The sequence below is a fragment of the Manis javanica genome, chromosome 11 (assembly GCF_040802235.1).
Source record: "Manis javanica isolate MJ-LG chromosome 11, MJ_LKY, whole genome shotgun sequence".
Taxonomy (NCBI): Eukaryota; Metazoa; Chordata; class Mammalia; order Pholidota; family Manidae; genus Manis; species Manis javanica.
Window position 1 is genome coordinate 34,878,917 of NC_133166.1, and position 205,518 is coordinate 35,084,434.

Sequence of the window (205,518 nt, forward strand, 5' to 3'; positions counted from 1 at the left end):
AGATACCTAAGCCAGTGGTGGGGCACCTAGAAATCAAATTGCCCTGTGTTGCCACCATCATAGTTAACATATGTAATTCAATTTGATGAACGAGGAACAATTCACTAGCAGAAAATATATGTATGAAAGATAAAACCACCAGGAGTACACATGGCCACAAAGACAAGGTATTAGACCAAGAACATCCAGCTGGCCCTGATGCAAGTATTCCTATAATGCATCTTTATTACTTTTTAAATTTGGTAGTGGGTATTGACATGTTAAGAACATATATAGAGAAGAAACATGAAACTGACAAAATCCTTTTTATCAACTTTTCTTGCATCTGGGAAAAAGACCACCATTATATGATTTTATCTAGCTTGTAGACACATTGGTCTAGCTTGTAGATTCTGGTGTGCTAACAGAGACAGTTTGAAAACCACACTCTTTACAGTCATACCTTTACTCATAGTACAGTCATTAAAATAAAATTGTCACCTTAACTTCATAGAAAGAAAATATTTTGATTATGATTAATTAAATTCACTTTCAATGTTGTTGGGCTTTAAGAAATGGTTTGCATGGCTTAGTAGAGTTCAGTTAATTTTCCCAGACTCCTTGAACCAGATGGGCGTTTTCCCTGTTCTGGCTGGTGAAGTTTTGTGTGGTTAAGATTCAGTCCCCACCCTCTTATAATAGAATAAAGTATTGACTTACAAGGAGATGCCAGCTCTCTGGGTGGGCCAAGAAGCTGAGATTTAAGCCACTTAAAAGTCCAAGAGACCAAGATCACAGATTTAAAAATCACAAGAGCTGGAATCAGGGACTCTGGCCAATGAAATATCCCAGCCACACCCAGTGACCTGAGGAGTAGACAACATTTATTTTCAAGATGTACTAGTGATATGACTGATGTGATATTCTGATTTTCTATTTACTTAGAAAGACAGGCAGTATATCTATAACATCCTGATTCACCTTAATGTTAGAGACATTCTTACAGAGTGGTGTCTTTTTCCCCTCCTAACATTATTTCATTTGCACATGTCCAGTGTAATTTAATACACACCCTGTTATCTTTATAACTACATGCTTTATTCATTTAGTCACTCAATAAGTATATATTAAACATCTACTACCCACTGGGCACTCTGGTACACACTATATATAGCTAACACCATTTGCTTATGAATACTTATTTTGGGGTGTCTTGATGATTTTCATTATTTAAAGTATTACTTAAAATTTCTAAACTTAGTTTTTTCTTTTTTAGGTAAGTCTCAAAATGGTACTATCAGGGAAGAGTCTGAGCAGGTCAAGAAATTGCATAATTACTGTGGTCAAGATTAGAGCACAGGCTTTAATATTAGAATTATATGTAAAATTTATGGTTAAGCCACTGCAGTAGACCAGGCTAAGGATGACAAAAGTCTAAGCAGGGCAACGGTGGTATGAGTGCGAAAAATAGTTTAGAAAATAGGAAGGGAGAACATGGGACTTGGTTTCTGATGAGGTGTAGGGCAAGTTAAGGGTGACTGGTGGGTTTCTAGCATAAGTAACCAGACAGAGAACATGCAGATGAAAAAGTTCAAGGGGCATGATAAATTCAATTCACAATGTTAATTTTGAGCTGCCTATGGGTAATAACGAGGTAGAGACATTCCAATGAATTATAAGGTTTGTTGAAAGGTAGCTATAAAAACAAAAGGCTTTTTATTTTTCAGTATGAATTTTAGAACCAGAAACCCTGGAGTTCAGCTGACTGAATTACACCATTTTACAGACAAGGAAATAGGCTCAGACCGATACATTATTTTCATAAAACTACTCAGAGAATTGAGATTAGATTTAGGAAGACTCAGGGCTGTTTGAGCCCACCATGCCACATTCCAATTGATGTATCCTGTTGCTTTTACAATTATTTAAAAAATACAAACTGTAGCTTTCTCAGAATCCTATAATTACAATCAGAATCCCAGATAAAAAGAAACAAATCCCACCTGTATTCTTTAGTCACCGCATAACTGACTTCTTAATCAGAAATCCTGCTACCTCTAGATAGGCAAAATAAAGAGAAAGTGGTCATATTACTAGCAGTGACTTTTGTTCAGAGTGAACAACCCTAAATGTTATGTTGTTACTGTAACCTAGCTGCACATATGTTTTTGCTCAGTTTTTAAAGAACCTGTAATTTGACTGTCATTCTAAAAGCAGACAAAATCACTATGTTCAGCAGTTTGTCACCTGAGGTATATGCGCTATGAGAGTCAATTTAGCTGTGGTAACAAGTTAATAAGCACAAGTTCCAAGAGCTAATTAAAAAACTGACACACAAATACTGTTACAAGCCAAGAGTCAATGACACCTCAATTAAAGAATTCTTGAGAAATGAAGATTCTTTTTAAGTTACTGATTTTAAAAAACAAAAAACAAAAGCATCCAGGTAGAGTATAAAATTATACCTCAATTGGAGCTTCCGGCATCAGCACTCTCTGGAGGACTCGTGCCGTGCCGGGGGATGATCATCAAAAAGCCTCCACAGGGATCCGGGCGATGCTGCGGTCGTGGCTGCGTCCACCCCACCGTTTCCTGGACTTGCCATTGGAATGAGGAGGGAGATGTCTAGGCTGGCATGTGCATACAGTGAGACAACGAATTTGACCGGATCTGTACTGTTGGAACTCAACCAGGAGCTGGGAGGGGTGCAAGGTGTAGCACTACAAAATCTTATGACTATAGACTATCTACGGTTAAAAGAACATATGGGATGTGAACAGATCCCAGAAATGGGCTGCTTTAATTTGTCTGATCTTTCTCAGACTGTTCAAGTACAGTTGGACAATATCCATCATATCATAGACAAATTTTCACAAATGCCTAGGGTGCCTAAATGGTTTTCTTGGCTTCACTGGAGATGGATGGTAATTATAGATTTGCTTTGTTTATGTCACCGTATTCCTATTATGTTAATATGTGAGTGCAAATTAGTTAGTAGTTTAAAACCTATACATACTTAAGGTACTCTACAAGAAGATATGTCAAAGAAATAATCAATCCTCCCGTGTTTTCTTCCATATGCTACCTCTATAGCTTTTCTTTTTCCTTCCTAATTACAACCCTTAAATAGAATTCGTGCCTCATATCGAAGTTACCGAGTATCATAATTCCTCCAGGTGGTAAAGATACCTCGAGACAAGTGCTGGGCATAGAAGCCACAGGGCATAAATCTGCAAAGAAGTAAGAAGCTAACTTTTTCAAACAATATGGCTTGTCTCTCACTTACCAACTTTACATTTCCCTGTATGGCCCTGGAAGATGACTGGTTAGCCAGAGACGGGTAAGATTCCTCAAGGGAGGAACAACCTAAGACAGGCACAGTCGCAGGGGGGCCATCAGGTGAGAAATTGGGGATCAACAGAGGTGAGGCTCAGAACCTCATCCCCCCTGCTTTGAGAGAAATCTTCTGCATCTGTGGATGTTTTATTGCCCTTGTCTAGCTCGGAATAGCACATAGTCTACAGGCATACACCTGATCATCTACAATTGCTCTCTTACAACACTAAACTATGTTTTCTACCTTTATCTTACATCTACCTACCACTTCAGCATTTTATTAAAAATAAAAATAATAATAATAATAAAGGGAGAAATGTGGGATCAACATATAAATCAAGTATAAAAATCAAACGAATATTCATATTTGACCTGAGTGTTTATAGTTCATAATGCGTGATCAAAACCGAAAGTTTCTGTGATGAATGCCCTTGTACTGTTCACCATGTAAGAATTTATTCACTATGTAAGAATTCGTTCACCATGTAAGAACTTGTTCGTTATGCTTCAGAAGATTGGAGACTGACGAGAGTTAGGCTTGAGATGGATTAATGATTGTACATTGAGCATTGACCTCCCTATACTGAATTTTATTGTTGTTAACAACCATTTGATCAATAAATATGAGAGATGCCCTCTCAAAAAAAAAAATTATACCTCAATTAAGAGGGAGGTATGAAGACAGTAAGAACAGGTTTCTGTCTTCTCTGCAGTGTAAGGAAAAGTGAATGGGGGAGTGAATGGAATGAACATTTACTGATGAGCACTATGTGCCAAATTATTCATAATAAATACATAGTTTCATTCTCACATCAACTCTGTGAAGTAGACATTATAAGCACCTTACAAATGAGGAAACAGTCATAAAAGAGATGAGGCAGTGATAGCAATGTGTGACTAGTTGCAAGGACTTAATGTCAGGTACTTTGGCTTCATATCTGTGTTCAGCTCTTACTATTAAGCCTTAATTAATAATAAAATAACTCACTCTCTCCTAAGACTGTAATCATCATCTGTAAGTGATAATATTAATAGTAGTTGCCTCATAGAGTTATTGGGAGGATTATTTATGTCACGGAAAAAGCACTCAGTATTTATGCTTAGCACATGTAGGCACTCAATAAATCAGCTATTTACCATTGTTTAAGACCACACAGCAAGCAACTGGCAGATAGGATTCAGCACTTTTCTGATTCTAAACTGAACTTCTGCACTATACCTGGTTACATCTTCAGGCTTCTGAGATCCTGGGAGGAGAGTGTGGACCTCAGGGAGGAAGAGAGGTTAACAGTTCTGGTGTACTGAGAATCTGGGAGAGGGCAGCAAGGCAGGGAGCTGATATGCCAGGCCCTACTTTGAGGACAAAACTCAGAAATGTTAAGGCAAAAAACAAACTATACTTTTAAAATGAGTCTTGACTTAAGAGAAAGGCTATAAATTACTAGCTAAGAACATTTACCAATGTAGAAGGAAAAATTCAACAGTTAAACTTACTTTACCCAATATATGCACAGATATTTCACATCTGATACTATTTGAATTTCTAAAAACATTTTGGTGTTCTTGCCTTTTTTAGATCTCCCAAAACGAGTTCTTTTGTTTCCTCTATTATTTATAAATCATGTAGAAGTTGTCACAGCTAGCAAAATATCACTAATATCACTTTCCTTACTAACAGAAAAACTACGTTTTTTTCTTCTTAGAAAAACAATTAAAAGAAAAACAACTTTAAACCCTAATCACTTCTAATCCCAAATGAAAGTAACTGCATAGAGCTCCCTCTAGTGTTATGACAGTAAAATATTGAGCCATTTAATTCTCTGGTAAGATTTACAGGTTTATTCATTCAATACATTTACACATTAAGTTCTCACTTGGTGTCAGATACTGTGTTTATTCTCTTACCAGACATCATGGTCTTAATTATATGGTATTTTTAATATGAGCAGCCACAACCTTTCAATGTATATTACATCTTAAGATGGCACAGTATAAACAGCTTCTTTAAAACAGTGCTGCTATCCAATTCAGTTTACATTTATTAACACATAAAGCTAATAAAATGCTAATGAAGTAAATAACTTAATGTAGATAGATATCTGATAACTGTGTTATAACTTCTCTTTGTTCTCCTATTTATGAATTCAAGAAAATGGCAACATGCCAATCTAACCCCAACAAAAATGGCCTGAATATGTTAGGCAGGCAATTTCCTGAGAATATCAACAGAGATACATTCTAGGACCTGAGAATATCAACAGAGATATATTCTAGGACATACAGAGACATACTTCCTTGATAATTTAAATGCAGTATTTGTTGACTGTGAATACAAAACCAAAATCTTTATCCTACTAAATAACGTTTCATATATACTGTCAATATGTATTCTTTGAAAAAAGGGTTCCCTGGTCAAGTAAGATTAGGATATTCTTTGTTAAATCAATTTGCTTTCTTTACTGAGTGATCTCTCAGAATTTTTAGTATGTTAATATGCCCAGTGAATTACCAGTATAAAACAGTATGAAGCTTTTCCCAAACTTACCTGACTATGGAATCCTTTTCCTTCCAGAGTATCTAATGACATCAAGGAAGCTAATGTGTAATGGAACAGAGTTTGGGAAGTGGTCTATCCAATGAAGTTTCATCAGTTCCTTTGTTCTCATCACACATCTCCAGCCCCTGACTCAAGGCATCAAACTGACCCCTTTCCTGCATTGCTAGTATCTTTCCCATTTGGTAGCCACTGACTCAGCTTCAAGATCACAGTGTTCTGGAATCTCAAATGCCCTGTAATCCTCTGCTTCTTTCTGATGAAAAAAGTAAATAGCTTCAAAGTTTATGACATCACATAAGGTATCAATCTGCTTTATACTCCAAACAAATCATTCTATTTTCACTCAACTGCTGAAACAGGAGATGCTGTTTTTCACTCTTTTACAGACCTTATCTATGGGCTCATCATCCTGATTGTAGCCTGAAACCTACCTGGAAGACAAAGTACAATAGTTCAACGTTCAGACTTGGCTAAAAGATCAGACTGCCTTTATCATCTCCAAGGAAGGCAAGGGCCAAAAGGGTAGCATAATCACTCTTGGGTACTCAGCTCAGAAAGGCATTTGGAATTACAGTGGGAGGTGATGGTGCCTGGCCATAGTATAAAGTAAGGAGAAAGGGAGGCATGGGTAAGGCACAGAGGCAACATGCAAACAGGACAGCCTGCTGACTCTTCCAGTGCAGCTTCAGTAATTGGCTGGAACCTATTTAATTCTAAACATAAAAGAATACTGAGCTAAAATGTGAATGATTACAAAACCTATTTTGGATCATTACTTTGCATAATGATTCAGGACAATTTTCAGTCAGGGTCCATAATACTTTTTTAAACCAAAGGTGGATCTGTTCTCTCAAGTTATTTGACATTTTCTTCCTGAAGTTACATTTCAGAGAAAAGCCCTTAGAACACAATAGGGCTTTTTTTTTTGAGATACTGATGTCAGAATAATATATAAGTAAGCACCAATCAAGTAAACAAAGGCCTTTCTCATTTCATATTACTGAATTTGTATATTCTCTTAATAATTTCATATATTCACAACCCAAAGATAAATTTATAATAGTTTAAAAGAAATTCATTGCTACATAACTAAAATTATATAATTATACATTTATTTATAAAATAACAAAAGATTTAAGAATAAATCTTTATTGTACTGTGAAAATGGTCTGGGTACATGTGAGAAACATTATATGCTGAGGACAGTATTCAGAACTGTTAAGACAAAAGACAAACTATAATTTTAAACTCAATCTTGATTTAAGGAAAAGGCTATAAATTATTGGCTGGAATGCATTTAGCAGGAATTCAGATTCTATATAACATAAAGCATGAAAGAATACAAAAGGTGTTGAAGTCCAATAAGCCCATAACTAAATTTTAACTGTAAAGCTGCAAGGACCTTTTGTTTATTCTTATATACTACTTTTCTTCTGAGACAAGTTGATTTTATCTCCAAGACTTAAGGCCATTCCCTGTAAAAAATGAAGATGTTTGTAATTATTAACACTATATAAAACCAGCAGCTTATTCTACCTTAACCAAGCACCCACTCAATGACACCACATCAACAACAAAACCAGGGATATATAAAACTTCACTTCATTAAGTACTTTTAGTGGTGGATTTACAAATAGTTACTAGATTTGTAGCCTGGATTTCAAAAACCTCTAGAGAACCCATTTCATAAACACTCCATGGAAATCAATCTTGTTTTAAACAAATAGTCTAGATAAATAGGCCTAAACAGTGGACCACTTTGATGAAACAAGAGTTATATTTCTATTCAAAGAATACTGTTATTATGTATATGTACTAATGCACAAAACACTAGCATGACAGAGGATACCACACATGGAAATAAGACATAAATTCTTCCTCTTTTTGTTTAGTTCAGAGATGATCTCCAAAAAAGCAATTGTTACCTGACTCTTTGCTCGAATTCTTATATGGCCAGTAACAGGGGCTTCTGGTCCCTGTTGAATTGGCTTCTCAATGCTGACATTTGCAAGTGCGTCTTCTCCAAATATAGAACGAGCATAGAGGTTGGCTGCCATAAAGCCACAGTAACCAGAAAGTGCCTGGAAGAAATTCAATACTTATACTAGAGAATTATACATAAGCAAGATTAAAGAGAACTTAACACAGAACTTTTCATGTGGTGGTGGTTACATGACTGTATGAATTTATCAAAACTCATACAACTATAGATGTAAAAAGTATAAATTCTACCTCATAAATAAACCTGCTTTAAAGAAAAAGCACTCATCCCAATTTGTATATATACATTCTCTGTATACTTACCAAGCTGTTTGTGCTCCACACCAGACCTTAAGCTCCATGAAGGAAGAGACGATTTTAATTTTGTTCATTACTATATATCCAGCGGCTCACAGAGTACTTACTGGGCACAGTATTTTTTAAACATTTGTTGGACTCAGTATTTGTTGAATAAACTAATATATGAATTAAGACCTACTAGGCTGACAGCAGACATCTGTTTACTGATTACATTATTATTATAACATCCTCAGTTTCACTGTTTTGTCTTTCTGGTCTTTTTTCAGACATACTCAAACATACCAGACAATCATAGAGTGTATCAACAATTCTGTATTTGAGCAGATATATTCTGACCGACAATCAGAAAAGGTCACAGACATTTGCTAATCCAGTATTACAAACTATTCTGGAATAAGCCTTCACGTGAAATGCAGAGGACTGAAAAGAAAAGCTAATTTGGCCGTTCAGTTGCGTCACTGCTCTAGGAACAAACAAGCAGGTGGTATATCCCAATAGACAGACATAAGCAGAGTCACACAGTCCATGGGTAACTTCTTTTAGCTACTCCAGAATGACACTGCTTTTCTCATGCTGAATAATAAAAGAAAATACTAAAGGAAATACAAGAAAGTCAGGAATCTACCATACTACCGTCAGATTTAAGAAATTATCAGTCAAGTCTTACCTTCTCTGGAGTGAGGCATTTCATGTTGGTTGACTTTAATATGTGCTGTAAATAGTCATTCAAATCAATTATATTTGTGTTAACCGTTACCTGTACAGAGGAAGAAAAAAGTCAAAGAGATATAATCTGCACAATGAGAAAATTGTGAATTTCTTATTTTAGGGTTGAAAAATCAGATTTGTATGTCATATTACAACCTCCTTCCAGGTATTTAGATGGGCAGATGGTCAACAAAAAAGTAAATGACATCTACAAAATCCGACAAACTGCAGGTTGGTATCAGAACTTTCATATATAGATAACTTCACAGAAGATCAACATGCTCCATATAAAATACTTCAAATAAAAATCAAGGCTCAAAGAAACAAAGTTCCTCAGTGGGCTACTGACTTTGCAAAGCCTCTTTTGGATACTGGATTCAATGGGAAATTATTATTCATACACAGAAGGGATGGAAAATTGTCTATAATGTCTTGATCAATCAGATTAATTACAGAACTGCTACTCTCACCAATTTATAACAGCAATTTAGCAATCCACTTGCATGACTGCCAGTTAAGACTAACTTGTAAGAATAGATATTGAAAGACTTTGCTTTTCACATCTGTTTTAGTGGGATTAATTTTATTACAGACTCCCTCAACATTAGCCAAACAAATAGATAGGTTAGGACTTCAAGGAGATCTCCCAGGGACTAACTTTATTTTCCCATTCAAATTCGGCCCACATCTGACGGAATTCAGCATCAGTGCAGGTTGCAGGCTGGATATAGTCCATGATGTCAATGTGAATATCACTGAGGACCACACAATTTCTGTCACTTGCTGCTCCAGAGACATCATAAACTGCAATATACATACATAAAAAGATTCCCAATCACCAGAGGCAAACTTCAATTTAAAAAGTTTTATTATTTCCCTAAAATAAATATGATATTGGCAAATATTTATGTAATGCTTATTATACACTGAACTCTAATTGCTTTACAAATATTACCTGTTTGACACTCCCATCAATCCTATGTTACACTATTATTATTCTCTTTAAGTTGCTCAAGGTCACAGAACTGGTAAGTGGTGGGAGCCAGGATGCACACTCAGTAAGTACTTATACAGCAGTTGCAGCATGTTTGGTACTCCGGGGGTATACACAGGTAGTGTTCCCACAGTAAATGCCTAACTAATACTTTTGAATTAATATTGCTGAACCGTAGTAATTAATGACAAGAGATTATTTGCTTCTATGGCTCTCTCTTCCACAGTAGAAAGTCATAATCTGATTCTAGCCTCTTGACATTCCCTAACTCTACCTAATTTCAGAGAAAACTGAGGTTACCAAGAATAAGTTGCTTTAATTTTCAGCCCCACATCTAAAAATAAATGTATCTTTCTCTGAACCCACTCTCTCCTTCTTACCTTTCATATCAACAAAGTACTGCCTCTTGTCTTCACAGTTAATGCTTCCTGCCATCTGTGATCCTGGTTTTGGTTCAGACCTCACTCCATCAGTCATTACCTTTTACTCCTATGTCTTTACCTTTATATTCTCCAGGGACTTTCTTCCCTTATAGTCTATAAACACACTCAAGGCTTCTTCACCTTAAAAAAAGAAATCCTCCCTCATCCTTAACTTCTGTTCTGGCTACTGCCTTCTCTCACTCTTATCAAAACCAAGGTTCCACACTTGGCATACTCTACATTCACTATCTTTATTTCTCCATTTCCTATTTAGTCTTCAACCTACCTCCACTGCCCAAGATACGCCACAGCTAAGTTTTAGTATCATTGATTGCCAAATTCAAAGGACCCTTCCTATTCCTTTGTGGGCTTCACCTCCTCTGACCAAGCTTTTTTAATATGGAATATTTCACCAATTCATGTGTCACCCTTGTGCAGGGGCCAGAGCAAGCACTGACTAAACTCTTAATTTTGCTGTTCTCTTAGACTGTTTTCAAATCACCCCTCTTCTCATTCTTTATGCCCTCTATGGGTGATTTCTTCTACTTCAGTGGCTTTTAAACAAATATTTATCTCTAGACCTCCTGCTCAAGTTCCAGACTCATATCAAAATGCCCTTGGATATCTCCAGATATTTTATTACTCAGCCTGCTCAAGATTTATTATGTCTCAAATTTTTTTTGCTCTTCTATATTCCCTGTTTTAGTGACTGACATAAACATCAATCCAATGAACTCCATCAAGAAATCTGAAGCATACTCTAAAGAAGCCATTTCTTCTTTAATCAGTAATCATGTCCAGGGAATTCTATTTCCTTAATGTCTATTATATTCAGGCCTTCTATGTATCCCAACAATTACTGTGTTGGTTCAAGCTCTCTGTCATCTCTCACCTGTGCTACTGCAATAGTCTAAAATATAGTTAATCTTCCTGCCTCTTTTAATTAGTCTTTTACAGTGCTGTCACAGAAATATTTCATCAGGTAACTCACTCATAATTCTCACTGGCTCCCCTTTACATTCATGCTAAAATCTGAAATCCTTAGCATGACAAGTAAAATACAGTTCCTGCTAACCTTCCTAACCTCATTTTTTTCTACCACCACCCTGTAGCCCTCTCTAAACTCCAGGTATATCGAACTATGTGCATTTGTTCCAACCGAATCCCTGTCTATCCACAGAACATTTACTGACCTTTCAAAACCTCACTTGAGCATGAGCTTCTCCACAATACCTTTCCTACCCTTTCCCCACAAAACCCCTGCCACTTTGGAAGAACTGACCACATCTCTTCAGACTCCCACTTTACCTACCTAGCACAGGTTTCTTTCACAGCACTTACCATTATAAATCATACACATCTATTCTATATATCTGTTCTCCCTTACTCAACTATAAGCTATCTGAGGACAGAGATCTTTTATTCCTCACCATGGTAGCCCATCCCTACCACAGGAATTGCTTTAAAAAATGCTTATTGACTGAATGCCTCTTTATAAGCTAGGTCCTAGGTGGCCTGGCACCAGATGCCTATACAAAGTTTTAGACTCAGTTTAAATGTTATCCTTTGATAACTTACCCTCCCCTCCTTAGGAAAGTCTTCTGTACCGTTATTAGCATTTTTTCCCCATGATCCCAAAGCACATTCTATATAAACTCAGTCTTACCACATTGTACTAAAATTATGAATTTACTCACCTAGCTCCTACTTTTGCTTGACAGTTTCTTGAGGACAGTGACTCTATATGGTTCATTTCCATACATACAATGCTTAGTACCATACCAAGTGCCCCCATAAGTGACGAAAGAATTAATGAATGGATTCAAATGCTATCCTCCAGAAATGTCACATAGCTACTTATCATGGAAATTCATTAATAAAAATATTCAAACAACACATGCTATGAAACAATTCCTTACCTATATTACCAAAAATTATCCCATTTTCTGTTGATGCTACTTTGACATTAGCTTTAATATTTGCAAAATCATGAGGTGCAAGAGTCAAAGGAGATGGCTTTTCCACAAGTTTCAGATCTCCTGGAAAAAAATTTAGATATGGTTAAAAATAAAACCTTAAAATGTATGCAGCTTAATAGTTTTTAGTACAACAAGGAAGAGAAGGGTTATGATTCAAATATGAGGACAAAATAAAGAAATCACTTAACATCTTAAAGTTAACAGGATTCTCAGACCAATTCTGTATTTAACTCATATATGTGTGTTTGTTGGTGGGAGAGATACCATTCCATTTCAATGAATGAATAAAACTCAAAATCTAAGTCTTGCACTATATACTCCATTACAAAGAAAGATAAAACAGTCCACAGAAAGACTTGTGAATTCTTTGAAACGTAATTTATTATATAAGCATTATGCTATGCTGAGGAAGATAAGGCAGAAGTATGTTTTCCCTTGACATCTTCAAGTCCTTGAACTCTAGCTTAAGCCATATGGAATTTCGTAGGGGTACTGCACTGTTCCTGTATATAATTTATATTTTCCAACTTCAAAGCCAGATGTAAAAGTGGTCAGATAGTCTGATTCATGTGTTTATCAAGAAGAAAAAAGACATCACATGTTACTAACTCATCACATGTGATAATGATATATTACTTCATCCACACATGGTATGTATCAGTTACGGACTTAGAAAATACCCAGTTCTGTATTAAGGCTATTAAAAACTAAGTGAGCTACTTGGTAAATTTGTAACTTAAACGGCTTGTTTTTATTTAGGAACACTGACATTTTCTAGAAGAGCTCACTGAAAAACCCCTTTGGAATGTACCAAGAGCATAAGCATAATAAAGCAAGTATCATGAAGGTCCAGGAAATTAGAGTTGAAGGAGACTAAATATTAAATGTAAAACCAGGCCTTGACTCAAAATGTCACAAAGGGCTCAAAGGAATTCTTATACTAAAACTTGTACACTCCCTTAATAATCTGTCATAAAGCTTTACTATGGTAGCAATATCTTTCCTTTAAAGTAAATTGCCTCACCCAGAGTAGCTAACTCCAATGTGCAGTTCTGCAAAGTATCACTGGTTTGGTTCACAACAAGTACATCCAGGACAATATCATACTGGTTGACATGAACGTAAGCTTCTGAATACACAGGATCTGAGAAACCTGTCAACTGGGTGACCTGTCAAACAAAAATAGATAAATTAAAGATGAGACAATTTAACCAAACATATCCTAGCCAAATGAATAGGTCTGTCAGATAATTAACAGATATGCTTGAGCAGACATTTTGAAAGGTTTAATAAAATTTTTTTGTAATGCAGACATGGTAATTGAAATTGGGACAGTAGAAATAACAGGTCCTAGAGTTTCTGTAGCTCAGTATGTTTATTAGCAAATACATTAAATATTTTTATTTACATCTGGATACATCTGGATACATTTTTAGTTAAATCCCTCGGCATTAAACTCATTAGCTGTTTTCCAAAACACAGTAATCAATAAAATTCAGATCATGAGATAGTCCTCTGCTACCCAAGCTCAGATACTAAACAGATTATATAGCAAGAAATGCTTGTAATTATACAAAGATAAAATTTTTAATGTTCCCCTTCAAATTTAAAAAAAACACCTAAAGTATAGCACTTTTAAGATGTAATATGGCCACCAAAACACATGCAACAAAAGGAAAAAACCAGACAAATTGGACTACGTCACAATGAAAAACTTTGGTGCACCAAAGGACACTTAATAGAGTGAAGAGGCAACCCACAGAATGGGAGAAAATATTTGCACATCATACATCTGATAAGGGGCTTGTATCTGGAATATACATAGAACCCCTACAACTAAACACACACAAAAACAACCATATTAAAAGATGAGAAAGGACTTACACAGTTCCTCAAAGATGATATACAAATGACCAATAAGCACACCAAAAGATACCCAACATAACTAATCATCAGGGAAATGTAAATCAAAACCACAAAAAATAAGGCAGTACTTCACACCCAATAGAAGGGCTACTATAAAACAAAGCAATAAGTGTTGGCAAGGATGTGGAGAAATCAGAACCCTTATGCTTTGAAGGCTGTAATGTAAATAGTATAGTTGCTGTGTAAAATAGTATGGCAGGTCCTCAAAAAACTAAAGCAGAATTACTCTATATTCCAGCTTCTGGGAATAACCCAAAAGAAATGAAAGCAAAGCCTCAAAGAGATATTTGTATACCCATGTTCATACAGTATACACAATAGTCAAAAGGTGGAAGCAACCCAGCGTCCATCAACAAAGGAATGGATAAACAACATGTGGTATATATTCACAGTGAAATATTAGCCTTAAAATGGAAGGAAATTCTGACACATGCTACAACATGGATGAACCTTAAAGACATTAGGCTAGGTGAAGTAAGCTAGTAACAAAAGGACAAATACTAAATATGCTACTAATATGAGGTACCTGGAGCTGTCAGATTCATAGAGATAGAAAGAATGGTGGTTGCTGGGGCTGAGGGGAGAAGGGAATGGGGAATTACTGTTTAATGGGTGTTGAGTTTCAGCTTTGCAAATGAGAAAGTTCAAGGGATGGATAGTGGTGATCATTCCACAATAATGTGAATGTACTTAGTCCTACTAAACTGTACATTTAAAAATAGTTAAGAGGACAAATTTGATGCTATGTAAATTTTACCATAATTTAAAAAAATAAACTAAAAAAATTTGTGACTATTATATTGTTGATATCAATTCCCAGTTTTAGGGGAGACAGCATTTTCATAGCACCAATTCTGCTACTAACCTTATCTGGGACACAACAAAATCAATTTGTGACTGTTACTCATCTAACAGATGAAGGGATTAATTAAACTAGATCACTAACTGGTAAATTCATATATTTTAAGAGAATAGTTTTCCTAATAAAATCTTACATGCAATGATACTTCAGTTATAAAAAAAAATCCTATATGAATTCAACATATTAAGAATACTCAAGTGGAGTCACCCAGTTTCAAGTAGCAGGGGACAGGAGAAACTGAGGGCAGGGGTGTTGGCAGGCCAGAGTCCTTCCCTTTAAAAACTTTAGTTAACTCCCCCGCCCCAGCTTTCTGTATTAGTCTATGATTCCACACACAACTGGAATGAGTTACAAAATCATCTACTGCACTCAAAGTACTATCATATAGAACTTTATTAGCTTCTGATTTTAATTCTCTTTTATCAATCACAGTGACTTGAGAAAAACTGATTTTGTGTAACTACTTATTTTTCTTTAAAAAAAAAGCAGGACCAGTAATTTACTACATTTGACCCTTGAACAACACAAGTTTGAACTGTGTGGGTCCACTTACGCATGGGTTCACTTATATGTGGATTATTTTCAATAAATATACTGGAAAAATTTTTGGAGATTTGTGACAATTTGAAAAAATTCATGGATGAACTGCCTGGCCTAGAAATACAAAAAAAGTAGATACATCACAAATGTGTAAAATATATGTAGATACTCATCTATTTTATCATTTACTACCATAAAATCAACAGCAGGCTAATAGTTGTTAAGTTTGGAGGAAGTCAAAAGTAATACTGATTTTCAACTGTGTGGGGTCAGTACCTTAACCCCCATGCTGTACAAGGGTCCACTGTACTGTCTTAAACAGTCAATTTAAATAACTTACCAGTGTATCAGACATTTTGTTACCTTGTTAAGTTTAGATGCCAGGGGATCTGCTGCCTCTTTCCTCTGTGTGTTACCCATGGCTGCCAGCAAACTCAGCTGAAACTGATCTTCCTTACAGTTCATTTCATTCTTGGCGGTTAGTTGCATGAAGGAAATGGGGTCATCAGGCTGTACTGTCACATTCCTCTTTTCAGATTCTTTCTGTATTGAAAAAATAGAAGATGTCTCTTTAATATGGAAAGAGCTTTTTATAGGCCTCTAACACGGACAGCCCATACACAGAAGGACTGAAAAATCAACAGCAGAATACCCCCACAAAGCACTTTTATGGCTTTATCATATCATATATAGCTTACCTTTTGGGATAATTTCTCTTCTTCAAGTTTAGCAGATAACATGTGAGAAAGGGACAGTCTGCATTCCTTATTGAATATATCATTCATTAAAGGTGAACATTCAGACAAGACCTTGAGGCACAGGGAAATTCGATCAACATCATCATCTGTAATTGGCTTCTTAGGAAGTGAGGATTTTCCCAAATGGAGGATAGTGGCCATAACCAACATAGCCTCAGCGACAAAAGACTGGAAAAGTAAAGAAATGGGTTAATTATTGTCATGATTTTCTAATCGCAATAATGTCACTTTACTGTAACTCACAATCCAAGAAATAAACCTTATTTTCACTTAACCTGAGTAAGACTTTATGCCCCTTTTTTTTTTGCACTCTCTTTCCTTTTTATTCTGTCACCCTCTGAAACCTTCATTGGGCATCAACTGAAAGACAGCAATGGTTTTTTAATTGTTTTCCCTTACTCTATTCCCCTCACTGTCAATGCTTTTTAAAAATTCCAACCTAAAGAGAAGTTAAGAAAATGATACATTTCACCAATTGTTAATATTTTGCTTTATTTGCTTTCTTATTTTACCTATCTATGTGCACTTATTTTTTCTGGCTAAGCATATGAAAGTAGGATTCTTTATTCCATTAAATATTTCACATACATCTTTTAAGAATCAGAACAGTTTCCTGTATAACCATGATATCATTATCTCACCCAAGAAATAAAATAATCCCCAAATGTATCTACAGTACACTCTAAATTCACATAAATTTTCCTAATTGTGACAGAATGCTTTTGTTTTTAATCCAGGGTCAGCTTCACGCATTTCATTTGGCTGTTATTCTCTTGAGTCTCTTTTAATCTAGACCAGTACCCCCGCTAGCCTTTTTACTGTTACCAACACAATGACTTTTAAAATGAGCCCAGACCACTTGTTTTATAGACTGTCCCTGCTTTTGATTAGAATATCAGGTGATGCTTTATATTTCTCATTATATTGCATGTACAAGGTACAGGTTGCCCCATTATTGGTGATGCTAAGTATGATCATTTGCTGCTGTTATCTTGCTCCTGCTGTTATCTTGCTCCTTGTTGTGTACCAATCATTTCATTCTATGCATAGTTTCAATAGTTTTTTACAGCTTTCATATTGAAGTCCTTATTGCTTAGCTTGCTGTTCCAGGTCTTCTACAAGTGAATTCAACTTACTTTTCTAGTCTCATGTAGCATACCTGACACATGCTCTATACTATTGCTGAGCTGTCTTTGGCTGAGTACTGATCTGAACACATGCATGAAGAAACTTCCATGGGCCAGGCAAAGAACTAGCCAAAGAATAAATGTAATAATCCTTTGAGCCTGGATACGGTCTCCAGAAGGAGAGGAAAAAGGAGACTGAAACAAATCGCTGAAGAAGTAACACCCCGAAATTTCTCATATTTGACAAAGACTACAAACTCACATGTCCAACAAGTTCAATGAACCACAAGCAAAGGAAACATGAATAAAACCATACTAAGGCTTATCCTAATCAAATTACTGAAACCCAGTGATAAGGAGAAAAATCTAAAACCAGCCAATAAAAACAGGATACATTCTACATAGAGGCACAAGAATGACTGTAGGCTTCTCATCAGAAAGCCTGAAGATAATGGATAGAGCTTAGTATTTATAGTACTGTGAGCCAGAAGACAATAAGGGCAACATGCAAGCCAGAGACAGAGAAGCAACATTTTTATAACACTAAAAGAAAACTGTCAGCCTAGAATTCTATATCCACAAAACTATATTTAAAAATGAAGGAAGTATACTTTTCAGACAGACAAAAACTAAGAAAATTTGCTCCCAACAGACCTCCACCACCAGAAAAGTTAAAGCCAATTCTTTAGGCAAAAGGGTATATGACACTGGAAAGAAACTCAGATCTACACAAAGAAATTAAGTGTGCTAGAAAAGGCATAAAGAGAGCCAATAAAGAGATAAAACAACCAAACTTACTACTGACTGATACCAAATGTGGTAAAGTTCATGAACCAGATGTTACCAGAAAGCTGGCTCCCTTAAACAGGTATCAGCACACTTAAAAATAATCCTCCCACCAAAGCGGGCATTCCATGAGATGAAATCAAACTGGATTCAGAGACACAAAATTCTAAAGACTTCTAAAAGGCATAATTTAAAGAACAGACAATTATACTGTGACAAGACCTAAGTAAATAAATAATGGACCACAGAATTATCCAGTCTATTGTTGCCCATAAATCAAACTCAATTGATACAAAGTAAAATAATACAACTTGTAATTTACCTAGCCCTTTAAATTTCTTTGGTTTTTAAAATTTTTTATTAAGGTATGATCAATACACACTCTTATGAAGGTTTCACATGGAAAAACAATGTGATTACTACATTTACCCACATTATCAGGTTTCCATCCATACCCCAATGCAGTCACTTGTCCATCAGTGCAGCAAGTTGCCACAGATCCACTAGGTGCCTTCTCTGTGCTACACTGCTCTCCCTGTGATCCCCCACACCATGTGTACTAAACATAATACCCCTCAATCCCCTTCTCCCTCCCTCCCCACCCACCCTCCCACACACCTCCCCTTCGGTAACCACTAGTTCTAGTTCATTCTTGGAGTCTCTGAGGCTGCTGCCATTTTGTTCCTTCAGTTTTGCTTCATTGTTATACTCCACAAATGAGGGAAATCATTTGGCATTTGTTTTTCTCCGCCTGGCTTATTTCACTGAACATGTCCCCCAGCTCCATTCATGCTGTTGTAAATTGTAGGATGTGTTTCTTTCTTATGGCTGAATAGTATTCCATTGTATATATGTACCACCTCTTCTTTATCCATTCATCTACAGATGGACATTTAGGTTGCTTCCATATCCTGGCTATGGTAAAAAGTGCTGCGATAAACATAGGGGTGCATATGTCTTTTTCAAACAGGGCTGCTGCATTCTTAGGGTAAATTCCTAGGAGTGGAATTCCTGGGTCAAACAGTACTTCTATTTTTAGTTTTTTGAGGAACCTCCATGTTGCTTTCCACAATGGTTGAACTAGCTTACATTCCCAGCAGGAGTGTAGGAGGGTTCCCCTTTCTCCACATCCTCACCAGCATTTGTTGTTCTTAGTCTTTTTGATGCTTGCCATCCTTACCCTTACTGGTGTGAGGTGATATCTCATTGTGATTTTAATTTGCATTTCCATGATGATTAGTGATGTGGAGCATCTTTACATGTATTTGTTGGCCATCTGAATTTCTTCTTTGGAGAATGGTCTCTTCATATCCTCTGCCCATTTGTTAATTGGGTTATTTGCTTTTTGGGTGTTGAGGCATGTGAGTTCGTTATATATTTTGGATGTTAATCCCTTGTGGGATATGTCATTTACAAATATATTCTCCCATACCCCTTTTTGTTCTGTTGATGGTGTCCTTTGCCGTACAGAAATTTTTTAGTTTGATGTAGTCCCATGAGTTCATTTTTGCTTTTATTTCCCTTGCTCAAGGAGATGCATTCACGAAGAAGTTGCTCATACTTATATGCAGGAGATGTTTGCCTATGCTGTATTCTAAGAGTTTTATGGTTTCATGACTTACATTCAGGTCTTTAATCCAATTCGAGTTTACTTTTGTGTATGGGGTTAAACAATAATCCAGTTTCATTCTCTTGCGTGTAGTTGTCCAGTTTTGCCAACACCAGCTGTTGAAGAGGCTGTCATTTCCCCCACTGTATGTCCATGGCTCCTTTATCATATATTAATTGACCATATATGGTTGGGTTTATATCAGGGCTCTCTAGTCTGTTCCATTGGTCTATTGGTCTTTTCTTGTGCCAGTACCAAATTGTCATGATTACTGTGGCTTTGTAGTAGAGCTTGAAGTTGGGGAGCATTATTCCCCCTGCTTTATTCTTCCTTCTCAGGATTGCTTTGGCTATTCAAGGTCTTTTGTGGTTCCATATGAATTTTAGGATGATTTTCTCTAGTTCGTTGAATGCTACTGGTATTTTGATAGGTATTGCATTGAATCTATAGATTGCTTTAGGCAGGATGGCCATTTTGACAATATTAATTCTTCCTATCCATGAGCACGGGATGTGTTTCTATTTATTGGTATCTTCTTTAATTTCTCTTAAGAGTGTCTTGTAGTTTTCAGGGTATAGGTCTTTCACTTCCTTGGTTAGGTTTATTCCTAGGTATTTTATTCTTTTTGATGCAACTGTCAATGGAATTGTTTTCCAGATTTCTCTCTCTGCTAGTTCATTGTTAGTGTATAGGAATGCAACAGATTTCTGTGTATTAATTTTGTATCCTGCAACTTTGCTGAATTCAGATATTAGATCTAGTAGTTTTGGAATGGATTCTTTAAGGTTTTTTATGTACAATATCATGCCATCTGCAAACAGGAACAGTTTAACTTCTACCTTGCCAATCTGGATGCCTTTTGTTTCTTTGTGTTTTCTGAGCCCTTTAAATTTCATTTATTGCTCTTTTTATGATGGAAGTAAATAAATAAAAAATTCCTTTGAAAACCCAAAATCTAAAATGAAAACTTTTATTATATGGAGGCTTAAGTAATTGATGGAATCTAATGGACTATAATGCAGCTATTAAGTGTTATGATTAGGAATGGTTTAGAGTAACATGGGGAAAGATGGCAGCGTGAGAGGTGAGATAGAGGATTCCTCCTAAAATTACATAATACAAAAATATCATTAATACAACTAATCATCACAGAGCAACAGGAAAGAGGACTGCGCCAAACTGCATACACCTGGAGAAAAGAATAAACTTCATGGAACAGGGTAATGTACCAAAGCCTGGACCCAGCAGGGCCCCAGCCCTTCCCCCACCCCAGCTCACCAGCGGGAGGAAGAGAAATGGAGCTGGTAGGGAGTGGAGGTCTGGGACTGCTGAATACCTAACTCCGGAGATCTGCTCTGGGGGCACAAACCTACATGTCATGGTGCTTGCACATTACTCTCGTTATTAGGGGGTTGGAAAGCTAAGACAGGTAGAATTCCTGGAGAGACTGAGATTCCAGCCGTTTGTGGAAAGCAAGGATCCATATCCAGCTGCTCTGAGACAAAAGAAAGGCAGGCAGTCTGAGAGACTTCCTAACAGCTAGAGGGCTGCTAAAGGGGCAAGGATTGCACAGAGCTTCCTGCTCAGAAGAAAGGACAGGTACACAAAAATGTCCAGGTGCACTCTGCCCAGCAGTTTGGGAGTTTTCATGATCTTCAGGCGCTGCAGCTCTCTGGCTGGCTACACAGCTCCAAGGACCCCTTCCATGATGCGCAGCCTACTGCACCTTTCTCCTGGCCAGTCCCACCTAGCTCGCAAATTGGCAAACTCTACCCTGGCTTTAGGCCAGCCAGAGGGAAGCCCTGTCTACAGCAACTACAAACGCAAAGCATAGAGGCTTATACCTGTGTGCTCGGCCCACTGGTTCAGGCAATGGAGACAGGTATAGTGGCTGGGAAGGAGGAAACAGCTCCCCCCGCCCACCAGGCACCAATACCAATCTCGGGCAACCGCCAACACTGCTTCAGGGCTGAACAGCTCCAGAGAGTAGAACTTCTGGACACTAGAGGGCGCCATATACAAAAATGAAACGCCAAAGGAACCTGGTTCAAAGTAAAATTATTAATACAACTCTCGAGAAAGATTTAAATGACATCGACCTCATGAATTTTCCTGAAAGGGATTTCAAAATTAAAATTATTAACATGATTCAATTTATACATGGAGGTACAGAAAGATACTCAAGAACTCAGGAATGAATTCCGGTCAGAGATCCAATCACTGAAGAGGACAAAGGAGGGTATAAAAAGCAGATTAGATATGGTGGAGGAGATGATAAATGAAATAGAAACTAGAGAAGAGGAATACAAAGAAGCTGAGGCACAGACAGAAAAAAGGATCTCTTAAGAAGTAAAGAATATTGAGAAAACTGTGTGACCAATCCAAACAGAATAATACTCACATTATAGGGGTACCAGAAGGAGAGAGAAAAAAGGGATAGAACGTGTCTTTGAGGAGGCAATTGCTGAAAACTCCCCCAATCTGGGGAGGGAGACAGTCTCTCAGGCCATGGAGAATCAGAGATCTCCCAACATAAGGGACCCAAAGAAGAAAACACCAAGACATATAGTAATTAAAATGGCAAAGATCAAGCATAAGGACAGACTATTAAAAGCAGCCAGAGAGAGAAATAAGATCACATACAAAGGGAAGCCCATCAGGCTATCATCAGACTTCTCAGCAGAAACATTACAGGCCAGAAGGGAGTGGCATGATGTATTTAATGCAATGAAGCAGATGGGCCTTGAACCAAGATTACCTTATCCTGCAAGATTATCATTTAAATTTGGAGGGATTAAACAATTTCCTGATAAGCAAAAGCTGAGAGAATTTACCTCCCACAAACCATCTCTACAGTCTATTTTGGAGGGACTGCTATATAAATGGAAGCATTCCTAAGGTTGAATAGCTGTCACCAGAGGTAATAAAACCACAGTAAAGAAAGTAGAACAGCTTATTACTAAGCAAATGCAAATTAAATTAACTATCCCCAAAGTCAATCAAGGGATAGACAAAGAGTACAGAATATGATACCTAATATATAAAGAATGGAGGAGGAAGAAAAAAGAAGAGAAAAAAGAAAAGAACCTTTAGATTGTGTTTGTAACAGCATATTAAGTGAGTTAGCATATTAAGTAAGTCAGACTCTTAAACAGTAAGGAAATTAACCTTGAACCTTTAGTAAGCATGAATCTAAAGCCTGCAATGGCAATAATTACATACCTATTGATAATCACGTTAAATGTAAATGAACTGAATGCACCAATCAAAAGACAGAGAGTCACTGAATGGATAAAAAAACAAGACCATCTATATGCTGCCTAAAGAGATTCACTTTAAACCCAAAGACATACACAGACTAAAAGTACAGGGATGGAAAAAGATATTTCATGCAACTAATAGGGAGAGAAAAAAACAGGAGTTGCAGTACTTCTTTCAGACTAAATAGACTTGGAAATAAAGAAAGTCACAAGAGACAAAGAAGGACATTACATAATGAAAAAAGGGTCAATCCAATAAGAAAATACAACCATTATAAATTTCTATGTTCCCAACACAGGAGCACCTACATATGTGAAACAAATACTAACCGAATTAAAAGGGGAAACAGAATGCAATGCGTTCTAGGAGACTTCAACACTCCACTCACTCTGAAAGACAGATCAACCAGACAGAAACTAAGTAAGGAGACAGAGGCAGTGAACAACACATTAGAGCAGATGGACCTAACAGACATCTACAGAACTCTACACCCAGAAGCAGCACAATACACATTATTCTCAAGTACACACGAAACATTTTCAAGAATAGATCATATAGTAGGCCTCAGTAATTTTGCCAGATTGGCAAAAAGAGCCTCAGTAAATTCAAAAAGATTGAAATTGTACCAGCCAGTTTCTCAGATCACAAATGTATGAAATGAGAAATAAATTATTCAAAGACAATGAAAAATCCCACAAACACATGGAGGCTTCACAACATGCTCCTAAATAACCAATGGATCAATGACTAAATAAAAACAGAGATCAAGCAATATATGGAGACAAATGACAACAGTAATTCAACACTGCAAAATCTTTGGTATGCAGCGAAGGCCATGCTAAGAGGAAAGTATATTGCAATACAGGCCTACCTCAGGAAAGAAGAACTATCCCAAATGAACAGTCTAAACTCACAATTAACAAAACTAGAAAAAGGATACATGAGGTCCAAAGTCAATAGACGGAGGGACATAATAAAGATTAGAGCATAAATAAATAAAATTAAGAAGAACATTAGAATCAATGAAAGCAAGAGCTGGATCTTCTGGAAAATAAACAAAATAGATAAACCCCTAGTCAGACTTATCAAGAAAAAAAGTCTACACACATAAACAGAATAAGAAATAAGAAAGGAAAAATCACTACAGATATCACAGAAATGCAAAGAATTATTAGAGAATACTATGAAAAATTATATGGTAACAAACTGAATAACCTAGAAGAAAAGGACAACTTTCTAGAGAAATACAACCTTCCAAGGCTGACCAAAGAAGAAACAGAAAAACTGAACAGACCAATTACCAGCAACGAAATTGAACTGGTAATCAAAACACTACCTAAGAACAAAACCCATGTACCAGATGGCTTCACCGCTGAATTTTATCAAACGTTTAGTGAAGACCTAATACCCATCCTCCTTAAAGTTTTCCAAAGAGTAGAAGATGAGGGAGTATTTCCAAACTCAATCTATGAGGCCAGCATCACTCTAATATCAAAACCAGGCAAAGACATCACAAAAAAAGAAAATTACAGACCAATATCCCTAATGAACATAGATGCAAAATTACTCAACAAAATATATTAGTGAACCGAATTCAAAAATAGATCAAAAAGATCATCCATCATGATCAAGTAGGATTTATTCCACGGATGCAAGGATGGTACAACATTTGGAAATCCATCAACATCATCCACCACATCAATAAAAAGAATGACAAAAACCACATGATCATATCAATAGATGCTGAAAAAGCATTTGACAAAATTCAACATCCATTCATGATAAAAAATCTCAATAAAATGGGTATAGAGGGCAAGTACCGCAACATAAAGGCCATATATGACAAACCCACAGCCAACATTATACTTAACAGCAGGAAGCAGAAAGCCTTTTCTTTAAGATTGGGAACAAGACAAGGCTGCCCACTCTCCCCACTTTTATTCAACATAGTACTGGAGGTCCTAGCCATAGCAATCAGACAACGCAAAGAAATAAAAGGCATCCAGATTGGCAAGGAAGAAGTTAAACTGTCCCTGTTTACAGATGATATGTTATTGCACATAAAAAACCCTAAAGAATCCACTCCAAAACTACTACATGTAATATCTGAGTTCGGCAAAGTTGCAGGATACAAAATTAATACACAGAAATCTGTTGCATTCTTATACACTAACAATGAACTAGCAGAGAGAGATCTCTGGAAATCAATTCCATTGACAGTTGCATCAAAAGGAATAAAATACCTAGGAATAAACCTAACCAAGGAAGTAAAAGACCTATACCCTGAAAACTACAAGACACTCTTAAGAGAAATTAAAGAAGATACCAATAAATAGAAACACATCCCGTACTCATGGATAGGAAGAATTAATATTGTCAAAATGGCCATCCTGCCTAAAGCAATCTATAGATTCAATGCAATTCATATCAAAATACCAATAGCATTCTTCAACGAACTAGAGAAAATCATCCTAAAATTCATATGGAACCACAAAAGACCTTGAATAGCCAAAGCAATCCTGAGAAGGAAGAATAAAGCAGGGGGAATAATGCTCCCCAACTTCAAGCTCTACTACAAAGCCACAGTAATCATGACAATTTGGTACTGGCACAAGAAAAGACCAATAGACCAATGGAACAGACTAGAGAGCCCTGATATAAACCCAACCATATATGGTCAATTAATATATGATAAAGGAGCCATGGACATACAGTGGGGGAAATGACAGCCTCTTCAACAGCTGGTGTTGGCAAAACTGGACAACTACACGCAAGAGAATGAAACTGGATTATTGTTTAACCCCATACACAAAAGTAAACTCGAATTGGATTAAAGACCTGAATGTAAGTCATGAAACCATAAAACTCTTAGAATACAGCATAGGCAAACATCTCCTGCGTATAAGTATGAGCAACTTCTTCGTGAATGCATCTCCTTGAGCAAGGGAAATAAAAGCAAAAATGAACTCATGGGACTACATCAAACTAAAAAATTTCTGTACGGCAAAGGACACCATCAACAGAACAAAAAGGGGTATGGGAGAATATATTTGTAAATGACATATCCCACAAGGGATTAACATCCAAAATATATAACGAACTCACATGCCTCAACACCCAAAAAGCAAATAACCCGATTAACAAATGGGCAGAGGATATGAAGAGACCATTCTCCAAAGAAGAAATTCAGATGGCCAACAAATACATGTAAAGATGCTCCACATCACTAATCATCATGGAAATGCAAATTAAAATCACAATGAGATATCACCTCACACCAGTAAGGGTAAGGATGGCAAGCATCAAAAAGACTAAGAACAACAAATGCTGGTGAGGATGTGGAGAAAGGGGAACCCTCCTACACTCCTGCTGGGAATGTAAGCTAGTTCAACCATTGTGGAAAGCAATATGGAGGTTCCTCAAAAAACTAAAAATAGAAGTACTGTTTGACCCAGGAATTCCACTCCTAGGAATTTACCCTAAGAATGCAGCAGCCCTGTTTGAAAAAGACATATGCACCCCTATGTTTATCGCAGCACTTTTTACCATAGCCAGGATATGGAAGCAACCTAAATGTCCATCTGTAGATGAATGGATAAAGAAGAAGTGGTACATATATATACACAATGGAATACTACTCAGCCATAAGAAGAGGAAAAATCCTACCATTTGTAGCAACATGGATGGAGCTGGAGAGTATTATGCTCAGTGAAATAAGCCAAGCAGAGAAAGAGAAATACCAAATGATTTCACTCATCTGAGGAGTATAAGAACAAAGGTAAAACTGAAGGAACAAAACAGCAGCGGAATTACAGAACCCAAAAATGGACTAACAGGTACCAAAGGGAAAGGAACTGGGGAGGATGGGTGGTCGGGGGGGATAAGGGCAGGGGAAGAAGAAGGTGGGTATTAAGATTAGCATGCATAGGGGGGGAGGGAGAAAGGGGAGGGAGGGCTCTACAACACAGAGAGGACAAGTAGTGATTCTATGTTTTGCTATGCTGATGGACAGTGACCGTAAGGTGGTTTTTAGGGGGCACCTGATATAGGGGAGAGCATAATAAACATAGTATTCTTCATGTAAGTGTAGATTAAAGATTAAAAAAAAAAAAAAAAGAAAGAAAGAAAAGGGGGATTACTCCTTGATAGGATAAAACAATTGGTAAATCAAAGATTAATGCATGCTTTAAATATCCTTAATGTTGATCACTTAAAGGGTGTCAGATGATCAGCTATGGAGGTACTCTTTTCTGATAATATTCCTTTCTTTTAATAAAAAAAAAGCAGTTCCTGTGTGCTGACCTCCAATGAGTTCTACACAGTGGTATAGAGGGCATGTCAAAGTGTGGGCAAAGGGTCTGTTTGTTTCTATGCAGATCAAGGCCTAGCTTGGCTACCCAGAAAATGAACTAAGATACGATATGAGGAGGAGCTTCCGGCATCAGCACTCTCTGGAGGACTCGTGCAGGGGGATGATCATCAAAAAGCCTCCACAGGGATCTGGGCGATGCTGCAGTTGTGGCTGCGTCCACCCCACCGTTTCCTGGACTTGCCATTGGAATGAGGAGGGAGATGTCTAGGCTGGCATGTGCATACAGTGAGACAACGAATTTGACCGGATCTGTACTGTTGGAACTCAACCAGGAGTTGGGAGGGGTTCAAGTTGTAGTGCTCCAAAATGTTACGACTATAGACTATCTACGGTTAAAAGAACATATGGGATGTGAACAGATCCCAGAAATGGGTTGCTTTAATTTGTCTGATTTCTCTCAGACTGTTCAAGTACAGTTGGACAATATCCATCATATCATAGACTAATTTTCACAAATGCCTAGGGTGCCTAAATGGTTTTCTTGGCTTCACTGGAGATGGCTGGTAATTATAGATTTGCTTTGTTTATGTCACCGTATTCCTATTATGTTAATGTGTGCACGTAATTTAATTAGTTGTTTAAAACCTATACATACTTAAGGTACTCTACAAGAAGATACGTCAAAGAAATAATCAATCCTCCCATGTTTTCTTCCATATGCTACCTCTATAGCTTTTCTTCTTCCTTCCTAAGTACAACCCTTAAATAGAATTCGTGCCTCATATCGAATTTACCAAGTATCATAATTCCTCCAGGTGGTAAAGATACCTCAAGACAAGTGCTGGGCATAGAAGCCACAGGGCATAAATCTGCAAAGAAGTAAAAAGCTAACCTTTTCAAACAATATGGCTTCTCTCTCACTTACCAACTTTACATTTCCCTGTATGGCCCCGGAAGATGACTGGTTAGCCAGAGATGGGTAATATTCCTCAAGGGAGGAACAACCTAAGACAGGCACAGTCGCAGGGGGGCCATCAGGTGAGAAATTGGGGAACAACAGTGGTGAAGCTTAGAACCTCACCACTCCCTGTGTTGAGTGAAAGCTTCTGCATCCATGGATGTTTTATTGCCCTTGTCTAGCTCGGATTAGCACATAGTCTACAGGCACACACATGATCATCTACAATTGCTCTCTTACAACACTAAACTATGTTTTCTACCTTTATCTTGCATCTACCTACCACTTCAGCCATTTATTAAAAATAAAAATAATAATAATAATAAAGGGAGAAATGTGGGATCCACATATAAATCAAGTATAAAAATCAAACGAATATTCATATTTGACCTTATTGTTTATAGTTCATAATGCGTAATCAGAACCGAAAGTTTCTGTGATGAATGCCCTTGTACTGTTCACCATGTAAGAACTTATTCACTATGTAAGAATTCGTTCACTATGTCAGAACTTGTTCGTTATGCTTCAGAAGATTGGAGACTGACGAGAACTAGGCTTGAGATGGATTAATGATTGTGCATTGAGCATTGACCTCCTATACAGAATTTTATTGTTGTTAACAACCATTTGATCAATAAATATGAGAAATGCCCTCTTAAAAAAAAAATCCTTAAAAGAAAACTCTTTACAACAGATGAACAGATGAACAAAAGCAGAAAATTTCTCAGCCTTAAAAAAGAAGGAAATTCTGATACATACTACCATATGGATGAATCTTAAAGATATGCTAGCGAAAAAAGTCAGTCACAGAAGAGAAATATTATAGATTCCACTCATATTAGGTATGTAGAATAGGCAAATTGACAGAGGCCAAAAGTACAATAGTGGCTGCTGGGGACTGGGGGAAGAGGCCTGGGGAGTTACTGTTTACTGGTAACCTTTTTAGTTTGGGATGATAAAAAGTTCTGAAGATGGATGGTGGTAATGGCTGCACAACAATGTGAACGTACTTAATGCCACTGAACTGTACACTTAAAATGGTTACATTTTATGTTATGTATATTTTACCATGAAGAAAAGAATGCAAAGAAAGAAGAACAGGCTCTATCCCCAAGTCCTGACTTCTTACAATTGGCTAAGTTTGCCCCTTCTGTCCTTGAGTCCAGACACTAGGTAAATAACAGAAGGGGGAAAAAAAATGACGTATATTTAAAAAGGTAATTAACTCTTTAAAGCAAAAATAATAACTGCACCATAGGGTGATAACATGACAGGTAAAAATAAAATGTAGAACAATAGCACCAAGGATGGTAGAAGGTACTGGGGGGAATGGTATATTATTGTAAATGAGTGTACAATGAGAATGGTCAGAAGCTATGGGGACAGTATGAACTGGGGAAATGAGACTACATTTAAGAGATATTTCTGGGATAAAACAGGCAATAACTGGTGAAGATGCTGGAGAGACAGGCATTCCCTTCACTGGGCCCTGACTAATCCCAACAAATTGAAATGACTTGATAAACCCTTATATCTCATCCACTGGACTAATCACAAGGTATTATTATTGTATTACTTTGTCTCTATCTTACATTATATTACTGTGTCCATTTCCCCAATTAAACCATAAGCTCTTTCATGACAGGAACCTTATTATCACTTTTGGGTGCCTCATTGTTCAATGCATATACCAGACACTCAATACTCATTTGCTGGGTAAATGCAGAATAAATAAACTTACGTTTTGCTTTTTCTTCTCCTGAACCAAAGCTACATAGCGCAAGGCAATCTTGGTCAGAGTTGTGGCAAGGGAGGCAGCAACAAAGAAATCTCCATCCAGAAGGAATCCTCTCAGGGGGGGTCTGCAAGGCAATCATGGGAAATCAAATCCATCCACTTTTTAAGCACCTTGCAGCTTTTGCATAAATAACTCAAAGAAATCTATTTAACACTCTTATTGCCACCCTTCAGTGGAAGGATCTCAATTAGCTCCCTCTGTAGTGCTCATAAGGTAAAAGGAAAAAGAAAAAATAAGTATCTGGTCTTCAAATGGTTAAAGGGTATATGTACATTGTGCTACACTGAAATCCCAGCTTATCTCTTTATTGTATCTCTGGGTAAGTCACAAACCTCTCTAGGCCTCAAACTCCTCTTCTGTAAAATGGGAATAACAATATACTTCGACAGGTTGTTGCCAAGACTATATGAGACAAATACTTATTAGCACAATCCCTGACAAATAGTAAGCAATCATGAAAATTTTTGGCATTATTTTAATCATCTTCAGTACAAAATTGGAGAGCAAAGTAAGGCAGAATACATCAAAATTTTATTTGATCAATTGGAAGTGGAAAAACTTCTGAATGTTATTTCCCAAATGCTAATAGGCAACAAAACTCAGATATCATCAAAGTTGCTTCCACTTAGCATTTTCTATGTGAGTAAAATAATTTTTTTTAAAGAGAACATGGTTACTTTGATGAAAACAGTTATAAGAAGCAGATGGTTAAAACCATCAACATACTTCCTGGGAGAAGGAACTTAAACATCCTTCTCCTTTCAAGTATTTTAAATGGCAATTATTGCCATTGTGGTCAAAAAGCAAACTAATAAAGAGAATTATTTGACTGTTTTATATACAGGATTAGTAAGAAAAAGTGGCTTGCAGGGCACTAGTGCTGCAAATTACCTCTCTTCCTCTTTCTTGGTGGGTCTAGAACTGCTAAGGGCACTCTGAGTTGCATAGGTGCCCATCTCAGTTACCAATTTCTGAACTGGCCCCACAGGTATTTCTTCTTCAGGCTTTAATTCACCAGCTTCTTTCTTTATTTCTGACTCTACAATTGGAATCTAGAAATCAATTGGTAATATCAATTCAGTAAAAATATCAGTATCAAACATAAACCTATTTCAATATTCAGTCACTTCTAATGAGAAGCCATTTATTTTCCCAAGCAGGAGTTTTGGAACCTGGAACCCTGCTCTTGATATTCTTTCCTTCCCTGGACAGCACAGTGTGAACAGGGGCTTTGGAGTTGGATGCCACTCACTAGTGGTGTGGTTCTGGACAAGTAATTAAAACTACTTTGAGCTTCGGTTTCTTAATCGGTTAAATGGAAATCTTGATTCTTTCCACACAAATTACTTAATAAGAAAATGCTTAGGACAGGAGATAATAAGCCTTATTACTCTTCTCCATCCCTTTCCTTGAAATACTAACCAAAATCAGCACCCACGCTTTAAAAATGAAATAAACCTGACTTATTTATAACATAATCATTTCATCAACTATCTTTAAAAAAACCAAATGGTTACTCTGTATTTATTTCTCGATACCAGTCTATCATGTGAGTTAAGATCTCTGAGAGTCTTTAAATCATTATCTATCAATTTCTTTACTTTATAGATGAAAATCCTGATGTCCAGTCAGTTTAAGGAACTTTTATCCAAGGTCCCAGAGCTAACTTTTGGTAGAAGCAAGACTAGAACACAGGTATCTTGACAAGCACTGGTCCTTCTATTCTACCATAAGGTCATTTGGATGAGGAAATAGCTTTAGTACATAAATATTCTAATGTCAGCCCCCTTCTTATAATATTTGCATTTGGAACACAAGGCTAAAGAAGAGTTTTAGAAGTCTTTTTCTTTTTTTTAAACAGAATGTTTTGTTCAAGTAAAATCTTACCCAGAAGGGTAAAATAATACAGGTAGAATAAACAGTGTTGTGGCTAATGGAGGGGAGGGAGACTTCCCTAATTTCCCATAGCCTCCAAGGCTTAATCATCTGGGTAATTAAAGTATATTTTTCACTGTTTTTTAGTCCAGATACTACTAAATAAAAACATGGAGGCAAATAACCACATAAAAGTCAAATTTACTCCAGTAAAAATCAACATGTAAAATATAAAGTAGCATTTACTAAAGTAAAATGTACCTCGCCAAGGGACCTGCGGACCTCAGTCATCACACTCTGAATGTCTTCCTTGGTACTACAGTATTCTCCCAGGATCCACAATGCTCCTCGGTAAATCCTAAGGCAAGAATACAAGTTATGAAACACTGACTTAGCTAACATATCCTGAAACAGAAATCTTTCTCTGTGAATTTAAGCTCAGGCAAGAAAACAAGATTCTGCAGTTCTAAGAAACTATGGAAGAAATGCTAAGAAAGATACAACAAGACACTAAGTTTCTTTGATTCTCTCTAGAAATTACAAGGATTAAAAGGAAAGTAAGTGTTCTCATCCACCATTATTAAAAACATTCTGAAACTGGTAAACCTAGTTGTAACCAGAAAGGGTTATCTTCCATACAGCTAAGGTAAATTTGATTTTACCACTTACTACTAAAAACAATTTATTATTTTAATGTAAAAAGTAATTCATTTTCTATTTGTAGTCACTGAAAAAGGAGACAAAATGTTGCACAGAACAATGGGCAAGGAAGGAATGCAAAGGTCAGTAACAAAAAAACAAAATCATGAAGTATATAAAGCAACAATCCTCTTGTTAAAAATGCTAAACTGTATGTTTAGTCATTTTTTCCCTGAGACTTTCATTAAATTCATTGAGAAAAAATTCTAGAAACTGAAATGCTAAGATATTATGGTTGTCAAAAGCAAAACTTTAGTATGTCTTTTCTCACAAAGGAAGCAAACCTTTTTCACTTCCATAAATATCAATACACTTTCATATAAAAATCATTTTGTAGTGGTCCTTTCTCTTCTATCTAGGCAGATATGGTCTATCCATCAGATGCTTAAATGAAGCAAAATTTCGATGTAACAGTTCTTTCTCATTAGCAAAGGAAATGTTAAGGGTAATATTTCATATTTACTTTGCATTCTGAATCTTTCATTTCACTAAATGCTAAAAAGGGGATATGAACAACAATGCTATCCAAAAAGTGGTAGTTTTCAAAAACATCTTCCTTAGTCACTTTAGTATACACAATACTCTGGAGGAAATAAGGATAGAGACACTTCACTAAAGAACTCCCACAAAAATTTTTTTTTGCCAAACCAGGAGTGAGGATGAGGTGATGTTTATTGTCACACTTATTTTGTCTTAAGTCATCTCCCCTCCCTTTTATTTTCTACCAACAGACCCTTTAAAGAAAAACTGGTAAAATATTTACTTGACTATTCATTTAAACAGATTTTAAACCTACTTGACAGATTTAATAGCATGAAAGACTTCAAGCATCTTCTCAACAATAAGCATTCTCAGGTTATCAAAGCGCTGAATGGCTTCACGAACAAATTCTAAGACATCAGCAGCTGCTGCTTCATTATTGTCACTGAGAAATTCCATCAACTAAAAGAAAAAGAAAGGAAAAGAGTTTATTACATAATTCTCAGAAAAAAAATTATATAAGATATAGGGAGTAAACAAATTTACAAAGGATATAAATAATTCTTAAGTATATAACTATGTAAGTTGAGAGATAAATATCTTAATGCAAACAAAGTCACAATGTCTTTTCTGTTTTATGTGCAACAAAGTTTATTACAAAACTCATTGTAAAACAGAAGCTAGAGATCCATAACTCAAAAAATAAATTAACTGGATAGTTCTAGCTAAAGCAAAATCATTTTAAAGAAAATTCAGGGTTCAAAGGCAAATTTTCTAATTACAATAATTATAATAACATACTTCATCTACCTGGCAGTGACAGAAAGCAAAATATTCAAGGTGTATGAATTTTTCCTATTACCTGAATCATTCAACTTAAGAGAGAAAATGATTTGAAACAAATACTTGCCTTACAGAATGATACATATACACATTTTACTTAAATTGTAACAAACATACATTATCAAAATATGTGGAGGTATTTTTATCAGTGTATTTTTGTTTTTTATGAAGGTATAAGAAAAAGAAGTCAGAGTCTATATCTTTCTGAGTTTAAAGATGGACTTAAAAGATCCCTTCTGAAGATAAGATTTAATTATTCCAGATAGCTGAGATTTCTGGAGCTTAGCTGCTAAATAACTAGGCATTATTTTTTTATATTTTTAAGAAATTTCAAAATGAAGGTAATCAGAACTACATACCACAGGAATAACATTTGCAGCCATATCTGGAAATCGGACAGAACAGGAATGCAATGTTCGCACAAGAAGTTGTCTGTATTTGTCAGTATCTTCATGCTCTGACACATTATTTGTTTTAATCACTTCCTTCTTCAGGACAATAACCAACTATAGAACACAGCAAAAAAACGTTAAGAACTACACCGTGTTTGTTTGGCCTGACAGCTTACAAAGTGCTATCAGAGTTTTGGTTTACCTCTTCAACGTTCCTGGAAGAGACAAGATCCAGTGCTAACTGCAGAGTCTTCTTGCGTACTTCTAAGTCTGGTGTGCTCAATACTCTTAAGATGTCCATAACAAGATCCTGAAAAAGAACAAAAAATGCAGTTAACACCCGTATTTCCGGTCACAAGAAAAAAAGCTTAAGCAGAATGTAGCATTCTGTCCATTGTCACCTTAATTCTTTTATCAGTAATAAAATCACTAGCAGTAGAAGAACCAGATATTTTGGGTGTCCTTATGTAATAATGCAATATGCAGTATATATGGGCATATCTCAGAGAGATACTGCAGGTTCAGTTACACATCACCACAATAAAGTAAATATTGTAGTAAAGTGAGTCAAATGAATTTCTGGTTTCCCAGTGTGTATAGTTTTTATTTGTACTACACTGAAGTCAATAGTGTGCAACAGCATTATGTCTAAAAAAAAACAAGGTGAATACCTTAATTAAAAATACTTCATTGATAAAAAATGCTATTAAAAAAAAATGCTATCATCTGAGATTTAAATGAGTTATAGTCACAGATCACAATAACATAATGAAAAGCTTGCAATTTTTTAAAATTAATTACTTTACATTAAGGTATCATTGATAAACAATCTTACGAAGGTTTCACATGAGCAACACTGTGCTTACAACAATCCCATATTATCAAGTCCCCCACATACCCCCACTGCAGTCACTGTACATCAGTATAGTAAGATGCTATAGAGTCATTATTTGTCTTCTCTGTGCTATACTGCCTTCCCCACGACCTACCTATATTATCTGTGCTAATTATAATGCCCCTTAATCCCCTTCTCCCTCCCTCCCCACCCTCCCCAACCTTTTCTCTTTGGTAACTGCTAGTCCCTTCAATTGCTTTGTTGGTATACTCCACAAATGAGTAAATCATTTGGTACTTGTCTTTCACCGCCTGGCTTATTTCACTAAGCATAATACTCTCTATCTCCATCTATGTTATTGCAAATGGTAGGATTTGTTTTCTTCTTATGGCTGAATAATATTCCATTGTGTATATGTACTACCTCTTTATCCACTCATCTACTGATGGACACTTAGGTTGCTTCCCTATCTTGGCTACTATAAATAGTGCAACAATAAACATGGAGGTGCATATGTCTTTTTGAATCTGGGATCTTGTTTTCTTCCAGTAGTGGAATTCCTGGGTCAAATGGTATTTCTATTTTGAGTTTTTTGAGGAACCTCCACATTGCTTTCCACAATGGTTGAACTAATTTACATTGCCAACAACAGTGTAGGAGGGTCCCCTTTTCTCCGCATCCTCACCAGCATTTGTTGTTCCTTGTCTTTTTGATGTTGGCCATCCTAGCTGGTATGAGGTGATATCTCATTGTGGTTTTAATTTGCATTTCCCTGATAATTAGCGATGTGAAGCATCTTTTCATGTGTCTGTTGGCCACCTGAATTTCCTTGGAGCAGTGTCTGTTCAGATCCTCTGCCCATTTGTTAATCGGGTTACTTGCTTTTTGGTTGTTGAGGCACATGAGCTCTTTAAATATTTTGGATGTTAACCCCTTATCGGATATGTCATTTATGAATATATTCTCCCATACTGTAGGATGCCTTTTTATTCTGCTGATGGTATCCTTTGCTGTATAGAAGCTTTTTAGTTTGATGTAGTCCCATTTGTTCATTTTTGCTTTTGTTTCCCTTGCCTGAGGAGATATGTTCAGGAAAAAGTTGCTCATGTTTATATTCAAGAGATTTTTGCCTGTTTTCTTCTAAGAGTTTTATGGTTTCATGACTTACATTCAGGTCTTTGATCCATTCTGAGTTTGCTTTTGTGTATGCAGTTAGACAATAATCCAGTTTCATTCTCTTACATGTAGCAGTCCAGTTTTGCCAACAATAGTTGTTGAAGAGGCTGTCATTTCCCGATTGTATATCCGTGGCTCCTTTATTGTATATTAATTGGCCATATATGGGTAGGTTTATATCTGGGCTCTCTATTCTGTTCCATTGGTCTATGGGTCTGTTCTTGTGCCAGTACCAAATTGTCATGATTACTGTGGCTTTGTAGTAGAGCTTGAAGTTGGGGAGCATAATCCTGCCTGCTTTATTCTTCCTTCTCAGGACTGCTTCAGCTATTTGGGGTCTTTTGTGGTTCCATATGAATTTTAAAACTATTTGTGCTAGTTCTTTGAAGAATGCTGTTGGTATTTTGATAGGGATTGCATTGAATCTGTAGATTGCTTTAGGCAGAACAGCGATTTTGACAGTACTAATTCTTCCTATCCATGAGCACGGGATGTATTTCCATTTATTAGTGTCTTCTTTAATTTCTCTCATGAGTATCTTGTAGTTTTCAGGGTATAGGTCCTTACCTCCTTGGTTAGATTTATTCCTAGGTATTTTATTGAAAAGTTTTCAATGTTTTAAGAATTATCAAAATGTGACACAGAAATTAAGTGAGCAAAATGCTGTTGGAAAAATGGTGCTGAGAGACTTGCTTAATGCAGGGTTGCTACAAACCTTCAATTTGTAAAAAATACAGTTTCTGCAATATGCAATAAAATGGAGTATGCCTGTAATATCACATACGATGCATTCAAGCTGAAAATGTTTACTGTGATTCTATCAAGCTTTAGATCAAACTTACAGTTTATAGAAAATATGGAAGTCAGAGGAACAAACTAAATGACACCACAAAAAATAAGCAGAAACCTCCAGGAGGGGCATCTTAAAGGACAATTGGTTTGGCCTTTTTGATAAGTCAGTGTCATGAAAAAAGATATTGTTCAAATAAAGAGACAAAAAAGACACAACCAGACATTATATACGGTCATGAACTGACCAAGCCAAAAGAAAAGAGCATTTTGGGGGATATCTGGGAATATCTGAGTTTGGAGTTGGTATTAGGTGATATAAAGAAATCAACAATTTTGTGAAGTTGTAATAGTTATTTTAGCTCTGCAGGAAAATGTAATATTCTAAAGATGCTTACTTAAAAACTATGGCAGATAATATTTTAAAACATAAGAAAACTAATTTGATTTTACTTCTTTAAAACCTTATTTAAAAAAAATTTCACTTATAAAAAAGTTCTATGATCAAAACCAAAAGTTTCTGTGATGACTGCCCTTGTACTATTCACCATGTAAGAACTTATTCATTATGTAAGAATTTGTTCACCATGTAAGAACTTGTTCGTTATGCTTCAGAATATTGGAGACTGACGAGAATTAGACTTGGGGTGGATTAATGATTGTGCATTGAGCACTGAGTCCCCTATACAGAATTTTATTGTTGTTAACAACCATTTCATCAATAAATATGAGAAATACCCTCTCAAAAAAAAAAAAGTTCTAAAAATTCTAAGAATGAGACAAGTAGTGATTCTATAGCATCTTACTACACTGATGGACAGTGACTGTAATGGGGTATATGGGGGGGACTTGGTGATGGGGGGAGTCTAGTAAACATAATGTTCCTCATGTAATTGTAGATTAATGATACCAAAAGTAAAAAAAAAAATTCTAAGAATGAACTCCTGTACAACCATTTACATTCAACAGTTGTTAATATTTTGCCACATGTGCTTCATCATATTCTCTACTCCTAAACATTTTAGTGTATACCTCTCAAGAATAAGAATTTCTTATATAAGCACAATACAATTATAAATACAGAGAACTTGACATTGATAACAACACTATTAAATAATATATATATAGTCTCTAATTCATATTTCTCCAATTGTCCCAATAATGATCTTTATAGCAAATTTTGTGTTGTTCTGATCAACGATCATCATTGAATTTAGCTGTAATGGGGCTTTGTTTTTATGACCATCATTATTGTCATGGATTAAATAGATATGCTGGCAATAATTCACAATCACAATATAGGCTGGTCATGGGGATGGTAGTACAGCATAGAGAATACAGTTAATGATTCTGTAACATCTTACTACGTTGATGGACAGTGACCACAGTGGAGGGGGTAAGGACTTGCTAACATGGGTAAATTCTGAACCACTGTGCTGTGTATTTTAAACCATCATAAGATTGTGTATCAATGATATCTCAATAGGAAAAAAATAGATAAGCTAATTTTTTCTAGAATCTAATCATCTTTTATTCTCAATCAGTTGGTATAATTATTTCCCAAGAAATAGCAATTATATTCAAATTAAAAGGAACATCTTTATTGCAAAGAATACGAAGTACAGTACTAATAGAAAACATAGAAGATAACACATCAATTCATGTCAGAAATTTTTTTTATAGCAAATACCCCCAAAAGCTACGGTGACTTAAAGAGTTATACCTTAGTGGACCAAAATTTAAACAGCTCAGTCTCCAAGCATTCAAATGAATCAAGATGGCAAAGCTTGGGAATTATCTCAATTTGAAAAAGATTTTATTTACGATTTCTCTCTTTCAGACAACACTTACCTGTAGTACTCGTTCATGTGCAGGATGCTCTTTTAATTCTACCAATCGATCCAGAACTATGAGCTTTACATTGTTGTCACTCTCTTTAATAATTAAATCAATGTAACACTGAGCAGCAGCCTATATTAAAAAATCAGTACATTGTAAGAACACATTCATCTATCTTAAACAAAGAATCTGAAAAAAAAAAAAAAACTCAAAAAACACCCCCAAGAAGTCAAAATACATTCACTACTGCTGCACTAAAAAGTTTATGTATTTTTCTCTGAAGAGTATGTCCCCCTGCTCCCTAGAATCCAACAAGCCTCATTATTTCTCAAGTTTACAAAAGATCAAAAGTATCACAAATTAAAAGGAAGAACAGGCACTGTTACAGGCAGAAATACTTATTAATAGCCAAAAATTAAGGATTAGAACTAAGGAACAAGGTAGAAAAAAGTAAATAGAGAATTAAAAAATGTATAGCTGTTGAGCATCTTTTAGTTTAGGTGCAAAGTCTAATGCCTGTATCACAGGACAGAAAGATGAAGAATACAGAGATAACCCTGACTGGGTAAGCACAGGACAAAGGAGTAAACCTGAGAGAGCTCCCAACGACCAAGCTGGAACAATCTGATCAACGAAATAAATGACAGTACATTGGATTATAATCTATGGAATAAAATATCACACTGATACAAAAAAAGAATGAAAGGAAAGGAGGGAGGGAGGAAGGAGAGACAGCTTCCTTGCTGAAGAACTCCAATTAATAAATGTAGAATGAGGGAAACAGCATTTCTAACATCATTAGAATACCACAGTAATAACTGTTGTAAGGAAGATTCACTGATGGATGCTAAAGTTAGTAAGTTTGAGGAGAAATGCGATATATGGTAGAAATGGGATAATTGCAAGTTAAGGAAAAAATCTTAACATGACAGTGGAGAAATCTAGCAGGCACCACCTTAACTGAATCATCTAAGTTAACATTACCAGGAATAAGATGTAACAACATCAGGTACTCCTTGATATGATACACTGAGAAGGGTGCATCATTTCTGGTATTCTTCCCCAAAATGCATAACCTCAGCGTAATTAGGAGAAAATATCAGACAAACCAAAATGGAGGGATATTTTACAAACTGACTCAGTACTCTTCAAAAGTCATGGTCATGAAAAACAAGGGACAGGTTGAGGAATTGTCACAGATTAGCATCAGACAACTAAAAAAAATGTGGGCTCTTGGATTGGATCTTGGAATAGAAAAGATTTTAGTGGGGAAACTGGTAAAATTTGAAAAGTCTATAGTTTAGTTGACAATAGTGTTCCAATGGTAATTTCTTAGTTTTGACAATTATTCGAATTATGCAAGGCATGAACATTCTGGGAAGCTAAGTGAAGGGTAATGGGAACTTTGTTCTATTTTTGCAACTTTTCTATAAGTCTAACATTATTTCAAAATAAGAAGTTTAAAATATTTTTTAAAAGTATTGCTGGGTAAAGGAGTAAATTCTTTTACTTATACAGTCCAGCTTTCTAGAACAGCTTATTCTCTGAATATATGGGGGGTTCCTCAGGTAGTCTTAATATAGTAAATTAAAGAAGAGTAAGCTAATAATGGAATCATTATTGAACATACTCACTGTAACATTTTTAGGATCCATCATATAGGATCCAGAATTCATTTTCCCACATCTTTTTTTTAATATAATAAAAGTATGGAGAGAGATCTTACAACACCAGTAACATTTTCCAGAACTGGAAATACTGGTATTCTGTCTCAGTCTCTTTATCTCTATATATGTATGAAAGCAGGAAAGAAATAAAAAAGGAAGGTCATATGTAAGGAATTGAATAATTTCATAAAATTTGTAAGGTGTTACTTCTATGCCATGTAATGCCATGTAACCACACAGTAAATTGCAATGTCACTAAATCATAAGTGATAAGACAGCTTATTATTATCCAACTGGCACCAAAAGAAATAAGCAGTACCTTGATTGCAGTGGGTGCACTAGAGAGCGTCACTAATGTTCCGGCGGCTTCGTATTTTACAGCAGGGCTGGATGACTGTAGTAAGTTATAGATGCAGCGAATGAAACGAGCCCTTTCTGATGGGTTAGCATGACAAACCTAAACAAGAGAACATTTATTTAGAGTTCAACTGACTTCAGCGATACTTGGTTTCAAATAGATTTCTATTTAACAGCTGTTGGAATGCTAGTTTTCTTAATTTGAAAGCTAAGAATAGTCTTATGAAGACATCTGAAGATGTTGGCTGACATAGGATGACACATTGTGGCACAAGACTGGTTAACTTCAGAAAGAAATAGATTTTACTTCAAATAATTGCTACAGCTACTCATTCATTAGTTCAATCATAATTTATATTTTCTTTCTTTCACAAAAGGTGTTTAGATGGCTCAGAATAACAGATATGCATACTGTACACGAATGAAATAGGACAAGAAAATGTGAAATAACAAAAGCAAGGATAACAACACATTAACCAAGTACAACAACATGGGTAGTTTTATAGGATACTAAGTTTCTAAATTTTTATTCTGGTGTCATGTCAAAAAGGGAAACAGGATGGATTACATTACTCTCAACAGCTGATAAAAGGAAAACACCAGTTCTTAAAGCAAGGAAGAAAACCTCTTTTTCAAAAGCTACTTATTATCTGGGAGCATATTCCATATTGGGGACACAAATTAATTTTATATTCTGTTCTAAATGCATCTTAATACCTTTACTTATAAAGCAAGTATTCCTTATTTTTTCTCTTTTGAAGTTAGCATTTATGTAAGATTTTCCCAAAATGCATACAGTCAAATCTCTATTACTCAGGCATGACTCAAAAGCTATTCCCACTTACTATAATCTGGACCCTGCTAGACAAAGTCACTAGATAGCAGAGAACCTCTATCCTTGAGAACCTCAATGGCATCCCTAAACCATACACATGAATTAAAAGGAGCTATATATTTACAGTCCTGATTTCATTTTAAATGCCAATTCCAAATGACTGGTACATTGTGTTGAAAGGGGCCTCTCTCCTGAAGAAACAAAGACAGCTATAATTATTTAGCAGTTCTGCTATGGGTATTTTGTTCACACCCTTCTATTTAATAAAGTCATTCCTGGTTTATTTTTTTGGCCTCCAATGGTATCAATAGTAAAGTTGGATATTACTGCATCTTTATTTATTTTTTTCCCACTTTACCAAATACTCAGCATTATCACTTTTAACATTTGCTGTATTTACTTCCCATTCATGTTTTTATACTTTTCCAAAAAATTTATGATATAACCATAACCATAAACATACAGAATTGTTTTTCATATTTTGAACATTTTTGTGAACATTATCAGATATCAGGCATCCACCTGCAACTCACTTGATTTAGACACTGTTTTAGAAGCAGCCACACTGATATATGTAGCTGTTGTTCATTTACTCTAACTGCTGATCTGTATTCTGTTACGTGGACTTCTCCTGTGATTCCAGTTTTTCATTATCACACACTGTGCTGGGGTGAGCATTCCTGTTTACAGTCTCCTTATGCATACGGAAAATAATTTCCCTAGGAAATACTGTATCTTTTATTTGATCAGAACATTAAGATGCAATCTATTCTTTCAAAGGATATTATCAAACTAAACACCAATAAAGCACTTAATTTTAAAACGCAAATCTCTTATCTAGTTTTAGACTGCCTATTGGTCAGTAGCTTATAAAATCTATTCTCTTTTACAATCAGGGAACATAAAAAATACTTGAGGCTTTTCTGTTTATTTTTAGATTTCCAAAGTAGTCTGGTGTATACTAAAGAAAAGGTACTGAACTTTATTCCAAAGCCTAATTCATAATCTCTTCAGTAACTGAGCAGTACACAATGATTTCTTTGCAGCTATACTTAGTCAAGCCATGAATTCTTATAGAATTTTTTATGGAGGCTTAGAAAGAATGAAAGTATTTAGAAAGCAAAACAAATGAAGGGAAAAAGAAATAAAAGATTTTCAGAGGCCATACTATATAATATTTCTAATATTACCCTAGCAATTAAGCAGCATCCAGAAAGAAACTAATTAACTTTGTCTTAAATTCTTAAGAGTTTACTTTACCCATCATAGATTAGTCTTACCTTATAAATCAGTTCAACAATAACCAATTGAAGAATGTCTCCAAATGTCTGAACCTGATCAATACAAGTACTTAGGTAATCCAAAGCTCGATCCTTAAAAAATAAATATATATTTATCAAACTCCACCTCATTCAATAAAAGGACTGAATGCAACTTTAAAAAATATGCACAACTAAATAAAAAACAAATGGGGAAGTGAGGCCAAAGAAAAACTAACTGAAGGAAAAAATGAAGATTAACACATAAACATAAGATAAAAAGTCAAATACATCTTCTAGAAATGGGCCACACACCTGGGGTCTGAAATTTCTAGCAGTTAAACCAAGGAGAAAAACACTGTTACATGATTAAGAGAATCCATAGAATCAAAACAAACCAGCTGCTTAGGAGTATAGTTATTCCTATTGCTGAGACCTAAAAGAAAAAGCCCATTGACTCTCATATACTTAACACTGTGATATGGAAAACTATGACCTCAACAAATCTCTACCAACACATTTTACTGAACTATTTCTGATTATGTCCCTTCATAAATGTAAACAGCATAATACCAAAAACACATATCAATAAAACCAACTCTATAAGCAGGATAAAACACTGTGGCCCAAATGAGCAGCTTTTTTATTACCTAGTTTATAAAGATAAAATATCAGCACCTAGATTTCAGAAGAATGGAAAAGACTCCATATTTTTCCATCTTTATGCATATTATTTCCCACATTTTGATAATAAGTACCTGATAGCAAAAATTCCAAGATTAGATGCCACCAAGGTGTGCAGAGTCACTGACCACCAGCAGACACATATACTTTAATCACCAGCACAGCTGGATGCAAAGTGACATCAACTAATGAAATCTGAAGAGCCCACTAAGGACATACATCTACATAGAAGGCCACCCTTTTCTCAGAGACTTGGCTGAGGGTGGGCTCTATAAAGCTACTATTTTTCTTTATTAAACAATTTTATATCTATACAAACAGAAGGAAAAACAAGCAAAGTCCCAGAGTACAGTGCCACAGAATATGGCCATAATTTCAATGTGGAAAAGCTGCAAAGTAGCTATTATTAAAGGGTTCTCCAATGTTTACTTAAAAAAAAAAAAGACTATATACATAAACAATACTCCAAAGGGTTAAGGAAAAAACTTTTTTTTTTTACAAATTAACTTAAAAAACCTAGAAAAATCAAAATATGCAAATCATATGTACCATAAACAAAATTACAGACTAAAATTTCATTAGGCTGTTGTAACAGCTTCAATTCTCATTTAAATGCAGTTATAAAATTATTTTTAGAAAAGTACTTCACCTGATCTGCATGAATCAGCATCATAAATGCATTCCTTTTGCAACTTGCATCCTTCTCATTCACCAGAAAATCATGTATCAGCTCAGGAGCATCAGGTATGAGATGTTCAAAATTTCTTGAAATAAAACAGGTAATACCATATTCAATGAACACCTACTTTGTTATTTTAGTAATTCCAAGGAGGACACTGTCAAAACTAGCCTTTGTCAAACTTTATAGCGCTATCAATTGTTTTGCCTTTTGAAACTAATCAATTAGAATTGTGGGTAGGACTCATAAGCTTACATCTTCATCTATTAAGTTACCAAATTATGTTTTCCAGTTTAATAAAAAGCTGACTTATTCAACATGCTTTCTATTAGTTGAGTATCTCCAATAATTGTCTTTCATATACTTCAGGAATATAATACCAATGTTAATAATGACAACCAATGTCAAGGTCCTGAAAGATCCTTTATTAAACATTATCAGAGAACAAAAATCCTTCATTTGTATTAGCTATGCACTGTATTTACTTAGTACCTTACTTCTTATTTTGGAAATTGTTAATTATATGTAGTATACAGAAAATACCAGCTTAATAAAAAAGAGCACCTAGCTTCAACAATTACTAATTCATGACTACTTTCATTTCATCTATATCCCCACCCAATTCTCTCATATTACTTTGAAGCAAATACCAATTTATCATTTCTTCTGTTACTATATCAGTATGTTTCTCTAAAATTAAGGACTCTTTTTTAAAATGAATCATAATGCCATCATCATACCTTAAAAATTTTAACAATTCCTTAATATCTCATATTCAGTGGTCAAATTTACAATAATCTAATTAACATAGTTTTTGTGTGTGCACTGTAGTTTAAATTCTGAAATTTCCGTAATCTGTATGGTAACTTTCAAAGAACTCCACATTATTGAACAGAATACCACTTTTCCTAACAGATACAAAATCTAATGTAACAGCAAAAGAACTATGAAATTATGTAACAATCAACTATTAAAAAACAAGTGTTTATAAAAATTACATCTTACTTCTAAATGGATTGAAATCAGTTACTGTAAAAACTAAGCTCTCTAGACTCATCTAACTGGTTCTCTGAATTGTTTTTAAAGTTGAAAATCTTCAGCTTTCTAAGAACAGGACAGTTAAGAACTGCAACTCTTCCTATTTAAAAAAGTTCCCTCCTTAAGGCCTCTAAGGGTAAAAAGACAAGACCCATAATCCACAAAAAGAGAATTCTAACACTGGTCAAAAACTCAAAAGCCTAGAAGTGGCTAAGCAAATTAATAAATTAATTAAGTGGGGGCTGGGAGTTGAAGCAATACAATTGAGAATAGTAAGTATTGTCATAAACTGAAAGTGTACAGCCCATGTAAAGGAGGTACTGTCATTCAATTTCAGCAGATCATTATCATGTAGAAACTAGGACCCAGTGTTGCCAGATCTTTTGACTTTTAAATGCTGACAACATAATAATAATAATAAAGAAAAAATATTGTTCAGGCCAAACAAAACATATCTGCAAGCTACATGCAATCTGCAAGAAACCATTTTGGAGTCACCAGTCTCAAAGACTAAATAGTCCTCAGAGAACTAAGCCAAAGGAGTATCTTTATTTACCTATAGATAGTATAGATGGCCAAAACAGCATTTCTTCTAACATAACTGTGCCGATGCTCCAAACAAGCCCGAATAGCTGGCATTAAAGGTTCCAGCAATTCTGCTTCTTTCAATTTGCAAAGAAAACGAAGGGTAGATCCTCGAATAAATTCATTAGGATGCTGAAGATCCTGATATAAAAATTTAAACATGAAATATTAAGTTCTAGCATTAAAAAAAATTTTTTTTAATGTGGAATTTTACAAGGAAAAAAAATTAGAAAGTAGGTTTGAGGAAAAAGGCCTAGATTATCAATTTCCAGCAGATTCCTGTTGATTAAAACAACTTTTACATATCCCATCAATGTCTTATATACTATGTGTCATTGTTTTTTAGAAATAACACATAAAAAAGCATGGAAAATGTCTAAAAAAAAAGCAGCAATAAAACTTTTTACAATAATTCTTTACAACTTCAGTTCCAAATATCTACAAGTTATATCTTACCCAAGATCTAATTTTAAAAATTAAAACAAAGAGCATTCCACTGATTTTACAATTATTTAAAAATCAAAGCAATATTCAGAAATAATCATGGTTTACCTTTCTATATGCATCACATACAAGGATCATTTCATGTAAAAGTCTCCCATCTGGAGTTGTTTTAGGAACAATTTCCCAAAATACCAGAAGTAGTTTTTTGATGGTGTGGTCCTGAAGAGGTAGCACAAAACGAATGATGGTCATCAAAAGTCCAGGGAGCTTTTCACCATTCAGAATCATAATGATCACTTTCTTCAAAGCTTCAGTCTTTGACTTTACATCTCCTTTTTCTGAGTCAAAATTAAAAAAAAAAAAAAAAAAGCACAATTATTTCAAGTGAAAATCCCTCAGATTATTTTAAAAGTAACTAGTAAAATAAAATACTTTCTTACTTTATCAGCAGCAATAGTAATAAACATATTAACCCAAGGGATAAGGCTTCTTCACCTGGCTCTGAGGAGAACAAGCTGTATGATTTATACAAGTCACTTATCTCTGAACCTCATGATTCCTTATATACAATACGGAGGTTCTGTTCCCTACCCAACAGAGTTAATGCAGAGGCCATGAATCTATAGGTATACCAAATAATGCATGCCTCAAACATACACGTGCTACTTTTCAAAATGTAAAAAAGATGTTAAGTGCTTCTGAATTCAAAACAGCTTTTAGTAAGTGTATTTTCTCAACTGAAGTTACAACAGCTATTATGGGGGTTGGAGAAGAGGGGAGATTCAGTGACATTTTTTTCAACAGTAGAAAGTTCCTCAAACTCAGAAAGACTGGGAACTAATAGACTAACTAGATTAATTCCAAATTCCATATTTCTACAAGCTATAAAACTTCAGAATCTTCTTTCTTAAGAAATTACTTTAGAAAAAAGAATCAAGATGGCAGCATGAGACGTGAGATGGAGAATTCCTCCCAAAACCACAAATAGTATGAAAATATAATTAATTGCTACAACTAACCCTAAAACATCAACAAGAAAAAAGGGTGAACCAGACTGCATGCAGACCTCATGAAGAGAGCAGACCTCATGAACACAGGGTAATGTACCAAAGCCTTTGTCGGGACCCAAGCCCTTCCCCCATCCCAGCTCACCTGAGGGAGGAAAAGAAACACAGGGAGTGGGGGTAGAGGCGGGTGTGTGTGTGTGTGTGTGAAGCCTAGAACTGCTGAACACCAAGCCCTGGAGGTCTGCTTTCGGAGCAGAAACCTACACTGTGGTGCTCTGGACATTGGGGAGCTCTGACAGGTGGAGTGCTTGAGAGACAGATTGCAGCTATTTGTGGGGGAGGGGATCCACACCAGGCTGCTCTGTGACAGAGGAAAGGTAGGCAGTCTGAGAAGCTTCCTAGCAGGGAAAGGGCTGCTGAAGGAGCAGAGTTTGCACAGCCCTTGCTGCTCGGGGGAGGGGAGAGCTGGACAAGGTTGTCTGGGCACACTCTGCCCAGCTGGTTGGAAACTTTGAGGAGCTTCAGGTGCCCCATCCCCCTGGCTGCCTACTCAGCTCCGAGGCTCCCCACTGTGACACGCATCCAGCTGCGCCTTCCTCCTGGCCTCCTGGCCTGTCGGCACCAGCTGACAAACTGGCAATCACTGCGTTGGCGTCAGGCCAGCCAGAAGGAGGCTCAGCCTACAACAGCTACAGACACAAAGCACAGAGGCTTACACCTGTGTGCTTGGCCCACTGGCTCTGACACTTGAGACAGGCACTGCAGATGGGAATCAAGAAACAGATCTTTCCTGCCCCCAGGCACAGCTCCACTCCACTCCACACACCAGCCTCACTCTAGGGGCCGAGCAGCTGCAGAGACTGGAGCTTCTGGGCACTAGTGGGCACCACACAGAATTATGAAACATCAAAACACATGGTTCAGACCAAAATCTCACAAACCCAAGAGAAAGGGCCTAATGAAACTGAACTCACCAATCTGCCTGAAAGAGTTCAAAATAAAAATTATAAACATGCTTATGGAGGTACAGAAAAATGTTCAAGAACTCAAGGATGAATTTAAGTTGGAGATTCAATCATTAAGAAATTCCATATCTGAAATGAAACATAAAATGGGGAGATTTAAAAGCAGATTAGATGTAGTAGAAGAGATGGTAAATGGAATAGAAATTAGAGAAGAGAAATACAAAGAAGCTGAGGCACAAAGAGAAAAAAGAATCTCTAAGAACGAAAGAATATTGAGAGAACTGTGTGACCAATCCAAACAGAACAATAATTGTATTATAGGGGTACCAGAAAAAGAGAGAGAAAAGGGATAAAAAGTGTCATTGAGGAGGTAATTACTGAAAACTTCCCCAATCTAGAGAAGGAGATAGTCTCTCAGGCCATGGAGGTACACAGATCTCCCAACATAAGGGACCCAAGGAAGATAACATCAAGACATATAATATTTAAAATGGCAAAGATCAAGGATACAGACAGACTTTTAAAAGCAGCTAGAGAGAGAAAAAAAGATCACATACAAAAGAAAACCCATCAGGCTATCATCAGACTTCTCAACAGAAACCTTACAGGCCAGAAGGGAGTGGCATGATATATTTAATGCAATGAAGCAGAAGGGCCTTGAACCAAGAATACTCTACCCGGCAAAGTTATCATTCAAATTTGAAGGAGGGATTAAACAATTTTCAGATAAGCAAAAGCTGAGAGAATTTATCTCTCACAAACCACCTCTACAGTGCATTTTGGAGGGACTCCTATAGATGGAAGTACTCCTAAAGCTAAATAGATGCCACCCAAGGGATAGACAAAGAGCACAGAATATGATTCATAACATACAAAGAATGGAGGAGGAAGAAAAGGAAGGAAAAAAAAAAGAAGAAGAACCTTTAGGTTGTGTTTGTGATAGCACACAAAGGGAGTTAAATTAGACTGTCAGATAGTAAGGGAATAACCCTTGAACCTTTGGTAACCACGAATCTAAAGCCTGCAATGGCATTAAGTACATGCCTATCGATAATCACCCTAAATGTAAATGGTCTGAATGCACCAATCAAAAGACACAGAGTCACTGAATGGATTAAAAAACAAGACTCGTCTATATGCTTCCTACAAGAGACTCACTTCAAACCCAAAGACATACACAGACTGAAATTAAAGGGATGGAAAAAGATATTTCATGCAACTAACAGGGAGAAAAAAGCAGTAGTTGCAGTACTTGAATCAGACAAAATAAACTTGAAAATAAAGAAAGTCACAAGAGACAAAGAAGGGCATTACATAATGATAAAGGGGTCAGTCCAACAAGAGCATATAACTATTATAGATATCTACACACCCAACACAGGATCACCTACACACGTGAAACAAATACTAACAGAATTAAAGGGGGAAATACAATGCAATGCATTCATTTTAGGAGACTTCAACACACCACTAACTCCAAACGACAGATCATCCAGACAGAAAGTAAGTAAAGAGACAGAGGCACTGAACAACACATTAGAACAGATGGACCTAACAGACATCTACAGAACACTTCATCCAAAAGCAACAGGTACACATTCTTCTCAAGTGCACATGGAACATTTTAAAGAGCAGATCATATACTAGGCCACAAAAAGAGCCTCAGTAAATTCAAAAAGATTGAAATTGTACCAACCAGCTTCTCAGATCACAAAGGTATGAAACTAGAAATAAATTACACAAAGAAAACAAAAAACCCACAAACTCATGGAGGCTTAATAATATGCCCCTAAATAATCAATGGATCAATGACCAAATAAAAACAGAGATCAAGAAATATATGAAGACAAATGACAATCATTCAACAACACAAAATCTATGGGACGCAGTGTAGGCCGTGCTAAGAGGAAAGTATATTGCAATACAGGAATACCTCAGGAAAGAAGAACAATCCCAAATGAACAGTCTAAACTCACAATTAATGAAACTAGAAAAGGAAGAACAAATGAGGCCCAAAGCCAGTAGAAGGAGGGATATAATAAAGATTAAAGTAGAAATAAATTAAATTGAGAAAAATAAAACAATAGAAAAATCAATGAAAGCAGGAGCTGGTTCTTTGAGAAAATAAACAAAATAGATAAACCCCTAGCCAGACTAATCAAGAAAAAAAGAGAGTCTACACACATAAACAGAATCAGAAATGAGAAAGGAAAAATCACCATGGTTACCACAGAAGTACAAAGAATTATGAGAGAATATTACAAAAAATTATATGCTAACAAACTGGATAACCTAGAAGAAATGGATAACTTCCTGGAAAAATACAACCTTCCAAAGCTGACCCAGGAAGAAACAAAAATCTGAATAGACCAATTACCAGCAAAGAAATTGAATTGGTAATCAACAAACTACCAAAGAACAAAACCCCTGGATCAGATGGTTTCACTGCTGAATTTTACCAAACATTTAGTGAAGACCTAGTACCCATCCTCCTTAAAGATTTCTGAAAAGTAGAAGAGGAGGGAATACTCCCAAACTCATTCTACGAGGCCAAAATCGCTCTACTACCAAAACCAGGCAAAGAGACCATAAAAAAAGAAAATTACAGACCAATATCCCTGATGAACATAGATGCAAAAATACTCAACAAAATACTAGCAAACCGAATTCAAAAATACATCAAAAAGATTATCTATCATGATCAAGTGGGATTCATGCCAGGGATGCAAGGATGGTACAACATTTGAAAATTCATCAACATCATCCACTACATCAACTAAAAGGAGGACAAAAACCACATGATCATCTCCACAGAAGCTGAAAAAGCATTTGACAAAATTCAACATCCATTCATGATAAAAACTCTTAACAAAATGGGTATAAAGGGCAAGTACCTCAACATAATAAAGGCCATATATGACAAACACACAGCCAACATTATACTTAACAGTGAGAAGCTGAAAGCTTTTCCTGTAAGATCAAGAACAAGGCAAGGATGCCCACTCCCCCCACTTTTATTCAACATATTTCTGGATGCCCTAGCCACGGAAATCAGACAAAAAGAAATAAAAGGCATCCAGATTGGCAAGGAAGAAGTCAAACTGTCCCTGTTTGCAGATGACATGATACTGTATGTAAAAAACCCTAAAGAATCCACTCCAAAACTACTAGATCTAATATCCGAATTCAGCAAAGTTGCATGATACAAAATACACAGAAATCTGTTGCCTTCCTATACACTAACAATTAACTAGCAGAAAGAGAAACCAGGAAAACAGTTCCATTCACAATTGCATCAAAAAGAAGAACAAAATATCTAGGAATAAACCTAACCAAGCAAGAGAAAGACCTATACCCTGAAAACTAAAGGACACTCTTAAAATAAATTAAAGAGGACACCAACAAATGGAAATTCATCCCATGCTCTTGGCTAGGAAGAATATTGTCAAAATGGCCATCCTGCCTAAAGCAATCTACAGATTCAATGCAATTCCTATCAAAATACCAACAGCACTCTTCAATGAACTAGAAAAAAATACTTCTAAAATTCATATGGAACCATAAAAGACCCTGAATAGCCAAAGCAATCCTGAGAAGGAAGAATAAAACGGAGAATTATGCTTCCTGACTTGAAGCTCTACTACAAAGCCACAGTAATCAAGACAATTTGGTATTAGCACAAGAACAGAGCCACAGACTAGTGGAACAGAATATGGACTCTAAACATTAACCCAAACATATATGGTCAATTAATATATGATAAAGGAGCCATGGACATACAATGGGGAAATGACAGTCTCTTCAAAAGATGGTGCTGGCAAAACTGGACAGCTACATGTAAGAGAATGAAACTGGATCACTGTCTAACCCCATACACAAAAGAAAATTCAAAATGGATCAAAGACCTGAATGTAAGTCATGAAACCATAAAACTCTTAGAAAAATACATAGGCAAAAATCTCTTGGACATAAACATGAGCGACTTCTTCATGAACATATCTTCCTGGGCAAGGGAAAGAAAAGCGAAAATGAACAAGTGGGACTATATCAAGCTGAAAAGCTTCTGTACAGCAAAGGATACCATCAGTATAACAAAAAGACATCCTACAGTATGGGAGAATATATTCATAAATGACAGATTTGATAAAGGGTTGATATCCAAAATATATAAAGAGCTCACGTACCTCAACAAACAAAAAACAAATAATCCAATAAGAAAATGGGCACAGGATCTGAACAGACACTTCTCCAAAGAAGAAATTCAGATGGCCAACAGACCAATGAAAAGATGCTCCACATCATTAATCACCAGGGAAATGCAAATTAAACCACAATGAGATATCACCTCACGGCAGTTAGGATGGTAAACATCCAAAAGACAAACAACAACAAATGTTGGTGAGGATATGGAGAAAGGGTAACCCTCTTATACTGTTGGTGGGAATGTAAACTAGTTCAACCATTGTGGAAAGCAGTATGGAGGTTCCTCAAAAAACTCAAAATAGAAATACCATTTGACCCAGGAATTCCACTTCTAGGAATTTACCTTAAGAATGCAGCAGCCCAGTTTGAAAAAGACATATACACCCCTATGTTTATCACAGCACTATTTACAATAGCCAAGAAATAGAAGCAACCTAAGAGCCCATCAGTAGATGAATGGAAAAAGAAGATGTGGTACATATACACAATGGAATATTATTCAGCCACAAGAAGAAAACAAATCCTACCATTTGCAACAAAATGGATGGTGCTAGAGGATATTAAGCTCTGTGAAACAAGCGGCGGAGAAAGGCAAATTATCAAATGATTTCACTTATCTGTGGAGTATAAGAACAAAGAAAAAACTGAAGGAACAAAACAGCAGCAGACGCACAGAACCCAAGAATGGACTAACAGTTACCAAAGGGGAAGGGACTGTTGAGGATGGGTGGGAAGGGAGGGATAAGGGGGAAAATGGGACATTACAATTAGCACACATAATGTAGGGGGGTGGGGTCATGGGGAAGGCAGTATGTAGAGAAGACAAGTAATGATTCTATAGCATCTTACTACGCTGATGGACAGTGACTGTAATGGGGTATGTTGGGGGGACTTGATAAAAGGGGGAGTCTAGTAACGATAATGTTGTTCAAGTAATTGTACATTAACAATATTAAAAAAATTACTTTAATAATTAGAAGAAAATTACAATGTACTACATTATTTAAAGATGGCACATTTAAGATGGTAGTTTACTATTACTTAGCATAAAAATACAATGTACTTTATTTCACACAATACATAACTTCATATCATTATCATTGCATACTGAAGAAATTTACAGTAAAAATATTTTGGATCCAAAACTGAAAGGCAGAAATCTAAGAGACGTGCACACTGTTCCAGTAATTGTTTAGATCTTAAAAAAGAAAAAAAATCTATAAGAGAGAAAAAGAGGTATGACAAGTCTTTAATAACTTTAAGAGTTAGCATCAGGAAAAGAATAGAACTAGAAATGAATTTCCAACAATTAGAGCTAAGTGACTATTAAATAGTAAGTTCCTTGTTGTTGCTAAAGAGACAGAGACTGTGAATGATCAGTTAGTCGAGTTACGGGAAGGCTTTAAGCATCTGAAGAACTGTACTAGGTAAATGCAAAGTTCTTTCTAGCCCCCAAAACCTATTACTAGCTTAGTATGTTTTCACCTGTTGCAGAACAGAGAATTTCCTCAGGAATCTGGATTGAGAACACCATGAGGGTTGAGAACACCATGAGGGTTATTGCCAAATTTATCCTGCAAGGGTCAGTATTTTTGTTTAAAACAGCCTAACTTCTCATGCATCTCTCCCTACTTATTATTTATCTCCTGCCACATGTGAAAAAACAACTGGTGTGTGCCATATCAAATCAGGAAATAAACAATTATAAAAGGATGAAATGAATATCAATTTGGGCAAGACTTCAGTTCCAAGCCTGGGGGGATCACAAAAACAAAGCATCAAGAGTGATGACACTAACAGTAAATACGAAAATAAGGCAAATTAGGCAAAGTTCAAAGTGGCTTAAGTATTCACTGAGCCTAAACCGGTTTTCCTCTCTTTGTCCTGAAGCTTCCTTTCTGAATTAAAAAAAAAATTTTTGTTTTTTCTTCCCTAATCTGATAGTATATAGGACACAAAGTCCAAAAGGCATAAAATTGTATCACTATAAAGCTGATGGCTTCTTTTGTTCCAGTTTTTGACTAATTTAGCAGGATAAAACTCCACTTGTAGCTAAATGTTAAAAAGTTTTTAAATTCAATAGCAAACTTGTAAAAATCCTACACCATTTATATTTCAAGCCTCCTCAACCTCAATTTTCATTTATTCCAACAATTCAAACTGAGGTGAAGGATGCTTGTTTCTACACATATAGGGACTTCTTTTCCTCAATGAGCAAAAGCAAAAATGGTGAAAATTTCAAAATCACTTCAATTCACCAAAATATAATAAGTATTTCCTAGTCCAGGGAATGTATGATCATAAGAGCTCATATTCATTGATTGAAGATAAAGTACAGGTAAAGCAACTCAGTATTTCACCAAATGAAAAAAATATTTGTTACTCAAATTGCAAACTACTTCTAAATTGTGTCTCATCTCAACTCTTTTGAGATAAAGTAAAAATTACACATGAAATTTGAGACCACTTATTTACTACTAGGGGAAGGGCAGTCAAAGTAGTTGCAATTAAGAAATGGGTATTGTTATATTTAAGGATAGGTTTTGTTCTTTATTCTCCCAGTTGTAGTCTTAAGTATTGTGGGATCTAAAATGAAAACCCTTAAATTATAAGAAAAAAAAATGGTAGTGAAAGTTTATTCATTAATTTGCATTCCACTCTGCCATCTTACAAAAATATGAAAAAACTATATGTGGCTTTTGTACATAAGGTTATCAGTTTAAATGCCATAAAACAGGGTTTTTGTCCTCTAAAAACAGAGCTTTAAAGAAACCTATTATTAAGTAACCAAAAATCAGGAGGTATTCCTTTACTGCTGATTAAGAGGTGGGAATAGGCAAGTGAAATATTGTCTCCACTGCTAACTATCTTCTAAAGTTCAGATACTTTCAAGATCTGAAGCATAATTTTCACTCTAGTTTAAACAGTAGTCATTAGTTTCACTTAAACTTATCTTTAGTAGTTCAATTAAGCAAGAATCATTATTTTGTAATGTGCATTACTTTCAAAACCTTTTTAGAAAACCATTCAAAAAAGGAGACCTAGTATACACTTTTAAAATTCAGAAATATACTTATTTTCTTCCTGGCATAAATGCTTTAAAAACGAAAAACTTGACCTTTATGTAACATTCATGAGTATTCCAGTGTTAACTTCATTTGTTCAACAGGTGGCAAACCCAAAGAACAAAATTCTTTTGGTTTAGCAAGATAAGTAGTATGAAGTTAAGTGCACAAGAAACCTAAGACATTCAAATACACATTCTCACTCTGTTACCTATAGAGAATTGTCAGCTACATTTAAGCATAATATATTAAGCTACATACACTGTTATTCTGACAAATATCTAACTAAATTATTATACTTCTTTAGCTTTACTAAGCTAAACTGAGATGTTGTTCTATATCCAAACAAAACAATATTGCATGTCTAATGGTAACAAGACTTTTAATAGGCTGTAATAGGCCTTTAATAAGATCAAAGGACTATTGAAAAGATCCTACTTTAAACAAAAACTAAGCATTTCTACTTACAAGGGACTTGAAATGCAAATGAGCTTTTTATTTTAATTTTTTTCTATTTCATATTCAAAGTATTGACAAAGTTTACCTAGATCATTTTTTAAGCTAATTTCGGATGGTGGTTCTGAATCCATTGGCACGTTAATTAACGTATAGCAAACGTTCTCAGCAGCCGTCATGGTTTCCGGTTATAATCAACCCTTGATACAAAATTTAAGGATAACAGATGCCAGAAAATCTAGAAAAGTAAATACAAGGTTATCATTACAAGTAAAAAAAAATAAGTAAAAACAATACCAGTAACCATAGTGATCTTAACTGCCTAAAGCTCATCTTGTTTGGCTTATGATATTAAAGTATTAGGAGAGGAGGGTCAATCTATATTGTGTCCCATCAAAATAAAGCCTAATACAATAAAAAATTACACATCTATCAGTCTCGGCCTAAGGAATATATCTCCCACCCCACTACCCCGCCCAGGGTTTAAGAATGCTGTACTGCAGAATTAAGACCCACAATAAGGAGACAGTCCTCCAGCCCCACTATGTTATAGAACCGTGATTTTTTTTTAACAACACACAATCTGGACTATTCAAGTTAAGAGATCCTGTGCACGAACACTGCTAAAATCTTAACGCTCTTTATCGAGACCATGGGTGGGACCCGACTGTGTCAGTGGGTCCCTCTATGGTGTGCTGTTCTCCCGTCCCCTCTCCCTTTCTCCTGCAAAGCAGGCCCCGGCCTGGAATGGCGAGCCCGGGTGTCCTGGGAGGGAGAAGAGCTCTGGGCTGTACGCACACGCCGGCATGGGCAGTCCGGCCCGGAGTTTCCCAGCCCACCCGTTCCGCTTCGCAAGGCCCGGACGGGAGCGGCCTAGTCGCTCCCCCTCCTCATCTTCTCGCTAGAGAGCCAGTTCCTCCGACTCTGCCCGACCCAGCAGGCCTCGGGGTTTGGGGGCTTACTGCCTGCTTCCTGGCTCCGACGGGCAGCAGCTAGGACCACCGCGGGTCCGTCTGCTTGGGCTCCGACCCGCAGCTGCAGCCGCGGTTCCAGAGTCCTTGGCTGACGTGGAAGTGGGTAGGGAGACTACCAAGACCAGAGCCACCTAGCACCTACGGCAACGCAGAAAGGACATGCCTTCTCCGTCTTACGGTTGCGCGCTGCAATAACGTCCTATAAATTTCTGCCTCTTCTCAAGTTCCCATGTGATTAGCTGTAGGCAGCAGAGAGGATTGGAAACGTATTTAGTACGTTTTCCCTGCAGGCCAGGTGCTGAATTAAGCTCTGTGATCATTAAACGCTACTTGGAAATTGTTTCTTCTTCCAGGAACTAAAATAGCTAAGGGGAGGAAGGGCTTGCCGAGAAGAGAAACACATACTAGGGCTGTGTGGAAAAGAGCCCTAGGTTGGGAGTTGGAAGGCCTTTTCTAGCTCACGCGCTAATAAACTGGGAAAGTAACTTCAGTCCTTATAATAAGGGACTGAGGGTCCATTTCAGATCATAACATCTGCAGTAGTCCAAACCTTTGTCTCTGCAGTTAGGCTGCGGTAGTTAGAACATCAAGGTCGCACTGGTGTAATTTCTGGTTTTTATTTACTGATAGTCCCTTTCATGATCCTTTCTGAGCACTGATTAAATTTTATGCATAAAGGGAGACTGACAGTCACTGCTTTAAAGGATTTTTACCTATCTCCAAAGGCCTAAGTTATAGCTACACTCAGCCACAGCACCTTCTGTTTTGCCTATTTGAGACTCCACATCCCCACACTGCACCCCCCCACCCAAAAATGTTTTCTAGCCAGTGGTTAATTTTTTTCAATGATTAATTTATAAAAAGTTTTTGTAGCCTTAGGGAAAATATGAACACAAAGAGGTCTGACAGAACCTGTCCTTATTAACAGATTTACTTTACAGAGACAGAACACAAACTGTGCCTCATCTATCTTGAATCCACTGTTTTGAGATTTCTTCTTTTTGGAACAATCAAGCAAAACATGAAAAAATTCTCTAAGCACCCAAAATACACTACAAAGACCATTTATGTGTTTATATCACTTCCTAAGAGTGCTCCTCAAATCCTGTGCACTTTATAAAAACTTTTCGTCTTGAAATAATTATAGTGTTAGAAACCCCATATAATTTCACTAGTTTCTTCCATTTGTATTACTTGCATAATTACATTGAAATTCAACATTATATTCAGTATTATCAAATTCAGGAAATTGACATTGATAAAATTTATGCATCCCCAGGTTTTGCTGGTTTTACATGTACTGAGTTGTATATTTAGTTCCAGGCAACTTTAACATGTTTAGATTCATGTGATTACCAGCAGTCAAGATATAAGGATCCCTCCTGCTATCATTTTAGTCATAGCCACTTCCCTCCTTAACTCCTAGCAACTGGTGACCGTGTGTCTACCTGTACAATTTTGTGATATCAGGAAGATGTAGTATAAATTATACAATGTTCTTTTGAAATTGGTTTTTTACTAGGTATAATGATTCCCCCAAGATCAACCCAAGATTGTGTACAGAATAAGGCTTATCATGACTGAGTCATTAAGGAAACCTATTAAATATGTAAAGGCGGCAAGAAAATGCAATGTTTAACAAAACCTCATTTTAGGCCTGCACTTAAATTTGTCATTGGCAGTGTTACATTATTGCATATTCTTAAATACAGAGCTTGTTGAACAGTTATCAGGACCTTATATAGCCTAATTCTTCCCAACTTGTTATAACATGCACTTTGTTTGGGGGCTTATTTTTACATTAGCATGTAATTATATCATTTTGAATGCTTTTCAACTTGTAATTGAGAGCAAGGACCTTGTCATAAACCAAAAATCATAAAAATTTAGATGTCTAATAAATAAAGGCCTGGAGAAAAAGGGTCTTAAACCCAAATCATCAAATGGGCAAACACTAAAAAAGCTGGGACTAGAATTTGAATCCTGTCACCAACTTTACTGCTTATTTTTAACCATATCAGGTCTTCAAAGCTGCTCACATAGATGCTTAATAGATTTCAGGTGAATTGAGTATTATTTTTTATGCCAAAGTGATAGGTTTTATGAAAGGACATTATTAGGAATTTTGTTTTTAATTATTTAACACAGACTATGTGGAATGACTGAGACCAAGCAACATGAAAAGGCATCACAATGAACTTGTACAGGCAGCAGGAATGAATTTTATTGGGATGAGGATTTTTAGTTCTAAAGTCAGTGTGTAAAGCTAAAACCACATATTAAAAAACTACTCAAATTGCCTCCAAAGTACAATACAGATCACTAATATTTTTTCAGCTGAGCACCAGACAATTGGTTTACATTAAGGGAATAGGTACAAAATACACACACACACACTCTTTAAACAATGGAATCACTCAACAAAGAGGCTCACACAAAGGGGAGAGACCTGGGGCAAGAGCAGATTATGTAGTTTCCTGCTTCTGCTTTCTTCCTCAGACTATACATCCATTGAGTTTGGTGGCAGGTGGGAGGACTCCCTCTCATTCACTTATTTTGTGTAAGTTACATGCTCTTGATGCAACTCCACACGTATATCAAATGGCCATATGGTACTTGTGGCCTCATCCCGAGCTCAAATGGCAGCACTCTTGAGGTTACTTCCAGAGTAGAGACTGTCATCTCACACATTTCTGTATTTTGTCAGAAGTCTTTCAACAAGATTGCCAGTCTCTTACCATCTGCCCTTCAAGAAGTCACAAATTTTAAAGTTTAGAGCAGCCTGGAAAAAAAAAATTAAACTAACATTTTATGAATTTTAGAGTGTATAAGGTGTTTTCACATAAATTCTCCCATTTAACCTTCACAAAAATTCTCCAGATTTCCTTAAAATAGGGCTAAGGAACTTGCTTGAAACCAACAGCAGCTAATTAGAATTAGATATTAGATATAAAACCCAGGTTCCCCTTCTATAAATGGACTGCTCCTCTATAGAAAGATATGAATCCCAGAAAATAACTCCTCTAGGTTTCTCAGCAGCAAAAATTTGGATTGTTTTGTTCTTTCAACCTGACTTCCTCTAATAAGTCATGAGGATGAAAGTACAGCATAGGAAATATAGTCAATAATGTAGAATCTTTGTATGTTGACAGATGGCAACTACACTTACTGTGAACATTTAGTAATGTATATATAATTATTGAATCACTATGCTACATATCTGAAACCAACGTAATATTGTGTATCAATTATATTTCAATAAAAAAGAGAACTATAACTTCACAACCCACAGATGGTTATTCTCAAAAAAATGGAAAACGTGTTTGCAAGGTCGTAGAGAAATTGGAACTCTGGTGCATTGCTGGTAGACAGGTAAAATGGTGCGGCTGCTGTGGAAAATGTTTTGTGGTTCCTCAAGAAGTTATAAAGAATTTCCATATGACCTAGAGATACTACGATGAGGTATATATTCAAAAAAAATGTGGTATGATATGACATGGAAACTGGCTAAATTAAAAAATTTTAGTAGCACTCTGCTGTGGTGAGAAGTTGCTCATATCTGTTATATTGGTTACCTATCATCATCCCTACTAAACCTCCTCACCCTTTAGGATTCACCTCTGAGGAAGCATAGTGGATATGAGCTCATGATTACAGTTTCTAGAAACAAATTCTTAAGAGTTGGTCTTCTCAGCCCGCTCTGGACCACTTTGAACTAGAGAGGGTACTGACACTATGATCCCGAATTAATGCTTTATTTTCCCCAATCAAAAATAAAATAATCAGATTTTTCTCCAATTTCATTTTGCATGGTCTAAGATAATTGTTCTTCAATATCTGTGTAAACAGCTCATAGGAATAATGGAAGGCAGCTTAAAGATTAAGGTGGAGTAGCGCTAGACAAGATCAAAGGAAACGATGGTTTGAAATTAAAATTTCCCTTGTTTTTGCAAAAAGTTCCCTGCCCTGAGACCAGAGCTATCACTACTGCCACCTGCTGGTTGGAAAGAAAAACCTTTCATATGTTAATAATTATCTTGCTAGTACTGTTGGGAAGTAGTGGTTTCTACTTGTATTTTTACCTGAAATTTGTATTCTGAACCAAACCTCCACTGATTCTCATGCAGCCAGGCCACACACTGGAGAATTAGTGTAAAGTTGTGATGGATAAGAGGTATTATTTTTCCCCATCACTAAAAATAAGGCAGTTTAATTTGGCAAACATGGCAGATGACCAGTTGTAATGTCAAACTACTATTTACAGTTGAAGCTACTTAAAAAACAAAACCCAATACACTAGCAGGTGAAACAATTTTATTTCACAGTTTTCTTTAAAACCACAAAGACACTATGTTCTTCATATAAAAACATTAGTACAGATAACTGTTCTTTCTAGAAAATAATTATATAGACCCGCTGAAAGAAAAATGCACACCATTATACAGTTTCAGTGAAGTTGCTTGGAAAAAAACTCACATCTGGACTGATTCCTAAAACATACCATTCCACCAATCTTCATCTTTTGGTTGTGAAAGTACAGATTATTATCATCAGTATGTGTTCCTGCATTCTTACATACTTGACAATATACATACACACTGGTTTATCACTTAATGTTCCATTGGCTCATCAGCCTTTTCTGCAGGTTCATCAGCAGGTTGAGCAGGCTGAAGAGCGGAAGAAAAAAGAAAAGAACAGTGAATAACTGATATGTATACTCTAATCACAAATATTACATGATAAAAAATCATGAGAAAAATGGATTAGGAGATATTGTGGATACTCATATTTAGTTCACTGTCTTGTTGAAATTTCTGAACAAAGGGCTTTTTCTTAAAATAGACATAATTTTACAGTTCTGAAAACCTAAGCATCACCGAACTAATTCAGCATTTTATGATCTTCGTCTTGTTCAAGAAAAAAGGCCTTACTTTTAGTCACTACTAAGCCTTAAAATACATCCAGCACATTTTAGATTCTTTTCCTCTTTGGCACTAATAAGCACAGCAAAAATATGACTTAAAAACCAGCTCTGTGGCATTTGACTGCATTTTTCTCAACAGTGCTGCATTCTTACCAACAGCAGTTTAAATAATGTAAATCTTCCTCCTCCAAACAGTACCAATAATATCCTTTTCAAGACATATACACCCCTATGTTTATCACTGCACTCTTTGCAATAGCCAAGATATGGAAGCAACCTAAGTGTCCATCAATAGATGAACGGATAAAGAAGATGTGATACATATACAGAATGGAATATTATTCAGCCATAAAAAGAAAAATCCTCCCATTTGCAATATGGATGGATATCTAGAGGTTATTATGCTCAGTGAAATAAGCCAGGTGGAGAAAGACAAATATTGTATAATTTCACTCATTTGTGGAGTATAAAAACAAAGCAAAACAGAAGGAACAAAATAGCAGTAGATTCAGACACCAAGAAGGGGTTAGTGGTCACCAAAGGGGAAGGGCTGGGGAGGGAGGGAGAAGGGAATGAAGGGGCACTGTAATTTACAATCACAATATAATAGGTTTGTCAGGGGATGGCAGTACAGCATGGAGAATAGTTAATGACTCTGTAACATATTACTAAGTTGATGAAAGTGACCACACTGGAGGGGATGAGGACTTGATAATATGGGTAAATGTTCAACTACTGTGTTGTGTATCTGAAACCAACATAAGATTGCAGACTTTAATAAAAAAATATACATCCTTTTCAAATTGAAAAAATTTCCATACAGGACACTTTCTTTTTATTACATAACTATCAAGTAAGCATCAATAAATGGCAAATTTATATTCTAAACATCCAACAAAAAAGATCAGTATTTAACCTGATATTTAGCAACACTATTTGATCCTTTTCTCAGTATCTGTGAAGAGCCAACTTAGTTTCCAAAGCTGGACCAGAAGAAACTTCTCAGTCCCCACTCCTATACAATCTTGGATGGCTCTATGACTTGATTTAACCAACAAAATGTGCAGAAATGATGCTGTGCCAGTCGTAGGCCTCAGACTTAAGAATGGCTCTGAGCTTTCACTTTTGGATTTTTTCAAAAGATAATCTCTGATCTGCTACCTCGCCAGAGAGACCCTGGTGAAGGAGACGCCCCGAGATTACACGGACACAGGCCTAGGCAGCCTAACAGAGGTCCTAGCCTTCTAGCTGTTCCTCTGAGGTGCCTAGAAAATGAGCAAAGAAGGCATGTGAGTATAGCCATCTTGGATGTTCTAGACCCATACCCTCAACTGAATGCAGTGTTTCAAAGACCCCAAATGAGACCAGCAAGGAACTATTTAGCTAAGTCAGTCAACCCACTAATTTGTGAGAAAGTGCAATTGTGAGAATAACGACATCAACAGCCCTTTTTGTGTTTATAGGGATCACTGACCCCTCAGTATTTCATGTTACTCAATTCTTAGTTTTCTTACTGCTATTTAAATGAGCCTAACTCAATAATTAATGATGACAGATTTACAGAGTTATAGTAGAAGTGCAGTTTAGCACTGGTCTTGAGTGTTTATCAGTCACTGACCTGTGTCTTTCTCTGAGGTCTTTCTTCGAGACCTTCCAGGAATGGAGACACACCATCATCATCATAAATCGTAAACTCCAAGTCTTTGCCGACAATTCCAATGGAAACATTCTGAGGGAAAAGGCAAAAACTAAAACTCAAAATAATTTAGGTTGTTAAAATGCTTATGATAAATGTTGAGAAAAGTGGGAAAAAAATTTATATAGCACTTGAATAAGACTTAAAAAATGCCTAAGTGGAGGGAAAAAAGGAAGGAAACAAGTAGACCCTTGTGATTTGCAGATCTAATATCTACTTTTGACAGTTGTAAGAAACCCCAAAGGTCTATGTCACCTAGAAATTTGGAACTTGGCTCAAAATGGGAACATGTTGCAGACCAGCGTGAGCAGGCAAGCCTAACTCCTAAGAATTAATCAAATTTCTTTCATGTGTAAATTAAGACATGGTTCCTAACAAGGAAATAGAATTAAGTTTTGGGTTCTAAAGTGCTGAATTTGGTGGGGGCTTGGAACTATGTTCTACGTGGAAAAATTAAAGAGCAATTGTTAAAATGTTCAGTAAGTGCTAACAGTGCAAAAGAAACTCCTGTAACATTAAAATTTTTGTGAAAACTTGACCTATAGGGAGATACATGCCATTTTCTGTAATGCAGTAAAAATTAGACATCAAGAGGTGAGATACCTGAGCAAACTTTTCCAAATCGTAAATGTCAACAGTCAACTGCATATCCAAATTTTAAAAGATAGTCATCTTGGAGTAATGGCATTATAGGTACTTTAAAAGGGTAAGAACAATTTAGTATATTTTCCTAGTTTTTTCGAAAGAATATTTATTATTTTTATAATAAAAAATGTTCAAAAAGAATAGAAATAAAATCTTTTATTTTTAATAAAATCTTCACATACATAATAATAATTATCCAATCACTATAACAAAATGGATTTATAAAATGGTGACTGATGCATTTTAATTAATGATCATTAACCTCAAGTAGGTCCTTAACAGCTCCTGCATTTCACTATATGGGTCCCTAGATCATTCAATCGCCCCTTCTCCTGGACGACTTCTAACAGGTTCCATTCTCCTTGCTCCTATTTCACTGAGAACACTGAACCAGTCAGAAGACATTCACAAGAGCCCAGTATCCATTCTTCCATGCATCTACATCCCTAGATTCTCTTCCTTCCTGTCACTATAAATGGACAGTACAATTTCCTCTTTATGGTCTACCTTTCCACCTGTGCACTGTTCAAGGACATTGGTCCAGCAGTTTTTTTCATATTTCTTTTATATAAATGTATCCCTTTACACTGGATTGTCCATATAACTATGCAGCAAACATGCTGTAATTTCTCCCATTTTAGGAAATCAACAAAAAACCCTCCCTACATTGTTTTCTTGCCACCACCCCATTTTTTGCACCTGAAACAGAAAATCTCCTCTAAAGAGCTGTCTCTAATTTCTCTTCTCCCATTTTCTCTTGATTGAATTCCAATCAGGCTTTTGCCCGAATGTTCCATTAATTTAAACTACTCAAGTTCCCACTGACATCATTGCTGATCTAATCGTTACTTCTCAACATAGATCTTCTTCAATCTACAGCAATTTTTCATTCCCTCCTTGAAATAGTTCATTTGTTTTCAAGGATGACTCATTTTCCAAGTTTCCTTTCTACCTCCTTAGCCATCTTTCTCATCTCCTAAAGGTTGGAGTGCCCATGGACTACTCCTCCAATCTCTCGTTGAACTATTCAATTCCTTTTAGCAATCTCATAGTCCAGTCTCTAAATGCCATTTCTACATAAAGACTCTAAAATCTGTAACTCTAGGCAGGATCATTCTCCACCAAACTCCAGGGGGTGGACATCTGATAACTGCTTGCTCTCTCTCACCAATGGACAAACAACAGGCATTTCAGATTTTATATGTCCTAACTACCTACCTGATCTTCCTCATAACCTCTACCACAAGACCTGTTCTTCCACAGTCTTACCCATCTCAGTAAATTATAAATTTCTCCTTCCTTTTAAATAAGGCAAAAACCTTGAAGACATCCTTTTTTTCTTTCTCATACTTCATAACCAATTTGTTAACAAATTTTTTGGCTCTAATTTCAAAACATACTCAAAACTGAACAATTTATCATCTCCAACTCTGACTCTTCTCTAATCCAGCACAATCTCTCACCTGCATTACTGTAACAGCCTTAAAACTATTTCCACCCATAACAACCTGTTCTCATAACAGCAACCGGAGTGACTCTTTGAAAACCTCATCAAATCATGGTATTCCTCTGATCAAAATCTAACATCCCACTCAGAATAAAATCCAAAGTACGTACTGTGGCTCATAGGACATACACAATCTGGCCTTCATTACCTCTCTGACTCCATTCTTTCTTCTCCTCTTGATCACTGGCTCCAACGTTACTCACATCCTTGCCTCAAAAGTAGGAACACTCTGCACTGAATTCCCTGGAATACTTACACTGCATTCCCTGGAATTATCTTGCTCTAGACATCTGCATGGCTCACTCACTCACCTCCTTTAGGTCTTTTCCTCAAATTTCACTTTCTCAGTGAGACTATCCTTGACCACTCTATTTTAAATTACACCTGCCACACCTCTTTCCAGAACCAACTGGTCACTTTCTCCTTTTAACCTGTTTTATTTTTTCTGTAGCATTTATTATCTTCTAAAATGCTATATAATTTACTCAAGGGAATATTGTCTACCTCTCCCCAGTTTGGATGTATGTTCCATGAAGGCTAAGATCTTTGTTGTATTTACTGTATTCTCAATGCTTAGTGCCTGCAAATGTTAAGTGCTCAATACCTATATTTATTAACTGAATTAATAATAGGAACATATTCCTATGTGCTAAAGACATGAAGGACATTCTACATCAGACTTACTAGTTTAATTGCTTTATACAAGAAAGAAATGTTTAAAAGTTGTCTCAAAATCAGATCACTTAGAGAATAGCCTGAAGAAAAAGAATGAGCCAAGGGAGCCATCACTCAACTTAAAGAACTTAAGTATATACTCCTCTATTATATTTATGTAACAAAGGATTTAACTGTTATGTTATTATCTACAGTTGGAAAATGTGATACTTACCTTTGTAGTTAGGTCCTGTTCTGCAGGAAGTGTCTCTCGTAAGGCACGCAAACCATGCTTAACCAGTTCATTCAAATTGCCTATGTGTAATAAATTAACAATTATTTCTTAAATTCATCTTGATGGCAGGCTTCTTTTATTCATCAGACCTACAGTCTGAAATCATGGTTTTAGTTGCATACTAAATATATCACAATAGCCAAAAATTTAATGTTCAGCTCTGTAGTCATCTAATAATAAATAACACTGGTGACTGTAATTTTATACAATGAGGACACATAATTTTTATTATTAAATCTAACCTTTTCTTATGCTAAGCTAAATAAAAACCTCAGTTCACAAATGATACAGCTTGAAGTTTTATAATATTTGGTGAAATGCTAGTCACTGCTTTTGCTCTTTGTAAAAGAAGTCTCCGACTTTTTCTATGTGAGCAGTATTACTGCATTAGTGTCCTGGTATGAAAACTAGACATTACAAAAAAAACAGTTACTGATCAATATCCCTTATGAATACAGACACAAAAAAATCAACAAAACACCAGAAAACTGAATCCAACAACATTGATACATATTACTTATGTTATAAACCATGACCAAGAGGGATTATCCCTAGGAATGCAAAACTGGCTTAACATTCAAATATCAATCTAATATACAATAGAATGAAGGGGGAAAAAACCACATGGTTACCTTAACAGATACATAAAAAACATATGTTAAAATCGAAGACCCTTGCATAAGGAGATCACTTGAAAACCTGTACTATCATATCTTACATCTTTTATCTTTTCCACAGCTACACTGACTTTTTTACTTGATTGTAGATTACTTAGTGCAGAAATGTTGTGTGGGTAAAAATAAGAACAGAATTATACAAAACTAAAAGTTGTAAATAGAATTTATAATTGTTAACTAATACAGTGGTTCTCAACCCTGGCTGGGACATATTTCAGACCAACTGAGTCAACAATCTTCAAGATTGGTGACACATATTTGTCTTCTGATAAAGTTCCACAGTTACTGAACTACTGTAGTAGCCAGAAGGGATTAAAAACTAGTATGTGTGACAAAAACAATAATCACTTCACAGGCTTAATTTTTTAAAAAAACTCTTTCTGTAAGACTGATAATTTTCTTCATTTAGGATACTGTGTTTATTCACTATATATAGACTGGAGGGGGCAAAAAAAAAATCACTTACACTCCATAAACTCAGACATATGTCTTTCCAAGTAAGTGCGAGCTGACTGAGAACGGGCTCCAATGGACATGGCTCTACAGTCAAAATAGTTAGCAGATGGACAGGTTTGGAAAATGTGAGGTCCCATGTCCTACAAATAGAAAAAAATTCGTAATTATTGACTTCGTTTGCGCTAAAAATCAGAAAAGTTCTAGTCAGTTTAAAAAATCAGTACAATATAATAATACTTTCTGAACTTACATCATAACCAGCAATAAGCAGACCAACACCGTACGGTCTCCGGCCATATCGTTGCGTTGGTATCTGGGTCTCTTAAACTAATTAAAGAGTCTGTTCTCTAACATGGAATAAAGTACTGTCTTTACTTTCAAATTAAACATTATTAACAAAGCAGATTTTGCATTAAACTAGATGTTTCTTAATGGCTGCATAATCCATCACAGGAAGAAGAAATAAATGAGCAGTATTTCTTCAGCCTAGTATTAAAATGACTTTACCAAATCCAAGAATGAGTGCTAGCAAAATTATCTCCCATGTGGAGAACTTCATTTGTTTTGGATATTATGGGTCTAGGGTTTTTTGGGACACTTAGAACCACAATAAAAACTTTAAATCTTCTATAAAAATGATACTTGGATAGTCTTCCTGAAATTGGGCTTATCTATGCCTGGAAAATACTGATTGCTTATAAGGTTTGTGGCAAGAGCAACCCAATTCCTTTTTTAGAACCCATTTTTCCATGATAAAACTTTCCATAATTCCCCTTCTAAATTTTAAACATTCTATTACTGTAAAGTAGCCTTAACATTTTCACAATCTTACCTATGTTATGAATTATCATATTCTAATAGCTAACATAAGGACTGAATATCAAAACCCTTTACAGTTCATGTCCAAAAATAAAAAGGATACTGCTTCCAATTAGAGACACAAGACGAGACACAGGAAGAGGTCTGTCAAATACAAATCTGGAATCCAAACACTCCTGGCGCATAAAATTACTAAAAAAGAAACAAGAAAAATCAGTAATTTCAAATTACAGAGAGCTATTCCAATCTAAATAGTTAGATTTCTTTTTCCTTTCTTCCATTTACATGGATTTTATGTTTACAAGGGAACAAGAAAGACATGGCCATCAAGATGCATTTTTATATGAAACTCTGAGGCCACATGAGGTTTTTAAAGGAGTACAACATTCCTTAGCTCTAGATAACCTTTGTCTCAGAGCACTTTATAGAATACAGAAGAGAAGGCTGAGGAAGAGAAAAAGAACAATCTCTCTTCCCTTATCCTTCCCACTGTCAACAAGATTGTCTTAATTCTAGGTCTTGAACCAACAACAAGAGTAACTGCTTGCTTTTTTCTTCAAAGCTTATTAAAATTTCCCCAACAGAACAACTCCAAGAAATCGATCCATACTAGAACACTATTCTGTGTTCCTGCAAATGTTACTTCTGTCCATAAGCAGCACTCTAGAGGAGATTCAGGACACTAGACTGCTGAGTTTCACTGTTAAACCTGACAAGATTCATGGAAGTTTAACATTGGGGAAAAGGGAATTCGTGCCTAACTATTAAAGCCAACAGGATAAACAGTAAGAACTGGATATGCTCTTTTCCATGTTGCTTTGTCCAGTTTATGTGTATGTCACATCGGATGACCAAATGTTGACTGTAGGAATCAAGCTATCTGTTCAGCACTTTTATTTAAGTCCATTTCCAAAGGCTGTCTAAAACTGCATTGCCCAATATGGCAGGCACTACTAACTAACATGTGACTACTAAGCACTTACACATAAAGTGGCTAGTCTGAATTGCGATGTATTATTAAGTGCAAAATATACAAATATAAAAGATCTAGTACAAAAAACAATGTAAAATGTGTCATTAAGTTTTTATAGTGATTATATGTTGCCAAGGCATTTTAGGTTGACAAGGTTAAAAAAAAGTACTGCACAATGAAACACATTTTATATTTTTCAAGAGCTGACACAAACCAGTAAAATGCTGTCACTATATCACTGATCCAAGAGAGCCAGAGGTTTAATGAATAACTTGAAATTCTTAAATATTAGCATTACTATTTGCCTTTACTGTTTATATTCTTTCTTACCTAGTTAAATCATAGACTTAAGAGATTAGTTCTGGCTAACTACCTCCACCTCCAAATACATACACTGACTATTACTTGAGGATAATGTGTTCTTATAGGTCTTCATGTAGTCTTCTCACGTAGTCTTCATGTTAGGCTATTTAACAATAACATGGAAAAAGAAAATACTACACAAACTGAGAGTTTAAGTAATTAACCCAATCTCAGATACTAAATAGTAAAGGTGGAAACTAAACTCAATCTGTGTGATTTCAAAGCCTCAGCTCTTCATTTACACAATGTATCTCAATGAGAAATAATCTCTATCTCTAGACTCTCACAGAAATCTCCCTGTTACTCTCCACTTTCTACTTTATATTAGAGATTTGCTACTATATTTTAAGTTGCGCTAAGACAAGATCTATGTCTGATTCATCTTTGTTACCCTCAGTATTTGCCTAATAAACACTTGGATATTAAAGACAGCAAGGGTAGTTTGGCTGATCCTTAGAAACAAGACAGTGTCAAGATCTTCTTGGATGTAACATCATCATAAACAATATACACTGAGTTAACAAGTATCACGTTCTTCAGTGACTTCCCAAAAGTGTTAAGATTAATATGGTTAATTGTATTAGCTACTTCTACAGGGATCAAAAAAATGGAATACTTAGTAAATGAACCTAAATCCACTAAGGTATTCACAATCTTAATTTGTAAAACTGGCAGACACTTCCTAATATATCTTATCTGGATGAATCAAAAGGGCTGTTTGTTTTGTGTTTCATGATCACACTTACCATAACAGTCTAGCATCAGCTGTAAGTCCTGCAATTGAGATGCCAATATGGTTGTCAACATGGAGAATTTTTTTCTGATGAGCTGCAAGCTCTGATTGTGCTCTCTAAACAGGGACATCATAAGATATAAAAACAAGTTTATAATTTTATTATCTACAGTGAAACTTACATTTAATAGTTCTGTTTTTTAAAGGAGTAAGATTATTTTATTGGAAGTATCAAATGATACACAATCTTATATTAGTTTCAAGTATACAACACAGTGGTTCAACAGTTACCCATGTTATTAAATTCTCACCCCCTACTAGTGCAGCTACTGTCAACATAGGAAAATGTTACAGAATCACTGGCTATATTCTCCATGTTGTACTACCATTCTCATGACTATATATAATGACTGAGGATTTTTGTGCCCCTTTATCCTCCTCACCCTCCCCTCCTACCTACTCACCCCAAGGCCCCTACCCATGGTAACCACCAGTCGCTTCTCAGTGTCTGAGTCAACTGCTGTTTTGTTCATTTTGTTTTGTTTTTATCTTCCACAAATAAGTGAAATCATATGGTATTTGTCTTTCTCTGCCTCCCTTATTTTACTTAGTGGAATACCCTCTAGGTCTATCCATGCAGTCACAAATGGCAGGATTTTTTAAACAGGTGAATAATATTCCACTGCATGTATGTACCACATCTTTATCCATTCACCTACTGATGAACACTTAGATTGCTTCCATATTTTGGCCATTATAAATAATGAAGCAATAAACACAGGGGTACATATATCTTTTTGAATCAGGGATTTTGTTTTCTTTGGGTAAATTCCTATAAGTGGAATTACTGAGTTGAATGGTATTTCTATTTTTCGTTTCTTGAGGAACCTCCATACTGCTTTCCACAGTGGCTGCACCAATCTACATTCCCTTCAACAGTGTAGGAGGGTTCCCATTTCTCCACATCCTCACCAATACTTGTTATTTCTTGTCTTTTGGATAGTGGCCATTCTACCTGGTGAGAGGTGATGTCTCATTGTGGTTCTGATTTACATTTCCCTGATTAGTGAGCAATGTGGAACATCTTTTCACCTGCCTGTTGGGCATTTGTACTTCTTCTTTGGAGAGATGTCTGTTCAGGTCCTCTACTCATTTCTTAATTGGGTTATTTGTTTTTCTTGGTGTTAAAGCATATGAATTTATGTGTGCTGGATATTAACCCCTTATCTGATAAATTGTTAAAAAATATATTCTCCAATACTGTAGGTTGCCTTTTTGTTCTGATGATGGTGTCTTTTGCTGTACAGAAGCTTTTTAGTTTGATGTAGTCCCACTTATTAATTTCTGATTCTGTTTCCCTTGCCCAAGGAGATGTGTTCAGGAAAAAATTGCTCATGCTTATGCTTAAGAGATTTTTACCTATGTTTTCTTCTAAGAGTTTTATGGTTTCATGGCTTACATTTTAGGTCTTTAATCCATTTCAAGTTTTCTTTTGTCTATGGAGTTAGTAATCCAGTTTCATTATCTTACATGTAGTTGTCCAGTTTTCCCAACACTAGCTGTTGAAGTCTTTTCCTCACTGTATATTTATGGCTCCTTCATTGTATATTAATTGATCGTATATGCATGGGTTTATATCTGGGCTCTCTATATTCTGTAGTATATATCTTTGTAGTATAGCTTGAAGTCAGGGAGTATAATCCTATCAGCTTTGTTCTTCTTTCTCAGGATTGTTTTGGGTATTTGGTTTTTTTATGGTTCCATATGAATTTTAGGATTATTTTTTCTAGTTCATTGGAAAGCTATTGGTATTCTGATGGGGATTGCACTGAATCTGTAAATTGCTTTGGGCAGGATGGCCCCTTTGACAATATTAATTCTTCCTGTCCATGAGCATGGGATAGATTTCCATTTATTTCCGTTCCACATATTGGTGTCTTCTTTAATTTCCCTCATGAGTGTCTTACAGTTTTCAGAGTACAAGTTTTTCACCTATAAAGTAGGAAGATATATTTATTGCTTTACTTACCTTCAGTGCAACCAACACTGCATGGGTTTTGGATTTAAGACCAACTGTGGCTGAACCTTGTTTGACAGCTTCCATTGCATATTCAATTTGATGAATTCTGCCCTAAAGTGAAAAAAAAAAAACAACCCACATCTTACAGAGTCATTTTACAAGATCCTTTTATATATTTAAAATTAATTTAGAGCTCTCAAATCTCAGGTGAGCATAGTTAAAGCTCAAATTACTTTTTTTTTAAACTAGGAAACTTACTCTAATGATAAATCTAGGTTCCAAGTGTCTGAAGTGGTTACATTCCATTTTCTCACAGCTTACAATTTCATGAATTTCTAAACATATTAAACATAAACAAAAGCTACTTCATAGAAATAGTATGAAACACTATTTTACCTGAGGGCTCCAAACAGTGACATCATTGTCATACTGGTTGCGAAACTGAAAGTAAAAGAAAAAAGACCTATTAATACAAAATTTCCAACTCCTAACAAGTTCTATCCTGAAAAAATGTTCTCCTGTTTCCATTCCACATTAACACAGTGCTATTCTTATAGCCTCATTAGAAAATTACTTCTGTATTTACATGTAAGCCAGTTTTACATTTAGTAGAAGCTAGAAGCTCACAGATCTAGATGGACCTAGCTTCCCAATTTCCAATTCTACCACTGTCCACGGCACTCCCTTTGGGTTCATGTGTCAACTCTCCTTTGTGTCTTTGCTTACACTCTTGCCTTGTATCCAGCCATAATAAATGGTTAAAAGCATTCCTTTTCTTTAAACTAGCTCAAACGTCTATCTCTTGAAGCCTTTCCTGTCTCTTCTCCCAGAGTCCCCAACAACAGGTCTTTATATGCACACCCCTTTCTATCTCATATGACGATGAGGGACTTGGCTGATTTACCTTTGAACCCTCTCTGCACTCAACAGTGCCTTGTAGGTATAAACCTTAGTACTGAATGAATAAACCTAATAATGTCTTTAGGAAGTTAGAGGTGGTCACAAATAGGTAGTCAGAACAATTACTGACTGCTTTTAATGACTATTCTAATAAGTCTATTAGCACAGTACGTGGGAAAATAATCTCGGCGGAGACGGGTTGGTGAGAAGATTGAGTGCTGGAATGGCAGAGGACTCGAAGCCCAGAGCCCTATGTTGTCACCCTGATAACAGCACTTTTCTTGGCCTCAGTTTACTCATCTGTAAACTTAGGTGACTGGACAAAGTGTCTGAAAAGAGCCTTTTTTGACCAAGCGCTAGGGGAGAGATAAACCGGACGGTCCCACCAGGAAAATGGACGCAGTCCAGGGACCCCAGCCCTGGGGTAAAGTCCGCACAGGCAGTACAGGGAGGCCTCCAAGTCCAGTCCCTATTTTTCTTTCTCCCTCCCACACACTGCACGAGGGTCCACTCTGGACCACCCGGGATCTACTCCACCGAAAGAACCTGAGGAGCGAAAGAAGCCGGGGAAAGGCCACAGCGACTACCGACCGCCGCTCTCCGGCCAGGCCGGAGATGCTGAATCACTGCCGGAACCCTCCCTCCGGCCGAGGCTCCCGTGCCCTGTGGCCCTGGGCCGCCCTGAGGATGACAGAAGAAGCGGCCCGCCGTCTCCCAGTCAGCGAACCTCCGCCCAACCCTGCCAGCGCTTGGAGTCCAACGCACCATGGTTCCGGCGCGGGTCTGGCAGGCGGCCTCCTGCAAAGCTGCGGGTCGCGGAGCACGGCCGAAACTACCACTCGGGGATCTACAGAAAAGGCTGCGGGGTTTTGACGGCGGCGGCGCAGGGCAGGGCAGTCTATTCCAGAAACATCGATAGGCTTCCAACGCTTCCCCGCCCTCAAAGCGCCAGCGCGCTCGGGGGCGGGCGGGGCCTCAGAAGAAGCCGGACCTGAGATTGGCGGGAAACCTTGTTCTCGGGATTCCGGCGGCAGCTAAATGCTGCAGGGCTGCCACTACCGAACAAGTCACCCTTCTTGGGACCTCAGGGATAGAACCTGTGTATTGCACATTCCCGCCATCTTCTCGCCCGCCAGGCAGATGCATCTGAAACTGCTCTGTAGTACAGCTGCGATGATGAGGGTTGCGCTCAACCTCTCATTCCGAGTCCACAGAGATTTGGGGTTTTGTGTGACTGTGAGAAGAACGAGGATGTAAGAAAGACCGCAAAATAATGGTCCGTCTCTGTGTGTCAAACATACTCTTTCTTGAATATCTTGTTTGTGTACATGTTTCTTTTTCTGCTTTGGAATCCTTTTCCTCCTTCCCTGGAGAACTCGTCTTTCAAGGTTCTGTTGTCATCCATCACTATTATCATTTTTGGTTTTCCCCCACCGGACTTTTGAACTCCTTGAGGGCACTAATGTCTTTCTGTGACCTCAAAACCAATATGAAGATAAGATGTTTTACTTACCCAAGTCTCTATTGTTTAATATTTAAGTATTTCCCCCCTCCCCAACCCTAGCAACTCATGAATTTCCTTAGAATAAATTCCTGAAAGTGATATTGCAGGGCCAAATGAAATGGATATTATGAAGCGTTTGATAAAAAATGCTAATTTATCCTCCAGAAATGTTTTACCAGTTATCTCAACAGTAGTGTATGAGGGCGCTCTCTTCTTAAATTCATCAGTACTAGCTGTGGTCATCTTTAAAAACACTGTTAATTTGGTGAATTCAATTAAAAGATTGTTTTCTTTTGGTTCTCAAGCACCTAGCAAATGCTAAATGTTTAATAGAATTGTCAAAGAAATGAATGAAGAATATTAAATGATTAAAATAACTGCTCATTTAAAAATTGATATATAGTACATAAACATTTTGACAGTTGTGAAGATGGTCAAAAGATAAAAACTTTCAGTTGTAAGAAAGAGTACTACAGGTGTAGTGTACAGCATGAGGACTATAGCTACCACTGCTGTATGATATATAGGAAAGTTGTTAAGAGTAATCCTAAGAGTTCTCATCACAAGGAAAAAACTTTCTTTTTTACTTCTTTCTTTTTCTTGTATCATATGAGAAGATAGATGTTAGCTGAACTTACTGTAATAATCATTTCACAATATATGTAAATCAAACCATCATTCTGTATGCCTTAAATTTATGCAGTGATGTATGTCAATTATTTCTTAAAAAAATTAGGGGAAGATTTTTTAAAATAAGCTAAAATTGGTAAAAAAAAAAGTTAATGCACAGATTAAGTATGTAATACAACCAGAAATGCTTTTTAATAAAAATAAAAATTGTTGTATAGTACATAACATTTTGACAATTTTCTACATATCTCTATATATTCACATGCCTCATAAATATGTACAATAAATATATAATTCTTTTTACAAATAAGACCATACTGGCCTTTAACTACCTTGACAAATAAGGTCAAACTGAACTGTTTTACACTATACTTAAAAAGTTACGACCATCTTTTCATGTCCATAAATAATGATCTATAAGTTTTCAATAGTTGCATTATATTCCTTTGTGTGGAAATACAATAATTTACTTAACTATGGGTAAGAAATTAGATTATTTTCAAGTTCTTGCTATTATAAAAACACTAATGATTATTCTTATACATGGACCTATTTTGTGTACTTTCCTGATTATCTCCTTGTAATGGATTCATAGTAATAGAATTGTGGGGTCAAAGTGAACCTCCATTTACGATTATGATAAATATGGCTAAATTGCAAAACAAACATCAATTGTATCAGTTATATCAATTTGTATTCTACAGTTCCTGAGAGTCTACTTTCTTCATACCCATACCAGCACTGGACAGGGTAAGTACTTTTTCTTTTTTTTCATTAAGGTATCATTGATATACACTCTTATGAAGGTTTCACATGAAAAACATTGTGGTTACTACATTCACCCATATTATCAAGTCCCCCTGATATCCCATTGAAATCACTGTCCATCAGTGTAGTAAGATGCCACAGAGTCACTACTTGTCTTCTCTGTGCTACAGTGTCTTCTCCGTGACCCCTCCCAAACCATGTGTACCAATCATAGTACCTCTCAATCCCCTTCTCCCTCTGTCCCCACCATTTCTCCAACACTCCTCCCCTTTGGTAGCCACTAGTCGCTTCTTCGAGTCTGTGGGTCTGCTGCTGTTTTGTTCCTTCAGTTTTGCTTTGTTATTATGCTCTACAAATGAGGGAGATCATTTGGTACTTGTCTTTCTCTGCCTGGCTTATTTCACTGAGCATAATATCCTCTAGCTCCATCCATGTTGTCGCAAATGGTAGGATTTGTTTTCTTCTCTGAATATTATTCCATTGTGTTTATGTACCACATCTCAGGGTAAGTACTTTTTACCTTTATCAAGCTATAAGCAGAAAAAGAAGAAATGTCTTGCTTTACTTTTATTTGCCTTTTTTGCCTACTAGTAAAAAAATATTTTCATATTTTTGTTACTTTAGTGAATTGCCACTTCATTCCTATTCTCAGTTCATTGTTGTGTCATTTTCTTATTAACTTGTAGGGGCTCCTTCCCATTAAGGATGTTAGCCTCTTATTACTGTGTTACTTGCATAGAAGGAGATTATAGGATACAAATAAAGAAACCTAATGGAGATAGCTCAAGTAGAAGGTGGGGAAGAAGCATGAGGATATTGTAAATATGTAACAGGAAATAGCGTAAGCATCCAGGGATAGGAATTTTTTACTTTTTTATTTACTGAAGAATTCCTACTGCCTGAAAGAAGCCCTGGCATTGTAGTAGGCATTCACCAAACATTTGTTGAATGAGTGAATGAAAGACTGATGGATCTCTTGTTCCAAAACTTGTCCTTTTGATTGTTATATCCTAAGAAAATATCTGGGACTTGGTGTTATATCTTCATTCAGTGATTTGCTAGACTCTTCAGAGAGGCTCTTATCCAAGCACCACTTGTAAGCCATTAGAAGGGGTATTTGGTTGGCCTTTTTGTCAAAACTGAAAGTTCTAAGCACTTACTAGCTTTTATATGACTTTCAGCTCCCTTATGCATGTCTTGTGCATTTGGCTGAGGATATATGTTGGTCCCAGGAGCTGAAAAATTGATGAAAAAAGATATTTTGTAGGAAGAGTGGGTTAACAAATGTACCATTACATTTTTTTTTGGTATGATTAATGTACAAATACATGAGCAATATTATGGTTACTAGACTCCCCACATTATCAAGTCCCCACCACATACCCCATTACAGTCACTGTCCATCAGCGTAGTAAGATGCTATAGTATCATTACATGTCTTCTCTGTGTTGTACTGCCTTCCCCACCCCACTACATTATGTGTGCTAATCGTAATGTCCCTTTTTCCCCCTTACCCCTCCCTTCCCACCCATCCTCCCCAGTCCCATTCCATTTGGTAACTGTTAGTCCATTCTTGGGTTCTGTGAGTCGGCTGCTGTTTTGTTCCTTCAGTTTTTTCTTTGTTCTTGTACTCCACAGATCAGTGAAATCATTTGGTACTTGTCTTTCTTGGCCTGGCTAATTTCACTGAGCATAATTCCCTCTAGCTGTGTCCATGTTGTTGCAGATGGTAGGATGTGTCTCTTCTTATGGCTGAATAAAATTCCATTGTGTATATGTACTACATCTTCTTTATCCATTTATCTACTGATGGACTCTTAGGTTGCTTCCATTTCTTGGCTATTGTAAATAGTGCTGCGATAAACATAGGGGTGCATCTGTCTTTTTCAAACTGGAGTGCTGCATCCTTAGGGTAAATTCCTAGGAGTGGAATTCCTGGGTCAAATGATATTTCTATTTTGAGTTTTTTGAGGTACCTCCATACTGCTTTCCACAATAGTTGAACTAATTTACATGCCCACCAGCAGTGTAGGAGAGTTCCCCTTTCTCCACAACCTCACCAACATTTGTTGTTGTTTGTCTTTTGGATGGTGGCCATCCTAACTAGTGTGAGGTGGTATCTCATTGTGGTTTTAATTTGCATTTCTCTGATGATTAGCAATGTGGAGCAACTTTTCATGTGCCTGTTGGCCATCTGAATTTCTTCTTTGAACAGTGTCTGTTCAGCTCCTCTGCCCATTTTTAATTGGATTATTTGCTTTTTGTTTGTTGAGGTACTTGAGCTCTTTATATATTTTGGATGTCAAACCTTTATCGGATATGTCATTTATGAATATATTCCCCCATACTGTAGAATGCCTTTTTGTTCTATTGATGGTGTCCTTTGCTGTACAGAAGCTTTTCAGCTTGATATAGTCCCACTTGTTCATTTTTGCTTTTGTTTCCCTTGCCCGGGGAGATATGTTCATGAAGAAGTCGCTCATGTTTATGTCCAAGAGATTTTTGCCTATGTTTTTTCCTAAGAGTTTTATGGTTTCATGACTTACATTCAAGTCTTTGATCCATTTTGAGTTTACTTTTTTGTATGGGGTTAGATAATGATCCAGTTTCATTCTCTTACATGTAGCTGTCCAGTTTTGCCAAAACCAGCTGTTGAAGAGGCTGTCATTTACCCATTTATATCCATGACTCCTTTATTGTATATTAATTGACCATATACATTTGGGTTAATATCTGGACTCTCTATTCTGTTCCACTCATCTATGGGTTTATTCTTGTGCCAGTTCCAAATTGTTACTGTGGCTTTGTAATAGAACTTGAAGTTGGGAAGCAAGATCCCCCCTGCTTTATTCTTCCTTCTCAGGATTGTTTTGGCTATATGGAGAATTTTAGAACTATTTGTTCCAGTTCGTTGAAGAATGCTGTTGTTATTTTGATAGGGATTGCATTGAATCTGTAAATTGCTTTAGATAGGATGGCTATTTTGACAATATTAATTCTTGCTACCCAAGAGCATGGGATTAAGAGTGTCTTGTAGTTTTCAGGGTATAGGTCTTTCACTTCCTTGGTTAGGTTTATTCCTAGGTATTTTATTCTTTTTGATGCAGTTGTGAATGGAATTGTTTTCCTGATTTCATTTTCCGCTAGTTCATCTGAAGTATATAGGAATGCAACAGATTTCTGTGTATTAATTTTGTATCCTGCAACTTTGCTGAATTCAGATATTAGTCCTAATAGTTTTGGAGTGAATTCTTTAGGGTTTTTTATGTACAATATCATGTCATCTGCAATTAGTGACAATTTGTATTCTTCCTTGCCAATCTGGATGCTTTTTATTTCTTTGTTTTGTCTGATTGCCATGGCTAGGACCTCCAGTACTATGTTGAATAAAAGTGGGGAGAGTGGGCATCCTTGTCTTGTTCCTGATCTTAGGGAAAAGCTTTCAGCTTCTTGCTGTTAACTATGATGTTGGCTGTGGTTTTGTCATATATGACCTTTATTATGTTGAGGTACTTGCCCTCTATACCCATTTTGTTGAGAGTTTTTATTATCAATGGATGTTGAATTTTGTCGAATGCTTTTTCAGCATCTATTGAGATGATCATGTGTTTTTTGTCCTTCTTTTTGTTGATGTGGTGGATGTTGTTGATGATATTTGAATGTTGTACCATCCTTGCATCCCTGTGATGAATCCCACTTGATCACGGTGTATGATCCTCTTGATGTGTTTTTGAATTCAATTTGCTAATATTTTGTGGAGTATTTTTGCATCTATGTTCATCAGGGATATTGGTTTGTAATTTTCTTTTTTTATGGTATCTTTGCCTGTTTTTTGGTATTAGAGTGATGCTGGCTCATTACTTTTTAAATTTAAAGGTCAGCAATAAGTTATGTCAGGCTCTTTTAAAATCAAATAAAACTAAATTCTAAATAAAATCCAAGTTGAAAATTTTTCCCCATGGACATGTAAATCTCACTGTGTTATTCTATTTATCAATTGTAACTGGTACCTTGAATAAATGAGATGTGTAGGGTGCAATTTGCAAATAACTTTATTTATCTCCATATGTTAAAACACACTCTGGAATTAATTCTTCTCTGATCCTTGAATGGAACATGGCACAAATATCATGACTCTTCTATTCAAGTAAAAATGTTAATTACCCAACTCAACAGCCACTCATCAGTAATTAATTTGTCCAGTATAATAATGAAAATTCAGGAGTGAGGCTTCTTCCCTTCCTGAGCTTGAGCCTGCCATGGCAAAAGGACAGTTCCTCATTATGTCCCTGCCCCAAATTTACCTGCCTAAAATTTCTCTCCTAGTCCTCCACCATCACCATCAAGATGCCTTACTCCCCAAGTTTTAACAGGAATGGGCAAGAGAGTTCTTAAATTGACTAGTATAGTTCTGTGATTAAGGTTGGATGCTCTTTGAGCTTAGCAGGTATTTACACTCAACACTTGTTATTGTATGTATTGTTTGAAGATATCTCCATCCTGACCTTATCCCAATGAACTAATACTGCAGCTTCTCACTTGCCTTTTAGGTAAATATATGTCACCTGGCCCTCAGCTCAGTGTCAGTTGTTAGCTTCTGTGGTATATACCTCCAGCCTCTTTCTGAAGAGTCTCCTCATACTTCTACTTGACCCTCTATAGTAGCCCATATCTGATCCAAAGAGATACCCATAGGATGGCTTTGCCTCATACCTTTGGGAGTATGGACTTTGACCAAACTTAAAACTCATCTTTGCAGTTAGCCAGTCAAAATTTTCTGTCTAGATTCCATGAGAATATTAGCTCCATGAGCTAATTCCTCTATTTTGTTCAATACTATAATCACCTGTGCTTAGAATAGTCCCTTTACGTAAAAAGTGCTATATGAAAATGAAATGAATGAACTTCTCACGTACATGAGCCAGATAAAAATCCATTGAGACCCTCAGAACTCCCAGCTCTAGAAGCCATGTGTCAGAGTTCCTTTAAAGCCTTTCTCTCTAGGCATGTGATGAGGAAAAGGCAGTAACAACACACAACATACCTAAAACCCTCTCAAAATCTTCTAAGCCTCAACTTTTTGCTTACTTATGAGTGGATAGAAAATTAAGTTGCAAAAGCAACACCTCCCCTATTTTTTTTTAATTTCTAGTTTTGGTGGTCTCCCAGTTTACTGTGAAATATAGGGATAATTGGCACTTTAGTAGTGCCTCAGTCAAAACTGAGACAGAGTCCCATTTTTACCTCCTGCTATGTGCATGTAAATTGCACTTACTTGTTTCCACGTGTTGTCTCTGTTAAATCATAAGCTCCCAGAGGACAGGGACTGTGTTATATTTTTCTTTGTATATATATCTAATGTGTCACACAAACTAGGTGCTCCATAAAGTATAGCTGAAAGAGTTAGGGATGAATATTAAGTACTTTATCAGTAGAAATAATAATTCCAAATATATTGCATAGTACCACAGAAAAACATCCAAAACTCAGTGTTTCTAGTACTCTTCTAGTAAAAATCTTTACGTTTGGAAATATAGCAAAGTTGTAGAATTGCTTGCACTTTACTGTCACCATGCTAGATATTCTCTGTTGCCCCTATTGATCTACTTTACCCTTTATGGATTAGATCAGCAGTATCCCTTACCCTCTGGCTTCCAGTTGAGCTTAGCTGATGGAAGGCACTAGCAGGGGATAAGAAGGCAGTAGAAGAGAAAGAGTGTATTTATTACCCTCTGTCTTGACAATGGGTTTCAACCCCAGGCAAGTTCACTATGGATTCAGTGAGACCAAGGACTGACAATGGAATGTTCTTGGAGTGAAAGGGTTTATTTCTCAGCTTTTTCTCCCGGCAATAGGTCGAGCACTAAATTACATCTGCATCCAACAGTCTGCAGGTCTGCAATCCTCCTTATCTCTGCCTCCTCTCAGAGCACTGGGCAGAGCTCTTTATATAGTGATTCAGTCAATAATAACTTATTGCCTGTGGGTGTGGAAGCAGTAGCCTAGCAGCAGGCCAGTTACATCATCAAGTAGTTTAAGTTCAGGTGAGGATCCTGGCCATGGGAACCTTCACTTTGTCCACATTCCACTCCTTCAGGATTCTCGCCTCACAATCTATCTACATGCTCTTAATCTTCCTCAGTGGTCCCTGTGCAAGAAACCTGGAGCATTGTAACCAGATTCCACAACAGCAACAGAGGATAACAGTAACATAGTGATAATAACAAAAATTAAGATACAACAAAAATTTGATACAGGTAACAAAACTGATAATAATCCTCAAGCCTGAGGAGGTTATTTCAGCTATATTCAAAACCAGTTCTACTCAGATGAGTTCATGACTCACACCTACTAGTGGTACAGATAGGGAGCTCCATGCACCCCAGTGAGTAGCACTTTTTTTGCTAGGGGGTGTGCCCAATCCATAAAGACCTTTTTAAGACACATATTTTAACAACACCAACATAGGCAAATCTTGTCCATCAGGTAAGATACATGCAAGAGACTGGTCCTATGATAGGACTCTAGCAAGAAAGGGGTCCCATTCAGGTCTAGTATACCATACCTTTACCTCTCTCCCTGTGGGGGTTACTGAAGGGTCTATATATAGTGCTACTGGAGGTGCATGCACTGGCCATAATGATAAAACAAAACTCCCCAGTAAGATGCACCTACCTTCTGGCCTTTCAAGATATACTACTGTGATCTTTGGGGGCTTCTTTGCTGTTACTCCAGGAATACACAGGAGGCCAGCTTCCAGGCTTTGTCCCAAAGGTGCCAGGAGGGCCATCCATCATTGGTCCATGTGTCAAAATGTCCAAGGCCATTTCCACTCAATGGAGTCTCCAGGGTTTACTGCAGTTGGTCCTGGCAGCAAGATATTATTCTGGTGGCCGACCCTTGGCTTCAACAATTCCTCCTTGGTTTATACTTAAAGTTGTATAGGTGAAGCAGCAATATGCATTAGCATGTCTGTGGGGCTCAGGGCTCCCTTTCAGGGTTTCTTGTTCAAATGCTGTAGCACTGTCTATAAGCGAACTGGTCATCCCTGCAGACTATTGGTGTATTACTTCAGTCCAGATTTTAACAAACCATTGTACCTCTCTATCATGCCTGCTGTAGTAGGATTGGATGGCACATGAAACTTCCATTTGATTCCTAACTCTTGCACCCATTCTTGTAGTGCATGTCCAGTAAAATGGATGCCTTGATCACTCTCAATTACCTGTGGTTGGCCATAGGCTGCAAAGAGATGCTTCAGGCCTCTTTTGGTCATTTGTTGGTCTGCACGATGTGTAGGAAAAGCAGCCGCAAGTCCAGTAGCTGTGTCCACACAAGTCACAGCATATTGGTACCCTTCTGACACAGGCAGAGGCCCAATATAGTCTATCTGCCACCTGATGAGGGGTATTGGCCCCTTTGCTATTGTCCTGTGTTGCTGTGGAACTTGGAGTAAGTCCCTTTTAAAGCATACGATGCACTCCTGCTGGGTTTTGCTGACTTCTTCAAAGGTCAAAGGCAAGCCCCACTGACAGGCTACAGCCCACATTATCTTTTGTCCCACGTGCAACAAATGCTCACATAACCATTGGGCTACATCAGAGGCAGGCTTTCCTTCTAGCCAACATACCTGGGCGAATTCATCTGCTTGATCATTTCCTGGGGATGCCAGTGTCAAATGACCTGTCACATGATATACTGTAACTATTTTAGTCTGACCACAGGCCCATAAGTCTTGCCATAATTCTTGCCTCCAAAGGGGTCAGTGACCAACTAACTGGTTGGCATGGTACCATGTTGGTAGCCACGGGATCAAGCCCTGATAGACGGCCCAGCTGTCAGTACAGACAACTATAGGGGAGGGCTCCTGGGTGATCACAAGCCACACAGCCCACAGCTCTGCTCATTGACTGCTCTTCCCCTCACCATCTTCCATCCATAGTGTCTCAGTCTTAGGATAGAAAACTATGGCCCTTCATTTTGGGGGCTGCCCATGGCTGGAGCCATCTGTGTGCCATGCATCTTCAGATATAGGGGCTCTTTCCTCCCAATAAAGGCTCTCTGTTACTAATGGTTCTAAAGTAAATTATTCCTCCTTTTCACTAGTATATGTTACTGGCCCCAATAAGTGTTGGAGTTCTTCATTCAAGGAGCTATTAAAGGGTGATATGTTGCTGTAGGTACACACCCTACTTGGCCAGTGTAGGCATTTGTGCCACACTAGTCCTTGGCTTTTGGTCCAGTCTCAAACCCACCCCATGATGGGATAAGTGGTTATTACCTTTCTGGGGGCCATTCCGATAATGGGTTCTTATAGCCAGCAAAGCATGATAGCCAATTGTTTTTCTATTAAGGTGTATCGTACCTCTACCCCTTTATAGAAATGCGACCAGAATCCAATAGGTTGGAGAGTTCATTCAAGCCACTGCCAGAGACCCCAGCCTTAACCATCGTTAGTCACATGAACATCCAGCTCACAGGGCCTTGATGGGTCTATCACACTCAAGGCCTGCACAGCCTTGACTGCCTGTTCTGCTGTAGTAAAGGCAGATGCACATGCCTCATCCCAGTCTGACCTGATGCCCTTTTGTACCAACCAGTATAAGGGCTTCAGAATTTGTGCTAAATGTGGGATAAACACTCTCCAGTAGCCTAGAATACCCCAAAACTCCTGTAACAATACTATAGTTTCAGGTATAGGAAAGGCCTGGACTTTATCTTTGACTGCTTCCAGTGTAACTTTAGTCTTACCAAACCAGATGACCCCTAAGAATTTGACTGGCAAACCAGGTCCCTGAACCTTGGTGCTGTTCAAATCCCATCCCTTCTCTTGTAGATGTTTCAGCAGTCTAGGTGCTGCACCTTCTAGAGCTGAAAGATTATCAGATCTGAGCATGATATCATCAATATAATGGTACAGCTGCATGGTTTGTGGTTTTTCCCATGCTGCCAAGTCCTAGGCTACAAGTCCATGACAGATGGTGGGGCTGTGGAAGGATGGTGAAAGTCTATTGCCATCCTTCCCATATGGAGGCAAACTGTTCTTGACTTCCCTGCTCAATGTCAATGGAAAAGAAGGCATTAGCAAGATCTACCACATAATGGTATGTTCCTAGTTTGTGACTGAGGTATCCTTCAGGTCTGCAATAGAGGGGATGGCAGCATGGGGTGGTAGGACTTTATTCAGTTCTCTGTAATCCATGGTTATATGCCAGAAGTCATCCAGCTTTTTTACTGGTCTCAGTGGGGAATTGGAAGGACTATGGGTGGGCTTTATAATATCCACCTTTTCCAGTTCCTGGAAGGTTTCTCCAATTTCTTTATGCCCTCTAGTCAATTTGTATTGTTTGGTATTAGTCACCTGCTGAGGCACAGGCAAAGCTGTGGGCTGGTGCCTAGCATGTCACCACAGAACTGCCTTCACCACATGTATCCTCAGTCTGAACTCACCTGCAGTCGTCTGCAACCAGAGACTCTGCAGGGTATCTATCCCCAAAATATACTCGGGGATGGAAGAGATATACACAGTATATTCCTTTGAGGGTAAATGCCCTATTTCCAAAGGGATTTGGGCTTGTTTCAATCTGATAGCCTTACCCTCATGTCCATCTATAATGTCCTGGGAAACTGATCAGAGTTGCCATAAATCAGTGAACATTCAGCTCTTGTGTCCACCAGGGCCGGGACATGTATGTTCACTGGAGACCAGTGGATAGATATTTAAACATGTGGCACCCAGTTCCCCCCTGGTCCCTGAGGGCAGATACCTTGACCTTCCCTTCAATCAAACCATGTTCCCCAAACACCTTGTTGTGTGGATTCAAGTAAGATTGGCTCACTCTCTAGCAGGAAGTCTTGCAAACACATAGGCCAGACTTGTGGCTCTGTCTCTGGCCTCTATCTCTTGTTCTTAATGACTGGAACTGCTGCTCCAGTTTCAGTTGTTGCCACAGCTCTAGTAAGATTCTATTTGATTTCCCATCTAATTTCCTTCTGTTTGCTTCTGCCCGTATTAAATCAACCCACATCTGGGTCCTTGTAACCTTCACAGGACCCTTTAAAATCTTCCTCCGAGTAGCAGACCTTATTTCTTTTGTGCTTTCATTGCTTCAGCCTATCCTAAGTCTGCTATTGTATGGGTAACCTCACTTACAGGCTGCCCTAAGTGAGGAGCAAGAATGGCCACTAGAGGCCCAAAGAGAGATGAGGGAGCCATCTGAAGCACACTATTTCTCACCCCTGCAGTAAAAGGCTCCTCATCTGGGCCATAATTCTCTGGACTATAGATGACATTTTTTATGCCTAGCTCCTCTAACACCTGTTGGAGCTCAGCATATGTCTGCCATTTAGCAAGGGAGGACAGTAAATCACCCTGATGGGGCCACACAACATGATGTGCAGCCATAAGCCAATCGAGGTGGGAGTAATTTCCTGGGGTCTGATGTGCGTTTTGTCACCACTCCCTCAAGGCAGGATGAACTGTCAGGGAAGCCAGATTTCCCATCTCTGGTCCAGACAGAACAATTCCATCCACTCCTAAATCCCACAGATACAGGAGCCAAGCTGATATTGACTTTGAGGGCTTCTACCAAAACTGGGAGCCCAAATCCACCAGCTCAGCCTGAGTATAGGGGCGGAGCATAGAGGGCTTCATGACCTAGGGAGGGGGCTGCACCTCTCCTGGAGGAACCTTCAGTTGCTATCTCTTTATTTTCTTTACAACCACTGGGTGTGCTTTCAATAGAGGAGGGGTCCATCCTTTCCTAGCTCTTCCATTTATGGGGCTGATGGCACCTTTCTCTCCCCTCCCCCAAGTGCCTCCTCTGCTACATCCTTTACCTTTTTTACCTTGCAGCAATGCTAATTCAGTCCTTAATAGCTCTCTTACCTTCACCTTGATGCCTCCCAGTTCACGTTCTTGTGCTACCTCTTCCTGTGCTTCCCTCAGGAGTATGTCCTTCTCCTCCATGGCCTTTGTCTCCTTCAGAGCACTTGGCAGCACCGCTCTCTCATTCTGTAAGGAATCTTTTACCTTCTTCACTGGACCCTGTGGCTCATGTTCTTGCACTGCCTCTTGTGCTTTTTGCAGAAGTCCATCCTTTTCCTTCATGGTGTTTACCTCTTCCACAGTACCTCATAGTGATGCCATTTCAGTCACCAACAGATTTTTTTACCTCCTCAACGTCACCTTACAGCCCATGTTCTTGTACTGCCTCCTCTCATAACAATGCCATTTCTTTCTTCAATGAATCCACAGCAGTTTGCAGCTCACGTTCTCATGCTGCCATTTCTTGTGTCTCTTTCAGGAGCATGTTCTTCTCATCTGTAGACTTTTTTAATACTATGAGAAGCAGCCAACCCACAGTTCCTGTTGCCTCATGAGCACTCTGTTTCTCAATGGACCTACTTACTATAGCAAGGGCCACCCCTACTGCTTCAGGTATCACCTCCACCTGCATCCAGTCCTGGGGTGGGGCCCAGCCCTCTAGGAGGTAAGCCACCTCAGACCACATACCCACTGGGGAACAATCTACTGTCTCCCAATCTACTTCATAGGTGCAGCCTGCTGAGGCATCCCTCCCATAAGGGCAGCCTGTTCTGTTCCGTGGTCACCGATGAATCCTGCTGATGTCACTAGTTATCTTGCCAATGGGTTTCAATGCTGGGCAAGTTCACTATGGATTCAGTGAGACCAAGGAGTGACAATGGAACGTTCTTGGTATCCAAGGGTTTATTACCTGGCTTGTTCTCCCAACAACAGGTCAAGCACTAGAATTACATCTGCATCCAACAGTCTGCAAATCTGTAATCCTCCTTATCTCTGCCTCCTCCCAGAGCACTGGGCAGAGCTCTTTATATAGTGACTCAGTCAATAATAGCTTACTGCCTATGGGTGTGGAAGCAGTAGCCCAGCAGCAGGCCAGTTACATCATCAAGTAGGTTAGGTTCAGGTGAGGATCCTGGCCATAGGAACCTTCATTTTGTCCACACTCTCCCTCCCTCCATGTTGTCGACAGGTTGGCAGAGGTACTGCATCATCTCTTGCTGTTTCCCTGTCCACGTTCTGATTACACTGTCTACAGTTTGTGTCTTCAGGGTATGCCATCTTTTTCTTGCTGGAACTGTGGCTGATTCAGTATTGTAAATTTTTACAGGGTGAAGAGGTAGGCAATACTTTTTATTTAATGTGAGGAAAACTTATCTTTTCTTGAAGTTGAGTTTATATCTCTAGGAATATTAATATCCATAGGTCTGAAACCACTGATAAAAAGTTCTAAGATTATGATATATGCGCTTCCCTGTTTTCTAACTGCTCAGGAAAAAGGTCAGCTTACAGTTGGTTTTATAATTTTTTTCCAAATATAAGAGGAATACAATTAGAATTTTTTTAGATGCAGACAGATGAAAAATAATCCCCTATAATCCACTAGAGAAAAACTAATGTTAAAATTTTAGTAATTTTTCCCTTATAATAATATCTATCTAAAGAAGGGAGAAAATTATGCTGAAAATGTATTTTCCCATATTTACAATATGTAATACTTTGTCTCTATAAGCACATGCATGTTGTGGGTGTGACTTTTATTCCATAGAAAGTACTGCATTTCTTGAATCTAACCAGCTTGAATCTAACCCTGAGATCCCATCCTGCCATGCTGGTGGAAAGATTGCACAAAATTTCTAGGAATTTAATTATTGTGGAAGTACCTGGAATTACCTCAAAATATTTGTTCGTCTGTCCACATTGATTTATTGCTGAGATTCCCTTTTATGCCCTTTTCCCTACAAATCTGATGACTCCAATATTCCTTTACCACCCTCGCAACTCAATAATCTGGAATCAAATGAGTGAATCTGGCAGCCTGTGCACCCAGGTGCAGCCTTCTCCTTTGAGGTTTTTCACCATTCTGGGCTCTGTCCCAGTGCAAGACAGAAGTCTTAGCTGTTCACTCAACCTATGGGCTTCAGACTTCTAAATCTTAGGAATCTGTCTTCCATCTTACCCTCAAAGGCATTCCTTTCCCTGTTCCAAAGACAGGGAGAGCCTATATTATCTCTAAGCAGCTTTTGCTATTTGCCTTACAAAAATATGAGGTCTGGATACCTGCTTGAATGAGGGCAAGGGTCAGGGATATAGGTGAACACATTGAATTTATATCTCAACAAAATTAACTGCTGCCACAAAAATTTTTGTCAAATTATAAATGCTTACTTTTTACCCAGCTTTTTTATTTAAACTTGATAGCACAAACATTTCTTCATGTCACATGCTTTTAAATGTCTGCATAATTGTAAAAGGTTCCATTATATGAATGTATCATCATTTATTTAACCAACACTTGAAAGCTTTTAGATAGTTCACTCTAAAGCTATCCACTACCACCTTTTTTTTTTTTTACTTGTTATTCGTCAGCTAAGGTCTTTTCTGATAATATGGTAATAACTAAAGCTTGGAATAAAGCAAATTGAAGTTAATAGACATAATTTGGAACAACAAAGATTTAAAGTTGTATCTAAACTGTGTAATATAATTTCCCTCCCTCTGCGTGTGTGACCAAAAGAGAGGCCTGTACAAAAGTCATTGGCATATTTGAGTTGTTTAGAAATATTTTTATCCAGAAATTAAGCAATTTTTACAGAGTGCCATCTAGATAGTTGAGTAACAATGGATATTACATATCCATGGGAAAATTCCAACTTGGCTGTTATTAGAATTTATTTTTACTTAATTCTAAAACTCCTGAAGTAACAATGGCCTTTCTGTTAGAGAAGTGGTGCTGCTTTTCTGGCCTATTCTTTCTACAAAATACCCTTACTGATAATTTTTGCAACTACCGTGTTGTGAATCAGGGTCTACCATGAGCCAGATCTCCTAAACATGTTTAGAGGAGCTGAAAGTCATTGAAACCCCAAGAAACCAATTGTCTCTTCTGTAGGTCCACAAGTAGGACTTTGATAGAAGAACTGCTCTGAAGAGTCTAGCCAACCACCTTCAACTCACAGAGCCACCAATATTTGCATAGAATGATAAAAAGGACAGGTTTTAGAGTCAAATATCATTCATTCAACAGATATTTGTTCATCGACTTATATATATACCAAGCATCATTACTGAGATGCTGAGAGTACCTCAGTGAACAAAACAGACAAAAATTCTTGAGGAATGTTATGGGAAGAAATTGGAGAGGAAATGGGATGGGGGTTGTAGATAATATAGAACCATTGTATGGGCTTTGACTGAGATAAAAAGCTACTAGAGAGTTTTGAACAAGGAAATGTCATGACTGACATTTTTTAAGGATATTCTGACCATTTTGTTGAGAACAGACTTATCAGGGGCCAAGCACACTAACAAGATCAAGGCTGTTACAGTAACTCAGGTTAGAGATGACAGTGGCATGGTCCAGAGTTGTAAAGGTGAGATGGTAGGAAGTAGTTGGATTCTGGATATATTTTGAAGACAGAGAAAACAGTACTTTGCTAATGAATTGGATGTGGCATGTAAGAGGAAGAGAGGTTTCAGAATGACTAACGTTTTTGGCCTGAGCAAACGGAAGAATGAAGTTGCGATGAATTGCGACAGAGGAGAAATGGAGGGAGCAAGTTTCGGGGGAAAGATGATGAGTATGGCTTTCTGTAATTCAAGTTTGGAATGTCTGTTAGACATCCTACTTAGGGATGTGGGGTAACTAATTGGCATGTGAGTTGGAGTTTGGTGGAGAGATCCAGGGTGGAGATCCAAAAGTGGGGGTTACCATTGTAGAGAAGTTATGTAAAGTCTTAAGACTGGAGGGAGAGTAAACAGAAAGAGTACCAAGAATTGAATGCTGGGGCCCTCCAGTAGTAAGAAAGAACTGGGTTTGTATTTAAGCTTAGTTATTTATAAGCTCTAAAACCTTCAATGACTTATTTTCATTCTATGAACTTTGTTTTGCTATTCTTGTTGCTTAAACTATAAATTGAGATATTTGCTACTATCTTTTATGATTATGACGCTGACTAAGTGAATTTCTAATTTAAGTGCTTAACACACTGCCTGGCACATGGTAAATACTCAATAAATATTAGCTACTATTATTATTACTTTTAAATATAGAATTTGTCTTCCATAATGCTACTGAATGCCTTAGTGATAATGTACTCATATAATCAATACAATAGCAATCTTATTTATCTAGGCAAAAAGTAGCAAGCTAGAAGTATAGCGAGCCACTCCCTCCCCCACATCAGATCTTAAATAAGTTACCCTTTTAGCCAAGAACCTTCTTTTTCAACTTTTTAGTTTTTGAAGTCCACCTAGATATTTAATTTTGCTTTAATCTCTTTAGAAAAATTTTATTTTTATTTAGCTGCTGCCAAGACTTATGAAACACAAAAATAGAGACTTTCCTTTACAGCTTTGACATTCAATATGGCTGATTGCTGCACACATAAAAACATAATTGGTGAAGTTTAAAGTAAGGATGCACATCTTTAACACATTTGAATAGTCATTTGGTCTGGAAATTATTTCATCCCTTATAAAAAGCTGTCTTCTAATTTAAAAAATAAACAAACTCTTATTGTCCTAGCAAAATAAAATATATTCTGATCTCATTTTTATAGAAATTCATCCTGAGATTATTTGGGAAACACTTTCTGTATTAAAAACACATTTCTTCCTTCAGTGGGCCAAAGCCAGCATTTTTAGCGTTAGGGTGGCTTCAGAATTTCTTTTGTTTTGGCCTTTTGCTGAGGTGGCAAGGGTAACCATTGAGAAATAACAGAGACATTTTATGATGGAAAAAGTATTCTTATAAATAAGCTATGTTTTTCACTTATTGTATTTCTTTTTTTCCCCCTCACACCAGGGAAGAAAAAAATCCAAATCCTAGTCTACCAGTAGGCTAACAATTCCTTAGATATTTGTCAGAATAAAAGTACCTTTAAAACCAATGTTTTATAGAATCGAAGTCCGAAGTTAAGTGCGCAATTCCCTTTTCTGCTGCTAGGTGGCAATTAATGCCTTGTAGAAAAAGCATTCCTCCTCTTCACCCCTACTTGCCCCACCCAGAAAGATACGTGCATTTTCTCTTCCTTAAGGTAGGAATTCTCTTAAGCGTAATATTTTGTTTTGTCCTAGTGAATTTACATTCACCTTTTCCTTTAATTGTTAAGTACAACATACAAATCTAACACAGACTGCTATAGCTCGGGAAGATAGATCATATCTTTTAAAGAGGGTGGTTTCCAAACAGAGTGTTATGTTCATAAGTGATATAGAGTAGGAAGTTGCTATAATTTCCCTGCAAGATTTTTTTTTTCAATTACTAAAGAAAAATTTTCTGTGAAAGGAAGTACCACTGGCCATGTGAACTTTATGCCAAATGTAATGTAATTAAATATAAAACAAGAATGGAAAAATAAAATACTTTTAAAGCCCTAAAAGCAATTTCAATGTAGTGAAATTGCTTTTTCAAGTGAATTATAGGAAAAACAATAAAATCATTCTTCATAAGAGTCACAGAAAAACCTAAGTTTTTTTTCAGACAACCTATCCAGGTTTATCTATTCCCAGCAAAAGTATTTGAAGACTTCACATAGTTTCTGTGTATTTATAAGTCTAATGAATCTGGTCAACATCCTTTTTAAAGTATGTTTAATCATGCACATTGCTTTTTGTGACCTTCTTTACCAAAAGAATATATGTACTGGGTGTTTGTTGTATATAAATTCATAATATCAAACCCCTGTTCAACGAAGACTCACAGTTTAGGTCTTAAACAAAAAAGACTCTCCCCAGGCAGAACTTACTAAAGCCTAATACCAGAAAGAAAAGCTGTTTCTGGCATTCTAGGCCTTCCCTGCATCCAGATGGCCTGTCTGTAGCCTAGCCAGAACCAAACCCTTCCTGCTGCTGCCTTTTCTGCTGGCCTTGGATGACAGCCCCAGGCTGCACCAGCTTCCATGTCCCTTTAACTTTCAATGTCCAGGATTTTAACAGGAGATAGGACTTCCACTGCAAATTTGGTTGAAATTTGGTAAATCAAGTTTTAAGATTGAAGTTCAGTTTATAAAATATTTATTCACATCACCTCCACCCTCCCCTCCAATAGACTTCCTCTCAGAGCGCTTAGTCAGCCAATTGGCAGCAGAGGAGCGCTGTTTGGAAGGGAGTGTGTGTGGGCAGCTTGCAGGTGAGGAGAGGGCTGCCAAGGCAGACCATGCGGTTTGTCCTGTGCCTACACCCAATACCTGACTTGTGCCTTTCCAGAGAATTTGTATACACACAGCAGTTCTGCTGTTTAGGGTGTGGGTAATTTTAAAAAGTCTTTTTCAAAATAACTCGTTGACAAGACTGACATTCAGCAAACAAAAATGCATAAATGGGAGATGTAAAATGGTCATGCGTGGATTTAAACAAGAACTTCTCTGAAGTAGTTGTGCCAGAAAAATGTATCAATGTTTTAAATGTACCCTTGGAAACATCTTACTAGTGGCAGCTATTGTTTTCATCTTGGATTTTCAAAGGTTTGATTGTATGTGGGGATTTCACCAGAAGGTAATATACAAAGCAAACTATGCTTGAAGGCAAAATTTCCCTATGTTTTTGCTTTTCCCCACAGAAAGACGTATTACCAACAGATTTGTAAGGTGCTTCTTAGCTGGCCAGAATAGCTATTTTCACATGGAAGTGTATTATGACTGTGTCACTGAGACAGGGACCATGGGTGTAGTCAGAGTAGAATGAAAACCTTGGGAAAAAGCAAGGCAGGATATTTACAGTCAGTGCAATGTAACTACACTCAAGGAAACCCCCTACCAAAACTCTGTGTTAGACATTAAACTCTGGAGTCATTGTTCAGTGAGATCAGTTAATATTCCCCAAATAAATTAGAGTAGCACATGTTTTTATTATGCTAATCATTTGTAATCATGTGTAAGATTCACTTTAGCATGCTAAAAGGCCCAGGCCTATATGCTTTTTTTCCTCCAGACCTGATGAGGTGATTTGCAAACTGGGCAACTAATTTAGCATGCAGACCCAGCTGTAAACAACATAGTATAAGGCAGGAAAGATTCCACCTTAAAGATAAGATTACATTTTAACACCCAGGAAGTTAAAAAGTAAAATTCTTAACTTACTCTTCAGCAAACAATACCTCAGTCCACCTTGGGACTGGATAGGCAGTGTTTGATATGCCCCCAGAGCAAGCCGCCAGTATCTCTGGGAGAAATCAGAGCAGGAAGTTCCTTGTGTTAAGTTACTTCTAAATAAATATTCAGGGACCACTTAACAAGTCCACACCTCTATGCCTTTTATCACATTCCTAAAAATCTTCAATTGCCTATAAAACCCCTAGACAACGCACAACTACCGGCTCTCTTGTTCCCTCCCGTGAGCCAGGAGCTCTGTCCTTTCACTGTATCTCTCAACAAAAAGCCTCTCCCTGGCTCTCCTACATTGGGTGTTTGCTTGTTTGCTAAATTCAATCTTCAACTCCGCAAACAAGAACCCCGGCATCATCACTTTCCATCATTTTTTTTCTATCCCATTTCCTCCCCCAATGCCCTCCTGTCTTATTTTTGAATCTCATTTCTTAGTTCAGTGCTCACTGTTACTTTTAATTGTTATTATTATTATTATTCCTGTTGCCAAGCTACTCCACTTTCCAAAAAGCTGATTAGAGACCTGAGAAATCCAAGCCAACACAAAGTCCTGGCTTCCAGATCAGACTGCATGAACAACAAAAAAGAGAATGGAGAAAATGCTAGTGTTTACAAAGCTCTTACAGAAAGCAAAACAAAAATGCAAAGGAACCTAGAGCTGTATATATGGAGTTTAAAAATAGGACCCCATGGACTGAAGAATAAAAGGATAAAAAAAACATATAGCTCTGAGATGGAAAGAAAGTATGTAAAAGGGAGAATAGAAACAGACCTGAAGTATCTATCAATTTGCAGTGTTTTGCCTGGAGTACGGTGTGGCTTCTCCAAGCAGCAGAAGCTTTCTCAAGTAGCTGACATGAAAGGGGGACTCTGGGGTCACTTTCCATTTGTGGCTTCAGAACTGAAACCCTTCCCTTGATCTCTCCACCCACCTCGCTCTGTTCAGATCTTCCCTCCCTTGGTTTCAGCTTCACCTCTTGCTTTTCTGTGTTTACCTGGCCCACAAATGCATGAGACAGTCTTCTGTGCCGTGACCTTTTCTCCTTGCAACTAAGATAATGAAAATTGATACACCATCCAAGTATGCTGTCTCAAGCCACCTTGGGAGACATTCGTCTCAGGTGGGCCTGGTCCTCAGGAGTCTTCCTTCTATGAAAAACACAGTAAACTAGATTAGATCCTCGGGACAGGTGATATCACTTAGGGTTCAATGCATATTTGCAGAAAATAGGCTGACATTACCTAAATGCAGAAAGAGTGGAGGCCCATCATTTCTGGACATAAATGTATTTTTCAGTTTTACACATACAGTCTTACTCATGAATGGATACCTGATGGATTGCAACTGGATTTTCACAGAACAATAAAATGCTATCCCACCAGAAAGTAAATGTGAGAAAAAGATTTATGAAAGCAAAAAAGGAACTACCACATGAAATTAGGCATCAACTTTCCCTTAGAAAAGCTGAAGAAAAGCCCAATTGAAAAGGAAGATTGATTTAGAATAAACCATCTAATACTGGTTTAATGCTCTTTTCTAAAAAATGTGCATTTTATTTCTGTAAAAAGAATCTTATGTTCCCTTTCATTTTGAGGAAAGGGGCAAAAACTTGAGGTTACCATTTCTGTGTTCTAGTGTAGAAAGAAAATTGTTGGCATGAGAAATGATATGAATTAGTGAAAAACAGTAATTTTCTCCCCTAATTAAAATGTTACATTTTTATCTACTTTTCCCTATCATCACAAGAGTATATCTATAAAATAAAATTTAAAAAAGGCACCCTTGGATGAAACCCTTTGGCCAGATTTCACAATTCTAGTGCTATGCTAGTAAGAAGTCTGTATTTAGTTTCAGTCTTTCTAAATAAGCCTCTAAGTTTCTGATGCAGCAAACAGCATCTTGGTCCTGTGTGTCCTGTCCCCTGACCCCCTGCTGAAAACTGGCTCAGTCTATTCACCTAAAAAGGTGAAATCAGACCCTGTTTCTTCAGAGGACTTTTGTCTTTATGCAGGGCCACCAGAACTGGGGGGAACTCTAGTCGGGCCCAGGAAGGAGATAGATATTGGCTACTATCCAGTTTAGCTGGCTCCGGAGAATTTCGGCATCCTTGTCTTCTCACAGACAGTCCTTTCTGGGCTGCCCTTTGACTAGCTGGCAGAACTCTGGAGCTCTGACCCTGCTTCCTCTCTGCCCACACTCTTCTTCCCCACATCATCCGTATTTCTTGGAAGGTGGAGAAGCCTGAGGAAAAGTTACTGTGAGAGGAAAAGTGGAAGTCCTGATTTTCAGTCTTCTAGGGATTTTCTTCCCCTCTTTAATAAGAGGTACTCTTACTTTAGAAGGATGTCAATACATGGCATGCAAAATTTACAAAATCATGGAGAATCTAGCATGATCTTTGCATAGGGGTAGATAGCTTACAAACCTCAAAATATGCTAGCCGTTCTGCAAATTTCACATAGTCTCTTTTAAACTCCATATTTAATGGAATTTTTTGCAAACATTTTGCTTTCTTTGTACAATTATTATCAGTAGGTCCACTGTGTAGAAATAGATTCCAGGAAAAATTACAGTGCATATTGACAATAAATAGCTTACAGAATTTGATGCTGAAGCCTTTAAAAAATGCAAATGATTTATCTCATAATTGCTTAATTAATTTTGAAAGGGACCCAACCAAAATATATTTAAAACCCCCCATCTCATGTTTAAAAATTAAGAAAAAAAGTGAATAATATGGAGCGATAATTGTAAAATTGTAAAAGTACCTTACAATTATAAAAGTAAAGATTTGCGTTTTTCAGATTTTTCTTCCCCTTTGATGATTTTAGTAATGGTGGCTCAGTTGTATACATGGCATCGCTCCTGCTAACTTTGTGTAAACAGTCCCCTCTCTCATTTGGGGGTGTCTGTAACCCTTTCATCTAGTGCACTCTATTTACCTTCCCAAAGCTGGCATTCAGCTGAAACCAGAGAAAAAAAAACTTCTTCCAGTTTGCTGGCAACTTGTTGAAGGCAATTGACTGCTTTTCAATAGAAAACGTTTCCTTCCCCTATTGTGTCACCTCTCCCCCTTAAAACACTTCACAGAGCTCTGGCTGAGCCCTCCCATGGTTGCCAGACAGTGATTTCCTTTAAAAAAAAAAGAAACACAAAAAAAACCTTAGAAGCAGCTGGTATCACAGGCATAGGTGTTTTCTTAAGAGTCTCCATCCACACTATCTGCACAGTTAAGGGGTACCACAGAACTGGAGACAGGGCCTCCCAATTCAATCCAACCTGTGAATTTTACAGGGGAGGTAGCTGAGAGCCAGACAAGAAGGTATAGTGCAATTTCTAGATCAGATTCCTCGGGTTTTCTGTACCATGGACCAGCTTGTCAGTTGGGTAAAGCCTATGAATTCCCTCTCAGAATACTGTTTTTAAGAGCATAGAATAAGGTATATGAAGTTGGATCCCTTCCTTATACCACATATAAAAATTAACTCAAAATGGATCAAAAACCTAAATGTAAGAGCTAAAATGATACAATTCATAGAAGGAAATGTAAAAGTAAACCTTTATGGCTATGGGTTAGGCAATGGTTTCCTTTGTCTTTTTAAAAACAACTTTCTGAAGTATAATTCATATACCATAAAATTCACTGTTTACTATATACAGTTGTGCAGACATCACCATGACCTAATTTTCAATAGAACCTGATTAATTTTTTTATATAATAAGGAGGCCTTACCAGTTCATGTACAGACATGACCAAACAATGATACCATTTTTCTAAGTTGCTATTTTCTTCTACCATTTTTGCATTATTTTTTAAAAGTGGCTTTATTAGACTGTTACAAACTATATGATTGACTCATTTAAAGTGTACAATTCAATAGTTCTTGGTTTATTCACAGAGTTGTGCAACTATCACCTAGCAATAGTTTCTTAGATATGATATCAAAAGCACAAGCAACAAAGGGAAAAATAAATTGTACAACATCAAAATTAAAAACTTCAGTTCTTCAAATAATACCATCAAGTCAGTGAAAGGGAAAAACCACAGAATGGGAGAAAATATTTGCAAATCATTCATCTGGAAAGGGACTTGTATCCAGAATATATAAAAAAGTCTTAAAGCTCAATAATTAAAGACAGTCAACCCAATTAAATAATGGGCAAAGAATTTGAATCAACATTTCTCCAAAGAAGATATACAAATCGCCCATACCAGATGAAAAAATGTTCAGTATCACTATCCATTAGGGAAAAGCAAATCGACACCACAGTGAGATACCACTTCATACCCACTAGGATGACTTATAATTGAAAAGACACATAAGAACAAGAGTTGGAGAGGATATTGAGATATGGGAACCCTCAAACATTGCTGGTGGTAATAAGAAATGGTGCAACCACTTTGGGAAACAGTCTGGCAACTCTTCAAAAGGTTAAAAATGGAGTTAGTAGATGGCCCAGCAATTCCACTCCTAGCTGTGAACCCATTATAAATTAAAACATATATCCAGACAAACATTTGTACATGAATGTTCATGGCAACATTATTCATAATAGTGGAAAAACACAAATAACCTACACAAGTCAATCATCAAACAATATGAATATCAGTATGAATATTGATCCATTAATATGAATAAATAAAATATATATCCATGCAATGTAATATTATTTTGCAATACAAAGAAATTAAGTCCTAATACATGGTATAACTTGGATGAACCTTAAAAACAGGTCATCCTGTGAAAGAAGTCAGACACAAAAGACTACATTTTGTATGATTCCATTTATAGGAAAGGTCCAGAATAAGCAACATAAAGGTGGAAAGTAGATTAGTGGTTTTCTAGGGCTGTAGGATGGAAGGGAGGAGAATGAGAAATGACTGCTAATGAGTACAGGTTTCTTTTGGTGCTGATGAAAATATTTTTAATTAAGATCGCCATGATGGTTGCATATTTCTCTGAATATATTAAAGACATTGAATTGTACACTTTAAATGGGTGAATTTTATGTTATATGAATTACATCTCAATAAAGGTGTTTTTTTAAATTTTATTTTGTTATCATTAATCTACAATTACATGAAGAACATTATGTTTACTAGGCTCTCCCCTACCCCAAGTCCCCCCCACAAACCCCATTACAGTCACTGTCCATCAGCATAGTAAGATGTTGTAGAATCACTACTTGTCTTCTCTGTGTTGCAAAGCCCTCCCCTTTCCCCCACCCCCCACATTATACATGCTAATCGTAATACCCCCTTTCTTCCCCCCACTTATTCCTCCCTACCCACCCATTCTCCCCAGTCTCTTTCCCTTTGGTAACTGTTAGTCCATTCTTGGGTTCTGTGATTCTGCTTCTGTTTTGTTCCTTCAGTGTTTCTTTTGTTCTTATACTCCACAGATGAGTAAAATCATTTGGTATTTGTCTTTCTCCGCTTGGCTTATTTCACTGAGCATAATACCCTCTAGCTCCATCCATGTTGTTGCAAATGGTAGGATTTGTTTTCTTCTTATGGCTGAATAATACTCCATTGTGTATATGTACCATGTCTTCTTTATCCATTCATCTACTGATGGACACTTAGGTTGCTTCCATTTCTTGGCTATTGTAAATAGTGCTGCAATAAACATAGGGGTGCATCTGTCTTTTTCAAACTGGAGTGCTGCATCCTTAGGGTAAATTCCTAGAAGTGGAATTCCTGGGTCAAATGGTAAGTCTATTTTGAGCATTTTGAGGAACCTCCGTATTGCTTTCCACAATGGTTGAACTAATTTACATGCCCACCAGCAGTGTAGGAGGGTTCCCCTTTCTCCACAACCTTGCCAACATTTGTTGTTTTTTGTCTTTTGGATGGTAGCCATCCTTACTGGTGTGAGGTGATATCTCATTGTGGTTTTAATTTGCATTTCTCTGATGACTAGTGATGTGGAGCATCTTTTCATGTGTCTGTTGGCCATCTGAACTTCTTCTTAGGAGAACTGTTCAGCTCCTCTGCCCATTTTTTAATTGGAGTATTTGCTTTTTGTTTGTTGAGGTGTGTGAGCTCATTATATATTTTGGATGTCAAGCCTTTATCGCATCTGACATTTATGAATATATTCTCCCATACTGTAGGGTACCTTTTTGTTCTATTGATGGTGTCCTTTGCTGTACAGAAGCTTTTCAGCTTGATATGGTCCCACTTGTTCATTTTTGCTTTTGTTTTCCTTGCCTGGGGAGATATATTCATGAAGAAGTCACTCATGTTTATGTCCAAGAAATTTTTGCCTATGCTTTTCTAAGAGTTTTATGGTTTCATGACTTACATTCAGGTCTTTGATCCATTTCGAATGTACTTTTGTGTATGGGGTTAGACAGTGATCCAGTTTCATTCTCTTACATGTAGCTGTCCAGTTTTGCCAGCACCATCTGTTGAAGAGACTGTCATTTCCCCATTATGTCCATGGCTCCTTTATTGAATATTAATTGACCATATATATTTGGGTTAATGTCTGGAGTCTCTAATATGTTCCACTGGTCTGTGGCTCTGTTCTTGTGCCAGTACCAAATTGTCTTGATTACTATGGCTTTGTAGTAGAGCTTGAAGTTGGGGAGTGAGATCCCCCCAACTTTATTCTTCTTTCTCAGGATTGCTTTGGCTATTCAGAGTCTTTGGTGTTTCCATATGAATTTTTGAACTATTTGTTCCAGTTCGTTGAAGAATGTTGTTGGTAATTTGATAGGGATTGCATCAAATCTGTATATTGCTTTGGGCAGGATGGCCATTTTGACAATATTAATTCTTCCTAGCCAAGATCATGGGGTGAGTTTCCATTTGTTAGTGTCCTCTTTAATTTCTCTTAAGAGTGTCTTATAGTTTTTAGGGTATAGGTCTTTCACTTCTTTGGTTAGGTTTATTCCTAGGTATTTTATTCTTTTTGATGCATTTGTGAATAGAATTATTTTCCTGATTTCTCTTTCTATTGGTTCATTGTTAGTGTATAGGAAAGCCACAGATTTCTGTGTGTTAATTTTGTATCCTGCAACTTTGCTGAGTTCCGATATCAGTTCTAATAGTTTTGGAGTGGAGTCTTAAGGTTTTTTATGTACAATATCATGTCATCTGCAAATAGTGACAGTTTAACTTCTTCTTTACCAATCTGGATTCCTTGTATTTCTTTGTTTTGTCTAATTGCTGTGGCTAGGACCTCCAGTACTATGTTAAATAACAGTGGGGAGAGTGGACATCCCTGTCTTGTTCCCGATCTCAGAGGAAAAGCTTTCAGCTTCTCGCTGTTCAGTATGATGTTGGCTGTGGGTTTATTGTATATGGCCTGTATTATGTTGAGGTACTTGCCCTCTATACCCATTTTTCTGAGAGTTTTTATCATGAATGGATGTTGAATTTTGTCAATTGCTTTTTCAGCATCTATGGGATGATCATGTGGTTTTTTCTTTCTTTTTGTTTATGTGGTGGATGATGTTGATGGATTTTCAAATGTTGTACCATCCTTGCATCCCTGGGATGAATCCTACTTGGTCATGTATGATCCTTTTGATGTATTTTTGAATTTGGTTTGCTAATATTTTATTGAGTATTTTTGCATCTACTTTCAAGAGGGATATTGGTCTGTAATTTTCTTTTTTGGTGGGGTCTTCGCCTGGTTTTGGTATTAGGGTGATGTTGGCTTCATAGAATGAGTTTGGGAGTATATCCTCCTCTTCTACTTTTTGGAAAACTCTAAGGAGAATGGGTATTATATCTTGTCTGTATGTCTGATAAAATTCCAAGGTAAATCCATCTGGCCCAGGTGTTTTTTTCTTGGGTAGTTTTTTGATAACTGCTTCAATTTCTTTGCTGGTAATTGGTTTGTTTAGATTTTGTGTTTCTTCCTTGGTCAGTTTTGGAAGGTTGTATTTTTCTAGGAAGTTGTCCATTTCTTCTAGGTTTTCCAGCTTCTTAGCATATAGGTTTTCATAGTAGTCTCTAATAATTCTTTGTATTTCGGTTGGGCCCGTCGTGATGTTTCCTTTCTCATTTCTGATTCTGTTGATGTGTGTTGATTCTCTTTTTCTCTTAATAAGTCTGGCTAGAGGCTTATCTATTTTATTTATATTTCTCAAACAACCAGCTCTTGGTTTCATTGATTTTTTTCTATTGTTTTATTCTTCTCAATTTTATTTATTTCTTCTCTGATCTTTATTGTGTCCCTCCTGCTGACTTTAGGCCTCATATGTTCTTCTTTTACCAATTTTGATAATTGTGACATTAGACTATTCATTTGGGTTTGTTCTTCCTTCTTTAAATATGCTTGGATTGCTGTATACTTTCCTCTTAAGACTGCTTTCGCTGCGTCCCACAGAAGTTGGGGCTTTGTGTTGTTGTTGTCATTTGTTTCCATATATTGCTGGATCTCCATTTTAATTTGGTCATTGATCCATTGACTATTTAGAAGTGTGTTGTTAAGCCTCCATGTGTTTGTGAGCCTTTTTGCTTTCTTGGTACAATTTATTTCTAGTTTTCTACCTTTGTGGTCTGAAAAGTTGGTTGGTAGGATTTCAATCTTTTTGAATTTACTGAGGCTCTTTTTGTGGCCTAGTATGTGGTCTATTCTGGAGAATGTTCCATGTGCCCTTGAGAAGAATGTGTATCCTGTTGCTTTTGGGTGTAGAGGTCTACAGATGTCTATTAGGTCCATCTGTTTTATTGTGTTGTTCAGTGCCTCTGTGTCCTCACTTCTTTTCTGTCTGGTGTATCTGTCCTTTGGAGTGAATGGTGTGTTGAAGTCTCCTAAAATGAATGCATTGCAGTCTATTTCCTCCTTTAGTTCTGTTAGTATTCGTTTCATATATGCTGGTGCTCCTGTGTTGGGTGCATATATATTTATAATGGTTATATCCTCTTGTTGGACTGAGCCCTTTATCATTATGTAATATCCTTCTTTACCACTTGTTATTTTCTTTGTTTTGAAGTCTATTTTGTCTGTTACTAGTACTGCAACTCCTGCTTTTTTCTCCCTATTGTTTGCATGAAATATCTTTTTCCATCCCTTGACTTTTAGTCTGTGCATGTCTTTGGGTTTGAGCTGAGTCTCTTGTAAGCAGCATATAGATGGGTCTTGTTTTTTTATCCATTCAGTGACTCTTTGTCTTTTGATTGGTGCATTCATTCCATTTACATTTAGGGTGATTATTGATAGGTATGTACTTATTGCCATTTCAGGTTTTAGATTCGTGGTTACCAAAGGTTTCAGGTTACTTTCCTTACTATCTAAGAGTCTAACTTAACTCATTTAGTATGCTGTTGCAAACACAATCTAAAGATTCTTTTCTATTTCTCCTCCTTTTTCTTCCTCCTTCATTCTTTATATATTAGGTATCAAATTCTGTACTTTTTGTCTATCCCTTGATTGACTTTGGAGATAGTCAATTTAATTTTGCATTTTCCTCACAATCAGCTGCTCCCCTCTCCCTACCGTGATTTTACTACCTCTGGTGACAGCTCTCCAACCCTAGGAACACTTCCATCTATAGCAGTCCCTCCAAAATAGACTGCAGAGATGGTTTGTCAGAGGTAAGCTCTCTCAGCTTTTGCTTATCTGGAAATTGTTTAATCCCTCCTTCAAATTTAAATGATAATCTTGCTGGATAAAGTAATCTTGGTTCCAGGCCCTTCTGCTTCATGGCATTTAATACATCATGCCACTCCCTTCTGCACTGTAAGGTTTCTGCTGAGAAGTCTGATGTTAGTCTGATGGGCTTTCCTTTGTATGTGATCTTATTTCTGCCTCTGGCTGCATTTAACAGTCTGTCCTTATCCTTGATCTTTCCCATTTTAATTACTATGTGTCTTGGTGTTTTCTTCCTTGGGTCCCTTGTGTAGGGGGATCTGTGGATTTCCATGGCCTGAGAGACTATCTCCTTCTCTAGATTGGGGAAGTTTTCAGCAACTACCTCCTCAAAGACACTTTCTATCCCTTTCTCTCTCTCTTCTTCTTCTGGTATCCCTATAATGCGAATATTGTTCCGCTTGGATTGGTCACACAGTTCTCTCAATATTCTTTCATTTTTAGAGATCCTTTTTTCTGTCTGTGCCTCAGCTTCTTTGTATTCCTCTTCTCTAGTTTCTATTTCATTTATTGTCTTCTCCACCGTATCCAACCTGCTTTTAATACCCTCCATCGTGTTCTTTAATGATTGGATCTCTGACCTGAATTCATTCCTGAGTTCTTGGATGTCTTTCCGTACCTCCATTAGGATGTTGATGATTTTTATTTTGAACTCCCTTTCAGGAAGAGTCACGAGATCCATATCATTTAAATCTTTCTTGGGAGTTGTATTAACAGTTTTACTCTGGACAGGGTTTCTTTGGCGTTTCATGTTTGTATGTGGAGCCCTGTAATGTCCAGAAGCTATTATCTAGTCTAGTGTCTAGACAATAGAAGTCTAGTGTCTATTCTGGAGCTGCTGAGCCCCTGAAGCAATGTCAGGGGTTGCAGGGGAGTGGTACTGGTGCCTGGGGGTAGGAAAGAGCTGTTCCCCTCCTCCTGGCTGCTGTGCCTGTCTCTACTGCCTGAGCTAGTGGGCCGGTCACACAGGTATAAATTTTTGTCCCAGAGCAGCCAGATATGGATCCCTGCTTTCCACAACCAGCCGGAATCCTGGTTTCCCCAGGAACTCTGGCTGTTTTAACTTTCCCACCCAGTAGTCATGGGAGTCTCATGAAGGCACTATGAAAGGTAGGTTTGTGCTCCGAGAGAAGATCTCCGGAGCTAGGTATTCAGCAGTCCCAAGCCTTCTACTCCCTCCCTGCTCTGTTTCTCTTCCTTCTGTCGGTGAGCTGGGGTGGGGGAGGGGCTCCGTCCTGCAGAGCCACAGCTCTGGTACGTTACCCCATTCACTGAGGTCTGCTCTTTTCTCCAGGTGTATGCAGTCTGATGCCATCCTCTTTCCTGTTGCTCTCTCAGGATTAGTTGCGCCAATTAAATTTTCTAATTGTATCCATTTTTAGGAGGAAGCCTCTGTCTCTCTCATGCCACCATCTTTAATCGTGTTCAATAAAGGTGTTTTTTTAAAAATGAAATACATAAGAATCCAAAGGAAACCAATTCTATGAAAATTCAATTATCAGAGTACTGAAAACCAAATATATGATACTGTAGAGCATGTGCTCCTTTATTAACATGTTAAATTATGAGATGTAGCAGCAAGTCTATTAACTACCATAATTTTGAAGTAGTCATGAGTGGATATGGCATTTTGAGATGTCAGCCACAAATATAAAAGCAGTAAGAATGTGTCTGATTTCTAGTGTGAAAAGTCATAAGTAGTGCTAATACTCTGTGGTTTCTTGTTTACATTAATGATTGAAGGACTACTTGGCCAATTTAAGTCTGCATATTGGAGAAGGTGACAGGACAGAGCAGGGGTAGATCCTGAAGGGAATGCTGAATTTCAATTAGAGATCAGTGAAAATAATGATGTAGTTTTTTCCCTTCCAAATTCACAGGCAACCTTGAATTATGTCTGTAGACCCCCTGGGGGGTCCATCAAAAGAGTTTGTGAGAAAGCTGGCTTAAAATCCATGCCTCCTAACTCAGTCCAGTTCTCTATCTAATACTACTCTTTTTTCTCTTTGAATAAAGGGGATTAGGTAGAAAAGAATGAGTTTTATTTAGACTGCTGGGAGCAAGCCAGGTCTTAGAAGAGGAGGACCCATGTATTGCTTGTGTGGGGAGGTTCTAAAGAAGAAAGGATTTTGACTATTACCGTCCCCTTCTACTCCATCCCTGTCCCATCCCCACAACCACCATCAACCATACAACCCATATATACACCATCACCACCAAATGATGCTGTGTGCCCATCCCTTTCAATAGAAGACTTTGATTTAGAGAAATGATTGTTACTTAGAGCTCTAAGTGTAACTGTGAATTTTGAAGTTTTCTCAAAGGAAATATTTTCAGGAATTTGCCATTGAATGCCTGGCAAGGCAGAGAAGCTGCCCAGCTGAGATGCAATCAGTTGGAAACAAAGTGGGGTAACTGAACTCAAGCCACTGATTTTAGATTTTGCAGAAATTTAAATCACTTTTTGATTTAAAGGGGAGCTTACCAAGGCATGCCATCTTTAGAGACAGCTGCTTATACACATGTGACTAAGGTGCAATGTAAGAAATGACAATCAAATTGTTTGCCTCCATTCAAATGACAACAAATAGTGGATGATTACAATATGCACACACAAATAGAGTAAATAGTTTTTAGAAAGGAGAATAGAATGTGTGACGTTCCTGCCATTATTTGAAATTGGACAAGAAGGTTTTTAGGTCCTCCTACAAACTGTACCTTCTTTCCAAATCACCTCCACCATGTAATATGGTACTGATAGCATAGTAGAACCTGGACCATGATTTGGGGTTGACATTAAGATGGGTGGTCACTTCAGTAATGGAATTTAAAAGGTTAGACAAAGCATGATCATGTTTTCTGAGTTTAAGTAAAAAAAAGGATGTGTTTTGACTGTAGGGTTTTTCAGTTCTTTCTGTCATAAAAATTTCTCCAGGCAGTATACTTTGTATACCAAACACTGGTGTCAAAAGGACAGAATATTAAAAAATTGACACTATCTGGAAAACCCAGGTTGAATAGTCATCAATAGTAAGAGATTCCTGATCAAGAGAATAAGGAGTGAATGAAAAATGATAGGAACCGGAGAAGGTCCAGAACAAGATCATCAGTCAGGATTCCAAACCAAAGCAAGGTCATGAGGTCAGAACCCAGCAGATGAGGTCCAGAGATCCAAGCACACACAGAGCAAGGATCAGGGCAAGACACCAGTCAGAAGAGAGGCAACCTGATGAGCTCATTAACTGGGAACTACAGTAGGTAGCCAAACACCCAGGGCAACATTAACAGAAGCTCTCCATGGAGAGGGACAAACAGGCAAGACAGCATGTGAGACTTCATAACAGACAGATCCTAAGTCTAAAGATTTGCTCATTCTGACAGACAGAACTTAATCGCTACAAGGCTAACCTGAACCTGAAAATGGGAGAAGGAGAGATACAGGGCAGAGGTTGGGAAGTACAAGAGGGGACGGAGGTGGAGCATCAGCTGCTTCTGGTGCGCAAGCTCCTGACAAATTACTACACACACATAACACACACACACACACACACACACACACACACACACACACACACACACACACAGAGTTACATAGAGATAATAGTAACAACAGGAATAATAGCTAATGCTTATAGAGCACATGTGTTACCGTTGTTAGCACATTACATATATTAATTTATTTAATCTTCCCAACACACCTACTAAGTGATAATATTATTATGCTCATTGTACAAAAGGGGAAACCGAGTCAGAGAAAAGTAATGTGATTTGCTCAAGATCTTATAATAATTAGTAGAGGTGGGATTGGTAGAGTAAGCACTGGCTTGAGTCTTCCTCTCTACAACATAGCCCCTTGTGTGTGTGTGTGTGTGCATGTGTATGTGTTTGTGTGGTATACATACCCATACACACAGAGGTGTGTGTGTGTGTGTGTGTGTGTGGTACATATACCCATACACCCAGAGGTCTTTGTGTATGTGTGTGCGTATCTTTATATACATATGTATCTTTACGTGCAAACACACACATATGTGTAGATACAGTGCTGTGCTGGAGCTTGTGGGTACTGGCTCACAAGAGCCCAACGTTCATTTCTCTTCCCAACTGTACATTCAGTGGCATCATATTGGTAGCTTGAAATTGGCCGTAGTGAAAAATTGACCGTTGGCAAAGGCAATAAATCAGGACTGTATTTGAAGGGCTGACTTACCAGCACACCAGGAGGTATACCTATCACATAGAGTCAAATATCATACAGTAGGCATATGTAACATTTGTAACAAAAATATAAATAACTTCACATTATAAACCATATGTAAATTTAAAATCCCCAAATGTAAACCAAGTTTTTAAATACTAAGTACAAGACTGTGTAATAACTTTATTCTGACCTACTTTCCCTCACCCCCAGCCTATACTGGTTAAAAAAATCAATTAAAATGATTTCAGAAGATATTTGCTGTAAAATGTTAAATTAAATTTTGGTATAGAAAAAAGCCTTGACAGCCTTCTGTGGATAACGTTATATGATAGGTCTCTTATCAGTCCTGGATTGGCTATGTTGCTGAAGGAAAAATACTGATTAAAAAAAAAAACCCTTGATCTTTATGATTGCTGTTTTTCAGTTAGACTCGTGAAAAAGATACATTACAGTGTCTGTTTATGGCTTTTGATGATATGTGCCTTTGGGTTGCTGTGAATTTTAGTAAGAAACTCATTGTCTGGAATCTGTACAACTTTTGCTGTTTAATAAAATCCTCTGGATGGGGATTAACTTCCTTTGCTCCATATTTATTATTGTTTCATCTGCAATGAAATGGGAACTGTAAGCATCTTGATAAACAGGCTGAAGGGCTTCTAAATCTCACTCTGGCCTCTTTGAGTGAGTCCCATTACATACAGTAATCTGATTTATCATTTCCTGCAGTGAAAACCAAACCTAAAGAGATATTCCTGCCACCTCATACAACACAATAGACAGCTCTCCCTGAGCCCTTGGAACCTCCTGGCCATGTGAGTGTCACAGTTTGTGCACAATGGCAGAGCTCTGGCCAGAGCCCCAGAGCCAGGAAGAGATTCTGTCCTGATACGCCAATGGCAATAGGGTGGAGTCAGTAGGTAGTAATATGGAACTGGGTCTTTTTATGTGTTAGCAAAACAAAACATGTTAACTATTCTAAGCCTCATCTTCCCCAAATATCTGATGTTCTGTATATAATAAGAGTGTGTCTTGAGCAAAATGGTTATCTGAGCAAGGTTCTGAGCACAGTCATTACTTGTAATCATGCTGAGGGCAATGGAGACCACATGACTGCCCTCTGGGATTATGACTGCATCTCTTCATCTCAATGGACAACTAGCTTATTATTATTATAAGTTTACATAAATAAAAAAGGGTCATTATGCATGAGTTGGAGGAAAGCAAAGCTCAAAGCAAATATATTCATGTATTCCATAAACATTTATGTGTTTCATAAATAGTCAAGGAATCAAATCAAAATAAAACAGCACAACTTGATAGAAACATTATGCTAAATCTTATCCCCAAACCAGCTGATGTGAACTTAAAAAGACTTCATTTTCTCATATACTGCTTTTGGAATCTTAAAATTATACTGAAATTACTTCAGAAGCCCTAACATGCTACAGCATATCCATTTATCTTGATAGATAAAGCTATTACAAAATCATTCATGAAGTTAGTTGGCTGGTGTTTTTTCTAGCTTTATTGGACATAAATGAATTAAGGTTAGGAAGATCTCATTAGTAATGAGTGCCCCACGTGTGCCATTTGAAGAAAATTAGAGAAGAAAAAAAGATTGAAAAGAGAAATAAGGCAAGTATAGGATTTTAGAGAATACAAGGCAACTAAATAGAGTTCGAGGGAGCAGGCTGTCTGATATGTCTTGCTGCCATGGGTGATGTAACTTGTTAAACTTATGGGAAAAATGACCTTGAAATCTATTTTTAATTATTAATTATATTTTCTTATTCTCTTTCTATGAAATAGAAAATAGGATAAGTAGAATAATAATTCTTGATGTCTGCAGAGATGTAAGGGTGAAGAATGACCATAAACGTTGCTTTTAAGCACTTTGCAAATTCAGAGTACAAAACTTTCATTAGAACATCCATTATTTCTCTGCAGAAGAGTGGGAGGAAATGTCATGAATATGCCTGTCCTAACTAGATTATTCATATGTCTGAAGTTTAGATACCTTAGCCCAACACACATATAATAATTCCTTAAAGATACTGTTACCTACCAAAACATAAATACCCAGGAATTTTTACAGTGAGACCATTCAATACTTAACAGTGTGCACTGAACGCTTAAAAAGCAGACTTCAGTGTCATTGGCTCATTTGCATCCAGTAGATTTCGCCCATCATCACATGTGCTGCAATTAACAATTAACTATTCTTCAGTGGTAACGATGATATAGTTTCTTTAAATGTATAATTATTTTTAAACTGTTTAAAATAATTCCTTTGGATGCTTCTGGTGTTTAGACTCCCACATGGAAGATCTTGTAATATAATTAATTTTATATATACCATTACCATTCTCAGAACATGGTGGGTACATGAAGTCTACCTAGCCCAAGAACAAATAAATTATATAGCTCTTTGAGAATTCCATTTAAAGTCTCTATACAGTTAATTGGAACGTATCTATGTAAAATAATCCTGAAGAGACATGAATCTTAGGCCAGCAGGACTGGCCTGTTTGATGGAAGAAGTAGTCAGTTGTGGAAACACAGCAAAAGGATTGTCTCTAGGACAAATGGTGGTGTTCATCCAAGTGCTCCCCTGGGAGAGAGAGTCCCAGCCAAACTCCTCTGAACATTGCAACTACACTGGCAAGGACGTTCTTGAAATGAACATGAATCCAGGGGATTACAGCCAGTGAACTTCCAGAGTTTTCAGCTCCCTCACCCTGGCATGAGTATCCTTATTATGGGTTGATACACTAGGCTATGACAACCTGACCCCATTAAATGTTGAATTATTCTAATGCCCCTTGTTCTGATTGCACTTTCACCAAGAAACAATGAGGATCTTGATTGCCTACTTTAAAGAGGGGAGGAGGAGCTGGCCATGTGGAATGACCTGTTGCTGTGACACTCATTGCTCATTGCAAATTGATAAAGTGGCTTTTCTGGTTTGATGTAATTTTGGCAGAATGATTTGTTAAAATATTAATTTTATTTTGTTCTCCTTATATTTTCTCCCACATCTCAGAAGGTAGTGAGGCTTTGTAATTCTTTACCTGCAGATTTTGGCAGCACCAAAAGTAAAGGCAGCTTTAAGTTACTGGTTATTCCCCCCTTCTGGAAAAGCTAAGCTAATCAATCAGATGATGCTGGACGTCATGAAGGCTGGGAGAGAAAGGATCTTAGAGAAGTAAGAGGTTTCTCTAGGAGTTTCTCTGAGGATGGGAGGTGGGCTGTCAGAACCTGAGAAGGCATAAGACCTCAGAGGAAAAAAGCTCCATAGAGTGCACAAGGAGGCTGCATTCTAGGCATTGAAGACTCCCAAGTCCCAAGCATTACAGAAGTCAGCAGGCACCATTCCTGGGAGTACCTTTCAGACTACAGCAGTGGGTGTCCAGGCAGTAACTGAACCAATAATGCCTTTGCAAAGAAGTATTGAGATTGAATTTCCTCTAGCATATAGGATTGAGGTTTGTAGTTTAAAGTAAGTTGATTTAAAAAACAGAAAGAAACTTGGTTTTTCGTACATATCTGAGTGTGGCTTAGATTGCTGTGCATAGCATATTAGTCTTGTGACTCAGTTAATTTGAATCCATGCTCAGTCTGCAAGAAAATCAGATTTTTGAGCTAAAAAGCTGAGGGCCAGACACTGGTCTATAATAAGTGCCGTTCTGTAAGGACACTTGGAAATACGCTACTTGTCTTGAAACTGAGCACTGCGTAAGCAGCCCCCACCCACACATACACTCCCCTCTTTGCCTTGACCATATTTTGAAAGAAGCACTATTATTCTTAGATGAATTTCTACAATTTCTACCAAACTTTCAGATGTTTAAAGGGTTATTTTATACAATCTGTGAAGAGTTGGCTTAATAAAAGTAACCTTAACCCCCAAATTAATATTATGCTTTTATATATTATATAATTTTATTATGTGTTTTATTATAGGATTTACCTAATGTTTTTCATAGCATCTATTTTTAAAAAGTTTCTTTTGAAATAATTATATATATATTCACAGGAAATTATAAACATAGTACAAGGGGGTCTTATGTACTCTTCACCCAGTTTCCCCTAGTGGTAATACCTTACATACCTAGGTAATATCAAATCTGGGAAATTAACCTTGATACAATCAACAGACTTTCAGATTCACCAGTTTTACATGCACTCGTGTGTGTGTGTATGTGTGTGCTCTATGCAATTTCATCACATATAACCACAATCACAATGAAGATGGAGAACTGTTTTTTTATGACAGAGATCCCTCATGCCAACTCTTTATTGTCAGTGCTTTGCTTCTCCCCTTACCAACCCAAACCCTAGAATCACTAATCTGTCCTCCATCTCTATCATTTCATCATTTTGAGAATGTTATGTAAATGAAACAAACATAACATACATGTATACTTATGTAATCATACATACCATACATACATAATATAATCATGTATGCAACATTTTGAGCTTGGCTTTTTTTCTTTTTTTGTAGATAATTATTTTTTATTGAAGGGTAGTCAACACACAGTATTACATTAGTTTCAGGTGAGGTGTACAACACAGTGATTCAACATTTATATACATGATAATTCTAGCTACCAACTATCACCATACAAAGTTGTTACAATATTTTGACTATATTCCTTATGCTATACATTACATCCCAGTTACCTATTTATTTTACAATTGGAAGTCTGTACTTTTTTTTTTTTTTTTGAGAGGGCATCTCTCATATTTATTGATCAAATGGTTGTTAACAACAATAAAATTCTGTATAGGGGAGTCAATGCTCAATGCACAATCATTAATCCACCCCAAGCCTAATTTTCGTCAGTCTCCAATCTTCTGAAGCATAACGAACAAGTTCTTACATGGAGAACAAATTCTTACATAGTGAATAAGTTACATGATGAACAGTACAAGGGCAGTCATCACAGAAACTTTCAGTTTTGCTCATGCATTATGAACTATAAACAATCAGTTCAAATATGAATATTAGTTTGATTTTTATACTTGATTTATATGTGGATACCACATTTCTCTATTATTATTATTTTTAATAAAATGCTGAAGTGGTAGGTAGATGCAAGATAAAGGTAGAAAACATAGTTTAGTGTTGTAAGAGAGCAAATGTAGATGATCAGGTGTGTGCCTGTAGATTATGTGTTAATCCAAGCTAGACAAGGGCCACAAAACATCCACGGATGCAGAAGATTTCTCTCAAAACAGGGGGGGAGCGTGAGGTTCTAAGCCTCACCTCTGTTTATCCCCAATTTCTCACCTGATGGCCCCCCTGCAACTGTGCCTGTCTTAGGTTGTTCCTCCCTTGAGGAATCTTACCCGTCTCTGGCTAACCAGTCATCTTCCGGGGCCATACAGGGAGATGTAAAGTTGGTAAGTGAGAGAGAAGCAATACTGTTTGAAAAGGTTAGCTTTTTACTTCTTTGCAGATTTATGCCCTGTGACTTCTATGCCCAGCATTTGTCTTGAGGTATCTTTACCACTTGGAAGTATTATGATACTCAGTAAATTCGATATGAGGCACGAATTCTATTTAAGGGTTGTAATTAGGAAGGAAGAAGAAAAGCTATAGAAGTAGCAGGCGGAAGAAAACATGGGAAGATTGATTATTTCTTTGACATATCTTCTTGTAGAGTAATTTCAGCATGTATAGGTTTTAAACTACTACTTAAATTGCACACACACATTAACATAATAAGAGTACAGTTACATAACCAAAGCAGACCTATAATTACCAGCCATCTCCAGTGAAACCAAGAAAACCAGTTAGGCACCTTAGGCATTTGTGAAAACTTATCTATGATATGGTGGATACTGTCAACCTGAACGTGAACAGTCTGAGAGAAATCAGACAAATTAAAACAACCCATTCCTGGGGTCTGTTCACATCCCATATGTTCTTTTAACAGTAGATAGTCTGTAGTTGTAAGATTTTGGAGTGCTACAATTTGCACTTCTCCTAATTCTTGGTTGAGTTCCAACAGTATAGATCCAGTCAAATTTGTTGTTTTACTGTATGCACAGGAGCTTGGCTTTTTTTCACTCAGCATAATTCTTTTGAGATCACAAAGTTGTATTTGTCAAGTTTTTTTCTTTTTATTGCTGAATAATATTCCATGTGGATATACCAAAGCTTAACTGTTCACTTATTGAAAGATAATTGAGTTGTTTCCAATTTTAGGCTATTACAAATAAGGCTACAATAGACATTCTTGTACTTGTTTTTGTGTAGACATAAATTTTCATTTCTCTGGACAAATGCCCAGGAGTATGATTGTTGGGTCATGTGCTAAGTGTATGTTTAGTTTTTAAAGAAATTGCCAAACTATTTTTCAGAGTAGCTGTATCACTTTACATTACATTACAACCAATATATGATAGGGCCAATTTCTCCATCAGCATTTGGTTTTGTCACTATGTTTTATTTTAGCCATTCTCATAGATATTAGTAATAACTTAGTGTGGTTTTAATTTGCATTTCCCTAATGGCTAATGATGTTGAACATACTTTTATTTCCTTCTGTATAACATCTTTACAGAAATGTTTCTTCATGTTGTTTGCTCATTTTCTAATTGGATTGTCTGTTTTCTTACTGTTGATTTTTGAGAGTTCTGTATGGTCCTTAATAGTTTTTCAATTAGCACTACTTTCTGCAATGCTTATTGGTTTTCAAACTTTTTCTCCTTGTCTATGTCTTGTCTTTTCATCTTCTTAAAAGGACCTTTTGCAGAGCAAAAGTTTTTAAGTTTGATGAAGTCCAATTTATAAATTTTCTCTTATGGATTATGCTTTGAGTGTCACATCTAAGAATTATTCACCTAGCCCTATGTTCCAAAGTTTTTTTTCCTTGGTTTGCATCTAGAAATTTTTTTTTAAATGTGAAATGCTTCACAAATTTGCATGTCATCCTTGCGCAGGGGCCATGCTAATCTTCTCTGTATTGTTCCAATTTTAGTATATGTGCTGCCAATGTGAGCACTTCATCTAGAAGTTTTATGCTTTGACATTTACGTTTAATCTATGATCCATGCTGAGGTAATTTTTATAGGCATGAGGTTTAGGTTGAATTTCATTTCTTTGCCTTTGGACATCCAAATGCTATAGGACCATTTGCTAAACAGACTGTCTTTCCTCAGTTGAATTGTTCTGTACCTTTGTCAAAAATCAGCTGGCTATTTCGCTATGTTATTCCAGTGATCTATGTGTCTATCCCTTCACCAATACCACACCATTTTGTTTACTGTAGTTTTAATATAAGACCTGCTTTGAAAAAACATTTCTCTGAATAAGAGTTCTTATTTATTTATTTATTTTTTGAGTGCTTATATATGCCAAGCATTGCTTAAAGTGCTTCACGTGCATACTTATTTAATCTTACGAAATCCTAGGAGATTATACTATTTATTTTATAGATGAGAACACTGAATGCAGAGTAGTTAAGTTTCTTGAGATAGATTTGGAACTCAGGCCTGCATGCTAGCTATCATGCTTACTGCCTCTCTGAAATAAAAAAGATCTTCATCTCCTCACTGAATTGCTTTTACTAGACTCTATATTGGCATTTTGCCATTGACCTACATTGAGAAAAATTATCAAAAACAACTCTATGAAACTTAATATTGCATTTGCTGTAGGCAAGCTGATGAGGATGTGGTTCACTACATCACATGGTGTCCTCTATAGGAGGACAAATAGGAAAAATGTATCTCAGATCTCAGTACCAGGAATAGATATATTTTTCCTGAGTAAGTGGTTTGTTTTTATCTCTTGGACATTGTGAAATGGTATAAATGATTACATTTACCACTTTGTGTTGTCTGCTAAAAAGCTCAGAACCAAATTTTCAGCCTATATTTAGCAAAGCTGTTTCCCGGATCTAATATTACTCTGACTTCAACTTATTTTTTCTATCCTAATTTTCTCTTCTCCCTTATTTCCTCTCTAACTCACCATTTTTTTTTACTTCAGTCTTTTTAAAAATTGAAATATATAAGCACGGAGTGTAAAAAGTTAAATTCAAGGTTTTTAACAACAACAAAAAAATTGGCAGTCCCTTTGCCCATTCCTCTCCACCTCTGATTTCTGCTCTACAGATAAGTACAGTCAACTGTGTCACTATAGCCACAGCTCTTTGCTCATCTGGTGCTTATTCTGTTACAATTTTTTTCCCTTGACTTTTCAGTTAGGCATTATCTCCTGATTTCCTGTTAAGGAGGGTAGGATTCATTTTCTTAAACCATCCTTTATAACACACAGCCTTCACCTAGAACCATCCTCCCATTATAATTACATCACAATTTTGGTCAAACCCATTTTCAGTGGTTACATTATTATACCTATGGAAGTATTTTTCACAGGTGAGCTGCTTGCTGTTCACTTTGTATCCTATATAATCACTTTGTTTCCCCTTAGGTAAATAACTGTTTTTTTTAAGCTTTAGTTTCCATACAGCAACCACTGATTTCTGCCCAAGCCCTCTGATAGAATTATATAGCTGCCTATCAGCTCTGGTTTCTCACAGACATCTCTTCTAGCTGTCACCCTGGGGCTGTTCATTGCCCAGCTCCGTCTGGTCTGGGTGCTCTCCAGGCCAGCTGGCCAGCTGTCATCCTGAGGCCTCCCTTTTTCATCATTTTGGGACTTCCTATGCATCTTTCTTTTGTTCGTCTCTTGTTCCTAGGCCTCATATTTTCCTCTTTGTTTTCTTACTTAGTTTGGTTGAAGTTATCCTGAAGTAGCTTCCTAAGAAAAAGTTCATGAAAGGTACATTTTTTTGAGACCTAACATGTACCAAAAAATGCCTTTATTTTAGCAGCACACTTGAATAATAGTCTGTATAGAATTCTAGGTAGGAAATAATTTTTCTTTCAGAAGTTTAAAGGCATTGCTTCTTTGTCTTCTAGCTTTCCATAGTGTTATTAAGAAATTTGACACTAGTATCTCCTATGGAACTCAAGGTTTTTTTTTTCCTCCCCTTGGAAGGTTTTGAGATCCTCCTTTTCTTCCTAACACTCTGAGATTTCATGGTGATGTACTTTAGATTAGGGCCTTTTTCATCCACTACGCAGAATGAACCTCAATACAGTGGGTTTCCATCTAAAAATACATTTCTTCCAATTTGAGAAATTATCACTTATATTCTTATTTTAGAAATCCCCTCTGTTTTCTCTACTCACTCTTTCTAGACCTCTTGATTTAGTTGTTGGAATGCTTGAATGGATCTAATTTCTTCTTGTCTTTTTCTTTTTCTGGGAGATTTTCTTTATTTTGTCTTCTAACTCTTCTATTGAATTTTTAAATTTCTGCTATCATATATTTATTTTCTAAAGCTCTTTCTGCTTTGATTGTCCCCTCCCTCCTATCCCCATTTTCTTTTGCTTTGTCTCTAAGTGGCATCCTGTTATTTCATGGATGCAATATCTTCTCTCACCACTCCAACAACCTTAGTTTCAATGTTTCAAGTTTCCTTCTATTTCCTACATTATCTTCTCCTTCTGAACTCTTTTTGTTTGTGTATCACATTAATGACTTTTCATAAATGGCAGTCTATTCATAATTAAGAATGAGCTGCTTAAATGCCCCCTGTGAATGAGCAGAACTTAATTTGGGCTTCGAAGTTGTGTCACATTCCTCTTTTTGGAGGTAGGACTTCCACATGTCATTATTTGAAAATCTTTTCTCTTAGGCTGATTAGTCAGTCAGACAAATTCTTTTGCATGGAAGTTTATAAACCTGGTTTCTAGTCTTCTGGGAGCTCATCAGGGACAGGGACTGGAAAGTGGGGGTGAGGGGAATTCATCATTCCTTATAGACACTTCCATTTAATCCCCGTCTTCAGCTGTTCTTGGTGTACTAAGCCCAGAGCTGTTGACCCAGCCTTTCAAGAAATAAACCACCTGGCTTCTTCTAGGGTGGTGGAAGGGTAGTCACTTGGCTGTGCTGATGGAAAGAAAATCTTGGTGTCTAACTGGTTATAAAGACTTTCTGCCGCTACTATGGAAAACAGTATGGTGGTTTCTCAAAAAACTACAAGTAAAAACACCATACAACCCAGTAACTCCACTTCTGGGAATTTATCTGAAGAAAATAAAATCACCAATTCAAAAAGATGTATGCACTCCTATGTTCATTACAGCCCTGTTTACAATAGCCAAGATATGGAAGCAATCTAAGTGACCATCAATAGGTGAATAAAGAAGACATGGTACATATATACAATGGAATATTACCTAGCCATAAAAAAAAGAAATCTTGCCATTTGTGACCACATGGATGGACCTAGAGGGTATCATGCTAAGTGAAACTTATATGTGGAATCTAAAAGACAAAACATATGAATAAACAAACAAAACAGAAATAGGCTCATAAACACAGAGAACAGACTGGTGGTTGCTATAGGGGAGAGAGTCATGGATGTGAACTAGGCAAAGGAGATAAAGACATAAAACTTTCAATTATAAAATAATCCTGGGAATAAAAGTACAGCACAGGGAATATAGTCAATAATATTGTAATATTTTATATGATGACAGATGGTAACTGCACTTGTCGTGGTAATGTACATAATTGTTCAATCACTAGGTTGTATACCTGAAACCAACAAATATCGTATATCAACTATACTTCAATTAAAAATAAAAAGACTTTCAAACAGTCTTTTATTTCCACCTACGCATCACACTCCCATCTTCAGAGGTACCCAGAACTTCCAATTTCAGAGCTTTTCAGGGGTCTGTGGTACAGTTTATCTTTCTTCTTTCAGCTTTCATCCCAGTATGGTGAGAGCTTGAATCCTGATTCAGGAGCAAAACAAAGTTTGAAGCCAAAGTTAGAGAAATGGTGCCTATGGTCGGATATAAAAGATAAGTGGAAAACAAGCAAGGTTCTGCAACTGGAGGAGTAATCATATTAAAAGTCACAGTCTTTATCCACCTTTTCTAAATATTTCTTCGTTTGAAAGGAGTGTACTTTGAGATGATGTGCTAAAAAAGAGCAATAAGTCCCTCTGCTGACCCCAAGCTATGCCCCAAGGGATAAGCGAGGATAAGGGATATGCCCCAAGGGATATTCTGGGAGAATGAAATTATAAGGTCAGAAACCTGGAGGTTGTAGAAAGGTTGAGAACTGTGTTCAGGCTTCAGGACTAAGGTTAACAACAATGTGAGGATGGAGAAGGTCCAGTTTTATGTGGCTTTTGATTTAGAAGTGCACCAGAGGGCCTGAAGTCTGGGAGGGAACTGGGTTGTGGTTTCCAGCCTCCTTGTCCATTTGGCCTTTGAAGACTAGCTAGCCAGTAGAAATCAACTGGTTAGGCACATTTCACTTTACTACACTAAATATAGTGGGCCTTTACGAAACTTGGAGGCCTTCCTCCACAAACAGAATGCTGTTGATATACTCTCCATCCAAGGGCATGAGCTCTGTGTTGTGCCATTGGGATGTGCTGTAAGTCTCATCCAGATTACCCATCTACTGCCAACTTTGGCTCCTAGGGAGGTTTCAAGAAGGAATGGTTGCATCCATAACATCACATTAAATAGCCTTTAATAAGGGTAGGTGGACTAGCTTCAATTGAGAGATGCCTCACAGTTGGTACACAAGAAATTTACTGAAGGAAGTGAGAAAGGAAAGAGCTTAGTTCACATTTATAGCTTTGTCCATTAGAAATTTTAAAGTGTAATAATAAAATAATAGTAATAATAAAGGTGAAAAATATAATACAGAGGTTTACTATAAAAAGCTATTGAGAGAGGCGGAGCCAAGATGGCGGCGTGAGTAGAGCAGTGGAAATCTCCTCCCAAAAACACATAGAGCTATGAAAATATAACAAACAAAACTCTTCCTAAAATAGAGACCAGAGGACACAGGACAACATCCGGACCACATCCACACATGCAAGAACCCAGCACCTTGCGAAGGGGGTAAGATACAAGCCCCGGCCCCGCGGGATCCGAGCGCCCCTCCCCCCGGCTCCCGGTGGGTGGAAAGAAACTGGAGCAGTTTTTCTTTGCTTTTTTTTTTTGGCGAGTGCTTTTTGGAAGCCTTAAAGGGACAGGGACCCCGTTGCTAGGGAGGCAGGGCGGCGGGAACGGTGAGCGGTGCCTGGGACTGGCGCCTGAGGACAAAGATCTTGCGTTTTTCCCTATGGGACCAGTGGGCGGGTGCCTGAGACCGGCGCCTGAGGACGGAGGAAATCGCGCGTTTTTCCCTTTTTTTTTTTTTCTCTTTTTGGCGAGTGCTTTTTGGAAACCTTAAAGGGACAGGGACCCCGTTCCTAGGGAGGCAGGGCGGCGGGACCACTGAGGGGGTGCCTGGGACCGGCTGCCTGAGGACAAAGATTACCGCGTGTTTTTCCCTATGGGACCGGTGGGCGGGTGCCCGAGACCGGCGCCTGAGGACGGAGGAAATTGCGCGCTTTTCCCCTTTTTTTTTCTCTTTTTGGCGAGTGCTTTTTGGAAGCCTTAAAGGGACAGGGACCCCGGTGCTAGGGAGGCAGGGCGGCGGGACTGGTGTGCGGGTGCCTGGGACCGGCGCCTGAGGGCAAAGAATATCGTGCATTTTTCCCTGCGGGACTGGTGGGTGGGTGCCTGAGACCGGCGCCTGAGGACGGAGGAAATCGCGCGCTTTCCCCCTTTTTTTTTTTCTCTTTTTGGCGAGTGCTTTTTGGAAGCCTTAAAGGGACAGGGACCCCGGTGCTAGGGAGGCAGAGCAGCAGGACTGGTGAGCAGATGCCTGGGACCGGCACCTGAAGACAAAGAATATCGCGTGTTTTTCCCTGCAGGACCGGTGGACGGGTGCTTTTTGGAAGTCTTGAAGGGACAGGGACCCCGGTGCTAGGGAGGCAGGGCAGCAGGACCACTGAGCGGGTACCTGGGACCGGCGCCTGAGGGAAAAAAAAAAAAATCACGTGTTTTTTCCTTTTTTTTTCTTTTTCTGCTCCCTCTCTCGTTGCTCTTGTTGTTTTGGTTTGGAGAGTGCTTTTTGGAAGTCTTAAAGGGGCAGGACAGGACACTTAGACCAGAGGCAGGGAATCTGGGGATCTCTCGGCACTCGAACCCCCTGGACAACAGGGAGCACAGAGGCCCCTTATGGAGAAAAATAGCCTCCCGGCCGCTCTCCCTCCAAAGGGGCTCCACCACTTTGGAGGAGCAGCCCCAGCCAGGCCACGCCCACAGCAACAGTGGAGATAAACTCCATAGCAAACGGGCAGGTAGCAGAAGCCCTGTCTGTGCACAGCTGGCAAGCATAAGCCACTAGAGGTCGCTATTCTCCCAGGACAGGAAGGCTACAAACCAACAAGAAGGGAAGCTCTTCCAGCAGTCACTCTTACCAGGTCTGCAAACTATCTCTATCACCATGAAAAGGCAAAACTACAGGCAGACAAAGATCACAGAGACAACACCTGAGAAGGAGACGGACCTAACCAGTCCTCCTGAAAAAGAATTCAAAATAAAAATCATGAACATACTGACAGAGATGCAGAGAAAAATGCAAGAGCAATGGGATGAGATGCAGAGAAAAATGCAAGAGCAATGGGATGAAGTCTGGAGGGAGATCACAGATGTCAGGAAGGAGATCACAGAAGTGAAACAATCCCTGGAAGGATTTATAAGCAGAATGGATAAGATGCAAGAGGCCATTGAAGGAATAGAAGCCAGAGAGCAGGAACGTATACAAGCTGACATAGAGAGAGATAAAAGGATCTCCAGGAATGAAACAACACTAAGAGAACTATGTGACCAAACCAAAAGGAATAATATTCGTATTATAGAGGTACCAGAAGAAGAAGAAAGAGGAAAAGGGATAGAAAGTCTCTTTGAAGAAATAATTGCTGAAAACTTCCCCAAACTGGGGGAGGAAATAATCGAACAGACCATAGAATTACACAGAACTCCCAACAGAAAGGATCCAAGGAGGACAACACCAAGACACATAGTAATTAAAATGGCAAGGATCAAGGACAAGGAAAGAGTTTTAAAGGCAGCTAGAGAGAAAAAGGTCACCTATAAAGGAAAACCCATCAGGCTAACATCAGACTTCTCGACAGAAACCCTACAGGCCAGAAAAGAATGGCATGATATACTTAATGCAATGAAACAGAAGGGCCTTGAACCAAGGATACTGTATCCAGCACGACTATCATTTAAATATGACGGTGGGATTAAACAATTCCCAGACAAGCAAAAGCTGAGGGAATTTGCTTCCCACAAACCACCTCTACAGGGCATCCTACAGGGACTGCTCTAGATGGGAGCACTCCTAAAAAGAGCACAGAACAAAACACACAGCATATGAAGAATGGAGGAGGAGGAATAAGAAGGGAGAGAAGAAAAGAATCTCCAGACAGTGTATATAACAGCTCAATAAGCGAGCTAAGTTAGGCAGTAAGATACTAAAGAAGCTAACCTGGAACCTTTGGTAACCACGAATCTAAAGCCTGCAATGGCAATAAGTACATATCTCTCAATAGTCACCCTAAATGTAAATGGACTTAATGCACCAATCAAAAGACACAGAGGAATAGAATGGATAAAAAAGCAAGACCCATCTATATGCTGCTTACAAGAAACTCACCTGAAACTCAAAGACAAGCATAGACTAAAAGCCAAGGGATGGAAAAACATATTTCAGGCTAACAACAGTGAGAAGAAAGCAGGGGTTGCAGTACTAATATCAGACAAAATAGACTTCAAAACAAAGAAAGTAACAAGAGATAAAGAAGGATACTACATAATGATAAAGGGCTCACTCCAACAAGAGGATAAAACCATTCTAAATATATATGCACCCAATACAGGAGCACCAGCATATGTGAAGCAAATACTAACAGAACTAAAGAGGGCAATAGACTGCAATGCATTCATTTTAGGAGACTTCCACACACCACTCACCCCAAAAGATAGATCCACCGGGCAGAAAATAAGTAAGGACACACAGGCACTGAACAACACACTAGAACAGATGGACCTAATAGACATCTATAGAACTCTACATCCAAAAGCAACAGGATATACATTCTTCTCAAGTGCACATGGAACATTCTCCAGAATAGACCACATACTAGCTCACAAAAAGAGCCTCAGTAAATTCCAAAATATTGAAATTCTACAAAGAAAACAAAAAAGCTCACAAACACATGGAGGCTTAACAACATGCTACTAAATAATCAATGGATCAATGAACAAATCAAAATAGAGATCAAGGAATATATAGAAACAAATTACAACAACAACACCAAGCCCCAACTTCTGTGGGACGCAGCGAAAGCAGTCTTAAGAGGAAAGTATATAGCAATCCAGGCACACTTGAAAAAGGAAGAACAATCCCAAATGAATAGTCTAACATCACAATTATCGAAACTGGAAAAAGAAGAACAAATGAGACCTAAAATCAGCAGAAGGAGGGACATAATAAAGATCAGAGAAGAAATAAACAAAATTGAGAAGAATAAAACAATAGCAAAAATCAACGAAACCAAGAGCTGGTTCTTTGAGAAAATAAACAAAATAGATAAGCCTCTAGCCCAATTTATTAAGAGAAAAATAGAATCAACACAAATCAACATAATCAGAAATGAGAATGGAAAAATCACGACAGACTCCACAGAAATACAAAGAATTATTAAAGACTACTATGAAAACCTATATGCCAACAAGCTGGAAAACCTAGAAGAAATGGACAACTTCCTAGAAAAATACAACCTCCCAAGACTGACCAAGGAAGAAACACAAAAGTTAAACAAACCAATTACGAGCAAAGAAATTGAAACGATAATCAAAAAACTACCCAAGAACAAAACCCCGGGGCTGGATGGATTTACCTCGGAATTTTATCAGACACACAGAGAAGACATAATACCCATTCTCCTTAAAGTGTTCCAAAAATAGAAGAAGAGGGAATACTCCCAAACTCATTCTATGAAGCCAACATCACCCTAATACCAAAACCAGGCAAAGACCCCACCAAAAAAGAAAATTACAGACCAATATCCCTGATGAATGTAGATGCAAAAATACTCAATAAAATATTAGCAAACAGAATTCAACAATATATTAAAAGGATCATACACCATGACCAAGTGGGATTCATCCCAGGGATGCAAGGATGGTACAATATTTGAAAATCCATCAACATCATCCACCACATCAACAAAAAGAAAGACAAAAACCACATGATCATCTCCATAGATGCTGAAAAAGCATTTGACAAAATTCAACATCCATTCATGATAAAAACTCTCAGCAAAATGGGAATAGAGGGAAAGTACCTCAACATAATAAAGGCCATATATGATAAACCCACAGCTAGCATTATACTGAACAGCGAGAAGCTGAAAGCATTTACTCTGAGATCAGGAACCAGACAGGGATGTGCACTCTTCCCACTGTTATTTAACATAGTACTGGAGGTCCTTGCCATGGCAATCAGACAAAACAAAGAAATACAAGGAATCCAGATTGGTAAAGAAGAAGTTAAACTGTCACTATTTGCAGATGATATGATACTGTACATAAAATACCCTAAAGACTCCACTCCAAAACTACTAGAACTGATATCAGAATACAGCAAAGTTGCAGGATACAAAATTAACACACAGAAATCTGTAGCTTTCCTATACACTAACAATGAATCAATAGAAAGAGAAATCAGGAAAACAATTCCATTCACCATTGCATCAAAAAGAATAAAATACCTAGGAATAAACCTAACCAAAGAAGGGAAAGACTTATACTCTGAAAACTACAAGTCTCTCTTAAGAGAAATTAAAGGGGACACTAATAAATGGAAACTCATCCCATTCTCATGGCTAGGAAGAATTAATATCGTCAAAATGGCCATCCTGCCCAAAGCAATATACAGATTTGATGCAATCCCTCTCAAATTACCAGCAACATTCTTCAATGAATTGGAACAAATAATTCAAAAATTCATATGGAAACACCAAAGACCCCGAATAACCAAAGCAATCCTGAGAAAGAAGAATAAAGTAGGGGGGATCTCACTCCCCAACTTCAAGCTCTACTACAAAGCCATAGTAATCAAGACAACTTGGTACTGGCACAAGAACAGAGCCACTGATCAGTGGAACAGATTGGAGACTCCAGACATTAACCCCAACAAATATGGTCAATTAATATTTGATAAAGGAGCCAAGGACATACAATGGCAAAATGACAGTCTCTTCAACAGGTGGTGTTGGCTAAACTGGACAGCTACATGTACGAGAATGAAACTGGACCATTGTCTAACCCCATATACAAAGGTAAACTCAAAATGGATCAAAGACCTGAATGTAAGTCATGAAACCATTAAACTCTTGGAAAAAAACATAGGCAAAAACCTCTTAGACATAAACACGAGTGATCTCTTCTTGAACATATCTCCCCGGGCAAGGAAAACAACAGCAAAAATGAGCAAGTGGGACTACATTAAGCTGAAAAGCTTCTGTACAGCGAAAGACACCATCAATAGAACAAAAAGGAACCCTACAGTTTGGGAGAATATATTTGAAAATGACAGATCCGATAAAGGCTTGACGTCCAGAATATATAAAGAGCTCACATGCCTCAACAAACAAAAAACAAATAACCCAATTAAAAAATGGGCAGAGGAATTGAACAGACAGTTCTCTAAAAAAGAAATACAGATGGACAACAGACACATGAAAAGATGCTCCACATCGCTAATTATCAGAGAAATGCAAACTAAAAGTACAATGAGGTATCACCTCACACCAGTAAGGATAGCTGCCATCCAAAAGACAAACAACAACAAATGTTGGCGAGGCTGTGGAGAAAGGGGAACCCTCCTACACTGCTGGTGGGAATGTAAATTAGTTCATCCATTGTGGAAAGCAGTTTGGAGGTTCATCAAAATGCTCAAAACAGACCTACCATTTGACCCAGGAATTCCACTCCTAGGAATTGACCCTAAGAACGCAGCAATCAAGTTTGAGAAAGACAGATGCACCCCTATGTTTATCGCAGCACTATTTACAATAGCCAAGAATTGGAAGCAACCTAAATGTCCATCGGTAGATGAATGGATAAAGAAGATGTGGTACATATACACAATGGAATACTACTCAGCCATAAGAAGTGGAAAAATCCAACCATTTGCAGCAACATGGATGGAGCTGGAGAGTATTATGCTCAGTGAAATAAGCCAAGTGGAGAAAGAGAAATACCAAATGATTTCACTCATCTGAGGAGTATAAGAACAAAGGAAAAACTGAAGGAACAAAACAGCAGCGGAATTACAGAACCCAAAAATGGACTAACAGGTACCAAAGGGAAAGGAACTGGGGAGGATGGGTGGGCAGGGAGGGATAAGGGGGGGGGAAGAAGGGGGGTATTAAGATTAGCATGCATGGGGGGGAGGGAGAAAGGGGAGGGTGGGCTGCACAACACAGAGAGGACAAGTAGGGATTCTACAACATTTTGCTAAGCTGATGGACAGTAACCGTAATGTGGTTGTTAGGGGGGACCTGATATAGGGGAGAGCATAGTAAACATAGTACTCTTCATGTAAGTGTAGATTAAAGAGTAAAAAAAAAAAGAAAGAAAGAAAGAAAAGGGCGATTACTCCTTGATAGGATAAAACTATTGGTAAATCAAAGATCAATGCATGCTTTAAATATCCTTAATGTTGATCACTTAAAGGGTGTCAGATGATCAGCTATGGAGGTACTCTTTTCTGATAATATTCCTTTCTCTTAATAAAAAAAAAAGCCATCCCTGTGTGCTGACCTCCAATGAGTTATGCACAGTGGTATAGAGGGCATGTCAAAGTGTGGGCAAATGGTCTGTTTGTTTCTATGCAGAAGATCAAGGCTTAGCTTGGATACCCAGAAAATGAACTAAGATACGATATGAGGAGGAGCTTCCGGCATCAGCACTCTCTGGAGGACTCGTGCCAGGGGATGATCATCAAAAAGCTTCCACTGGGATCCGGGCGATGCTGCGGTCGTGGGTGCGTCCACCCCACCGTTTCCTGGACTTGCCATTGGAATGAGGAGGGAGATGTCTAGGCTGGCATGTGCATACTGTGAAACAACAAATTTGACTGGATCTGTACTGTTGGAACTCAACCAGGAGTTGGGAGGGGTGCAAGTTGTAGCGCTCCAAAATCTTACGACTATAGACTATCTATGGTTAAAAGAACATATGGGATGTGAACAGATCCCAGAAATGGGTTGCTTTAATCTGTCTGACTTCTCTCAGACTGTTCAAGTTCAGTTGGACAATATCCATCATATCATAGACTAATTTTCACAAATGCCTAGGGTGCGTAAATGGTTTTCTTGGCTTCACTGGAGATGGCTGGTAATTTTAGATTTGCTTTGTTTATGTCACCGTATTCCTATTATGTTAATATGTGTGTACAAATTAGTTACTAGTTTAAAACCTAATCATACTTAAGGTACTCTACAAGAAGATATGTCAACGAAATAATCAATCCTCCCATGTTTTCTTCCATATGCTACCTCTATAGCTTTTCTTCTTCCTTCCTAATTACAACCCTTAAATAGAATTCATGCCTCATATCGAAGTTACCGAGTATCATAATTCCTCCAGGTGGTAAAGATACCTCGAGACAAGTGCTGGGCATAGAAGCCACAGGGCATAAATCTGCAAAGAATAAAAAGCTAACCTTTTCAAACAATATGGCTTCTCTCTCACTTACCAACTTTACATTTCCCTGTATGGTCCCGGAAGATGACTGGTTAGCCAGAGACGGGTAAGATTCCTCAAGGGAGGAACAACCTAAGACAGGCACAGTCGCAGGGGGGCCATCAGGTGAGAAATTGGGGATCAACAGAGGTGAGGCTCAGAACCTCATCCCCCCTGCTTTGAGAGAAATCTTCTGCATCTGTGGATTGTTTATTGCCCTTGTCTAGCTTGGATTAACACATAGTCTACAGGCACACACGTGATCATCTACAATTGCTCTACTACAACACTAAACTATGTTTTCTACCTTTATTTTTCATCTACCTACCACTTCAGCATTTTATTAAAAATTAAAATAATGATAATAATAAAGGGAGAAATGTGGGATCAACATATAAATCAAGTATAAAAATCAAATGAACATTCATATTTGACCTGATTGTTTATAGTTCATAATTCGTGATCAAAACCGAAAGTTTCTGTGATGAATGCCCTTGTACTGTTCACCATGTAAGAATTTATTCACTATGTAAGAATTCATTCACCATGTAAGAACTTGTTCATTATGCTTCAGAAGATTGGAGACTGACGAGAGTTAGGCTTGAGATGGCTTAATGATTGTACATTGAGCATTGACCCCCTATACTGAAGTTTATTGTTGTTAACAACCATTTGATCAATAAATATGAGAGATGCCCTCTCAAAAAAAAAAAGCTATTGAAATCCCAGTAGGCAGAAGACACAGTGGATGGAGATAGTGACTTATTTCTCTAGTTATGAGAGAAAAAGCAATGGAGGCAAAGGAAAGAAGCAGAAATGAGATGGTGACTGCTAGCCAGAGGAATCTAAGGTCCTCTCCTCCTGCTGACACTGGAGAGGTTCCCACAGCTTTCTCAGTATCTGGGACTTACTTGACTGTGGGTGGAGGGAGACAAGTGACAGCTAATGGGACCCATGGCTTTCTGGAAAGATGGGATAGAAAAGCTCAGGGCCTGATACAACCAGAGAGCTAAGGAAGAAAGGAAATGTCAATTAAACAGAAGGAGTACTGAATGGCTTCCTGGCTGCTTCTAGCATTCAACACATGCAGTGGGGTCCCAGGAAAATGAGGTCTCCAAAAGGGGAAGAAATAGTGTCAATATTGCTGGTGAGGTAGATGAGCTTTCCAGACATAGACCCAGGGATTCTTAATATCTATATATCTGTATGTATCTATATATAATATCTATATGTCTATATCTGTAGTATCTCTATATATTCCTACTATCTATAGATAATAGTCACACAAAGCCTTATGTGTTAATATTTATGTTAAAAAAAATATAACTGTTGTATAATGATTCCCTTGGAAACTGACTCAGATGGATATTTGCATGTAGGAAGTTTGCTGGGGAGTGCCCAGGGATTCAATACCAGAGGAGGAGTGAAAGAAGAAGAACTGAGTAGAAAGAAGGCTGGGCCTTCATATCTGGGCATGGACTAGTCATTAGGTGTGGGCTACCTAGGAGCTTGGGCAAGGAGTCTCTCTTTAGCTGAGGACAATATCAGAAGATAGATTCATCTGAGAGCCATCAGCTGCCCTTGCTCCTAGCAGCTGAAGGGATGATTGCCCGAACCCAAAAAGGAGGATCTGAGTGGCACACCGTAGCATCCATTACAGCCAACCCTTTGCACTGGATCTACTGACTTTGTGTAAAAAGTTCTGGTCACAGCTCCTGCAGGATCCTGGTTGGTCTTTTTTTCCTGGGGAAACTTAGAAGGGAGAGATTAGTGGGACAAACTACATCCCCTGGTACTGCTCCTGGTCTAAAGGTTGCAACTGATATTCATTGCCTGCTCTACAATCCATTTTTGGCTCTGTTATGTAGGTGGCTTATCTGGCGGGCCTGTGGTTACCATGCCTCTCAGGCAGTAGCTGCTCCATTTACCATCAAAATTGGGTGAAGAACTACCCAATCACCAGGAACCCTAAACCCACAGAGTCCAGAGTTGCTGGGACAAGAAGCATAAATAATACCACAGTGGTCTTTGTGAATAATGGTAAATAGAGCCAAGGGCCATCCTACTTCCTTCCCTGGGATTCGAGAACCATGTATTATGCCTATCGAGAACACAGGCCCATATAACAATTACTGATATATCGTGTATGTTTCTGCATCTTAGATGTCACTCCATCTTTGCAGAGTGTCATCTCCATAGTGGTAGTGCAGTTGTACCTTCAAAAAGACATTTCATCACTCTGCTAAGCTGACAACTTATGTGTAGTGTGGTATGAAATAGAAGGAGTAGATCTCATGGTCATGTGCCACTGTTGCATCAACTCTGCTGTGAAATGGGTTCCTGGGTCCAATAAAAATGTCACAAAGGATTCTGTGTTGGTGGATCAAACACTTTACATGCCCTCAGTAGAGGTGCTGCCTGAGGCCTTCAGGAGAGCAAAGGCAAATCCATAGTCAAAATGTTTTTTATTCTTGTCAAAATGAATCCAGTATAATCAATTTGCCATCAAGTGGCTGGTTGGTCTTCTGGAAGAATGGTGCCATATTGCAGGTTCAGTGTTGGTCTCTCTTATTGGCAGGTTGGACAGAGGGAGGAGTAAACAGTGATGTAGCTGCGACAAAGCCGCCTATAGGAGATGACCCTTCAGAGGTGGCCTTCCTTGAAGCAAGGAGTCTGGCGCCTTTGTTATTCTCCCCCTAACCCCTCCCATCACTGGCCAGTCTTTAGACGTGGCTGCCTTCTAGTAGAGGGGCATGACTTTAGGCAAGGCAGTTTTCTTTAGCAGAAGGAGGGCAGATCTTGGAGAGACACTTCTCTGAAAGGTGGGAGAATGAGTGATGAATGAATGTCTCAGTCCTGAATGGGAGATCTAGATAAGCCGACTACCACAGAATCTGTTAATATAACTAAAGGTGGAAAGTTCTGTCCTACATAGCAGCCATTCCTATGAGTTCTTTAATAGGGATGGGTTGGAGTAGGATAGAGAATTGTGAGCTATGTCACCTGCCAAATTTCATAATTGATTATCTAGGAAAATTCATTGAAAATTGCATTTGTTATGATTTTATGTGTATTTAACCAAACTTACACTTGATCCAAGCGAAAAATTCTAAACATATCAGCAAAGAGTACAAAGAATGCCTGTATCATAAAATATTTGCCGTTTACAAGATTCTGCTTGCTTTCTTTTAAAATATTGTTGTGTAGATGTAATGTTTATATAGTTATATCAATAAGTTTTCATGCTATTTTAATTTCTATTTTTTTCTTTTCCACTAATACACATTGACCAGAGATTTATTATTTCTATTAATAATTCAATATTCTACCATATTAATGTATTAGTGTTTTCATAATGACTTACTTTCTCTGTTTGGGCCATTTGACATAACCAGTTTTTCACAATAATAAAATATTACAGATATTAAAAAAACAGTTTTTAAAATGTTTCTTTTTTTCTTCCCCAAAGTGGGATTAACAGGGATATTTGCATGTTGCTTTTTAGAAAGGTTTTCCTCATTTGCAGTACTATATGCAATGTCCACCTACCTGTTTACCCATTATTATGCTAACATTGGATTTTTCTCACATTTACTTTTGACAGAGTGAACTATTACCTCATTACTGTTTTAAATTTAGTAAGGCAGGGAATTTTCACCTGTGCTTATTTACTTTTGTATTTTTTGTTATTTATATATTTTGGCTATCTCTCCATAAAAGGGTACTAATCTTTCATATTATTTCAGTCCCTCATATGTTATAGACAATAAACTTTACTTGACATTTATTTTCAGTGCTTTCTTATTCCACTGATCTTTATCTTGAATTCACTTTTTAATTAAATAGTTGCCTTTGTGTTTTATAGCATAAAACCCACATTGATCTTGCCATTAATAATTTATTTAAATGTTCAGTGCTCTAAAATTGGTAGCTTGTTTTCTGTTAAGAAAGCTGTATTATTGTATTGTCTTCTATATTTGGCGATAAATTTTTGAAATATTTGTCTTCATATGAAAATAGAATCCTCTGAATCAACTGGCATGTCGTATAAAGTGTGGTTATATGTATAGATTCTTTTAAATGATGTCTAGTTTCTCCTATATTGTTTAACAGGGATTCATTTATCTGTTGTTTATTTCACCAAAATTTTCATGTATTAACTAGTTTTGTAGATTTGAATTCATTTCTGAAATTTCTAATTTTGTCAGTTGGCATACTTAAAAAAAATCTAGTATTATAAGATTCTTCCCTCTTATTTCTGCTTTAAGAAGTGAAGTAATTTTGGTTTTAAAAGATGTACATATGACCATAGGTATATGCATGTGAGTACAGAGACATAAAAAAGATCGGAAGGTTTGCCTTGAATGGTTGGATTACAGATGAACCTTATGTTTTTCTTGTCATTTATCTATACATTCTAATATATATTACAATTAGCACGTATCATTTCATTGCTTAAAAAGGAGAGACTCTTCAATAAAATGAAAAAGAAACTAAAATAATCATGAAATAAAAGACAGTTATTAAGAAAATAAAAGGAAGAAGGGGCAGGTGGAATAATGTCCTTAGGGGCAAACTCAGATAAATCATAATTGCTTCCAAGTCCCTTTATGAGACTATTCTTGACACTGTCCAACCCTCTGGGTAAGCACATCTGTGCATAGCTAACCCTGACATTTCTGAAATATCCACTTTTTCTTATCCCAGTCTATCTCAGTCATGTTCCTGGAATTCACTCCCCTGGACTGACCTGCCTTTCACTTTCAACCCAGTTGGTTACAACTGGTCACTGATTTCTTGCTGGATTTCTGGTATCACACTTTGCTTTTTTGTGTGTTTGGGTAACTCTTCTTAAATCTTTGTAGTCCTTCCTCAACTCTCAACCCTCCTCACCTCCGTCTGCCTGCTTTACCCCTGCTCCACCAGTTTCTGGGCTGTCCTATTCCTAGCTGCACCAGAAAGTTTGGAGTGACAGTCTATCTGCTCAAAATAGCTATGCCCTGAACATGATATTTTGGACTATAGGTGGATACCTGCCAACAGGAGAAACAGCTTGTGATTTGTGCCTTCTGGCTCAAAAAACAAATTCAGGTCCCTGCTGGGGCTGATAATGTAGCAATCAGGGTCCAATCAGGAAAACAGAAACAACTCTAGACAAGTTAAACAGAGGGATTTAACTCAGGGAATTTGTTACACAGCTGCTGGAAAGCTGGAAAAGCAAAAACGGGGAAGCTAGAAAATTCAGAGATTTATATTTCAGGAAGTAGCTACTACCTTGAAGACTGGGAGAACTAAAGTAAGAGGTGTTGTGAACATCCTCCAGAGCTGCTCCCTCATCAGGGAATGGGAGGGAGGGAGGATAATGTATTATCCAACTAGTGCTCAGACCTGAAGGGGTCGGAGGAACTAGGAAGGGTTCTTGAGATACGGAGAGTTGCCTTGGTTCACAGTTTCAGTGCAGAGAAGTCCAATTGTTGTTTGTTTCTATCCTCAGTTGAGGTGAAATTGCCTGTTGCAGCCTTAAAATAAATTCTCTTTCACTTGAGCTACCTTGAAGGATGTCTCTGTATCTTTGCAAACAAAAAAGCCCTCCCAAAGACACCCATTGGCTTTGAGTGGTCTTTTAGCCTGGGCCTCTTTCCCCACATTCTCCTTCAGCATGTTGACTCAGAACAGCCCCTTCAACTGGAAGTTGAACTGCTCGAGTTCATTGATCATTGCTGCTGTATGACACTGTAGTGTTTTTCAGTCCAGGAAAGGGAAGTTCTGCAACATATCTTTTTTCCTCCCAGAACAGTAACATTTTTTTATGTTTCTTTTCATGTACAATTTACAATTATCTTGCATTTTATATTTATAAAACTCTTAGTGCCCCAATAATTAGCATTGCATAAATCTGTGAGTGGGAAATGTTACCATCTCATTTGTTTAGTATTCCCAGTTATGAGCAGGAATAACTGTCTGATTTCCTCTTACTCTGCCATTAAGGTTTTGGAGTTTTCTTTATAGTTATTGTTAGGTTGGCATTAAAATTTTTAATGGGGATTTGGGGTCTTCTTTGTGAATGGGTTGCTTCTATACTTTTGTTTCTGGCTATTGATTATAACAACTATTTTTAAATTGGTTATGTTTCCTGCTGACCACTTGTGGAAATGAGAAATTGTTCCGAGTTAGAAGGGGTGCTTAGCAGAGATGGATTTGTGTTGCCTGTTTGCTTTTGCATATTTGTGTCTCTTGTGGATGGTGTTTGAATAGTGCCTGGCCCTTGTGAGCCATGCGAGTGGTGTACCTTTACAATTTTCCTCTATGAATAAGCCAGTTTAATTGACCTGTGCCTGGGCCCAAACCCATGTCCTTAAACTCTCAGAAGGCATAGGCAATACAGACCTTTGCTTTCAACAGCTCTCATTTCTAATAATTAGAGCTTCCTGGACTGCTCTAGGAGAGACTGATTTCTATGATACAATAGATTGAAATGACTAATTATTTGGAGATTGGTTGCAGGCTTTCAAGTAATGGATTAAGGGTTGGTCTAAAGTCTTTAAAATATAGTGTGCTTTAAAAATTATACAAGTAATATGTATTCACTATAGAAAAATGAAAAAAATGTTAATAAGCTAAAAAAAATTTGTATAATCCCCCCATTAGTACTTTTATTTTGGTGTCTTTTCTTCCAAATGGTTTCCTAGTTCTGATGTGTATAACTACAAATAAACATGCACACTAATATATTTCCTAGTTTCTAAGATATACTTTTTCCCATTTTAACATTTCTGATTGAGATGCAGTTTTATAATCAGTGATTAAACTTAATAAAGTATTTCTCTTCTCCCTGCAGAAGGGCTATAACTGTGGTATCTTAACGTTGAGAGATATTTTTAAATTAAATAATTTATTTTCAGATAATTATAAATTCACATGTAGTTGTAAGAAATACTACAGAAAGATCCCTTGCACCCATTACACAGTGTAATGGTTAATTTTATGTGTGGACATAACTAGGATAAGGGATGCCCAGACAGATGGTGAAAAATGATTTCTCAATGTGTCCATGAGGTGTTTCTGAAAGATTAGCATTTGAATGAGTACACTGAGTAAAGAAGATCACCCTCACCAATGTGGGTGGGCATTGTGCAATCACTTGAGGTCCTGAATAGAACAAAAAGGTGGAGGAAGGGTGAATATACTTTCTTTGATTGAGCTGGGACATCCATCTTCTCCCACCCTTAGACATCAGTGTTCTTGGTTCTTAAGCCTTGGATCTACGACTGAGATTTCCACCATTAGTTCTCTGATTCTCAGGCCTTTGGACCTGGACTTAAGACTATCAGCTTCCCTGTTTCTCAGGCCTTAGACTTGGACTGAATTACACCATGGGTGTCCTGGTTCTCTAGCTTACAGACAGCAGATCTTGGGACTTTCAATGTTCATAACTGTGTGAACCAACTCCTATAATAAATCTCTCTCTCTCTCTCTCTCTCTCTCTCTCTCTCTCTCTCTCTCTCTCTCTTACCCTATTGTTCAGTTTCTCTGGAGAACCCTGACTATACTCCCAGTTTTCCCCATTGGTAACACCTTGCAAAACTAGAGTACAGTATCACAACCAAGATACCAATACCAATACAGAACATTTCCATCACCACAAGGATCCCCACTGTGCCCTCCCAATCTCATCCCTGCCTGGTCTGTTAGCCCTGACAGCCATCAATTTGTTCTCTGTTTCTCTAATTTTGTCATTTCAAGAATATTCTATCATTGAAATCATACAACTGTACTCTTTTTGTCTTTTTTTTTCACTTAGCTTAATTCTCTGGAAATTGATCCAGATTTTGCATGTATCAATAATGTGGGCTTTTTTCTTTTACTGTTGTGTATTTCATGGAATGGATTGACTAAATTTGTTTAACCATTCACCCATTGAAGTACATCTGGGTTGTTTCCAGCAAAAGCTAAAAATAAAGCTGCTAGAAACATTCATGTATAGATTTTTATGTGCACATAAGTCTTCATTTCTTTGGGATGAATGCCCAGGAGTGTAATTGCTGGGTTGTATGGTGGTAAAATGTTTGGTTTTTCAAGAAACTACCAAACTTTTCCTGAATCGCTGTACCATTTTACAGTCCCACCCACAACATGTGAATGATCCAGTTTCTCTGCATCCTCACCAGCATTTTATGTTATTTTTTATTTTAGCCCTTCTGGTAGGTATGTGGTGAATTTCTTTGATAGTCATGGTGTTATTCAAATGATCTATCATATTAGGTGAGTTGTGTTTGTGTTTTTCAAAGAATTGGTCCATGTCATCTAAGTTGTTGAATTTATATGAGTAGGGTTGTTCATAGTATCCTTTCAAATTTGTTGATGTCTACTCTTTGTTATTTCCTTCCTTTTGCTTTGGGCTTATTCTGCTCTTTTCCTAGCTTCTTGAATGGAAGCTTAAATGGAATCTCAGAGTTTTCCTCTTCTCTAATATGTGCACTTAAATTTCCCTGAAAGAGATATTTTGTATTGCACAGGAGAGCCTTAGTGTTTATGTTTATAGCTTCCTGCTGAGGAACTCAGTTCATTTCAGCAAATATTGATGGAATGCTTGGACCAGGCACTGTCATAAATCCTTAGTATATATCAGGGAACAGAATAAATAAAAACCTCTATCTTTATAGAACTTACATTCACCAGGAAGAAACAGGGAAAAAATGATAAGTAATTTATACAGTTTGTTAGAAAGTATTAAGTGCAAGGACAAAAAATACTGCAAGGGTACGCAGTAATGGACATATGGGGGAGCTATAGTATCTAATTCTATAGTACTTAACTATGTACTGTATTAAATACTATAGTTATAGTACTTAATACATTGGCCGGGCAGACCTTGTAGAGAAGGTGAGATTTGAGTGAAGATCTAAAGAAGTTAGTCAAGCCAGTATCTGTTAGAAGAGTGCTTCAGACAGATGGGGCAGCTTGAGCAAAGGCCCTGTGGTGGGAGCCTTTGCTCTCTGAGGAAAAGCAAGGAGGCTGGTGTGACTGGAGTAGAGTGAGCAAGGGGAAAAGTGGCAATGATGAGAATATAATGGGGGCTAGGTCTTTGGCTTTTGCTCTGAGTGAAATGGGGAGCCATTGTAGTCTGTGAAGCAAAGGAATGGCATGACCTGATTTAGGTGTTAAAAGAATCACTGTGGCTCCTATGTTAGGAATAAACTAGGTAAAGAAGCACATGACTTCTTAGAAGCTACTGCAATACTGAAAGTGAGAGGCAGTGTGGCTTGAAGTAGAGTGGTAGCAGTAGGAATGGTGATTACATTCTAAATATATTTTGAGAGAAGAGTAAATAGGATTTCTTCATAGATTGGACTTGGGGTGTTAGAAAAAGGTAGGCATCTGGATAACCAGCTTGATAAAAGTCCTTAAATATAGGTGACCACATTCAATACCAGATGTACCTCTCCTACCCCTGCAACTCTGCCCTTAGCTGATTGGACAATGGCAGGCACTTACCTAGGAGCAGCTGATCAATAGGCTGGACATTAAACTATAGGGCATCCTGGCAAGAAAATTAAGTACAAATAATTAATGGCCAAATAGTTAAATAAGCCAATGATTTTTCTTTCAGGAATCAGAACTGGAGAGACAAGGAACAAAAAAAAAAAACTCAGTGAGAACAGAAGCTGAAAGAAACAGAGAGAAGGCAGTATTCAGACTTCATGAGTAAGCAGAAACCATGAGTAAACAAGAGCTCTGAGCAAACAACAGCCACAAGGCAGCAAAAAGATGTAGACAGTAATGACAGAAGTGATGGGAGATAACTAAGAAATCATCAGATTCTCAGGAGAGAGGGCCAGTGGTGAGGCCTGGGTCACACGCCAGCTTTGGAGCCAGAGGTAGAGCCTAGCTCCTCCATTACCAGGAGAGAATGGTGCTGGACAGGCAAAGACCACAGGTATGCACCAGCCACGAGTCAGGCAGGAATCAGCTCTGTGGGAGCCAGAGCCACCTATGAGCCAAAATTGTAAGGGTGCAAGGAAGCCATAGAAAGCAGAGGAAACCTTTCTGCTGAGAGTAGCAAAAAAGTGTAGCAGATGCTCAGAGAGAAGCAGATGATGCGATGCCACCACATGAGAGATGGGACCACAGCTAATCTTGCTGTTTTCATTCCTTCGTAGAGTGTCCTGGCTGTGCTGATCCCTGCACTTCAGTGCCCCCCAATAGTGCCTTTTGTATTGGTTCAAAATATCTTCTTTTTAGTTGAGCTAGTGTGAGTAGTTTTTAATTTATGCTCCAGGGATAAAGATGGTACATTTGGTTGAAAATTTCTTGGTATTAACTTACCTCCCAGGATTGATCATGGCAATCAAGGTACAAAAGGTGAAAATGCAAATATTTGGTATATAAAAGAGAATTAACTGGAATCATCTGAGGCATTTTATATACCTTCTCTCATTTAATCTATAGGGTCAGGAAGGTACCATTACTGAAGCTCATAGAGGGTAAGTACAATCCATCCTTTTTTATTTGTGGGTTCTGTATTCACAAATTTGCCTACTCACTAAAACTGTAACACCAAATCAATATTCCTTGTCATCCACAGACACACACAGAGTGGTGAAAGAGTTGAGTTGGTCGACATGCATGTTCCCAATTGAGGTACACAAGGCAACACTCTGCCTTCTTGTCTCAGCTCTTACACTGTAAACAAGTGTCCCCTTCGCATCTATTTAGTGCCACATTTTTCATTTTGTGTGTTGGTGATTTCACTGTCTAAAATGGCGCTCATCACAGTGTTGAAGTGCTGTCCAGTGTTCTCAAGCACACAAAGGCTGTGATGCACCTTATAGAGAATGTATGTGCATTAAAAAAGGCAGGAGTTACAGTGCTGTGAGATCAATGTTAGTGGATCAATAATATATAGCAAATTAGGTATCTTTACCCAAAAATACACGTAAAACAAAGTTAAGTATTAACTGATTGATGAAAATGTTATGATCAGAGGTTTGCAGGAACCTAACCCTGTATTTCCACTAGGGATGATAATTTAGTATTCGCTAATTCAGTGGTTGCAGAGACTTTAGAGAACATAATTTAATTTAATAAACCCTGAAAAACAAGAACCCAACTCTAACATTTCAGGATCAGAGAATCTCTGGAAGAGTGGGGTGCCCAGCTCCAAAGCCATGCCTCTGGTTCTGGATGCCTTAGGCTCATTCCATCCCATCTTGCCACATTCCAGAAGAAAAAGAAGCTCCTCTGCTCAACTTCCAGTCTCCTTTTACTCTTAATTCTGCCTTCCCTAGAACTTGTTGCTTAGTTGGGAAGTGAACAGGTGTGAAACAACTTGAAAAAATGTAAGCTAATCTACACTAGGGCTATGATATTAACATGTAGCACATTTGCTGTCACTCATCCCTCAAACATATGTGGCAGACATTGCTGATTTATCACAGCCCCTTTTCGTGCTTGAGTCCTGATAGGGTTTCACAATCCTTGTCAACACAAGACTCTTAAGAAACCACTACCAGTCAATAGAGTTCGAATCTAAGATGAAACCTTTATCTTCCTTGCATCATGGCCTTTATTCTCATACGCTCAAGCATACACTTGGAGGATCCAAGTTGCCAGGCTTAGGGAACTTTAGAATTTAACCAAATGGATCAGTCTGTTTCAAAGTCTGGACCCTTAGAGTAGCTCTAAGTATCTGTCTGACTCTGCCTGAGATAAGCTTTCTGGATTCTTCTACATAAGACTTTGCTCCTGAAAGATTCATTTTAATGCAACATCTCTTTTGTTTCATCTCTGAATCACCTGTGGCTAGAACATTGTCTGTCACAGAGTTGATGGTGATGATGTTAGCTGAATGAATGCCTGGGCATCTAGATTAACACCTGTCTTCTCCACGGAGGAGCTCTGATGTAGGCCAGTGACAGAATGGAATCTTTAAGGACACAAGGCCAGTATGGCAGGGGGTAGAGCTTTTCAGAGGAAACCATCAAGAAATAGTAGATGAAACTGAACTAGCAGTGTTCTATTAAATCTCTGTCTCTTTTCTTCCTTTCTCTTCATATTCTCTCCTCTGGCTTACCTCTTTACCTCTGGTAAGTTAGATCTGGAATCCCAAACAGGATTGGAGTAGAGGCCTGTAGGGAAGACCATGGGGTATGCTGCCTGAGCTGGGAGCTAGTCTTGACTCTGAACTAAAGGACTTCAGCCTTTAGTTTCTAGACCTGCTGGGCACCAGTGCACCCATTGTCACATAAGGCCCAGGACCCTGGCTCCTTGCTCTGCCCAGCCCAATCCCCTTCTTCCTCTACTCTATCTCTTTCCCCTTCTCTCCATCAGCCATGACAAATGGGGTTTGAGGGGAAACATGGAAGAGTGGATGGGCAGTTAGACTGGGAAGAGACAGATATATTTGATTGGGAGCCTACAAAGGCAATATCCTTTAGCATGCCAGTATAGTATAGGAATCGGGACTGAAAGAATGTTGTTAGGTTTCTGAACCATGTTTACTATTTTATTACTGTAAGTGACTTTCAGTCAAAATCTCGGCCCTGGTGTTAGAAGAACTACAGGAAGCTGGAGCTTCTCAATCTGCAGCTAGTTCTGGAAAAGCAGCATGCTGAAGGCAGTAGGAAGCAGTGATAAAGTGCCTCAGGGGAACGGGCTTTGGAGTAAGTTTGAACTGGGTTACCACTTGCTAGCTCTGTGATTTGGGGCAGGCTCCTTAATTGCTCTGGGTTTTAGTTCTTTTATCTGTAAGATGCAGATAATAAACTATGTACCTTATGGGATCATGACAATGAAAAGAAATTAGGTCTATAAAGTGCTTATGAAGTAGGCTTAGAAAATTCAGATGGTATCTATTGTTATCATTAACAATACTATCTATCATCTTGTGATATATACTTGCACATGGTGAGGTATTTTCTTTTCTTCTTAGCTCTGAGGACAAAAGCAAAATAAACTGAGTTTCTAAAAGTCTCTAAGAAGAAGACAGGCACTCTCAGGGCCATGTGACTCTGGAGACCATTTGTCCCCAAGATCATAGGGTGACTAACTAGGAAAAGCACAGAAGGTGTACTTTGGGAGTTTGCCCACATTGTCTGCTGCTCTACCTCTTTAGTCCTGGAAGGGAAGGAGTGGACACTCCAACTTCACCAAGAAATGAACCAATAGGCAGAGAGATGGCTATTAAGCTATTGTAAGCCTTGACACACTTGGCTGTACCTCCCCAGCTTCTGTGATATTTATTCTCCACAGATGGACTCACTGATGTTCCACCGCCCCTCCTGTCCTGCATAATGACCAGTGTTGTCCATCCCCCATTGCTTTAGTTTTCTCAGGCTGCTGTAACAAATTATCATGACCGTGGTGGCTTAAACAACACAAACTTATGGTCTTACTGTTTTGGATGTTAGAAAACCAAAATGGACTAAAATCAGGGTGTCAGCAGGGCTGTGTTCCTTTCCAGAGGCCTGGAGGGGACAATCTGTTTCCTTACCTTTTCCAGTTTTCAGAGGCCAGCTGCATTTCTTGGTTCATGGCCCTCTCCCATCTTCAAACCAGCAGTGGCAGGTTGAATCCTCATATCAAGTCACTCCAGCTTCTACTTCCCTCATCATATTTCCTTCTGTCTCTTCTGCTTCCCTTTTCCACATTTAAGGACCCCATGATTACACTGGGCCCACCTGAATCCAGGATAATCGCCTTATTTTAAGGGCAACTGATTAGCAACCTTAATTCCATTGCAGCCTTTGCCGTAATTCCATAATTGCTTCGTGCCAGGTAATATAACATATTCATAGGTTCCAGAGATAGGATGTAGATGTCTTTCGGGGCCATTGTTCTGCCTTCAACAACCATTATCCATTATGCCCAGCTTTCTGATTCCAGAATTAGGACAGAACTAGTGAACTCCCTCAGATACTGGGCCTGAGCCATCTTCTTTGTGATGGTATCCATGAGTCCATGCCGGAGGAGCTGGTCTCTGGCCTGACTTGCTCCCTCCCCCTCACCTAACCTCTAAATAAGTGACCTAAATGCATTATTACACTGAGCATAAAGGTACTCTATGGCTGCTCTGCCCAGACAGGTAAGTGGGAGAAACTATCCTTTATTTCTTCACCAATATTCAGATTCTTTATTGTGACAAGCAGGCACATAGATCCAATTTTTCTATGATGAATATTTTGAAACGTAAGAAGCCTGTCTGTCCATCTGTGTCACAGCCTTATCTGATAATACTTTCATTAACTCGATTAATGCCTGAGGACAGTTTACACAAACTACAACAATCATTAGTTGCCAGTTCCTAAAACTACCCAGAGGTGACCTGTACCTTTCTAGATACATGTAAACAGGTTCTCTCATACCTTTCTAGTCACACACATAAAGATACAGTCATCTACATACACAGTGGTCAGTGTGGTGGGAAAAAATGTTAACTGTTTGTTACAGATGTGCTAGAGGTCATTTTACCTGAAGGGGAAGGAAAAGAAGGAAGGGAGCCAGTATTTATTGAGAATCTGCTCTGTGCCAGGAACATCATATTCATAAACTCACTTTAATTTTTATTACAATGCAGTAAAGCAGCTTTCATCATCTCCATTTTACAAATGGGAAAGCTGAGGCCCAAGAGTCAAATAGTTTCTAGTAAGATCTCAATATTTGACCCCCTGATTATCTGACCACAACTTTTCTCTTTCCCTTTCATCTAACCAGCTCTTAAAGTAAGAGGATGAGCCAGAATACCAGAATAGGGATATTCAAACTGAGATTAGTGTAGCAAACTGTACAGTTCCATGGAGGTATCCAGGGACTCCTCATGTAAGGGTGAACGTGCCTCATAAGAAGCAAGCTGAGTGGGATGGGCTATGGGCTCTCCTCACCTTCAACCAGAGCAACTCTGCTATTATCAGTTTTGTATATTGGGATGCAATGTAATATTTCAATGGAAAAAAAGATGGTATGTGGTTCTGCTAAAATAGCCTTTTGAAGGCCATTAGACTAGAGTCTGACCACCACATCCATGTGATTCTGGAAGCGTGTCCTAGTTATCCCCAGTTAATTGATTAATTCTTCCAATGCCTTGGTTATTTACTGAATGTGATCAGGGGTTTGGGGGGGGATTCTGCTCTCTTGAATGAGAGATCATCTCATTTAGTGAGTGATGCAGGACACATTAAGATAGAGAAGAAACAAGATTCTCCAAGCACTTGTCTGCACTGCAGACAGCAAATAAACTGGAGGCAGAGGGGAAGTCAGATTCATGTTTGAGATCATTCTGATTAGGCCCTAGACAGTGGAAGTTTCTATAGAAAAGGAAAACCTCACAGTGATGGTAAATGGTGTATGAGGAGGTATACAGATCTTTTGAAAATCATCCCTTTCAGGGTTGTCCTCTTCTGAGAGTCTGTCTTGCTTAGCCACTGATTGGCTCATAGTGACTCAATATGATACTCTCACAACAAGCATAGTCCCATTAAAGTATCACTTATTAAATCACTGTAAAGGAGATAACAACTTTGAAAATTTTAGTCAGCACTTCCTAGGCTACATTATCTTGGTAAGTCACTGTATTAATGAGGACAAAAGATAGAATGAAAGCTACATCTTCTCTTCATTTAGGAGATGGTCTTAGCCCCACTTTCCTGAGTTACTCCTTAGTAACCCCTCAAGGAAAAATATTTAAAAGAGTCAACATTTATTGATGGAGCACGTTAGTAAGAGAGCCTGAAAATGTCCCCCCAAATCTACCTTCCTCTGCTTTCATAGTAATGAGATTCCCAATTTTTAGCTGTACACAGAGCTACCTGGAATTTCCCAGCCTCCCTTGCAGCTAGGTATGACCATGGAACTAAATTCTTGTCCATAAGATAAACAGAAGTGTTATAAGGCTGCTTCTGGCAATTTTCCTCAAAAGACAGATAGTACATTCCCTTCAATCCTTCCTTATCCCTTCTTCCACCTTGCTTTCTGGAACACAGATATAATGATTGCCACTCTAGACACCATCTTGGACCATGAGAGCAAGGGCCACACTGGGAGAATGAAGAGCAGTGAGATGAGCCTGGGTCCCCGAGGATTGTGGAGCAACTCTGGATTTTCTACCTCATTAGAGAAAAATAAAATATTGTTTAAACCACTTATGCTGTATTTCTGTTTCTCACAACCAATACTAGTCCAAACTGACATACTGTATACTAGGTACTATTTGTATTATATTATTCTAATTTTGAAAAATGGGAAAACTGTGGCCTGGCTAGATTAAATCAGTTGCCAATGTCACCCACTTAGTACATGAAGGAATCAGGATCTGAATCCTGATTTTTTGCCAAAGCCCATGTGCTTTCCTCCTTCTTGGTGTTTACTTTCAGACCACAGGGGTGGTAGTTTTTGACCTTCTGTGGTTGACATCTTTTAGCAAAGCCCCCTGACAGTGTCTGGCCATGAGACTATAGTCTTTAATCTGCCTCTTCATTATGTCTTTCAAAAATAAAATTCATAAGCTACAGGGTTATGGTGAGTTGCATTTGCATATCACCTTGAGAATTCTGGGATGTCACAGCAGCCACCAGGGACAAGATTTGCATCCAGGAGAAATGGTAAAAAGGAGCATGGGAACTAATGATTGGAACCCTAGAGAGGTGGCTGGTACCCTTGAACAGAGAGGGGATGATGAAGGAGGTTCTAATCCTAGGAGGAGGGCAGAGGTCTGGTGCTGGAAAAGCAAAGGACTGTCTTGAAGTGAAAGTGAGGTGGTGGGCAGTAGAAGGACATACCCATTGTACTATGGGCACAAATTAGGTAGGTGAAGGGGGCTGAGGGAGGCAGTGAGTCCTAGCTCAAACCTTAGTTAATTAGAGGAACTTCATGGTCATCTGTTTGATTCCAAATGTACTTCTTTAGATGCAAAACTACCTAAGATTGGATAAAAAAACTTTCACTCTTTACAGGGGCTATTTACAGGGGCTATTTACAGGGGTGAGAGAGGGCTGTGGTGTGATTAAACAGAGCTCACATTTGTAGTGGTGATCAAGGTTGTGAAACAGAGAAGGCAGTTAGTAGCACCAGTGGAAATATTGGAAAGGGAGAAAGCAGACCTTTTTTCTCTTGACTGCACACATCTCCGTTAAAGGGAGAATGATAGCCAGTGGTGGATAAGGAGCAGGTGGTTGGTTTATTTGAAGACCTAGTAGAGGCGTGAGCTGGGGCACATCTGACATGTTTCTTAGGAACTCTGAGGGGATATTAAAAGGGTATGTTTCATAAACCAGACCTAAAGGACAGATACTGTATGATTCCACTTACATGAGGTACCCAGAATAGTCAAAATCATTAGAAACAGCAGGTAGAGCAGTGGTTACCAGGGGATGGAGAGAGAGGAAGATGGGGAGTGTTGTTTAATGGCTACAGAGTTTCAGTTTGGGATGTTGGAAAGTTCTGCAGATGGATGGTGGTGATGTTGCACTACAATGTGAAGACCACTTAACTCTATACATAAAAATAGTTAAAATGGTATTTTTTAAAATTTTACCATACACACAAAGCAGTATGTTTCAATGTGCTGGTCATACATTTTTTTTCCCCCCAACCTCTACTTCCCATTACTGTGACTAGAAATCTGGTATCTATTGCTCATACTTGCTTTGACCCTGTCTTCTGCTCTGTTCCTGTATTTATCTGTTTTTGACTTTGGACTTCTTCCATTTTTGACCATTCCTGTTCTTTGAACTTAATACAGATTTGGCTTCTGAGGTTCAACTGCTTGTGTAAATTCCTGAATACATTTGCTCTTTCCCTCAGTCTCAATTATATCCCCACTGCTCTGGGGAACTATGTACCCCTGCTCCCCCCAGCTGTCCCACATTTGTCTCTGGCCCTAACTGGCCTAAGCTGGCCTCCCTCAAGCGCAAATTAGATACCTAACTACTCAGGTCCACACTGCTGTCTCCCTTCCTTGACTCTATAGACTCTCGAACCCAGAGCACTTAACCTACACACTTCCTTGCCATGTCCCTTGGAGGGGATAAGAGCTGAGTCCAGCACTGACCAGTCTACTCTGGGGATGAGAGGACAAGACATCAGGCAGCCAGCCCCAGAGCCTGGATAGGCAAGCAGAGAGGCCCAGGAGTGGGCAGTGCCTCATGCAGCTAGCCTAAGAGGCAGGGAGTTCTGGTAGCAGGACCCATAGGCCATTTTATGTTTTGCTTTTTTCCTACTGTAACCCACATGATTGCTGAGGCCTCCCTGACCAGACAGCTAGATGAGATTGCCTCAACTCCCTGATTCCACCATGTGGGGCAGAGAGCTTTCCCCAGCTTTTGGGTAATTTTCAGAGGTTTAGGTTCTCTTGGCCCTCTCTGCCTCCAGACCTCTGCAGTCAATTGTGCTAGCTCTAATTTGTGCCTGGCCAACCCAAGTCTTCCCAAGTGCTGGAAAATTCAGCTCTTTTATGAGTTGCTCCAACCAAAAGTCTGTAGGTTTTACAAAGTGGTAGGAATTACTACCACTCTTCTGCAGATGGGGAAATTGAGGCACAGACAGGTTAAGCAGCATGCTCAATGAACATTTGTGCTTTGGAGGACTTGAGGCTCTTTCAGGGGAGGTGCTATTACACTGTAGAGTGCTCAGTCCACTGCCATCGTGCATAACTGCTCTCCCCCTAACTTTATCCATCCCAGAGGGCCCTCCAAATTTCAAATTCTTCCCTTTTCTGAAGAGAGGACTTCCACTTTTTTAAATATTATTATTTAAGTATCATTGGTGTACAATCTTATGATGGGTTCACATAAACAACACAGTGGTTTCAACATTCACCTGTATTATCAAGCCCTCATGCCCTTTATTGCGGTCAGTCTGTCAGCATAGTAAGATGTTATAGACTCATTACTTGTCTTCTCGTGCTGTATCACTGTCCCAGTGACCTATCTTTGTTGTGATTGTGAACTATAGTGGCCCTCAATCCCCTTTGCCCTCCTTCCCCACCCACCCTCCCCACCCCTCCCCTTTGGTGACTGCTAGTCCCTTCTTGGAGTCTGTGAGTCTGCTGCTGTTTTGTTCCTTCAGTTTTACTCTGTTATTATATTCTACAAATGAGCGCAGTCATTTGGTATTTGTCTTTCTCTACCTGGCTTATTTCACTGCATTCACACTTTAGGATTCAAGCAGTTATTAAAATATTTCTACTCAACAGTTAATTCTCTCCTACTAGGAACACTAGTACCAACCTTTAACATAGTGCAATTTTCTCTACTGTTATATTCTTTTAGTTTTCAACTTTCTTATATCAATCAAGCCAAAAAACTATCAACACAATCATGTCACTCAGAATAAAATAAAAAGTTGAAACCCTTCCAATTCAGAACTTATATGATAGCTTTTCCTATACTTAACCCATGTGGATACTCTTTGTCCGACTTCCTTGGATCATTCAGTAATTCCTAGACCTGGCTGTATATTTGTCACGTGGGGATGTTACTGTGATGTTTAGCAAATGTAGCTTTACCCCATCCTTCCTCCACCTTCCAGAGTGTTTCCATGCCATCTGGACTGCCATATCATCAACTCTGCCATCACCTCTACCTATGTAATTTTCAAATCACTGTAATTCAGGCATCCCATCCTCTCAGCAACTTCCTCTTCCTCCAGTAGGTCAATAAAAACACAATAAAAGTAGCAGTAATAATTACAAACACTTATGTAGTCTAAGCACATTTCACATGTTAACATGTGATAAAAGTAGGTATTATTATCACCGTTTTACAAATGAGGAAATTGAGGCACAGAGAGGCTCAGTAACATGTGCAATGTCACACAGATCATAGATAGTAAAGCCGGAGTTTGAATCCAGTCAGGCTTCAGAGTTCACGTTCTTATCTTCTGTGTTAAGGATCATAAACCTGGAATTGTGGGGAAAAATCATTATTTTGGGGGTAAAAAAATTCCCCAGGCCTACTACCCTCCAGTTCCAAACGCTTGTTTGTATATTTTAAAAGAACCTCTCAGATGATTTGACATTGGCCTCATGTTGAAACTATGAATTGGACATTCCAACAACCTCCCAACCTGGCAAACTGGTCAAGTTCAACCCTGCTGTCTTGTGGGCCTTGGTCAGGATCACTTCCCACAAACAGCTCAGGGCTGGGCCTGCGAGTGGAGCCATCATGACCAGCACAGTTAACTGCAAAAAGCTTCAGCGTCAGTAGCTTAGAGGGGCTACAGTGAGCAGGGTGAAAGATTTCTTGATGCCTACATACTGCTTGATGTTTTCTCTCATGTCTGTCTGATTCAATCCAGTAGCCTGATTCGCTGGATGTTGCTCAGGGCAGCAGTTTGCTCCTTATTAATGTGGTGGCTTCTAGGGCAAGAAGAAGCAGAGGAAGAGGTGAGCAAAGAAGGCATTCTTGGCAAAAGTCCAGGGGAAATTGTTCAGTTCCCTTGGCCAGGAAGCAGCAAACTATGTAAACAGGAAGTAGAGAAGGTTGGGGAAAAGGGCAGTGGTTAGCTTGTGAGAACTAAAGCTGACACCAGGGGGGTATAAGTGGTTACATGCAAAAGAGATTCTGAAACAGGCTCAGACTGTCCATTTTAACCATCCCACCTCCCTCTTCAGAGGTCTTGTGTCACCAGGTATCTATGCTATATGTGTTAGGGCCTATTCTTTTTTTCTATTTTTTAAAATTCTTGATGTAATTCATTATTGGCATTCAAGTCTCTTTTTTTCTAATTAAGGTACCGTTGATATGCAATCTTATGAAGGTTTCACATGAGCAACATTGTGGTTCCAGCATTCACCCATATTATCAAGTACCCCCCCACACACCCCATTGCAGTCACTGTCCATCAGCATAGTAAGATGCTATAGCAACACTACTTGTCCTCTCCATACTATTCTGCCTTCCCAGTGACTGACCTATATTGTGAGTGCTAATTATAATGCCCCTCAATCCCCTTCTCCCTGCCTCCCTACCCACCCTCTCCAACCCCTTCCCTTCGGTAATCACTTGTCTTAAGGCCTATTCTTAAATGGATTAACCTTTCAGCACTTGCCTTTTTTTCCAGGTATCTACCAGGTAGGTTTTTTTCTTTTAAAATCTCATTTAATAGTCTAAACACTCTGTGAAGGTAGGATTACTATTTCCATGGTTTTAGGTGAGAAATTGGCCCAGAGGGATTAGGTTATCATACCTAAATTCATGTACATTATACCATCATACAACACTTGGAAATCGTCTTTTCTCTGAAAAGTGACTATTATACATTTCCTTAGTATGCTGTAACAAATCACCACACATCTGCTGTTTTCAATAAACAAATCTACTGTCTCATCATTCAAGAGGCCAGAAGTCTGAAATCTAGATGTGGGCAAGGCCGTGTTCCTTCTAAAGGCTCCAGGGAGACCATTTTCTTGCCTCTTTCAGCTTCTGGTGGCTCCAGACATTCTTTGCCTTCTAGCTGCATAACTCCAATCTCCTCTGTCTTCACATGGCCTTTCTTCTTTGTCCCTATTTTCCCCTCTTTTGTTTTTTATAAGGACATTCATCACCGGATTTACAGCTCACCTGAATAATCCAAGATGATGTCATTTCAGTGTTCTTTATTTAATTATAGCTGCAAAGACCCTTTTTCCAAATAAGATAACATTCACAGGATCTGGGTGTTAGGACATGGACATATCTTTTGGGGGTCCACCATTTCACCAACTACAGGGGTATCGTTATGAAAATATCAATGCAGACTTTGTAGTGTTTTTAATAACCACAGAATTGAAAGGGACAATATCTTGATAAGAGTTCTGATGACCAGATCCCCATTCTCTAAAATAACAAATTTTTTCCTAAATGTTGGTCTCCCCACCGAACTCTGCCTATCCTCCCAAGCCTTAGGCCTATCAGAATTTCAGGACAAGAGAGGAATATGTCACCAAGGAGTATGTATTTTGAAAATGCTCTCCAAGTAAAAATGGTATACCCCTCCCACAATGCACATACCACACATGGTTGAGCATTGTTTCTCTGAGGGGATACTAAAACCCAGGCTAATGGGTAAGGGGGATCCTCAGGGTATGCTGATGATGCATTGAGGAAAGAGGGAAGTCTGACAACAGCTGTGATCATGGAGGCTAAAATATGCATCAGTATGAAGGACCTAAAATCCAAAGAGCCAGACTGGAAGGAAGGACTTCATTACGACAAGGGAGTGACACTGTTGTCCGTGTGATCTATCTGAAATACAGATGTAATCATGTCACTCTCTGCTCGAGAATTTTCAATGTCTACCTAATAATACTGGATGAATTCCAGATTCCTTAACAGCACCCAAGGACTTCTCAAGCTGGTCTCTACCTACTCTTTTAGAATTGTTTCTCACCACTCTCTCTCAAAGACAATCTTCTGCCACAACAAAATTCTACTTAACAAGTCATGTCCTTTATTGCTTTCCTATTCTTTACCATGCTTTCTATCTGCCTGGGATGCTTTCCTTTCTTCTCTACCTGATAACCTCTACTGACACCTCAAGACCAGTTTCCCTGCCACTTCATCTGCAGTCCTTCTTTAACAAACCTCACTCCTTCTCATGAGTTGGCACTGGCCTCTCCTGTGATTCTGTCACTGTATTCATGGGAACTGCTGACCTCTGGCCTATCCAACCTCCCTCCAATACTTTGAGTGCTTTTAGTTAAGAACTGTGTCATATTCAGTCCTGAATCCTTGGTGCCTGGAAGGTGCTCAATAAATGTTTGCTGAAAAAATGAAAGGACTGGGGTCACGATGGCTTCAAATTTGAGATACTTGGTGATGATGGGTTTTCAGTCTTTGCAGACCTGTCACCCACAGGAAGAGAATACAGAAGTAGGCCTGGAAGTAAGTCTGGAAGAGGCACAAGAAGGAATTGTAGGAAACTGAGTTATCCAGTTTGGGGGCATAATGAGGATGGTTTAAGACAGATGAGTTGTCCTCAGTTCACTCCCCCATTTTCAGTGCAAAGACTAATGAAATCCAATCATGTTGGGGTTTTCCATCAATATCAGTGACATATCAGAAGGGGTGGGGGTGACAGATGAACAACAACTAGAAAGTATCAGTACTGATACCCGGGAGTTGTACAGTTATGGGATGAGTTGAGAGAAAGAAAACAAAGGGAAGTAAGTATGTGTGAGAGACCCTTTAGGAACTTTTTAAACGAGAGAAGAGAGATTTGATGGTGGGCCCCATTGGTTGGTATACATGTATTGGCTCAGAGTTTATTATTGTTCTTGGTACCTGCTACTCTTAGCTGATTCTGAAGAAAGTAGATCATATTGCTCACCTTTGGCATTTGTTCAGGGCATCTGATCCATACACTGGCAACAGCTAATAAGGTCTTGATATGAGAGCTCTTCCTAAAATGATGTTTGTAAGCTCTGAATCAGTTGATTCAAGTAGCATAGTGTAACAGCAATCCAAGGTCTAACCAGAGGGCATACCAATTGGATAAGTCACTTAACTTCTATGTGCCTCAATTTCCTCTTTAGGAAAATGAATATAATGATAATAATATGAACCTCATAGAGTTGCTTTAAAGATACAGTGGGTTACTTAAGTCCTTAAAAAGAGTGATCAGCCTTTATTTTTATTAATATCCTTAAAAAGAGTGATCAGCCTTTATTTTTATTAATACCATTGAGAGGCAAATACCAAAAAAATTGTAATTATATGAGGTGGTGGATGTATTCACTAACCTTATTGTAGTAATCATTTTACAATATATATGTGCATTAAATTATCAAATTGTATACCTTAAACTTACACAGTGTAATATGTTAATTCCATCTCAGTAAAGCTGGGGGGAAACAGAGACAAATGTACCAAAGAACCACATCTGAACTGAAATAATAGTTATCTTTTTCTAGCATGATGGGACCTGTATTAGTCAAGACTCTTTCAGCTGCAGATGACAGAAACCCAAATCAAACTAGCGTAAGCAAAAAAGAGGGTTTTCTTGACTTCTATCTGAAAAGTCCTGGGTATTGTATTCCAACTTCACTACAACTGGTTTCAGGGTGCACAAAGTGACATTATCAACACTTGACTTCTTTTTATCTCTCAGCTCTGCTTTCTTCTATGCTAATTTTATTCTTAAGCAGGCTTCTCTTGTAAAAGCAAATGGCTGTGGGTCATCTCAGACTTGCATAACCACAACTGAATAACTGTGGTAGAATGTTCCAGCAAACTATCTGGTCCTGATTCTCATTGGCCCAAATTGAAGCACATGCTTATTCCTGAACCAATCACTGTCTCTCTGTTTGGCTAGTCCTGGATCATGTGCCTACCACTGAATGAGTAGAAGGGCCTTTCCACAACAGCAAAGTGTGGTTACTGGAAGAAAAGCAATAAAGGCAGATGCAGCAAAAGGGACAGATTCAGATTTTGTGGAGCTTGAAGCTTTTTAATTTTTGGCCTCTCTTTAATAAAAATTATACAAAATTACAAATTTTAAAATAGATCTGAAAGTGAATTTTAGTTAGAATGAGAAAATCCCAACAAATTATTGGAAGCTTGGAGATTTGTTTTTTTTCTTCTGAGGTTTCTCAAAGACTATCTTCTGCCACAACAAAATTCTGTTTAACAAGTCATATCCTTTCTTGCTTTCCTAGCCTTTACCGTGCTTTCTATCTGCCTAGGTAGATATAAGCGTATCTACCAGACATGCTTATAAATAAATGCTTCTTGATTGTAAGGTGGTCTCCTCTCCCCATCTTAGAATATTTCATAACTCCTAATCTCCCAGCATTTACAGGGACTAAAGCAAGTGAAGGGCTTTGAAGCCTGAAGTTTGTTAGCTTAACAATAAATCCACCTCTGGACACAGGGCAAGCAAAAACAACAGATGTCTGTTCCTTAATAGCAAATTCTTTGTTTTAAAGAATGGCAACCTGGACATATATCCAAATAACTCTGCTTAGGCCACCACTTCTGCAGAACCCTTCATCTTGGCAGAACAAGTGATCATCATTTTGTACTTTGCGGCACTGGCCAAACCCAGCTGGATTTTTGCTACACTGATTTTAACAGCTCTGCACTCACGTAATTCAGTGCTTTAAAAGGCTGTGTTTTATTTGGCACTGATGCTTTCAACAAACTTACAGGGACCGTTGGCCCCAGGAATCAAAAGCTGAACCTGTCCTGCCACAGCAGCTGGCCACGACGTCCTGATTTCTTCTTCCTTCCTCTCATCTACCTTTTCTTCCACCTCTTACTTCTCTTCTTCCTCCTCCTTTTACTCTATTTCTTCTTCTTCCTTCTCTTATTCCTCCTTGATTATTTTGACAGACCTTTGAGTTCAGACAGTACATCATACATGAGAACTAAATTATGAGCAAATTCCACTGATGTCAGGCCATTTGTACATCCAGTGAACTTGGGTCACTTTTTTGGCATTTCTAAGCTGTGTCCATTGGAGATGCAGACAAGAGCCTTCAGGGCAACAGAGGCATTCCAGATGGTGGCATTCAGATAGGCTCCTAGCACACTGTCTCCCATCTGGGCTAGGCCCTGGATGCCACGGACCACTCTCAGTTCATCCCCCACAGCTGGTGTTGACTCTTGGAAGAGCGCAGCAAACATACTGTGACTTATCAGGGGAAACCTGCAGATGATTAACTCTGAGCTCGTTATATGCTGCATTTCCACCCAAGTGGACTCCAGGCTGGGGGTAAAAGCAGGGTAGGAGAGAGGGCAGACTGTGGAATACCAGGAGTTAGGCGGCAACTGTAAATGTTTTCCCCAGCAAAGAAGACACATCACTAGGACAAAAACAAAACTCTTAGAGATAGACAAACATGGGTTCAGGTCCCTTTTATTTTACTCTTTACCTGTGTGAACTTGATGTTGGGAGATAACTGTTAGCCATTCTTTCCCACACACTTCTGGAAACAGCAACCTCTTTCCTTTGGGACAGTCCTTTGCTACTCCGTATGGCCTCAGGGCTCTTTCCTCCTGATTCTCTATCCTTCCTTGATCCTTCCTCTCAGTGATAGTACTCAGAGGGACCAATCAACAGTGTTATAGCTGGGAAATCACAAATAAACACATGGTTTATGCCAGCCTGTTGAAACTTCCTTGAAAGTTTTCAAAATTTCTTAATTGGATCAAAGCTATAAAAGTATGTTAATATACCTTACAATCCAAAAATGAGGAGAAAGAAAAATAGTTGTCATTGTAGCCAAAAGAAATGAAGACATCCAAAGTTAAAAAGCCATGTCCCACTTCTCTGAATCACTGCCACAGCTAGCTAGATTTATGGGGGCAGTGTGGGATTACACATATGTGAATTTTCCTGGCAACTGAAGGTTGTCCTTTCAATGGTAAAAGAACCTCTTTTTTTAAAAAATCATATTATTTGCAGGGTTTTCTAAAATGTTTTGTAAGCTTCCCTTATTTTTTAAATGAGAGATACCACATTTAACCTCTCTGGACGGCTCATGGTCATCAAAATGAGTATCAGTTATTAGGTTTGAGTGATAATGTTTTGAAGCCTTGATTTATTTATTTTTTTTAAGATTGTCCCACTCTGCCCTTCTGAGCTCCTTCCTGTTCACCCAAGCACCACAGAGTGAGCTCCCAACAAGAATGAGCTTCATTCATAGCCAAAGCTCTGATTCCCTTCCTGTCTTCCGTCCCCCTCCCTGATGTGTTCTTGCATTCCTCTGGCTCCTGAACTTCTGTTTGCTTCCTGCTCTTAGTCTAGCAGTTTCCCCTTAGATCTCACCTGTGATACAGCTGCTCTGTGGCTGACCTTTGGCCCTCTACCTCATATGCCACTCTACTTCTGCCCTTGGGCCCTGTTCTGCGTCCAGCTGGCATTGTACTAACCCAGACTAGGGTCCCATGACAAGAGATCAGATGTTAGTGTTCCTGCCTCCTTTCACATGGTTAAATGGCCTGGACCACTGACGGCTGGGACAGGCAACCTTACACTTACCCTCAGAGTAAGATCTTAAAACACCTGGGAATGGAAAAGAGTTACAGAAGATATTTGTACTATTGCAGAGGGCCTACTGTAATCGGGCAGTACAGATACCAGTTCTTTGGGGGCATCAGTTACCATTTTTACTGGTTAACTGGATAACAGAAGCTTCTTTGAAATTGTCAGATCTCCAAGCCTGATAGCTAGGCTGGTTTGCTGGCCCCTACCTTACCCAGGCTTAGCTTTTTCTTATTCTCTCCCTGCTGCCCATGAGCACAAGGCCACCCAGGTTGTATTTTCTTTCTTCTTTAACAGGCGCATCTCTTCATCTCTGTAAAAATGGTTTAAAGATGAATTTGCAAAACATGAAAATGTATGTATATACATATCAAAAATATCATACCCTTTTCAAGGGCTAAAGGGAACTAACATGATAAAAGTATCCTTCTGAAAGAATGGACACTCTTGTTTAATGCTATGGGAAACACTGCAAAGGATGAATCATGCCAAACTAAATATTTAAGTATAAATGTCCTAGTCCTATTTTAAGAACTTTGGAGAACCCTGACCAATCCTGTTTCTTGGTAATCCACTAAGTAGCTGCTTCTTGCCCCCTTTATAGGGAGCTGGCCCAACTGCCTGTCCAGTCACAGAAAGCATGTAAGAGCCAAGCTCGAAGGACCACCCCACACCCCCACTTCGCATCCCTCATGCTTACCCCATGCCTTATTCTGCTTGCCCTGGCTTTGTGATCCCATGGCATACTTTAATGCAGTGGGCTTCAACCCTGGCCACACACTGGAATTATCCTGAGAGCTTTCACAAAATTCTGACATCCAGGCCCGAACAACCAATTAAATCAGAATCTCAGGGGCTGGGGCCCAAGTACGGAAATTACCCTTCCAACATTTTATTGAGAAAAATTTCAAAATACAAGAAACCTGAAAAAATTTGCAGAACAGCTATATATCCACCAGTTTGATTTTTACCACTAGTGATTTAATATGCATGTCTACCCATCTAATAGCATTCTGCTAACTAACCATGAATTTATCTTATTTCTAAATATATTTTGATTACCAGGGCATGTGGGAAAGAAAGGATGGAGAGTTATTGCATAGTGGTTACAGAGTTTCTTTTAGGTGATGAGAAAGGTTCAGAAATAGATAGTGATGATGACTATAGAACATTGTGAATGCAGTTAATGTCATTGAATTATACAGTTACAAATGGTTATATTGGTAAATTTTATCATACACACACCCAAATATATATATACATATATTTTTTTAACCATCAAATTAAAAATCACAGATAATGATGTATTTGGGCTTGGATAGCATGTATGTGAGTGTTTTTCATTATTCTTTATTCTGTGCACATATATTACAGATATTCCATTTTATCTACTGAGTAGAAAGACTCTGTTAAAAAAGTGAATAGTATTCTTTACCTGCAGGAAAATGCTTAGGTGGTTTCTTCTATCAGGAACATGTACTCTCTTTTCTTTACCTACAGAAATTCTTCCTTTCTTTAGGAATCAGTGTGACTTCCCCCCTCTTGAAGAGTCTCTCCCTTGCTACAGCAGCCACCACTAATTTTCCTGTCTTTTGAATTTGCTTAATCCTGTTGCCTTCTTCCTCACTGCAGATTGAATACGTAGAGGTAGCATGCTTGCCCTGGTCTCAGACCTGTTCTCGCCCTTCTCTCGTTCTGCTCTTTTATTGCCCCTCGTGGGCTCTGGTGTTCTTTGGCTCTTGATAGGTTAAGGCAGTGAAAAGCACCATCAAAGACTGGAAGCAGAGGAGGAAGCCAGAGTATTTCTTCCTCTTTCTTTCCCTGCTGCCTGTACAAATTGGCAGGGTCCCACTCGACAGACCTTCCCTTCCCGTCCCAGTTCTTCTTTGGCCAGGTGTGTCATCTGTTCCTCCCCTTCCCCCCATCCCGCCCACCGTCTAACGTCCTCTGCCGGACAGCCCAGGCTTCTGGGCTCAGGTAGGTAAATCATCTTCTCCCAGTGTCTCCCATGCAACGAGGAGAGTGACTTCTGACTTCTGGATTTTGCTAAATCTCTGGGTGGTTTCACCATTCCCTATTTGGCTTCTTGATTCTTCCATTCATCTGTGTAGCTAATCCTCTGTAAAAAATTTTCCTTCCTTGGATAGGCCTGCTTATTTTCCTGAATAGATCCCAACTGATATAATATAATGTCTGGCAGAGGTCGTTAGACGGTGGGTGGGGTTGAGGGAAGGGGAGGAACGGATGACACACCTGGCCAAAGAACTGGGACGGGAAGGGAAAGGCTGTCGAGTGGGACCCTGCCAATTTGTACAGGCAGCAGGGAAAGAAAGAGGAAGAAATACTCTGGCTTCCGCTGCTTCCAGTCTCTGCTTTCCAGTATAGGGAAAGAACACAGGCTTGGATGCTGGAGGGACTGAAATTTGAATCCTGTTGCTTATGCTATCAAGTTGGACAAGTGACTTAATATCATTCTGTAAACTAGGGATTATAACACCCACCTCACTTGGGTTGTATGAGTGTTAGATGGCATACTCTATGGATAGTGCCTGTAGTTAGGACTCAGTCAGTGGTAGCTAGCTACCATTATTGATTTATAAAGTCTTTGGCAACATGAATATACTGCTATTCTCTTTATGTAAAGGTGTTTGTCACATTTCTGCCTCTTAACTTTCATTTCATCTGCAAGCTCTTGAGCACCTGCTATATGCTAGCAATTGTGGCAGGTATTAGTTCCAGAAAAGCGTGATGAAAATACAGCCCTTGCTTTCATTGTGGTTATAGTCTAATGGGAGTGAAAGACAACAAGGAAGTCTGTAGAACAGCAACCTGACCAACACACCAAATTGGGGCACAGGTAACCCTGATGGAAACATGGTTGAAGGAGAGAGGGACCACTTCTGCCTAGGGATGTCAGGCATGACTTCAGAGGAGGGGAACTCTGTTGGCTTTGAAGGAAAAGACTTCTGACAAGCAAAGAATGCAGGAAAGGAGAGCTCAGGCTGAGGAAACGGTAGAGCTCTGTTGTGCCTAAAGTCGCGAATCCCAGAAGACCACCAAGGAGCCAACACCAATGCAAAAGCAAAGAGCCTTTATTTGAGCTAGCTTGAGCTCAATCTCTCATCTACACCAACGCAGTGGCAAGATGCCAGAGAAAGAGAGCGAGTTTCAATACCACAAAGGTTTTTTGGGGTTCTAGGGCAGTTGGTGGGGTGATGGTCGTGGCTCTGGTCAATTGGCAGGTCTAAGGGTGGTGGGTGAGCTCCTTGCTGACTGGAGAGGAGAGAGACCAAGCTCCGATTGGGTGAAATAGGATCTGGGTCCCAATTGGCTGAGGTAGGATCTGGGTCCCAATTGGCTGAAATAGAATCTGGGAGCTTACCCTTTCATTCCCCCCTTTCTCTGGATCCTAAGAAGGGACCCAATCATGGGTCTAATAAGGTTTTGCAGTTGTAAGGAGATAAAGGCTGATACTGTTGTCTTAGCACCATTAGCTGGACTCTTTTAATTCTATCTTTAATTAAAGTTATCAGTTTATTGAGGATACATGGTCTAAAGGTAAACAGGAGTAACAAGATTACTAGGGGCTTGTATTGAGCACAGAGGACTATCAGTTGGACGGCCCCCATGTGGTCTCTGACAATCTGGACCAGCCTGTTGATGATACAGGGCCCAAGGGTTAGTAAAAGGAGTAGGATGGCAAGGGGTCCTTGAATATTAAAGATAATTTCCTGCCTTGATTTCTCTCTGGGACACTGGCGCCTTGGTTCAGGCGCACATCAAAAGACTGCCTGCCCAGCCTCTAAGGTGGGCTGAGATACTGTCTATTTGCTAAAGAATCCTGCCTTTTACTATGCCATCTACAGCTGAGTCTGCATGCTAAGTCAATTGCTCAGCTTGCAAAATTACCTAGTCAGATCTAAAGGAGGAAAGACAGCACATAGGCCTGGGCCTTTTAGTATGCTTAAGTGAATCTTATACACGATTACAAATGATTAGCATAATAAAACATGTGCTACTCTTCTTTATCTGGGGAACATTAACTGATCTCACTGAAGAATGATTCTAGAGCTTAATGTTCAACATAGTTTTAGTAGGGGGGGATTTCTAGCATGTAGTTACGTTGCTCTGATTGCAAATATCCTGCCCTGCCCCCTCCAGAGGCTCTCACCTTATTCTGTCTAAGCCTATGGTCCCTGTCTTATTCTCCCCTCTACAGATAGAGACTCTAGCTGCTGCTAGGGAAAAGGAGCGATGACCGCTCTGGCTGCTTCGTGCTGAGAAGGGGGCACAGTAAAGGGTGCAGCCTAGTCTTCATCACTGGTCAGTTGAGAGGGCCTTGGAAAGTTGGTGCTTCTATTCTGGGTTTCATTTCTATTACTACTTGCAGTTTTGTGGCTTCTAGGCAAGATAAAACATTGTGTTGTTAGGTTAAGTAGCAACATCTGGAGTTGGATTTTCTATTCTGGAAGGACAAACTTGACGAGATTAAGAATGCATGGCTGAATATGTGAACTAGAAATACGAAGACTCTAATTGAGAATCATAGTCAGGTATTATGGGGAAACTAGAATTCTGGATATTAGGATTTAGTATAGATAAGACAGCATTATTGAAACAACACTTTTCTCTAAAATCACCCTTATTTTTATTAGAATTAGCCAGATTAAGAAAACAATTAACAGTTGGCTTGATTATTTGTGTTAAGTGCAGCAAGAAGAGCAATTGATTACATAGGCTCTTTTAAATGTGCCTTGCTGGAACTTTTTGTAAGGAATTTCAGATTGAACTTTTAAAGGCCTCTTGAGGCCAGACAGCCAAGCCAGACTTGCCATCAGGTTTTGCCTGCAGTACCTGTAGATTTGGGTGAATTCCTCTCTTCTTGAGGTCCCCGAGACATCTTGAGGTTCCTGAACCTGCCAGGAAGTGACCTTCCTTACTCACCTGGTAAGGCTGCTGGGAACTATGTAAGCAAGGTACCAGGCCAGTTCTTCCAAGGGGCTTTGTTGGCTTTATAAAGTCAACCTTAGTTCCTTAAAGCTGTTCATATCTGAGTTTATGCATGTGTCTCTCAGGTATGACATTCCAGTCAAAGCGTTGGTAGTATAACCTGTGTTTTTAATTGGTCCCCTTACAAGGAATGCAGGTTCTTATTGAACTTATGCAAATAAACATACTGCCATGAAACATAAAAATACTGAAAGCTTTTAAATTCTTGAGGGGTCAGGTAGAGAGAAAGATAAATGTTTCAATTCTGCTTATAAAGGTATTGTCATTCATGAAACTGTTGTCACCTTTAGAGAAAAAGCTTAAAATGCTTTATCAGCAACATCTGAAACAAAAAGTCACAAAACCATCTTCCTTAGTTCACTTAATCTTATGTAACCAATACCTGTTCTGCTGAAATCTAGTTCTTTACTAGTGTAGGAGTAATAAAACAGTGAGTATAAATGGCAAAAGACTTACAAATGACAATGGTTAAAGATCTGATGAGAGCTTACTGCAAGACAGTAGACATAAGGAAATTCAGATATTTCTGTAACGAAAAAACATTCAGTAACAAAGTTTAGCATCATTCCCTTTGACAGTGCTTTCCAGGTAATTAAGCAGGTAAGTATATATATCAGATAAATAAGCCAAATTAGTCAAATACTTTCTCCAATGAGAAAAAAATTCCTCTGACATGTTCCAGGGGCCCTCTGGAAAATATCAGAGTTAACTAGAGGTAAAAGTACCTTTTTGAATTTGATTTTGGGAAGTTGTCAGAAGAAAGTTTATTTGGCACTTGCTTAAATAGTATTATAGGTTGCTATGAAGCAATACTTATCCATTTAACCAGAATGACAAAATACCTTTTAATTAGAACTTAAAACCATTAGGTACCTTAATTTCTAGTGAACACTGAGAAGCAGGCTATTGTAAATTGTTACACTAGCATTCTTTAGATTGACAAATTTATGAACATTTTATAATTTCTGTAACTATGAGCTTTACAGCACAATCTCTCACTAAACATAAAGTATATCAACTTAGCAAAACTTTAAGATTTTAGGTTACTACAAAGATTCTCAGGCTGCAGGTAGGTATACACACTGTAACACACAATTAAAAAGGTGTTCACTTGCCACACTCATTTAGTTCACTCATTCGTAACAACTATGCTAGATTACTTACAAGACCTTTACTGAATATTAGACAAAGCCAAGCCTTTAAGCATTTTATTCTTAAAAGATTTAGCAGATAACATCGACTTAAATGACCTTAGGTAAACTTAGGCAGCTGATAACTACAAGGACATGTGCCCTCAGCCAAACCCAAATTAGCATTAATGCTTAACATTTCTTATCAGATTTTCTGGAAGTTTTGGAATTCCCAATTTTCACAAGTGCTTGTTTTTAAATCAATTTCATTAATACCATCCGGAGGTAGAAAGATATTTTCTTTTACACACTTAGACACACAAACAGAAAGACTGAGACATAATGATAAGGTTCTCTCCGGCAGCCATCCGACATTCAAAACTGGCTACTCACTAGAACAAAAAGTCTGCCACTGACCCTTCTGGACTTCCACACTGAGGTTGTTAGCTCTTCCCCTAATATATTTAACCTGTAAGAAAGTGGCTGGATTAAATGTTCCCTCCGGCAGCCAGCCGACATTAAAGGACGGCCTCTCCAAGGTGCAGAAAACATGAAATTTTCCCTTCCTGACGTCCGTGCTCAAATTGTGAGCTCTCTCCCTAATGTCTGAGAAAAATGGTCTGTCATGAGAGACAAGGGGATCGTCTGCGTCTGTCCCATTTCTTCTGTCAACAAGACTAAGACAAACACGACAAACAACAAACAGGCGTCTACAGAGAAGAATGCCGCGGCTGTGGAGGCAAAACTGAAAGTAAGTTGAGGGCCTGTCGGACTGCAGCAGCAGCCGACTTTCCTCACAGATGAGGACCTCGTCCTCCAGACGGGGGCAAGGGATATCTATCTCCCAAGACCCCTGGTCGGCGACCCGCCAGCGCATCCGCCTAAGTCAATGCCGACCCAGATACAGATTGGAGCTCCTACAGGCTTATACAGGCTTGTTCGCGAACAAAAACAGTGAGACACAGATAAAGACAGAATGAGATACAGGTAGACAAGGACAGACAGATAACTGAGTGCACTCACCAGCTGGCACAGGGCCCTCTGGGTCAGGAGTCCTGGGGGTCTCTTGGATCCTGGACGAGCCCCCAAATGTTGTGCCCAAAGTCACGAATCCCAGAAGAACACCAAGGAGCCAACACTGATGCAAAAGCCAAGAGCCTTTATTCGAGCTAGCTCGAGCTCAATCTCACATCTACACCAACGCAGTGGCAAGATGCCAGAGAAAGAGAGCAAGTTTCAATACCACAAAGGTTTTATGGGGTTCTAGGGCAGTTGGTGGGGTGATGGTCGTGGCTCTTGCTGATTGGCTGGATCTAGGGGTAGTTGGTGGGGTGATAGGTCATGGCTCTGATCAATTGGCAGGGTCTAAGGGTGGTGGGTGAGCTCCTTGCTGACTGGAGAGGAGAGAGACCAAGCTCCGATTGGGTGGAATAGGATCTGGGTCCCAATTGGCTGAGATAGGATCCGGGTCCCAATTGGCTGAAATAGAATCTGGGAGCTTGCCCTTTCACTGATCATATATGCACATTCTGAGCACAATCTGTCCATTTGGCGACTTCAGTGGGAATAGGCCAAGGGACAGCTAGAGGGAGACCTTAAAATCCTTGTCAGATACTGGTCATGAACTTGATTGTACATGTAGAAAAATCAATAGAAATTTCTGAGAGGAGTGATTTGATCCAACTGTAACTCAAGAAATAGAAAAGGCTATAGGGTTTGAGGACGTGTTAGCAAGGCCCTGCCACCACCCTGCTGTGGTATAGTTCACAACACTTGGGGATTGATTGATATGGAGGATCAAGAGAGTTAATGAAAACTGGCTCTCACGCAGCATTTCTCAATCTGTTCAACAGAATAATGTCTCTTGAAACAATTTGTAGCTATTTTTCCAACTTTCTTAAAAAATATATAGATACACATTCCTTACATGCCTCTCATTATAATATAAGGCTCTACATGATCTGACCCAGATGACTTCTTGGATCTCATCTCAACTCTTCCCCTTGTTCAGTATGTCCAGCTCTTCCAGCCACTTTTCTGGTGCTGGAATAGGCCAACCTTGGTCCTGATTCAGGGCCTTAGCAGTTGATATTCCATCTGTCTGAAAGAATTTTACTCCAGACCCCTTCTTTATCCTACTGTAATATAGCAGCTTGTTTCTTATTACACTCCCTTTTGTTTATTCTCCCTTAGGCATTCTAGCCCCTTGCTCTTCCTTGACTACATCAGGCGTGTTCTGGCCCCAGGGCCTTCACAGTTGCTGTTTCTTTCTGTTTGGAATTATCTTGCCTCAGATTTCTGCTTGACTCACTTCCTCATCTCTTCCAGATCTTCCCTGGTTAATGTGTCACCCTTTCAGTGAGGGATCCCTGCAACTCTGTTTAAACTTTAAAGTTAAATATTCTTTCCCCTTGTTCTGCTTTTCCCCATAGAGCTTGTTACCATTTGGCACAGTAGGTATTTTCCTTTTTCTTTTGGTTTTCCCTTGCTGAAATGTTAGGATGGGTATTCTTATCTAATTTTACTTATTGTTCTGTCTTCTGTGCCTAAAACAGTCTTGGGACATAAATGCTTGGTAAACATTTGTTAAATGAATGAATGGACAAATTACTCCAATCTCCTCATATCTCATATCTCAGATCAAATGCCTTCAAGCAGAAATGCTTTCTCTGACCCTCCCATCTAAAACAGCCATTCTCATCCTAGTTACTCTTTATATCATCATATTTTATTTTACTCATAGTACTCATCATTATTTAAAACTATTTGATTTATTTATTGTTTATTGTCTGTCCCCTGGCTTTTCCATTAGAATGTAGGACCCATGAGACCTGGGACCCTGACACATAGTAGGTAGTCAATAAATAATGGTGAAATGAATGAGAAAAGCTGCCCTCAAGGCTTCCCATGGATCATTTTACCTAGGTAGGGAACAAGGGCAGGCTGCCCCAGGATGTGCTGTAGTAACATGCAGATTATATTGAGCAGAAAACCATCAAGGCCCAAAAGACTCGCAAAGAAACTTTGACCTCCCTGGCCTTCTACCTGTCGCATAAAAAGAATTTAGATAGAGGAACTATGTCAGGAGGAGAGCTATCACAATAGAAAGCTATATTGTAATGTAAACTAGGTGTGGTAGACAGGGAGGAATGTGGCTAAGTCTGTTAAAATTCCTTTGTGCCCCCTCATTGTTACTGTGTGGCCTGCAAATATTTGTTTATCAAACATTTCCCCTTTTCATATTGCTGTGAATTACTTCCATTTTCCTTTGATGTCTCAGACCACTACCCCCATTTCCTTGGTTCAAGATGACATATATACCTCATTCTCCTGACTGTCTTTGGAACTCATGTTTATGGCTTCCCTGAACTTAATTAAACTGTTTTTTTTTCTCCTGTTAATCTGCCTCATATCAGTTTGTTTCTTAGACCCGCCTAAAGAACCTCAAGGGGTAGAGAAAATTTCTTCCTCCAAAACATCTACTTTTCACAGCAACCCCCATTAAATAGTACCATTAGACTCCCCTTTTCTAAAATCACAGAGGGTTAATGCATTTAACACAGCTAAAGGCAGTAGAAACCAAATTGGAACACATGCCATTTGACTCATTCTGAGTTAGTTTATTTAACTGCATGACTTCTTAGAGCTTCTGAACATAATCTACAAGTGAAGGAAAGCATATGCAACATTACCCAAACTTACTTGACCACAGAATCCTCTCTTTTTTTTTTTTTTTTTGTGGAATATTCCTAGAGTCTTGTGGATATTTTTGGAAATGCTGTGAAATATCTAACCCATTTGACTGGAAACTGGTAGTTTTGTTTACAGGTAAGTAACTCCATTGTAGTGCCATGTGGCCTAATAAGCCTAAGAGTTAAGTCTTCTCAATGAGAAAGCAAAGGCAGCCAAGAGTTACTGTCAAAAAGCAATAGAGGAGGAAAAATAAGTGAGAGAGACCAAAAGAAAAAAAAAAGCTGTCCTAGTAAGAGAAAGGCACAAAGGTCAACTTTCTCTTAGCATAAACTGTGACTGTTCAGTATGAGGGCCTGCTTAAGTAAGGCAATGCAAGTTAAGTTTGACCTGCAGATCCTCAATGGATGAGTAGACATTGGTGTTGTTTATTCAACACTAGTCTCTTTCTTCCTCTAACAGAATCCCATGTTTGCCCTTGTAATTCACCCCCTTTGATTGAGATTCCTTAAACCAGTCCCTCTCTTTGCCAGTGAATGGTGTAGCAGTGAATAGGTCACCTTATGCAATTCAGTGAGACATAAAGGCAAGTCAGCCTGGGGACTTCTGGGAAATGCTTGCTGTTCCCTGAAAAGAGCCCAGAGGAAGAGGTGCAGTTCTGTCTGCATGTGATGCCTGGGACAGGACAAAGCTAACAGTAATGAGAATGCAATGCAGAGCAGAATCATGAAATATTCTTTTTAGTTTTCTTATGTGATTTAGTCATTCATTCATTCATTCATCTTGGGAGGCATGTTAAGAGATTAAATTTTAGATGAAGAAATAAAGTGCTCATTTCCAGTGAATAACATTATGCTATGCATTGCTTGGTTATGACTATTGTTACGATTCTGTTTCAGGTGACTGTCAGTTGACTGTTTCAGAAATGAGGGGCTGGGCCTCTGTTATGCATGTGGTTTGTGCAGTGTTGCAACAGAGGTGGATCAGTGCCAGCTGAAGGGTGCTGCCTAAATTGGCAAAAGTGACACTGAGTTGGAAATAGACATGAGGGGAGTAGATGTCAGATCAATGGTGTAATACTGGAGTAAAGTTCTCCATTTGGCAGCTGCAGATTTTAGGAATTCTTCCTGTCTGTAAACTAGGGTTTCATCTTCTGGATGACTAGCTCCATGACTATACCTGGGTCTTGAGAAATTTCCACTTGAAACCTGCAATATCTGCCATTGTCCACTTCAAAACATGGGGTTAGCTTTCTGTGTTCGTGCCTGAGATCTTTTAGATGTGGCCTGGAGAGGCAGATCCTGTCAGACTCATCTCTTCAGTTGTTAGTAATTCTGGAGGAATGGAGATTCAATAAATAAAATAGATTCAATAAATAAAATAATAGATTTGTAGATGCCTTAAAGAACAAAGTGGGCATCCCTGTCCCTCACCTGGAAACTCGCTCAGTTTGTCCAAGGCTGCCTAGAAAGTAGCAGTGAGGATTAAAATCCAAGTTGAAAGGAAAGGAGCGACACACAGCAGCAATTCACCGGAGAAATCCGCTTTATTAGGGAAAGATGCTGGGTTATATAGAAAGGGGCATGGGGTGATTGTGGTGTTACTTCTACGGGGCTGGTGGCTATTGGCAAGGTGCTGGGATTGGGAGGGGGGCGAGAGGTGATTGGGCTTCAGGTGGCACCGGCGGGAACTGAGGACCCCTGAAGAGAAGCCGGAAGTTTGCCATCTTACTGATGGGGGCCCTTCATTCCCCCCTTTCTCCTCTATGGGGTTGTGGACATTGCTTTCTCTCTGACTGCTTCCTGCTGAATGGGGGCGGAGAAGGGAGTGAGGGCTTGAGGATTGGGAGGAAAGGGTTGATAGGACTCCCCACAGTAAGGACGAGTAGATGTGGACTTCTTCAGATTGGAAATCAATGAAGGTTCCCTGTAACCATAGGTCGAGGACCTGTTGATTCCAATGGTGCCAAGAGGATATGGGTGTCAGGAGCCAGGCGTCTGCAGCCATTGTTTCCAGGAACAGTTTCCAGTGGAGAGAGGGGTCCATCTCAGCATGTGGTGAGGAGGTCATGTGAGGGTGAGGGATCTTCTGTGGCCAGAAGCTGGTAGTTCCTGAGTAAAAGCTGGTTGAAAGCTTGATTAGAGATTTTTCTGACTTGGGATTTGATGAACTTTATTATACAGGGTAAGAAGAGACAGGCGAGAAGAATGATTATTATGGGGCCTGCAATGGGCCAGAGCCAGGTAAGGAGGGGGTTTGTTAGTATTGAAGAGAATGGGTTGGAATTGGAAGCAGAGTGGAGACTGGAGGCAAGGTCTGTGAGTTTGGTGATGTCAGTTTCTACAATGCCGGGTTCATTGATGTAATAGCAGCACTCTTCCTGGAGGAAAACGCAGGTGCCGCCTTTCTTGGCTGTAAGCAGATCTAAGGCCCGCTGGTTTTGAAGGGTGACCTTAGCTAGCGAAGTGACCTGTCTTTGGAGAGAGGCCAGGGAATTGGCAGTGGATGTCAGGGCTCCCTCAAGTTTGGCGTTGAGATCTCTAACTGCCCATAGAGAGTGACCCAAGGCTCCTCCCGAAAACCCTGCCCCAATGGCTGAGGTGGTCAAAGAGATACCGACCATGATGGGAAGGAAAGCAGCCCTTTTTGTGCATGAGGGCAAGGGAGGTTGGAGCTCAAGAAATTCTGCCATGCTGTCAAGTGTAAGCTGTGGGATTAGGGTGATGAGAATGCAGGGTGTATCGGAGTTGGGAGGCAGTGAGTTGAAAAGACTACCATTACACCAAAAGAAGTGTCCCAGTTGCATAAAAGTCTTAGAGCCGGAGGTAGGGGTGTAGATAGAGAGGCAGTGAAGTGTGCTGGAGGGGGGTGGAGTTGGGCCTACACAGTGGTGGATGGTGAGATTATCTGTGTATTCTGGTTCCCATAGGGGTATGCCTGCCAGGGGGCAGAGGGGTTGTCCTTCTGCATGGAAGGAGTAGTTGGAAATATTAAGGGGCACGGCGGCCAGTAGTGGGCGCTGTAGTGATGTGCACAAGAAACAATTGGCGGTGTTGAGGGTGTGGTTGAGAAAGATGGTGGTGTCTTGAATGAGCTGTAACCAAGAGTAGGAGGAATAAGAAGATGAAGAGGTGCCTTCAAGAGTTTGGATAATGACTTTTTCGGAATGTCTGATATCTGATGCAACTTGAGAGATCTGGGAGTGAGAGGGAACATACTCTCGAGAGATATGAAGGGTACCGTGGGGGGTCGAGGATCCCCCGTAGTACACTGAGGCTGTGACTCCGGCGGCCCATCGAGAGTCCCAGGGATCTGGGATTGATAAGGAGAATGAGCTGTTGGGATATTTCATGAAACGGTTGGAGGAATAATACTGTGGGTACTGGAAGTTACCCATGTAGTGAATGGCGCAAGACCAGTAGGGACATCCCCCATAGGTCTCTTGCCATCGCCTGCAATAGGCTTGTCTTTGGTCATAGAGGAAGCAGAGGTAGGGAGAATAAAGGTAGCTGTTAGTGAACACTTCGGTGGAGGGAGGAAAGTGGAGGTGTAAAGGCTCAGAGCAGTCTTTCAGAGGGCAGTCTGATGTGGCAATGAGGGCAGTAACTTTTGTTTGATGCTGTGTGTAAGTCTGTCTGACTTTGAATCGCCATACAAAGGAGGCTGGTGTGGTGGGGAAGACAATAGGAATGAGGAAAAAAAGCAAGAGAGCGGTAAAGGAGGAAAAAGTCATGATTTGGGTATGGATGGCAAAGGGGGTGAACAGGAGATGCGGAGTTTCAAGGGATCAGAGGGATGAGGCATGGTAGAGTAGACAGCGTCTTGGGCTATATCCGAAGGACTCTGGATTGTGACTGATGGGTCTTGGGTATCCAGAGAAGGTGGGTCCTGGGTATTTGGTTTCAACCTGGAGATATGAATCCAAGGGGTGACACAGTTATCAGGCAGTGATAGCTTGGCGGCCGAGGGGGTGCAGAGAATAACTGGGTGCGGACCTTCCCATTTCGGGGTGAGAGAGGGCCGATCATCTGGCGGCTTATAAAACACTAGATGGCTGGACTGTAAGACAGGAGGATTTTGGGAGGCAGATGGATCAGGAAGGAGCCAATCCTGATAGTTCCATAATTCAGTGCGGAGGAGAGAGAGTAGTGAAAGGGCCATATTGGGAGGAATTGGTCCTTTGTGGGAAGGGAGCCCCCGGGGTAGAATTGGGCGGCCGTACATGATCTCAAAGGGCAACAAGAAGGAAGGTTTCTTTCGGAGGGCCCGAATGCGGAGTAGAGCTAAGGGAAGTAAGCAAACCCAGTCAAGGTGTAGGTCTAGAGATAGTTTGGTCAGGATGTCCTTTAGAGTCCTATTGGCTCTTTCTACTTTTCCCGAAGCTTGTGGTCAATAAGGACAATGTTAATGCCAGGGGAGCAAGAGCGACTTGGAAAGGTTCTGGATAATTTGGGCAGTGAACTCAGGGCTGTTATCTGATTGGAGGGAAGTGGGCATCCCGAACCTAAGAGAGATCTGGGTGAGGAGGATAGAGGCAACCGTGGACGCTTGTTTGTTAGTGGTGGGGAAAGCTTCGACCCATCCTGAAAATGTATGTATTAACACGAGTAGGTATCTGGTACGCCATACAGGGGGCATGTTAGTGAAGTCTATTTGCCAATCTGTGGTGGGGACATTACCCCTTGCTTGATGAGCTGGGAAGGGTCGGGCCTTGAGGGGGGTATTAGGGTTAGTGCGTTTGTAGATGGTGCACCTGCAGGTGATTTGGTTAAGTAGGGTTTTGTCTTCAGGAGAGAGAGAAAAAAAAGATTGTAAAAAATGGATCAAGGATTGGGGGCTGGGATGGAACAGATCATGTAAGAGGCAGAATAGAGATTCTTTGTCCTGGGAACAGAGTGTGTCTTGTGATAAGGCTAAAACCACAAGGGCAGATGGATTGTTGTCTGGTGTGTCTTCTGATAGGGCAACTGACCAGGCCACTCTGTCAGCTTTGTTGTTACATCTTGCAATGGGGGAGTCATCCTTTTGATGTGATTTACAGTGGACTATGCCTAGTCGGTGTGGGAGTTGTGAAGCCTCTAGAAGTTTAGTAATTAAGGCTGAATTAGTTATGGAATTTCCTTTTGTGGTGAGGAGGCCTCGTACTTTCCATAATGCTGCATGAGACAAGAATGTGGAATACATACTTGGAGTCAGTGTACAATGTGAGAGACGTGTCCTGGGCCAGAGTGCAAGCTCTGGTGGCTGCAATGAGTTCGGCCTGTTGATTGGTTGTACCGGGGGGGTAGGGCTCGTGCCTGAATGACATCTTCGAGGGAGACTACTGGGTATCCTGTGTAGTGGGTGCCCTCATGTTTAAAGGAGGACCCATCAGTAAACCAGATGAGGTCGGAGTGTGAGAGGGCTCCTTCGGAGATCGTGGAGTGGCACGGAAGGAAGTTGTGAAGGGCTTCCAGGCAATCATGTGAGGGAGTATGAGGAGAGTAGGGTAAAGGAAGAAGAGTGGCCGGATTCAGGGGCTGGCAGGGGAGGAAAGAAATGTCTGGATTTTGGAGGAAAGAGGACAGTAATGTCAGGAGTCTGGAGGGAGGGAGAGTCTGTAAACTTTTGTAGGTTAAGAGATCTTTTAGGTGATGTGGGGACAGAATGGTAAGGGGCGCCCCGAATGTTAGTTTATGAGCTTCTTTCTGCAAGAGCTACTCAGCGGCTAATGCCCATAGGTAGGTGGCCCATCTCCGAACTGTGTGGTCTAATTGCTTGGAGAGATAAGCCACTGGGGCAAAGGTTGGGCCATAATATTGGCCTAGGGCTCCTAGAGCTTGACTGGACCTCTCATGAATGTATAATGAGAAGGGTTTTGACAAATCATGGAAATGGAGAGCTGGAGCTTCCACAAGGGCTTGACGGAGGTTAATGAAGGAGTGTTGGGGTGAGTCTTCGGGGGTCCCTTGCTGAGGTCGTATAGGGGTCTTGCCAACAGGGAGAAGTTAGGGATCCACGCTCTAAAATACCCAGCCAGGCCTAGAAAGGACAGGATTTCTGTCTTGGTTTTGGGAACGGGCAGGTCAGAGAGGAGTCATTTTCTGTCTAAGGTAATGGACTTTCTTTGTTGAGACAGAAGGAATCCAAGGTAAGTGACAGAAGGGGAAGAGATTTGAGCTTTGACGGGGGATTCCCCATAACCTCTGGAAGCTAGAAGGTTAAGTAGAGATGCAGTGTCAAGTTGAGACTGTTCCCACGAGGGACTGCGGAGTAGAAGATCATCTACATATTGTAATAAAGTGGACTCGGGGTGATCATGATGAAACCGTTTGAGGTCTTGAGCTAGGACTTGTCCAAAAATATGGGGACTATCTCGGAAGCCTTGTGGCAAAACTGTCCATGTTAGTTGTACAGAATGTCTGGTGTATGGGTCCGTCCAGGTGAAGGCAAAAAAATCTTGGGAGGAGGGGTCCAGAGGGATAGAAAAAAATGCGTCCTTGAGATCTAGGACTGAGAAGTGGGATGCTGAGGCAGGGATCTGCGATAAAAGGGTGCATGGATTTGGAACTAAGTGATGGATAGGGCAACGGCCATGTTGATGAGGCGAAGGTCTTGGACAAGGCGGAAAGATCCGTTGGTTTTTTTAACAGCTAATATGGGGGTATTAAATGGGGAGTGAGTATGTCTGAGGTAGTTTTTGTTTAAGAGATCTTGAATGATGGGTTGGAGGCCTATGAGGGCTGAAGTGGTTAGTGGGTATTGGGCCTGGCAGATATACTGAGAGGGGTCACATAATTTGATAGAGGCAGGGGGACATAGGGCCATGGAGGGGCTTGTAATGTCCCAAACTTTGGTATTTACAGGGTATATGAGTGTGGAACCAGAGCTTTCATTGTGTAGAGGGGGTTGTCGGCTATGAGGGCCATCAGAAAGGGAGTACTGGGGGCTGTGGGAGTGGATATAGTTATGGAAACTTGGAGGCGGGAAAGGATATCTTGTCCTTGTAAATGGATGGGACACTGGGGCATAACTAGGAAGGAGTGGGAGAAAAGTATGGGATTGTCTAGGATTGTGCATAAAAGGGGGTAGGTTTTAATGGGAAAATCTGTTTACCTCCTACCCCGACTATAGCAGTAATGGCTGGCGTGGTAGGGCCCCGGTATTCTCGCAAGACTGAGAAGGTGGTTCCTGTATCTAGGAGGAAGGAGATGGGGTGACCGTCTACTGTTAAAGTAACCCTAGGCTCCTGTTTGGTGATGGAAATGGTCGGGCGAGAAGCCCCCGGGCTCCGTCAATCTTCTTCTGCCTGCCCCACTATGGCGGGCTTAGGATGGGTGTTGTTCGTCCAGCCTCCCCTTCGGGTGGCTGGGCAATCAGACCCCCAGTGGTCCTTTTTGTGGCATCTTGGGCATGGGGTGGTAGGAGATCTGGGGGAGGGGCATGCCCTTGACCAATGTCCCTCTTTTCTGCACTTGAAACAAGCTCCTGGGGGGGGGTTTGTCTGTAGAGGGGTGCCCAGGTTGTGGTTTTATCAGCTGCGCGAACATCTGGAAATTGGCCTGATCAGCCTTTTGTTTATGGCGTTCTTTCTCCTCCTCCCGCTTATGGAAGACTTTAAAGGCCACTGTTAGGATCTCAGTCTGTGGGGTAGCGGGGCCCTGTTCTAACTTTTTGAGTTTAGCTTTAATGTCGGGGTAGCTTTGAGCTAGGAAGTATGTCATAAGGACCTGTCTTCCTTCAGGTGTTTCTGGGTCCAGGCTGGTATACTGTAATAGGGCTTGAGTGAGTCTGTCTAAGAACTTGGAGGGGGTTTCGTCTCTCTTTTGAATTATGTCTTGGAGCTTTTGAAAATTGACTACTTTACGAGCTGCCTTTTTCAGACCTGCTATTAAGCAGGAGGCAAAAATATCTCGAGAGCGGAGACCCATGGCAGTGTTATAATCCCAGTGTGTGTCTTGTTCGGGGACAGCAGTAGGGCCAGGGGGATATGTGGGGTCAGTCCTGTGGGTTTCCGTAGCATGCGCTTGGGCGAAGTCCCAAGCTTGTCTACGCTCTTCAGGGAGGAGAGTATTGGCCAGGAGCATGAAAATGTCATGATGCATGAGGCTGTAAGACTGGAGGGTCCATTGAAACTCCCTGATGTATGTCATGGGATCAGTGGAAAAGGAACCTAGGCGTTTCTCTAGTTGGGCCAAATCTCCTAAGGAGAAAGGGACGTGAACGCACACGATGTCTTTGGATCCTGCTAGTTCCCGGAGGGGGGCGATAATTTTGGGAATCCCTCAGGACCGAGTCTGAGGGGGACTGAAGGGTTCTGGCTCAGTCTGTGCGGGGGAAACAGGTGATGAGGGCAGAGCTGCGATAATTTTGGGAGGCCCTCGGGACCAAATCTGAGGGGGCCAAGACGGATGAGGCTCCTGGAACTTAGTTAGAGGGGGGCTGAAAGGCTCAGGCTCGATCTGCGGTAGGGGGGGAAGTGAGGGGGATGGAGGAGGAGGGGGTGAGGTGCAGGAGGAGATGGTGGAGGAGGGGGGAGGGAGAGGATGGGAGGCTTCCGCTGGGGGGAAAGAGGCATTGGCGGCGGCGGTAGAGGAACGGGGAGGGGCTGTTGTAGGAGAAGAAGGGGAAGGGAGAGGATGGGAGGCTTCTGCCGCGGGGAAAGAGGCGACAGCGGCAGTGGAGGGTGGAGGGGTTGTAGGAGGGGGAGGGGCCAAAGGGGGAAGTCTGTATGGCGGAGGCTCGTCGGCTGGGTCAAACGTAATCGAAGAGGGACTTGGGAGTGTGTGGAGGGGAGGGAGACGGCTTGCAGGCTAGGAGAATTTGGAGCGGGGAGCAGGTGGTGCAGAGGCTGGGATTTTGAGCTAGGAGGCAAAAAGCTTCGATATAGGGAATCTCCTTCCATTTTTTCAGGCGCTGGCACTAGTTAAAGATATTGCCAGTGATGTTAGGATCAAGAGTTCCCCCTGCGAGCCATTGGTTCTTATTGTCTAGGGGGTATGTTGGCCAATCTTAGGAGCAGTATTTATGGAGAAGTTTTGGTTTTATATCAGGTGTCAGGGAGAGGGTGGCTAGATGCTTGAGCAGGCATTCAAGAGGTGAACTTTCAGGGAGGGATGAGGAGGCTCCCATGGCTAAAGGACAGAGAAGGAGACAAACAGGGGAAGATGAACAGAGATCCTCAGACTGGAAGCAGACCGCAAGGAGACAAAGGGCATCCCCAATGATCCTTGTTGGTCTGCTGAAACTTGTATACGAGTCGGAATTTCTTAGGAAGTGTGGGTCGTCACCCAGACTTCCCCAAGAAGGCAGAGTGCCGGAGTCTCGAGGTACCTAGCGCTAGGCGTTTTTGGCAGACAGAACAGATTTCGGCGGACGGAACAGAAGGAGGGGTGGGGGGAAGGGAGCGTTCTCATCTGCAAAGGAGTCACCTCGTTTATGGCTGTTGGACTGGGGGGCCTGAGAGTCTGCTGCAGCTGTGAAGGCCTGAGGCGGGGATTTATGGCTGTCAGAGGAGGGGCCTGAGGGTCTGCTGCAGCTGTGAAGGCCTGAGGCGGGGATTTATGGCTGTCAGAGGAGGGGCCTGAGGGTCTGCTGCAGCTGTGAAGGCCTGAGGCGGGGATTTATGGCTGTTGGAGGAGGGGCCTGAGGGTCCGCCGCAGCTGTAAAGGCTTGAAGTGGGAATTTATGGCTGTTGGAGGAGGTGCCTGAGGGTCCACTGCAGCCGTGAAGGCCTGAGGCAGGGAGAGTTCCCTCCTTATCCCTGAGCGTCAGGGCCTTGCCGGACGATTACGGTCAATGGCACTGCAATAGCTCGGGGAAGTGTGGCCCACTCCGGGGGAAAAACTTACCTAAAGGCCAGAGAGGAGTGGTGAGTGTGATGAGGCAGCGCCGGAAAAAGAGGACGAGGGCAAGCTGCTGCTTGTGTCGGGCGGAAGATGTGGCCCAGCTGGGGTGTCCCGTCTCCTGGGGTTCGGCACCAATGAAAGGAAAGGAGCGACACAGCAGCAATTCACCGGAGAATTCCGCTTTCTTAGGGAAAGGTGCTGGGTTATATAGGAAGGGGCATGAATTGATTGAGGTGTCACTTCTACGGGGCTGGTGGCTGTTGGCTAAGTGCTGGGATTGGGGGGGGCGAGAGGTGATTGGGCTTCAGGTGGCACCGGCGGGAACCGAGGACTCCCGAAGAGAAGCCGGAAGTTTGCCGTCTTACTGGTGGGGGCCCTTCAGAAACTGCTTCAGAAGGAAAGCTATGGCCATAGAGAGCTATACTGTGATGTAAGCTAAGTGTGGTAGACTGGGAGGAATGTGGTTAAGTGTTAAAATCTCCCTGCTTCATATTTCTATATGGCCCATTGTGGGTAAATGGCAGATTTCCAGAATCTCCCGCCTGGCCTTAGTTCATTTACATATCAGTAGGTGTTTACCATTGCAGCCTCCTTCCAGGGCAAGGGGTGGAGAGATAACGTACATTCTCTCCTCCCCTCCGTTCTTGGTATGTAATTGGTCTGGTGTCTGCCAGTCACCAAGGACTCACCAATGGGTTCCTCCCAGAAGGGGCAGGTGGGAAGTAGCTGCTTGAAAAATTGGACAGAGCCATACCTAGCTAGTGGATTCCAAGCTGTGAGTAATAAAAAACAGTTTCTCCAAACCTATCTTCTCCCTTGACTTATTTCTGTTTCACCTGTTGAATAGGGGATTCCACCTGGGCCAGGAACACCCCTCTCCCCATCCCCCATTCCCAGCTGCACCCATCAAGTGTTTTGTTTATCAATCATTTACCCTTTTCCTAGTCCTGTTTTCCTTAGTTTATATTCCTTTCCTAGCCTTAATCCTAGGGGATTCAGAGGCAGCCTGATGGCAAGTGGGGAAGGGGGAGAAACACTTCAAGTGTAGGAAAATGAGATGAAGCTAAGTACCCTGCTCACTACCCATCATTGCAAGCAACTTTGTCAAGGGGAGAAATTAACTTTAAATGGAATTTGGAATTTTGACTCATACATTTAAATTACTGAACATTCTGACTCACAAAACAGGATTAATATGACTAGAGGTAATCAGAAAACTATCATCTAGGAGTGTCCTGGTTTGGATTTCTCTCAAGGGGAGGACTAGCTCCTTGGAATGGGTGGTGGATGAAACGAAAAATTGCTTTTGATTGTATCTACAAGCCTGCTGACTCAAATTGTCTGTCATACCTTTTGGAGTTCTTTCCCTGTTATTTGCAACTGTGGGGTAAATGGAAGTTTTCACCCAGAACTTCCCATCTGGCCTTAGTCTATTTACATACCAACGGATGTTTACCACAGCAGAGCCTCCAGTTGATTTGGGGCAAGGGGTGGGGAGAAAATGGCCATTATTTCCTCCTCTCCATTCCTGGTACCTAATTGGTCTTGTGCCCATCAGTCACCACAGACCGCTCATGGAGCTCCTGCCGGAAGGGGCGGGCAGGAGGAGCGGAAGTGTATGTAGTAGCTGGAGGGGACGGTGCTGCTGAACCTGGCTAGCAAGCTGTGATAAATAAAACCCCTTAACTCAGCCTGTCCTTCCCCTTGTCTTACTTTGGTTTCACTAGATTCACAGGGAACTTGCCCCAGGAGGGGATCCCCCTCACTCCCAGAGCTATAGCAACCCAAAGGATTCTGATAACATACCAAATATTTGATGCATACATTAAACACCAAATGTACATAAAAGTCAATTTCCCAACGTAATATCTTATTTCAAATTCTGGTTCTCCTAGCTTACTGGAAAATACATTGAGTTGTCAGAAGTATGTGGACTTTCTCAAGAGAAGGTTAAGCATCAGTCTTCACTTTCTAGGGAAATCAAGCCACAAGCTGTATGTATCTCTGTTAAACAGCTGTAGAACCAAAGCTGCTTTTGCATTTGGATTCCTATGATATTACTTGATGCTGGATCTATTTTCTCTGTCACTACATATCTGCATTTTGAACAAATACTTAAAATTTGTTTTTTGAGTTTGTAATTAAACAGCTAACCAGCTTAAGTCCAATAAGAACTTAATTGAAGCTGAACATTTGCTGCTTTTAGCATGCCTAATAATTTCCGTCTTTGTCTTAAATAATGGTATGTATTAGCGTTTTATTTTTCTGCTTTCCACTCATTTTTATAAAATAGGTTCAAAGGAAGTATTCAAATCATTGCATAAATCAACACTGCTTGACAGATAATACAGTCCAGATAAAACAGAACCAAGGGCTGATGACACTATCATGAAAACTTTATTAATCAACAAATATTTAGGAATCCCAATTTATGTATAGAAAAGTTAAGTTACATGGTATCAAAGCACAGTGTCAGAGTCTCATTCATCTGAAGGTCCCTAGCATCTAGAAACATGCTGCTCAATAAATGTATGTTTAGGGGGTGAATTCCCTTCCTGGAAAGTAGAGAAGATTTCTAAGTTTGATAAAAATTTACTTGATTTGTAAGATGAGTACTTAATCATTTTAATTGTACTTTCTTGACTCTTGACTTGTATGTTTAGGCTATTGAAATATCTAGATTCAAGCCTTTCCAGATCCCCAACACAGAGATGAAACTATAGAGAAAAAAAATTTTGTCCACTCCTTATCATGTGCTAGAGGTCAGATGTTCCCTCATATGGAAGGAAATATCAGAAGTGGGGAATGGTTCTCCATAAAGGTATATAAAATACTTAGCTTAGTGCCTGAAAAGAGGTTAATACTCAATAAGTGGTGAGTATAATAAATAGAAAAGGGATTGAAAAACTGAGGTGAAAATAATTTTCTGTTATTTATAGTAAGGAATAGCTAAGGGGAAATTTATAAATTACGGAAGTAGGACAACCAAGTAAATTCTGCAACACTTGACTTCTTCCTCAGTTTTTTTTTATTAAGAGTAAAATTCATTGCCTTAAATTGTCCTTTTAATGAGCATCTATGAATAGAGCCTACTTCAGGCATAGAACCATCCTCCAGATAAATGAACATAACTAGGTGAGTATGGATTTTATTTTTTCTTGGATCTCAGAGCCACAGAATTGGCTAAATTAGGATTAATTAATCCTAATCTTTGGTTATGACATTGTAGCTCCAGGCCGAAGGTGGTTTCTAGCTCCTGGCAAGTTCATTCTAGGTTCCATGAGACTGAAAAATAATAGCAGAACAGTTTGGTGTTAAAAAGAGGCTGATACCAAGCTTTATTCTCATGGTGATAGTTCAAGTGCTAGAAGTACCAAGTCTGTCTCTGTCTCTGTCTCTGTCTCCTCTTTCCTTTAGGCTCTGCCTTTGCTCCAGCCTCTGCTCTACCCCAAGCACTGGGCAGAGCTCTTTATATGGCAACGCAGGCAAGATCAGTTTATTGGCAACAGGTGGGCAAGCATTAGCCCTAGCAAAAGGCTGATTATGTCATCAAGTAGTTTAGGGTCAGGTGAGGATCCTAGCTGTAGGCACTTCCATTTTCTCTACAGTCATATTCTCCTCATTGGTCCTTTCCTCCCTCTCTCTTGCCCTGGCTTCTCCCTAACTTGCTACTGCTCCTAGGGAATTCTACAGCATCAACACCTGTTTTGAATGGAGGAGAGCTTTAGCATCCCCTTGCCCTCCTCCTCCTTTCCCTCCCAGGGAACTATCTTCATTTGTTAGACTGAGTTTGAAATCTGAATAAACACAGTGACAGACTTGCCACATCTGGAGGACAGTACTACTGGTTTTTTTTTTGGTTTCTGCCCGAATTCTAAGTGCATCCCTAAAGGTCAAAGGAAGGACGTGGTTTTAACTCAAACTTTGCCCTCTTTGCCAACCTCAGAGAGTCTAGGGGGAATATAGACAAGTCTAATGTGGTTTGGAGTTTTATTATGAAACTTCTGTGTAGTTCTGTTTTTCACCCAGTTGTGTCATAAGAAAACAACCAAAGCATTCATTTCAGTTTTTGTTAACCATCTTTTAGAATGACACAAATACATAGTCAGTATTTAGATCTGTATTGTACCTAACAAATTATCATAAAATATTGAAATTTTATTATGTACTGATTCACAAGTCAGTTTTAAACTAATTACTTTACAACTATGATTATATCTATCTATACATATATGTACAATGTACAATATCACACATCTATATAAAAATATGCACACTAAAAACACAGAACTGGACTTTTAATTATTTTTATATAAGCAGTTAATACTCATTAAAGAAAATTAGATAATAAAAAATTAAAAAGGAGAAATTGTGTATATGGCAGTTTCTTAATTCATTCTACTGGCAACTGTTATTGTGCCAGGTGCTGAGAAAAAAACACAGATGATTAGCACATGGGCTGTAACCTTTAGGAGGGAGACATTGTCTTGCCAATGGGTTTCAGCCCTGGACAAATTCACTATGGATTCAGTGAGACCAAAGAAATGACAGTAGAACGTTCTTGGGGTGAAAGGGTTTATACTTTATTCTCATGGTGGCAGGTCAATCACTAGAATCCCATCCACTCAGAGCAAGTCTGCATTGCAGCAAGCCAGTCTCTGCCTCTGGGCCTCTCTGCCCCACAGCCATCTCAGTCTCTGTCCTCGGCCCTGCCACCACTCTAGCCTCTGCTCTCCTGCAGCCATGCCACCGTGTTGCCCAGAGCACTGGGCAGATCTCTTTATATAGAGTCAATAACAACATATTGCCCACACATGTGTAGTGAGCTAGCTGACCAGGGCCAGGTGGGAATCCTGGCCACAGGAACCTTAACTTTATCCACAGACATAAATAAAATACATGTATTTTAAATATTCAATGACAAATTAAGTTTGTCAACATCTTCAGTACTCAGTACTCCCATATCTTCCTATTGTCTTTAACTGAGTCATTTAGAGGCAGGCTCTGTTTACCCGGTAATCAGATGACCTGTGGGAGCCTGGGCCATATCATGATTTAACTTGAAGCCCAGTAATCTTTAGAATGCATGTTTCTGCATGTCTTGCCAATGGGTTTCAGCCCCAGGCAAGTTCGCTATGGATTCAATGTGACCAAAGAAAATGACAGCAAAACGTTCTTGGGTTGAAAGGGTTATACCCAACTTTATTTCCATATGGTAGGTCAGTCACTAGAATCCCATCCACTCAGAGTGAGTCTATATGCATCAAGCCAGTCTCTGTCTCTGGGCCCCTCTGTCTGCACAGCCATCCTCTGGGCCTCTGTCCTCAGTGCTGCCACCACTCCAGCCTCTGCTCTGCTCTCCTGCAGCCTTGCAGCCCTGCCATCATGTTGTGCCCAGAGCACTGGGTGGAGCTCTTTATATAGAGTCAAATTGCCCACAGGTGTGCAGTGAGCCAGTCAACCAGGGCCAGGTGAGAATTCTGGCCACAGGAACTCTCATTTTATCCACACTGTACTTTATTTAGAGAGGCAGAAGTTGGAAAGAAATCTTTCTGCTTGTTACATGGGCTGGGCAGATCAGTGATAAAATGTATACTGTTGATCGTGTCTATTGAAGACAAAGAAACAACATCAAGGTTGAGGTAGGGAAGGGACATGGTTATGTACTGTATTAATGATTCATTCCAAATTTCACAGGAAGGACAACCTCCAAAGCAGAACATTTTTTTTCCTAAATATATTTTGAATAAAATTTTGAAAGAGGATCTTAACAAAATAGAGTCTACTCAATAATTTTACAATTTTCAATAGGTATATTGAGTCACATATTGATCATGAAAAATGTTAGGAGTAAAAAAATCCTTTGATTTTATGTGCCTCATTGTATGCTATTGGTAGACTTCCATTAGTTTCATATAATTTGACTGTATGCCTAAGATTTCCAAATAATTGTGCTAGGAACTATACAAAAGAATTAAAGTTGTGACACCCTGTACCTATAATCACTTAACATAGTAAGAAGTTGGAAGAAAAGAATTTTGGTTCTTAGGTAAAGTGTTTGAGGCAACTGGACACAAAGGAGAAACTGGCGGTTGTCTAGTCTGGCTTTCTTTCACTGATGAAGCAAAACCAGATAGTTTCTAATTTTTCCTTCATTATGCTTTTTACACAATTTGATATATCAAACTCCTAACAAAGTTATCACTTTAATATAATCCATTGCTTGTACTTTTCTACCTGTCTACCATCCACTCATCCAGTAAATGTTTATTATGTACCTGCCACAAATGAAAGTACTTTTTTGGACACAGTATTACTCAATACCTCAGTTGAAGAACAATTACATATCACTGAGATAGAGTTTATATAATAAATTGAAGCTGCTATGGGAAACTTGGAGTTTACAAAATAAATGAGATTAAATTTAAGGACCAAAAAGTACCCAGTTTTCAAAACTGAGGGTTGTTTCCTTGTTTGTTTTTTAAATACCCCTAAGCTACTATGAAATTCTGAGTTATGAATTTCTTTTCCTAACAAATGAAAAATCCTTCTCATGGCAAGGGGCATCACCAGTAGATTATTTGACTTTCATTGTGGTTTATTTCATTATATGACGAGTCATATTTTTTCCTTTGTAAGTTACACAGGTTGAGAAAAACCTGGTGGCTGTGGTTTACATAGGCCACAAAAAATAAATTGTTCCCCAAACTGTATATCTGGCCATCCAGTTTCTCTCCAGAGTCCTGACCATCATTATCTTCTGACAACTAAACATTTCCCCATAAATGTTCCTCAGGCACACAAACTCAGTTTGTATAAAGCTGAACTCTGTGTCAGCTCTCACAAGCCTAGTGTTCTTGAATTCTCTCCTATAATCAATCATACCACCATCTACCTCGTTTCTCAAACTGGGAATTGAAACTTCATCTAAAGCCTGTCGTTTATGGTGTTCCCCATCGTTATTAGGTCATCAGATTTTGTTAAAGTTATCTTCAGAATAGGTCCAGAATTCTTGCTTTACAGTTACTGCCACTGCATAATGCCGCTCACCTTGATCTTGCCTGGGCAATTGCAAGAACCCCCAAAGTGATCTTCCTGCTCCTGGTCTCTCAGTTCTCTAGTTAATGCTCTATACTGTCATTAAGGTTACATTTTTTTTAACTTAAATATGCTCATGTAATGCTCTCTTTCTCCTCTGACAATATTTGAATGGATCCTCATTAACTAAAGGACTGAGTCTAGTCATCTTAGCACTGCATGTAGGAACATTTATAATCTGATTCTTAGAAATAATAAATTTTTTCTTTTTAGGTCTGTCTTTCCACAAGTATTACGTACTTCTGCCAAACAGAATTGCTTGCCTAAATATATACCATGCTCTTTGTCTATTTGTGAGCTGATGAACATGCTATCACTTTGCCTAGAATGTCACAACTCACTTCTTCATTTGGTACACCCCTACTTAACTGTGCAGGACATAGTTGAAATATTGTCTCATTTAAATAGTCATCTTGAAATCCTCTGGAAGAATTAGTACTTCTACCCTCTGTGCTGCGCTGTTCTTTTTTTGCCCCTCAGGTCTTCTGCTCCATGAGTCTTAACCTGCCCTGTGTCCTTGGAGGCTGATCTCTTTGGACAACATCAACCTGATTTTCTTCCCTCTGACTTTTTAGTGGATTTTGACAATGAGAGGCTCTGGAAAAGCTCAGAAGACAGAGAGAGCAAAGATTGTACTAATATTTCCCTAACTCCTTCCCTACCAGGCCTTGGACCTGCATTAAGCTACTAAAAGTGAGGTAGGGCAGGGACATGGAGCAAGCATCATGATTAACTTTTCCTGCCTATGATGAAAAATGCCAAGATACAAACAGTACAGTAAGAACAGGAGGGACTCCATCTTAAGATAAGATTCCATTTTAAAATCCAGGGAATTAGGAGCTAAAATTCCTAACATATTCTTTGGTAATTAGCCAACAACTTATTTTAAGGTCAGGCAAGTGGTCCTAACTCATATCTTCCCAGTGTTTGAGGGAAACTGCTGTCTTGGAGAAGGACAGGATCAATACATTCCTTGTGTTAAGTTTATCTTACAGACTATGGATTGTGACATAATGTCTCTCACCAGACACATTCTTTTTTTTTCTGGCTCTGTCTAGGCTGGCTTTTTGCTTCTTCTCAAGACCCTCTGTCTATTGTTCTTTTAGAGAATACTACAGCTCATGCCTGATTTAGCCTCTTTTTTATTTTTATTTTTATTTTGGTATCATTAATCTACAATTACATAAGCAACATTATGTTTACGAAACTCCCCCCATCATCAAGTGCCCCCCACATACCCCATTACAGTCACTGTCCATCACCGTAGTAAGATGCTGTAGAATCCCTACTTGTCTTCTCTGTGTTGTACAGCCCTCCCCAAACCCCTCCCCCCAACATTATGTCTGCTAATCGTAATGCCCCTTTTTCCCCATTATCCCTCCCTTCCCACCCATCCTCCCTTGTCCCTTTCCCTTTGGTAACTGTTAGTCCATTCTTGGATTCTGTGATTCTGCTGCTGTTTTGTTCCTTCAGTTTTTTTCTTTGTTCTTATACTCCACAGATGAGTGAAATCATTTGATACTTGTCTTTCTCTGCCTGGCTTATTTCACTGAGCATAATACCCTCTAGCTCCATCCATGTTGTTGCAAATGGTAGGATTTGTTTTCTTCTTATGGCTGAATAATATTCCATTGTGTAGATGTACCACCTCTTCTTTATCCATTCATGTACTGATGGACACTTAGGTTGTTTCCATTTCTTGGCTATTGTAAATAATGCAGTGATAAACATAGGGGTGCATATATCTTTTTCAAACTGGGCTGCTGCATTCTTAGGATAAATTCCTTGAAGTGGAATTCCTGGGTCAAATGGTATTTCTATTTTGAGTTTTTTGAGGAACCTCCATACTGCTTTCCACAATGGTTGAACTAATTTACATTCCTACCGGCAGTGTAGGAGGGTTCCCCTTTCTCCACATCCTTGCCAACATTTGTTGTTGTTTGTCTTTTGGATGGTGGCAATCCTTACTGGTGTGAGGTGATATCTCATTGTGGTTTTAATTTGCATTTCTCTGATGACTAGCGATGTGGAGCATATTTTCATGTGTCTGTTGGCCATCTGAATTTCTTCTTAGGAGAACTGTCTGTTCAGCTCCTCTGCCCGTTTTTTGATTGGATTATTTGCTTTTTGTTTGTTGAGGTGTGTGAGCTCTTTATATATTTTGGATGTCAACCCTTTATCGGATCTGTCATTTATGAATATATTCTCCCATACTGTAGGATGCCTTTTTGTTCTATTGATGGTGTCCTTTGCTGTACAGAAGCTTTTCAGCTTGATATAGTCCCACTTGTTCATTTTTGCTTTTGTTTCCCTTGCCTGGGGAGATATGTTCATCATAGAAGTTACTCATGTTTATGTCCAAGAGATTTTTGCCTATGTTTTTACTAAGAGTTTTATGGTTTTATGACTTACATTCAGGTCTTTGATCCATTTTGAATTTACTTTTGTGTATGGGGTTAGACAGTGATCCAGTTTCATTCTCTTACATGTAGCTGTCCAGTTTTGCAAGCACCATCTGTGAAGAGACTGTCATTTCCCCATTGTATGTCCATGGCTCCTTTATCATATATTAATTGACCTTATATATTTGGGTTAATGTTTGGAGTCTCTATTCTGTTCCACTGGTCTGTGGCTCTGTTCTTGTGCCAGTACCAAACTGTCTTGATTACTATGGCTTTGTAGTAGAGCTTCAAGTTGGGAAGCGAGATCCCCCCCCACTTTATTCTTCCTTCTCAGGATTGCTTTGGCTTTCCAGGTCTTTTGTGGTTCCATATGAATTTTAGAACTATTTGTTCCAGTTCATTGAAGAATCTTGATATTGTATTTGGTATTTTGTTAGGGATTGCATTATATCTGTAGATTGTTTTAGGCAGCATGGCTATTTTGACAATATTAATTCTTCCTAGCCAAGAGCATGGGATGAGTTTCCATTTGTTAGTGTCCTCTTAAATTTCTCTTAAGAGTTTCTTGTAGTGTTCAGGGTATAGATCCTTCACTTCCTTGGTTAGGGTTATTTCTAGGTATTTTATTCTTTTTGATGCTATTGTGAATGGAATTGATTTCCTGGTTTCTCTTTCTCTTAGTTCATCATTAGTGTATAGGAAAGCCACAGATTTCTGTGTATTAATTTTGTATCCTTCAGCAACTTTGCTGAATTCAGATATTAGTTCTAGTAGTTTTGGAGTGGACTCTTTAGGGTCTTTTATGTACAGTATCATGTCATCTGCAAATAGTGACAGTTTGACTTCTTCTTTACCAATCTGGATGCCTTGTATTTCTTTGTTTTGTCTGATTGCTATGGCTAGGACCTCCAGTACTATATTGAATAACAGTGGGGAGAGTGGGCATCCCTGTCTTGTTCCCTATCTTAGGTGAAAAGCTTTCATCTTCTCGATGTTAAGTATGATGTTGGCTGTGGGTTTGTCATATATGACCTTTATTATGTTGAGGTACTTGCTCTCTATTCCCATTTTGTTGAGAGTTTTTATCATGAAGGATGTTGAATTTTGTCAAATGGTTTCTCAGCATCTATGGAGATGATCATGTGGTTTTTGTCCTTTTTGTTTATGTGGTGGATGATGTGAGAGAGACATTCTTGAAAGCCTTAAAAGACAGAATCCTAAGCCCTTAAGTGCAGATCCTCTCTCAGGGTGCCTGTACTCCTCTTTCTTCAAGTGTGTACTTTTTGCCTTACATGAATACTTCTCACTGCAGAACTTACTGTGTTTTTTCTCTGTGCTCTTCATCTTTGTTACTTTGCTAGTTCGTTCTATTTTCTTGACTTAAGCACAAGTCTTCACTCTTCCTGTTCTACTTCAGACACGTAGGGAAGGGCTACTGAGATCTCTTACTTGGACTTCCAAGTTCATCTTGCCTGGGTGACCCAGACCAGACTGCAGCTATATGATCATGCTCTTTAGTAGCGTGACTGAAAATCTCCTTTGCTTTGGGAAGTTCTCAGAACATAATCTCACTCCATCCAGTGCTCTGCAGCTCTCCTAAATCCTGGGGTGATAGGAGCTTAGTCCCCACACCATGCAGATCCAGGCAGACACTGGTTCCAGGTGACCCTGGCTTTAGGAGTTGGCAAGAGATTTGCCCTATGCCTGGCAAGAGTTCAGTGGGCATCCCTTTCCTCCCTCTGTTCTTCCTTGCTTTCTGCTACCTGCATAGCTTCTGCTGTTCATTGATATTCTTGCTGTAATGAATTCCTTCCTTACCTACAGTTGTCTGACTCACTCAAAATTTTTTTCTCATTCAGAGTCAAGAACCCTCCTCCATCCAGGCTGAAGTTTCACCTAGTGCACAGGGAGAGACCTCCCCAGACGCAGCTGCCAGACAACAAGAAGAGTTGCTTTGGGGTAGACTTTCTTATAGCTAGAACATTCTCAGTTTTGGTCATAGTTCACTTCCTTTGCCTACCTAAAGGTGGGAGTAATTTCTCAATTGTGATGCTCAATTATCTCTAATTCTGCCTATACTTTGTAAATAAATCCTTATTAAACTATCTTTCATCGCTCCACTTGAGTATGCCACTGACTCCTGTGGGACCATTCAGATGTCTCTGTAACTATACTTAACACATTGTATTCCAATTATTTCTGCCCACCTGTCCATTTCCCCCATTAAACTCCTTAGGGCAGGTGTGAATCCAGATAAAGAATCCTAGTGACTAAATAGAAAAGAGCTTTTCTTTCCTATAACTTTACAAAGACCAGGGCAGGACACACAGAGACCAGAGGAATCTGCAATATGCAGAAAATCTGAGGGACATGGGAGTAATCATTGAGAATCAGGTAAGAAATTGCCTCCTTAATCTGAAGAGTCAGACTGGTTGAAAGGGAGACTATAGTTAAAAGAAAAATCAGAGATAGAAAAATCTGACCCAACTAATTAGCTTTGTCAACCTCAATCCAACTTGGGCTAAAGTCGGAAATGCTTGGCCTGGCATTTGGAGTCCACTGATAAAGGCTTTCGGGTTTCATCCAGTAATGGGACCAAGAACTATAAGCAAAAGGGCAATGACTAAGAACTGTGTAACATTTCTTAAACTTCCATAACTGTTGGTGATGAGAGTTGGAGAATCCCAGTAAGTAGCCTTTCTCCTTCCTGCCCAAGTTTTCAACAAAGTAAGAAGTAAGGACTAAGACAGATGGAGTAAAAAATAATAATGGTGATAGTAATAATAGCACAGACTTTTAGAACACTTATTTTGTAACAGGCACTGTTTTAAGCACTTCATATATATTAGCTCCATTTTCGCAGCAACTCATGAGTAGATGCCCTTAGGCCCAATTTGTAGGTGGAGAAATTGAAGCACTGGGAGGTTAAGTAAATTGTCCAAAGCCACGTGGCTATTATTAAGTGGCAAATCTGGGGTATTAACCAGTTTATTTCAGTATCTATGTACCTAACCACTACACATATTGCCTCTTGAGTTATAACGTATTTATTATGGATAAAACTGATGTTGAAGGACATGATCTGTATCTATGAGTAAGAGAAATTTCTAGTGGATCCCTAGTCACAGTGCTGGACTTCTGCAGATTTCCTTACATGGGCCTGTCTCTGGAAAACTTAAGACATGGAAGAGCAGAGAAGTTATCTTCTTTGCAGGCAGTCTTTCTGTGAGGAGAGAGACAGACAGACAGAGGCAATAAACAGGGAGCTTGCTTATGCATGTCCAATTTCTTTTTTCATACTCATTCATCAGATTCAGTCAATTCTCCTTTCCTGGGAGGAAAAGAGTTGAGGGGTGGAGGGAGGTTAAGGGTATTACACTAATGGAGCCCCATCCACCTGGAAGGAAACATCAGGAATTGGTAACCTATATTTATATTTTTGTATATAAACAAAATGTTTATATATTGCATATATATAAAATGCATATAAATTGTATTTATAAATATATATATTGCATATAAACAATATATTTATATTTATATTATATAACATAAATATTTATATTTTATAGCCCTATATTTATTACTTTTTATTGCTTTTTTAGTTCCCAATATCAGTACCACATTGTATAGTTGAGCCTAGAACAACACAAGAGTTAGAAGCACTGACTCCCGATGCTATAAAATATCCATAGTTTTGGCTCCCCAGAAACTTAAGTGCCAATGGACTACTGTTAACCATACTGATTACATCAACAGTCAATTATCATAGATTGTGTATGTTATATGTATTATGTACTATATTCTTACAATAAAGGAAGCTAGAGAAAAGAAAATATTTTCTCAAATCATCACAAATCTCCAAAAAATTTTCCAGTATACTTATTGAAGAAAACATGCATATAAGTGGACCCACATAGCAAACCCATGTTGTTCAAGGATCTATTGTACTGTAATTATTTGCTTGTATATCTCTTCTTCTCTCTTCCTTCCTTCCTATATGCTTCTTAACAGCACAATTCTTTTTCTTAAACTCTGGATTTCCAGGGATTGACACATGGTACATACTTAATAATTGTTTGTCAAATGGAAGAATGAATACATACATACTTTTCTCTTATTTCCAGAAAAACAGAAGTAAGAATTTAATACACAGTAGGATTAGTTGTTAGCTCAGAAACAGATTAGTTGCATCAGAACTTTAACTCCTTGGTTTGAGTTCATCCTCAACCTCTTTAATCTGTGAATTTTTCCCCCTTTTCTTTTTTCTTTTTTTAATATAATGGCTTAACAGGTGAGCTGCAGAAGCTGAAAGCTTCCCACTTCCTGCTGCGGCTATTGGTGGTTTTTCTGAAATGAGTCAGAAAAAGAGGTAAGGAACAATACAGCCTAGCAGCTTGGCACGTATGTTGTTTCCCCCTTGTCTAGCAGAAAAAGGACGTGGTTTTGGCACAGTTCAGCCTGGTTCTGAAAACCCACTTTGCACCTTACCAGCTGTGTGACCTTGGGTAGTTGCCTGTGCTTGTAGCCTAGGAGCTATGTTCTAGTAGTTTTAGGTCATTCCCTTCTGGAAGGACGTCATCTGCTTTTCAGAAAGTTCTCATTTGACCGCTTTTATGGAATTACTCATGCCCTACCCCATGGCCTCCTTTTTCCATTTTTGCAATCTGTCTGCTCTATCTTTCAGACATCAGATTCTGATAGCATATTATGACTATCGAGAAATGTGATTATTCTTTCTACTTCTTTAATTTATCCTGTTTTTCTGGTTTGTGATGGTATGTCAATTAACTGTTTCCTTAGTTACTGATTGACTTAATGGAATCCAGCTTCATTGACATAATTGTGAACTTTGGCTACCACTCACATCTGTTTGAACCACAGTAGCTTGTCAAATCGCCCTGATATTTTTATTGCATCTTCCAGAACTGCTGAAGCTTACTACTAACGGTCACTCCTAAATGCGTCAGTTATTTTAGCCTCTCGGTGGAATTATCCAAATGTAACATGTTTCCTTGACTAATCAAGCCTGTGTATTTTGTAGCTAGTAACACATATTTCTGGGAATGATACGTGGAATTATCCAAATCTTAATCATGTAAGGAAATGGTCATTTATAAACCAAGACACAGAAATGAATGATTGAGAAAGACTTCAGCAAGACCCCATTTTCCAAGACTGGACGCCCACTATATTATGGATAACTTCTTGTCAATTTGCTTCCATGTACTAATCCTTCCATGGGCCTCCTATTCTGTTGAGCCAAGTTCATTCTTGTTTTCACAGACTTGTTGATTCACAAATTCAGAAACTGTTCCTTGAGGCTGCTAAATAAGCAGTAACAGTGACATCTGTTCACATTTATGTAAAATTTCAGTTTAAAAAGTGTTTTATATTCATTCTCTCACTGGATTTGAGTTCTAGAACAGAGGATCTTACATGGGTCCATCTTTAAAGTACTAGAATAATGATTCATTGATTTGTATTTTTGACATCCTGGGTGTTTCTGCCTCCAAGGCCACTACTCATTCATTAATTCATTCAACTAACATTTGTTGAATCTCCCTCTGTATTAAGCACTGTGCCAGAAATTCTGGAAAAAAGATGAGTATGATGTGGTCCTTGCATTTAAGCTAGCGATAAAGATTTAAAATTAACTAAAAAAAATACAGTGTTAAAATACTGTAATATAGATTTACATAATGAGCTAAAAGAATACAGCAGGAAGGGAAGGAAATTAAAATCAACAACAAAACAAAACCCTGAAGCAAAGTATGGTTAACTTAAATTCACATAAATGGTTTTTTTAAAAATTCCATATAGTAGATAAACAATTTTTTCTTGGGGATGTGGGGCAGGGTATGACAGGAGGGATAGTTGTGAAATCTAACAGACAAGGTAGGGTGTCACAACTTCAAAGGTTTGAAATCATTGTCGTAGTCCCTTAGAAGTGTAAACATTGGATTACTCAGACCTTTTTACATATAATTTCTGGGCCATGAGTACTGGGGAAAATTTGTGCTGAATAAGCAGAACTAAAGGGTTTTAATAGCAATTACTTTCTTTTCTTTAGCTTAATAATTATGATAAGACTACATCGCATCAGAACCAGATGACTATTTCCCATTTCCTAGATGAGGGTGCTTTAAGTTTTATATTTGAAGGATACTGGGAAAACACTAATTATCATGTACCTAATAGTAAAGACAACAGTGATTTCCTTTCTATTTGGTTGCAAACATTTTTGGTGTGTGTATGTGAAATAGTGTTTTTAGCATTATAACATACCAAAAAGCTCTACTTGAGTTCTTTTTTAAAAAAACAACTATAACAGAAGAAAGAACAAACAGGATTTCCTCTATAACTAATATTGACTTAGCTTTATAGGGTCCCAAGCCTGAACTCTGTTTATTCATGAAACAGATCCAGACTATTGGTCCATTCAGATTTACTTTCAAACTTCACAGTTCAGTCTGTACAGCCAGTTTAACTCTTGGCCTCTCAGGTGATGTGACTTACAAAGATTATAGAAAAGGCCACAGCAGTGCTGGGAGGTTGTGAAAGAAACCCATGCCCTGGCCCATAGCCCAGTAGACTAGAGTCCCTCAGCAAGAGTTTCCACTGGTTACACTTGGGAGTTACCCCTGGTTTAGCCTTTGTCTTAAACCATCTGGCTGTCAAAAGTGCTAATAAGCAACTGACTCACTCGTGGAATAAATTCAGTCTGGTGATTCTGTTCTGGAGGACTATAATGACAGAGATACTGGCAATAAAACAACACAGCAATTTCCTAAGTTTTGAGGTCATTTAAGCCCGGTTGTGAAATGGCATATTGATAGCTGAGTACTGGAGACATGTCACAGTGGCTTGGCCTTTTTTGTAGATGAAAGAAGCCTCTTCAGATTTTGTCCAACACCCTTTTCCTAGCTCTCTTACAGGGAGCAATTGTGGATCCCTTCTAAGGGACCCTGGAATTATTTCACAGCTCTCACTGTGACAGTCCTTGGGAATGTTTAATGAGACCTGGCAGTTTCCTGAGAGTCATCAAGATCATTTAAAATTTGACCACTAACCTAATGCCAGAGGATAACAGCTTTGAGTCCTCTCAGTCACAGTTGTTATGAAGAAAAATGATGTTTGTCCTAGCGAAGAGACTAGGACTGTGTGTATGTGTGTGTATGTCCTATTTTTCATTTTCTTAAACTGGCCCTTACACTGACCTATTTCAGACAGAGATGAAAAATGTATGTGTTGTATGTGTAATGAATGTATGTGTTTTTTTAAATATAGAAATAGACATTTAGGTAGTAAAAAAAGTCATTTTTTTTTTTTGAGATGGCTTGTGGGCACAAATTCCTTTTCATTTATTTCAAGATCACTTTTCACTTTATTATTAGTGAGAATATTTTAAATATAGCAGCACTGGTAATGAATTGGCACACAGTAATCACTTTTTTTTCCCATTAGGTTAAATGTCCATTTCTATAAGCAATTATTTCTTTCCAGCTTTACAATCATTTCTCTTTTGCATTTTCCTTGGAAACCTCACACTCTCAGGAAAAGTATTCCAGGTACTTCCAACTTAAAGGACAACTCACTTCTCTTATATTCATTTAAAACTCTGGTCAAGGAGTAAGCCTAATGTCACAGCTCTCTATCATATCTGATAGTTCTCTATGAGCTGGAAAATAAAATTAATAAGATATACTTAGTACTTTTTAGGTACCAGGCACTGTGGTAAACACTTTACATTTTGGTCACTCATTTAGTCCCCATAATAAACCTATGACTTAGGGTCAGTTAATCTAAATTAACCTAAATATGCATCTTCTTGCATTTCATTCCCAATTTATTAATTCATTTATAAAATATTACAGAATATCTGTTAAGTGCTAGATACTGTCTTACGTAAGGCTGGGTATCCACCCTGCTTTTTAGGAATTAATAGCCAAGCAATTAGTAGCCCCAGTTGCAGCTGATTTGCTGGACATTGTGTAATTGATACAGCATCTTAATACGGCTTCAGGCCCATGGTATGTGGCAGGCTATTCTTTCCTATTCCAGTTAAAAGAGAGGATCAGAGACAGTTCAGATTCCTGTGGGACAGACAACAATATTCATCCAAGCTTTTGCCTCTGGTCTACATTAAGTTTCCTGCCCTCCATCATAATATACTCTGAATAGATCCAGACCACCTGGACATCCCACAGAACATTTTTCTGATGCCTCACATTGATGGCATCAAGCTGATTTCTTAGGATGAGCAAGAAGTGGCTGGTATACTGAAGGTCCTGGTAAAACACAGTGTTCCAGAGGGTTGGAGATAAATCCTATGAAAATTGAGGGATCTGACACTTAAGTCAAGTTTTTCGGGATCCAGTGGTCAGAAACATGAAAAGATATCCCCTCCAAGTAAAAGAAAACTGCCACATCTTGTATTTGCTACCACAAAGAAAGAAATAGGTCCTGGTTCTTCGGGTTCTGAAGGTAACACATTCTAAATTTACAAATACTGCTGCATGTACTGAGTAATGCAGAAAGCGGCCATCTTTGAGTGAGAATGTCCGTACAACAGCACAAAGGGCCCCAGCACACTTGGGCCACATAATCCAGCAGATTGAACAGTGTTGGAGGTGCTGGTAGCAGCAAAAGATGCAGTGTCTTATGGCAAACCCCAATGGAAAAATAACTGTAGGCCTCTGGGATTCTAGAGCAAGACAATGCTATTTGTAGGACAGAAGTATATGCCGTTAGAGAAATAGCTCTTGGTGAGTTACTGGGACTGGTGGAAGCAGAATGTTTTGTTGGTGACCAAGGTTCCAGAGCCACCCCTTTTGAGCTGGGTTCGGTCAGATAATGTCAAATCATAAAGTCAGATAGGCCCAGCAGCTGTCCATTGTAATATGGAAATGATACATTCAGGATTAGCCCAGCAGGATAGAGCACACAGGAAAATATATGAGCAGGTAGCTCAGACCCTCATGTTACAACAGTTGAAACAACATCTTTTCTCTGCCTGCTCCGATGGCCACATGGGAAGTCCTGTAAGACTAACTGGAGGAGAAGGGAAAGTCAAAGCTTGATTTATTGAGGGGTCTGTTCTCTGTGTGGGTACAAGCTGAAAATGGACCATGGCTGCATTATAGCCTCATCCAAAGACAGCTTTGAAAGACAGTGGAAAGGGAAAACCTTACCAATGTGTGGAGCAATGAACAGTGCTCCTAGTTATCTAGATTTTGTGGCATGAGAAGTGGCACAGGATATACAGACATGGGAAATGACCTGGAAAGAAAAGGATTGGAAAATTGGAGACAGAAGACAGAGGTATGTAGATGACATGGAAAGTTTTGTATCACACAAGACAGCCCAGCAGAAAGCATCTACCATGGAAGAGGTACTGAATAATCAAGTAGGTATAGTAACTCAACAAGTAGACATAAGTCAGTCTTTGTCACTGGCCACTCTGAAACTGCCATGATGGGCACATGGACAAAGCTGTAATGGTGGCACAGATGGGCTATGTATGAGTCCAATAGCGTGGACTTCCTGTTACCAAAGCTGATATGGCTTCTGCTCTTCCTGAATGGCCAACCTGTCAGCAACATAGACCAATGCTGATCTATCATCTCTTGATGAGATCAACTGGTTATTGGCAGAAGGTCAATTATAAGAGCTAGTGATTTGTCCTCACAGGGACAGATACCCATTCTTGTATCTTTCCTGATTTCAATGCTTCACGCATCACCTCAGTCCCAGGGTTACAGAATGCCCGCTCCACAGGTATGCAGTCCCACACAGTATAACATCTAAACAGGTGACTCGTTTCGCTATGAAGGAGGTGCAGGATTGGATTCAAGATCATGGAGATGCACTAAATATGTCATGTATGGCACCATTTAGATGCATCCAACTTAACAGAACACTGAAATAACCTTCTAAAGGCACAGCCGAGATATCAGCTCAGAAGCGGTGCTCTGAAAGGAGACAGTGCCATCCTTTCAGAGAAAATCTCAGGCTTTTTACTTCTCCCTCAGCTGGCCATAGGAGAACCCTCTGCCCCCTAACCCCATATAGTTACAGGTATGAGCCAGGGGAATGGTGTTGTTGCAACTGTGGGGAATGAAATGGGGATCTGGGCTAAATCAGATACCTCTATACAGTACTATATCCCCAGTAAAAAGAACACAGTGGACAGCAAGGGGTGGAATCCAGAATGTCCCCACTTACTGCCACTTGCTGGGGATTCTGTGCTTCCTGTGCCTGCTGATTCCGGGCTCTGTAGAGCTGGCAGTTCTGGGCCCCAGCAGGGGTGCACTCTTGCTCAGAGGCAGAGCAAGTGTCTCACTGACTGTAAACTGTGGGCGAACGGCCCAGGCACTTCAGGCTCTTTGTGCCCTGAGACTAGCAGGTGGGAAGAGGGGTCCCCATTCTGGCAGGGTTAATCAACCCTGATCATCTGGAGAAGGTAGGGCCGCTTTTCTAGAAAAGGAATAGGAATTTGTATGAAATTCAGGTGACCTACGTGGAAGCCTCTTGGCATCCACTGGGCCCCCTGTAACTGGGAGTGGGCATGGGCAGCAAACCTGTCCTGAAAAGGGCACTATTTCCAAGGGCAAAGACCCACCAGGAATGAAGGGTTGGGTCATACCACGAAGTAAGCTACCTTGGTGTGCCAAGGTGGTAGCCAAGTGTGATGGGGACTGAGAATGGACAACAGTGGAGGGAGAGGATGAGTACCAATTGCAGCCCCAAGACCAACTGCAGCAATTGGGGCTCTGTTTCACCTCATGAACCTCCTTATTCTATGTTTTCTCTCAGAAGGAAAGGCCCACAGGAATCATGGAGAATCTGTTCCCTAAATCCTCATACAGAAGCAGATTTGTCTATAGCATGAGGCGGACAGTGGCAACCACAAAATGTGCCACTCAGTCTGCCATGGAAAGCATAATTGACTACTGGACCCAACCCTTACCCTCTGGATCCACTGCTCTTTTTGTACTGAGCCCCACTGGTCTGGTTGAAACTTTTTCAGGACTATGCTGTAGTGAAAATCTCTTTCTTCCTCACCTTTTTCTTCCCCACTCTCTTTCACTAGTGTCAGACTTGCATTGCAGTCTGAAAGCTGTCTGCACTTTCTTTCCTTTATTTTTCATAGGCATTTCTTCTAGTAAATCTCTTGGATGTCTAATTCCATCCTGGCATCTGCTTCTCAGAGGATACAAACTGATATAATGCCCCTGGGGAAATGAGATCTTAACTAACAAGAAAATGGTGGGTGTGAAGAAGACATAGAATCTACCTTCCTGTATTGGGTCTCTAGAAGTTGCTCATACAATGTTTACATTTTTATCTGCAACTACCAATCCACAATTTATTATTTTTGCTATGCTAAAAAAGGAGGAAGTGCTAGCAAAGAAAAGAAAATGAAAGCAAAGGAATTACTTCCTCTATCTGTAACTGCTCTTTCATTTTCCCCCCTTATTTACAGTTTCTAATATTTCTTAGGCTGTAGTCCATTGTACAGTCTGGCATTCTACAAATTTATATCACTTGGCATCTGAGCAAACCTATACCTATTACTAGAAAACCACTCAAAAGTATATGCCCTAAAGGAGCAAAAGCATAATCTTCATCTATATACATGGGAGAATTTTGTCATTGACTAGTTAATTGTTTGAGAATTGGATATTAGGAATCTTGTATAGTATTTTGATCTCTCTTTGCTATTAATGTTTGGGTACATCTCTTGAAGTTCTGAAGCCATCTTACTTAACAAGAAAATAGGGCTGAAGGTATTTATTCTGTAGAGCTAAAGAAAGACATTTGTCTAGGTGGGTCTTTAACCTGATAACCATACTTCATGGTGTGTGTGTGTGTGTGTGTGTGATGTAGGAAAAATAAACTTAAGATTTGGGGCAAAAGGTCTGACCTTAGTTCTGTGGCTTATAAGAAACCTGGGCAAGTCCTATTGCCTTACTGAGTCTTGCTTACCTCAGAGATTGTTGCAAAGTTCAAGTGCAACAGAGCATGTGAAAAGGCTTTGTATATTATAAAATATCATATAGATGTAAGCTTTTACAATAGTCATGATGATTAGGGATCTTCTTTGGTACAGCTTCTGATATGTGACAAATGTATGTTGCTTAAGAGAAACAGGAAGTTATTTTAGCTCATTGCCCTAGTCTACTAGGGCTACCATAACAAAACACCAACTGGATGCCTTTAATCAATAGGAATTTATTCTCTCTCATTTCTGGAGACTGGACTTCCAAGATCAAGGTGCTCGCAGGGCTGCTTTCTCCTGAAGCCTCCCTCCTCGGCTTGCAGATGGCCACCTTGCCATGTCCTCACATGGCTTTTTCTCTGTGTAGGCACACCCCAGGTGTCTCTTCCTCTTCTTGTAAGGACACCAGTCATGATGGATGAGGTCCCCACCCTTCTGACCTTATTTAACCTTTATTGTCTCTTTAAAGGCCCTATCTCTAAGCACAGTCACATTGGGAGTAAGGCTTCATTATATGAATTTGGTGTGGCGGTGGTAGGGTGGGGTGGGGTGGGGTGGGGTACAATTCAATCCATAACACAGATATGTATGTTCAAGGCCAGCCTAGGTCCTCCTCAGTATTGCTTTGGTTTACCTCATGATAATGGGATTCCTAGATTTCCTAAATCAGGATTATTTGAGATGCTTGGTAGAAATGCAAATTTCTCAGTCCATTTTGGGATTACTAAATTGAAATCTTTGGGGTTAGGATTCAGCAATTTGTGGTTTTAGCATCTGGGTAAAATTATATGGATGATTTTTGTGTACCCAAGGTTAGTAATTACTGATACAGTGGAAAGCATAGGAGCTTTGTTGTTATAGTGCCTGGGTTTGAATCCTAGCACTACCAATTACTAGATGTCTTTGCCAAATTACTTAATCTCTGTGCCTCAAATCTCCGCTATGTAAAATGCATATTATTATTACTACTTTCAGATTGCTATGAGGATTAGAGGACCTGGCATGCTGTAGATGCTTCATAATTTAAAAATTTTTATCATTCTTCAACTTTATATTCTGATAAAATAGTGGTTCCTTGAACACTTTCTTCACTCATAATCTTTTTCCTTCCTTACAATTCCCTGTCTCTTATCTCTAAATCCTATCCATCTTTTGAGACTAACTTTAAATTCCACCAACTTCATGCCATCTTTCCTGACTCCTATTGCTGGGTATCTCTTAGTGTATCCTGTTTTGTGTCAGAATTATTTGTTGTAATTATTATATGTCTTGTTCCCCACTAGCTGTGGAAAATTGATCCGATCCCAAAACATACACACACAGTCTGTTAGGTTATCAAGACACAGGGCTTAAATTAATAAGTCTTTGCTGAATGGATTCAAAGGGGATCTATGTTTTCAAGCTGAAGATCTGGCTTAATTCTTTGCAAAATTCATTCTCTCTATATCTGTGATATACAAGAACTAGCTTTATAATTTAGGGGCTGGTAGTGAACAGGAAAATTGGAAAAAAACTTTTGACAGATGTAAATGTATACAGGGAATGAAACTAATATTTTTCTTAATTCCTGTATCCCAGTGAATGAATGAACCCAGAAGGGGAGCAGATATTTATTCCCTAGAGCTATTTTGCCACCCCAAAATATGTATCTTTGGCATAAGGATTATTTTGAGCTAACAGCAATCAAAATCTTTGGAAAGGAGGCCTATAGCAGGGAGAGCTATTATTAGAGATGCCTCATAACTAAGAGACTTCTTTGCATAACAGGGCAGCCTTTGTTTCCTAAACACCTCCTCTGCTCCCGTGAGTGGTCTTCCTCCCCTTTTTATCTCCCAAAGCTCTACTTCTTTCATTAGCTGAGGATGTCATATAAACTCCAATTACCAGCTGCCTTTTGGGTCTTATATTTTCAGGGGGCTCCAATAAATGCAGAATTTGTTTTTCTCCTGTTAATCTGTCTTGTATCAATTTAATTAGGCCAACCAAAGAAACTAAAAGGAAGGAAGGAAAGTTTTTCTGTCCCTACAACCCTTTAGTTCTTATGAATATGTGTGCAGAGAACCTGCTGCAATGTAGCTCTGAAAGAGTAAAGAGCTGGAGACGAGGTTGGTTAAGGATGAAGGGATTGTGATTGTTAGAGAAACCGGGAGCCTACAATTTGTTTTGAAACTATTTTTAGTAAAGATTTAGTCAGGTTCATTCCTATGAACGTTTGGAAAGGTCTGGTCTATTTTATAGCACAATAAAACCTCATGGTTTCCTGGTTGGCTGGTATTTGTTTAAAGAGAGTGTTGCTGGTCCAGACAACATTTGAGAGGTTATAATGAGAGGAAATCTAATGTAAATCTTTTCACCTATAAAAAGGAGGAGTTACTAGGGAATAAAATCAGCCATACTCATGAGGTTTACTGGTTAAAAAAAAAAAAGAGTTTGATTTGTTTAAATCCTTTCAAACATGATTACACATCCCTAAAAGACAGGATTAAAGTCTTGAATTTATATAAGGGTTCTTGTTATTTTTCACACTTTGCACTTACATTTAATATAGTTACCAAAAGCACCAAACCATACTACAGAGTTGTCACTGGGAACAGTCCAAGCATAATTCTAGTGAAGACTGATGTTGGGTTAACTGGAGCGCTGCAGGGAATCTTGGTTATTTAGCAGGAAAAAAACATTAAATATGCTTGCTTTTGTCTGAAATATCTCACCAGGTATTTTTAAAAAAATTCTCTAAACATACAACTCTACATTTGGCTTTTCATCAAATCTAGTGGCTTGTTTACTATTTCCAGAGCTGGTGAAAATGTGATTTTATACAAAGAATGTTGCACAAAACCATTTAAATGATCTTATCATCTGAGTCTTTTCAAAAATGATTTCTCACCAACTTCAAAGAAAGAAGAAAAAAGAATTAGACTAAGATTGCACTACTTAGTAAAGCTAGGTAATAACTGGTTAGTTAAAAAAAAATCAGGTTAGACACATTTCTTTCTGTATTATAAAGAATCTGTAATCTGTTTTATTTTTTATTCCTTTATTTGTATACAAGATAAGTGCTAGTTTATCATGCCTATTTATAAAAATGTAGGGACGATCTGTAGGTACACCACTAAGGGGCCTGTTAGCATTATCATCATCAACATCGTTTTATGTAGAAAAGTGTGCCTGTGGTCTTTTGTTGTATCAGTAAGCTATTTAAATTATGTTTTTTAGCTAAAACTCACAACGATAATGATGGAAGCAAAAGTAAAGTGTTCTCGTAGCTAAACTTTCTAGAATAAAACTTTTATTAATGTCAGCATAAATATGAATTCATCCTCAATCCACTGCAGTCTGGCCTCTGCCCCTGTTCTTCTGCAACTGTTCCACATAAGGTTGATAACGACTTCCTGTGGATACTTTCTGATACTCGTATTTCATGAGACATTTTATGTTTTTTTGTCTCTCTTTTTGAAACTTCCTTATTTTGTTTTGTGATACTACTCTTGTCTTTCTTTGCCACTTCCTTTTTAGCCATCTTTTTGAGCAATTCTCTTGCTTCTTGTCTCTTATGTTGGTATTCCTCAGAGTTCAGACAGAATCTCTTCTGTTCTTACACTATGTACTCTCCTGGGGGTTGTCTCATTTTCCTCCTAGGGTCCCATTTACACTTACATACTACCGGCTTCCAAACTATATCTGTAGTCCATATTTCTCTTTTGAGTTTCAGATTCATATATCCAACTGCCAAGAAACATCTCCACTTGGATTCAACCTGTTGAAAATCACAGACTAGACCAGGGAATTCTTGCATTCCCTTCCTCTCCTGATGAAATTGATCAGAAAGTTCTGTCATCATTCTCTATTAATTCACTCCTTTCTTTCCACATTTATGGACGTTGCCTTACAGAACTTTATCTTTCATTTGGCTTTTTATAATGGCTTCTCAAATATTTTCCTGGCTTTTGTCTCACATTTTCCAGCCTACTCTTCATGGAGTTACCAACATTGAGATTTGAATGCACAATTAAAATAGATCATGCCAAAAAAAAAAGAATCTATCATGGCTGTTCCTTCCTTTAAAACCTTTATAGTTCCTTACAACCCATAAAATAAATTCCAGGCTCCTCAGGATGGCCTATAGGGTTTCCCATGACTTGATTTCCATGCATCTATCTGGCCTATTTCTCCATGCCTGTCTTCCCTTCATCCCAGATCATACCAACCTGGTATAGTTCTAGAAATGCCCATGCTGTTTCATGCCTTCATGTGTTTGCACATACTGCTGTCTGGGATGCTCTCCCTTCTCCTTGTCTATCTGGGAAGCCCCTATTTATTCCTTAATACCCATGCTGGCATTTCTTCATCTGGGTACTCCTCTTTGTCCCCCTTACTGTACTCAGTAAGACCCACACTAGAGCATATGATATGTGCTGCACTTCTTTACATATTTTCTCCTCTGCCAAACTGAGGGTAGGGACTCTTATTCATATTTAGTATCTAAGGCAATGCTTGGAACATGCTAAATGAGTGAATGAACTACTGTAAACATAAACGTTTTCTTGTCTTCACTATGTTTAATGCTTTTATAGATAAAATTGGTTGTTACAGGTTTCATTTTTTTTTTTTTTGGTTTTTCCATGTTATAGGCCCTAAATCAAAATCTTTTCAACAGATGAGATCCAAGATATGTAGGCCAACAAAATTATGATGATAATTTGTAGCTGTTCCTTTAAAAACTAATGTATTGCAATTTTTTGCATTTTTAGTATAGTACACAATTAGAATAGAGTATTAAAATTCCTATAGAATTTGTCTTGTGATGCAGAGTTTCTGATTTATCCATTTGGTTGCATATCTGTTTGATTCAACAAAGACTTAGTTGAAAGAAGTAACATTGAAAGTAAGCCTTAAAAATGAGTTGAGGGCGGAGCCAGGATGGCGGCGTGAGTAGAGCAGTGGAAATCTCCTCCCAAAAACGCATAGAGCTATGAAAATATACCAAAGAAAAATCTTCCTAAAATAGAGACCACAGGACACAGGACAACATCCAGACCACATCCACACCTGCAAGAACCCAGCGCCTTGCGAAGGCGGTAAGATACAAGCCCCGGCCCGGCGGGACCCGAGCGCCCCTCCCCCCGGCTCCCGGCGGGTGGAAAGAAACTGGTGCGGTTTTTTTTTGGCAAGTGCTTTTTGGAAGCCTTAAAGGGACAGGCCCCCGTTGCTAGGGAGGCAGGGTGGCGGGACCGGTGAGCAGGTGCCTGGGACCGGCGCCTGAGGACAAAGAATATCCCGCGTTTCTCCCTGTGGGACCGGCGGGCGGGTGCCTGAGACCGGCGCCTGAGGACGGAGGAAATCGTGCGTTTTTCCCCTTTTTTTTTTCTTTTTTTGGCGAGTGCTTTTTGGAAGCCTTAAAGGGACAGGGACCCCGGTGCTAGGGAGGCAGGGTGGTGGGACTGGTGAGCGGGTGCCTGGGACCGGCGCCTGAGGACAAAGAATATCCCACGTTTTTCCCTGCGGAACCGGGGGGCAGGTGCCTGAGACCGGCACTTGAGGACAGAGGAAATCGCGCGTTTTTCCCCTTTTTTTTTTCTTTTTTTGGCGAGTGCTTTTTGGAAGCCTTAAAGGGACAGGGACCCCGGTGCTAGGGAGGCAGGGTGGCGGGACTGGTGAGCAGGTGCCTGGGACCAGCGCCTGAGGACAAAGAATATCGAGCGTTCCTTCCCTGCGGGACTGGTGGGTGGGTGCTTTTTGGAAGCATTGAAAGGAAAGGGACCCTGGTGCTAGGGAGACAGGGCAGCAGGACCAGTGAGCGGGTGCCTGGGACCGGCACCTGAGGACAAAAAAAAAAAAAAAATCGCGTGTTTTTTCCTTTTTTTTTTTTCTTTCTGTTCCCTCTCTCATTGCTGCTGTTGTTGTTTTGGTTTGGAGAGTGCTTTTTGGAAGTCTTAAAGGGGCAGGACAGGTCACTTAGACCAGAGGCAGGGAATCTGGGGATCTCTGGGCACTCTAACCCCCTGGACAACAGGGAGCACAGAGGCCCCTTATGGAGATAAATAGCCTCCTGGCCGCTCCCCCTCCAATGGGGCTCCACCATTATGGAGGAACAGCCCCAGCCAGGCCAAGCCCACAGCAACAGCAGAGATAAACCCCAAAGCAACTGGGCAGGAAGCAGAAGCCCTGTCTGCACACAGCTGCGCAGCACAAGCCACTAGAGGTCGCTATTCTCCCAGAAGAAGGCCACAAACCAACAAGAAGGAAAGCTCTTCCAGCGGTCACTTGTACCAGATCTGCAAACTATCTCTATCACCATGAAAAGGCAAAACTACAGGCAGACAAAGATCACAGAGACAACACCTGAGAAGGAGACAGACCTAACCAGTCCTCCTGAAAAAGAATTCAAAATAAAAGTCATGAACATGCTGACGGAGATGCAGAGAAAAATGCAAGAGCAATGGGATGAGATGCAGAGAAAAATGCAAGAGCAGTGGGATGAGATGCAGAGAAAAATGCAAGAGCAGTGGGATGAAGTCCGGAAGGAGATCACAGATGTCAGGAAGGAGATCACAGAAGTGAAACAATCCCTGGAAGGATTTATAAGCAGAAGGGATAAGATGCAAGAGGCCATTGAAGGAATAGAAGCCAGAGAACAGGAACGTATGGAAGCTGACATAGAGAGAGATAAAAGGATCTCCAGGAATGAAACAACACTAAGAGAAATACGTGACCAATACAAAAGGAATAATATTCGTATTATAGGGATACCAGAAGAGGAAGAAAGAGGAAAAGGGATAGAAAGTCTCTTTGAAGAAATAATTGCTGAAAACTTCCCCAAACTGGGGGAGGAAATAATCAAACAGACCATGGAATTACACAGAACTCCCAACAGAAAGGATCCAAGGAGGACAACACCAAGATACATAGTAATTAAAATGGCAAGGATCAAGGACAAGGAAAGAGTTTTAAAGGCAGCTAGAGAGAAAAAGGTCACCTATAAAGGAAAACCCATCAGGCTAACATCAGACTTCTCAACAGAAATCCTACAGGCCAGAAGAGAATGGCATGATATACTTAATGCAATGAAACAGAAGGGCCTTGAACCAAGGATACTGTATCCAGCACGACTATCATTTAAATATGATGGCGGGATTAAACAATTCCCAGACAAGCAAAAGCTGAGGGAATTTGCTTCCCACAAACCACCTCTACAGGGCATCCTACAGGGACTGCTCTAGATGGGAGCACCCCTAAAAAGAGCACAGAACAAAACACACAACATATGAAGAATGGAGGAGGAGGAATAAGAAGGGAGAGAAGAAAAGAATCTCCAGACAGTGTATATAACAGCTCAATAAGCGAGCTAAGTTAGGCAGTAAGATACTAAAGAAGCTAACCTTGAACCTTTGGTAACCACGAATCTAAAGCCTGCAATGGCAATAAGTACATATCTCTCAATAGTCACCCTAAATGTAAATGGACTTAATGCACCAATCAAAAGACATAGAGTAATAGAATGGATAAAAAAGCAAGACCCATCTATATGCTGCTTACAAGAAACTCACCTTAAACCCAAAGATAAGCATAGACTAAAAGTCAAGGGATGGAAAAACATATTTCAGGCAAACAACAGTGAGAAGAAAGCAGGGGTTGCAGTACTAATATCAGACAAAATAGACTTCAAAACAAAGAAAGTAACAAGAGATAAAGAAGGCCACTACATAATGATAAAGGGCTCAGTCCAAACAAGAGGATATAACCATTCTAAATATATATGCACCCAACACAGGAGCACCAGCATATGTGAAGCAAATACTAACAGAACTAAAGAGGGAAATAGACTGCAATGCATTCATTGTAGGAGACTTCAACACACCACTCACCCCAAAGGATAGATCCACCGGGCAGAAAATAAGTAAAGACACACAGGCACTGAACAACACACTAGAACAGATGGACCTAATAGACATCTATAGAACTCTACATCCAAAAGCAACAGGATATACATTCTTCTCAAGTGCACATGGAACATTCTCGAGAATAGACCACATACTAGCTCACAAAAAGAGCCTCAGTAAATTCCAAAATATTGAAATTCTACCAACCAATTTTTCAGACCACAAAGGTATGAAAGTAGAAATAAATTCTACAAAGAAAACAAAAAGGCTCACAAACACATGGAGGCTTAACAACATGCTACTAAATAATCAATGGATCAATGGACAAATCAAAATAGAGATCAAGGAATATATAGAAACAAATGACAACAACAACACTAAGCCCCAACTTCTGTGGGATGCAGCGAAAGCAGTCTTAAGAGGAAAGTATATAGCAATCCAGGCACACTTGAAGAAGGAAGAACAATACCAAATGAATAGTCTAACATCACAATTATTAAAATTGGAAAAAGAAGAACAAATGAGGCCTAAAGTCACCAGAAGGAGGGACATAATAAAGATCAGAGAAGAAATAAACAAAATTGAGAAGAATAAAACAATAGCAAAAATCAACGAAACCAAGAGCTGGTTCTTTGAGAAAATAAAATAGATAAGCCTCTAGCCCAACTTATTAAGAGAAAAAGAGAGTCAACACAAATCAACATAATCAGAAATGAGAACGGAAAAATCACGACAGACTCCACAGAAATACAAAGAATTATTAAAGACTACTATGAAAACCTATATGCCAACAAGCTGGAAAACCTAGAAGAAATGGAAAACTTCCTAGAAAAATACAACCTCCCAAGACTGACCAAGGAAGAAACACAAAAGTTAAACAAACCAATTACGAGCAAAGAAATTGAAACGGTAATCAAAAAACT

At 39.0% G+C, this 205,518-nt stretch overlaps 2 protein-coding genes, 1 long non-coding RNA gene and 1 other non-coding gene across 6 annotated transcripts; 1 reads left to right on the forward strand and 3 right to left on the reverse strand.

Annotated features, from left to right (window-relative positions):
- Positions 1-6,962: 6,962 nt before the first annotated feature.
- On the reverse strand, positions 6,963-57,504 carry COPB1 (COPI coat complex subunit beta 1). The gene is made up of 22 exons (XM_017654866.3): positions 57,348-57,504; positions 56,474-56,623; positions 46,798-47,027; positions 46,217-46,386; positions 44,593-44,707; positions 43,281-43,373; positions 41,128-41,265; positions 39,154-39,273; positions 34,705-34,812; positions 34,470-34,616; positions 33,584-33,729; positions 32,350-32,446; positions 31,105-31,265; positions 30,157-30,277; positions 16,303-16,530; positions 15,968-16,147; positions 13,301-13,445; positions 12,217-12,336; positions 9,540-9,685; positions 8,841-8,930; positions 7,798-7,953; positions 6,963-7,347 (listed from the first exon to the last, which is right to left on the reverse strand). The coding sequence occupies exons 2-22, from the start codon at positions 56,562-56,564 to the stop codon at positions 7,288-7,290; spliced, it is 2,862 nt and encodes a 953-aa protein (XP_017510355.2). The 5' UTR covers positions 56,565-56,623; positions 57,348-57,504; the 3' UTR covers positions 6,963-7,287.
- A 4,147-nt stretch (positions 57,505-61,651) lies between these two features.
- On the reverse strand, positions 61,652-74,992 carry PSMA1 (proteasome 20S subunit alpha 1). Its single transcript, XM_037026961.2, has 10 exons — positions 74,787-74,992; positions 73,518-73,562; positions 73,131-73,232; positions 71,115-71,218; positions 69,136-69,224; positions 68,464-68,534; positions 68,224-68,353; positions 67,021-67,100; positions 63,902-64,012; positions 61,652-62,026 (listed from the first exon to the last, which is right to left on the reverse strand). Exons 1-10 carry the CDS (start codon positions 74,787-74,789, stop codon positions 61,970-61,972), a joined length of 792 nt encoding a protein of 263 aa, XP_036882856.1. The 5' UTR covers positions 74,790-74,992; the 3' UTR covers positions 61,652-61,969.
- LOC118974012 (uncharacterized) lies at positions 74,992-186,817 on the forward strand. Of its 3 annotated transcripts, XR_012122618.1 has the most exons (5): positions 74,992-75,297; positions 76,860-76,905; positions 139,046-139,080; positions 139,182-139,237; positions 186,571-186,817. It is a non-coding gene; the product is annotated as an uncharacterized lncRNA (long non-coding RNA). The 3 variants fall into 3 exon arrangements; XR_005063605.2 differs by lacking the exon at positions 139,182-139,237; XR_012122617.1 differs by lacking the exons at positions 139,046-139,080; positions 139,182-139,237; positions 186,571-186,817 and adding exons at positions 120,775-120,844; positions 127,747-132,430.
- On the reverse strand, positions 115,796-115,902 carry LOC118974077 (U6 spliceosomal RNA). Its single transcript, XR_005063658.2, has one exon. It is a non-coding gene; the product is annotated as a U6 spliceosomal RNA (small nuclear RNA).
- Positions 186,818-205,518: the final 18,701 nt, after the last annotated feature.

Coding starts and splice junctions, on each gene's coding strand:
- COPB1 (XM_017654866.3), bottom strand. CDS start 56,564: ATGACGGCTGCTGAGAACGTTTGCTATACGTTAATTAACGTGCCAATG. Junction 33,730..34,469: donor CTGCAAATGTTATTCCTGTG/GTATGTAGTTCT, acceptor TTTTTCTTTTAG/TTGATGGAATTTCTCAGTGA. Junction 13,446..15,967: donor TGGCATCTAAACTTAACAAG/GTAACAAAATGT, acceptor TTTGTTTGACAG/GTCACCCAGTTGACAGGTTT.
- PSMA1 (XM_037026961.2), bottom strand. Junction 73,233..73,517: donor TCACTGTTTGGAGCCCTCAG/GTAAAATAGTGT, acceptor TTTTCACTTTAG/GGCAGAATTCATCAAATTGA. Junction 69,225..71,114: donor GCTGATGCTAGACTGTTATG/GTAAGTGTGATC, acceptor TTTCTTTTTTAG/TAATTTTATGCGCCAGGAGT.